We start from the raw sequence: 288,358 nt of genomic DNA on the forward strand, positions 1-288,358 counted from the left end.
TTTCCCCATGCACGCTCTCTCTCATTCCCACACACACTGTCTGACTCATACCCACACACATTCTCTCTCTCATTCTCCCCCCCCCACACATATGCCCTCTCTTATTCCCCCACACACACGCTCTCTCTCATTCCCACAGACATACACACTCTCTCATTCTCATACACACACGCTCTCATTCCCATACACACTCTCTCTTTCATTCACACACACACTCTCTCTCTCATTCCCACACACACACTCTCTCATTCCCCCACCCCCCCACACACATACACTCAGACTCTCTCATTCCCATACACACACACTCTCTCATTCCCACATTCACATACTCTCTCTCTCATTCCCACACACACACACACACACTCTCGTTCCCATGCACACACATACATTCTACCTCTCTCTTTCCCACACACACACGCTCTCTCTCATTCCCCCCCACACATTGTCTCTTTCGTTCCCCACACACGCTCTCTCTCATTCCCACATACACACACACTCTCTCATTCCCACACACACATACACACACACACTCTCATTCCAACACACACACTCTCTCTCATTCCCACACACACTCTCTCTCTCATTTCCACACACACTCCCTCTCATTCCCCCCCCACGCACACTCTCTTTCGTTCCCCCACACACGCTCTCTCTCATTCCCACATACACACACTCTCTCTCATTCTCACATACACACACACACTCTCTCATTCCCATACACACACACACACGCACACTCTCATTCCCATACACACACTCTCTCTATTCCCGCTCACACACACACACACACACACTCTCTCTCTCTCTCAATCCCACACACACTCTCCCTCATTCCCATACACACACGCTCTCTCAATCTACACACACACTCTCTCATTCCTATACACACTCTCTCTCTCATTCCCACACACACACACTCTCATTCCCCATACACGCTCTCTCTCATTCCCACACACACTGTCTGACTCATACCCACACACATTCTCTCTCTCATTCCCCCCCACCACACATACGCCCTCTCTCATTCCCCCACACACACGCTCTCCCTCATTCCCACAGACACACACTCTCTCATTCTCATACACACACGCTCTCATTCCCATACACACTCTCTCTTTCATTCCCACACACACACACACACACTCTCTCCCCTTCCCACACACACTCTCTCTCATTCCCCCACCGCCCCGCAACACACATAAACACAGACTCTCTCATTCCCATTCACACACACTCTCTCATTCCCACACACACACACACACTCTCTCTCGTTCCCATGCACACGCATACATTCTACCTCTCTCATTCCCACACACACACGCTCTCTCTCATTCCCTCCCACACATTGTCTCTTTAGTTCCCCCACACACACTCTCTCTCATTCCCACTGACACACAGTCTCTCTCTCATTCCCACAAACACACACACTCTCTCTCTCATTCCTATACACACACACTCTCATTCCCATACACACACATCCTCTCTCATTCCCACACACACACACACACTCTCTCCCCTTCCCACACACACTCTCTCTCATTCCCACATACACACACACACAGACACACACACACACTCTCTCTCCCATTCCCACACACACATACACACTCTCTCTCTCATTCCCACACACACACTCTCTCTCATTCCCACAGAAACTCTCCTATCATTCCCGCAGACACACATTCTCTCCCATTCTCACACACACATACTCACACACTCTCCTACACCCACATACACACACTCTCTCTCTCCTTCCCACAGACACATTCCCTCTCATTCCCACACACACACTCTCTCATTCCCACACACACTCTCTCATTCCCACACACACACTCTCTCATTCCCACACACATACACACACACACACACACACACACTCTCTCATTCCCACATACACACTCACACACACTCTCTCATTCCCACGCCCACTCTCTCTCTCATTCCCCCCCAACACACACACACTCTGTCTTATTGCTCCCCACACACATACTCTCATTCCTATACACACACTCTCTCTCATTCCCACACACACACACACACTCTCTCATTCGCATACACACACTCTCTCTTATTCCCGCTCACACACACACACACACTCTATCTCTCAATCCCACACACACTCTCTCTCATTCCCATACACACACGCTCTCTCAATCTACACACATTCTCTCTCATTTCTATACACACACTCTCTCTCATTCCCACACACACACACACAGACACACATTCTCTCTCTCTCATTCACACACACGCAGACTCTCTCATTCCCACATACACACACACTCTCTCTCATTCCCACACACACACACTCTCTCATTCCCCACACACACTCTCTCATTCCCCACACACACTCCCACTCATTCTCACTTACACACACACATACTCTCTCTCATTCCCACCCATAAACACACTCTCTCATTCCCATACACACTCTCTCTTTCATTCCCAAACGCACACTCTCTCTCATTCGCACACACACGCTCTCTCTCATTCCCACATACACACACTCTATCTCATTCTCACATACACACACAAACACACTCTCTCATTCCCATAAACACTCTCTCTTTCATTCCCACACACACCTTCTCTCTCATTCGTACTCACAGACACACACAAATACACTCTCATTCCCACACACACACCCTCTCTCATTCTCACACACACACTCTCTCTCATTCCCACAGACACTCTCCTTCTCATTCCCGCAGACACACACTCTCTCTCCTTCTCACACACACACACACTCTCATTCTCACATACACACACACACTCTCTCATACCCACACACCCACACTCTCTCATTCCCACACACACACATAAACACACACACTCTCATTCCAACACACACACTCTCTCTCATTCCCACACACACACTCCCTCTCATTCCCATACACACTCTCTCTCTCATTCCCACACACACACACACACACACACACACACACAGACCCATGTTCTCTCTCTCTCATTCCCACACACGTAGACGCTCTCAGTCCCACATACACACACACTCTCTCTCTCATTCCCACACACAAACACACACACACACACTCTCTCTCAATCCCATACACACACACACTCTCATTCCCATAGCCACACACTCTCTCTTAATCCCGCTCACACACACACACACACTCTCTCTCTCAATCCTACACACACTCTCCCTCATTCCCATACACACACTCTCTCTCAATCCCGCTCACACTCTCTCTCATTCCCATACACACACTCTCTCTCAATCCCACGCACACTCTCTCTCATTCCTACACACACTCTCTCTCTCATTCCCACACACACATACACCGACACACATTCTCTCTCTCTCATTCCCATACACGCAGACTCTCTCATTCCCACACACACTCTCTCATTCCCACACACACACACTCTCTCATTCCCACACACACCCACATTCTCTGTCATTCCCATACACACACTCTTCCTCATTCCCACACACACACTCTCTCATTCCCACATACACACAGTCTCTCTCACATTCGCACAAATTCACACAAACACACACACACACACACACTCTCTCTCTCTCATTCCCATACACACACACACTCTCATTCCTATACACACACACTCTCTCTTATTCCCGCACACACACACATATACACACTCTCTCTCAATGCCACACACACTCTCTCTCATTCCCATTTACACACTCTCTCTCAATCCCAGACACACTCTCTCATTCCCGTGCATACACACACACAGTCACACATTCTCTCTCTCTCATTCCCACACACGCAGACACTCTCATTCCCATACACACACACTCTTTCTCATTCCCACACTCTCCTTTTCATGCCCGCAGACACACACACTCTCTCATTCTCATATAGACACACACACACACACACTGTCTCATTCCCACCACACTCTCTCATTCCCACACACACACTCTCTCATTCCCACATACACACACACATATACACACTCTCTCTCATTCCCACACACACACACACACACTCTCATGCCCACACACACACACACACACACACACACACTCTCTTTCTCATTCACACACACACACTCTCTCTCATACTGCCCCCCTACACACACACACTCTCTCTTATTGCCCCCTCCACACACACACACTGTTTCAATCCCACACACACTCTCCCTCATTCCCAGACACACACACACTCTCATTCCTATACACACACACTCTCTCTTATTCCCGCATACACACACACATACACACTCTCTCTCAAACCCACACACACTCTCTCTCATTCCCATTTACACACCCTCTCTCAATCCCAGACACACTCTCTCATTCCCATACACACTCTCTCTCTCATTTCCATGCATATACACACAGTGACACATTCTCTCTCTCTCATTCCCACACATGCAGACACTCTCATTCCCATACACACACACTCTCTCTCATTCCCACACTCTCCTTCTCATGCCCGCAGACACACACACTCTCTCATTCTCATATAGACACACACACACACACACTGTCTCATTCCCACACACACTCTCTCATTCCCACACACACACTCTCTCATTCCCCCACACACACACACATACACACACACTCTCATTCCCACACACACACACACTCTCTCACGCCCACACACACACACACACACACACTCACACACACACACTCTCTTTCTCATTCCCACAAACACTCTCCCTCTCATACCGCCCCCCCCACACACACACACTCTCTCTTATTGCCCCCCCCAACACACACACACTGTCTCAATCCCACACACACTCTCCCTCATTCCCACACACACACACTCTCTCATTCCCACATGCACACACTCTCTCTCTCATTCCCACACATAAACACACACACACACACACTCTCTGTCTCATTCCCATACACACACATTCTCTCTTATTCTTGCACACACACACACACAAACTCTCTCTCAATCCCACACACACTCTCTCTCATTGCAATACAAACATTCTCTCTCATTCCCATACACACACTCTCTCTCATTCCCACATACACATTCTCTCTCATTCCCTCCCACACACACACACACACACTCTCTCATTCCCACACACACAATCTCTCTCTCATTCCCACATGCCCTCTCTCTCACTTCCCCCACACACGCTCTCTTTCGATCCCCCACCCACGCTCTCTCTCATTCCCACATACACACACAGTCTCTCATTCTCACATACACACACAGACACTCTCATTCCCACGCACACACACACTCTCATTCCCACACACACGCACATACACACACTCTCCCTCATCCCCACACTCACACACTATCATTCCAACACACACACTCTCTCTCGTTCCCACACACACACTCACACACACACACACACTCCCTCATTCCCATACACACACACTCTCTCTCATTCCCACACACACATACATAAACATTCTCTCTCTCTCATTCCCACACACACTGTCTGTCTCATTCCGACACACTCACTCTCTCTCTCATCCCCCCACCACACACATGCTCTCTCATTCCCCCATACTGACGCTTTCTCTCATTACCACATACACACACACTCTCTCATTCCCACACACACACACACACACACACACACACGCATTCTCTCATTCACATATACACACTTTCTCTCATTCCCACACACATACATACATACACATTCTCTCTCTCTCTCATTCCCACACACACTGTTTGTCTCATTCCCACACACACACTCTCTCTCTCATCCCCCCCGCCACACACACGATCCCTCTTATTGCCCCCCACACACACTCTCTCAATCCTAAACACAGTCTCCCTCATTCCCAGACACACACTCTCTCTCATTCTCACATACACACACACACACACTCTCTCATTCCCACATACACACAGTCTCTCTCTCATTCCCACAAACTCACACACACAGACACACATTCTGTCTCTCTCATTCACACACACGCAGACTCTCTCACTCCCACATTCACACACACTGTCTCTCATTCCCATGCACACACACTCTCTCATTCCCCACACACGCTCTCTCATTCCCACATACACACACTCTATCTCATTCTCACATACACACACAAACACACTCTCTCATTCCCATACACACTCTCTCTTTCATTCCCACACACACTCTCTCTCTCATTCATACACACACGCAGACACACATACACTCTCATTCCCACACACACACTCTCTCTCATTCCCACAGACACTCTCCTTCTCATTCCCGCAGACACACACTCTCTCTCCTTCTCACATACACACACACACTCTCTCCTTCCCACAGACACATTCCCTCTCCTTCTCACACACACATGCTCTCATTCCCACACACACTCTCTCATTCCCACACACACACTCACTCATTCCCACACACACACACTCTCCCTCATTCCCATACACACACTCTCTTTCATTCCCACAGACACACACTCTCTCCCTCATTCCCACACACACACACACTCTCATTCCCACATACACACAGTCTCTCTCTCATTCCCACATACACATACTCTCTCTCTCATTCCACACACACACACACTCTCATTCCCATGCATACACATACACACTCTCTCTCTCATTCCCACAACACACTCTCTCTCTCATTCCCACACACACTCTCTCTCCTTCCCCACCACACACGTTCTCTTTCGTTCCCCCACACACGCTCTCTCTCATTCCTACATACACACACTCTCTCTCATTCTCACATACACACACAGGCTCTTTCATACACACACACCCACACACCCACTCTCTCTTATTCCCACACACACACACATACACACACACACACTCATTCTAACACACACACTCTCTTATTCCCACGTACATACACTCTCTCATTCCACCACCCCCACACACATACACAAAGATTCTCTCATTCCCATACACACACACACTCTCACTCCAACACAGACACTCTCTCTCATTCCCACACACACACTCTCTCTCTCATTCCCACACACACTCCCTCTCAGTCCCCCCCAACACACACTCTCTTTCGTTCCCCCACACAGGCTCTCTCTCATTCCCACATTCACACACACTCTCTCATACCCACACACCTACACACACACACTCTCTCTCTCATTCCCATACACACACACACACACTCTCATTGGCATACACACACTCTCTCTTATTCCCGCTCACACACACACACACACACACACACAGTCTCTCTCTCAATCCCACACACACTCTCCCTCATTCCCATACACACACGCTTTCTCAATCTACACACACTCTCTCTCATTCCTATACACACTCCCTCTCTCATTCCCACACACACACACACAGACACACATTCTCTCTCTCTCATTCACACACACGCAGACTCTCTCATTCCCACACACACGCTCTCTCTCATTCCCACATACACACACTCTATCTCATTCTCACATACACACACAAACACACCCTCTCATTCCCACATACACACACTCTCTCTCATTCCCACACACACGCTCTCTCTCATTCCCATATACACACATTGTATCTCATTCTCACATACACACACAAACACACTCTCTCATTCCCATAAACACTCTCTCTTTCATTCCCACACACACCTTCTCTCTCATTCGTACACACAGACACACACACATACACTCTCATTCCCACACACACACCCTCTCTCATTCTCACACACACACTCTCTCTCATTCCCACACTCTCCTTCTCATTCCCTCAGACACACACTCTCTCTCCTTCTCACACACACACACACTCTCATTCCCTCATACACACACACTCTCTCTCCTTCCCACAGACACATTCCCTCTCCTTCTCACACACACAGGCTCTCATTCCCACACACACTCTCTCATTCCCACACACACACTCTCTCATTCCCACACACACACACTCTCCCTCATTCCCATACACACACTCTCTCTCATTCCCACAAACACACACAAACACACTCTCTCATTCCCATAAACACTCTCTCTTTCATTCCCACACACACCTTCTCTCTCATTCCTACTCACAGACACACACACATACACTCTCATTCCCACACACACACCCTCTCTCATTCTCACACACACACTCTCTCTCATTCCCACAGACACTCTCCTTCTCATTCCCTCAGACACACACTCTCTCTCCTTCTCACACACACACACACTCTCATTCCCACATACACACACTCTCTCTCTCCTTCCCACAGACACATTCCCTCTCCTTCTCACACACACACGCTCTCATTCCCACACACACTCTCTCATTCCCACACACACACTCTCTCATTCCCACACACACACTCTCCCTCATTCCCATACACACACACTCTCATTCCCATACACACACATTCTCTCTCATTCCCACACACACACTCTCTCTTTCCCCATGCACGCTCTCTCTCATTCCCACACACACTGTCTGACTCATACCCACACACATTCTCTCTCTCATTCTCCCCCCCCCACACATATGCCCTCTCTCATTCCCCCACACACACGCTCTCATTCCCACAGACATACACACTCTCTCATTCTCATACACACACGCTCTCATTCCCATACACACTCTCTCTTTCATTCACACACACACTCTCTCTCTCATTCCCACACACACACTCTCTCATTCCCCCACCCCCCCACACACATACACTCAGACTCTCTCATTCCCATACACACACACTCTCTCATTCCCACATTCACATACTCTCTCTCTCATTCCCACACACACACACACACACTCTCTCTCGTTCCCATGCACACACATACATTCTACCTCTCTCTTTCCCACACACACACGCTCTCTCTCATTCCCCCCCACACATTGTCTCTTTCGTTCCCCACACACGCTCTCTCTCATTCCCACATACACACACTCTCTCTCATTCCCACACACACTCTCTCTCTCATTTCCACACACACTCCCTCTCATTCCCCCCCCACGCACACTCTCTTTCGTTCCCCCACACACGCTCTCTCTCATTCCCACATACACACACTCTCTCTCATTCTCACATACACACACACACTCTCTCATTCCCATACACACACACACACGCACACTCTCATTCCCATACACACACACTCTCTCTCATTCCAACATACACACATTCTCATTCCAACATACACACTCTCTATCATTTCCCCCCCCACCCACACACACACACACACACTCTCTCATTCCCACACACACACATACACATTCTCTCTCCCTCTCATTCACATACACACACACTCGCTCTCATTTCCACACACACACTCTCTTGTTCCCGCACACTCACACACTCACACACACACACACCGACAAACATTCTCTCTCATTCCCACACACGCACACACTCTTATTCCCACACACACATACACACTCTCTCTCTCATTCCCACACACACTCTCTCTCATTCCCACACTCTCCTTCTCATTCCCTCAGACACACACTCTCTCTCCTTCTCACACACACACACACTCTCATTCCCACATACACACACACTCTCTCTCCTTCCCACAGACACATTCCCTCTCCTTCTCACACACACACGCTCTCATTCCCACACACACTCTCTCATTCCCACACACACACTCTCTCATTACCACACACACACACTCTCCCTCATTCCCATACACACACTCTCTCTCATTCCCACACACACACACTCTCATTCCCACATACACACAGTCTCTCTCTCATTCCCACAAACACACACAAACACACACACTCTCTCTCTCTCATTCCCATACACACACATTCTCTCTCATTCCCACACACACACTCTCTCATTCCCCATACACGCTCTCTCTCATTCCCACACACACTGTCTGACTCATACCCACACACATTCTCTCTCTCATTCCCCCCCACCACACATACGCCCTCTCTCATTCCCCCCCACACACGCTCTCCCTCATTCCCACAGACACACACACTCTCTCATTCTCATACACACACGCTCTCATTCCCATACACACACTCTCTCTCTCATTCCCATACACACACTCTCTCTCTCATTCCCATACACACACTCTCTCTCTCTCATTCCCATACACACACTCTCTCTCTCATTTCCATACACACGCTCTCTCTCTCATTCCCATACACAATCTTTTTCTCTCATTCCCATACACGCTCTTTCTCTCTCATTCCCATGCACATACTCACTCTCTCTCATTCCCATAGACACTCTCACTCTCTCTCATTCCCATACACACACTCACTCTCTCTCATTCCCATACACACTCTCTCTCTCATTCCCATACACACTCTCTCTCTCATTCCCATACACAATCTCTCTCTCTCATTCCCATACACACACTCACTCTCTCTCATTCCCATACACACTCTTTCTCTCTCATTCCCATACACACACTCACTCTCTCTCATTCCCATAGACACACTCACTCTCTCTCATTCCCATATACACAATCACTCTCTCTCATTCCCACATAGGAAGGGGAGGTGATGGTGTAGTGAGTGGTATTGTCGCTGAACTAGTAATTCAGAGACCCAGGGTAATGCTCTGAGGACCTGGGTTTGAATTCTGCCAAGGAAGGTGGCGGAATTTGAATTCAATAAAAATTTGGAATTAAAAGTCTAATGATGACCATGAACCATGATTGTTGTAAAAAAAAACATCCAGTGAAGGAAATCTGTAAACCTTATTTACAGAACAGAATGTGGTTGACTCTTGCATGCTTTCTGAATTGGCCTAGCAAGCCACTCAGTTATAACAAACTGCTACAAAGTCACCAGCAGGACAGACTCAGCAGAGGTGGTGGCGGCAATGTGGTATACAGTTGGGAGGGAGTTGCCCTGGGAGTCCTCAACATTGACTCCGGACCCCATGAAGTCTCATGGCATCAGGTCAGGGCAAAGAAACCTGCTGATTACCACGTATCGCCCTCCCACAGGTGATGAATCAGTGCTCCTCCATGAAGTACTGAGGGTGGCAAGGGCACAGAATGTGCTCAGTAGCTCCACTACTGACTGAGCTGGTCAAGTCCTAAAGGACATAGCTGCTCGACTGGGTCTGTGGCAGGTGGTGAGGGAACCAACAAGAGGAAAAAGACAGACTTGACCTCACCCTCACCAACCTGCCTGCCACAGATATGCATCCATGAGAGTATCGGTAGGAGTGACCACCGCACAGTCCTGCCTTCACATTGAGTATACCCCCTCATCGTGTTGTGTACCACCGTGCTAAATGGGATAGATTTCGAACAGATCTAGCAACTCAAGACTGGGCATCCATGAAGTGCTGTCGGCCATTAGCAGAGGCAGAATTGTACCCGAACACAATCTGTAACCTCATGGCCCGGCATATCCCCCACGCTACCGTTACCATCAAGCCAGGGGCTCAACACTGGTTCAATGAAGAGTGCAGGAGCAGTACCAGGCATACCTAAAAATGAGGTGTCAACCTGGTGAAGCTATAACACAGGACTACTTGTGTGCCAAACATCATAGGCAGCAAGTGATAGACAGAGCTAAGCGATTCCACAATCAACGGATCAGATCTAAGCTCTGCAGTCCTGCCACAATGAGTCGAGAATGGTGGTGGACAATTAACAACTCACTGGAGGAGGAGGCTCCACAAATATCCCCATCCTCAATGATGGAGGAGCCCAGCACCTCAGTGCAAAAGATAAGGATTTATTACAATCTTCAGCCTAAGTGCTGAGTGGGTGATCCATCTCGGCATTTTCTGGAGGCCCCCCGGCATCATGGATGTCAGTCTTCAGCCAATTCCATTCACTCCAGGTGATATCAAGAAACAGCAGAAGGCACTGGATACTACAAAGGCTATGGGCCCTGACAATATTCCGGCAATAGTACTGAAGACTTGTGCTCCAGAACTTGCCACACCCCTAGCCAAGCTGTTCCAGTACAGTTACAACACTGGCACCTACCCAGCTATATGGAAAATTGCCCATGTATGTCCTATGCATAAAAAATAGGACAAATCCAACCTAGCCAATTACAGCTCCATCAGTCTACTCTCCAAGTAATGGAAGTGGTCATCAACAGTGCAATCAACTAGCACTTACTTAGCAATAACCTGCTCATTGACGCCCAGTTTGGGTTCAGCCAGGGCCATTCAGCTCCTGACCTCGTTACAGCCTTGGTTCAAACATGGACAAAAGAGCTGAACTCCCGAGGTGAGGTGAGAGTGACTGCCCTTGACATCAAGGCAGCATTTGACTGAGTGTGGCATCAAGGAGCCCTAGCAAAACTGGTGTCAATGGGAGTCAGGGCGAAAACTCTCCACTGGTTGGAGTCATACCTAGCACAAAGGAAGATGGTTGTGGTTTTTGGAGGTCAGTCATCTCAGCTCCAGAACATCATTGCAGGAGTTCCTCAGGGTAGTGTCCTTGGCCCAATCATCTTCAGCTGCTTCATCAATGACCTTCCTTCCATCATAATGTAGAAGTGGTGATGTTCGCTGATGATTGCACAATATTCAGCACCATTCATGACTCTGCAGATACTGAAGCAGTCTATGTCCAAATGCAGCAAGACCTGGACAATATCCAGGCTTGGGCTGACAAGTGGCAAGTAACATTCATGCCACATGGTGTCAGGCAGTGACCATCTCTAAGAAGATGCAGTTCCCACAACACTCAAGAAACTTGACACCATCCAGGATAAAGCAGCCCATTTGATTGGCACCACATCCACAAACACTCACTCCCTCCACCACAGATGCACTGTAGCAGCAGTGTGTACCATCTACATGATGCACTGCAGGAATTCACCAAGGCTCCTTCGACAGCACCTTCCAGACCTAAGACCACTACTAAATAGGAGGACAAGAGCAGCAGATAGATGGGAACACCACCACCTGGAAGTTGCCCTCCAAATCACTCACCATCCTGGCTTGGAAATACATTGCCGTTCCTTCACTGTCGCTAGGTCAAAATCATGGAACTCCCTTCCTAACAGCACTGTGGGTGTACCTACAGCACATGGACTGCAGTGGCTCAAGAAGTCAGCTCACCACCATCTTCTCAAGGGCAGCTAGGGATGCACAAAAAATGCTGGCCCAGCCGGCAATGCCCGCAGCCCATGAATGAATAAAAAAAAACACATTTTCTCTCATTCCCACACACACACATAAACACACACACACACACACTCTGTCTTATTCCCACACACACACACACTCTCTCATTCCCATGCACACACTCTCTCTGCCATTCCCACACACACACACATACACATGCACACACACACACACTCTCTCATTCCCACACACACACTCTGTCTTATTCCCACACACACACACACTCTCTCATTCCCATTCACACACTCTCTCTGCCATTCCCACACACACTCTCTCTCTCATTCCCACACACACACACACACACACACACTCTCTCTTTCATTCCCACACACACACGCACACACACACTCTCTCTCATTCCCACACACACTCTCTCTCATTCCCACACACTCTCTCTCTCATTCCCACACACACTTTTTCTCATTCCCACACACACACACTCTCTCTTTCATTCCCACACACACACACCCACTCTCTCTTTCATTCCCACACACACACACACACACACTCTCTCTCATTCCCACACACACTCTCTCTCATTCCCACACACACACACTCTCTTTCATTCCCACACACACACACACACACACACACACTCTCTCTCATTCCCACACACACTCTCTCTCATTCCCACACACACTCTCTCTCATTCCCATGCACACACTCTCTCTGCCATTCACACACACACACACACACACACACACACACACACACACACACACACAAACTTTGGGCTGAATTTTTATCTTGTCGGGCGGCTATTTGCCCGACCTGACCAAGTGTAAAATGACATGTGATGACGTTGGGTGAGTGTCCTGACGTCAAATGTGCAGTATTTCGGTTGGGGTTGGGGGCGTGGGGGTGTGTGCCAGAGTTGGCAGCACACCCACCAACAATTAAAAGGCCAATAAGGCCATTAAAAAAGTAATTAATATAATTTTTTCACTGCACATCCAACCTTACATTGGCGGGCAGGCGAAAACGCCAAGCACCTTTTGCATTTTTTGGAAACCTCATCCAGGGCGGGAACAGCAAATAAAAATAAAATAAAAATTTTAAAATTTAATTAATAACAGGTTCCTGCTCATGTGACAGAGTCACATGAAGAGACTTTTTTTATTTGCTTATGGAAGGTGGACATCACTGACTAGCATTTATTGCCCATCTGTAATTTCCCTTGTTCAGAGGGCATTTTTAAGAGTCAACCACATTGCTGTGGGTCTGGAGTCACATGTAGGCCAGACCAGGTAAGGACAGCAAATTTCCTTCCCAAAAGGGCAGCCTGAAGGAGTGTTGGAATGTCCTAAAGGACATTAGTGAATTTAGATGGGTTTTTACAACAATCAACAATGGTTTCATGGTCATCATTAGACTTTTAATTCCAGATATTTATTGAATTCAAATTCCACCATCTGCCGTGGTGGGCTTCAAACCCAGGTCCTCAGAGCATTAACCTGTATCTCTGGATTACCGGCCCAGTAACAGTACCACTACGCCATCACCTCCCCTCCTTTTATAACATTTTTATCATCTTTATTTTTTATTCTGAGAACTATTCATCTTCCTGAGGCAGCTCTGTGCCACAGGGAGATATTCAAACACATACCCATGCGCATGTTCTGTGTGCGCTCGCTCTCCTCCCCCTCCCAAAACAGGCAGCGCTGAGTGCTGCCGCTCACATTTCACACTGACTTGGAAATATATTGCTACTCCTTCACTGCTACTGGATCAAAATCCTGGAACTCCCTCCCTAACAGCACTGTGGGTGTACTTACATGACTTGGACTGCATCGGTTCAAGAAGGCAGCTCACCACCACCTTCTGAAGGGCAATTAGGGATGGGCAATAAATGCTGGCCCAGCCAACAATGCCTACATCCTGTGAATGAATAAAAAAAACACACACACGCTCTCACATTCCCCAACATTCCTCCCCACCCCCCACACACAAACACACATTCTGTCTCCCTCTCTCTCTTTCCCACAGACACACAGATTCTCTCTCCCATTCCCACACATGCAGACACACACAATCTCCCACACGTGTAGTCAGCCTCCTCCCCTCCTCTGCGGTGTCTCTCTCCTGGACCATGCAGCTAGCCTCTCCTCCCCTGGGCCCTGGCTCTCTGCTCCCTGGCACCCTCCTCCCTGGGCCCTGGTTGGAGATGCTGGAGCAGTGGTCCAGTGTGCTCTGGTATCTCTTCACCCCTATGGTGAATATGGGAGCTCTTCAACTTAGCCTAATACTCACTTGATATGTAAAAATGTACAATTTCTACCAGGGCCACTGGGAAATGATCAGGAACAAGAACCATAGCTGCTTCCCCATCTCCGAACTCATCCTCTTTAAAATGTTGGAACCCTGAAGCCAGTAGTAAAGCCACAATTCCTACCTTAACAGATCACAGGCCATATTTTGCATCTGACATTCTCTTAAGAACATCTTAGTAACACGTTAGAAAATACACCCAAGAAGTTCAAATTTCAATATTTAAGAAATGTGTTTTTGGTCCATTTGTTCCTCTTTAGTACTAAAAAACAATTTTTTTTTTGAATTCCACAAAAGTTGAGCTCCTGGCTAAACATATCTGGATGGAGGGCATTTGGTGCCAGATCCTGTAACGGCCCAGCTGATGTTAGGAGAGCTAAAGAAGACTGGAGGACAGAGCTAGCTGTTGGACGGTATGTATGCCACTTCTAGATTTTAATATTTACAGCAGTATTGTCCCAGGGATTATTTTTAATTGAGCAACCTAGCTGAAAGGCTATGATGCCTGGTGAAGGATGCCTCAAACATTGAAAAAATAAAAGTAGTTGAATCAGGAAATATAGGGACTGTGATGCTAAATGTGTGCTTTAAAGGCTTACGGAATGTATGAGGAACAAAGTACAAAAGGAAATGAGGATTTCTACACTTTTAAGCTTCTGGGAAAGTGAGTTAGAGGAGCGGATAGCGAGATGAGTCATGATTGTGAAACTGTGATATTGCAAGGAGGAGAAAGAGGGAAAAGCTCAAAGAAAGAATGATCATAACAGAATTAGCTAATAGGAAACTAATACCAATTCAGTGGTATCAATCGCTGAGCATTCAGCAATAATTTGGGAATGGAATCTGACCTAGGCTGATATTTATTCCATGCTTCCTACTCTCTGGTAAACATTTGAGCCAGGGTCAAATCCAGGCTTCAAATCCTGACTTGATCTAAACATAACTGGAGTAATTTCTTCTGTCAGATTTTAATTGAGGCCACTACCTCTCCTAACTGGTTATTCTCTGTGTGAAGGCAGGTTTTTGACCATGGAGAGAGTCAAAGACAAGATTTGACCTTGTCCTCACCAAACATCTACATCTACAACTCCAGCAGCAATTGTTGGATTGCCACAGTTTGCCTGAAGAATAAGCTCTTTTTCTCATCCTGAGCTCAGGCGATGGTAGAGTGTTCCAGATTTCCACTACCCTTCATGTGGTAGTGCTTCTTGAAATTACTTCTGAACAGTTTAGCTCAAGATAAGGTTATTCACCCTTGTTCTGCACTGTCCCACTGGTTTACCCTATCAAGTCTTTCAAACATCTTAAACATCTCAATTTGAATACTTCTTAGTCTTCTATACTCAAGAGACACGAGTGTAGTTTATGGAACAGAGGACAGGCAATACGACATGGGAGGGAAGAGAAGTCAAGAAGGAGGAAATTTGAGCAGCGCTATGCAACCATGTCAATTGCACAGGGGCACCACGGGCCACTCCTTGCACAGCACAATTGTATCAATGGTGAATGCCATACAGGTTGCACAGGTGGCAGCGCTGTCTACCCCTGAGGAAACAGGCAGAGTCAGCATAGCAGTGCTTTGAAGTTCTCCCCAAAGTGTTTTATTAAACAGTTTTATTAAACAGAAAGTGTGTTCTTATACACCATGTAGAGTAAAGTGCAAATGGCCTTCAAATTCTCTTGGGCATGATAGACCCAAACAAGAGCAGGGAGAAAATAAACTGAAGAATTGAAAGATATTTAAATCACTTACCCTTGTGACTAGTTGGTAATGATTCATTTACGTCTATTTTAGCTTTGATATACTTTCCTTTATCACTTACAGAGTTCTGGGCATTCACATAGATGGTCAGGCTGAGGCTGTGCCAAGACAGCATTGATTGCAGCAGTGCTGCACACCATTTCCTGCCCATCATCTCCACGGTTTCCTTAGTGCTAATCTTTTGCCTATTTCACCATGTTACACCATTTGAATTCTTCTAGTATCTGTTGGATGAATTAGATCACCTGATCTTTGAAAATGGACTGCTGGGTATGAAATTGAGCTATAAAGACACAAAGAAGGTTTGATATTTGGTCCCAGTCTGGGTGGCAAGACAGATGCTGCAATTGGTCTTTGTGCTCCTGGGCTATGGAGGATGAAAAAGAAGTATATCAGCGAGTGGGTCCTGATGCAAAATGTTGTATGTGGACAAGAACAGGATAGGCTTCACTGTGATGCCCATCATTGCTAAATAGCCTGCTAACAAGCATGAGTTCCTAACAGGAGGCAAAGCAGTAGTGGCAAATTGCATTTAAATGTATCAAGCTATTTGCACATGACATCATTGTAATAAAATTGAAGCACAATTCTATAAGCTTTGCCCTTCCCTACACAAAGTTTTCAAATTACCTTTTTATTTTTTTATTCATTCATGAGATGCAGGCTTCGTTGGCTGGGCCAGCATTTATTGCTCATCCCTATTTGACCTTGAGAAGGTGGTGGTGAGCTGCCTTCTTGAAACGCTGCAGCCCATGTGGTGTAGGTACACCCACAGTGCTGTTAGGAAGGAAGTTTGACCCAGTGACAGTGAAGGAATGGCGATATAGTTCCAAGTCAGGATGGTGAGTGACTTGGAGGGGAACTACCAGATGATGGTGTTCCCACCTATAGGTATATTATAGTTGAGTATTGAATTTCAAAAAGTAGATGAGGTTTTATTCTGAAGTTTGGAGGAGTAGCTCCTCCTGCTGGTTTCACTGTCAAACTATAGGCTTCTAATATGATCCCTTTATTCTTCTGAGCTCAGGTTTTCCCCATACACTTCCCCAGGCCAAAGCACTTAACAACATATATGAGCTCGATCTTGTCTTTCATTTGAATGCCCCGTTTGAAACATTAAAGCAGAGACTCAGTTCACGATGGGTTCATCTGTTGAGTGGAAGACTGTACAACATGGGATTCAATTCCCCCCTAAGTGCATGTAAGTAATAGCCACACTTTTTGCTTGCAAACTCAAACCTGCTTTTATCAGCTAACATCTAATGGAAAAGGTATTGCATTCATTTGGACAATCGCACTTTAAAGATTCTCAAAATGAGGCTGCCCTGACCTTTTAACTAAGACCTGATCTTAATCCAAAATGATTAAGAGATCAACAAATATCAAAATACTAATCAGGCTCTCTAACATAAGGCTTGGATTGAATGATGCAGTTTGAGATAATGTCAGTGGTCCCCAAAATGCTGCATTTCTGATGTCTGCTGTGTCACTGTGGGTGAGCTACTCACCAAAGTCCTGGGAGATGAGAGAAAATCAGAAACAGAACATAGGAACAGGACAGGACTCGTGATCAGGACTCATGACTCATGCCATTTGACCCTTCGAGCCTCCTCCGCCTTTCAATAAGATCATGGCTGATCTGATTGTGGCTTCAAATCCACATTTCTGTCTGCCTCCCTTAACACTTGACTCCCTTGTCTATCAAAAATCTATCTAACTCAGCCTTGAATAAATTTAGTGGTCCAGCTTCCACTGTTTTCTGGGGAAGAGCATTCCATGACATTCAGAGAAAAGAATTCTTGTCATCTCCATCTTAAAAGGACAATTTCCTTTTTTAAACTGTGCCACCTACAGGAGGAAACATATTCCTGGTATCCACAGTACCAAATCCCCTTAGGATCTTATACATTTCAATAAGATAACCTCTCGTTCTTCTAAACTCCAATGGGTAAAAGCACAACCTGTTCAAACTTTCTTCATAAGATATGCCCTTCATCCAAGATTAAGTTGAGTGAACCTTCTCTGAACTACTTCAAACACAATTATATCCTTTTGCAAAGGAAGATACTAAAACTGGACACAGTAGTCCAGATATGGTCTCACCAAGCCCAGTACAGCTACAGTAAAACCTCCCTCCTTTTATATTCCATTCCCATTGCAATAAACACTAACATTCTATTTGTCTTCCTAATCACTTGCTGTGCCTGCATATTAACTTTTTGTGCTTCATGCACCAAGACACCTACATCCTGCTATACCACTGTGCTCTGCAATCTCTCTCGTTTAAATGTATAATGTTTTTCTATTCTTCCTGCCAAAGTGGACAAGCTCACATTTTCCCAAGTTATAGTCCATCTACCCACTCACTTAACCTAGTTCTATCCCTTTGTAGACTGTTATCTCCTCTTGACAACTCACTTTCCTACCTATTTCGGTGTCATCGGCAAAAATTAGCTAGCGTACATTTGGTCCCTTTGTCCACGTCATTGTAAATAGTTGAGGGCCCAGCACTGATCCCTGTGGCACCCCACTAGATACAAGCTTGCCAACCCAAAAAAGACCAATTTATTCAAACTCCCTGCTTCCTGTTAGCTAACCAGCCTTTATGAATGCTAATATGTTACCTCTACACCGTGAGCTGTTACTTTGTGTAGAACCTTTTATTTGGCACATTATCAGATGCCTTTTGAAAATCTAAGTACACCACATCTACAGGTCTTCCTTTATCCACATTGCTTGCTACTTCCTCAAAGAACTCTAATAAATTAGTTAAACACAATTTCCCTTTCACAAAACCATGTTGACTCTGCCTGATCCCATTATGATTTTCTATATATCATGCTATAGCCTCCTTATTAATGGATTCTAGCAGTTTCCACATGACAGGTGTTAGGCTAACTGGCTTATAGTTCCATGTTTTCTGTCTCCCTCCATTCTTGAATAAAGGAGTCACATTTGCTATTTTCCAAACTCCTGGGGCTCCTCCAGGAACTCAGGAATTTTTGAAGATTATAACTAATGCTTCTGCTACCTCTGCAGCCATTTCTTTTAAGACCTTAAGATGCAGGCCATCAGATCCTGGGGATGTGTCAGACTTTGGGTCTAATAGCTTTCCCATTATCTTTTTCCTGGTGATAGTGATTGTTTTAAGTTCATCCCTCCTTTTTTCTCTTGATTTCCAAGTATTTTTGGGAAGTTTTCTGTGTCTCGTACACTGAAGACAGACACAAAATACCTATTTAACACTTGTGCTTTTTCCATTCTTGATTCCCCAAACTCATACCCTAGAGGACCAACACTGAATTTTTTTTCACTCTTTTCCTTTTTAAATACTTGTAGAAACACCTGCTATCTGTTTTCAGGTTTCTAGCTGACTTTCTGTCATACTCAACCTTCTCCCTCTTTTTTTTAATTCATTCTTTGCTGGTTCTTAAAAATTGTCCAATCTTCTGACCTGCCACTAATGTATAGTGTTTCCTTCAAGTTGATACCATCCTTAACTTCATTAGTTAGCCATAAATGATGCATCCTTCTCAAATAATCTTTCTTTCTCATTGGGATAAATCTTTGCTGAGAACTATTAAACATCTCAAAAGTCTCCCACCACATTTATACTATCTCACCTTTTAATCTAGTTTCCTAGTTCACTTTAGCCAACTCTGCCTTCATACCTTTATTTAGGTTTAGAACACAAGTCTTAGGCCCATACTTCTGACCTTTAAACTGAGCATGAAATTCTATCATGTTATGATTGCTGTTGCCTAGAGGCTCTTTACTATGAGGTTATTGATTAATCTTATCTTTTTTTATTCTTTCACAGGATGTGAACTTCATTGGCTGGGCCAGCATTTATGCCATCCCTAGTTGCCCTTGAGAAGGTGGTGGTGAGCTGCTTCTTGAACCGCTGCAGTCCATGTGGTGTAGGTACACCCACAGTGTTGTTAGGAAGGGAGTTCCAGGATTTTGACCCAGTGACAGTGAAGGAACGGCGATATATTTCCAAGTCAGGATAGTGAATGACTTGGAAGGGAACTTCCAGCTGGTGGTGTTCCCATCTATCTGCTGCCCTTGTCCTTCTAGATGGTAGCGGTAGTGGGTTTGGAAGGTGCTGTCTAAGGAGCCTTGCAGTGCATCTGGTAGATGGTACACATTGTGCTATTGTGCGTCAGTGGTGGAGGGAGTGAATGTTTGTGGATGTGATGCCAATCAAGCGGACTGCTTTGACTGGATGGTGCCAAGTTTCTTGAGTACTGTGGGAGCTGCACTCATCCAAGCAAGTGGGGAGTATTCCATCACACTCCTGACCTGTGCCTTGTAGATGGTGGACAGGCTTTAGAGACTCAGGAGGTGAGTTATTCACCGCAGGATTCCTAGCCTCTGACCTTCTCTTGTAGCCACAGTATCTATATGGCTAGTCTAGTTCAGTTTCTGGTCAATAGTAACCTCCAGGATGTTGATAGTGGGGGATTCAGTGGTGGTAATGCTATTGAGCGTCAAGGGGTGATGGTTAGATTCTCTCTTGTTGGAGATGGTCATTGCCTGGCACCTGTGTGGCCTGAATGTTACATGCCACTTGTCAGCCCAAGCCTGGATATTGTCCAGGTCTTGCAGACCTCTAACAACCACAACCATTTTCCTCTGTGCTAGGTATGACTCCAACCAGTGGAAAGTTTTCCCCCTGATTCCCATCAACGGCAGTTTTGCTAGGGCTCCTTGATGCCACACCGTGTCAAGTGTGGTCTTGATGTCAAGGGCAGTCACTCTCACCTCACCTCAGCAGTTCAACTCTTTTGTCCATGTTTGAACCAAGGCTGTAATGAGGTCAGGAGCTGAGTGGCCCTGGCAGACCCAAATTGGGCATCAGTGAACAGATTATTGATAAGCAAGTGCCGCTTGATAGCACTGTTGATGACCCCTTCCATTACTTTACAGATGATCGAGATGGGGTGATAATTGGCCGAGTTGGATTTGTCCTGTTTTTTTGTGCACAGGACATACCTGGGCAATTTTCCACATAGCCAGGTAGATGCCAATGTTGTAGCTGTTCCGGAACAGCTTGGCTAGGGGCACAGCAAGTTGTGGAGCACAAGTCTTCAGTACTATTGCCAAATATTGTCAGACCCCCTAGCCTTCGCAGTATCCAGTACCTTCAGCTGTTTATTGGTATCACATGGAGTGAATCGAATTGGCTGAAGACTGGCACCTGTGATGCTGGGAACCTCTGGAGGAGGCCAAGATGGATCATCCACTCGGCACTTCTGGCTGAAGATTGTAGCAAATGCTTCAGCCTTATCTTTTGCGCTGGTGTGCTGGGATTCCCCATCATTCAGGATGGGGATATTTGTGGAGCCTCCTCCTCCAGTGAGTTGTTTAATTGTTCACCACCATTCACGACTGGCTGTGGCAGGACTGCAGAGCTTAGATCTGATCCGTTGGTTGTTGGATCACTTAGCCCTGTCTATCACTTGCTGCTTATGCTGCTTGGCACGCAAGTAGTCCTGTATTATAGCTTCACCAGAGTGACACCTCATTTTTAGGTATGCCTGGTGTTGCACTTGACATGCCCTCCTGCACTCTTCACTGAACCATAATTGATCCCCTGGCTTGGTGGTAGTGGCAGAGTGGGGGATATGCCAGCCATGAGGTTACAGATTGTGTTCGAGTACAATTCTGCTGCTGCTGATGACTCACAGCGCTTCATGGCTGCCCAGTCTTGAAATGCTAGATCTGTTCAAAATCTATCCCATTTAGCACAGTGGTAGTGCCACATAGCATGATGGAGCGTATCCTCAATGTGAAGGCAGGACTTCGTCTCCACAATGACTGTGCAGTTGTTACTCCTACCGATACGGTCATGGGCAGATGCATCTGAGGCAGGAAGGTTGGTGAGGATGCGATCAAGTCTGTTTTTTCTCTCTTGTTGGTCCCCTCACCACCTGCCGCAGGCCCAATCTAGCAAATATGTCCTTCAGGACTCAACCAGCTCACTAAATAGTGGTGCTACCAAGCCAGTCTTGATGATAGACATTGAAATCCCCCACCCAGGCACCCCTGCCATCCTCCAAGTGGTGCTTAACATGGAGGACCACTGATTCGTCAGCTGAGGGAGGGCGGTATGTGGTAATCAGCAGGCGGTTTCCTTGCCCATGTTTGACCTGATGCCATGAGACTTCATGGGGTCCGGAGTCGATGTTGAGGACTCCCAGGGCAACTCCCTCGCGACTGTATACCACTGTGCCCCCACCTCTGTTGGGTCTATCCTGCTGGTGGGACAAGACATACCCAGGGATGGTGATGGTGGTGTCTGGGACATTATCTGTAAGATATGATCCTGTGAGGATGACTATATCAATCTATTGCTTGACTGGTCTGTGAGACAGCTCTCCCAGTTTTGGCACTAGCCCCCAGATGTTAGTAAGGAGGACTTTGCAGGGTCAACAGGTCATTTCCTGTGCCTAGGTCGATGCGGGTGGTCTGTCTGGTTGCATTCCTTTTTTGAGGCTTCATAGTCTCAAAAAAGGATATAACTGAGTGGCTTGCTAGGTCATAATCAGAGGGCATTTAAGAGTCAACCATATTGCTGTGCATCTGGAGTCACATGTAGGCCAGACCAGGATGGACAGATGGACAGCAGATTTCGTTCCCTAAAAGGGCAGGTCATCATTAGACTTTTTAAATTCCAGATTTTTATTGAATTCAAATTCCACCATGGCAGGATTTAAACCTCTAGTTTCCCAGAGCATTACCCTGGGTCTCTGCATTACTAGGCCAGCGACAATACCACTATACCATTGCCTCCCTAGAATGGCCTGCTTCTTGATTGGCACTAGAATATACTGCTCTCAGAAATTGTCCTGAATACACTATGAACTCATTTTCTGGGTTACCTTTGCAAATCTGATTCTCTCAAACTACATGTAAATTAAAGTCACCCATGATTATTGCAGTATCTTTCTTGTACTCCCCATTTATTTCTTCCCATATGCTCTCTCCTACAGTGTAACTAATGATAAGGGTCCTATAAACTATTTCCGCAAGTGACCTCTTACCCTTCATATTTCTTACCTCTATTCAAACTGATTGTATACCTTGCTCTTTCAAGCTAAGGTCATTTCTCACTAAAGGTATCCTTAATTAACAGAGCTACCACCCCACCACTTTTTCCTAACTTCCTGAATGTTGAATACCTGCAATATTTAGGTCCCAGCCTTGGTCATTTTTCAACCATTTCTCCAAAATGGCAATCAGGTCATACATATTTATTTCTATCTGTGCTAACAATTCATCTATTTTGTTATGAATGCTGTATGCATTCAGATACAGAGACTTTACCTCTCTCTTTTTATCATTGTTGTAATCTCTAGCCTGATGTGCTGCTGCCCTCTTAAGTTTGTACTCTCTGTTCCTTCTTGCCACATTCTGGTTGCCATTACCCAAATTGTTACCCTGTTCTATTACCTTGTCGTTTTCCTGTAATTTACCACATCTCCCCTCACATGATCCCTTCTCCCGACTGTTCAGCTTAAAGCCCTCTCTACCTCCCTAGTTATATGACTCGCCAGAGCACTGGTCCAAGCACGGTTTTGATGAAGACCATCTCAGTGGTACAGCTCCCATTTTCCCCAATACTGGTGCTAGTACCCCATGAATTGAAACCCATTTCTCCTACACCAGTCTTTGAGCCAAGCATTCTTCTCTCTAATCTTATTTATCCCATACCAATTTACTCATGGCTCAGGTAATAATCCAGAGATTATTATCTTTGAGGTTCTGCTTTTTAATTTAGCCCCTATTTGCTCATACTTCCTAAACAGAACCCCTTTCCTAATCCTATTTATGTCATTGGTGCCAAGTGGACCACAAAGACTAGATCCTCACTCTCTCACTGCAAATTCCTTTCTAGCCCAAAGTAGATGTCCCAAACACTAGCACCGGGCAGGCAACACAGCTATTTAGACCCTCACTCTTGGCTATAAAGAACTGTCTCTATCCCCCTGACTATACTGTCCCGTCCTACCACTACATTCCTATTTACTCCTCCTGCTTGAATTGCTTCCTGTACATGGTGCCATGGTCAGTTCACTCATCCAACTTGAAGCCCTTGCTCTCATTCATAGAAGCTGCAAGAACCTTGAATCTGCTGGACAATTGCAAGAGCTGAGGCACCTTGACTTCTACCTTCTCGACTCACTTGCCTGCCTCACAGCGACACCCTCCTATCCCTGACCACTCACCAGGCAGATGACCCTATCCTAAGGGGTGTGACTGCTTTCTGGAACAAAGTGTCCAGGTAACTTTCCCCCTCCCTGATGCATCACAGTGTCTGTAGCTCAGTCTCCAGCTCACTGACTCTGAGCCAAAACTCCTCAAGCCGCAAACACTAACTGCCGATGTGGTTGCTATGGATCACACTGGCATCTATCAGCCTTCACATACTGCAGCCTCAACCTGTCACCTGACCTTCCATCTTTATTACGTGTTTAATTAATTTAATTTTCTTAATTAATAATCTCAATTATTGCTAATAAATGAATTCCTACTTGAACCAAATTCCCAACTACACACTTGGGGCAGAATTTTCCCATAATTGCACTAAGTGCAGTAATGGGCTGGTAAAATGGTGTCCTATCAGCCGATGAAAAAGGTGGGTTTTCAAGCTGTATCTTTCCGAGCCTGCCTCATTACTTATTCCGGGAAACATGCCATTTCCATGCAGATGGGTTCTTATTCACCCGCGTGCCATCACCCCGCTGTTGCATCATGCCAGCCGCCATCTTTAAAAGGCAGCCGCCAGCAAAGCGCTCATCACCACCAGCTTACCACCGCTGCCTGGGAGACATGGCCAGCAAAGGCAAAAAGCCCCCTGCTACAGCGATGGGTCCCTCGAGCGATTGCTGGATGCCATGATGGCCCATCGGGATGTGCTCTATCCCCGCTCTGCCCGCAGGATGGGCAGCAAGGTCACCAACCCGGTGACCCGGGAGGCGGTGGTCAGCGTGAACACCCTGCAAAGGAGGACAGCCACTCAGTGCCGCAAAAGGATGAATAATCTCATCCGTTCCACCAGGGTAAGTCACTCTTTGCATCACTCCCAACTCACACACTCACAAACCCATTACACATTCAAAGGGCCCTCACTCACTGCCAGTGCAAGGGACATCACCATTCACTCTTTCACTCATACCATCATTGTCCTCATCCCGTCCATGCGACCACTCACTACCCTCACAGGCCAGGCATGCTTATCATCTGGCCTGGCAGGTGTCCTGATACACTCTCCCTATCTCTATCCATGCAGGACAAACTGACTCACAACAGGAGGGAAAGGTCGCAGACAGGTGGAGGGATGCCAGAAATCAAGGTGCTGTGAGAATTCAGTAGAGCCATCCAGCTGGCCAGCGATGACCAGGACCGGTCCTGTGCTGATGGTGAGGCCGGTGCTGCTCTACCAAGTGAGGATCCAGCAATACAACATCCATCAGACAACCATGCTGTGGGTGATGTGTCCTCTTTCCCAGGCCACTGCCATGCACTAATTATCTCCCCTTGTTTTCACAGACACATCTGCCAAACATCCGACAGAGTCCACAACCCAAGGCCTCCAATCAAGCCCCAAACTAACCTCTGAAGAGGAATCTGAAGGCACCCTCACTGAAGTCCCATCACAGCGCTCACCCACACCCTCCACCAGCGTAGAGACACACACCTCGGTGGGACCTAGCTTTAGAGCAGCCTCAAGATCACAATCTGGTGAGCACATCATAATTTCTGATCCACAACAGGCAGAGGCAGGGACTTCACTGGAATCCAGCAGTCCTCTGACTGCTGGAGGCCAGAACATTGCTGAGTCCGAGTCAGATGATGAGCCTCTGGACTCGGTCATGTCACAGTTGCTAGAGCTGCAAATGCAAGCTAGGGAACAACAGGAAGGGATGTCCACTGCACTCCTCAGATTGCAAAGCACAATGGAGGAGTCCGTCCATCTTCAGACCAAGCGCCGGCATTGCAACGCACCGATGTCAACACTGGCAGGATGGCAGCCGCCATGGAGACCTTGATCCAGGACGTCACTCCTGCACTGCTGCGTGAGCTTAACTCCATCACTGATGCCACAGTTGGCCTCCAACAGTATGTACGTGAGAAGGGTGCTGAGCATCTTGATCTCATTGCAGCTACCCCTTCCACTCACAGAGTCAGCATGGGGGCCCTTGGGCACCCATAGGGAGGAGGATCAACAGGTGCACACTCCAGGGTCATCCGTCCAGGTGACTTTAGGAGTGACCAGCCCACCTGACTCCCTTCTTCCCGTGACCTCTGCAGATCCAGCTTCACAGGCCGAGGAAGGTGCCACTGCCACACAGCAGGACTCTAAAAGCAGACTGGAGCCCTCTAAGTCTCGGCCCTCCAGAAGACACCCGCCAAGATCATCACAGACAGGGCATAGCAGTCAGCAGGCTGCCTCCATCTCTGCTGTGGATGTCCGGGAAGCACCAAGATGTAGCGGCAGGGTTAGGGCAGTTAGATAAAAGTAGTTGCACAGCCTGGCCACAGGTGTTGATCACTTGTACATACTGTTCACTATTGTCAATAAACTCCTAAGAATGTCTCCCTGCCTGTGGCTTCTTGTTCTGATGAGCAGTGCTCATGTCACTCAGATGTGAACCTTTCTGCACAAGATAAAAGGCAGGTATCTCAGTCCAGGGCCTGTTGCCCATGCTCTGTGCAGCCTTCAGACCACAGTGATGGTCCAGCCTCACATTCCCTGGAAACATTACTGATGCCTGCACTTCGGCGGTGCTGATCATTGCTGCCAGGACATAGTGGGCAGGAGCCACAGAATTCTGTCATTCTCACTGTGTGCTCTCAGCACCTTTAAAGTGGGGCTGTCTCCAATCACACCAGCATCTGCGACCAGTGATGCTGTGCACCAGCTTCCAAAGGACTCAGGTGGTGAAGGCAGACACAGCATCAGATGTGTCTAAGATTTCATAGCTACGTCTCTGTGATAGTCCTGATCATGGAGCGCAAACAAGCTGCCCTCGGCCAGACAGGAGTCAAGCATTCATAGAGGCTATGTGAAGATCTATGGAATGTTCTCTCAGTGTGTTGTCATCATCCTCCTGCGATCGAGCGACTCTTAGGGCCTCCACTGCATCGCCATTACATGAGTGTTCTCACAGTCAAATGTTCACAACTGTGATGTGAGGATCTACAAGGACACCTCACTCCATGTTGTCATCATCCTCCACAAATCTGGCAGCTATGAGGGCCTCCCAAGTGTGCCTGCCTCATCTAACCAGTGTGAGAGCCTCATCCCTGTTATCGTCACCATTGAGGACCCCCTCACCCTCATTGCCATTAGTGTTCTCCTGATTAGAGGAGATGTGCAGTTCCTCCATCTCCTCCTCAGCCAGCTCCTCTTCCCATTGCACCGCCAGGTTGTAAAGTGTGCAGCAGACGATGATGATGTGTGACATCCACTGTGGACTGTATTGCAGGGTTCCGCCAGACCGGTCCAGCCACTGGAACCGCATCTTCAGCATCCCGATGGTCTGCTCCACCAAGTTGTGAGTTGCTGCATGAGCCATATTATAGCGTCGCTCTGCTGCAGGCTGAGGCTGCCGCATGGGTGTCATCAGCAACGGCCTCTGTGGGTAGCCCTTGTCCGCAAGGAGCCAAACCTGTAGCATCTATGGACCCTGGAAGACTGCAGGGGATCTGTGAATGATGTAGACGTTGTGCACACTCCCTGGAAACCGTGCATATACCTGCAGGATGGGTTTCTGGTGGTCGCACACCAGCTGCACATTCAGTGAGTGGAAACCCTTGCAGTTGATGTAGTCCACCGAGTGTAGCAACGGAGACCTGAGCGCCACATGAGTGCAGTCAACCACACTCTGCACCTGTAGGAATCCCGAGATCTGGGAGAATCCAATGACCCTCGCATCCTGGCTGTGCCAGTCCCAGGCGAAATGCACAAAGTTATGTGCCATGGAGAAGATGGCATCTGTGACCTCAAGGATGCATTTGTGGGTGGTGGATTGGGAAATCCCACAGACGTCGCCTGTGGAACCCTGAAAGGAGCCACTGGCATAGAAATTGAGCGCCACGGTCACTTTCACAGCCATTGGCAGTGGATGCCCTCCATGCACCCTTGGTGCCAAGTCTTGCAGTAGGTGGCAGATGTGAGCCACCAGGTCCCTAGGCATGCACCGTTGTCGGCGACACTGGTTCTCAGTCATCTGCGGGAATGGCAGGCGGTCTGTCAACCCTGGGTGTCGCTCGGCGCTGACCAGCCAGGGCTTGCTGTCACTCCAGAGCAGTGTGTGCGGGAGCCCCTGCTGCCCCTTAGAGTCATAGGAGTCTACAGCACAGAAAAAGACTCTTCAGCCCATCGAGTCTGCACTGGTCAAACAAGTACCAATCTACTCTAATCCTATTTTCCAGCACTGGGCCCATAGCTTTGTATGCTATGACATCACAAGTGCACATCCAAATACTTCTTAAATGCTAAGAGGGTTTCTGCCTCTATCACCCTTTCAGGCAGTGAGTTCCAGATTCCCACCACCCTCAGGGTGAAAAAATTCTTCCTCACATCCCCTCTAAACCTCCTGCCCCTTACCTTAAATCTATGCCTCCTGGCTATTGATCCCTCCACCAAGGGGAAAAGTTCCTTCCTGTCTACCCTATCTATGCCCCTCATAATTTTATACACCTCAATCATGTTCCCCCCCTCAATCTCCTCTGCTCCAAGGAAAATAATCCCAGTCTATCCAATCTCTCCTTGAAACTAAATCTCTCCAGCCCAGGCAACATCCTGGTAAATCTCCTTTGCACTCTCTCTAGGGCAATCACATCCTTCCTATAATGCGGATTCCAGAACTGGACGCAATACTCTAGCTGTGGCCTAACCAGCATTTTATACAGTTCCAGCATAACCTCCCTGTTCTTATATTCTATGCCTCGGCTAATAAAGGCAAGTATCCCATATGTCTTCTTAACCACCTTATCTACCTGTCCCGCTATCATAAGGTACCGGTGGACAGGCACACCAAGGTCCCTCTGATCCTCGGTACTTTCCAGGGTCCTACCATTCATCGTGTATTCCCGGGCCTTCCTCACGTGCCTTCCAAGTGCATCACCTCATGGATTAAATTCCATTTGCCACTGATCAGCCCATCTGATCAGCCCGTCTATATCCTTTTGTAATTCAAAGGCTATCCTCCTCACTACTTACCACACCACCAATTTTTGTGTCACCCGCTAACTTACTGATCAACCCTCCTACATTCAAGTCTAAATCATTAATATGTACTACAAACAGCAAGGGACCCAACACCGATTCTTGTGGAACCCACTGGACACAGGCATCCAGTCATAAAAACACCCCTTGACCATCACCCTCTGCTTCCTGCCACTCAGCCAATTCTGGATCCAATTTGCCAAATTGCCTTGGATCCCATGGGCTCTTACCTTCGTTATCAGTCTCCCATGCGGGACCTTATCAAAAGCCTTGCTGAAGTCCAAGTAGACTACGTCAAATGCATTGCCCTCATCTACACACCTGGTCACCTCTTCAAAAAATTCAGTCAAGTTGGTCAGACATGACCTCCCCTTAACAAAACCATGTTGACTGTCCTTGATTAATCCCTGCCTCTCCAAGTGTCGATTAATTCTGTCCCTCAGAATTCCTTCCAATAGTTTCCCCACCACTGAGGTTAGACTGACTGACCTGTAGTTTCCTGGTTTATCCCTTCTTCCCTTCTTGAATAACAGTGCCACACTGGCTGTCGTCCAGTCCTCTGGCATCTCTCCAGTGGCCAGAGAGGTATTGAAAATTATTGCCAGTGCCCCATCTCCTCCCTTGCCTCACTCAACAGCTTGAGATACATTTCATCCGGGCCTAGAGATTTATCTACTTTTAAGCCTGCCAGACCACTTAGAACCTCCTCCCTTTCTATGCTAATTTCTTTAATTATATCACAGTCCTTCTGCCTGATTTCTATACCCACATCGTCCCTCTCACTTGTGAACACCAACACAAAGTATTCATTTAGAACCTTACCTACATCCTTTGGCTCCACACGCAAGTTACCACAATGCTCCTTAATGGGCCCTACTCTTACCCTAGTTATCCTCTTACTCTTAATGTACTTGAAAAATAACTTTGGATTTTCCTTTATTTTACCCGCCAATGCTTTTTCATGCCCCTTTTTTGCTCTCTTAATTTCCTTTTCAAGCTCCCCCCTATACATTCTGTACTCCTCTAGGCCTTCCGCTGTTTTCCCAATGGGGAAGGCTGATTTTAATAAGATCAGCTATGATTTGGCCAGAGTGGACTGGGAGCAGCTACTTTTGGTAAATCTTTGTCAGACCAGTGGGACTCATTCAAGAAGGAAATAGGGAGGGTACAGGGCCAACATATCCCAATAAAGACAAAGGATGAGACCAACAAATCCAGGGAACCCTGGATATCGAGGGATGTATTTCTTCATGAGGTTGCTGCTCCTCCCTTTGCACAGCCAGGAACCTCAGTCGATCTCTCCTCCTGCTTCTACAGTCTCTTTGGCCAACAGGCATACAGCTAGGTCACCAGGATCCATGCTCCTGATGTGTTCCTCCTGCAGCATGAAAGAGAGAGAGACATGGTTATCATGGCTGTACTTAGCACCTTTCCTGGCCCTGTGTGACTGCCCCTTACTGCTTCCCAGAGAGTGCTCATTGCCCCTGGGATGGCCAGCGATGAGTGAGCTGCATGGTTGCCCTGTCAACCTGCAAATGGGGGACACTGGTCCAAACCAGGATGATGACATTGCAAGGGGCTGTGAGTGCCTCCAGTAGTGACTACTACATGGTCAGCATTGGCAAGGAGATTATACAATGTGTACAGTCCAACTGCTCCACGGTCCAATGAAGTGGTGGCGGACCCAAAGTCTGTGCCAGAGGGGTGGGGAGTTAGGGTATGGAGCGCTTGGTGACTCTTTGGTGCCTCTGCGATGCTTGCATGGTCGGGCAGGCCAGGAGCCTGACCTCAAACATATCACTGTGGCTGCGCCTGATCTGTCTTAGTTGCAGAAACATGGTCAGTTTATACAGGTGTCTCTAATGCATGGCCATTTCCCTCGCTTACCCTGCCCCCCACCTTGATTGCCTGTGCGTGGGTTGCAGCGCCAGGTTAGCACTTGACTGCCCCCCCCCCACCATTCAGCAGTCGCCTCTGAGGCTGGCCAGCATTTGCCCCTGGACACCCCCTCCTTGTACCCCCCCACCAACAGTTGCCTCCTATCAGTTTCCCCTAACCCCCAGTGCCCTGAGGCCTGCAAACAATGGGCGAGCTGTGGTGAACGCTGTTGCTCACTCACCTCAGTTCCCCCAAAGTGAAGGCTGCCAAATGCACGTTGCCTGTGTGCTGTTGTGAATGACGTCAATGGGAAAGCACACCGACATGGACAGACGACACAGTGGGGTTCCTAGAGCCTGGCAGGGTGGCCTTTTAAGTATATGCAGATGTATTACAATTAGCTCCCTGCCGACCAATGGTGGGAAATGCAGCCTGCCATCAGTGCGCTGAGCAGAAGATCGCAACCTGCCTTCATTCCATTGTGAAGTGGGTCCGGATATATTTTCCTCACACACCACTGATCACACTCATCACCAGTGGGCTTGGAAAATTTCACCCTTGGTCTAAGTCTCAGTCAGGTGTAGTTCCTTCCCGGGTCCCCTTACTCTGTGTCATTTGAAAAATCTGCCTGCTTCTATAGAGCCTCTGAAAAAGTCGCTGGCTAGCTTAGCTTCCTGCTACAGTAATTAATACCTATTCAACCAGCTATTTTCACCTGATTGACTGATAACTGCCACTGCCAGGTATCTCCTTCTCTAATTGGAGTGCTTGTATTTGGATTAAGGTTTCGAAGAGCTTGGGAAGTGGACTGGGAAGACAACATACTACCTGCCCTTTTACTTGTGAAGATTGCCAGGTGTGGGAAAGCTCAAGCAACAGATAAGAATTAAGTTTACAAAGATACAGCATAACCCTAACAATAAAGAAAATGCTTTCTTTATACTCTAAAGTCAAATCTAAGTTCTGTTGTATTGATTAATTAAATGGCACGAGGAAGTACTCTGTGTTATAATTGATCATTTTATAAAGAATTAATCTTTAACATCTTGATCCAAGCATAAACTTTTAAAGAGCTGGGTTAATTATATGTTTAACCAAACCACAATTAAGAAGGAAACATAAGTAATACTCAAGACTAATAGAAATTCAACTGATCTTATTTACTGCAACACCTGCGATGAGAGGTTCTGCTGTCCTTCCACGTTAAAGCTATAAATAAAGACTTGAAATAGGGGGTGATTTTTTTTGTTCTCCTTTCAACCATGATGTTACCTATTTCAAAGATAATGGAATTAACATTGTTATTGTGAAGGATTTTTCATGAAAAGCACTTTTTTATTATGATTTAACTTAATTTTTTCCCTGCAGGGAATTGACAACATTACTGTGAAGATTATAATCCAGCGTGACGATAACAAGCCAGAAGTGGTTACATCTAGACTGCTCCAGCACAAAGGCTTTATAAAGCCAGTTATAGATTTTTACAAGTTAGTAATACATTTCCATCTATATAAAGCCTTTGATGTAGCAAAGTGTCCTAAGGTGCTTCACAGCTCAAGGTAAGAACTGAGTAGGAAGTTGAGAGGAATTTAAGAACGGTGTCCGATGAGGGATGTTTAATGGAGGTTTTGGACAGGGTGAAGCAAGGCAAAGTGGTTTATGAGAATTGTATATTTATCGTGATTTGATTAGAGCAATTAAAGAGATGATTTAACAATTCTTACACTCTTATTTATACCTTAGGCTCACTCTCCTTTTTAAATGCAAGGCTATTTGTCAGTGTCAACCTGCGAAAGGACAACAATTGACTCTATCGATCATTGAAATGGCCCTCCCGTTTGTTTTCATTAAATGGTAAAGAGCTGCAATTCATCAATTTATGCAAACACAGTACTGAAGCTGTGTCCACTGGAGCAGAGAAGGTAGATTTAAGAAAGATAGCGATAAGAATGGAAAAGTTAAGATTATTTCCTCCAGTTGGAAAGTCTGTGACAAGGACCCATCGATATAAAATTATCCCTGAAAGTAAAAAAGAAAAAAGTTAAGAAAAATGTCTTTCTGTGGAGAATCATGGGAGTATGGAATTCTTTGCCAAAGGGGATAAGTGAGGTAGGAACAACTGCATGTTTTTAGATTTGTTTTCAGGACATGGGCAATGCTGACTAGACTGCATTTATTACCCAACCCTAATTACTCTGCAATGGTGAGGGTTCTAAGCCTTTTTCCAAAATCCACTACTGTCCTTGTGATAATGGTGTTCTCACAATGTTGTTGACCAAGCAACCATGAATGATTAGCAACTTATATCCAAGTCAATTCTCACAACATCACTGCTCTTGCCCTTCTAGGTGGTAGTAATCATAGGAAAGGGAGATACTGTCAAAGTAACCTTCGCTAAGTCATACATATTGCAGCCACAGTGGTGGTGACTTGGGTAGATATTGTGCCCATTGATTGATACATTGATCAAACAAGCTGCCTCCTGAGTTTCTGGAGTGTTGTGTGTTTGCACCCATCCCTGACTTGAACCTTATAGGTGCTGGAGAGGCTTTGAAGGGTCAGATGCTAAGCCATTCATCACAGCATACCCAGTCCCTGCCCTTCTTTTGAAACCATGGTGTTGCTTTACCTGGTTAAGTTTGGTTCTTTGTCAGTGATGATCCCCAACATGTTGGTGATGGGGGAAGTTAGCAATGGTAGTGCATTTGAAGGTCAAGCAGGAGGTTGCTGGATGTTCCCTTATTCAAGATGGCCATTACCTGGCACAAATAATTACCCATCACATTCCAAGCCTGGATGTTCTCCAGGTGCTACTATAGATTCCCATAATGAAGTAATTCATGCCAATATTTATGAATGCAGCTGAACACTGGAATTGCCAAAACAGTCTGACTCCTGACCTTGGCAGAGAGAAAGTCATCAATGAAGCTTGTTGGCTTGACAACACTTCCTTCAAGACCTCCTGCAGTGATGACTGTAATAACTGGCCTCTGACAAGCAGAACCATCCTCCTTTGTGTTAGATATGATTCCAGTCACTATAGAGTTTTCCCTTTAAGCCCATTTGATTTCAGTTTTATTAAGGCTCCTTGTCCTGAAGGCTATTAGTGAACCAATCTGGAACTTCCATGGGCTGTTTACCTGCCACTAGTCCACAAATTATTACAACTAATTTCAAAATGTTACCTCTGGGTTGCTAGTCCAGTATCATAATGAGTCAGCTAGGTTACATCTAAAAGCAAGGTAGATAATGTTTAAAACAAAGGAACATACAGGGATGGAGGGGGACAGTGTGAGGAGTTTTGGATTGCTCTTGTGTAAAGAGCTAGCACAAACACAATGGACAGACTGCCCTTTATTGATATAAACTTCCATGGTTCTTATAAAAATCAGAAGAATTTGTTATGACTGGTCTCCGGGTGAGGTTCCCTCAATTTGTTCTGATGCCGGACGAGGTTCCCCAAAGCAGTACCTCCTGGGTGAGGAGGGATGAACTTGCTCCCCTTCTTTATTCAACCTCCTCGGTTGGTCACAACAGGGTTAATTTAAAAGAGATCCCTTCCCTCATGGATACCTTTTCCCAGTCCAAATGTATTTATGTTTTAAAAGGAGCCAATTTAACCAGGCTTTCTTGAATCAAAGAAAAGAGTGAGTTTATTAGTTACTAAAATGCAAGGAAAAATAATAAAAATGCAACACACTTACACAGTTTAGAAATGAGAAGTGAGTCCAGAAATAAAGGTTAAAAAGGTATATGAATCAGTCTTTTGACATGTCCATGAGGGGTAGTTGGCAAAATGTCGCAGCCGTTAAGTTGGGCGATTCCGGTAGAGCTGACTTTGACAGTTGAGCAGTGGGTTTGGAGATTTTCGGTTCTGCAGGTTAGCTGAAAGGATTTGTTTCATTTCCTTTTTGACTGTTGCTTTGCTGACTTGTGACTTTCCTCCAGCAATCAGAGAGAACTGTTTTACCTGCAAGCGCAAGGATGTCTAGTTGATGTTCTTCAGCTGTGACCTTCACAGCACACTCTCGCACACCAGGCCTGGACACAAAAACTAAAACACACAGACCAGGGTTGCATTTGGCTTTTTAACTCCTTTTCTTATGTATTCCTGGAAGGGAAAAAACAAACATATCTTTTGCCCAGAAACTGCTTTCTTTCAACTTAGATCATGTCCACAGTCTGGGATATAACTCAATAGGAGGTGGCTTCTGCTAAGATGGTAATCAGCATTCATTATCTCCGCAACCACAGGAGATTACAGTTCAATTTTTGCATTGCATCTTTTCCTTTGAAGTGCCTCTGTCCGAAGTAGGCCTTAAAAAGGTGTGACATTTCATTTCCCTGGACTAGTTGGTCAAGTAATCCAGAAAGGAGTTTTCCAGCAAGTGGTTACTCTACATTCTCAGCCAGCTTTTGCTTGTATGTCCTTTTTAAAAAAAACACGTCTTACTAAAAAGTTCAATATGTCCATAAATAATTCAGGGCTATGATCCGTGGTCATGTCAATTTGTTTGAACATCGATTTAGAATTATTTCGGTAGGTGACATCTCTAATTTGGTTAAGGTGTAATATTGGCAAACATGATCCTTTATGTAAGTAGTCAATCCATAATCCTGCAGGTAGAAAAAAAAATAGGGATAACAAAATTAACATCTCTAGTTGGCACCTGCATGCATGTAATTACATGGTTATTGTTTACCTCCTGTTAGCTACTGGTAAATTTCTACTCAAATGTTTTTGTTTAGCCTTAAATGCTATTCCCTTGATACAGTCCGCAGGTACCAATTCCCTCTGCTTCACTGTCCAGTTGGCTGTTCTTTATTTGTGAACCCAGACTGTGTACCACCAATGTACCCAAGAGTGTCACAGCTGATTCAGGTCCTATCCGCATTTAAAATCCACATGAGCTCATTATTCAGCCAATGGTCAGAGTCAGGATCCTTAGCTTTCACTTTGTCTCCTGTGCTTAGGGACATTGAGGCCAATTGTAGCATTCCCCCACCGCTACTCTGATGAACATCAGCCAATTTAGCCCTAATTTGGGATTAAACCTGGTCTTTTCTAATCTGTATTGTGCAGAGCCACACTTTACATTAATTTACTGAGTTTTTAGGAAACCCAGGAGTGTAGCTTATTAAAATTCCCAATGGAGAACAGAAGGCCAAGAGTCATGATGGGCAACTGTGGAGTTTGTATACAGGCCACTTTTTGATTTGAACTGTTTCCTTACAGCGACACTTTCTATCATTTTAAATCAGTCAAAAACGTAACAAATGTTTTGTTGCAATTTGCATCACTGCACCACTGCATTTAGCTAACAAGTATAAAAGCTTTTCTGCTAAAACAATGAACCTTTTTTAGGAGAAACAAAGTATCTCTTTAAAAAAAAGAGATTATTTTGAGAAAGAATACATGAATAAAGTTTTAAACAAAGAAACAGCTTGGGCTGGACTCTGTCCAAAATGAGAAGTGTAGTGTCTTTGTGACTTCCAATATCAGCCTGCTGTTAGCACCGCTTCACTGACCTGAAGAATGGCCTTGATTCTTCAGTTGAAATCGCCAGCCAGATAGAGAAAACTTGCTGAATAAATGCAGGCCCATTGTAAAGTACTCCAGCTGCAGTGACATTCCACAAGAGATCTCTACGTTTTAGAATTAGTAACCAGGCACTTTCTTGGATGCAGTTTAAATTGTGAATCTAGAATTGCATAATATGGGAAAGAAATTGGTCCTTCTTGCATTCATTTTCAAGATGGAAAATTACAGAAGTGACTAATTTTACAGGACAGTATTCTGTGGCCTTAGGACACCTGATAAAATCAGACACTGTACTGGACTCAGATGATTTTCAGGTGGCCATGGCAGCTGTCTAAATCATACGAATAAGGAGCAGGAGTAGGCCATTAGGCCTCTTGAGCCTGCTACACCATTTAATAAGATCATGGCTGATCTGATAGTAACCTCAAATCTGCATCCTGCATACCCCCAATAACCTATCATCCCCTTGTTTACCAAGAATCTATCCACCCCTGCCTTAAAAATATTCAAAGACTCTCTTCCACCACCTTTTCAGAAAGAGAGTTCCAAAGACACACGACCCTCAGAAAAAATTTCATCTCATCACTGTTTTAAATGGGCGACCCCTTATTTTTAAACAGTGACCCCTAGTTCTAGCTTGTCCCACAAGAGGCAGCATCTTCTCCACATCCACCCTTTCAAGACCCTTCAGGAGCTTATATGTTTCAAAAATTCCTCTTACTCTCCTAAACCCAAGCGGATACAAACCTTTCCTCATAAGACAACCTGCCCATTCCAGGTATTAGTCTGGTAAACCTTCACTGAACTGCTTCCAAAGCATTTACATCCTTCCTCAAATAAGGTGGCCAATACTGTACACAGCACTCCAGATGTGGTGTCACTAGTTCTCTGTATAACTGAAGCATAACCTCCTTACTTTTGTATTCAATTTCCCTCACAATAAATGATAACATTCTATTAACTTTCCTAAATACTTGCTGTCCTGCATACTAGACTTTTGTGATTCATGCGCTAAGACACCCAGGGCTCTCTGCATCTCAGAGCTCTGCAATCTCTCACCATTTAGATTATATGCTTCTCTTTTATTCTTCCTACCAAAATGGACAATTTCACATTTGCCCACTTTATTCTCCATTTGCCAGGTCTTTGCCCACCCACTTAACCTATCTTTTGTAGCCTCATGATGTCCTCTTCACAACTTACTTTTCTACCTAGCTTTGTGTCATCAGAAAATTTGACAACCATCCCATCCATCCCTTCATCCAAGTCATTTATATAAATTGTAAACAGTTGAAGTCCCAGCACTGATCCCTGTGGCATATCACTCCTTACATCTTGCCAACCTGAAAAAGACCCATTTATCCCTAGTCTCTCCTTCCTGTTAGCCAGCCAATCTTCTATCCACACCAATATGTTACCCCCTATACCATGAGTTTTTATTTTCCACAATAACCTTTGATTTGGCACTTTATGAAATGCCTTCTAGAAACCTAAGTATAGTACATCTCCCAGTTCCCTTTTATCCACAACACATGTTACTTCCTCAAAGAACTCCAATAACTTCGTTAAACATGATTTCCCTTTCACAAAGCCGTGTTGACTCTGCCTGATTACCTTGAACGTATCCAAGTGCTCTCCTATAGCTTCTTTAATAATAGCTTCTAACATTTTCCCTATGACAGATGTTAAGCTAACTGGCCCGTTGTTTCCTGCTTTCTCTGTCTCCTTCCCTTTTTGAAAAGTGGAGTTACATTTTTTATCTTCCAATCTACATTAGGCCCCTTTCATATGCTGATGAGACTAACTTTCCTTTGATCCCTCTGAGAAATTAGGCTAGCACTGAGCAGAGCCAGTTCTAGCATGGATGTATCTTAGCATGTAGCTGCCATGCACCAGAAAGATATTTATAAAAAACATTGATCTGGAGCCAAGAGCAGGCGTGTTCCTCCCAGCTCCATACCACTCTAAGACCACAGCCTCAATCAGCCCGCTTAAGTGTTTTTTTCTGTTTTTCCCTCTGTACTAAGCTAAGGGCTACTGCTGGTGAGGCAAGAAACCCCAAATTGATTGTTGGATCAAAGTGAATTGTTTCCGGAAGTTCAAAAAATATTGGTAAATTTTTCAACTTATTGAAATAGGGTCTGAGGGCCTCGGGTCTTGTTGGGGCACTCACTGTCTGCACACCATTGGTTATGCACCCAAATATGGATCTAGACCAATTTCCACTGCTGTGGAGTATAAAACTGGCAGGTGCTGTCCTAACATGACACTCCATGTGAAAGAAAGCAACCAATTTTCATAAAAACAGCAATGAGATAAAGAAGAGATCATTTGTTTTATTGATGTATGTGGCCAGGATATTGAGTAGAATGCTCCCTCTTTGAAACAAGGCCCCACCTTGAGGACAATAGGCCTTCAGCACAATTCCTCATTTTAAGACCTTTCTGGCAATATTCCCTCAGATCTAAATTATATGCTCAAATCCCTAGAGTGAGCTTGAACCAACAATCTTCAGACTCAAAAGCAGGAGCAGAGAAACTCTTTCCCACCAGGTAGATATGTGATGTATATTGCCATCGAAAGGAGTTAAGATAATTAATTTCCTTTACAAAGAACTGCACACACATCTGGTTAAGAATGGAACTGGAGGCTCTTTTATGAAATTGTGAAATCCAAATCCAGGATATCACTAAGATTAAACAGAAGGGAAGAAGCATTGTCAAAATGGCATAATTAGTTGATTATCTTAGGTTTTAACAACCTGTAGATGGCAGGAGAGAAATAACACCAAGAAATGTTTTCATGTCCTGGGAAAAAATGAAAAAAGATTCTCACACAATGCGATGAGATTTAATTTAAACAAAGAGGGACACGGGGAGGAAGAAATGGATGCAATGACACCAATGATTAAATACTCAAGTGGAACATTGTTGCTGGGGCTAATCCCAAATTTACTTTGAAGGGGAAGAATTTTGGCAGGTGCTATGTACATTGACATTATTCATCCAAATTCAAAAATAAAAAGATATTACTCAAACAGGTTAGAGCAATTTTTCTAGAACTGTCACGGGATATTTGGTATGAAAAATGTAAAAATGCTCAATGCTACACTAGCATCAGGTGTCAGGGACGAGATGGATTGTTGGCTCAGAATAGAGGGAGCTTTATTCAGTGTCTAAACTAGGCTTTACCTCAGCTTAGAGTGGTTGATATTGTTACCGGCCCTTGGAGGCAGGTTTGGAGGAGAGGATTTTTTTAAAATAAATGTCGGACAGGAATACCAACATGTTCCCGCCTCCTCCTGCTTTTCCTGGAGGCAGCTTGTGTGCCGATGATAACCTCCATTGCTGCCACACAGGTTATGAATGAAGGAAGGGAGCAGGCATTCTTGGAGGGTAATGGAATTTTACTGGCGGCAGATGGAATCCCCGCAGTGTCTGCAGCTCATCCACCTCCGAGGAGGCGAGTGCGCAGTGGGAGGCCGGAAAGTCCTGAACACAAGGGCACAGGGCACACCGGCAAGGTGGAGATCATCAACAAACAGAGTTATTTTGGGAGGCTGATGTCACGGGTCGTGCTGGGGAAGAACAAGCGGCTGCCTTTTCCTCCACAACAAAGACAGAATTACCTGGAAAAACTCAGCAGGTCTGGCAACATTAAACTGCCTTTTCCTCCAGCTATTTCACGCCCCGGTTTCACCTGGTTCTCCCTCGCCCCATTGGCCTCAGTAATGTTCTCACTGCAGACACAGCGGAGCCTGCCAGCTGCCCTTGCAGCCGTGCGGCAGAACCACCCTCTCATTTTGTCGAAACAAAAACAGAATTACCTAGAAAAACTCAGCAGGTCTGGCAGCATCAGCAGAGAAGAAAAGAGTTGACGTTTCGAGTCCTCATGACCCTTCGACAGAACTAGGCGAATCCCAGGAAGGGGTGAAATATAAGCTGGTTTAAGGTGGTGGGGGGATGGGGTTGGGTGGGGGGAGAGAAGTGGAGGGGGTGGTGTGGTTGTAGGCAAAAGCAGTGATAGAAGCAGATCATCAAAAGATGTCACAGACGGCAGAACAAAAGAACACATAGGTGTCGAAGTTGGTGATATTATCTAAACGAATGTGCTAATTAAGAATGGATGGTAGGGCACTCAAGGTATAGCTCTAGTGGGTGTGGGGGGAGCATAAAAGATTTAAAAATATTTTAAAATAATGGAAATAGGTGGGAAGAAGAAAAATCTATATAATTTATTGGAAAAAAACAAAAGGAAGGGGGAAGAAACAGAAAGTGGGTGGGGATGGAGGAGGGAGGTCAAGACCTAAAGTTGTTGAACTCAATATTCAGTCCAGAAGGCTGTAAAGTGCCTAGTCGGAAGATGAGGTGTTGTTCCTCCAGTTTGCGTTGGGCTTCACTGGAACAATGCAACAAGCCAAGGACAGACATGTGGGCAAGAGAGCAGGGTGGAGTGTTGAAATGGGAAGCGACAGGGAGGTTTGGGTCATTCTTGCGGACAGACCGCAGGTGTTCTGCAAAGCGGTCGCCCAGTTTCCGTTTTGTCTCTCCAATGTAGAGGAGACCGCATTGGGAGCAACGAATGCAGTAGACTAAGTTGGGGGAAATGCAAGTGAAATGTTGCTTCACTTGAAAGGAGTGTTAGGGCCCTTGGACGGTGAGGAGAGTGGAAGTGAAGGGGCAGGTGTTACATCTTTTGCGTGGGCATGAGGTGGTGCCACAGGTGGGGGTTGGGGAGTAGGAGGTGATGGAGGAGTGGACCAGGGTGTCCCGGAGGTAACAATCCCTATGGAATGCTGACATTGGGGGTGAAGGGAAGATATGTTTGGTAGTGGCATCATGCTGGAGTTGGCGGAAATGGCGGAGGATGATCCTTTGAATGCAGAGGCTGGTGGGGTGATAAGTGAGGACAAGGGGGACTCTATCATGTTTCTGGGAGGGAGGAGAAGGCTTGAGGGCGGATGCGCGGGAGATGGGCCAGACACGGTTGAGGGCCCTGTCAACGACCGTGGGTGGAAAACCTCGGTTAAGGAAGAAGGAGGACATGTCAGAGGAACTGTTTTTGAAGGTAGCATCATCGGAACAGATGCGATGGAGGTGAAGGAACTGAGAGAATGGAAGCGGGGTGTGAGGAACTGTAGTCAAGGTAGCTGTGGGAGTCGGTAGGCTTGTAATGGATATTGGTGGACAGTCTATCACCAGAGATTGAGACAGCGAGGTCAAGGAAGGGAAGGGAAGTGTCAGAGATGGACCACGTGAAAATGATGGAGGGGTGGAAATTGGAAGCAAAATTAATACATTTTTCCAAGGCCTGACGAGAGCACGAAGCAGCACCGAAGTAATCATCGATGTACCGGAGAAAGAGTTGTGGAAGGGGGCCGGTGTAGGACTGGAACAAGGAATGTTCCACATACCCCATAAAGAGACAGGCATAGCTGGGGCCCATGCGGGTACCCATAGCCACACCTTTTATTTGGAGGAAGTGAGAGGAGTTGAAGGAGAAATTGTTCAGTGTGAGAACAAGTTCAGCCAGACGGAGGAGAGTAGTGGTGGATGGGAATTGTTCGGGCCTCTGTTCGAGGAAGAAGCTAAGGGCCCTCAGACCATCCTGTTGGGGGATGGAGGTGTAGAGGGATTGGACGTCCATGTTGAAGAAGAAGCGGTTGGGGCCAGGGAACTGGAAATTGTTGATGTGACGTAAGGTGTCAGAGGAATCACGGATGTAGGTGGGGAGGGGCTGGACAAGGGGAGAGAGAAGGAAATCAAGATAACGAGAAATGAGTTCTGTGGGGCAAGAGCAAGCTGACACAATCGGTCTACCGGGACAGTTCTGTTTGTGGATTTTGGATAGGAGGTAGAAGCGGGCCGTCCGAGGTTGGGCGACTATCAGGTTGGAAGCTGTGGGAGGAAGATCCCCAGAGGAGATGAGGTCAGTGACAGTCCTGGAAACAATGGCTTGATGTTCAGTGGTGGGGTCATGGTCCAGGGAGAGGTAGGAGGAAGTGGCTGTGAGTTGACGCTCAGCCTCCGTGAGGTAGAGGGCAGTGCGCCAGACAACAACAGCACCACCCTTGTCAGCGGGTTTGATGACAATGTCAGGGTTGGACCTGAGAGAATGGAGTGCAGTAAGTTCAGCGAGAGAGAGATTAGAATGGATGAGAGGAGCCTTCCGGACTGAATATTGAATTCAACATCTTTAGGTCTTGACCTCCCCCCTCCATCCCCACCCCCTTTCTGTTTCTTCCCCCTTCCTTTTGTTTTTTTCCAATAAATTATATAGATTTTTCTTCTTCCCACCTATTTCCATTATTTTAAAATATTTTTAAATCTTTTATGCTGCCCCCACCCCCACTAGAGCTATACCTTGAGTGCCCTACCATCCATTCTTAATTAGCACATTCGTTTAGATAATATCACCAACTTTGACACCTATGTGTTCTTTTGTTCTGCCGTCTGTGACAGCTTTTGATGATCTGCTTCTATCACTGCTTTTGCCTACAACCACACCACCCCCTCCACTTCTCTCCCCCCACCCAACCCCATCCCCCCACCATCTTAAACCAGCCTATATTTCACCCCTTCCTGGGATTCGCCTAGTTCTGTCGAAGGGTTATGAGGACTTGAAACATCAACTCTTTTCTTCTCCGCCTATGCTGCCAGACCTGCTGAGTTTTTGCAGGTAATTCTGTTTTTGTTTTGTATTTCCAGCATCCGCAGTTTTTTGTTTTTTGTTTTTTGTTTTTATCTCTCATTTTGTCGGTCTGCCTGCCGTCCTCCATTGGAGGTGCCTTCTCAATGGGACGCCTCCTGAGTAAAGCAGTGGCAACCCCGCTGCTCTGATCATCTGACTCGCAACCCCAAAATGGTTCCGCCACCCAGAAAAAAAAATCTAAGGTGGGAAAATTCAACTCTTAATGTTTTGAGATAAGATTATGCTCCAATCGTGGCATCCAACATTCTTCACTCACCTTGAGAAATGCAAAATTCACCAAAGGGAAAACTGTAAAAGTAACAATTATTTATGTTAATAGCGAACTAAAAAGAATATCGCATGTTTTGTAAACCGATGTGAGGGTTGCAAAATCCATTTTTGGGCTGATTCTGAGACCAGCATGTGGACAAGGTGTTGATTAATATAATTTTTTGGACCGGTGCCAGAAGGATTTTGGTGGTGCAATTCTAATACATTTCCACATAATAGGTATAGGTCTGAGATCAGTTATAACACTGGCACTCACAGGGATAGAGGATAATACATTCTGTTCCCATTCCCATGGAAACAGATTTTTAAAAAGATGAATTTCCCAAATGATCAACGGAAATAAACCGATGGACAATATTTCATTAAAAAAAGACTTTTACAGCAAAAAACAAACTAAAATCAACATAATTCAAATATTAACTAATAGGCATGAATTATAAACAAAGGTAACTCTCTTTAACTTCGCACCATGCCTTGGCTATACACATAGTATCAAAGGGCAGCCCAAAATCTTCTCCCAGGTCGCCAGCTGAGCTCCAAACACTGCTCACCATGCCAAGTCACCATGTCCAACAGCATCTGTGGAGAGAGAAAAACAAAGTTAATGTTTTGAATCCGTATGATCCTTCAAGTCATATGGACTCGAAACATTAACTTTGTTTTTCTCTCTCCACAGATGCTGTCAGACCTGCTGAGTTTTTCCAGCATTATGTTTCAGATTTCCAGAGTCTGCAGTATTTTGCTTTTATCATCCAGGTCACCAAACATCCCACTCCCACTGAGTTTGACAGATAGGATTATCAACAGCAAGGAAAATCTCAAACAATCTTCTTTCCCTCTGGACATGACAGTCTTGATAACCCAGGCTTCCAGAAATTCTTAAACCGTTTAGAAGAGTTTCACTTTGCTCCCCATTATTTCGTACAGAACAGAGAAGATCGGTTTCTGGGAGAGTTCCAATTCCCTTCTCCTTGCTTCTCAGCAGCAGCTTTTCCAGTGTTCTAAGAGCTTCTGTGCAAAGTGGTAGAAACTGCAACTCACACCTCAATGGGTTTCTATTTAACTTCCTCTCCCTTCTCAACTCTCATCCCATGGCAACCTGAAGTAACATGGGCACCTCTCCAACCTGAGATTTAACCAAAAGTTCACTATGCCCTTTTTAGAACTGTTTTAGTTGGAGTTAAAAAGACAATTTAAAACATAATCATCATGTAAAGTTGTGCTCATGCCAATACTTATCTACCATTCACGCATGAAGCTCTGCTCACGGGTATCCAAGTGCTAGTTAAATTTGTATATGTAAAAGTGAGTTTTGATCAACCAGTACAATTTTGTACAATTATTTTTACATTCAGCTTTACTCAAGATTGCAGTTAAACTTTAATCAATGCAAAACCCAGATGATGCAAGATAGTATTCTGACTGTAGTTTCACAGTTTTTGGCATAATATGCAGTCATGCCACCCTGATGTCCCAGTTGTATGTCCAGTTCTGTATCAACTAAAGGTAATAATGCGATTTTGTTCTGCATTTGAAAATGGAATGTTTTAATTTTCTTTATGGTTTCCTCGTTTGGTTCTTTGATTATGCCTAACTATTTTCAGTGGCATTCTGTGTGAAATCCCATGTTTTCTGTTGTAACAATCTTCCCTGCCATACAACAGAGGGCCAATGTTTATGAATGTATGCTAACTTGCCCATATCCTGTGCATGTTGAAAAATAGCAGGCCTGCTGCCCATGATTTTCTGTCCAATTCCTCTGAAATCTGACAAATCTCTACTTACCTCCCATCAGGTCAGTTCAAACTTCAGGTGTGACTTACCTATACCAGTTAGGCACCTGCTAACACCAAACAACAATAACTTGCATAAAGTTGGTGTCTTTTACATAGAAAAATGTCCCAGGGCACTTCAGAGATGTAAAGAAAACATGAATGTCAAACAACAAGGAATAAGATTTTGTCAGAGATGGTTTTAAAAAAAATCTTTGAAAACCCTTCTAAAATGAGAGTAAAATGTAGAAGTTTAGGAAGGGAATTCAGGAGTGTAGGACTTATCCTGCTGAGACTCTGCCACAAATGGTAGGATAAGAGCTGGGCTGATGCACAAGGGGCATAAGTCAGAGGCATGGAGTGTATGGGGAAGGGGCTGTGGAAATGGGGTACACCGACACCGAAGAGGGATGCAAATACAAAAGGAGTTAAAAAAATTAATATAGCACCAATCAACCACGGGATGTCACACAAAGGGCTTTACATGACATGGAAAAAGTCACTATTGTAATTTAGGAAACACAACACTCAATTTGCACATAGCATGCTCCTACAAACAGCAATGTGATAATGGCCGGTTAATCTGTGATGTTGATTGAGATATAAATATTGGCCTGGTCGTCAACATCCTTCCTTCTACGACAGGTTATGAACACAGCAAACAATCCATTTCACATGGGCTGTCTTCATGTGGCATATGTTTGCTGACGGCTGAAGAGACCAACCCTCGAGAGGCAGGTTCTGCCACAAATGCCACACATGAAGTTATCAAGTGTTCTCGGTTATGTTTTTGGCATAGGTACCTGTTGCTAAGTCACTGGTCATGATGGTGTGCACACCAGCCCACAGGAAGTGTTTTGCCGTTTTCCTCTGCTGTTAACTAGCAACTCCCAGGTGTGATAATAGATGTCTAGGACCTTCACGTCAGGCTTGCAAGCATCCTTGAAGTGGTGTGTTTTGGGTGCCCTACTGGTTGTCTGGTTGCAGCTACTTCACCAATAAAGTCCTCAGGTATGTGACTGTCTTCCATCCTGCTCATGTGTCCAAGTCAATAAAGCCACCTGTTTGATGAGCGCTTACAAATTTTGGAGATCTGCCTTTGGGAGAATTGCTGCATTTTTGATTTTATCCTGCCAGGATATACCCAGAATGTGCCACTGACAGTGAAGATGGAAATTGTTGAACTTCTTTTATTTGTAGTTGTAAGTCATCCATGTTTCACAGCCATACAGCAAGGTGCTGAGAACACAGATCTTATAACCCATCAGCTTGATCCTAAGGTCAGTTTGATGTTATTTCATGTACGTTTCGCGAGTCGGCCAAAGGTGACAGCTACTTTGCTATGTATGTTTGTGCATCAGGTTCTCCATCAAGAGACAGATTGTCTGTTGTCATCGTGGGCCCAAGATAGCAGGATTTGCTAACTACTTCCAGCAGGGTGTTATTTAATGTGATCAATTGCAGAGATGCAACACCTTGTCCCATGACCTTGGTTTTCTTGATGCTTATAGTCGGGAAGGACAAGTTATAGGTGTGAGAGAAACTGCCCTTGAGTCTTTGTAGCTGCGTTGCTGTGTGGGCAACTAGTGCAGCATCATCAGCTTAGTGGAGTTCTCTGATCAGGACTTTTGTCTTTGCTTTCAGTCTTGATAGATTGTAGAGTTTGCCGCCTGACTTAGTATGCAAGTAAACTCCTTCCATACCTGCAGGGAAGGCAAAGGTCAGGAACATGGAGGAGAGAGGCCAAAAAGAGTGGGGGCTAGGACACAGCCCTGTTGCACTGCACTCTGAAACTGTCAGAAGTAGGATCACCAAACTGTACAGCGCTTTGCATGTTGTCATGGAAGGAGGGGATGATATTGAGGAGCTTTATTGGACAGCAAATTTTCCCCAAAATCTTGCTGAGTCATGCTCTGACTCTGTTGAATGCCTTAGTATGATCTACAAAAATTAGGGAAAGAGGCATACTCTTGTAGCTGGCATGTGGAGAAGATCATGTCTACAGTCAATCTGCTGGCAGAGAAACCACACTATGCTGCCAGGTACACTTGGTCTCCAAGTAGATGAAGTTTTGAAATATAGCACTAGTAAAGGCCTTCCCCGTGGCACTAAGGAGTGAGATGTCCTTGTAGTTGTTGCTGCAGATGCCTCTGTCACCTTTGTTTTTGTATAATGTGATGATTTTTGCACCATGCATCTCCTATGGAATGGAGTCTACTTTCCAGCAGAGGTGGTGGTCATAAAAGATGTGGTAGTGGATGGGACTATCCATGCTTGAGCAGTATGGCTGGGATTCCATCCTTGCCAGGCACCTGTTTGCTAAGCAGCCTATGGCCTTCTCAAGCTCATGCAATGAGGATTCTGAATCTAACTCATCCATGACAGGAAGCTGCTGGAGAGCATCAAGCACAGGCTGGGAGATAGCTGTCTCGTAGGACTACAGCTCACGGTAATGTTCAGCCCAGCAGGACATCTATTTACTTCTGTTGGTGAGTACTTCACCAGCTGCCGACTTCAGGGAGAAGCTCTTGCAATGCTATTTCTAAGCGCTGTCTAGATCCCTTCATCCATAACTTGTAAATTTCCATTGTCATAAGTGGTTTGGATTTCTTGATGTTAGCTGACTGAGTGTTTATTTGCATAGTATCTCCCCACCTTTTGCATGGCTGTCTTAGCTTAATCATCAGAAAGTAGCTTAGTGACTTTCAAGCTTCACTGATACCAGTATTGGCATTTCCTGATAAATGTTTGGTGGGTAGCAATCATCCTAGTGACAGTGCAAAGTGCTGATATTTGGCATCATTACTTGTGCAAGGGCTGTTGATGTATGGTGGGTGGTCGGGGGTACCCTTCACTCTGCTGCTGACAAGAGTGTGGTTGGTATCACAATCTGCACTGTGCAAGGTGCAGAACACTGGGCAAATTACACCTTTCCATGATGACCAGGTCTGGGTGATGCCATGATACATTGTGACGATGTCTGCCCTGGTAGACGATGCATAGTTCATCAGGGCATAAAGTTCAAGAAGTGTTGGTCATTATTGTTGATATTGCCTACCCTATGATGACTGATGCACATTGGCCATGAACCACTGTCTGCCCCAACCTGCGCATTGAAGTCACCTAGGATGAATCACATCTCGGCATTTGGAATGGTCTTCAGAATGTTACCTAGAAAGTCATAGAAATGCTCTTCGTCCGAGATGACGGCATACAGAGTTGGTGCATAGGCGCATATGATATTGACTGCACTGGGAGATGAGGCACTCTGAGGTTGCTACTGGCAACTCCATTGACTGTGTCAGTTGGTTGCTCACTGTAAAGCCCACACTATGCTCATGGTGAATTCAGCACCCTTTTCATGCCAGAAGGTGGTGTAATTAGCCTCATGAATAATAAAGGCACTGGCAATACCAAGCTTGCGTAGTTTACAGTCTATCAGGGCCAGCTTGGGTGCACTTGTTGTGGAATGTGGGTCGTTGTTCATGCCAGGGCACACAGTCCTCAGTCCAGTTTCCAAGCCGAAAGGTTACCTTTCTTTGCTGCATAGCCTAGGCATGGTTTCAGGAGTGCAGGCTTGCCTGGCAGCTGTATCACCCTCTCAATCTCTTAGGCTGATATCCAGAGGAAAGACCAAAGCCTATATATCTTGGGCCTAGTAGGTTGCAGGAGTACCTGGCAGGCTCTAACTTGAGGGAAACTGCCTAATGGGACCCCTGTCCAGACTGTGCGTCGAGCTTACTCCCTTGGCCATTAACAACAGCATCAAGAATTAATGTTGAAAGGTACCGATCAGCATGCCTCAGATCGCCAGTCATAGATGTGATCTTATCCTCCAGCTGTGCGATTCGCTGGCCCCTCTCATGGCAGCCAGACCCCACCTCCAGTACCCATCAGGAAAACTCAACCTAGCCACTAATGCCTCTTGACAGAGCCCCTGCTTTAGCAAATTAAATTAAGTTAGATTAAACACCCCTCATTAACCCACCATCTCAGCAATTCAAACCCGTTAGTAAAACCTGCATCTCAATTCTAAACCACTTCAGTAAGCCTGTCACTGTACTAAAAACTCCCAAAAAGCTCCCACTACTGCACCAACTCTCTCCAACAGCCCCTCACCATAGCACTAAATCCACTAATAACCTACTCATCACAGTTCTAAATCCCCCAAAAAGACGTCCACCACACCACAGCAAAGAATCCTTCCAAATAAAGCCCAAGACATTAAAACCCACCAAATAATCCCTTCCCCATAGCAGTCATCCCCTCCCTCAAACAACCCTCACCACAACACTAAATCCCCCCCAAAAAATAACTCCATACCACAGGAAAATCCCTTCAAAGTAATAATCACTCACTATGACACTAGACACCCCCAGTTATACCCTCACTCAGTGCCAAAAACCAGGCCGGTAAACATGTAGCCTCTGGTTAATCAGTGGGGCCTTCCCCAGCCACACGAGGCCTCAGGGCAGCCCTAACTGGACCTGCGGCACAGGAAGAGCAGCTTTCTGAATTGCTGGAAGGAAGGTTCCCCCTCCCAACCCCAAAGAGCAGCTCCCAGGGCCAATCCAACCTTCCCGTCCCCCTGGCTTTCAGTCAGCCCGGCACCAGGGCCTCGCACCATGCCAGTCCCCAGCTCCCCTCCCCACCACCCCACCCCACTCTTTGAAAAAAACCCACTTAAAAACAACCACCGCCAAACAACCCAGCTGATTTGATGGCCTGGTGGTGTAGGGGACTGCAATTCCCTGAGCCACCATGAGTAATCATGGCCCATTAAAATCAAGCACAGAAGCACACTGTTGGGTTGTTGGAGCCATCCACCATCAGCCTGGACACTGGGGATAACTCAACTTTTCTTCAAAGTAGTGCCACGGGATCGTTTATGTCCACCTGAGAGGGTTTAACATCTCGTCTGAAAGGCGGCACCTCCAACAGTCAAGTACTAGCTTTGATTTTTATGCTCAAGTCTTGTAGTGAAACTTAAACCTACAACCTTCTGTTTCAGTGATGGGAGTGCTACCACCTAAACCATGGCTTAGGTGAGATTTTAAATCTCAAGTGTTGAAGAAGCCAGTGTAAGTCAGCAGGGAAAGGAACAATGGTTAGTGAGGTTTAGAGTGGAGTGGAAAAAGTTTAGTAAAGCTTCATAGAGTCTTTGTGGAAGGTGGAGAAAAGAAGGTTATCAAGGTGAGCTTCGGAGTTAGCAAGTATGTAGGTGACAAAAGTTTGTTTAAATCTCAAAATAACTGAAGTACATATGATAAATGGCATGGAAAGAGGCCATTCCACTGAACCAGACCATGCCAGTGGTTGTGCTCCATTTGAGCCTCTTCCCATCCAAATCTATCATCATAACCATCTATTCCCTTCTCTCTCATACAATGGTCTAACTTCCCCCCCCTCAAAAAAATATCTATACCATTCACCAACTGTCGTAGTGAGTTCCACATTCACAACACTCTTTCGGTAAAGAAGTTTATTCTAAATTCCCTGTTGGATTTCTTGGTGACTATCTTGTACTGATGGCCTCTAGTTTATGATGTACCCCACAATAGGAAACATTCTCTCTGTATCCTGAGGAGTCATGAATGGTGCTGAACATTGTGAAATCATCAGCGAACATCCCCACTTCTGACCTTATGATGGAAGGAAGGTCATTGATGAAGCAGCTGAAGATGGTTGGGCCTAGGACACTACTCTGAGGAACTTCTACAGGTGATGTCCTAGAACCAAGATGCTTGACCACCAAAAACCACAACCATCTTCCTCTGTGCTAGGCATGACCCCAACCAGCGCAGAGTTTCTCCCCCCAGATTCCCATTGACTCCAGTTTTGCTAGGGCTTCTTTATGCCAATCTCGGTCAAATGCTGTCTTGATGTCAAGGGCAGTCACTCTTACCTCACCTCTGGAGTTCAGCTCTTTTATCCATGTTTGGGCAAAGGCTGTAATGAGGTCAGGAGCTGAGTGGCCCTGGCAGAACCCAATCTTTTTGTCAGTGAGCAGCTTGTTCCTGAGTAAGTGCCGTTTGATAGCACTGTTGATGGCACCTTCCATCACTTGCTGATGATTGAGAGTAGACTGCTGGGGCAGTAATTGACCGGTTGGAATTGTCCTATTATTTGTGGACAGAACATATCTGGGCAGTTTTCCACATTGCTGGGCAGATGCCAGTGTTGTAGCTGTACTGGAACAGCTTGGTTAAGGGGATAGTTAGTTCTGGAGCACAAGTCCTCAGTACTATTTCCAGAATGTCCTCAGGGCCCATATCCAGTAACTTCATCCATTTCTTGATATCGTGTGGCATGAATTGAATTGGCTGAAGACTGGCATCTGTGATGCTGGGCACCTCCGGAAGAGGCCAAGACGCCCAGTTTTGAGTTGCTAGGTCTGTTCAAAACCTATCCCATTTAGCACAGTGGTAGTGCCACACAACACGATAGAGCGTTTCCTCAAATGTGAAGACAGGGCTTAGTCTCCACAAGGGCTGTGCAGTGGTCACTCCTACCAACATTGTCATGGATAGATGTATCTGTGACAGGTATATTGGTGAGGATGAGGTCAAGTAGCTTTTTCCCTCATGTCGGTTCCCTCACCACCTGCTGCAGACCCAGTCTTTTGGGATTCGGCCAGCTTGGTCAGTAATAGTGCTACCAAGCAACTCTTGGTGATGGACATTGAAGTCCGCCACCCAGAATATAATCTGTGCCCTTGCCACCCTCAGTGCTTCCTCGAAGTGATGTTCAACATGGAGGAGGACTGATTCATCAGCTGAGGTGGAGAGTGGGGGTGGGGGGGCGGGAAATGGTGGGGGCGCAGCAGGCTCATTTCTGGTCTCAGAAGTGGAGATTGATGTTTGCAATATTGCAAAAGTGCAAGGAAATGGTAATTATGACAGACAAGATATGGGATCTGAAGCTCAGTTTCGTGTTGAATGAGTGCCAAGATTTTGAATAGCCTGGTTCAGCCTGTGACAGCTACTGGGGAGAGAGATTTAATCAATGACAAGGAATCAGTTTGTGGTAGTTGGCCCAAAGTTGAACTATAGTTGAAGAAACAATAGTTATGACTCATCCAAGTGTTGATGCTGATCAAGCAGTCTGGCAGAACAGAAACTTTCTTAGCCACACGCAAAATAAAAACCTGCATCCGAATTTGTTCATCTGGTCCTGGAGAGAAGTGAGGATTTTTCAGGTAGTGGCTCACCAGCAGGATGAATGATGTATTGCTCAGCACTTGGTCTAAAAACAAGATTAGGAAAAGCATGGAGGCAAGTTAAACCTGGATAACAATGTTAAGAGAGAGAGGTGTTAAGTGAGAGATGTGGATTGTGATATAGATTTCGGGAATAGAAGCATAGTGCTTATGTGGTACTAGCAATCCAGAGCTCTGGACTCTTAACCTGGAGAGACAGGTTGAAATCCCACCATGACAGTTGGGAAATCTAAATTCAATTAATTGAATAAATCTGGAATGAAAAGTTAGCATCAGTAATAGTTACCTTGAAACTACTGAATTGTCTGAAAAACCCTTCTGGTCCACTAATGTCCTTTAGAGAAGGGAGCCTGCTGTCCTTTACCTGGTCTGGCCTACAATAGACTCCAGACCCACAGCATTGTGGTTGGATCTTAACTGTCCTCTGAAATGGCCTCACAAGCCACTCAGCTGTCAAGGTGGCTAAGCACCACCTTCTCAGGAGCAGTTAGAAACGGGGAATAAAATGCTGGCTTTGTCAGCAATGCCCATACAAATGGTGAATGAATAAAAAGACCATCTGATGAACTGTGTCATGCAAGTGTCCTAGTGCCGTTATGACATGATACAAATACAGTATGGATTTCTGAATTATTCTGAATTATTACGTTCAGCAGAGTACAAATGACATACCCTCAGACTCTAGAGGTTCTATGCTTAACTCATCCACCTGGCTAATGTAGCAGTATTTATTCCCTTTCCTTTATCAGGGCCATTTATTAACAGAATATTTTGCTTCTTCTAGCCCAGAAGTGGCACTGAAGTGAAACAGCCTTTAGAAAAAGACTGGAAGGTTCACTGGTGGAGTATACCTGAGACAAATACCCTGTAGGAGTGTGTATTCCTAACGTAGGTGTCCACAAACCCATTAATGTGTATGCTAATATATGCACCACACACTGAACATAGGGATAATTTTGATCTTATGCAATAATATAAAATGGGTGATAACAAATCCATTTTATATTTCCCTTTTTTATTAACTTTGGAGGCTTTCAGGTTGGCCACAAATACTCAAACAGTTAAGCACCTCCAATCCCTTGTATGTGGGGAGAATACACTAACAACATGTCAAGAAGTTCCTCAAACCTAACGCCAATTTCTCAGGAGTTGTTTGTAATTAGGATGCACAGGTTTGAGAAGGACCAACAAAGAGTACTACTGTATGGGCACATGCAATTATTTTATTAAAACACAACAACAATATGACATGGACACACAAACATGCACAATAAATTTTAAGCTATGCTCCCTACACCTGTTATGCAAAATACTAAAGGATACCAGCTGCCTATACATCTACTGACAGCCTTCAGCTGATGAATCAGTACTGCTCCATGTCAAAATCACTTGGAGGTGGTGAGAGAACAATCATGAAGGAGCAAGCTACTTGACCTTGTTCTCACCAGTGGCAGATTTGTCCAACTGTAATAACAGTGGTTAGAGTGACCACCACAGAGGAGCAGCTCAATCATCCTTATTGATGGTGAGTCCAATGCATTTGTGCAAAAGCGAAGGAAGGATGAAGAAGTATTTGCAACCTTCTTCAGCCAGAAGGACTGAGTGGATGATCATTTTGGCTTCCTCCCGAGGTGCCCACTATCACAGATGCCAGTCTTCAGGCAGTTTGATTCAATCCACCATGACACCATGAAATGGTTGAATGCACCAGCTACAAGAGAAGCTACAGGTGCTATCCGCATCCTTGATATGTGCTCCAGAACTAATAATGATGGCCCTAGCTAAGCACTTCCAGTACAGCTATAACATTGGCATTCACGTATCAATATGGAAAGTTACTCCCAAGTATGTTGTGTCCACAAGAAGCAGGACAAATCCAACCTGGCCAATTACAGTCCTATCAGTCTACCCTGAATCATTAGCAAAGTGATGGAAAGAATCATCCCCAAGCAGCACCTACTTACCAGTGCTCAGTGTGGGTTCTGCCAAAAGCACGATCCAGATCCCATTACAACCTTGAAACAAATGTTGGGTCAAATAGGCACAAAACCCGAATTCCATAGACACGGTGAAGCTGACTTAACATCAGGCACCGTTCAACTGGGTATGCAAGCTGGGAAAACAGATTCCTATGGCAACATGCAAGATAGATAAATGCCTGACAAATTGCTGTTAGAGATTTCCTCAGAAGCACATTACCACATTAGGTCTTGCTTTCAGTGACATCACATGAGATATGGCATGTTGGGATGATAAACAGCTAGTGTACCCTGACCACGTGTGGCCAATTCCATTCTGCAGCTCCCACAGCACTTAGCTGGCAATAACTGTCTACAGAGAATCTTGGTCAGTACAGAACTAGATGCAGAATGGGGGAGGATAGGTGCAGCTCAATGCAGCACGGGCCTCAAACATCCACAGATAGTAACGACCAGATATTCTCTGAAACTAGGTTCCACTTCTTTGCAGGTATGATACAATGCTGAACCATCAGGGTGATGCACGTGCAGTTTGAATTTCATTTCCATTAATTTTTGTCTCTTAGCCCCTGCTCCCTACAACCTGGGTAAATTGTACTAGTTGCCCGAGAGGGACCAGTTGTAAGACCAGTATCTATGGGTGATAACAGCACAATGCACACAGTGCTTAGTCAGGAGTTCCTGACACATCCTGTAAGTAACAAGATAAAATAACTGCCAGATATGGAAAAAAGTGGTGCACTTCAAAGAGAATCTATTCAATAATTAATGTGTAAATAAACACAGTTAGTATTTTTCTGGTTTAAAAATACATCCTGAGTTGTGTGTGTAAAAATATCACAAAGCTGATGTCTTTTGACCTTGGAGATATTTTAATCAACTTTTGTTTTGTTTCCTTTTATTCTCCTTTCAAGTTTTTTGGTGTTAAGATTAGAATAATGCATTTCAGGAGGCCATTCTGACCATCAAGTCTGTGCTGGCTCTTTCAAAGAGCAATCTAGTTAGACCCACTTCCTGGCTCTTATTCTGAATCCTTACAATTTTTTCTCCAAGTATTTATCCAATTCTCTTTTGAAGGCTACCATGGAATCAGTATCCACCATCCCAACAAGCAGTGCATAAAACATTGCCTTTGGACATTGCTGGTTTAAAATCCATTACAGCCTGTGCCATTGCCTACAATAATCTTTACTTTTTTGGGTGAATTTATCCTTTATTTAAAGGTGAAGAATGTTAGTTTTGAGAATAGGGTACATTCTGTGCTAGGCAAGCACAAGGTAAAGACTCTCTACTAATAAAGCTACTTCAATCCCAAACTTAGAACATCTCCCTATGCACTGGAGTGACAATTCCCATTTCCCACAACAACAATTCTGCAGCATCTTTAAATGATTTTGATGAGCAGTGTTTGGTCTGTTGACTCACATTTCCTAGGAAGTGAACTGGGATTGGCCACACTTATTTCATGTAGGACCTTTACAAATTGGCAGAGAGAAGACGGTCATTGTCAGCTTGGATTAATGGAGTCTAGGCCTCAGAATGGAGGAGCAGTGACTGAACCAGACAAGTTCAGCCATCAGTCTCTCTTTAATTCAGCATTTTAACCCATTAAATCTTGAAATAACACTTAAATCTATCGAAGTCCTACAGCAAGTGAAGAACAAGATCAAACAGTTAGAAGGTGGGATATAATTGGACCAAGGTGGACAGATGGCAATGTGGAAAATGAAGACGACTAGAGTGGAGGAGAAAAAAGAAGAAACCAGGAGGTAGTATGGATGAAGGGTTGGTGGGGTAATGGAACAAAGCCAGCAAAATAATCTCAATAGGGTAAGATTGTCATATTGTAGATCACTTTGTTGACATTGGCAAATAATAATGTTATGGGAAGTTACCAGAGATCATAGCAATGAATGGTTTAGCTGTGTTGAAAAAGAGTCCAAAGTGGGGTAATGTTGTAGAATACATCATTGCCTGGCAAAGGGAATTTCACAGAAGCCAGGCAAAAATTTCCAAAAACAAGTAGCTAGAGAACTACAATGCAAATTATACACTAAAGATACATTAAGATAATGGGTCACTAAGATAATGGGTCACAATATTCAAAGTACATTAAAAACTCCTAGGTCAGGCTTTAACAGTTAAATAATCTATTTTAATAGTCAACATTTTGATATAAGTGTAGATGATGCTATAATAGATCTTCACTGTGCTAAAAGATGATCAGGATAACTCGCTTTAGCTGCAACACCAGTGTCTTAGCACTGTGAGTAAGTATACACTCCTAGCTAAAGCAACTTTGTGCCTTCAACGCATTGCTTTTGCCCCCTCAGTAAAGTCACGCAAGTCGTAGAATGAAAGATGAGTATCATTTTCAGATGTATAAACGTTGAATATAGTTATTGTGAAAAGCGATTTCACCGATCCACTTTCAGAAGTGCCCCGACTGCTCTTTCTTGATACTTTGGAAAATATATAACCCGTCTATTTCCCAACAACCCATTCAATCCATTGCAGTCCTGTTTTGTGATCATTTAAATGTGAACTTACCTCATCTGAAACCATTCTCCTATCTTATAAGAAAAGGAAATGCTACTGATTGTCCTAAGCCAATACTGTAGCGCTGTGGACTGCAATTGCATGATTTTGTAGGTTTGTCCCAAACCATAGAATCACCCAAGCAACTCCCCCACCCCACTATTGAGAGAGAGAGAGAGAGAGAGAATTTCTCAGACTGAATCTCAGCCAAGCCTATCGATCAGTATCTTGCCTCCCTCTACATTTTGTTCCTATCATACTTCTTCCCAACCCATCCTCACCCATCCCCTTTTGACTGCCTTTCTCCCAACTCCCATTCTCCCTTCTCCCCAGATTGCAACCAAAACCAGTATGTTACAGGCTCGGATGCCTACTTTTCACACTGCCCAATTTTACGCTTCATTGAAGTCATGGAGCTGGCACATTAGGGCTAATGAAATTATTAGCACAGTTGTTTATATGGGCATGGTAGTATTGTAGGAAGGGTTATGCAGTTGTGCAGGAGCATTCAGATACTTTACTTTGTTTAAAAATACTGTGGATTGGACCTTCTTGAGATGCCTAGAGCAGATAGTGTTTCATTTTATTCTTCCCTTCTCGCACTGTACTTACTAGTTGTAGAGGAAGCTTGTACTAAAGGCCTAGAGGAGTGGTGGCAATGCTGCTCAGTATTTCTCTGGCAAGGCATAAGCTCCAACTGGCATGTACCAAAAAGGTACTTGATCCACAAAAATTGAGATTTTTAATTAACCCCCTGCTTTCCAGCATTTAGTGCCTCTGTGAGCAATGCAGATTAGGCGGTAGAAATTCCATTCGGGTATAATGATCACTTTTTTTGTCTGCCTTTTATTTTCATTTCAGGACCAAGGGAATCTTGCATACATTTTCCGGGACAGAGACAGACAAGATTTGGCCTTGCGTCTATTCACTGATGAGTGCCAGGATTTCACCCCTTAACATTGCAACACCATAAAAAGCTGAGCCACTCCAAACAGAACATTTCCAGGCTCTGTGGTATCCAAAGGAAATTACAGTGGACTTGCCTTGCAGCTTCTGCATTCAACTTGGTTCTAGATGTTATCTTCCAAGCATAGCCATGCTTGTTTTGATGATGGTATTTGCCTCAGAAAAAGAGAATTTGCATTCTTATATTATACAAACAAAGATATAGACCAAGTGCTTGCAAAACTCATTCCAGATTGGATTTTATAAATGTTTTTCCATGCGAGAGTTCTCTTGTCCTGTCTAACTGTACTCTGAACATTTCCACTACATGGAACATCCTACTATTTCCAAATTACTTTCTTTTCTGTTATTTGAATTATTTTAATTGGAAAATGTGCAAAGGAGGAAGACTGCTGTTTAGCATTGAATTCTTGTCTGAAAGTGCAGTACTCTAACAGTGACAGGCCCACCTAGGCTATTATGTGGTTTTGTTCCAGCGCTCTTATCAACAGGGATTCCCAATTAACTATCATCTGTGAAAAACTACTCCATGTTCAGGTTTACCTCCTGTGCAAGTTTATGGCACACTGATTTTATTTTTTGTTGTTAAAAAAAAACATATCTTTGTAATTAATGTTTAATTAAATAAAAAAATATGAAAGGAGAACTCTAGATTGAGTAATGTTAAAGTACTCTGCATCTACAAAAATGTACATTTAAATGCTTGTATTTAAAGTTTTCTGCTTCAGTGAAGAACTGCCATTTATGGGCATCCTTCACTCCAGAGCCACTCAGGCGACATCACTGACAGAAAGATTCTCCTGCTTTCCCCCTCGTGGTTCTATTCTTTGTATTGAGGAGAGCAACTTTGGACCAGATTGAGAATGACTCAGACATGCTCAACCTAAATAACACACATGAACGTACAAAACATGTTGCAAATATACTCAGATATTGATACTGGTCACATATTTCCTACCAATCCAAGCTGTTCTATGTTGATATTGAGCCTGGTCTGAAGTTCTCACTTCACTAAAATGAAGGAGCAACTCTGAGAAGCAAGTAAGTGGTTTTTCTCCATTAGCAATGGAACTGGGTTGCTGCTGGAGGAAGACAGAGATCTGAGATAGTGAGTCGATGGGCAGGAAATTTAATGTAGGACCACCAGCTCAGTGTACTAACAGCTAACAATTATTACAGCAATGCTGTTTATTTTTTTAAAGTTTCAATTTTAGACCACAAAAACCTGTAACTCTTTTTCAAATAAAAGATATTTGCAAAAATGAGCCATATACACTTTTGCTGTAATAATTCACCTGCATGTCAAGTTTTGTAAAAATTTTCCAACTGTAAAATCCTGTAAAAATAAAAACTTTTATCTTGAACTACTAATTTGATGGACATTAAGGTTGTATTTTAGTGGAGCAAACATTTGGAATGTGTTTTGAAAATGATATTTGTATTTTATTTCTTTTTAATGCAACTTAGAATGGGGAAGATTTGATTGCTTGTATTTTCTGTTACAAGTAGAGATATTTGTTTCATTATAAATAAAAAGTAGCTGCTCTGATAGCTTAGTAGATAAATATACTGCCCATGGGGTAATGAGCAATGTAGGAAGATTCCATATTCCGTCCTTGGTTTGTGTTCAACAAGCTGATCTCGACTGGAGCAATAATTGGAGCATTATATTAGGGACAAAGGATGGGAAAATTATTGAAGGTCCCTGTTCCTGACCTTCATACACTGCAAAGTGCTGCACATGAATATTGGTGTAACACACTGATTCTCTTTCTCCCCTACCCCACCATGATTAAATGATCATCTGGTGGACTCATGTGCATACCTTATTGGTCGAGTCTGTGAAAATTCAAAATTCCTTGATTCAATTAAACTAACCTTTATTTAATCTTAATTATTTAGATGTAATTGTGCTTCTCAATCAATTTGGGTAACTTTTATGGAAATGCTGCTAATGATTAACTTGCAAGTATTAATTACAACAGGGAATTCAAAACTGCACGTAGTCCTAAGCCTTGGCAAGCTTGTCCATGTTACTCAGTCCAGGTTACTCAGTCCTGTATGTACTTCTAACTCTCAATACTGGCCGAGATCTGTTCATATCCGCAACTTGCCGTATGCGCAGTTTAATGGCAACATAGATTTAAACTTTCTATGTCGCTCCCGAGACTCATTCACATCCAGAAGCTCTCAAAAACCAAAAGCTTGGACATTCTTGTAGTATGTTAAAAGGGGAGGGAGACACTGATTAGTGCATTGGTGTCACCTTCATATCATTCAGAATCATACTCACAAAGAAAAGCAATCTTCCCATAGTTTTCTCTACTCTTTTCATGAAGGTACTGCCTTGCATTGGAGTTTGGTTCGCTGGCCATCTGACGGTCTCCAAAACATCCCAGTTCAAGGAGGGTCGAATACTGTTTTCTTGTCTGAGAGGGTTTTCTAGTTTCCCCACACAGCTGGGCAGGACCTGAGTAAATGCTTGTTCTCAGATAGGTGAAGTTCTTTTCCCCTCACTTCTGACCCATAACCTCTCTCTTTGTTGCAACTTTATTTTATTGATATTGTTAATTAAATGCTGTCCTCTGTTCCTTCCAAGCTCTCAAATCACTATCTACACTACTAATCTTACACAACTATAAACATTGAATAGTGAAATCAAAATAATATTTCCTGGGTCTATTATAACATTGTATAGAAATCAGATTTACCTCAGTATGGTGAAAGACCTCATTCTGTCACCTAGAACAATTTACAAGTTTATACAACTCATTTGTGGTAATCTGATGTGTAATATACCTTTCAGAAGAATGTTATAAAGGAAGCTCACATGGCCTTACTACTCAATAGCAGAATAGTGTGGCCTACCTTAGTAGTCAGTAGTCTAAAATTAGAACAAAACAAAAATACCTGGAAAAACTCAGCAGGTCTGACAGCATCTATGGAGCGGGATACAATTAATATTTCGAGTCCGAATGACTCTTCATCAGAACTAAGGAAAAATAGAAAAGAGGTGAAATATAAACTGGTTTAAGGGAGGGGTGGGACAGGTAGAGCTGGATAGAGGGCCAGTGATAGATGGATATTGCTAAAAGATGTCATAGACAAAAGGACAAAGAGGTGTTGACAGTGGTGATATTAGCTAAGAAATGTGCTAATGGAGACATTAAGGGTAGAAAGCAGGATTAGCAAGGTACAGATAGCCCTAGTGGGGGTGGGGTGTGCGGGGGGGGAATCGGAATATGCTAAAAGGTAGAGATAAAACAATGGATGGAAATACATTTAAAAATAATGGAAATAGGTGGGAAAAGAAACATATATATAAATTATTGGGAAAAGGCGGATCAGAAAGGGGGTGGGGATGGAGGAAAGAGTTCATGATCTAAAATTGTTGAACTCAATATTCAGTCTGGAAGTCTGTAAAGTGCCTAGTAGGAAGATGAGGTGCTGTTCCTCCAGTTTGTGTTGAGCTTCACTGGAATGTGGGTATGAGAGCAGGGTGGAATGTTGAAATGGCAAGCGACAGGGAGGTCAGGGTCATACTTGCGGACAGACTGAAGGTGTTCCGCAAAGCAGCCACCCAGTCTGCGTTTGGTCTCTCCAATGTAGAGGGAACCGCATTGGGAGCGGCAAATGCAGTAGACTAAATTGAGGGAAGTGCAAGTGAAATGCTGCTTCACTTGAAAGGAGTGTTTGGGCCCTGAAGGAGAGGGGAAGTAAAGGGGCAGGTCCATTTCAACTCACCACCCTGCTCTCATGCCCACATGTCCATCCTTGGCCTGCTGCCTTGTTCCAGTGAAGCTCAATGCAAACTGGAGAAACAGCACCTCATCTTCCGACTAGGTACTTTACAGCCTTCCAGACTGATATTGAGTTCAACAACTTTAGATCATGAACTCTTTCCTCCATCCCCACCCCCTTTCCGATCACCCCCTTTTCCAATAATTTATATATATTTTTCTTTTCCCAACTATTTCCATTATTTTTAAATGTATTTCCATCCATTGTTTTATCTTTACCTTTTAGCCTATTTCGACCACTCCCCCACCCCACTAGGGCTATCTGTCTTGCTCGTCCTGCTTTCTACCCTTAAATGTCTCCATTAGCACATTTCCTAGTTAATATCACCACTGTTAACACCTCTTTGTCCTTTTGTCTATGACATCTCTTGGCAATCTCCACCTATCACTGGCCCTCTATCCAGCTCTACCTGTCCCACCACCCCCCCTTAAACCAGTTTATATTTCACCTCTTTTCTATTTTTCCTTAGTTCTGATGAAGAGTCATTCAGGCTCGAAACGTTAACTGTATCCCTCTCCGCAGATGCTGTCAGACCTGCTGAGTTTTTCCAGGTATTTTTGTTTTTTCTAGATTTCTGGCATCCACAGTATTTTGCTTTTATTTTAGTCTGGAATTAAAATCTGTAATGTAGAGACAGGGTTTGAGTTGTAAGCACACAAGTGTAGCTGCTGAGCTCCTTTGAAAATAAATAGAACGTGTTCTACATAAGAACTGTCTGCTGACCTACTCTGCCTATGGTACCAACTTGGCCATCCCGAAACAAGCGTGCAACACGGGTCCATTAGTCCAACTTAACTAGTGACCAGGATCCAACAAACTGGCAATGAGGAAAAAGCAAAGAAGGATGAAAAGAAAGCAAGAAAAAGTGAGGAATCAGATCAAGTGAAATCAAGCCATACCTCACACAGTAATCGTAAGTAGAATTTCTGTCCTAATCATCGAAGCAATACCCTCAAGGCATGCTGCAGTTTGGAAGAGTTGATCCTTTTGACCCAACCATGGACAATTGGTCTCATTATGTTGAGCACCTCATGTTCTTTTTCCAAGCTAACGACATTGCAGGGGAGAAAAGGTGAGTGACCCTCTTATCCACATGTGGAAGTAAGACCCATGGATTAATTCAAAGTTTGACGGCATCCAGTCCCCCAGATTGGAAAAGTTTTGATTACTTAGTGAACCTTGTGAAGAGTCATTACCAGCCCAAACCCTCAGTAATGATGCAATGGTTCAAATTTAACTCAAGAAAAAGAGCCCCAGAGAGACAGTTGCTTGTTATGTAGCAAGTCTGAAACAGTTACCAGCATATTGAGTTTGGTACATCTATAAATGATATGCTTAGAGATCGTTTGGTGTGCGGTATAAATGAAGATATGATTCAGAAAAGATTACTGCCTGAAACAAATTTGGATTTTCAGAAGGTGCTAGAAATAGCACTGGCCAGGGAAAGCATAGTCAGGGACCACAAAATGGCACCGTCCTCAACGTTGGGTGGGGAGCCCCAGCCAAAAAGGGTGCAAAAATGCACAACTCTGATGAGAAGCGGGAAACAGCCACCACTTGCAGGCAAATAAAAGAAATTACCTAACAGTGAAAACATGGAATAATGGTAACAGAGGTGGAAGCAGACAACCTTGTAATGAATGGAAGTTGAAAAAAATGAACATTTTTACTGCCATCGAATTGGACGCCTCGTGAGACATTGCAAGGATAGAATCAGGCAGACTTTCAATCAAAAGGAAAAAACCACGTGAGATCTATAACATAGAATAGCCTGAAGTAACAGATTCAGATATTTATTCGTTGTATAATTTAAAGGTAGGAAGAACAGAACCAATTTCTGCAACAGTGAGGGTGAATGATAAGCCTATCAGAATAGGGGTGGACAGAGGAGCTTCCATAAGTGTGTAAACCTTCAAATACCTGAACTTTGGAGAATATAAAATTAAATTAAATTTGGAAGAAACAGATGCCAAATTGAAAACTTACATGGAAGAAGATATCAAAATCAAAGGAATCAGGGTTACTGTACAGTATGGAAGTCAATCCAGGTATTTCCCAAATGAAGGCCATACCCATGCAACTACCTATTGTGGCCTGGAATGGATGCAGAAATAGAATTTAGTGAGAAGTTCTATGCAGTGCCAGCAAGTGCAAAAGTTACCTCCACCAGCTCCATTACACCCTTGAGTGTGACCAGCAAGGCCATGGGTGCGATTACATATTGACTATGTGGGACCTTTTATGGGAAAAATGTTTCTCCTTATTGTTAATCTTAATTCAAAATTCATGAACGTATATGAGGTGAAGTCATCAACATCTTCTGCTACGATTGACAAGCTATGTCATGACAAGCCACGTTAAAGTTTCACCATCGATGGAGCACTAGAAGTCGTCGTCTCAGATAGCGACACAGCATTTAGGACTGAGTTTCAATGGTTTATCAGACTCAGCGGCATCACTCATGTAAAAGCTTTACCATACCACCCTTCCTTGAATGGACTGGCCAAGAGAGCAGTTCAAACATTCAAAACTGGCATGAAGAAATTAATTGAAGACTAGCACCCAAACTAGCACATTTTCTTTTCCATCATAGAACCACCCCTCACACAACAACAAGTGTCACACCTGCAGAATTATTGAAGAAATGCTCTCTCAGAACAAGATTGAGCTTAATAACGCCAAATTTAGGTGGGGGGGCGGGGAGGAAGAAGGTGGAAAGAAGTCAGGGAAGTCAGAAAACTGGACAAGACTGGCACAGTTATGACAGAAAGTTTACTGTAGGAGAGATGGTATACATGAAAACCACTTGGGTCCTTCTCCAAAATTTATCAGGTGAAATATGTGCAGTGACTGGACCTCTTTTTTACCACGTGAAAGTGGAAAACCAAGTCATACAGAGATATATAGATCATATAAGGAGGAGAGAAAAAGTATAGGACATCACCAGTGACTGTATCAACATCTCCTGTTGAAAGAACCTAACTAAGTGCAGATGTGTCTGAAGGATCAGCTGTACCTGCAAGAGTTGCAGATGACAGCCGAAGAGCCTGGAGTTCGGACAACACAAGAAACAGAAGTTCCTGACGGAGCATCTAAAGCTGTAGAGCTGAGACGTCCAACACATAAGGAAATCCCCCAAAAGACTGAATTTGTAAATTACTTAACCATGTAAAAAACTTGATATTTTGAGAAAAATTGTAACTGTAACTGCAAAATGCATTTCTGCGTAAAGGGGTGGGATGTGGTAATCTGATGTGTGATATACCTTTAAGAAGAATGTTATAATTGAAGATCACATGATCTTAATATTCAATAACAGAGTAGTGTAGACTACCTTAGTAGTCAGTGGTTTAGAGTTAGAATTAGTAATGTAGAGACAGGGTTGGAGTTGTAAGCACACAAGTGTAGTTGCGGAGTTCCTTTGTAAATAAATTGAATGTGTTCTACTTAAGAACTGTATGCTGATCTACTCTGTCTGTGGTACCAACTCGGCCATCCCGAAACAAGCATACAACACGGGTCCATTAGTCCAACTAAACTAGTGACCAGGATCCAACATCATTGTATACAGAAAAACATTATCACATTTATTTACAAAGCTGCTGATGGTGAGAGGATGTTCAGTTCGGAACAATGTTCGTCTTGCTGGAGCCTCCATGTCAAAGGCCCTTATGTTTTACGAGAAAATATTAAATACTGCCTATTTAATATGCTGTTGAATTCACACTGGTATGACCTTAAAAACATTAAATCACAAAAGATTTTGTGAAAAGCATTCACAGGGCTTTTTGATTTTTAAGATCGCTGACTTTTTCAAAAATTGACCATAGAAGACAAACCCAGAAGCCTCTTTTACTCAGTTTGAAACCAGCCTTAAATTCCTTCACAGAAATCTGCACTGCCAGCACATCGGCACTTCCTTTTCCTCTCCATTATCACACAAATTTAATTCATTGCTATTCTGGTATCTAGCACCATCCCATTGTGCATGTCTACTGATGGTGGCCTTAATCAAGTGTTGAACATTTCATGAAAGGCGTCTGGTACTTGGGATTGTCTGGATGCAGCCAGTAGTAGTCTGTAGTCTATGACCTAAGACCTTTGACTAAGAGGTGAGAGTACTACCATTGTCAAGGCTGGCACAAAGATGCCCCAAGCATTTCCCACTCCCCCTCCACATTTACAAAATCAACTTCTTCACACCACAAAATCTTTAACTTTGGGCTCTCTCATGTCTCCTGTTTACAAGCAGCCGTATCCAACCTAATCTTTGCCACTTCTATGTAACCTGACTTCCATTTTTTTGGCTACTGTCCCAAACCTGAGACCATAATCTTCTATCCCTCAATTTATCCTGACCCCTCTTAGACATGTCTATGCTGCCTGCACCCTTTCACCCAGACATATCATTTTTCAATTCTCTCACCATCCTTACCCCTAACCTCCATATGCATCTCCCTACCTACCATCTTTCTACTATCCCTGTCTTGAATTCCCCTTGAATAAGTACATACCTCAGTTGACATTTGAAAACCCATGGAAGCACCAGTCACTGCTTCCTTACAAGCAGCAACCCCAATGGCAAGATTCTCTTATCTTGTTGACCTTCCTGCCCAGCATACCCTAATCTTGCCATTTCTAAACACTTCTTTTTATCCCACACCACTCACATCCCTTTTCACCTTCCAATCTCCCTTTGGTATCCATTCTGGAAAATAGATTCTCCAATGCACTCAAACTCCCAACTGCCTAGATTTTGGTCCTCCATTTGCCATAATATTTTTGCAACTACTCCCTCACCTCCAATTCTTATGCCCTTATTTATGGTGAAACTCTTACTCTTTCCTACATTGGTAATTCCCCAGTTATGACCCCACCATCTCCGCAGCTGCACTCCTGAAAACCCAAGGGGCATAGGTTGAATAATTTATATTTATATAGCACCTTTAACATTACAAAGTGTCCAAAGGAGCTTCACAGGAGCATTATAAAACTACCTATGACACTGTGCCACAATGTTATGATCTCAAGGAGAACTATTGATTTTTAAAAAGAAATTCAAACTCCCAGTTATTAATTGAATAATGCCACAAAATTTCACCTTTTAAACAAAATCTTTTACTGTACAAGAATTAAACAAAACAAGCGCTACTAACTGAACACTATATTTCATAAACCCTTATTTCTTAAGCCCGTAAATCTCAACAGGATACAAGCCGTTCTATTTTTATTTCCACACAAAAGTTGCCCTACACTTTCCAGTAACTTGAGGGCTCTTTCACTTATCCTAGGGTCAGACCAAGGGCTGCCACAGCTCTCAGGAATTCACCTTGATTCTCCTCAGTGTTCCAGCTATTCTGAGGTATGAGATTTCTTGGGGCCCTTCCATCAGCATCCAGCCAGGTGACCTTCCACCTTTCTTTAAGCACTTCAACTGTGGATACCCTAGCTCAAGCATGGGCTTCACTGCTTTCTTGCTCATTGAATCCAATTTCTGATAGTAGTTCTGGCCTAAAGCTGCTTTGAGCACTCACTCCCAGTAGCTCAGCCTCTTTGCCTGTTTGCAAGCTGTTCTAGCTCCATGCGCAAAACAGCCTGTGTCTGTGAAAAATCCCTGCAACCTATCCCCATAGTAACATGGCACCCCTGGGATGTCCGAGATAGAGATTTCAACTATTTACATTTCTTTTCAGAACATCCCTTTTGATTTAGGGACTGTCATGAATAACTTATACCCCTTATGAAGATAACTATAGATATCTTGTCCTCACTAAGACTCAGAACAGGGCCAGCCATTGTTTAGTGGTTTCCCACTTCCAACTCCAGCCTTATTATATAAGCACGTGCCACCATTTGAATAGCAATTACTTCAGGTCTGTTTACCAACCTCTCACCAGGTATTTTCATTCATACACTTAACAATTCAATCACCAAACTAAAATTTCTACTCCTAAAACATATGGATCATGAAAGAATCATGAAATTAGGCATTTTGGCTAATGAGATATTAGGTCAAATGACCAAAAGCTTGGTCAAAGAGGTGGGTTTTAATGAGTGTTGTACAGAAGGAAAGCAAGATAGATATTCAGAGAGCTATATGGAGGGTATTCCAGAGCTTGAGGCCTAGACAACTGAAGGTATGGCTACGAATAGCTGAGCAATTAGAATCAGGGCAACCATCCAGGTCAAAGCAGTCCACTTGATTGGCATCACATCCACAAACATTCACTCCCTCCACCACCAATGCACAGTAGCAGCAGTGTGTACCATCTACAAGATACACTGCACCTTCCAAACCCATAACCACTACCATCTAGAGGGGCAAGGTCAGCAGTTAGATGGGAACACCATGACCTGGAAGTTCCTCTTCAAGCTACTCACCATCCTGACTTGGGAATACGTCACCGTTCCTTCACTGTCACTGGGTCAAAATCTTGGAACTGCCTTCCTAACAACACTGTGGGTGTAATTACATTACATAGACTCCACCAGTTCAAGAAGGCAGCTCACCACCACCTTCTCAAGGGCAACTAGGCAATAAATGCTGGCCTAGCCAGTGAAGCCCACATCTTGCAAATGAAAAAAAAACTCAGGGATGTTCAAGAGGCCAGAATTAAGCAGATATCTCAGTGGGTTGTGGAGCTGAAGGAGATTACAGAAATAGGGAAAGTTGAGTGCATGGAGGGGTTTAAGAACAAGGATAAGGATTTTTAAATCAAGGAATTGCATGTCTCAGAGCCAATGTAGATCATCAAGCAGAACAGTGATAGGGTAACAGGACTTGCTGTGAGTTAAGACACAGGGAGAATTTTAGACAACCTCCAAGTTTACAGAATGTAGAAAGTGGAGAACCAGCCAGGAGTGAACACATCTGCTCCAACTAGGTTAGCCATCCAGTGACAAATTTGGCTGGACAATAACAAGCACCATCAGTTTTTACTCTCCCTCTTCAAACTGTTCACTATCCCCAGAACATCTTGAACACAAAAGGTAACTCCTGGCTTCTTTTCTCTACTTCCAACCATTTCCTCAAACACCTTATTCCTTCCCTTTCCACCCACATTTCTCCAATAATAAGCGTAAGCAGCTCATAGACTTCATTAATATTGGGACCATTCATTCAGTTGCTCTGCCATATTGTCTTCTTCCCCACCAAGCCAAACCATCATGGTATTCTCCTGCTCTAGCCTTTAACTGGCTCTACCTCCCTTCGTGCCCTCTACAAGCTCATCTAGTCCATAAGACCTATTTTGTCTCTCAATCAACTTCCCTTCCTGAACCCACACTAGTTAAGATTACAAATGGATCAGTTCACTCAGATACTGTCTCCCTCAATTTCCCATCATTCCCCTCACCTACTTTTAATAATAATTTAAAAAAAATCAACCTTCAGTCCCTCTGCTCTTACAAACTATTCCATCTCCAAATAACTTTTCCTCAAATCCTTGAATGTGAAGTCCTCCCAGATCAGTATGGGGTTTTCCCAGACCCCCTGATTGAATCTCTCTAAATCAGGTTTCTGCCCAGTCACAGCACTGGTCACAGATGACATCCTCCAATTCTGTTATTGCATTTAATCTTCAATAGCTCTGCAGCTTCTGACACAGTCAACAATACCTTTTTCCTTCAATTCCTCTCCTCCAATGTTTAACTAGGTGGACTGGCCTTGCTTTGTTCCACTCCTGCTTTTGCAATTGTAGCCTGAGTATCATTTTTCACCAGTTACGTCTAGATCACATGCACAGTCAACCTCCTCCCCTAGTTTATCCTGACTTAGCTGATCTCGGCTAATATCAGTCAAGGTGCCACAATTAGTTCCAGTATTCATGGACCGAGGAGGGAAAAATTCAGCCTAACTTTCTGCAGCTAATTACTGTGCAGTAACACAGTCTGGTATACAAACATCAGGTGAAGATGTGATTTGTTTTGGTTGCGATACTCCTCACCACAGTCAGATAATTGGCTGACCCTTGCAATGCCTGCTCATGTATGGTGGTGATACTGTACTTAACAGTCCAGAAGAGAAAGGAAACAAGTTGAAATTTTCAATTCATAGAATTAACTTGAAGAGTTTATTTTGTGACTTATAGTGCTATATTGTCATTGCCTAATCATTTGATGTTGTAATGAGCAATACTAACCTGAAAGAAAAACTCAGTCAATGTATTACGACATACTAGCATTCAACATGAACACCTGACCACAAGAGTTATGTACTTGTCTATTCACAAAGCACTGACATGTAGTTTTTTTTTTAGTAATATTCTATGCCTGAACATGTCTCATTTTATGCTTTATAGGATTTTTTTTTTAAAATCATACTTTATTATTTAATCAAAAAGAAATAGTGGTACAAGGCCCAGGTATATATTCAGTGATGGAACTAAAAAAAACTCCTGATGGTACTTAAAATTAAATGATCAATAATTGTGCTGATTTGATTTGGATTCCTTCCTCTGTTTCAATTTTCTAAATCAATTAACAATCTCAAAAAAATTACAGAAAGGAAATTCCAAGGAGACCTTTCTCTTCTCCCCAGAGAAAGAAAGAGATCCCATCCTCAAATTATCCTTGGTGTAAATTCCTGACATCCAGAATCATGAGTAACATAAACAATATGGGGAGAAAATAATTCTTTAGGATTTTCCCAAAAGCCATTAATGATTAGGATCATGAGATTCAAACATACTTTAGCAAAATTCCATGTTTGGCTAATTGCCAATTTACCATTAAATCCATACAACTAAAACATTCTTTGAAAAGTTCAGATAAGGCACAATAACCGACCTATTTCTGAAAATTTAATTTATATTCTAGCTACAAGATATCGCTCACCCACTGACTCAGTTATATCTCAAAGAATTCCATCAGATTTGTGAGATGTGATCTATTGCTTGTAAAGTGAGGTATACTTTTCCCCTTTTCTATCCTTTGTTCTCTAAAGTAAAAAAACAATGTTCTGTAAAATACCTTTGAGCATTTTTATCACTTTTTTTCAACTCTGCCAATTCCTCCCTTCTGTCCAAATGGAAAGCATCTGGATTCAATCAGATTCAAATCATCATGGTAGTATGCCTGAGTTTGGGTAATCAGCACTTGGTGCAGTGAGTTGATGCTTTAATGTACCACACTATGCCTGTAATGTATAACTCATTGATTCATGCACCATACCTTATTTTCTCTTTTACCATCAACATCTCTGATTCCCCATCTTTTTTTGTGGTACAGGTACCAGTCACCCTGTGGTGTCTGGCCTATGTGCCTTGACAGTGATTGTTATTAGGCAGTGCAATGGTAGTAATCACAACTGAAACTCATGCCCTCACCTTACATCTCTACATGGGTACTTCTAGCAAGGGTATTGATCAGGAGCAATTGATGGTGGCCAATTGATCCAATCTAGAAGAATTGAAGCTAATTGTTGGATTCTTACACAACCTCCCCATTTTTAGCTGAAATCAACTAATTCAGCAGTGACTGGCTTTCAAATCTTGGGGCCTTCCTGGCTAGTGTGACTTTAAGTAATCATTGGATAAGCTTGTTGAGTAAACAGCACAGCTGTCTTTTTCCTTCTGTTTTAGATGATGGAATTTCAAAGGTACATGATAATCCTCAGGTATAATATCTCTCTGTGAACATACTTTTAGAGAACTGTGTATTGCACCCTTTCCTATGTAGTCCAACCATCTTGCATGTATCAATTGTTTGTTATTTTGAAGCATATATGCAATTGATTTCCTTACATTTTATACATATGAAATTAATTTACTAGTTCTGAAACTGAAGCCTAGATTTTCTGATTGTAACACTAAAGGTGATAAAAGAATGGATTACATTTAGGTGTAATATATTAACTAAAAGAATTTTCTAATATTCTAATTTTCCTAATTTATCTTTTGAAGAGTCTCTCTGGACTTTAATATGTCACCTCCTTTGTATCTATAAGACCATAAGATGTAGGAGCAGGAGTAGGCCATTTGGCCCATTGAGTTTGCTCCACCAATCATTGAGATCATGGCTGATCTGATAATCCTCAATTCCACTTTCCTGCCCTTCCCCCATAATCCTTGATTCCCTTACTGATTAAAAATCTGTCTATAAGACCATAATAACCCACCTGGGTAAATAAAATGTTCTTTGATTTTTATGATATCAATTATCCATTTTTTTTTTGTTTCATTTTCTAATACTAGGCTAATAGAGAATTTACCTCCCAACACTGTGAAGTTTGCCAATAGTGTGGTAATCTACTGCTTTCTTCAGACTCACCAGGGGTAATTTTTGCTTTGGAAACAACGACACATTGACAATATAAATGTGTGCTCCAAACTTGCTGACCACTGGTAGATTCAAACATGCCTCTTTCTAATGACTGGTTGTAAAGTAGGATTAACAAGGGTGTACAATAAAACATTAACCCAGATCCATTCCAACTTCAGGACAAAGTATATTATTAGGGATGGCATTAGTTAAAGAGGAAATGTATCAAGGGGGAAAAATGGGGTGCAGATGTTCTTGAACAATTAAAAGCATAACTTCCACTTAGTTAGTAAATCAACATTTAGTATAGTACTGAATCATTCAGAACAGGAAGTGTTCCAGATTTGTTCATGGTTTGTGTTGAGGTAACAATAGAGTTTGTGCAATTGGCCTGAAAAAATTATGATGAAAAGAAGTAACTAAAACTCCTAAAATAAATGAATTTGAAAATGAGCTAATTGTTAATTTTGCATTCTGTCACTGGTAAAATTGGATAGTACAATCTACTAACCAAAATCAGTCTCCCCAATAGCTTAGTAGATAAATGCATCCCAAACATGGAACTAAGGAGGCTGCTGGCTTGATCCTTGATTTATTTTGATTTCAACTGGATTCTCAGTAAGAATCCTAACATGGTTTTTGCAGCTCTGAGCTAGGAAGCTGAATAATTCAGTCATAATTTCCATTACTGATTACCGCTAGAAAGTTCATTGACATTGGTCCAGGCAGTATTGTGTCCACTGGTGCTAGGCAGGGTTGGCAGGCAGCCTGCCAACAATCACTGATTTGGTCTCTCTCTCACAAAGAATGATCATTAGCCATTACCATACAACTGCACCCGGCATGAGTCAGTGCCTTCAGGAAAAGTGGGGGGAAAAAAGGACATGATTTTAAAAAAACTTAAATCAATAATATGGACACATTTCAAGAGCATAATGTACAATTACTGGACTACAAGTGCCATACATCCTCGTGATAAGTGATGCAAAATGACTTTCATTGAACCAGCACAGCATTGTTGTTTTGATGTAAAGCAACTGCAGTTCCAGCAATTTTTTCATACCATCTGTCTGGGTCATGCCTATAGCTGTTTGCTTCCTGTGTTGTTGTATAGTCCTGCCTGCTAGCACAGGATATAAACACATAACATTGCTGTGCATCAGCAGCCACGGATAATTGGATGCAATTTGAGTGACCTTTGACTGAGTGCGAATGACAAATCAAAGGTCAGCACTTTTAGTAATCTAGCTTGGCTTCCTGCACATTTCTACAGTTGATACTGGGCATGTAGGTAAAGAGATTTAGCAACGACAGCAACTGGAGGTAGGAAGAATGATTACTTTTTAATCCTTGGCACCAAAGATTTGATACCAAAAAAAATTAAGTTTTTAGAAGTATATCTAAACAAAATAAGCATTTAAATATTATGTTCTAAAGTACAAAAATGCCTGAAGCTTGCATTGTGTTATTGAGAAGAAGAGAATGCTATTTTTAAACTTCTGTATCAAATGATTAACCAAGCGAAAGCTTTTAAAATCAGTTGTATCAGCATAGCACAGCCATTGCTATGGGGTTCATTTTGCATGTTCATATTCGACATTTTTTAAAATTTGCTAATAAATTATAAGATGTAAGTTCTTTTCAAAGAATTGAATCATTTAAATTCAATTAAATTGTGGGTCATCTTTTGATGTGATTGATAATGTAAAGGTAATGTATGGAGAAAATTGTGTGCATTTCTTATTTAATAAGTTAATAAATCTTCACTTACTGCATTTTATTTGTAAAGGTTTTAGGATTCAGCGTCTTATTATACAGATTGCCTCTATACAGAGGGATAGTGGGGAATGATATCTGTTAAATAAGAATCATATTTTGCTGCTGAGCTGCATTATCTCTTGTGCTGATATCAGTCCTACTCAGCATTTTCCATGCTAATAATCAGAATTGCTTTCCACATGCTGTTTTTTTTTTCCTTCCGCATCTGACAGGCTGATGGAGGTTTAAATCTAGCAGCAGCAGTCAGCTGAAGGAGGCCCTAAACCACCAGAGACAAATGTGGAACCAGGAGAAGGCAAAATTAGAATGTAAGTACATTTCAGAATATATAATTGCAAAAACAAATGTCCATAATGTTCTAGACACATGCCAAACATTGCAGAATAGTATTATATGAAATATACAAACACCTTATCAACCATTATTCATTACTAAGAATCTAGATTATTGACAATCTTCCTTTAACTATTATAATATGAGGGAAACAATCTTTTTTGAGTAATTCTGAAACTACGAAAAATCAGGAAAAATATTCTGGAGCTGATATGACCTTGCTGCCCTCAATTTTCTTTCATTCATTGAAATTTATGCTTTGTCATTAAAATTGATGTAATGTCCTGATGTTTATTTCATGATATTCAAAAGATTATGATTTTATTTACTTCATTCTTTCATCAACGCAACTGTAGAAAATGTTCAGCTTCTGCTATGAAAGGATTTAAAATATGTGAAGATTGTAACTAGAAATTGTTTTCCAATATAATGCATAAATATACTGGGGTAAAGCTTCTAGTCATAACACTCAGATTGATTTTATTACTTTCTGAATCATCTTCAGTCTCTGTTTGAATGTTAGAGGTTATATATAGCTGTGCAGTGGAAAAATGCTAAGTATTTTTCTTGCATATGAAACTTGAATGGTTTCCTTAAGATATGGAATTTATATTTAAGACTGTTGATCTTGCCTTTTCTGTGGTAGCTAGAGTATGCAGTTGTTCTGAAGAATTGTTAGAATTATTTAATGTTTGACAATTGTGTTAGTGCCTTCTATCCACAGTAATCCCAAAGGTCATGAACATCTGAAGCTCTAATGTTTTAAAACTGTAAGTTAAACAGTCTAAAGGAAAGGTATGTGGCACCATGTCTCCAATACAAATGTACCATAAAAATAGCTGATTATCTTTTTTTAAAGGTGTAGAAATCCTGACTTATTGGAAATATGTGCACATAGTATTTCACCCCCTGAATAACATTGAACATGTGCCAAAAAGGAAATGTGGATGGTGCAGTGAGTTACCTTTTCACTTTTGGAATTTAGATTTAATTGTAGATGGATGGGATGAGAGTTAAAGGAGTTTAGGATGCCTTGAGCAAGATTCAAAATGGCGATAAGTCGACAGCACAAAGCACTTCAATTGAAAAATTTATTCAGAGATGCTTTGAGAATAGTCAGAATGGGAAATAGAAATGTCAGACTGGTGCATTAGAAGGCTCTTTTCTGATCTGCAACTATTCCTTGTTTACCTGACCTGAGAGAGCACCTAGGGAGATGTATCGGGTGCTGTACCATGAACCTATTTTATATGGTACCTAAGGAAGTAAAGTTTAGTAGGATGGAATAGAAGGGCCTTTTCCCTGCCTCCAACACGTACTAAACATAACCTGGGAATGTTTGATGCAGATACAGGATGAAATTATGGACAATTTTCTAATTCCCAGCACTGACATCCTTTCCCTTGACAAGCACATAGATGAGAAACATGCCTGTCTGGAAGTGTATTAATGGGAAAAGGAGCTGTAATCTCAAATATTAGGGGACACAATTCAGAATTGAGAAAATTCAGAGTAAATTGGGAGAATGGGAGAATGTTTTAAGCAAACTGTAATGGATTTGAGATTTAGAGTGTCAGCCGTGGTTCAGTTGGTAGCACTGCTGCCTCTGAATTGCAAGTCTCTGGGTTCAAATCCCACTCCAGGGCTTGAGCACAAAAACAGGGCAATAGTGAGGGAGTCTTTCAAGTGAGGCATTAAACTGAGGCCTGCTAGGGTGAATGTAAAATAGCCCATGGCACTGTTTTGACAAAGAGCAGGAAAATTATTCTTGGTATCCTAGCTGATGTAGATGCAAATTGTCTCCCTGCATTTTCTACATCGCAATAGTAAATACGCTTAAGTGCTTCATTGGCTGCAAAGTGCTTTGGAATGTTTGATGGTCATCAAAAAATATGTAGTCTTTCTCTTTTTTGTGTGTTATACATCATGATGAATACCATTAAAATGTTCAATAAACAGATACAAGAAGCAATTGGATATATTTCTGGCGAGAGAAGGGATTGATGGCTATGATGCGAAGGTGATTGCTCAGGTAGGTTTTCGTACAGTACTGGACTGATCTGTCAGGCCTAGACCTTTGCTAATTTCAATTCCAGTCAATTCTTATTTTTTACGTTAATGAAAGGTACAGATGGAGTTTATCTTTCCTAGCTCCATACATATGAACACAAAATACATAGCACAGATAGGTATTGCACAACTGAGAATTTTAGAAACATGTTCAACTTGATGGGACGTAAAATTTCAAGTGAGTACAGTTAATAATCAAAGTTCATTCTATTGAGAAGAAAAGCTTCTAACATTGAAAATTTTTTGTAAACTTTTGAATTTCAAAATTGTAATTATTTAATGGCTGAGTTACTAAATAAGCTACCTGTTGGAACAGTGCTGGGAAGATCCTTGTTTCTTGTGCATCCTGAGTTAGTTATTACCAATGAAAGCAGGAATAATTGATCTCAGTGCTTCTGGCAGAAAGGTAAAATCAGCCAGGTCCTCTGCTTTTGATCACTCTGCTAGGATATAGCTCCATGTTATGCAGTAGCTCTCCATGGGCCTATCTAGACTAGGCAATGAGTGTCAGTAGGCTGTTTGATATGGAGGGGTTGGGGGCCACCAAAGCCTTATCTGATCTCTGCATAATGCTCTTTCCAGCAGCTGGAAATGGATTTTGACTAATTGTGTCAACCCTGGCGAATTTTTCTTCTTAGTCCAAAAATGCTGTGACCAATGCTTGCACTGCTGCTGCCACTCTGGTTGAGATCACTTAACTCAGTGCAGTTGTCTAATCATAGTTGGGATCTTCTAAGTACATAATCAATCTGTTCCACATTAATTATTACATTTATCAACTGAGGATTAAGGATACAGGAATCATGGGGGTTGGGTCATTTATATCATACAATCATGTAATTTGCAAGTGATTATATGTTTACAAATAAGTGATTAAAATCATTTTTCATAATAAATGCAGGTTCCAAATTTTGGGTAGAAGTTTGATACCATATTTAATAAGATCATAAGAATTAGGAGCAGGAGTAGGCCATTGAACCCATCAAGCCTGCTCCACCATTCAATAAGATTATGGCTGATCTGATTGTGGCCTTAACTCCACTTTCCTGCCTGCCTCATAATCCTTGATTCCCTTGTAGATCAAAAATCTGTCCATCTCAGCCTTGGATATATTCAATCACCTAGCCCCCACTGCACCCAGGATAGGGAATTCCACAGAATAACCTCCCTTTGAGAGAAGAAATTCCTCCTCACTCCATCGTAAACAGGAGACACCTTATTTTGAAACTCTGCTCACTAGTTCAAGATGAGGGGAAGCATCCTCCCAGTACCTACCCTGTCAAGTCACCTCAGAATCCTATATGTTTCAATGAGATCAATGGTTCAGGATGAAGCATCACCAATCAGGGGGAGATCATGTCTAACAAACTTGATTGAATTTTTTGAGGAGATGATTAGGTGTGTAGATGAGGGTATTGCAGTTGATGTAGTCTACATGGACTTCAGTAAGGCTTTTGACAAGGTCTTGCATGGGAGACTGGTCAAGAAGATAAGAGCCCATGCGATCCAGGGCAATTTGGCAAATTCGATCCAAAATTGGCTTAGTGGCAGAAGGTAGAGGGTGATGGTCGAAAGTTGTTTTTGTGACTGGAAGCCTGTGTCCAGTGGCGTACCATAGGGTTCGGTGCTGGGTCCCTTGCTGTCTGTAGTGTACGTTAATGGTCTAGACATGAATGTAGAAGATATGATCAGTAAGTTCGCAGATGATACAAAAATTGGAGGTGTGGTAAATAGCAAGGAGGAAAGGACGATGTAAACGGGCTGAACTGTGGCAAATAGAATTTAATCCTGAAAAATGTGAGGTGATGCATTTTGGGAGGTCTAGCAAGGCAGGGGAATACACAATCATTGGTAGTACCCTACAAAGTACAGGGTATCAGAGGGACCTTGGTGCACTTGTCATAGATCCCTGAAGGCAGCAGGACAGGCAGATAAGGTGGTTAAGAAGGCATATGGGATACTTGCCTTTATTAGTCAAGACATTGAATACAAGAGCAGGGAGGTTATGATGGAGCTGTATAAAACATTAGTTACTCCACATCTGGAGTACTGTGTGCAGTTTTGGTCGCCATGCAATGAGGAGGATGTGGTTGCACTGGAGAAGGTGCAGAGGAGATTCACCAGGATGTTGCCTGGGTTGGAGAGTTTCAGCTATGAAGGGAGATTAGATAGGCTGGGGTTGTTTTCCTGAGAGCAGAGAAGGCTGAGGGGGACCTGATTGAGGTGTACAAAATTATGAGGTGCATGGGTAGGGTAGATGGGAAGAAACGTTTCCCCTTAGTAGAGGGGTCAATAACCAGGGGGCATAGCTTTAAGGTAAGGGGCAGGAGGTTTAGAGGGGATTTGAGGAAAAGATCTTTCACTCAGAGGGTGGGGCTTATCTGTAACTCACTGCCTGAAAGGTTGGTAGATTTGGAAACCCTCACAACATTTAAAAAGTATTTAGATGAACACTTCAAATGCCATAGTATAAAAGGCTAAGGGCCAAATGCTGGAAAATGGGATTAGAGTAGATAGGGGCTTGATGACCAGCGTGGACACGATGGTCTGAAGGGTCTCTTTCCGTGCTGTAAAACTCTATGACTCAGACAATGAGCCGAAGACCTGCCTTTGGGCAATGGACATGTGAATGAATGTATGAAATAATTGAGACCCCTGCACTGAATCCTGTGACACTCCATTAGTTACAGTTTGCCAATCTGAAATTACTCATTTAGCCAACTCTATTTTCTTACAGTTAGTCAATCCCCTATTCATGCTAATTTTTTACCCCCAACAATAGTAACCCTTGTAGATCCACCATAGTTCAGAATGTCTGCCACCTACACAATTTCTGCTTTATTTGGACTTGAGGGCCTGGAAAATCTTTTATCTCAGTAGAAGTCACCCTTACACTTTTGAAGGGAATTCTTGGTGCAAAGTTTTCTACTTGCTTTGGTGCTTCACTTATGTTTCAAGATAAGAAATGAGAGCAGCAATGGGTCAAACAGTCCCCTGAGCCTGCTGCAATTTTAAACATAAGAATTGGCATCACTAAGGAGCACACTGTGCAACAGAGTATGTTACTTTCAATGGGTTTGTGAGTCATATTAGGAAATTGTTATATAACAGGATCTGGTGTCAGGCCAATGCTTGTCAGACCAGTACTTGTATGGTGCAATGCACATTCTTTAGGCTCAAGATATACTCTATCTCTCTGCCCAATGAAAAGGGGACTCAATTTCAAAATTCAGCCAATACTGTAAGTGTGAGATTGGTGAAGAAATTGCAGGAAATACTGGGAAGATCGGTTAACATTATTAAATAGAAGGGACAGATTTGACATTTTGGGTGTGTACTCTTCATTAGAACAGCTTTGATGAAGGTTACACACATGAGCATTAGAAATAAAAACAAAAAATGCTGGAAATACTCCACACGACCAATAGTATCAGTGAAGAGAAGAACAGCCAATGTTTCAGGTTGCTGACCTTTCACCAGAGCTGGGAAAAGTTAGAAATGTAATAGGTTTCAAGCAGGTGAAAGGAGCTTGAGAGGGCAGTGGTTGTTGGGGGGGTGGGGTGGGGCGGCGGGGGTGGTGGCGGGCGGGTGGTGGTGTGGGGCGGGCTGGTGGGGTGTACAGGGCAGAGAGGCTGCAACTTTCTTTTCTCGTGCTAGTGAAGGAGTACTCTGACTCTTCCTGACTCTGCAAAGAAAAGCTCTTGGGCTATCTCTGTTGTCTGCCAACCTACTTCAGCCTGGCAGGAAGGTGATTGCAGCTTCCCAGTTCAGGCCCTGGTTAAAATGCAATCAAGTTTCCATTGATGTATAAGACCCCATTTGTATAAGTTCATGAGGACAACCCCTCTGCACCCCCTAACTTGCTTTAGGCAGTTGCCATATCTGCCTAAGGAACCCTGTAGGCTGGAATGCCTCAAAAATGTTGAGTACCAACATGTTCCCACCCTGTTTGCACTGAGCAACTGGGGTTCTAGAAGGGATACAGCAAAGGTTCGCCAGAATGATATTTCATGAACTTGGTTTATATTCCCTTGAGCTTAGAAAGTTAAGGTTTGATCTAATTGAGGTATTTACACTAATAGAATTCAGGGGGAGATACAGAGCAACCATTTCTGCTGATGGAAGAATCCAGACAAGGGGGAATAATCAGAAAATCAGAGCTGGGTCATTTAGGAATGAAACCTGGAAGGACATTTCACTCAAATGATTGTGGAAATTTGGAACCTCCCCCCAACAAAAGGTTATGGATGCGGGGTCAATTGAAATTTTTAAGACTGTGATTGCAAGATTTTTGCTGGATAAAAGTACCAAGGGATATGAATCAAATATTTAAATTGAATAGTGGAACATGCTTGAGGGGTTAAGTGGCTAACTCCTGTTCCTATTTTCCAGAGTATTACCAGCCTTTTGTGCTTTTCTTGTTTAATGTGTGAATCGAGGCAGTGAGTATTCGACAAACTAGGGATAAATATTGGTCATTATGCTAGGGAGAGCCCAGTGTCATGGGATTATTTTATGTTTATCTGATGAGAAACAGGACCTTGATTTAATGCCTCATTAATGATGTGATATTACAAAAATGCAGCTCCCACTCAGTACAACATTGAAGTGTCAGCCTAGATAATATGCTCAAGTCCAAGAGGCGGCCTTGAACTCAGAGACAAGATTGCCATTACTGATCCAAGTGTAACATTAAAGTAGGAATGAGCTTCTTTTGCCATCCTTGTCAATGTGCTCTTAAATTGTAATACTTTAATGGCCAGCCTAGGATTAGCATTCTAGTTCATTGCGAAACCACTTATCTTTCAAGATTTAAATTAAAATATTCACTTCTTAGGGTAGTGAAAAACAAATATAGTGCAAAAACTGATTGCTATCATTTGAAATATGTGCCATACATATTATGTTGGAGCAAAAGCTAGCTTGATTTTTAACCTGGTCTCGAAGACTATGTATTGCTTCAGGGAATTAATTTACTAGTAAAGCCATTGGTGGACCTGGGAAAAACTAATTTTTGAGTTTTTTTTTTCTTTCGATTTACAAATCACTGTTATGATTCTGATATATGTATTTTTAAAAATGTAATAAAGTACCTCTCTCTGTTTAAGAATAGCAGATTCTACACAATAGGTTGGATGCTAGGCTGCCTCTACATGGTGGTTTGAAGGCGTAAGACACAAAGAACAGAATAAAAGACAACAATAAGTGTATAGGCATCTTTCTTCACTAAAATCACCCACCCACACTGTCAGATGTCATTGAACAGAAGGTGTGAAAACAGGGGTGAAAAATATATTAAAAAATAAACATGTTTTTGCTGCAATATATTGCTATCATTTGAGAAATGTATGATATAAATCCACAGTTTTTGTGCTATGTCTTTTATTCAGTAAACAAAGAGATGTATGTATTATTTTAAATCTTGAATGATAAGTGGTTCTTCCAACTGTTGTGATCCCAGATAAATCCTCAATTTTGTTATGGTCTCATTTGAGACCACTCACATTTTTATTTAAACAAGAAGAAATCTGAAATCCCAGTTATTTACTGAGAGAATGGAGCCACAAGGTTCCACAATTCAAACCAAAAGAATTTTTTTACTATACAAGAGTCAAGCAAAGCAAACACTAAATAGGTAACCACCTATATTCTAAAACCCAGAATCAATATAAGTTAAACATGGATTAACAAGCAAATTGTTGTTGATCATAAATTACACATTAAATGGCAGATACAACTAAGACAGATCTTATGAATTGGCTCAGCATTCCACTCAGCAATCTCAGTCACAAGGTCCTTCAAAACTCTCAAATAATTTCAGCTCCTCCTTTCCCAGGAACTTAACCTGGTCTCCAGCTGACAGCAGTGTGCAACCAACTTGAATTTCATAGGCACAGTCTTCACCAAAAATGGCACACATCAGCAGAACCTTCTCAACTCTGCTTATGATGTTTTGGATGGCATAGATACACCAATGTTATCTTCAAGTAACAGAGCTGCAGAAACTGTAGACTTACTTATTCTTGATCTAGCCTCTGACTTCTTGCGCCTGCCTGTACTGCACCATTGGAATCATCATTTATTGAGCTCTGATGACTTTCAACCAGTTCCAAGCTCCCCAGAAATTTTGGTTTCCAATCTCGGTTTCAGTTTTAGATTTCACTGGAAACTGCAAGGCCTTCAGTTTCCGCTCTCGGGTTCTCTTTTCAATTTGGGCCTGTCTCAAAAAATAAAAGCTTTGTAATCATAGATTCCATCACACAATGAACTAGAAATTTTTATACTGCCTACAATTGACAAACAGTTAAGCTACAAATGCACACTATGCATTCCAGGATCACTTCTGTTTGAAGCTGATGCTACCAGTGCTGTGATATTCATCTCATTTACAATTTTCGGATGATTCCAGAGTGCAAGATTAAGTGCTTGTCTACTATCACCCAGAAGTCCCTGTCACTTTTGTCTTTAGCTATTTCTTTAAGATTTATAGTGGACATTAGGCAGGCTCAGGCTCTATATGCATTACAACTTTGACTTTCATTTTCTGGCTATTGACCTGCGCAACAAAAAAAGCAGAGACTTAAGTAAATACAACAAACGGATATGTGACTTCTGAATTCCAAGGCACTGCCAGCAGTTGTTGACAGGCTGTGGTTAGAAAAGGCCTCCAGCCTGCTGTAACCAATTTTTCCCCCAAAGTGTGATTTTTTTTTTCACATGAGAAAAGATCATTCTTTGTCTATGGGCAATCCTTGTTTATATTGAAAATTTATTTCAATTAGTTCCTGACTTCAGCCCAGACTCACACCCACACTGTATACTTCACCTACAAAGAAAACAACTTGTTGGGAGTCATGAAAGTTGGCCAGCTCAGCCTGCTTCTTAAAGGGAGTTTATTGTTTGAGTCACTGTTAAAATATATTGCATTTACAAATACATATTATTGCATTTTGCTCCATGTATTAATTGATTTTACTTTGTGATCTGTCACGTTTGCACTTTGTTTCTCCCTGTTGTTGGTTTATATTTCACTGTACAAAGTGAGAAAGACAGGATTTCCTTTGTGGCTTTCCATAATGTTCCATGATTATGATGAGGAAGGAGGAGGATGCAGGCTTAAGAAAAATTATGATAAAGGGCCAAAAATGCAGGTGCAATCATAGCAGAGGTGTTTTCCACATTCATCATTATCCTAGGATTTGTATTTATGGATTCCTCTAAATGTACTGGTCATGTAATAGGAGAAATGTCAGTGGCCTTTGATTTACAAGATGGGCTGTTGGCTAATTGTATGATCAACTGGATGATAACCTACAGTTAGGGATATACCTTCCTTTAGATATGAAAGTTGTCTAATATGAAGCTTTAGTGCTACTGGATTCTTCCAAGTTTCCATGGGGATCAGCAGCTCTATCAAGTAATCTTCAGTGGACACAAATTTGAAGCAAGCAGCAAATGGTGTGTTTGAAAGAGGCAACATCTTAATTTTCCCTGTATGAAGTTGGATAGGGTGTTGAGCTTTCAATGGGTGACAAGGTTCCTTCAAGTTCAAATCAGCAGATTTTTTTTTTCTTTTTTGTTTGTGATTTGGGTGCCGCTGGCAAGGCCAGAATTTATTGCCCATTACTAATTGTCCTTGAGAAGTTGGTGGTGAGTCACCTTCTTGAATCATGCTGTTTGTGTGGTGTAGGTACACCCATGGTGCTGTTAAGTAGGCAGTTCCTGCATTTTGACTCATTTTGTTGTATCTTCATTGCTATTTCCAAATCTGAATGGTGTGGAACGTGGGGGAGAACTTGCAGATGGTGATATTCCCATGAATCTGCTGCCTTTACCCTTTTACATACATATGAACATACAAATTAGAGCAGGAGTAGGCTGTGCAGCCCCTTGGGCCTACTCTGCCATTCAATAAGATCATGATCTAATTGTGGCCTCAACTCCACATTCCGCATACCCACTAGGTGGTAAATGTTACAATTGCTACAGTACATCTTGTAGGTAGTACACACTGCTCCCGCTGTGCACTCCTAGTGAAGAAAGTAAATGTTTTAAGATTGTGGATGGGATGTTGACCATGCTGGCTGCTTTAACTGTTGTTGGAGATGCATGCATCCAAGCAAATGGAGACTATTCCATCACATTCCTGATTTATGCTTGTGGATGGTGGAAAGGCTTTGGGGTGTTCGGAGGTGAGTTACTTGCTGCAGTATTCCTGCCTTTGACCTTCTCTTGTAGTTGCAGTATTTATATGACCGGTGAAGTTAAGTTTCTGGTGAGTGTTTGGATGTTGATGGTGGAGGAATTCAGTGATGGTAACCCCATTGATTGTCAAAGGGAGATGATTACACACTCTCTTTTGTTGGTGATAGTCATTACCTGGTTCTTGTGGCATTTACATTACTTGCCATTTAGCGGCCCAATCCTGAATGTTGTCCAGGCCTTGCTGCATGTGGGCATGGACTGCTTTAGTATTTGTGGACTTGAGAATGGACAGAGCACTATGCAGTCCTCAGCAAACATCCCCACTTCTAACCTTGTGATGGAGGACTGTTGATGAAGCAACTGAATATAGTAGAGCCTAGGACACTACGCTGACATCTCCTTCAGTGATGTCCTTGGGAGGTGAGATGATTGTCCTCCAACAACCACAACTGTTTTCCTTTGTGGTAGGTATGAATCCAGCCATTGGAGACTTTACAGTGACCTATTGCCCACATGAGCAGAAAGTGTTTGCATTCAAAATGTTCAGATGATCCAGGAGTCTCTTTCCAGTGTTGGAAACAGAATTTGGAGAGTGTAATCTTCGATATAACTGACTTTTTGTAGCTGTGATCTGCTGTTAGGAAAATTGCAACATGCAGAAACTGACTCCTTACTGAAGTAATGAGAACCAGACATCCATCAGCCTCTTCAGGAAAGGAGATTAAGGAGGCACAGTCTTTATCCAAATCTATTTGCAAACATTATCGTTCCCCTTTGGATGTTTAATTGTGTTGTCAAATCATGTTGTGCTGTAACAGAAAAGGCATGCAGACAATCTGGTTCTCTCTGAGCAGCACAAGTGCAGTGGGGAAAGTTTTCCTTATTCATGATGCCCTAATGAAATTTTACACATATGTATGAGAATGCATTTATGATTTTGCTGCAAATAACAAACAATAGAAATTCTCCTCTGTTGTACTAATGGATATTTTCTAGAGGGAGGCAGCTAATTTCTAAACAATAACAGGAAAAGCACAACAGGGGAATCAACACTTGAAAGTGAAAGAAATATTAACATTTTTGGTAAAACTTTCTCAGGTACTGGTCTTCTGGAGAGTACAGCTGAAATGTTAACAGACCTTTCTCATAGATATTACCTAATCTGCTGTGAATTTCAGTATATATTTTTATTTTAGGTTTCCGGCAGTTGTCATTTTTATATCCACTATGTTGCAAGCGTTTATTTTAACTGAGGATGGGGAGGTGATCCAATGAAATGGGCCACATTACAGTTTCTTCAGACGTCAGCTGTGTGTGAAACAGTTGTCATACATCCAGTTTAAACTGATGGGAGGAGAATGAAGTTTGTCTGTTTCTTGTAATTTCGCTTGATTTTTTTTTCCTTTCTAAGTAACCTGGCTAGCTAAATTATTTGCTGTAATGTCACGGTGAAACGATTGTCTTTTTGAGAAAGAAATGGCAAAATGCCTGAAATAAATAGAGCTACTCTTTCAAATTTACAAGGAAGCACGAAAATGGAAATTGCTTTGTTTTAACGAAATTGGCAGCTACTAAATGCTGCTGAGCAATATGATTGACTTCAGTGCATCCCAGATTATGAAGGGTAGGATATCACTACTATCCAGAAACTCCTGCAGCAAATGCATGTGCAGGGATATTGAGTGAAGACAAGATTATGTTCCAGTATCTTTTTGAATAGCCTCCTGTATCAAGAACGGTGACTCGCGTGAGACGCTAGAGGGCCGGGCGTTATTGGAATAATTCCCCAGGGACAACACTGGATTCAAAATTACGATCAATGAGAAGAAAATGAGGCTTGTCAAATTCGAGTTTTTAAAAATCTAATGCAACATTTCCTATTAAATTATTTTGAATGCTTGCAGCGCTACCATTTTCAAAGACAGTCAGGATTGCAGACAAGCTGCAGGCAGCTCCAGGCTGGAGGTGACCGCCTCCATGATCTCTCTGGCAAGGAACCAGGCGGAAGCTCGGCTGAAGACCCGCTAAAGCAGCAAGAGGAAGACAGCTGGGGAGATTTGCAAGTCGAGAATTGGGACCGGAAGGCTTTTGCCTTATTTATTTCCTCCCTTTTCTCTCCCGTTTACATGGAACAAAACCCTGTTCCCTATTTTTCCCGTTTATTTTTATTTTAGGAAGCCAGTTTATTGCACAAGGCCATGACTGGCTCTTCCCCCTTTGTCTATAAATGAGCTTTTTGGTGACCTCTTCTGGTGCCCCATGAGCCTTCTTGGAAACTATCGCAAGAAGACCAATTATGACGGTTACGAATCTTTGCATTTGGTGGACAGCAGTACAGGGGATTTGGACAGCAAGGTGCGAGCAGGTGATTCAGTCCAAGCGGTGAGCCCAGCTCCGGTTCTAGCGACAACCTCTACAGCAGCGAGCGGCCCAGTTCCGCAGCCAGCCCGCTGCAGCACCATGGACAGCTCAGGTAAACGATTGTCACTACTTGTGGCCATGTGCCCTTTTCTAACACATACATTCTTTAATATTGTCAATATAATTTAAAACCCTCGCACTTGCAAATATAAATATAAATAATCTATTTCTTGTTCATTTTCTTAAATGCAACCAGCCGTGTCTTTTTAGCTTTTTAGCTCCTTTACGGTTACAATGTCGTCATATGATGCTGTACATTCGTCGTTGTAATGCAAACGTTGCTTTGCATTTATTTATTTTTTGTGCTTGGAGTAGCATAGCAGTAATTGGAAAGCATTTTGTGTTTAATATTCCTTTCTATAGATTCTGCTATATTCGTGCATTACTTTAGTAGCAAAAGCAGAAGCTTAGCTAATAGTACGTGCTTTTTTCCAGAATTCATATTCCTGGTAGCGGTTTAATCAGCAAATTCTTACCGGAAACGTTTGGGGGAGGGGTAATGCATCGACAAATTCTGTACATTTCGCACCATGGCGTCCTCTATTACAAATTATAATCGCCTTTAGGTCCATACTTTCCTGTGTTCTGGCTCGTTTGTATTTGGAGTTAATTTTATTTTAAAAATGTCATATTCATTAATACGGGATTTCATTCGCCATCATTTATAAACTCATTGAGTTACAGTGTCATAGGTTTTGAGCAGCAGAATTTACCACAGGATTATTCCAAATTACCACCACCTTTTCCCAGTTGAAAGCATGATCTGTTCCAGTTTATGTGCAATATATGTATGCATAAAACTGCTGGGAATAGCATGTAGTGTTATTGTCAACTATTAGTGCCTGATATTTTTCTCCTTTCCCTAGTCCAGACACTGAAGCCAATGTCTTTACCATTGCTGTTCAAAAGGTCTGCTAACAGTGTGCAACAGTGATTGAGAGAATGCTATTTGTGCTTATTTGCATACTGAACAAGTTCAAATTGAATATTTAATTGATTTGGCATGTAGTATGTTTCATTTTGTCTGTATGCTTTATTGTTTCTGTTGTCTTAAATGTTTCAGTACGATTTTGTTTGAACCTAAAACTTCAATTGCTGATTGAATTCATTCTTATGCATCTGGAAAAACTCATTTTATATTCCATTTTGTTGTATCTTTTAATGTTTCCTCTTTCTTCTCTAATTCCTAAACTTCAACTATGCTCTGTTACATGTTGCATTCCCCCCAGATGGCCTTCCTAACACCCCCAACCTGTACAGAATTTTACAGGGGGGGCGGGTGAGGCCCAGGGCCTACCCTTGGCCCAATTGAGGCCTGTTACAATCTTAATATATATTAATGATTTAGATGAAGGAAATGAATGTACTATCGCCAAGTTTGCAGATGACACCAAATAGATGGGAAGGCAAGTGGTGAGAATGACACAAAGTCTACAGAGGGATATAGACAGATTAAGTGAGTGGGCAAAAACTCGGCAGATGGAATATAACGTGTGAAAATGTGAGGTTATGCACTGTGGCAGGAAGAATAGAGGAGCTGAATATTATTTAAATGGAGAAAGACTGCAGAAGGGAGAGGGATTTGGGAGTCCCAAAAAGCTAACATACAAGTTCAACAGGTAATAGGGAAGGCAAATGGAATGTTAACCTTTATTTCAAAGGGAATGGAGTATAAAAATAGGGAAGTCTTGCAGAAACTATACATGGCACTGTGAATACTGTGAATAGTTTTGGTCCCCTTATCTAAGGAAAGATATACTGGCATTGGAGGCAGTCCCGAGAAGGTTCACTAAGTTGATTTCAGGTGTGGATTGATATAGTCATCCTCATGGAATCATACCATATAGATAATGTTGCAGACAGCATCATCACCATCTCTGGGTATGTCCTGTCCCACCGGCAGGACAGGCTCAGCAGGGGTGGCATCGGTACAGTGGTATAGAGTCAGGACAGAGTTGACCTGGGAGTCTTCAAACAGTGACTCCAGACCCCATGAATTCTCATGGCATCAGGTCAAACATTGGCATGGAAACCTCCTGCTGATTACCACGTACTGCCCTCTCTCAGCTAATGAATCAGTGCTCCTCCATGTTGAACATCACTTGGAGGAAGCACTGAGGGTGGCAAGGGCGCAGAATGTGCTCTGGGTGGGTGTCTTCAAAGTCCATCACCAAGAGTGACTCAGTAGCACCACTACTGACCGAACTGGCTGAGTTCTAAATGACATAGCTGCTAGACAGGATCTGCAGTAGGTGGTGAGGGAACAAACAAGAGGGGAAAAAACAGACTTGACCTTGTCCTCACCAACCTGCCCCCCACAGATGCATCTATCCATGAGAGTATCAGTAGGAGTGACCTCCTCGCAGTCATTGTGAAGACGAAGTCCTGCCTTCACATTGAGGATACCCTCCATCATGTTTTGTGGCACTACCATGCTAAATGGGATAGATTTTGAACAGATCTAGCAACTCAAGACTGGGGATCCATGAGGTGCTGTGGGCCATCAGCAGCAGCAGCAGAATTGTATTCAAACACAATCTGTAGCCTCATGGCCCGGCATGTGTCCCACTCTACCGTTACCATGAAGTCGGGATCAACCCTAGTTCAGTGAAGTGTGCAGGAGGGCATGCCAGGAGCAACACCAGGAATACCTAAAAATGAAGCGTCAACCTGGTGAAGCTATAACACAGGACTACTTGCATGCCAAACAGCATAAGCAGCAAGTGATAGACAGGGCTAAACGATTCTACAACCAATGGATCAGATCTAAGCTCTGCAGTCCTGCCACATCCAGCTGTGAATGGTGGTGGACAATTAAACAACTCATTGGAGGAGGAGGCTCCACAAATATCCCCATTCTCAAAGATAGAGGAGCCCAGCACATCAGTGCAAAAGACAAGGCTGAAGCATTTGCTACAGTCTTCAGCCAGAAGTGCCAAGTGGATGACCATCTTGGCCTCCCTATGATAGGTGCCAGTCTTCAGCCAATTCGATTCACTCCGCGTGATATCACAAAATGGCTGAAGGCACCAGATACTGCAAAGGCTGTGGATCCTGACAATATTCCGGCAATGGTACTGAAGGCTTGTGCTCCTGAAATTAGCCAAGTTGTTCTAGTACAGCTACAACACTGGCATCTACGCGACTATGTGGAAAGTTGCCCAGGTATGTCCTGTACACAAAAAGCAGGACAAATCCAACCCGGCCAATTACCGCCCCATCAGTTTACTCCATCACCAGTGAAGTAATAGAAGGGGTCATCAACAGTGCTATCGAGCGGCACTTGCTTAGCAATAACTTGCTCACTGCCGTACAGTTTGGGTTCCGCCAGGGCCACTCAGCTCCTGACCTCGTTACAGCCTTGGTTCAAACATGGACAAAAGAGCTGAACTGCCGAGATGAGGTGAGAGTGATTGCCCTTGAAATCAAGGCCACATTTGACCGAGTGTGGCATCAAGAAGCCCTAGCAAAACTGGAGTCAATAGGAATCGGGGGGAAAACTCTCTGCTGGTTGGAGTCATACCTAGCACAAAGAAAGATGGTTGTGGTTGTTGGAGATCAGTCATCTCAGCTCCAGGATATCACTGCAGGAGTTCCTTGGGGTAGTGTCCTCAGCCTAACCATCTTCAGCTGCTTCATCGATGACCTTCCTTCCATCATAAGGTCAAGAGTGGGGATGTTCGCTGATGATTGCACAATGTTCAACACCATTTGTGACTCCTCAGATTCTGAAGCAGTCTATGTCCAAATGCAGCAAGATCTGGACAATATCCCGGCTTGGGCTGACAAGTGACGAGTAACATTGGCACCACACAAGTGTCAGGCAATGACCATCTCCAACAAGAGAGAATCTAACCACTGCTGTTTGATGTTCAATGGCAATTCCATCACTGAATTCCCCACTATCAATATCCTGGGGGTTACCAGTGACCATAAAATGAACTGGACTAGCCATATAAATACCATGGCTACAAGAGCAGATCAGTGGCTAGGAATTGTGCGACGAGTAACCTACTTCCTGACTTCCCAAAGCCTGTTCATCGTCTACAAGGCATAAGTCAGGAGTGTGATGGAATACTCCCCACTGGCCTGGATGAGTGCAGCTCCCACAACACTGGGGAAGCTTGACACCACCATCCAGGAGAAAGCAGCCCATTTGATTGGCACCACATTCACTCCCTCCACCAGCAATACACAGTAGCAGCAGTGTGTACCATCTACAAGATGCACTGCAGGAATTCACCAAGGCTCCTTAGACAGCACCTTCCAAACCCACTACCACTACCATCTAGAAAGATAAGGGCAGCAGGTAGATGGGAACACCACCACCTGGAAGTTCCCCTCCAAGCCACTCACCATCCCGACTTGGACATCTATCGCCGTTCCTTCACTGCCACTCGGTCAATATCCTGGAATTCCCTTCCTAACAGCACTGTGGGTGTACCTTCCCCACATGGACTGAAGCGGTTGAAGAAGGCAGCTCACCACCACCTTCTCACAGGCAACTAGGGATAGGCAATAAATGCTGGCCCAGCCAGTGAAGCCCACATCCCGTGAATTAATAAAAAAAAAGGGATTTTCTTATGAGGAGTAGTTGAATAAATTGGGTCCGTACTCAATTGGAGTTTAGAAGAATGAGAGGCGACCTTATTGAAACATCAAAGATTCTTAGGAGGCTTGTCAGGGTAGATGCTGAGAGGTTGTTTCCCCATTTGGGGGACTCTAGGACCAGAGAGCATAATCTCAGAGTAAGGGTCACCCATTTAAAACACAGATGAGGAGGAATTTCTTCTCAGAGGGTAATGAATCTGTGGAATTCTTTACCGCAGAGGGCTGTAGAGGCTGGGTCATTAAGTATATTCAAGTCTGAGGTAGACAGATTTTTAATCAATAAGGGGATCATGGGTTATGGGGAAAAGGCAGGAAAGTGGAGGTGAGGATTATCAGATCAGTCATGATCTGATTGAATGGTGGAGCAGAGTCGATGGGCTGAATGGCCTACTCCAGCTCCTACATCTTATGGTCTTATGGGAGAGGCCAGTAACTTTTAAAAAGAAGTTTGAACTCCAAGTTATTAACTAAAAGAGTTATGCCACAAGATTTCATGTCTTAAACAAAAACTTTTTACTGTCTAAGAGTTAAACAAAGCAGGTACTCGTAACTCTGTATTTTGTAAACACTTATACTTTAAACCTGAAAATCTCACTGGCAAACTCCTCCATTTTTATTTTATTTCCACCCAAGAGTTCTCCTATACTTTACAGGATCTTGACCATTCCTTCTCTTCTCTTCTCCTGGTACCAAACCAAGATATGCCGCTGCTCTCAAGAAATCACTTTGATTGCCCTCAGCGTTCCTGCTATTTTCTGAGGTATGAGATTTCTTGAGGTCCTTCCACTAGCATCTGGTTAGCCAATCCTCCAACTCTCCTTCAACACCTCCATGATTGTAGATACCCCAGTTCAAGCATGATTTTTGCTGCTCTTGCTTAGTGACTCCAAATCATAAAACATCTTTGGTTTCTAATAGCCCTCTGCTACTGGTCGACAGCTCCTGGCAGATCCTCTCTCTGCTCACCTCGAAACTGGTTTCAGGCTGATACTAACTCCAATTGCCTGTTTCTGTGAAAAATCCCACAGTTAAAACACAACCAAAATAACTTCCCTGCAATCTATCCACATGGCAACATGGCATACCTGGGATGTCTCTGATTAGAAATTTAAACTAGTTATCCCCAGCCCCCAAACTGTCACTTTGTTCTGGGAAACAAAAATTAATAATTTAAACCCCTTGTTGAGACAGCTGTAGGCATCCCATCTCCACTCTGAAACTCAAAGGGATCACCCATTGTTTTGTGTTTTCCCACTTTGACCTTATTAAATAAACCATAGGCCACCCGTTGAATTGTAATTACTTTAGGTCTGTTTACCAGCTTCTCAAACCAGGTGCTTTCATTTATCATGCATTCAAAAATTTCAATCCCCAACTTCAGTTATGTTCCTAAAACATATGAATCATGAAATCACGTATTCATAATAGGCCTCCTTAAGTGATCGATTAATGGCCACATTCAGGCTGCTTCCCATCCGGCCTTAATTTTGAGTCTGGCAAAAGGAGTTCATAGGAGGTGGAAAGCCTGACATGTCACCCTGCTTGGGCCTCGGACGGGGTTGAGGGGAGTACCTCCCTCAAGGGGCCCCCTTTCCATATTTGCACCCCCTCCCATTTTCTGTTCATTGTGGATGCTCCTTTCCCTCTCCACCGGCCTCTCCCCGAAGACCCTACTCCCCTCCGGACCTCAGCTTCCCTTCCTGCTGCAAGAAACCCCTCCCACACTTAGCTGGTCCTAGACTCTGGACCTAGGAACTGGGGACTGCTTGCAGCCCCAATCCTGACTATTGCCACTGGCATTACCGGGATCACTGTGCTACCAATTCAGGCAGGACTTCCCCCTGAGTGAGGGGTGAAATTCCGATCTCTAGCCAATTAACACTCCATGGCATGATAAATAGCTGTGCGGCTGCTGTGATCGGTGGGAACGCACCCTGCTGACTCTTCAAGTGGCAGGGTAGGAAGCCCTGCTGTCAGCAAATTCTTGCTCTCCATCTAGATAGCATCTAACCACTGCTTGTATTATCTAATTCCTTCATCTTTTTCACCCTTCTTTTGTTGGCCTTGGCCCTTCATCTATATTTCTGAATTTAAAAAATAATCAAGGCTCTGTGAAATACAGTGAATTACACCACCCTTATAAGGAAGGTTTTGTTAGTATAGTACAACATTCAATCATTTACAATGGGTTATCTAATTTTTTAAAAAAAGGTTTTGTCACTATACAAGTGGATATCATGCTACCCAAGGGTAAAGAAAGATCTTGCATTAATATAGCACTTTGCACAGCCTCAGGATGTCACAAAGCACTTTACAGCTAATGAAGTACTTTTGAAGTGCAGTCATTCTTGGAACATAGGGAAATGGACAAAGACATTACACCTGAAGGCCATGCCTACTTGATCTGGGATGTCTAATCGAGGTGTTTCCCTCTTGTCCATAGGAGGGAAAATCCTGACACACATTCTCCTGAATCCCCTACTTCTGTGGCTGAGAAAATCCTCTCAGTGACACAGTGTGACTGTAGACCTGCCAAAGGAAATTTTGACATTGTCTTTTGTTGCCAGACAAATCTGATCAAAATGTCAACATCAGAAACTCTTCATTGCGTTCATTTGACTTGACCAAAGCATTTGACTTGTTACTTGTGAAGTTTTGTGAATTTTTTGCCATGAAGGCAAGAGATGTTGAAATGTTGCTGCTAACTTGCAATATTGGCATTACACCTTCCAACTTCAGGTGTAGTGTCACGGTAAAAGGTTCCCCCCCCCCAACCTCTCTGCTGACAATTTCAGCTTTTTAAAAATTCTGTCACAGGATGTGGGTGTCACTGGCAAAGGCAGCATTTGTTGCCCATCCATAATTGCCCTTATCTGAGGGGCTTGCTAAGCCATTTCAGAGGGCAATTAAGAGTCATCCACATTGCTGTGGGTGTGGAGCCACATGTAGGCTAGACCAGGTAAAGATGGTGGATTTCCTTCCCTGCAGGACATTAGTGAACCAGATGGGTTTCTAATGACAGTTTCATGGTTACCAATATTGAGACTAGCTTTCAATTCAGATTTAGTAATTAACTGAAGTGAAGTTTCGCTAAATGCCATGGTGGAATTTGAACCCACGTCCCCAGAGTCCCCAGAGGAAGAGTCATACAGACTCCCAATGTTAACTCTGTTTCTCTCTCCACAGATGCTGTCAGACCTGCTGAGTTTTTCCAGCAGATTAGCCTGACATTACCATTATGCCACCATCTTCCTATAATTTTAGAGCAGAATATTTTACAGTACCTGTGTCTCACACCTGAGGCATGCTTTGCAAATCTCAAAATGAGATTGTCAAATTAGGGACTGTACAGTTTGTGCTGTGGTTCATGCCCTCTAGCTTGTAGATTGGCACTGCCCAACTTCCTTTCATGTAAGGCCCTTACATTTAGGAGGGTAACAAATGTTCAATTCATTAGCATAAAATGAAAACCAGTACTGAAAGGTCCTTGTTAATCCACATCACCCTTTACTGTGAAAATAACATTTAAATATGTTTAGTTGTGTGAGGAGGGAAAATTGGCTGTTTAGTTGATTGAAGGCATTAAAGGTTAATGAAGTGCTGCTCATGTCTAAGTATTTCACTGAAGAGTGTTGGCATGGTTAAGTTTTGTCCTTCAGTCAAAATGCTAGTGGGAAATTTAGGCCAAACGGTGAGTTAAAGGTAATGGCTTTTATTCAAGCATTTCACCATTCACTAACTATAACTCAATGTGATGAGGTAATTTGTATCAATTAGCACTGTGAAAATGACATGAGATTCCTCTGGCTTTTTTTCTTATCCTAACTGTTTCAGCGCGCTTCAAGTTTAGATGGCTGATTTTCGTAAAGGAGTTGGATTTCACTGTATTTAACAACTTTTTGAATCAGTGTTGACACTTACACAAAAACTAACTTTTAATCTTCTTGCTAAGTAATCTTTTAACTAGACTTGATTTTTTTTGCATGATTTTTGTACTGTTGGTAGAGTTTTTCTTTGGGCTGCTGAGGAGCTGTTAAAGTTCTAATGTAGATCAAGTATCTTGGTTTAGAATTTCAAGCAAGAATTTAAAGTATAAATATTTTTTAAGTATGGCGGAGTTTGCTGTATGTCAGTGGTATAAATAAATGATTAGTTGTGACTTCTTGTGAAACTACATATAAATAGCTCCCAGCTATGTAGTTTCTAACATCTTTAAGGCAATAATTTGAGTTCTTCATTTGCTTGTTGATTCAAGTTGCCTACTATTTTTACAAGTGGCGTCTTGTTTCTATGCTGTGTCTAATGGTGTGAGGGAAGTAGTTCTGTGTCTTGCCTGAAGGACAATGCTTTCAACAAAGCAGTGCCCCTAATGTAGTGCATGGGAATATGAACCTGGATTATAAATTGAAACTTTGGTATGAGATTGAAGCCCACAATCTCTTGACTAACAGTAAGTGTTGCCTATTAAGACAAGTGAATGGGTAATCTGATTTCAAACATTTCACAGTGATGCCACAGGTGGTGGCCATGTAGGTCATGTTAGTTTAAAGGGCTGTTGACTTTTCTTTGGAAAAGAAGGATGCAGGTCATCAATATCATGCAATCACCGTCATTTGCAAAAGATTATATGTTTTCAAATAAGTGATTAAAATTAGTGTTTCATAATGAATGTATATTCCAAATTCCATCCTTAAATTTGATGCAGTAATTAATAAGATCATACACAACAGTAGCAGGAATAGGCCATTCGGCCCATTAACCTGCTCCACCATTCAATAAGATCATGGCCGGTCTGACTGTGGCTTTAACTCTACTTTCTTGCCTGCCCACCATAACCCTTGACTCCCTGGTTGATCAGAAATCTGTCTACCACAGCCTTGAATATATTTAATAACCCAGCCTCCACTGCTCTCTGGGGTAGAGAATTCCACAGACTAATCCGTCTTAAGTGGAAGACCACTTATTTCGAAATCATGTCCCCCTAGTTCTGAATTACCCCATGAGGGGAAACATCCTCTTAGCATCTACCCTGTTGAACCCCCTCAGAATCTTATGTTTCAATAAAATCACCTCCCATTCATCTAAGCCCCAGTGAGTATAGGCCCACCCCACTCGACCTTTCCTCTATTCTGTAACAACTCAGGAAATAATTTTACTCTAGGTCTACAATCCCAAACCACTCTCAGACACACCTGGAAATTTGGCAATACATTAAATAAACTTTTTCGAGTGATGGAATTATGAATTATTGTTGTGACTTTTTCACAAGGTGAGTAATTTTATTCACATACCTTACAGGGAAGTGTGTGCGGTTGGGTGCAGAGGTGATGGTGGGGCTGTGGTTAAAGCTACATGATCAATACTTCCGCTAAAACACTGTGTACAAACTAACTTGACTTAGAATTTTCACTTCCTGATTAACATTAACTGATTAATACTTAATTAGGCAGCCACATTCAAGGCCAATGCTAATTGTACAGACCATTGTCAATGCAAAAGCAAAACACTGGTGCTGGAAATCAAATAAACAGAAAATGCTGGAATTGAGGCAGTACCTCAGAGAAAGAGAGTTAATGTTTGAGGTCAGCAATCTTCATCAGAACTGGAAAAAGTTAGACGTGTAACAGTTTTTAAGCAAGGATGCAGAGAAAGGGGGAGCAGGAAAAGAACACTGATAGGGTGGAAAACAGGTGAGATTAAATGACCAAAGGAATGATGGTACAAGACAAAAGGAAATGGTAATGGAACAAATAAGGAAACATAAGATGGGTCAATTGTCAAGGTGTAAAGGAGAATCATTACAAATAGCTTCTGAACAAATGGGAGAAGTCCTTATGGTTTTAAATGATTGAACTCTATGTCAAGTCCAGAAGGTTGTAAAGTGTCTAATCAAAAGATGAGGTGCTGTTCCTTGAACTTCTGAGTTTTATTGGTACAGTGTAGGAGGCTGAAGTCAGAGTGGGAATATGGTGGAGAATTAAAATGACAAACAACCAGAAACTTAGGATCACATTTATGTTTGAAAGATTGTATCATAACAGATGCGATAGAAACTGAGAAACTGGAAGGAAGGAATCCTTTTGGGAAGCAGGGTGGGAGGAAGTATAATCAAGGAAGCTGTGGGAATCAGTGGCCTTTTGTAGATATTGGTCAACAGCCTATCCCCAGTAATGGAAATAAAGAAGTTGAGGAAGGGGAGGACCAGGGATGGACCATGTGAAGGTAAAGGAAGGGTGGATATTGGAAGCAAAATTGATTTTTCCAGTTTGGGGCAAGAGCAGAAAGTGGCACCAATACAGTTATCAATTTATCTATGGGAGTTTTGGGAGGGTGCTGTAAAATGTGAGGGAGGGGACCTGAGCAAGACAGGAACAAAGAATGCTTCACATACCCCAGGAAAAGACAAGTATTGCTAGGCCCATACGGTATGTAGTTACACCTTCTTATTTGACTCCTCGATGACTTCTTCTAAAGGAGAAGTTGTTCAAAGTAAGAATAAGTTCAGCCAGGCAGAGGAGGGTGGTGGTGTGTATGGGGACTGGTTGGGCGTATGTTCAAGAAAGGAGCCTAGGGCCCTCTGGCTACTTTGTTGGGGGAATAGAGATGTTAGAGGGATTGGACATTATGGAGAAAAGGCTAATTATCGACATGCTTATACAAATGTATTTGGTAGTTCAATTCTGAGTTCATTTTGAATTTGTGTTTGCACATGTTTTGTTGTGTCAGTACAAACTGACATTGTTACTTGAATCTTGCCCATTATCATTGATTATTGCAGTGTGTTGAGGGAAGAGAGGAGTTGAGTCCTTTTCTAATGGTGACATTTTTCGCCATGCTGAGGAGGAGGATAATTGACCTTTGTGTGCAACTTTTAAATATGTTTTAATACTGTCAAGAAAATGATGAATTAGATGAGAAGAAAATAATTGAACATTTGAGTTAACTAATTCTCAGTGACTAATTTGAGTATTAAATATGCTCTGTTTTTATTAATTTGTTGTTTTCTAGTTCTGCACTGTAGCTTTGATCTTGGTGGACCATTAGTCGTCTTTAGCTGGAAGAAAAGGCAACAACATCTCTATCTCTACCAATGCTACTTTTGAACTTGGACACTTTTTTCCCCCTATTTTAACGGTGTTGCATAAATGCAAGTTGTTCGTCACTATATGATGAGTGAAAATGACCTTTGATTATTTCCCACCCTCTACTTGACCCCTTCTCACTGCCATAAAATGAGGACCTCGGCAGAGTGGGGGTCGGGGGGGGCTTGAATCTGCCTACCTTTATTGTCATTGTACAACATTGCTGATCTCTTAAAAGGGTAAAAAGCAGACAAATTATGATGACTGTAGAATGTGTATTCTCAAAATGAATATGGCTTTCTTAATTTTCCTGTTTAAAAAAAATAAAAGGCATTAGGATACTATATATGAAGACACAGTGAACTTGTCAAAGCTCAATTTCTATCCATTTAGCATATACAGATGTTTTGCAAGTACACTTTTCTCATTCTACTCTTAATGTTTCATAATTTTTCATTGTGCTTGGCAGACTTATCATAGAGCCCAAAATTTTCTTTAATTTGCTCATGAAATGTGAGATTTGCTAGCAAGGCCAGCATTTGTTGCCCATCTCTAATTACGCTCGAGTAGGTGTTGGTGAGCCATTGCCTTGAACTGCTGCAGTCCATGTGGTACACCCCCAGTGCTGTTAGGGAGGTAGGTCAAGGATTTTGACCCTTCGATAGTGAAGGAATGGCAATATAATTCCAAGTTAGGGTTATGTGTGACTTGGAAGGGAACTTGCAAGCGGTGGTGCTCCCGTGTATTTTCTGCTCCTGTCCTTCTAGGTTGTAGAGGTTGTGGGTTTGGATGGTGCTATGGTGCTTGGTGAGTTGCTGCAGTGTATCTTGTACATGGTGCATACTGTAGCCACTGTGCACTGTTGGTGGAGGGAGTGCATGATTCTACCTGGTGACCCAAATAGATTACCTCACTCACTTGGAACATTCATTTTTTAAATTTTTTTAGAAGCACTTCAGCTTGCAAGAAACATTTTAAGACTTCTAAGTTTGTCAAATGCTGTTTTTCAGTGAATCCTGTCACCAATACATCATCTAAATAGATTACAGCCTGGGGCAGTCCCTGCAGTAAGCTTTCCATTCTTCTGAAAGATGGCACAAGTGGAGGAGACACTGAAAGGCAATCGTGCATATTGGTATAACTCTTTGTGGGCATTAATTGTGACGAATTTCCGGGAGACATTATCCAATTCTAGCTGATGAGCTTGACTCGCTTTGTGTACATTGTCCCTTCTGCCAGCTTAGCACACAGGTCTTCGATTTTTGGAATGGGGTGCCTGTCTAGCTTAGCTACATTACTAACCGTCAGTTTGTAGCCTCCACAAATTCAGGCACTTGGTCGGCTTTAAGGACGGGGACTATGGGAGCTGTCCATTCTGAGAACTGAACAGGTTGTATAACACCCAGTTTCTCTAGTCTGTTCAGTTCAATGTCGACTTTTTCTCGCAGGGCATATGGCACCGGTGTCACCTTCATGAAGCGAGGGGTTGCTTCCGGATCCACGTGAATCTTGGCCTGCAGGTCCTGGATTTTCCCCAGTTCGTCCTTGAAGATGATGGCATACTTTCTAAGTACTTCTGGTAGCCCACTTGCTCTCAACTGGAAAATTTCAGCCCATTCTAACTTAACCTCCTTTAACTAATTTTACTCCTGGAGGCTTAACCCTTCACCTGCTACCACCATTAAGGGTACCTTTTCTGATTGGCTTCCATAATGGACAGTTACTTTGCTTATGCCTTTTTATTTGAACGTCTTCACCCATATATGTTTTTAGCTTGGCGGCTGTTTGTTTTAAACTTAATTGATGTTCAACCATTATTCAAATATCTGAAGGTATGTCCCCCGGTTACTGCAGTGGAAACTCTCATGTCCACTTCCATTCTAACAGGTTTGCCATTTACTTTCACTGTGACAAATATTGGCTCTGTCTTTCCAACTTTCAGGTTAAACAACAAGTAAATGTCTGAATTTGTTGTTTCAGCCTCTTCTAAATTGTAGATTTCATTGGGCTGCTTCTTTTGTTTACAAGCCTGCTTGAATCTTTCCCTGCATTGCCTCATCATATGTCCATTTCTGTAACAATAGTAGCCTTTGAGTTTTTTAGATTGCTAAAAGACTGCCTGTTTCCACCTCCAGTAAAATTATTCTTCAGTTTCGCTGCTAAGTTATTTTTCTTTATTCTTTGGCTAGACTGTTTCCTGCTTCTCAGCAGAGTCTCACTTTTTTGTGCCTCTTTTGGCTGAGGTTCCCCACCCATTGTGGAGATTGGCGCCATTTTGCGCATCCTGTATTGCTTTTGAATCTCTTACTGCGTTTTTCACGGCCGCACAATCAGTAGTGCCTTTTTGAAATCCAGATTCACCTTGGATAATAATCTGAATAGTGTCCTCTTTCACACAACACACTAAATGATCTGAGCATATCATTCAGAGTCATACTGAACTTGCAATGTTCTGTTAGCTGCTTCAAATTTGCCACGTAGCATGCAATTTCCTCACCCAAGGCTCTATTTCACAAATTAAACCTGAACCTCTGCATCATGACTGAGGGATTTGGTTGAAAATGACCCTTCACAAGATCCACCAATTCATGGAAATTTTTTGAATCTGGGGCACTGGGTGCCATCAAACTTCAAATTAAGCCATAGGTTTTTCTCCCACAAGTACTTAAGAGGATCGCTCATCTCTTCTCTTCCCCCATAAACTCATTCGCTTGAAAAAAAATGTGAGGCGTTCTATGTATTGAGACCAAACCTCTGTGGCTGGTTTAAAAGGATCAACTTACCAAATTGTGGCATTTTGAGAGAGGATAAATTCTTCAATTTTAAAGGAGTTTCCTGCTTACAATCATTGGGCAAAGTACAGTGCTGATTTCTTTCTTTCTAACTTGATTTCTCTAATTCAATCCTGTTTTATCCTCATCGCTAGTTTGTTGTAGGGTGGCCAAGTTGTGCTATTAGTGATAGAGTTGATCTGCAGACACTTCTTGAGTGAAAACATTAAGTTTATTTACAATATACTCAGCAGCAACTAAACGTGTGCTTTTAATTCCAACTCTACACTGTTGAGTAGCCCGCGCTACTCTCCTATTGGTTACTACAGATTATGTGGCTTCCCTAACAAGTATTATTCGTAAAGGCATATTGCACACTAAATAAAGCCATAATTCCTACACTGGGGCTTTGGCTTGAGGGGTGACCTGATTAGGGTTGTTAAGATTATTAAAGGGGCCGGTAGGGTAAACCTAGAGAAGATGCTTTTACTTGAGGCAGAGATTAAAATTAGGGGCATGAAAAGAAGACAGTCATGATATAATAGGGAATTCAGGAAAAACCCCTTTAGCAAGAGTGCTTAAAGTGCAGAACTCGTTACCAAAAGGAATAGCTGAAATAAATAGCATAGATGCATTTGAGGGGAAACTAGATAAACACACGAGAGAGAGAGAGAGAGAGAGAGAGAGAAAGGAAGGGATAGAAGTATATGTTAATAGAGTTCGGTTTAAAAAGGTGGGAGGAGGCTTGTGTTGAGCATAAACTGAAGCATTGACCAATTGGGCCAAATGAACTTTTCCTGTTGTAAATTCCTTGTAACACATTAGTTACCAGAACTTTTATGTGGCTCTGTGGTATCACTCTTGCTCAGAAGCAGAAGGCCGGGGGTTCAAGCCTCATTCCAGGGACTTAAGCACATAGTACTGCACTGGAATATAAACCTTGTTTAAGTGCTGTACTGTCAGGGGTTGTGTCTTTCAGCTGAGATTGCAAACCAGACTGCCCCCTCAGTTAGGTAAGAGATTCCATAACAATATTTCGAAGAGGAGCAGGGAGTTCTGCTTAGTGCTCGGGTCAATATTTATCTCCTATTTAATATAACAAAAAAAATAGCTTATGCAGTCTTTATCAAATCGCTGTTTGTGAGACCTGGTATGCAAATTGGCTCTCACATTTCCTACATTACAACAGTGATGACGCGTTTGAATGCATCACTGGCTGTAAGTGAGGTTGTGAAAGGTGCTATATAAATGCAAGTTTGTTTTTTTCTCTTTTAAATTGCAAATTCTGATTCTAGCAGCTGATTTCCATAGATATTTTCCACATTCCCAGCAATACAGACATAATAGTATGTGGATTATTTTCCTTCCTCTGTCCATATTTATCTGGAAAAAATATCTGATACCTTTCCTAATCTACACAGATTAATTAAAATTTCTGTTAGAATTTCTTTAACATTTTTCAAATGTTTTATAATTTTGAAAATTTTCATAATTGGATCCAGGTGTAGTACTGGGGAATGGAGGTTTCTAATGGCATATCACTATTCAAGGAATTGGAGAGCAATAGACCAGGAAACTAGAGGTCAGTCAGCCTTAGATCACTGGTGAAGAAGTTATTAGAAAACGGTATGAGGAATAAAATAAACTTCCACTTGGAAAGATGTGGGTTAATTAAGGAGAACTGGGTGAAATGGAAAGCACCAGAATAAGGAATAGCAAGTTAATAGGTGGGGTCAGAATAAGGGAGAATGCAATAAAGTCTAAATCAGGGTTACAGTGCATGTATGTGAATGCATGGAGTGTGGTAAATAAAATTGGTGAGTTACAGGCAAGATTGCCATGTGGAAATGCAATGCAATGTAATGGCTATAACAGAGATTGGTCTCAAAGAAGGGCAGGACTGGGTGTTTAAAATATTCCTGGATATAAGGTGTTCAGGAAAGATAGGAAAGGAAGAAAAGGGAGAGGTGTGACTGTACTGATTAAGGAGAGCATTACAATAGTGGATAAAGAAAATGCCTCAGAGGGGTCAAGTACAGAACCTACTTGGCTAGAGCTGAGGAACAAAAAAGGTGTAATTACATTGCTTGGTATTGTCTATAGGCTACCAACTAGTGAAAAAAGATGTAGAGGAACAAATTTGCAAGGAAATTATAGAAAGGTCCAAAAAAATAGAGTAGTTATAATGAGGAACTTTACTACTATCCCAGTCCATATTCAGGTAAGTAGTGTTAAAGAGCAGAGATGGGCAAGAGTTCCTAGTGGGAAAATTTTCTGCAGCAGTATGTTTCCTGTCCAACAAGAAAGGAGGTGCTGCTAGACCTGGTTCTTGGGAGTAAGGTTGGCCAAATAGATCAAGAGAACATTTAGGGAACAGTGATCATTGCAAAATTACAAAGAACAATCCAGAATAAGAGTAATTAACTTTACGAAAGCCAACTTCAATGGGGTAAGAACGGACCAGGGTAGAATAAACTAAAGTCAAAGGTTGGAAGCTGAACAATGGGCTACCTTCAAATAAGAGCTATTTTGGGCACAGTCGAGGTATATTCTTTTGAAAGGGAAAGGTAGGAAATAAAAAGCCATAGCTCCCTCAGATGACAAAGGAGATAGAAATTGAGATAAAGAAGAAAGAGTGTGCTTATGACGGATATTGGGTAGAAAATACAATTGAGAACCAGGCTGAATATAGAATTTTCAGAGGGGAGATGCAAAAGCAAATATGTTTAAGACGGAGCAAGAAAAGAGACTGGCAGCCATCATAAAAGGGAATTGCAAAGTCTTATATAAGCATATAAATAGTAAAAAGGAGGATTAGGGCCGATTAAGGACCAAATAGGAATTTATGTCTGGAGACTGAGGGCGTAGCTGAGGTATTAAATGAATACTTTGCATCAGCCTTTACCAAGGAAGAAGCTGCGACCCAGGTCATGGTGAAAGAGGAGGTAATTAATACACTAGAAGAGTTTAAAATTGATGAGGAGATATTAGTTAGGTTGTCTGTATTTAAAGTTGATAAGGCACCAGGACTGGAAGAGATGCATCCATGGATACTGAGGGAAGTGAGAATGGAAAGTATGAAAGCACTGGCTTTAATTTTCAGTCTTCTTAGACTCAGGGGTGGTGCCAGAGGACTGGAGAATTGCAAGGGTGTATCATCCCCATTCAAAAAAGGATGTAAAGATAAACCCAGCAGCTATAGGCCCTTCTGTTTAAATTCGGTGGTAGGGAAACTTCTAGAAACAGTAATCCACGACAAAATTAATAGTCACATGGACAAATGCAGGTTAATTAAAGAAATCTAACATGGATTTCTTAAGGTAAAATTGTGTTTAACTAACTTTTTTTTGAAGAGGTAGCAGGGTTGATGAGGGCAATGCAGTTGATGTATTGTAAATGGCCTTCCAAAAGCATTTGATAAAGTGCCGCAAACAAACTTATGGGTAAAGTTATAGCTCACAGAATAAAGGGACATTAGCAACATGGATATGAATTGGCTGAGTTATAGGAAACAGGGTGCAGTGGTTAATGAATGATTTTCAGGCAGGAGAAAGGTTTGTGGTGGAGTTCCCCAGAGGTCTTGGTGTATAGGGTACAATTTCAAAGTTTGTGGATGATGTGAAACATGGAAGCTTTTTGACCTAAGGATAGTGTAGAATTTCAAAAGGACATAGACAAGTTGGTGGAATGGGCGGACAGGTGGCAGATGAAATTCAATGTGGAAAAATGTGAAGTGATTCATTTTTGTGGGAAGAACATGGGAGAGACAATATAAAATAAAAGGCACAGTTGTAAAGGAGATGCAGGCACAGAAGGACCTGGGTGTGCATGCACATAATTCATTGGAGGTGGCAGGTCTGGCTATGAAAGAGGTTAATAAAGCATACAGTGTCTTAGGTTTTATTATTAGGGGCATAGAGTACAAGAGCAAGGGGGTTATGTTGAACTTGTATAAAACACTGGTCCTGTCTCAGCTGGAGTGTTGTGTCCAGTTCTGGGCACTGTATTTTAGGAATAATGCGAAAGTATTGGAGAGAGTGCAGAAAAGATTCATGTGAATGGTTCCGGGGATGAGGAACTTCAGATGTGAAGATAGATTGTAAAAGTTAGGACTGTGTTTTCTTTGGAAAAAAGAAGTCTGTGAGGAAATTTGATAGGCATATTCAAAATTATGAGGGTTCTGGACAGAGTAAACGGGGATAAACTTTTCCCACTCGTGAAAGGATTGAGAATGAGAGAGCACAGACTTAGCTTCTTAAAAGAAGCAAAAGCAACATGAGGAAAAACCTTTTCACATAGCAATTGGCTAAGGTCTGGAATGCACTGCCTGAGAGTGTGGTGGAGGCAGGTTCAATTGCAGCGTTCAATAGGGAGTTAGACAGTTATCTAAAAAGGAAGAATGTTCAGGGTTACGGGGAGAAGGTGGGAGAATGGCATGAGTGAATTGTTCATTCTGAGAGATGGTGAAGACACAATGGGCTGAATGGCCTCCTTCTGCACTGTAACATTTCTGTGATTCTGTGAACCGGCAAGGTTTAGTGAAAAGGCAAATCCTTTCTGATTAACTTGATTGAATTCTTTGAGGTAACCGGCATGGTTAAATAAGATAATGCAGTAGATGTTGTCTGTAGACTTTCAGAAGGCATTCAACAAAATGCCAGCAAGAGGTTTTTTTAAGAAGAGGGAGGCTCATGGAATTGATGAGAAATTGGTGGATTGGATACATGGTTAGCTCAGTTACAGGATGCTGTGTAGTATTGGTGAATATTTTTGAGACTGGGAGATGGTTTGCAGTGGCGTCCTGCAGTTAGTTTTGACATTATTACTGCTTTCAGTTTTTTTTAGATGACCTAGGCTCAGCTTTAGGAAGCAATGTTATAAAATTCGCAGATCCTGGACCAGACCCCAAAAGTCAGGTTGTTTTCCAGTTAGGGACCTGTACCTTTTCGTTTAATGCAGACAAAGATTGAGATTCGAGACATTTGCGAAGTAAATAAAGCCAGAAGTTTCCATTGAATTTTGAACTAAGATAAACTTTACTATATAAGGTCAGAAAGATAAAACAATTTACAATATCTATCTCATATTAACCCTGAATGTTAGAGTATGAGGTACATGTGAATTAACAGGCAAACTTGTGGTCAAACACACCACACTGTGCAATAAATGGCAGAAGCGACCAAAACAGATTCCCCCCGCCCTCTCCAAGTTACTCCAACTTGGACGGCCTCAATGATGGCTCATCTCACAGGGTTTCAATCTCCTCTCCCGAGACTCTGTTCCCCTGGATTCCCGAGTCTGCACTCCAGCATCGCACAACTTCAGCACTCGGTCCTGCCGAGCAGAACACTACTGCTCCAAAAGGGTATCTTTGCCCCAGCAGCACTGACTCACCTACCTCCTGGTGCTGCCTTATATCTTCAGGGCTTCTCCTGAGCCCCCATTACTTAAAGTCTGCCGATCGCAGTTATTTTTCTTGCTCAGAGCCACTTTCTCTGCTCCTCTCTTTTTCTTCTTAACTAGGAGCTCTTTGTTTCCTGCTTTGGAGCTTCTGTTGTTTTAAGTTGTTCCTCCCACCCCCTCACCCTCCCTCCCCAAGTCACATGATTGTGTGGAATCTATTTCCTTCCTTCACGCAGGTGTGCTGCTGTCAAGATGGCTGCTGGAAAGCAGTAACTGCTGGGATTGCGCATGCTGCACCCGATCCCAGTATGTGCAGGTGCAGAAACTACCAAGGCACATCAGGACTTGAAGTTTCCATCTCTCACTTGCAGCAAGTTGGATTTTGTAACAAGATGATAAACTTGACAATGTAGCTGGTAGTGATACAGATTGTAAACTTCAAGATGAGTGAGACATGATGATGAAATGACAGAAGCATGGGAGATGGAGTTCATTGTGGAAAAACATGAGGTGATGCACTTTGGGAGGACTAATATGGAAAGACAGAACACTTTTAAGTGGCATGATTTTGAAAATGTAGTTGAGCAGGCTGACTTTGGTGTGCTCATACACAAATTCCTAAAGGTGGCAGGGCAAGTTGATAAGGTGGTTGAAAAGCATATGGGTTACTAGGGTTTCTAAATAATGGTGTAGAATATGAAAGCAAAGAGATCACGCTAGAACTTGGTTTGTGGTCAGACCTTAGCTTTAGCGTTGTGGACTGAGCAATAAGAAAGATGTGATGTGATGGCCTTAGAAAGAGGTACAGAGTAGGTTTATCAGGGTACTACCAGGTATGAAGGGCTTTAGTTGTGAGGAGAGATGTAAAAGTTTGGACTATTCTCTTTGGAAAAGCAAAGGTTAAGAGGTGGCCTCATATACGGGTTTTCAAAATTGAGAGCTTTTGATAGAATAAACAAAGAAAAACTTCTCCCTCAGGCAAGTGGGTCAACAACCAGGAGCCATAGATTTAAAATAATGGCTTAAAATTCTCAACTCCACTTTAGATCTTTTCTCTCAGAGTTGGACTGAAATGCCATACCTGAGAAGGTGATATAAACTGATTCCATCAATAATTTTAAAAATGAGTTGGACAGCTACTTGAGGATGAAGAAATGCCAAAAAAGCAGGGTTGTAGGATTAAGCATGACTGCTTTTTCAAAGAGCCAGCACTGGCATGATAGGCTTAATGGCTTCCTTCCTTCTGTTCTGTAAGTTTCTCTGATTCTGTAAAGTGCTTGCATTTGAAATATGGCACCAGTAGCTAATTGCGCAGAAAGCTTAGTGCTATGTCATTTGAGTAAGTGTCTGTCATTTCCACCAAAGTTAAATGTATTGTATGGGCAGTAGGATCAGAACGCTTTCCATATTTTTAAGGTGCTGTGAACTTTCATTGGCTCAAGTCATGATTTTAATGACTATTATGTATCTCCGAACGATTGCATCGCCATGTCAACTAAAAATAGAATCTTTGATAACTTGTCAAGATAGCACTTGCATGGAAATGGAACATTGAATTTTTTGCTCAATGTTTCATTTCTTTTCATGAAATACGGCTAAACAGGGCCATTGATTTACATCAGCTGAATAATTCAAATTGATTATTAGGTTTGTAACTGTTAATCTTAGGAATCGGATTCCTTGTTTACCTTTATTTTTCTATTAGAATTAGTACCTTTGATTATAAGCAGTTGTGCACTAAAATTGATATCATGCCACACACCAGTTTCAGTTACCACAAACCTATTTCACATAGAACCCTTCCAACCTCCAGGGAGAATCTTCTATCCTGTTGGACTGGAATCCAGTTTGAATACTGGTTTGGAGAGGTGAAGGACATTTTTTAAAAATTCATTCACGGGATGTGAGCTTCACTGGCTAGGCCAGCATTTATTGCCCATACCTAATTTCCCTTGAGAAGGTGGTGGTGCCTTCTTGAACTGCTGCAGTCCATGTGATGTAGGTACACACCTGTAGTGCTGTTAGGAAGGGAGTTCCAGGATTTTGACCCAACGACAGTAAAGGAACGGTGATATATTTCCAAGTCTGGATGGTGAGTTACTTGGAGGGGAACCTCTAGATGTGGTGTTCCCATTTACCTGCTACCCTTGTCCTCTAGGTGGTAGTGTTGTGGGTTTGGAAGTTGCTGTCTAAGGAACCTTGGTGAATTCCTGCAGTGCATCTTGTAGATAGCACACACTGCTACTGCTACAGTGCGTTGGTGGTGGAGGGAGTGAACGTTTGTGGATGTGGTGCCAATCAAGCGGGCTGCTTTTTCCTGGATGATGTCAAGCTTCTTGAGTGTTGTGGGAGCTGCATTCATCCAGGCAAGTGGGGAATATTCTATCACATTCCTGATTTGTGCCTTGTAGATGGTGGACAGGCTCTGATAAGTCATGAGGTGAGTTACTCGTCGCATGATTCCTAGCCTCTGACCTGCTCTTGTAGCCACAGTATTTATATGGTTAGTCTAGTTCAGTTTCTGGTCAATGGTAACTCCCAGGAAGTTGATAGTGGGGGATTCAATGATGGTAATGCCATTGAACATCAAGGGGCGATGGTTGGATTCTCTCTTGTTGGAGATGGTCATTGCCTGATGCTTGTGTGGTGTCAATGTTACTTGCCACTTGTCAGCCCAAGCCTGGATATTGACCAGGTCTTGCTGCACTTGGAATGGACTGCTTCAATGCCTGAGGAGTGGTGAATGGTGCTGAACATTGTGCAATCATCAGTGAACATCCCCACTTCTGACCTTGTGATGGAAGTAATGTCATCGATGAAGCAGCTGAAGATAGTTGCACCTAGGACACTACCCTAAGGAACTCCTGCAGTGATATTCTGGAGCTGAGGTGATTGACCTCCAATAACCACAGCCATCTTCCTTTGTGTTATCATGGAGAGTTTTCCCCCTGATTCCTATTGACTCCAGTTTTGCTAGGGCTCCTTGATGCCACATTCGGTCAAACCCTGCCTTTGATGTCAAGGTCAGTCACTCTCACCTCACCTCTGGAGTTCAGCTCTTTTGTCCCTGTTTGAAACAAGGCTGTAATGAAGGCAGGAGCTGAGTGGCCCTGGCAGAACCCAAACTGAGTATCAGTGAGCAAGTTATTGCTAAGCAAGTGCCGGTTGATAGCACAGTTGATGATCCCTTCCGTTACTTTACTGATGATCGAGAGTAGACTGATGTGGCTCTGATTGGCCCATGCTGGGGACTTCTGGAGGAGACTGAGATGGATCATCCACTTGGCACTTCTGGCTGAAGATTATTGTGAATGTTTCAGCCATATCTTTTGTACTGCTGTTTTGGGCTCCGCCATCATTAAAGATGCGGATATTTGTGGCGCCTCCTCCTCCATTGAGTTGTTTAATTGTCCACCATCATTCACAATTGGATGTGGCAGGACTGCAGAGCTTAGATCTCATCCGTTGGTTGTGGGATCGCTTAGTTCTGTTTATCACTTGCTGCTTATTCTGTTTGGCACTCAAGTTGTCCTGTATTATAGCTTCACCAGGTTGACGCCTCATTTTTTGGTAAGCCTGATGCTGCTCCTGGCATGCCCTCCTGCACTCTTCTTTGAACCAGGGTTGATACCCTGGCTTGATGGTAATAGTAGAGTGGGGGATATGCTGGGTCATGAGGTTACAGATCCTGTTAGAGTACAGTTCTGCTGCTGCTGATGGCCCACAGCACCTCATGGATCATCAGTCTTGAGTTGTTAGATCTGTTCGAAATCTATCCCATTTAGCAGGGTGGTAGTGCCACACAACACAATGGAGGGTATTCTCAATGTGAAGGCAGGACTTCATTTCCACAATGACTGTGTGCGGTGGTCATTCCTACCTATACTGTCATGGGCAGATGCATCTGGGGCAGGCAGGTTGGTGAGGATGAGGTCAAGTATGTTTTCCCTCTTGTTGGTTCCCTCACCGCAGACCCAGCCTAGCAGTTATGTTCTTTAAGACTCGGCCAGCTGTAATCCACTGCACCATCCAGTACCCCCTCAGATTTTTATCAGCTTTAAATACATGCAGTTTTTAATGAACTATGTGAATGCACTGAAATTTGCAAAGGAAATTCATAGCTCACAACTTAGGTTAGATTGTTACATAACTAGAGTTAGGTTTTCTGCCTTTGGAAGTAAAGGCTCCAGCTGCAGATGAAGGGCATATACATCTTGAATTAAAATTATTCTCCATTTCATCACTTAAATATTCATCCCAGTTATTTTTAATTAAGAACCCTGCCATTATTGATGGTCTTCATATGCCTGATGTGTTTTAAAATGAAGCATAGAAACTGAATCATTGAAGGTGTTATCCCTGGTATTTGTGATTCCCTGAACATTTCAATTTTGAATAAAATTAATCTTTCTTTCAATTATTTTGTTCTTTCAATACCTTCACTTATTCTAGGGCATTTTCTTTTGATTTCTCTTACTTGTCATACATCAATAACATTACAACACACAAACAGGCAGGTGTTTTTCCACCATCGGGCACCAAGACTGATGCCATTCTCCTGCTTGTTCACTTTGTCAAACAACCGTTTAATTATCTTCTAAAGCAATTTTTGGATTATGTTTTGACACCAATTCCAAATTTTAACCGTCTTCTTTATAAAGAAACTCTTTTAACTTCCATGTAATAACTTGTACTTTACTGGTCTTTCTGGAACTGGACTTTTAACTTACAATACAACTATAATGATCCATTTGCTGCTTTACTAGGTACCTCCTCTCCAGATATGGAACCCACCTTTGGGGGAGGGCTGCTGGATATGGTAAAAGGTGGAGCTGGACGACTTTTCAGCAATTTAAAGGACAACCTTAAAGACACCTCCTCAAAGGTGATACAGTCTGTAGCCAGGTAAGCTGCTGGGAAATTAACTGCAGTGGAAATACAGGCAGTCTCTTATATTGTCCCCCACTCACTTTTATGTTTGTAGAAATTAAAATTATAATGCAGACCCAACTTAATTCTTATAGTTCTTAGGAGAAAATGTTCGAAAATTTATCCATCTTCTAATATTTGTATTATGTTTTGGATTTTTAATGTTCAATTTTTCTTTGGGTTCTCCTGTAAGTGAACCTCATGACCTCTACAATCCAGAGTGCATCCTTTTTCTGCTCAATATCCAGGTTAACAATAGTATGACCCAGGAATCATAACAAGCAATCCTAACTTGTACACCAGCTACTGGAGTGTGTCACATGCCATCACATGAACCTCTTCTCTTCAGAAACAGACTGAATTTACACTCTAAGCAAACTAATTCCTAAACTCTGAACAAACAAATCTGCATAAAGTAGATGGGTAAACAATGAATTGTTAAACAGCAAGCCATGCATTTCTCTATCTTCTGTATCAATGCTATGGATGTCAATAATTTTCTCTTGAATTATTGACTTTAAATTAGAAACTCACTCCTTTTGATGTGGAACAGACAACTGTTTGGAAACAAGTTTGACTTGTCTTGCATAAAACATTAAACATCAAGTTCTCTGGCTGCTGGCTGAAGAATTGACTTTTACTGTAGACTTCTTTCTCACACAAGCTTACCACAGACATAATACCAAATATCATTGAAGTTATGTAGAAAGATAAAATATCCGACTGCGTCTTTCATCATTATATTAGATCATGAATACACCCTTTGATACTCAATGGTTAATCAACTTTTGAGAATGATGAAGAATTTTGTGATTGACTGTAATGACTCTAATTAAACAGTTAACTCAAACAACCCACTGTTCTGGCTTTAAAAATATGAACAGGTGGCATTTCTGTTGAGAAATATTTTGTTCAGGGGTAAACACTGAAGGACAGAATGTGTTCCTAGAAATTCAAAAAATTAGTCAAAAGTGCAACTCAGAATGGAAGTGTTAATTACAATATGAAATAATCTTTCCTTGCTAACCATCCCATCTCTAGGACCTTGGACACTGTCTACTGCACCATTCAAGTAACTGTTTGGGCTGTGTTACTAATGCGAGGTTTTAAATGATTGTTACGTTCGGGGACTGTGTTTAAATTTAGGGTGAAATGGAGGAATGAAGGGGATCATGTGACCTGTTCTGAATTCTGCTGACAGCAAACCTGGGTGGTTTGATTGTTAAAGATTAAAGGGACCCCAGCTTGTTTCACTACAAAGAAGGTGCAAGGTGTTCACAACTTGTAGACAATGGCAGAAGCACCTGTGTTGACAAGGATCAACTGTTAGGAAGATGTTAAGAATGGTTATACTTTAATAGTTTATTTAATTTCAAGGTAGAATGAAGTTGGAGTCTAAATGATAGCTAATCAGCATGCTACCTAGATAAAAGGACCATGTGATTTAAGTCACCATGGATGGATGGGCATTGAGAGGGGAAGGATGCATAAAAAGCCATTTTAGGATTACATTGCAAGGTTCTCCTAAAAGATAGCCTTGAATTTAACAGATAGGCCAGTCTGCTAGGATCTGAGAGAGACAAGAGGTGGCAAGACACTATGGTTCACTGTGCAGAAACATGGGTGGGAGCTCGTGCTCGGATTGAAAAGACCCAATTCATGAAGATTTAAAATAAGGCTGTAAGGTTGCCTAGCTTGAGGTAAAGGGAGAATATCTAGGAAAAACCATCACCATGAAAGACAGTTCTGGGGCTAAAAGTTACCAGGCTGGGAAAGGAAAAGAATGGAAGTCAACCCTTTGGAGCCAAGAATCACTTAGGACTGGTTCTGGGAGAATTGAATGTCTACTTAAGGGACAATGTAAAGTATAACTGTAAAGTGGGATTTTTGGTTGTGGAGCAGATGCTTCCCCTTGTGGGCATTCTAGAACGAGAGGCCATAGTTTTAGGCTAAGGGGTGATAGATTTAAATCAGAGATGAGGAGGAATTACTTTTCTCAAAGGGTCGTGAATCTGTGGAATTGACTACCTCAGAGTGCAGTGGATGCTGGGACACTGAATAAATTTAAGGAGGAGATAGACAGATTTTTAATTAGTAATTGGTTGAAAGGTTATGGGGAGAGGGCGGGAAATTGGAGTTGAGTCTGAAATGAGATCAGCCATGATCGTATTGAATGGCGGGGCAGGCTCGAGGGGCTGAATTGCCTACTCCTGCTCCTAATTCGTTATGTCATCTTATGTTAGAAGTAAGAGGGGAAGTTCTGTGCTATGGTTTAAAGTATATGCTGCTCACAAAAATAGTGTGTAATTAAAGTTGCTTTTAGTTTTTGTTGCAGTAAAAGTTGTAAAATTTGAAATTTTGTTGTGTGGTCCTTTAAATTGGTCACTGGAAATTCAAATTGCTTTTTAAAAGTTGTTGGTCTCCAAGGGGATCATAATAGCTGTGCCTTATCCTGATGTGTCTCTTGTCCCTGCACAGCACAGTCAGAGAGGTTAGAGCCTTTGCTGCTCTTTTTTGCTTCTTGAAGACACATTTGTGTGTTGTCACAATGTTTTCTATCTTCTTCATGTGTGATTGCAGATTTCCCAGTTTTCTGTGCATGTAGACCTCCTAGCAATATAAGTACCATTGTTCCTTAATAAATGTTCATCAGATTAGTGAAAGCAAGGAGTTTCAAATGCACTGAATTCTAAACTTAAGCTGTGAAAGAACATCTGAGGATCAGAATATTGAATAGGACTATTTTCCTGCATAGAATTAACCATGTGACGAAAAAAATGGCAGCATAATTAATGCTTCATGAATATTTGAAATGCCAGTTGTATGGATAAATAGAGGTGTTATGAAGATGAGGGGCTGGTTGGGGAGTGATCTGCTGTGATACGATCAATCATTGTCTCATGTTTCTGATGGAGTACAGAACTGCAGTGCAGATTAATTTAAAAATTATGAAACAGTACACAAATCGCACTAATTTACATATATCAGTGGATGTTTCTTTAAACAAACTGCTGCTGCTCTTCTGCCTGTGCCTTAAGGTATCTGTAAGCAATGCCACAGGAGGTATAACTGGTGTATCTATAAAATTATTCTACTTTGTTTTGATAACTCAGTGGTGAAAACTGTTCCTTTTGTTGCATTCTTCACTTTATCTTGATTTATTTTCATTTCAGCGGCTCTTTTGTATCTGCTATTAATGTTGTCTGCTCTTCCTGATGGTAATGATTCTTCCTGAGAGACGGTTCTGCAGTTACCATCAATCCTCTGGTACATTGAGGAAGTGATTTTTCTTTGTGTCTGATACTGGACTGAGTTGGTATGTTGCACAATCATCTGGGCATACTGGAAAGAAAATCCTGGCTAGAGATTAGGGATGCCTTGTTTTAGGTAGCCCTTGTCTGGTGGGTTGTGGAAACCAACTTCAATTGCTGCCCTGGATCTCCAAGCTTCTTAAAGCAAAATAATGTAGATGCTGAAAACCTGAAAGAAAAACGGAAAATGCTGGAAGTACTCAGGTCTCGCAGCATCTGGAGAGAGAAACAGTTAACATTTCAGGTCATGACCCTTTCATCAGAGCTGTTCACATTTCAGAAATTTCCATTCATTTTTCTTCACAAAAAAGATTTTGGGAATTAATTACATTTGAGTGCTGAGCTAGTTCTAAACAATTAGAATTTTTTTAAAAATTGGCATGCTTCAGGATTAAAGATATGTATTAATGCTAGGCTAACCACTTTCTAAGGGTGCTCTTGTGCCGCAGTAGGTAGCATCCCTATCTCTGAGCTAGAAGCTTTGGGTTCGAGTCCCACCCCAGGACTTGATGGCCAAGGAAGGTGTGCTCATAATGCGGCCAAAGAGATTGATTCTCTGCAAATCCTTCCAACACTTGCCAGTGACAGGTGGTAAGAATGGGAGAGATTCCTGGTTAGCCATGTGATGGCAAGAAATTTGTAGCCCCTAGCATCACTATCCATATCTCCAGACTATAGCATGCAGTCTATTTTAAACAGAGGCAATGAGAATCCCAGATTCTTTAGGGAATGACAGTCATTATTTATATTGAGAATAGAAGGAGACGTCCATCTCTGGGAGGAGAGGTAACTTGTTTTATTAACTGGCCTACTGAAGTCAGAGGAACCAACATCCTGCTTGTAGGAAAAAGGGGACAAAGTCTAAGAGTGGTCAGTCAGTCAGTTAGGCAGCTGAAAGGAAGCCTGGCTCAAGCGGGCAAAACGTTGGTCTCTTCAAACCCAGAGCCAGGCAGGATCAAAAGATCGGCCAAGAAAGTTTAAGTGAGACTGAATAAGAGTGGGGTGGTATGCATCTATTATTTTATTATGTTGAGGAAGATTTGTTGTAACAAGGTGAGATTTGATTACAACTGTTCTGTATGTGCACTTGCTATCTACAAAATAAAGCAGTTTAACGATTTGAGTCTGCCTGTGCCTTATTGAAATGTTTCATAGCAAATCTTTGAAAATATTGGAGTAATATACATGAGGTTACATGTAAAAGACATGATATTTAATTCTGATCTCCAGGGTTTTGTTGCTACATCTCTGGATTATGCTATCATATAATCCAATGTTGGACAAAATAGGCACTCTGCTGAACAAAAGATGTGTGGATTGCTTATAGAAGTAACCAGCCCTGCTGTACCCACAAGAATATCTAAGGCAGATCCAAAAGATGTAGCATGCTGGTTTAGAGCACTTGCTGCTCACTCACTTGCTTAACATGGTTTGTCAGAGCTTGACTAATGGGAAAATATTTCTAAATGCCAAGAATTGTGCAGTCGTCTTTTCTAAGGATTTCCTTTTTATTATTGAAATAAGGATAATTGTGGATGGGAGTGATAAGAATGACGAACCAGAAAATGGAAGACAATATTGCATTTTAAAATGAGACAAGAAATCTCAGCTTTGGAAATTCTACTCTTCTGCCATTTGAAATAATTAATTCTCTTGTACCAAACGTAAATAGTGACTCAAACAGAATAAATCAACTGACATATGCAATACAATTAAATTAATTTTAAAGAGATCTCCAGCTGTAGTTGGGAAACAGAGGCATGGACTGCACTGGTATTAAAAGGTGGAGATTTGAAAGTTTTCAGCATTGATCTCTAGCTAGTGGTCAGCCAACCTGACAGTAAAGGTACTATAGGAAAAACCAAGCCAAGGTATCTCTTCCTAGTTGCTTCCCAGAGACTGCCAGGATGATTATCTTCCCCTAACCAGCTTAAGCATCCTGTTATTGTGTGCCTGAAAGAAAAATCAAAGTTAAATTATATAGTTTATTTCCCAATGTTCCCAGGAGGTTGATCTGATTGCTGATCTCCAATGAACAATTTGAAAAGGATTCTAGTCCTACCTCAGTGGGTGTCATTCCTAATCTAATCTAATTAATAATGCAAAAATAGCTGCTTCCGGTAAAGAGAAGTGGATTCCTTTGGGTAATGAAAAAGTTGATGTTTTCAATGTATATACACCAAACCTTGGTGTTATGAAATGGATTTGGACAGTCTCAACAGTTCTAGTGGGCAGGAACCCATTGAAAAGCTGTTTGAATTGTACCAATTGACATTAAATTGGTAATGTAATTCATGTAGACCATTAGAATAATTGCTGCAAGGGGTGGAAACATTATCTTTGCAGTCAGGGACACTCTTCTGAGGTTAAACTGGAAATGGATTATTATGACAATCGTGTGATGATTTTGGCTTTTAGCTTGGGAGTGCTTGATGTTTACATTGGATGCTTGAAATGGGTTGTCTTTCCTTTCCCATTGCTTGCTTCCCTTATTGTTACATATATTTTTATATTTTTGGTGAATTTTATAACTCTTTTTCTTTTAGGTGTTCATATGTTATTATAGAATTTTCAGAACTATTGTTAAACAATGTCTTGTTCAATTTAATCTCTGCTTTGTTTTAGTTACGCCAAGGGAGAACTTAATATTTCTTACATTACATCACGGATAATAGGTACAAATGCATGCTTTCATTTTTGCAATTAAAGTGTTTAAGCTTATTATAGTTATTAGCTTATAGAAGGGATAGCAGATGCATTACTAGTAATAGTTAATTTGTTAGAAAAATGTATAGTAGATTGCTAATGTAATTCCTGTATTTAAGAAGGGGGACAGAATATGACCAGGGAACTATGGACCAGTCAGCTTAACATCAGTGGTAGAAAAAAAAAATAGAATCCTTACTAGGGGGAGATGGTGGCGTAGTGGTAATGTCACTGGACTAGTAATCCAGAGGCCCAGGCTAATGCTCGGGGAACAGAGGTGTAAATCCCACCACAGCAGCTGGTGGAATTTAAATCCAATTGATAAAATTTGGAATGTTAAAAAAAAACTAGTCTGTGATAGTGACCATGAAACTATCATTGATTTGTCGTAAAAACTCATCTGGTTCACTAATGTCCTTTAGGGAAGGAAATCTGCCATCCTTGCTTGGTTTGGTCTATGTGTGACTCCAGACTCTTATCTGGTTAACTCTTAACTGCCCTCTGAAATGGCTTAGTGAAACACTCAGTTCAAGGACAGTTAGTGATGGGCAACAAAGACTGGCCTTGCTAGCCACATCCCTTGAAAGAATAAAGAAAAAAAAACGAAAGGAGATAATAGGAAAACATCTGGAAATGTGAAATATAATAATGAATAGTAAGCGCGGTTTTCCAAAGGGAAAATCTTGCTTGACTAACCTTAATGAATTTTTGGAAGAGGTAACAGAGAGTGGACAATGGTAATGCAGTGGATATAACAACTAATTTTCAAAAGGCTTTTGCTAAGATGCCCCATAATAAACTATGAATATGGTTTGAAATTGTGGAGCCAGTGGACAAATGGCAGAATGGATTGCTAGCTAGCTTCAGGACAGAAAGCAGAAAGTGGAAAGAGCTGGGATATGGTGTTTCACAAGGATCAATGCTGGACCACTAATGTTCACAGTTTATATTAATGATTTTGACTTTGCAATCAAAAGCACAATTTCCAAATTTGCAGATGACACCAAATTGTGGTGGTCGTGGGGGAATAGTCAGTACTAAGGAGGACTACAACAAATTATGGGAGGGCATTAGTAAACATTTGGAATAGGCAAATAATTGGGAAATGAAATTCAACATCGATAAATGTGAAGTAGTACATTTTGGTAGCAAGAATAGGGAGGTTACTTATTACTTGGAAGGTGCAAGTTTAGATGGGGTAGAGGAGCAAAGGAATCTCTGAATACAAAAATACTGATCACAAAGATTAGCACCACAAGTTAGCAAGGCCATAAAAAAAGCAAACCGAATACTAGGCTTTATTTCACGAGGGATAGAATTGAACAGTAAGCAAAAAATGCTAAATCTGTAAAGAACCTTGGTAGACCCTACTTAAGAGTTGTTGTGGTTGCCATAATATAAAAAGGCTATTGAGGCCCTGGAGAGTGTGCAGAGATTTACAAGGATGATACCTGCAATGCATGGGCTTGTATATCAGGAAAGGATTGACAGGCTATGTCTCTTTTCTGTTGGGGGAAAAAGAAGGCTGAGGGGTGACCAGATAGAGGTCTTTTATATTATGAAAAGTTTTGATAGAGAATATTCTCACTTGTGGGGAAGTGCATGTCTAGAGGCCATCAGTATAAGATAGTCACCAAGAAATCCAATAAGGAAGTTAGAAGAAACTTCTTTACCCAGAGTAGTGAGAATGTGAAACTTGCTACCACAGAGAGTAATTGATGTGAAAAGCATAGATGCACTTAAGGGGAAACTAGGCAAGCAAATGAAAGAAAAGGGGACAGGTGGTTGCGATAGAAAATTTAGTTGAGGAAAGATGTGGGGAGGCTTGAGTGGAGCATAAACCCGGCATGGACTTTTTGGGCTGAATGGCTTGTTTCTGTGCCATATATCCATTGTAATCCTATGTAAATATTTTGTTTTGCCTTTTAGTCATTACAAATTCTTCCCAATTCATTAATTTCTATTCAACTCTATATCCCAAGAGAATGGTTTAGGCAGTTTGTAACCTGCATCGAGCCATCTTTCAAAGGCTACTAGGACACCCTCAGGTGGTTGGGTGAAATTTTCCCACTTGTTTTTGGCACTATGCACTTTGTTTTTTAAAATTCTAAGTACATTGTACCTCTTGGTTAAACCCTAAGTTCTTAAATATTTATGATTTGTGCTTGGAATGAGTTGGGATGTTTTGCTTCCAGACCCTGGAAGTACTTGGTTGTGTGTAGGAGGATTGTAAAGACAGTTGTCTCGCCTGGGCATGTTTTTGGGTGAGTGGTATGCTTGTATTATAATTGATGGCTGCAGAATCCAGAGTTGCATATTTGAGAGATTCCCAGAGCGCCTAGCCTAAACAGTGATGAGTCTCCGCTGGCCCAGTTAGTATCTGGAATACTCAACAGTTGAATGGTGCAATACCACAGAGAAGACTTGCCTACAATATGACAAAAAGTGCATTTTCACAGCCAGTCACAGAGCTGTAATGATGTGTTCGTGAAGTATGCATCTTGGTTTCGCAGCTCTTTTACAGAGTGGATGGAGAGTGAAGAAATAGAAGAGAACGAGGAGAGAAATGCTAATAAAGTAACAATGCCTTTTGGAAATGTGCTCTACAGCTGTCTGTGTGTGTCTCTCTCTCTCTCTCTCTCTCGATAAATTAACTAAATTGGGTAGGGTCTTTCTCAGTAGATACACTAAGTTAGGTTGAGTCTATGAAGGGACAAAATATGTCAGATTTTTGGAAGGGGTAGAATAGTTGGAGCTGAAGAACTTTGCTAACTTTAGATTTTCTATTGCAAATATGTGCATTCAACAATGGTTCAGTAATTTGAAATAAATCAATTTAATTAAGTGTGTTTGAGATCAATATATCTGTCTGATGCTAGTTTCCACTGTCTTGTCAGTGATATCCTATCCTGCTGAAGGAGTGGAGTTGAGTTTCAAGAATCAAATTGATGATGTCCGATCATTTTTGGATTCACGGCACTTGGATCATTATACAATCTTCAACTTATCTCAGAAATCCTACAGAAGTGTCAAGTTTCACAATAGAGTAAGTATGTATTGGTGCCAGCTTGATAGGTATTTGCTGGTTAAAAGAGCACATTTTATGAATTTTGTTTTAGTATGAGATTATTAGTGTTTTGTTTGGTTGTGGTAAAATTTTTAAGTGTTAGGCAGACTCTTCTGTGTTTGTGGTCACATGATCTGATCTGAAAAAGAATGATGTCAGTCAACAGCCTGCATTTATGTAGCTCCTTTTAGAATAAAATTTTCCATAGCCTTTCACAGAGGTGTAAACAGGAAAAAAATAGAGGTGTCATTTTAGCATTATTGTATTCTGCTGCATGCTCCTGGTGACCCTGATTTGGCCACTATTCATATTTTGCCTTGCAAGAACAGCAGTTGGTCTTCATAATTGATCCTTTATAACAGGCATGTCTTATCTGCCCGTTCTAATGAACTAGGAGGACCCTAAAGGTCCCAAAGCACTATTCAAGAGAGCAGGGAATTTTCTGAGTGTGGTGGCCAATAATTTGTCCTCAACCAATATCAGCAAAAATAAAACACGTTCTTCTCATTTCCTAATTGTGGGACTTGCTGTATATAAATTTGTAATTCATTTGGAGGTGAGATGTCTATAGCGATGTGCTGATGGGACTATGTAAATGAAAATTGTTTTATTTTCAGAGATCCAGACTAGATTTACCATACGATTGATATTATTGTAATATAAATAATTGTTTACATTTCATATCTTCATTTTGTTTTCTACCCATTACTCTTGAAACAGCTGTTTCACATTTGAGGTTCAGTTGCATGAGTGGGACCTCTCCCAAATAGTCATGTTTTGTGTGAGTCTAGATGGTGATTGTTAACCGTAGGATAGACAACTACCAAGTTTTATTCTAATATTCACACGTACAACTCACTGGAAATGTCACTGGATTAGACCCGAAACATTGATTAATTTTCCGCTCTGCAACCCTCCATAGTCCAGACACTCAATGGCACTCCATTGCACAGTGATGAGAGAAGCTTAGGAATGTTTTCCTTTAAGGTCATTGTCTAGTAAATTTGGCTGTTAAACTCTCAAATTTGACGTCATTGTTGTCATAATTAAAAACCTAGTTACAGGTTCTAATTTTTTTTCATACTTTGAAACTTTTGGCTTTTATTGAGTACTTTCAGCTAATGAAAGCTTGGAATTTGTCTTTCTTTTTTATCAGAAGATAACAATGCCATGTAATAACTTAAAAGAGAGAATGCTTTCATGCCCTCAGGGCATTCCAAAGTGCTTTACAACCAGTGAAGTACTTTTGAAGTCTCAGAATCACAGAATTGTTATGTTGTAGAAGGAGGCCAATCAGCCCATCATGTCTGCTCCGGCTCTCTGAGCATTTTAAACTTAGTGCCAATCTCTTGCTTTTTCCCAGTAATTATTATTTATTTAAATAGAAATAATGCACTCTTGATTTCCTCAATTGAACCTGCCTCCACCACACTTCCAGGCAGTGCATTCCAAACCCTAACTACTCGCTGTATGAAAAAGTTTTTCCTCACCTTGCATTTGCTTCTTTTGCAAAACACTTAAAAATGTGCCCTTTGGTTCTTGATCTGTTTGAGCGGGAACAGTTTCTCCCTATCTACTCTGTCCAAACCCCTCATGATTTTGAAAACTTCTGTCAAGTCTCCTCTTACCCTTCTCTCCAAGGAAAACAGTCCCAACTTCTCCAATCTTTCCTCATAACTGAAGTGTTTCATCCCTGGAACAATTCTTGTAAACCTCCTCTGCACTCTCTCCAATGCATTCACATCCTTCCTATAGTGTGGCGCCCAGAACTGTACACAATACTCTCTAGCTGAGGTCTAACCAGTGTCATATATAAGTTCATCATAACCTCCCTATTCTTGTACTCTATGCCCCTATTAATGAAGCCTAGAATACTGTTTGCTTTAGTAACAGCTCTCTCTACCTGTCCTGTCATCTTTATGACTTATGTACTTATACACCCAATTCTCTTTGCTCCTGCACATCCTTTAGAATAGTATGCTTCATTTTATACTGTCTCTCCATGTTCCTTGTATCAAAGTGCATCACCTCACACTTGGTTGAATTTCATCTGCCACCTATCTGCCCACTCCACCAATGTGTCAATGTCCATTTGAAGTTCTACACTGTCCTCCTCACAGTTTACAATTCTCCCAAGTTTTGTGTCATCCGCAAACTGTGAAATTGTCCCCTGCATACCAAGATCATTTATATATATCAGGAAAAACAAGGGTCCCAATATCGACTCCTGGGGAACTCCACTACAAACCTCCCAGTCCAAAAAATACCCATTAACCATTACTCTCGGTTTCCTATCCATCAGCCAATTTTGTATCCACGTTGCTACTGTCCCTTTTATTCCATGACCTATAACTTTCCTCAAGTCTGTTGTGTGGCACTCTATCGAATGCCTTTTGGAAGTCCTTATCAATGGGTAACATACTGGCATGGAAAGATGATTGGCTGGCTAACAGGAAGCAGAGACTAGGCATAAATGGGCCTTTAACAAATCCATGCTGACTCTTCCGAACTAATCCACATTTTTCCATGTGACTATTAATTCTATCTCGAATAATTGTTTCTAGAAGTTTCCCCACCACCAAAGTTAAACTGATTGGCCTATAATTGCAGGGCAGATCTTTACAACCTTTTATAAACAAGGACGCAATGTTTGCAATTCTCCTGTCCTCCAGCACCTCCCCGGTGCAGTTGCTGCTGTGATGTTGGAAAAACAGCACCCAATTTATGCACAGCAGGGTCCCACAAACAGCAATGTGGTAACAACCAGACAATCAGTTTATTAGTGATGCTACTGAGGCATAATATTGGCTAGGAAAGCAGGTATAACTCCCCTGCTGCTCTTCAAATTGTGCCATAAGATTTAATTTACGCTCCCCTGAGAGAGCAGATGAAGCCTTGGTTCAAGTCCTAATTAAAAGACACTTCTCGGCAGCGCAATACTCCTTCACTGAAGTGTTAGCCTAGATTTTCATATTAAAGTACCTGGAGTGAGTTGAGCTCACAACCTTCAGAGCTTGAGTGCTATCCACTGAATCACAGCTGATATCTTTTTTGCAATCACATAATTTTCATTGCCGTGTCATAGTGTTGCTTGTATTTGAACATGATGCACACCTGCAATGGTGCCATGCACACAATGTTTGTTTTTTTTTGCGTTGCTGAAAAGAGACACGTCTAAGCTTTTCGTCTTGCACTCATCAGGACACTTGCAAGAATACCAAGATAAGGGGAAGACATCACTTTATACTCTGTGAAAAGAGTGCTGATTGGTTGGCAAGTGGCATTGCCATGGTGAATGCACCAGTGATGGTTGCTGTCAGTTAAATGCCAAGGGTTGTTGAAATTTAAACCAGTTAGCTTGATCCTGATTGGTCAAGGCATTGCCCTGAGGAATGAGTCGTTGAATGCCAGTTACTTTTTTTTTAGCTGAAACATGTATGTACATGTTCTTGTTTGCAAAGAACAAGGCCCTGTGTATTAATATATGTAGTTTCCAGTACACACACGTGTGCCATACTATGAGCCAGACTGATGATGATAAATTGATTGTCAATGTAATTCCAAGCACATTGAGTATTTTTTTTTGATTCTGTTTAGCCTCTTGTCACAATCTTTCCTTCTTTTAAATAGATATCTGAATGCAGCTGGCCAGCTCGACAGGCTCCCAGTTTACATAATTTGTATGCAGTGTGTAAGAACATGCATCACTGGCTGCAGCAAAACCCTAAGAATGTCTGTGCTATACATTGTGTGGTAAGATTCAGCAAAACTGCAAAATTAAAAAGATTGTTGGGTAAATTCACTACATGGTATGAGAACATATAATTTCAGATTCAATCCCTAGTTTGAGGTAAATTAGCTGATTTAACTAGGGAAGCATTTGAGGTACGAGAGTTTGGCATTTCTGGACTGGAGTGGGGAGGGGGAGAGTATTATCCAGGTTGTTCACGATCAATTACAATACACTGTCTATTGCTGGAAAATACATGTATCAGCTGAATTATGCGATCATGTCCTTTTGGAATGGCTGGTTGGTTTGTCACCAGTTGACATCTGTGATTTGGCTTACACATGTAAAGTAAGTACTTCAAGGCATGAGCTGCAGCTGTCCGTGGAATTTGTACACAGTTTAGAGCTGTAGAGTGGAGAAAAGGGTTTGGGGGGGGGGTGCAGTGATATGGGGAGAGGAGTACAAATTTATGGTCAAGAACTCGAATACCAGTAATATTTGCTATTAATTAACATGTGAAAATTGAGAAGTAAATTCAATAGCAAGATTGTTTTTCTATTTATGGTAGGTACACTAGTTTCAGTTGAATATTCCCTGTCTACCTGTTGCTTATTGGGTAACTATGGAATATTATAGAACATTGTGGAAAGATTATGTAATGTGCTGGAGTTCCAATGCTGAGCATCCCCATGCATTCATGATTAGTTGAGCCTTTTCTGATAGTTGGGGATGATTCATTATGGGCCAGATGTGTAACAGTCTGAATAGGGTGGCTGAATATTCAGACTGTCAACACCAACAAAAAAAGCTGGGATGTTAGCCATTTCCATTTGCCACAAGTGTACTGTTCTTGTGTTAACACTTGAGGTAGTTCTCTGCACATCTGTCCCCAGCTGTATAAGTATTCTACAGCACCGCTGCCATTAAAGCATTCTTACAAAGTTGACATTATCAGATTTATGTTGTCCACATGAGTTGGAATAAGTATCATAAAGTAACATGAAATACCTGTTGGGCATAGGAAGACCCTCTTGCTGTGAATGCATTGAGGGGAGGTGTGGGTGGAAGTGGGGCAGGAATTTTCATTCTCTAGTTTGTCAAGTTCATGAAATGTATTTTGTAACTTGCTGATGAATTTGAAATGTTTATTTTTGCTATTCTAGGAAGGCTGTCCTGCCTCTGCTATTTTAGTCTGTGGAATGTTCTGCTTCTGCCATCTTTTCTCTTGCCCAGTTCCAGCAATCCAGTTGTTTAATACAAAAAAGCCAGGGCCTGCACTTTGGCCTTCACACAGGAGGTAAGTAATTTCAGAGATTAACTATTGGAAGTAACCTTTCATTGAGCGTCTTATATCACTAAACCTTTTGCGATTGTTTTGGTTCCGTCAGATGCTCTTTGCAATGCAATGATAACTGTTGAGACCAGAAGGAACAGGAGCAGGAGTAGGCCATTAGGCCACTCAAACCTGCTCCGCCATTTAATAAGATCATGGCTGATCTGATAATAACCTGAAATCTGTATCCCACCTACCCCCAATAACCTATCACCCCCTTGCTTACCAAGAATCTATCCACCTTTGCCTTAAAAATATTCAGACTCTGCTTCCACCGCCTTTTACAGGAAGAGAGTTCCAAAGACACATGGCCCTCTGAGAGAAAACATTTCACCTCCTCTTTGTTTTAAATGGGCAACCCCTTATTTTTAATTAATGACCCCTAGTTCTAGATTCTCCCACAAGAGAAAACACCTCTCCACATCCACCTGTCAAGACCCTTCAGGATCTTATTTGTTTTAATCAAGCTACCTCTTACTCTTCTAACTTTCAGCAGTGGATACAAGTCTAGCCTGTCTATCCTTTCCCCTTTCCTCATAAGACAACCTGCCCATTACAGGTGTTAGTCTGGTAAACCTTTCCTGAACTACTTCCAACACATTTATATCCTTCTTCAAATAAGGACCAATACTGTACACAGTGCTCCAGATGTGGTCTCACTAGTGCTCTCTATAACTGAAGCATAACCCCCCCTACTTTTATATTCAATTCCCATTGCAATAAATGATAACATTCTATTAGCTTTCCTAATTACTTGCTGTACCTGTATACTAGTCTTTTGCGATTCATGCACTAAGACATTCAGATCCCTCTGCATCTCAGCTTTGCAATCTCTCATCATGAAGATAATATGCTTCTCTTTTATTCCTCCTGTCAAAATGGACAATTTCACACTTTCCCACATAATACTCCATTTGCCATGTCTTTGTCCACTCACGTAACCAATCTATATTTTTCTGTAGCCTCCTTATGTCCTCTTCACAATTTACTTTCCTACCTATCTTTATGACATCTGCAAATTTGGCAACCATTCCATCCATCCCTTCGTCCAAGTCATTTATACAAATTGTAAACAGGTGAGGTCCCAGCAATGATCCCTGTCGCACACCACTCCTTACACCTTGCCAACCTGAAAAGACCCACTTATGCCTAGCCTCTGCTTCCTGTTAGCCAGCCAATCGTCTTTCCATGCCAATATGTTACCCCCTATACCATGAGCTTTAATTTCCCGCAATAACCTTTGATTTAACACTTTATCAAATGCCATCTGGAAATCTAAGTACAGTACATCCGGCGGTTCTCCTTTATCCACAGCACATGTTACTTCCTCAAAGAACTCCAATAACTTGATTAAACATGATTTCCCTTTCACAAAACCATGTTGACTCTTCGTGATGACCTTGAACCTATCCAAGTGCCCTGCTATAGCTTCTTTAATAATAGCTTCTAACATTTTCCCTCTGACAGATGTTAAGCTAACTGGCCTGTAGTTTCCTGCTTTTCGTCTCCCTCCCTTTTTGAATAAAGGAGTTACATTTGCTATCTTCCAATCTAATGGGACTTTCCCTGAATCTAGGGAGTTTTGGAAAATTAAAAACAATACATTAACTATCTCACTAGCCACTTCTTTCAAGACGCTAGGAGGAAGTCCATCAGGACCCGGGCGCTTGTCAGCCCACAGCTCCAACAAGTTACTCAATACCACTTCTCTGGTGATTGTAATTTTCTGAGTTTCTCCCTCCCTTCCATTTCCTGATTTATAGCTGCTTCAGGGATGTTATTTGTATCCTCTATAGTGAAAACTGATGCAAAATACCTGTTCAATTCATCTGCCATCTCCTTTCCATTATCAATTCTCTAGGACTAATGCTCACTTTGTTAACTCATTTCTTTTTAAAATATTTATAGAAACTCGTACTATCTGTTTTTATATTTTTGGCTAGCTTTCTCTTGTACTCTAATTTTTCCCTCCGTATTAATCATTTAGTCGTCTTTTGCTGTTCCTTATTCTGTCCAATCTTCTGACCTTGCACCTATCTTTACACAGCTATATGCTTTTTCTTTAAGTTTGACACCCACTACCGTTAAAGGTTAATTTCTAGTTAACCATGGATGATGTGTCCGTTCCTTGGACTTTTTCCCTCTTGTTGGAATTTACCTATTCTGTGTATTCTGAAATATCCCATTAAATGTTTACCACTGCATCTCTGTTGACCTATCCCTTAACCTAATTTTCCAATTCTCTTTAACCAGCTCTGCTTTCATGTCCTCAGTTGCCCTTATTTAATTTTTAAAAACATAATCTTGGACCCATTCCTCCCTCACACAAACTGAACCATATTATGGTTGCTGCTACCTAGCGGTACCTTCAGTATGAGATCGTAGATTAATCCCATCTTTTTGTATTATACCAGGTCTGGTATAGCCTGCTCTGGTTGGTTCAAGAACATGCTGTTCTAAGAAACAATCCCAGAAATATTCTATGATCTCCTTATCTAGGCTACCTTTGCCCATCTGACTTTTCCAATCTATGTAAATTAAAATCTCCCATCATTATTGCTGTGCCTTTCTGACACGCTCCTATTATTTCTTCCTTTATGCTCCACCCTACCATGTGGTTACTATTGAGGGCTTGTACACGACTCCCACAAGTGACTGTTATGTGACATCCAGCTGGGGTTAAATAATACAACAGTGGATAGCAGCTTGCTTGATTATTGTGAAATTTCACAGAACTTTATCATCCTGGAAGTGCTCCATCCTTCAGGAAATCAAATTGGCAAGAGATTGAGGCAAGTTCTGCCAGGTCTTTGGAAAGAATGTACCCATTGAGACAAAGGATTCTTTCCAAGTCATTTTTTCTAATAATTCTCTTTATGATGTGATCCTTGGAATCAAACAATTGGAATGAGGCGTAGACAGTAGTGACTGAGAGTAGAGTCAAGCCTGTTCATGGTTTTGAAAAAATGTCCACTTTATCCATATGTTATGACCATAGGCATGCTCATTAATTCACATGGCCTTGAGCAGCTCTATCCCTGATTTTTCTCCTGAATCTGCTCACCAGCCATACAAAGCACTAGTGCCTTCATCCCTAACTACCTGACAACAAGCCAGCCCATCACTGCCTCCTAGCCTTGTGCTACTTTTTCCCACAGCATGTCCCACCACTCCTTGCTCCCATCAGTTTCTATCCCCTCTACCATATCCTAGCAGTGTGTTCTCACCAGGTTCTGATACTCATCTTTGGCTTAGTAGACATTGCTGAAAACCTTTGGCTTAAATGTAAGAAATGGAACATGGGAGTACCAACCATAGAGTTTGGGAAGCATGCAGGAGGAAGAGAAGACCCACAGCCTCAATTTTAACCTAACCTGCCTGGTAGCAATGAGCTTTGGCCAGATGCCCATTTTACAACCTGCCAATTTTCCACTTGGAATGTAAAATCAGACTAACTGGCATCTGACCTGAGCTTGCCCCATTATTACCAGATAGGGTTGCTTAAAATTGTGCCTTTACTCTTTTAGCTCTGTGAAGAAGGTGGATATGGAGAATCGGACATATTTATATATTTTTATATATGTGGTGGGGAGAGAGCACAAGAACAATATCACAGTAGAACTTTTGTCTTCAGTTCAGCTTCATAATAGCCACAAAGCATAACTAGCAGTGCTTCAAACACTAAAGTTAGGTTTTTTTAATCCACTCAATTATAACAGGCTGGAGAGCGACTGTGATCAGCAGATGTGAGGCCATAGGCTTCGTTGCTCCTTATGCAAAGCATTCCTCCTTTCCCTGACCCACAGGCTGTTGTAAAAGGCACTTAACTTGTGGATCTGACAGCTCCTGCCTCTTCATTGCTGAGAAAGCAAGCTTCCAAGGGGAGGACCCACTGGTTAACTGAAAAGGTCAAACTTAAAGAAAAAGCAATTAATTGAACAAAGATGGGTGGGAGGTCAGAAGATTGGGCAGAATATAAAAAACACCAAAGGATGACAAATGATTAACAAGGAGGGAAAACTCATAGTACGAGAGAAAGCTAGCTAGAAATATAAGGATGTATAGTAAGAATTTCTATAGATATTTAAATACGAGAAGAGTTAACAAAGTGAGTGTTGGTCCTATAGAAAGTGAGCCTGTGGAATTAATAATGGAAAATAAGGAGATGGCAGATGAATTGAACAGTTATTTTGCATCAGTCTTCATTATAGAGGATACAATTAACAACTCAGAAGCACCTTTAAATTAGGAAATGGAGGGGATGGAGAAAATCAGGAAAATTACAATCACCAGAGAAATGATATTGAATTGATTGTTGGAGCTGCTGGCTGACAAATCCCCAGGTTGAGATGGACTTCATCCTAGGGTCTTGATACATTGATTTTAATTTTCCAATATTCCTTAGATTCGTGGAAGGTCCCATTAGATTGGAAAATAGCAAATGTAACTCCTTTATTCAAAAAAGCAGGGAGACAGCAGGAAACTACAGGCCAGTTAGCTTCTTACCTGTCACTGGTGAGACCATATCTGGAGTATTGGGTAAATTTTAAGGAAAGATGTAAATGCGTGAGAAGCAGTTCAGAGAAGGTTTACTAGACTAGACAAATACCAGGAATGGGCGGGTTGTCTTGTGAGGAAAGATTGAATAGGTTAGGCTTTTATCTGCTGGGGTTTAGAAGAGTAAGACTTGATTGAAACCTTTAAGATCCTAAGGGGGTCTTGACAGAGTCGATGTGGAGAGGATGTTTCCTCTTGTGGAAAGGTCACAGTTTGAAAATAAGGGGTTGCTCATTTTGAAATGAAGAGAAATTCTTTCTCTGAGGGTTGAGAGTCTTTGGAACTCTCTTCCTAAAAAGCCAGTGGAACTAGGGCCTTTGAATATTTTTAAGGCAGAGCTAGATAGATTCTTGATTAACAAGGGGGTGAAAGGTCATTGGGAGTAGGCAGGAGATTACGGTCAGATCAGCCATTATTGATAGGTGGAGCAGGCTTGAGGGACTGAGCAGCCTACTTGTGCTCCTAGTTTGTATGGGTTTCTCAAGCCCTGAGAAATCTGCATGACAATGAGAAATGATGATACAGGCATCAGTGGTGTAGTGTTCAATTTTGAGTGAGGGAGCTCTAAGGAAATCTGTTAGCCATCTGTTGCTAAATCTACTATCACATTGTTTTTCTATGTCTTAATCATATGAGTCCACAAACATCAATAAAACTATGCTTTTAAAGTGAAATATATTATGGCTAGCAGGCGTTTTATTTCGAAGCATGTGGTATTTTGAATCATCAGTCTTTAGCATAGCTAGAATTTCATTATGCAACAGTTTAATTATTTAATCCAAGTCTATTAAAACATGAATTACAGAAAACCTTACTTACAGGATAAGAACAAAACTGAGTAAATAGAATTAAGATACAGATCAGCCATAATTTAACTGAATGTCAGAACAAGCTCAAGGGGCTGAATGGCCTACTCTAATTCCTATGTTCTTATCTAGATGTCAATGAATGGGGCTTGGCACATGTGTACAAGCATTCATGTGTCAAGTCCTTTCTCCAGTCAATTTGAACTAGTCCAGATCTCAAAGAACAATTAGCTGAATTAATGGCTTGCATAGTACCTCTCCAATTTTCTACAGCAAACAAGGTTAAATGTCAAGAAATGCCTACCTCCTTGAAGAAGTTCTGTTCGTCTATGCGACAAGATTTCCGTATCTCTCTTTTGTCTTGTTCACCTTCATTGCTTTCCATTTCTCTCCTGGTGCTTGACAAGGTGTTTACTAAAACCCGCTTTCACAGCCATATCTCCTTTCTCAGTGACTGTCTCCGTCTCCGAATTACCCCCATGTGGATTTCAACTGAAATTCCACCCCTCGTGTTTCGAACCCACCCAGAATTACAGGTATTTCCAGCACATAAAACATTTCTCGGACTGCTGTTCCCGTCGCATCCTGAGATCCACACTCAGTGCCATGCGCCGCCATATGAACACACTCGACCTCTCCCTCCAGCAGCACCGCCGTACCCTTTTACAAAGCTGCACGTGCCCCCAGTTTCATTTTATTCTTCGTCTCATCCAACGCCTCAACAAGAAACTTTTTCTCTTTCTCTCAAGTGCTAAGGAACGCAAGCTCCAACAACTCATCGACACCAACACCCATCTAGGACCCTCCACCTCTGCCTGTCCCTCCGTCCCCACCCCATCTTCCAATCCCAGCCCCAGCTGTGTATTCACTATACCCCCTGACCTTCTCCTCTCCGATGCTGAACGTTCAGTGCTCAGCAAGGGACTTAGTTTCATACCCCTACGCCCTCACCTTAATGAATTTCGGGCTCGGCATGATGCTGAACTCTTCTTCCGCCGTCTTCTTCTCCGGGCTCACTTCTTTGGGCAGGAGTCCTCTCCCCGTTCAACAGATCCTTTCACCCACCTCCAATATTCTCCCTCCACCTGGACCCCTCCCTCTGGATTCTTACCTTCTCTTGATCTTTTCATTGAGAACTGTCGGTGCGACATTAGTCGTCTCAATTTCTCTGCTCCTCTCACCCATTCTAATCTCTCTCTCTGAACTTACTGCGCTCCATTCTCTCAGGTCCAACCCTGACATCGTCATCAAACCCGCTGACAAGGGTGGTGCTGTTGTTGTCTGGCGCACTGACCTCTATCTCACGGAGGCTGAGCGTCAACTCGCAGACACTTCCTCCTACCTCTCCCTGGACCATGACCCCACCACTGAACATCAAGCCATTGTTTCCAGGACTGTCACTGACCTCAGCTCCTCTGGGGATCTTCCTCCCACAGCTTCCAACCTGATAGTCGCCCAACCTCGGATGGCCCGCTTCTACCTCCTACCCAAAATCCACAAACAGAACTGTCCCGGTAAACCGATCATCTCAGCTTGCTCTTGCCCCACAGAACTCATTTCTTGTTATCTTGACTCCCTTCTCTCTCCCCTTGTCCAGTTCCTTCCCACCTACATCCGTGATTCCTCTGACACCTTACGTCACATTAACAATTTCCAGTTCCCTGGCCCCAATCGCTTCCTCTTCACCATGGACGTCCAATCCCTCTACACCTCCATCCCCCACCAGGATGGTCTGAGGGCCCTTAGCTTCTTCCTCGAACAGAGGCCCGAACAATCCCCATCCACCACTACTCTCCTCCGTCTGGCTGAACTTGTTCTCACACTGAACAATTTCACCTTCAACTCCTCTCACTTCCTCCAAATAAAAGGTGTGGCTATGGGTACCCGCATGGGCCCCAGCTATGCCTATCTCTTTATGGGGTATGTGGAACATTCCTTGTTCCAGTCCTACTCCGGCCCCCTTCCACAACTCTTTCTCCAGTACATCAATGGTTACTTCGGTGCTGCTTCGTGCTCTCGTCAGGACTTGGAAAAATTTATTAATCTCCACCCCTCCATCATTTTCACGTGGTCCATCTCTGACAATTCCCCTTCCCTTCCTTGACCTCGCTGTCTCAATCTCTGGTGATAGACTGTCCACCAATATCCATTACAAGCCTACCAACTCCCACAGCTACCTTGACTACAGTTCCTCACACCCCGCTTCCTGTAAGGACTCCATCCCATTCTCACAGTTCCTTTGCCTCCGTCGCATCTGTTCCGATGATGCTACCTTCAAAAACAGTTCCTCTGACATGTCCTCCTTCTTCCTTAACCGAGGTTTTCCACCCACGGTCGTTGACAGGGCCCTCAACCGTGTCCGGCCCATCTCCCGCGCATCCGCCCTCACGCCTTCTCCTCCCTCCCAGAAACATGATAGGGTCCCCCTTGTCCTCACTTATCACCCCACCAGCCTCCACATTCAAAGGATCATCCTCCGCCATTTCCACCAACTCCAGCATGATGCCACTACCAAACACATCTTCCCTTCACCCCCACTGCTGGCATTCCGTAGGGATCATTCCCTCCGGGACACCCTGGTCCACTCCTCCATCACCTCCTACTCCCCAACCCCCACCTATGGCACCACCCCATGCCCACGCAAAAGATGTAACACCTGCCCCTTCACTTCCTCTCTCCTCACTGTCCAAGGGCCCAAACACTCCTTTCAAGTGAAGCAACATTTCACTTGCATTTCCCGCAACTTAGTCTACTGCATTTGTTGCTCCCAATGCGGTCTCCTCTACATTGGAGAGACAAAACGGAAACTGGGCGACCGCTTTGCAGAACACCTGCGGTCTGTCCGCAAGAATGACCCAAACCTCCCTGTCGCGTGCAATTTCAACACTCCACCCTGCTCTCTTGCCCACATGTCTGTCCTTGGCTTGCTGCATTGTTCCAGTGAAGCCCAACGCAAACTGGAGGAACAGCACCTCATCTTCCAACTAGGCACTTTACAGCCTTCCGGACTGAATATTGAATTCAACAACTTTAGGTCTTGACCTCCCTCCTCCATCCCCACCCCCTTTCTGTTTCTTCCCCCTTCCTTTTGTTTTTTTCCAATAAATTATATAGATTTTTCTTTTTCCCACCTATTTCCATTATTTTAAAATATTTTTAAATCTTTTATGCTCCCCCCACCCCCACTAGAGCTATACCTTGAGTGCCCTACCATCCATTCTTAATTAGCACATTCGTTTAGATAATATCACTAACTTTGACACCTATGTGTTCTTTTGTTCCGTTGTCTGTGACATCTTTTGATGATCTGCTTCTATCACTGCTTTTGCCTACAACCACACCACCCCCCTCCACTTCTCTCCCCCCACCTTAAACCAGCTTATATTTCACCCCTTCCTGGGATTCACCTAGTTCTGTCGAAGGGTCATGAGGACTTGAAACGTCAACTCTTTTCTTCTCCGCCGATGCTGCCAGACCTGCTGAGTTTTTCCAGGTAATTCTGTTTTTGTTAAGGTTAAATGTCATCGGGTCCAGCAACCTGTTTAACCTTCAGTGCCTCGAACCAAGCTAAGGCCATTTATGTATTTATGTTTAAGGTATCAATATCTAAAGCATTTGTACCTACCACTGTATCATCTTCAATAGTGAAAATGAGTACAAAATATATATTTAGCGTTTCAGCCATATTCTGCTCTCCAATCCTAACCACCGTGCCAAATCTTTCAAAGGACCTATGTGGCTTTTCCAGCCTCTAACCAGAACTTGTAAAGCTTTCTCAAGGGAATTCCACCTGATCAGTTGTTTTTTTCCCAATGCATTTTTGGCATTCACTTGTGGCTCTGGTTAACTTCAGCTGTATCTGATACACATACATGCAATCTTGCCATTGTTTTATACTTTGTGAAATATTTATATTTGAAGCTACTTTCCCTATGTACCTTCATTAAGGCTTTTAGATTTCAGCTTGGCATATACTCTCCTGTTTATGAAATGGACATAACAAGATTTTCTGACTATATATTTAAATAACTCTATTTTTCTTCCCTATTACTCGTTTCCACCAGCCAGCACATCCTAATCTCCATTTCTGAAACCTTTTCCTTATACCTGAAAATGCAGCCCATTCTTACAGCAGGTACAAAGTTGTCAGCAGCAGTAATTTTTGCAACCAAATGAGTTTGATGATACGATGACTATTGATTTGAATTGAGGGGTTGTTAGGACATGGAATGTTCCCACCAGAAACAGCAGCAGGAATAGAATCTATTATACGTTTCAAATCTGAAATTTAAAAAAAAGAGGAGAATGGGGAATAGGGCGACGTGGATAGTTCTTGCTGAGGACGGTGCAGTTACAATGATGGGCCGAGTGGCTTCCTTCTGTGCTGTGAAATTTCACGGTTGCCACATGGAAATTAGATACCAATTCGGGAATACTGCTACTGATTAAATCCATTACTTCCCAACAGATTGAGTAAGGGTGAAATCCTTGCCTGCACCCATAACTATCTTTCCCTGCCACCCTACCTATTGAATAAGGTAACACCACCCTGCTTTCTGACCAATTATCATTGTTTTGAGACACACATCGCCTTTTCATTTTACGTATTGTGGTTGTGCTTCAAATAGGATAAGTGAAGTGATTGACAACATTTCTGGGATGTAAAGAAATCTCTATATTCCTAGAGAATTTGGTTTACATGATCCAAGTCTTGATCCTTATAAAATATTTATCAGGCTGGGAAGCCTAATGAGTTCACAGCCCTGGTGTTGAGATTCTATACTAAGAGGACATTGCCTGATTTGCTCCTGCTTACGATAGCACAAAGGAAGAAAGGGCATTAATCGAAAAGCAGAATACATTTTGTTCTGAGGGAATGCAGGCTTGAACCTTACTGACTTGGCCTCGCCTCAATGCTAGGGTGAGGGATTTACCTGCAGAAGGTGCCTCTCCTTCCCAGTGAGCTGGTGGTGCATTCCTGTATGCCACATCCTACTGCAATAGCGGCTGCCCTTTAAACACTTCTAGTAGCCAACTGCATTGCAATGCCAGGACGTGTCTCCTCATGTGAAGGTTGCTGACAGGATTGGCTCACTCCTGAAGGAGCAGGCCTGTTTCCTGGATACAAAAGGGTCACTTGCTTTCTCTCTTTCCCTCTCTCTCCCTTCTTCCCCCTCACCCCAACACGCACACACTCTCACTCACACCCACACACACACTCACGCACGGTCACATGCGCGAGCACATACTCACTCACTGTCACTCACTCACTCACTCTCATTTCCACACATGCGCACACTCACTCATTCCCCTGCCACACACACACACCCATTCACTCGTTCTTTTGCCTACACCCACTTCTGCCCCACATCGTATCGCTTACTCCCTCGTGACTCCCTCACTCCGGCTCCCACCCGCGCCCCCTCGCACACACACAGGCATGCACGTGCACACACATCAGTCAGCCTCTTCCTCCCATGCCCCCACCCTGGCCTGACCTGGGGTTCTGCTCTGCAGCAACTCATCCCTGGGCCTTGCAGGCAGCCTCCCCTCCCTGGTCCTCCGCTCCCCGCATTCTGCTCCTCAGGCCCTGGTTCACTCTGGTAGCACTACACCACTATCAGGCATCCAGTTACACAGTGGAGCCTGATTTAAATATGTTGCTGAAGTGTTCCATTTCCAAGATTGGGGACATTACATCTTGTCACCTGCTGTCATGAAAATAACATTAGGTGCATTTGCATCTGGATGGGGACTTTTTTTTTTGCATTTTTTAGGATTTACGCCTCCACCTGACTTTCTCCTGCCTGTCAGAGGGGAGTTGGGTAGTGGTGGCAGTGCCAGTACCAGTTAATATTGAACCTATCTTGCTTGTGCCAAATCTTTGAGAGAAACAGCCCAAAACTAATCCCGCTGCCTTGCTGTTTCATCATTTGATCCTGTCAAATATTTATTATGTGTGCTATATTGGTCACCTTATTTAAGGAAAGATGTAAGTGCTTTGGAAGCAGTTCAGAGAAGGTTTACCAGACTAATACCTGGAATGGGTGGGTTGTCTTATGAGGAAAATTGGACAGGCGAGGCTTGTATTCACTGGCGAATAGAAGAGTAGGAGGTGACTTGTTTGAAACATATAAGATCCTGAAGGGTCTTGACAGGGTGGATGTGGAGAGGATGTTTCCACATGAGAGAATCAAGAATTAGGGGTCACTGTTTAAAAATAAGGGGTTGCTCATTTAAAACAGAGATGAGACTAAATTTTTTTTCTGAGGGTTGTAAGTCTTTGGAACTCTTCCTGAAAAGGCATTGGAAGCAGAGACTTTGAATATTTTTAAGGCAGAGGTGGATAGATTCTTGGTAAACAAGGGGGTGATAGGTTATTGGGGGTAGGCAGGTTTCAGGTTATTATCAGATCAGCCATGACCTTATTAAATAGCAGAGCAGGCATGAGTGGCCGAATGGCCTACTCCTGCTTCTTGTTCGTATCTCCAATCTCTCCTCATAACTAATTATCCATTCTTTACCATCGCGCTGCTAGATCTGTGCTGAGTGCCCTGTATGGTATTTGTGCCTTTCAGTAATGGGGCACTGAAAATTGTACACGTTGCTCTAGTTATGGCCTAGTCAATGATATATATACATTTGTCAATACTTCTTATTCTTGTATTCTTCATTCTGTTTATAAAGCACAAAATGCTGTTTGTTTGTTTTTTGATGGCTTTTTGTACTGACTCAGACTTATAGGGAATTATGTATTTGAAATCCTTGGTTGCTCTGTTCAACTGCAGTGTCTTTCCATTAAGTGAATATTCCAATTCCTTGTTTCTTCCAAAAACACATTACCTCACATTGTCTACAGTTGCATTTGTAACCTGTCCATTCTTTTAATCTCTGTCTCCCTGACTATATGACTGGTGTTGTGAATATAAATTGTAAAGATGCCAGGGTTAATCCTTTGCTCTGATTTAGTCTATCCCTACTTCAATGAAAGTAGAAACATAATATTTGGCTCAGTGTAACATGAGAGGAGAAAATCAGCTCGAGTTCCCAATCTTTATCACTATCAATGCTGTAAAGTGCAGGGTGGAAACTTCAGGTAGAGATAGGAATGGGTTTAGCTCTGATGCCCCTTATAGTCCAATAGCTAGCAGATATTTGTTATCCAGGCTGTCAAAAGAATTGCTACCTAGGTTTTTTAAAATTAATTCACTGGATGTGGGGTCACTGGAAAAGCCAGCATTAATTCCCCTAGTTGTCCTCGAGAAGGTGATGGTGGTGAGCTGCCTTCTTGACGACTGACTGACTGACTTGCTAGCCATTTCGGAGAACATTTAAAAGTCAGCCATACTGCAGCGAGCCTGCAATTACATGTAGGTCAGACAGGGTAAGGATGGCAGACTTCCCTCCCAGAGGATATTATTGAACCAGATGGAGTTTATAACCACAATCCAGTGGTTAGATGGTCACCACTGCCAGTAATAATACATATAACAAATAATAGTATTATTCCAGATTGATTTAGTTAACTGAATTTCAATTCCCCAGATACTGTGGTGGAATTTGAACTCGTCCTCAGAAAATTGCCCGGGCCTTGTAAAATAACTAGTCTGGTTGCATCTCCACTATACAGCCATTTCTGCTAGGTGCTGGAGACTAACTAGCTTGTGTGGAATTCCATCCCAACATAAATCCGTGATCTTGTGGGAAAAAGTGTGAAGAAACGCAGTCCATGTGATGTGTTGGCTTTGAAACTATAATTGTACCATAGTATATTTCAGAGGGGAAGTTGGCAAGCCCAGAAACATTTCTTTGATCAGTGCCATAAATCTATTGGGAATGATCTGACAAATTATTGGGGTCCATCTTATTATTGCTCTATAGTAAGGATTATACTATAACTGGTCCAAGTTAAGTTTCCTAATTTCAACACACTAGTTAATGTGAAACAGTCGACTTTGTCCAGCTTCTTCTGAGTCCTCCTCCGTTCTTTTTTGAGACATAGCCTTTGTTTGAAAACAAAGCTCCTTCCTGAAGATCTAAATGCATTTTGAGCTGATAGATATGACCAAAATGTCTTAACATGGGAATTTCCCCCTTTTACTCTCTCCATCTTTAAGCTTGAAAGGGCCAGTTATGGCTCATTTTGAAGATAATAAATGTTCATCTTAACAAAGACAGTGTGCAAAAAGTTGTTTTTTATATGTGATTTTCATTTCAGATATATAGGATATATCTGTGAAATGGTTTCTGAAAAACCCACACTCCCACATTGCAAACCCCTCATCATTAAAACTGTCACTGTGAGCCCAGTCCCATGCTTCAATAAACAGAGGAATGGCTGCCGACCTTTCTTTGAGGTTTTTATTGGTGAAACAAAGATTTTTACAACTGCACAAGATTATGATAAAATGAGGTAGGTAACATTTAACCTTCGGGAGATATTATTGGATAGTTTTCTGTGCAGACTTCGTGAATATTTTGTGCATTTGATCAGTAAGTGATGTGAGTCCTACCAAAACAGTTATCACTACTGTTCAAAATATCAGAGCTTGGAAATGACAATGTTGATGTACACTCGTTATTTTAACACAATCATTGATCCATCTAAAACTGCATAATAACATTGTCAAAATAGTAGACAGAGGAGTGTTGCATGAATGTTTTCAAATGTTTATTAATATTGTGAACAATGATTTCTAGCTTTGGAGCTGGGGTGGCTGTGTAGAGGACCCCCATGGCTACTACACACAATACAGCTCTCTTCTCTTAGGCAGCCCCTTGGAATTAATGATGACTTGTTTCCTCTCTGGTCTGATGATTTCTGAGGTGGCTGATAAGTCCAATGCTGATCTACAGACTCTACCACATGAGGTACTTGAAGCGTTGGGTAAGTGGGCTGTTTGGAGATTTGTGCGCTCTCTCTGATGCCTCGACTCTGCCTCTATATTCCTGACAATGTCTCTCTGTTGTATACCTTCCCAGATGAGCCTTCTCTATTTTGGTCGGTTACAATCTAGGGACCCCCATGTGTTGGCAGAGATGTTTGACAATACAGCAATGAAACAACAAATGGTAGTACTTCCAATGGCTTAGTGACCAATGCATTGGCCAGTGGAAATGTGTGCCATACAGATAATAAAAGCCTAAACTTTGTTCCCAGTTGTGAGCTGAATTAGTTGATCTCAGCAGGACATCGCTGTTGAACCACTCTATTGTAGGCTTTAGATGAGGGCAGAATCAAGCTTGCCTGTATTATGCTCTCCATGGCTAATAGCATGCTGACGCATTCATTTTAGGCAATGAATTGGACAAGCTATCAGAGAGTTGGTAGTTTTATGAATATATGAAAATGAAAGACAGGTAAAGATTTAGTACCATCCAGCCCACACACTTGTGATTCTTTATTTATCACAAAAGATATGTACCCCATCCCACCTGGAGCTGTGCATTCCCCTGGGAGGATTAAAAACAAGCTAACTAGGTGAAAAAATTGAAAATTCTTGCCAAAGTCTTAGATGATTGAAACTAGCCCAGGAGATCTAATTAGCTCTGATTTATGTAACAAGATACCTACTTCCTATGTGGGGTGATTTCCAACCCAGTCAGAAGCAGATTCATTGCTTGGAGCAAGACAGCAAATTAACGTTCACCTCATGAACTGACAACCTATTCCACTCATCCACTGTTCTCTGGGAGACACAAAAAGAACTGCCCAACATCTGAGCTGGTTCTGCCCTTGGGTAATTTATGGCTGTAGCCCCTGGTCCTCAACCAATTCAGTTTAAATAATTGGTCGGCATAAAAACAATCCATTCTCTTCAATATTTCATATCATCCTATAATCTCTGCTTTTCTAAAATATACAGATTCAGCTCATTGAGCCTAAATGGATTACTAAGGTGTTTTAAACTGAGGATTAATCCTGTGGCATTCCTTTTCTATATGCTTTCAAAACCCTCTATTTGCTTTCAAAATCCTTAATATAAATAAGACCACAATTGGATACAGTATACTAACAGAGGCTTATATACAATACTAACAGGCCTAGCCAAGACATACAAAAATGAAAAGTATGCTTTCTTAAAATAATTGAATTGTTCTGTGGATACACCCAAGAATCATTTTACTTTGACTATAGCTTCAAAGGACTGGGCATTAGCCTTTAGAGACTGATGTGCTAATACACTCATCTTCCTTGTTCCAAGTGTGAGGCTTAGATGATTATATTTTAGGTCTATATTTTTTGGTTTATAAGATCTTCATGCTTTGGGATTGTATCTTTAAAATGTAGGTTAAATGAAAGGAGTCATGTGACCTATGCTGATATCTGTCTGACAGTAAGCATAGATGTTTAATTCTTAGGCTAAAAGGAGAGCCACATTGTGTTATTGAAAGTGAAGTGGAAAATGTTACCTGGGGACAATGACAGCTGTTTCTAAGTCTACTTTGAGAAGACCTTAAGTTTCCTAAAATTCAAAGATGTTATTGGTGTCAAGTTGTAAACAGTTGTGATGGAACCTTTCCCTTTGTTTCTAAGGTGGAAAGCAGTGGTAATTACAGATAGCTGATTGCCATTTCTACTTGGCTACAGGGCATGTATGTTTCCCATTGCCTTATGGAGAGGAGGGTAGAGAAAGCCATTTTGAGATCAAGATTCTGGCTTCTCTATAAACCCAGAGATATCATAAACAGAAGGGCAGTTGTAGTTTTTGTTCTTGAGTGATCTGGAGCTGACTGGGAGGGGGGAGAGCAAGAAGACAGATGTTGGCGTGAATAGATCTGCACCTTATGTAGAGAAAATGCTGAGTCCATCATTCACCATGCAGAATGCTGGTGGGAACTTGCACACTGTTTGAAAACCTACTTTGTGTGGTGTTAAAACACAGCTGGAAGGTTCACCTAACTGAAGCTTCAGTTAGCATACTCGGGGAAAACTCTCTCAGTAGAAGATAGGATTAGGAAAGGAAAAGAACTGAAGTAAAACCCTTGAGTTGTGAAACACTGGATTGGTTACAGAAGTGAATGTCTGCCTAAGAAACCAATTAATGTAATAAAATTGGGGTTTTCAATTAACAGTAAACATAGAAAGGGGTAACTTTGGTTGTTTAATGTATGTGTTGCCTATGAAAAGTTGTTCATGTTTAATTCATAGTGTCTTGGCTTTAGTCATTGGTACAATAAAAGTTTGTTTAAAACATGAAATCTTTACATGTCAAAGGAAGTTCAAATTTCTCTCTGAACCATTATCAATCTCGATGAAGATCAGCACGCACTTCCTTTCACCACTGGTTTTTAATTTTTTTCCTTCTAGGATGTATGTATATTTAGCATTTGATATGCCTGTGCACACCCTTCTAAGTTAAGTATAATTTCCCAAACACAGGCTCAATCCCCCATCCCCTCATTCAGACCAGTTTGTAATAATCAAACAACTGTTAGCCTTCTAACTCTCATGTTTTTGGGCATAGTCCACAAACTAGCAGATCATTCCCTGAACATTTACATGAAGTTCATTGATTAAAATCGTAAACATCAAAAGTCCTAACAATAATCGGTCTGCAAACAGATTTGAACCGATTTACAACTATTTTCTGCTGACTGGCACCCAGCCAAATCGCAATCCATTGCAGCAGGTTGCCACTAATTCCACAGATTCGTCTTGTAGAGAAGTCTACACTTAAGCAATACAAGATCAAGAACTGGTGGACAATGTCGACTGAATTATCCTCCTCTGTTAAACTTATTCTCCAAAAATGTCTTAGATTGGCAAGTCACAACCTTCTTTTCTGGAGTCTTTGTTGGTTGTCCCCAGCATTTGCTGTGCACGTGGACACCTGCTCCATCCCTAATGATTCCTTGAGTATCTTCCCTATCTCCTGATGTCAAACTAATGGGACTAGAGTTACCTGTTTCTGCCTTAACCTCCTCTTTAAAAATAGGCTATATTAACCACCTTCCGCTCTGAGAGCAGTTCCTAACTCTGATGGCCTCTGGCACTGTACTGATGAGGAGGGAATTAGATGGTAAAAGATGCAATTTATGGACCCAACCACAACATGTGTCGAAGTTCTAATTGTGGCTCATTGTAGCACATCAGTATCCAAGTGCTGGTTTGTTGTACAATAAGCAAATAGTTGTATTTTGAGTAAAGAAATAAAATGAAGTAAGAATAAAGCAGCAGCGAACCTGTCGGCATACTGATTTGCTTCACTGTACAAAGGCACAACATTTATTCCTGGACTTGACAGCTATGTTGATGGGAAATGTTTTAAAGTAGAATGGAGATGAAACCTTAGGTTTGATTCTTACGCATTTTCACACATTTAACTTTAGTAGTATATTATACCCTATATTTTGTGATATAACTGGTGTTAAATACAACTGAAGTATTTGACTAATTTTTTGAGCTATGTTCAGAGACAGTGAAATGAATATGAATTAACTTTTGTTCAAGTTTTGAAGGGGCCAAACACTTGCAAAATTACAGTTATTGTGATTTTTTTTTTGTTTTGAGTGACCTACAGCATTGACATAATGGGCATGCTCTAATTGATAATTATGTATAGATGATTTTGGGATTTTTATTAGGAGATTGAATAAATGCCTGGTCATGTATTATACCCCCCAATATTTAAAATCTTTTGAAAATTACTATCCAACTCTTTCTGATACTGCCACTCATATTAGTGATACCTTAAATGTATAAATCACATATTGTTCTCTAGAAGTCTGTTTTCCTCCATCCAATTAAGTCTTATTATTTTTCTTAAACTCTATTTAATAGAAGGCTTTTATCATATTTTTAAATTTCTTAAATCCCAAAGAGAACACCGAATCCAGGAGGGAAAAGTATTTTCTTCTTTGGGTGTTAGTGCCCATGGTGATGTCATTGTTGCTGCCTTTCATATGCGATCGACAATTGGTGGAAGACTTCAAGCAAAGGTTGGTCCATATCGCATCAAATACTAACTCAATCCCATCCAATGAATAGTATTATATGAATTATATAAACTCCACACCAAAACATAGGAAAGCACAAAATTATGCGTATTTTCCAGCTTCTGAAGTTGAAGCCTCTCAAGTTAAATAGAGTTGCTCTGACATGCACAAGAGACTTTGCCATCACTGGAATGATGGAGAAGCTCATGCTTTCTTCATCCCCAAGTTTCGAAGCATTGAAAATCATTTGGACTTCCCCATTGGTATTCCACAACCTCTATTAGTATGGGACAGTGCCTAAGTAAAAAGAATAATTTGAATTATCAGCTAACATGCAGATCAAAAGAGAAGCTGGGTTGTTAGCAATTTGGTGGTAATGGGGTCAAAGAAACAGGACATAGATCTTCTGGGCAAGATGTATTTGCAAGGGGCAGGGGAATAGATGGGTGAAAAACTAGAAAGGTGTGGGCTCAGGAGTAGGTAGATCAAACAGGAGGTTGTTGGAGGGGATAGGAGGAGGTTTGGCTTGGGCCATGGGTAGAGGGTTAAGAAGTAGTAGCTGAACAATGAAGGAAGGAAGAAAATCCTGCATTTATAAAGCACTTTTCACAATGACCAGATGTCTCTAAAGCACTTTACAGCCAATAAAGAGCTTTCAAAGTGTAGTCTTTGTTGTAATGTCGGAAACATGGCAGCCAATTTGTGCACAGGAAAGCTCTCAAACAGCAAGCTGATAATTTGTTTTTTTTGATTGAGGGATAAATATTGGTCAGGACATCAGGGATAACTCCCCTGTTTTTCTTCAAAATACTGCCACTGGATGTTTTGCATGTTTTAGATGGGGCCTTGATTTGAAGTCTCATACAAAGGACAGCACCTCCTTCAGTGCAGCACTCCCTTAGTACTGCATTTAAGTTTTGGCCTTGATTTCTGTGCCCATGACCTGGAGTGAAACCTGAATCCGGAACATTGATTCAGAGTCAAGAGCGCTAGCAACTGTGTCATAGCTGACACTGAACAAATAGTCTCCATCTAAATGATCACAAAATCCATGAGATCCTCACACTTGTTGGAGGGGAGGTTGGAAGACAATAGATAGCGGTGAAGAGAAGCTGAGAGTTATCTTCATTCTCCAGGATCATTCCAGAGTAGGTGATTTTGGCAGAGGAAGGTGAGGCCCAATTGGGCTTGATGTAGTCTGACCAGATTTGGTCATGGATGGCTAAACCAGTAAAGCACAGATGCACTCAAAAAAGTGTCCCTTAGTCACAAGTGAATGAAGATTAGATTAACAACAGGGGAAATGAACAGGAAGGTAGCAGTGAAAGGTTACTGGGGACAAAGATAGAAAAAAATAAAAAACAAACAAGATGATGAGGCAAAACAAGCTCTCCTATTTATCTGGTAGCTCATTCTATGTCTCAATCTCTTCTCCAGCAAATCCTTCTGGTAACCATTTGAACCGATTTATACTCTGTTTCAACAGCCTTCTCTAGAAATGTATTCTGTAACTGTGGGCGAAGGTGTTCTCCACGTTCCTTGTTTTTAAAAATTAATGGTCCTTTTGTTATTTGAACTCTTCACCCCAGTGAATAATCCATTTGGATCCACTTTGTTCAGTCCTTAGGAAAGTTAGTCACCTCAATGCAATGTCTCTTCCAAATATAGTGTACTTATGCTATGTTTTGGTTTCCAGTCACCCTCCCTATCCCTGGATCTTTTTGCTGACAGCTTATTTGTCCATGAAGGCCTTTTGCACTCTTTCTTTTATTTACTTATTAAAACTGTTCGCACAACCTGTTGTTTAAGCCTCATAAACTTGCAAGTTACTGACCGTAGACAGAAGGAAATCATTTTAGTAAAATCCTGCGGCTTCAAGATCTCCAATCTGACAGAGCAACCTACATAGTATCAAAACGTAGCCAGTCTGTGAAAATGGCAACTTGGTTGAAAATGATTGGCACTCATCATATTCAGTGCAATAAACTGTATTCATTGTAATTTTGCGAAATGGAATTCTTGTTCTGTACATACTTTAGCATGAGCTTTGCCTCCTTCTTATTAGAATTTGAGATTTTTTTTTCTCTATCCACTTTAGTTAACAAACACACAAATATTCCAGATCCAAGTCCATACTGGATTCATTGCTCCTGGAACTTCTGTATTAAAGTTTACAAAGTGAGTAATAACTTGCTTAATGTGATTTTATTCAATGAAAATACACTTATAGACCTTTTGTTTCCACAGAAACAATTTTGTGTCCCAAAGGCAATATTTATTGACTTTCATGAAATTTTAATACTTTTAATACTTCTGCAATCTGTGTATTTTGGAATTTGTGTTTGAAATTCTTGTTTTGCAGAATTAAATTAGTCAATTTCTCTCTTATAGAGTTGGTCAGTTCAGAATTGCAGATAATTTTTCATCATTTACAATAGATAAATGTGATTAAAGTGTTACAGTTAAAGGTCAAGCAAAACCTCAATGTGAATTGGAAAATATGGAAATATGCAGCAGCTCAATTAACATCTGAAAAGAGAAAGTTAAGTATCTCTTTGGGAAGAAACCCTTCAATAATGCAATATTGCAATATAGAGAATAGTTCCAACAAAATTTCTGAAATTTATTCTTTTAAAATGCTTGCTGACGTTCCTTTCCAATATTTTCCATTTTGAGTAGAAATGTTATTGGTTACATTACTGTCTGTAACTTTCCAGTAATTAATATTCCCTTCCTCTCATGAAAGAATTGTAAAATTTCTGTGCTATTTCATAAGTAACTTCTTGCCAAATATTGGGTAATACGTGTAAATATTGCAGATGGAGATGCGGATAACTTGGCCAGAGTGTTATACTTCTGTGCTCGCCAACTTCTAATTTTCCATTTATGGAAGAAACTGTCTGTCTGGAATATTGTGAGCATAGATACCAATTTTTATTTTTGTAACAAATACCCATTCCTATCCCTATTTTCTAGATATCTTGTGATGCAAAGCAGAAGTAATAGAGTTGCCCCAGACAATTAATTTTTATATAAATATTTGATACTGTTATAATCTCAAAGGAGACCATTTGAATTTAAAAAACACATTTGAATTCCGAGTTACTAACTGAAAGAACTGTGCCAAAAGATTCCACCCAAGATTCTCCTCAGTGTTCCAGCTATTTTCCAAGGTATGAGACTTGTTGGGGTCCTTCACTGATGTTTGGTCAGATGACCCACCAACTGTCTTGCCCAGAATTAACTCTGCTTCCACTTTCTACCCTTCTCTCACCTGTGCCCAGTCCATCTCCGACCATTCCCTTCCCCTCCTTGACTTCTGTTTCAATATCTGGCGACAGATTATCAACTAATATTCATTATGAGCTCACTGACTCTCTCAGCTACTTTTCTTCACAACCTATAACTTGTAAGGACTCCATTCTATCCTCCAAGTTCCTCCATCTCTGTTGCATTTGTTCTGATGGTGCAACATTCCACATCAGTAATTCTGAGATGCCGTCTTTTTCCTCAACCCATCGTGATTGACAAGACCCTCAACCACATTTGCTACATTTCTGCTCTCGCCCATTCCACGTCCAGGACCACAGTGGAGTTCCCCTTGTCCTCCCCTTCCATCCCAGCAGCCTCCATATATAGTGAATCATTTTCAGTCATTTCCGCTACCTCAAGTGTGATGGCACCACCAAACACAGCTTTGGTGCAAACATGGAAAACTGTGCATGTATGACCCTTTCTCGGCTGACACATGCGCTGACACCTTGAGGCCCACTGGGAACTATAGTTCCAGAAACTCCCAATTAAGGTAAGTTTGTTTTTTTTCTCTTGATTTTTATCACATTTGCCCTTTAATTGACGCTGATGGACTACCTGTCACTGCCGCTTACAAGCCCGCCTTTGGTGAGAGCACATGGAGGTAGAAGCATGTTGGAGAGCCAACCATGTAAAGTTCTTATACTTAGCAAGTGAAGGAGGAGACCAGAAGTCGGTCTTAGCTTTAGATTTATTCATAAAGGGTGGCATAGCAAGTGCATAGTGCATAACTGTACACTCCACCAGCATTGTCAATAAGTGTCTATTTATATGTGCAAAAGTCATCAAGGGTTGGGGGCACTCATAGGATAGACATATTAACACACATGACCTGCAACTTTCCAAATTTGTTCCTGGCCCCACCTCAAGCTCCTTCTGTGGGGGAACTGGGAAGATTCGGCTGTTGTGTACCTAAAGATGTGCTGACCTATAATTATACTGCATTTTCACATATGATTCCTATATTTCAATCTACAAATAAAGAAAAAAAAAGCATTGGTAATTGAGGTGGTGAGCTGTAAAATGAGAAGAAGAGTGTCAACGTTTTGGTAAAAGAACGCTGAAATCTGTGACAAAATATCTCTTAGAAATTATACCATAAATGAATGTATGCAATAAGAACATGAGTATCCAAGGTCATATTTGTTACAAACCGCATGCTGCTAATGCAGAATTATTGGAACATGGAAGCAAGTGAGGAATGAGGAGTGTCCATTAAAGAGGCAGCAACCAGAGTACCTGATCAAATTTTCCCATCATTACTACCTGACAACTTGGAGATCAACAGAGAAAGGGAAGCAAGACAAACCATCACTAAGTGAAAGTACCTGCGTAAGAAGATCTAATTGTCAATTTTGGCTGTAGATGCACATGGGGGAGCAATAATAGAGCTATAATAGATTTAAGCTTCAGAGATATAAGGTAGTAAAAAATCTTTTTCATAATTTATTTTCAACCCATTTGTCAGGGATGGGTGGTAAAAGCATGCTCACTAAAGTAATTTAATCTTGGAGCAAAGTAAGTGCTTGTGTTTCACAGCACAAAGCCAGGTTTCTATGCCAATAGACAGATTATACAGTTAATTGGTTGAACTTTGACTCTATTTCCATGTTTATTTATTCAGTACAATGATCTTCGATTATTTATACAAGATTTGAATCTTACATTGTATAAACTTCTGAGGTGGAACCTAAGTATAAACCAATTCGCAAAATTCTTTGACCAGGTGACAAACTCTGAGTGACCCAAGGGTTAGTTTACTTAACAATTTAATATTGTGACTTTGAAGGAACAGCATAATATGTTGTGCATTGCATGGTATAACACTCCTGTCCTTATGAAAGAGTAACATCCAACCCATTGTGAGCAGTACTAAAGGAGATGAATTTTTGAAGAACCAAGGGAGATCTTGTGTTCCTGGACTAAGTACAGTTTGAAGAATGTGCAAATAGACCCAACAAGGGTCTACACTATGGATGAGTCAACCTTCCAAATGTCTGAGAGATGGCAAACCTCCATGTGGACCATCACTGCATTATAAGTTACTTAAGTTAATACCTTGTTTATCTAGAGCAGCTACAGTTCAGCATTCTGTATCAATCCAAAATACCACTGTGAAATATTAGGTGATGTGTCTTGCACCATTACTCAAATAAGCACCACTAAGATTTTTTGTATGTAAAAGGATACAAATACAAGTACTTCTGCTTGTTAACAAGTTGTTCAAAGGGGCCTAATTAAACAGCTGAAATGGCTGTTGGAGAAATAATGATCTTAACCTTCCAAATCCATGACCTCTACCACCAAGAAAGACGAGGGCGGCAGGTGCATGGGAAAACCACCATCTGCAAATTCCCCTGCAAACCACTCACCATCCTGACTTGGAAATATATTGCATTGTTGCTGGGTCAAAATCCTGGAATTCCCTTCCTAACAGCACTGTGGGTGTATATACACCACGTGGACTGCAGCGGTTCAAGAAGATGGCTCACCACTACTTTCTCAAGGGAAATTAGGCATTGGCAATAAATGCTGGCCATGCCAGCAATGTCTACGCCCCTGGAAAGAATAAATAATTTAAAAAAGGACTTTTGAATTTGTGAATACTTGTCCATCTTGGAAGAAATGCCAGATTTGAGAAAAATTAAAATAATTTAAGAAAAAGTTGGTAAGAAACATCTAAGTCACTTAACACCACCATGTTTCTCACCCTTAGACCTGAATTGGATGCCTGTGATTCTCCAGAGAAATATCCTCCATTGTTTCACGTGATACTGGAAGTAGAAGTTGAATCGTCTGATAAACGATTTGACCTGACTCCTCCCTGGGAACATTTGAACACCAAAGATCTTACTCCCAACACCCTCTTCTCAAGCCACCGAGAACATCAAGAAACATTAGCAGCAGGTATTGGTATTTTTGTTATTGTGAATTAGCATTAGCTATAGCATTTAACATGTGGATCAGCTTTTACTCATTCCCCTGGAGTTAATGCAGGCAATTGCTTTTAGAATGATAACTTTTAAAAATCTTGGACCTAATGTTGATCTTGTGCAGCTGGAATGTAACTGAGACGTGGACAGTTCTTTCCAGCTGCCTGCAGTGTTTAGCAGCATGTAATGGTGGGAAGTGTGTTTGCACCTGCAATCTACTACACCACTGTTACCATCCAGCCTCACTGCTGTTTGGTGATCCTCAGTGGTATAGGCGAAGGCTGTTTGACTGTCCATTCAATTATGCTGGGTGCTTATTCGTGGAGATTTGAAAGAGAAAGGAATTATATGGAAAAAAGGAAGGGCATGTTTCTTCCTCCAGCCCAAAAATATTAAGTCTGATAACCACATTTTTAACTGCATTTTTTTAGGTTGGAATTTCAAAACTGGTGAGTAAACATCATTGGTTTGAAATGATAGGTGACTTTTTATGATGAAAAGTTTCAGTTTTATTTTTAAAGCTTTGTAGAAACTGAATTCATAATCAGTGGGTAAATTATCTGAAGGCTAAGATCTGGTCTTAGTGGAATATCCAATACCCAGCAGTCACCTGTTGTACAATTCTCTTATTTTTTTAATATTCGACGTGTATTGAAGCAAGGGGAGATCCATTTTTTGGATTTGCCCAACAAATAGTCAAAACACTTCACTGGGGAATAACTGACTTTAAAAAAAAAATTGTGACACCTACATGAAAGAACAAGCTTCAAAAAAAACCCCAACATTTCTCCCTTTTGTAGGTGGTGTAAATTTTATGATTTAGCACTCTCCATGCAGAGCTTTGCATGTTGAAGTGCATATTGAGAATTCAGATGCATTGTCACCTCTACACCCAAATTCTTGATGTACACACCTGTCCTTGGGCTAATGTTTTCAAGAAAGTAGAAGTGCAGTAAGAAATATCAGCAATCTATTAAATTTTGGTGTCATGAAAAATAAATTGCCTGTAGATACTTAAATGGAGCTGCAGTTTTTTCAGATCTAGTCCAGATCATGGAAATCATATGTTAAATCACCTGTGGGTAGGGTGCTCCTTTGTTACTTGGGTAAGGCTAGAAAGTTCCTCTTTGCTGAGAATTGGAGTGAAAAGTGTAGTATTGAAACATTGATTCTCCAGTAACGTGACTTTTCTTGCTGCAGGTAAAGCTGCTATAGACACTGTGGCCGAAGTGGAAACCTCATCAGATAACTTAAAGAGCACAGGACAAAGTACGTTTTTTCCATCCCTGGCCTGGCAAGGTATCTAAACACTGCTGCATAGTTATATGACACTTTGGGTTACCTTTCATCATGTATCCTAAAAACAAATTTCTGTGTTCTAAAAGTGTGAATTAACTTTGGAAGAGGACTACAAATAGTTTTAGGAATTAATGAACCAGTTGCATTAGGGATTATCTTAATTTTTCTTGTTGTAATGGTGTAAAATGGACAATAGCAGATTTCACCCCTCCCTGGTTTACACTTCCATTGACTTCAGTGGGGGGAAAAATCGAGCAGAGTGTGTTACATCATTAAAAGTTAAAGTTATCCCCATTTTTGTATGTCTTCAAAGCAGCTTTGTATGATGTAAAATAAATATAATGTGGGCTTTGAGTCAAAGACCTGACTGCGGATCATTTTAAAATAAAGGGGTGTGAGACCACTTCTAGGCAGTAATCTCATACCATTTGGTTTTCACACCAGCTTCAGTATTATGACAATTTGATGCAAAAGTAAGTTTAAAAAGATCACAGACCTGACTGGTAGCTACAAAGTATCATCATTTTGCCTGTTGCTTTTTAACTCATGCAAAATTTTATCCACCTTTTATTGGGGAAGAGTTTTATTTCTTTCCCCACTTCATTTTTTGTTAATTCAAATGCCAATTCCTTTTTAGCAAGTTGAGGTCTTTATTTAAAATGTAACCATTTCTCAAAATATTTTTCTAGAAACAAAAGGTGATAAGAATGGTGCTAATCCATCATCGGAAGATCGAACAGCTCTTGTGAATGAGGATAGTGAGCCGTCAGATGATGAACTTCTGTCCTTGTCAAGCCAGCACAGTACTGCTAGCATGGATAAACAGCATGGGACACCAAAAAGTGGCAATAAGCAGGTGCTTTCTCGATCCTCAGCACCTGAAAGTGTGGATCTTCTTGACTTCAATGGAGGTGCCACAAGCCAGACCTTTCCTAGTACTGCTCCAGCCAAACCTCTGCCAACTAACTCTGACTTACTCAATGACTTGTTTGGTAGCACCTCTTCCATCCCATCAACACATGGGAGTAGTGGTGCTCCAGGTTCAGCACATTCCACCCCTCGCAAGTCTGCAGGCTCTCCTTCTCTATCATCATCACCAAAGATGAGTGAAGGTATTGTAGCTATACAGTTGAGCATTGCGAATTTTGAAAATGAGCCTTGTGTTAACTGAGCAATTTTAGTCTTGAGTTAATTTCAGACAGATTAGAAAGAAGTTCATTTTTATAACTTGGCAAAATGCTATACTGGTTTAAAATGAATTATTTAGTTACCTAGGTAAACATTCATTGCAAGACCCACAAACAGCAAAGAGATGAATGTCAAGTTAATCTATTTTAGACTTTGTTGGTGAGAGAATAATGTTAGCCCAGGCATCATGAGAATCTTTGAGTAGCACAGTGAGATACAACATTTGGCCAGGTAGTTGATGGTGAGGAAGACTGCTGTAGACTACAGAAAAATATCAATGGACTGGTCAGGTGGGTAGAAAAATGTGCAAACAGAATTCAATCTGGGGAAGTGTGAGGCCATGTAAGGAAATGCACAATTAATGGCAGGATATAAGCGTGGCGGAAAACAGGGATCTTTAGAGTGTATGTCCACAGATCCTTGAAGGTAGCAGGACAGGTGGATAAGACATGTAATGAGGCATACAGGATACTTTCTTTTATTACCTGAGGCATAGAATATAAGAACAGGGAGGTTATGCTAAAATTGTATGAAAGACTACTTAGACCTTAGCTAGAGTACTGCATGCAGTTTTGGTCATTGCTTTACAGGAAGGATATGGTCGCATAAGAGGGGTACATAGGAAGTTTGTGTGGATTTTGCCAGGAATGGAGAATTTTAGCTATGGGAAAAGATTAGATAGACTGGGATTGATTTCTTTGGAACAGAGGAGACTGAGGAGAGATTTAATTGAGGTGTATAAAATTATGAGGGGGCTGGATAAAATGGTTAGGAGGGACCCACTAAAAAGGTAAGAGACAATATAAAACTGAAACAAAAATCTAGCTTTGTATTGTCAGAAAACTTAGATACTTTACTTTCAGTCTCTTTGTCGAAGTTGTTAATAGAAATTGTTAACAGCTGAGGCCCCAGCATTATTCCTTGCAGCACTCCACTAGTGACAACCTACCAACTTGAAAATGCATGTTTATCCTTACTCTCTGCTCCCTGTCTTTTAAGCAGTGCTCCATACATGCTAATATATTTTCCCCAACTCCATTGCATATCTTGCCTCTTTACCTTTTGTGTGGCACCTTACTGAGTGCCTTTTGGAAATCCAAGAACACCACATTCACTGGTACCCTCCTAGTTACATCTCAAAAAAACTACAATTGTTAAACACAATTTCCCTTTCATAAAGCTATGCTGACTTTGTCTGATCATATTATGTTTTTTTACGTGCATTGTTAAGATTTCCTTAATAATAGATTGCAACATTTTCCCAATGACTTTCTGGCTAACTTGCTCTGTTCTGTTTTCTCTCTTACTGCTTTCTTGAATGGTGCCATTACCTTTGCTAACTGCCAATCTGCTGGGGCCATTCTATAATCTAGGAAGTGTTTAGAAAGTCATAACCGGTGCATCCACTGTCTCTGCATCTAGCTCTTTTAGAACCCTGGGATGTAGGCCATAAGGTGCTGAGGATTTGATGGTTTTTTTGTCCCTTAAGTTTCTTTAATCCTTTTTCTCTGCTGATATTAATTACTTTAAGTTTGTCAGCCCATTATTAAACCCTTGGTTTCCCTTTTTCTGGTATGTAACTTGTGTCTTCTATGAACATTATTGTGAAAAAATGTTTAAAGTTCTGGTCAGGGATTAGATCCTTCTTGTATGATAGAATCACCTATAAGGAGCTTGTTCTGGTAGCCATCTGTGTAATGGTTTCAAAGACTCTTTTAATTGAATCTGTAAGTCATTCCTACATTTGTAACTCGATACTTTAATAAGCTAATACTAAAATATTCAGTTGAACCTTATCAAAATGGATCCTGATAAAATAATTTTTATATTAGACATTGTCTGTACTTTGTGTAGAATATTGTGTTTTTCTAGGATGTGCAAAATTCTGTTTAGTTTAGCAAATGAAAACTTGTTCCACTCCAGTGTACTTAGGTACACAGTGTTATGTTACTTGATAGCTTTTATTTTATTCTTTCATGGGTTTAATGTCACTGGCAAGGCTAGCATTTATTGCCCATCCCTAATTGCCCTTGAGAAGGTGGTGGTGAACTGTCTTCTTGAATTGCTGGATTTCATGTGGTGCAGGTACACCCACTGTGCTGTTAGGAAAGCATTCCAGGATTTTGATCCCAGGGCAGCGAAGGAACAGCGTTCCAAGGCAGGATGATATGTGGTTTGGAGGGGAACTTGCAGGTAGTGGTGTTCCCATGCATCTGCTGCCCTTTACCTTCTAAGTGGAAGAGGTCATGGGTTCAGAAGGTGCTGTTGAAGGAGCCTTGGTGAATTGCTACAATGCATCTTGTATATGTGGAAAACTGCCGCACTGTGTGCTGGTGGTGGAGGGAGTAAATGTTTAAATTGGTGAATGGGGTGCCAATCAAGTAGGCTGCTTTGTCCTGGATGGTGATGAGCTTCCCGAGTGTTGTTGGAGCCACACTCATCCAGGCAAGTGGAGAATATTCCATCACATTTCTGACTTCTGCTTCTTAGATGGTGGACCTATCTTTGGAGTTGGGAGGTTTGTTACTCACCACTGAGTTCCCAGTCTCTGACCTGATCTTGCAGCCACAGTATATGGCTAGTCTTGTTAAGTTTCTGGTCAATGGTAATCCCAGGGATGTAGATAGTGGGGGATTCAGTGATGATAATGCCTTGAATGGTTAGATTCTGTCTTGTTGGAGATGGTTATTGCCTGGCACTTGTGTGACATGGACTACTTCAGTATCTGAGGACTTGCGAATGATATTGAACGTTGTGCAATTATCAGCGAATATTTCCACATTTAAGCTTGTGATGGAGGGAAGGTCATGATGAAGTAGCTGAAGATGGTTGGTTCTAGGACACTACTCTGAGGAACTCCTGCAGGGATGTCCTGGAGCTGAGATGACCACCTTCCTGTGTGCTGGGTATGACTCTAACCCCAGTGGAGAGCTTATCCCGTTTCCCATAAACTTTAATTTTGCTAGGACTCCTTGATGCCGCACTCGGTTGATGTTAAGGGCAGTCACTCTCATCCTCATTCCTGAAGTCCCGCTCTTCTGTCCATATTTGGACCAAGGCTGTAAGGAGGTCAGGAGCTGAGTGGCTCTAGTGGAACCCAAAGTGGGCATCAGTGAGCAGGCTATTACTGAATAGGTGCCATTTAGTAGCACTGTCGACAACCTAATCATCACTTGCTGATGGTCGAGAGTAGGCTGATGGTATGGTAATTGGCTGGATTGGACTTGTCAGTTTTTTTTCTGTGGACAGGACATACCTGGGCAATTTTCTACCTTGTTGGGTTGATGCCAATGCTGCAGTTTACCTCATTTCATTGTGCTACTAGCTTGCTTGACAACTTTTTTCTTTCACATTTCTTCACTTTATGAAGAAGAAACTTGTTAGTTTATTTCACCTGATTAGTGATATCTATCCTTATTTCATCCTCGTGCTCAGGAGGCAATAAAGTAGACAGCACATTATACCTTCAGAGACATGAGGACCCACCTCATGAGATTATTTCTTGCACTCCTAAAGGTGTAGCAGCATCAGTGGAAGACTTACATACCAGCCTGGTGGCACTGGATGCAGCAGGCAGGATTCTTTTCCCTGGTTGTGGATGGCCTGTTGCACATGAGCAGATCATTGGTGCACATTTTGGATTTTGGACCCTACCACACACATTTAGGGAAGTTTGTGGCCAGAAAATTTATCAAGCCTGTGATTTTTTTTTTCCACATTTGGGAATGAATAACTCTTCCAGTATTGGACAGTTCAAAAAGGATAAAGGAAACTGTTATTCATTCAAACTAAACAGATCTTGAATTGGTGAGTAATGCCACCTGTTTACATTAGTACAATCAGTCTGCCTACAGTTTCAATACATTGTTCATTTTTATCAAAAGTTACACTATTATCCAGCAGTTAAATTCCTGAATAAATTAACCAGTTTACGAAACTGGCTGTTGAAAATTTCAGAAGTGCATTAGACTTACCTTCACCCATAATATGGTTGGAGTTAATGTTATCAGAAGCTCATAGACCTGCAACTCATACTTTTAAGGTGCATGTAAAGGATGCAAGCTTACAAACTTGGCTTGGTGCAGATGGACCCTGCTATTTGATGATCTTTTGGAAGCTACTGTGAGCAGATTCATTGGTCAGTAGATCCTTCCTGTTAGCACATGATAAAGATATCGGTTTCATCTAGTTGATCTCACAGCCATGTTAATCTTCAAACCTTTGCCATATGATTGGTTGGGAAAGTGGCATTTAGAATCAATTTTTAATGGCAGTCTTTTGAAAGTTACTTCTACCACAAATTAGATAATGGAACAAGAATAGAAGATGTCAGTGAGTTCCAACATTAAATTAGGCAGAATATAAGAATTTAATAATAATTTAAGAAAGGTAAAATTAAAGAAAAGAAAGTAAGAACAATAAAGGGACAGAGCAAACAGCATTAAAATTATTTAAATGATTTGTATAAAGCTTTGGTTTCATGCAACCATAACAAAGCAATTCTTGACAATTGAGTAACTTTCTTACAGCAAGTCTGATTTTTCAACATTGCCGTTTGAACTGAAAGCTTACAAAATTGATTAGCTCTGGGAACAAGGAATATCCTAGCAGTCAAAGGATAAGAATTTGTTTATGCTCAATGCAATTAATGATTGTACTATTGAAGAGTTTGCAGTTTTTATTTTTTTATTTGGAGTTAGAACCTAGTGAATTGATACTGAAAGTGGATTCAGAAATTATTGCCATGTGAATGCCTGGGGCTTAAATGTTAAATAATGCAATGTAATGTTTTTTAAAAATTAATTAGGTTCCGGAAAAGTTATGTTCTTTTGTTAACCATTTGATATCTTTTTAATCTTAGGAACAGCTTTTGATCCATTTGATTCGCAGGCCAAGCAACACAATCAGGATTTACTTGGTGTTTTCCTCAACCGGAGTGGTGCAAGTTCCCCAGTTGGACAAGCTGACCCCTTCCTGCAAACCGCCAGGACACCATCTCCTACTCCACAAAGCACTGCTGGTGATCCTTTCAACATGGGTAAGAATTTGGTGTATAGCTTTTTCATAAACCCTCCCTGTACTTTGAAGTAATTGTGACTATTTCTGCTTCAGTAATGTTTAGGTGTTTGTAGCTTGATAGTTATTGATAGCAATTATCTGGGTGTTGCTTGTGCCTTGTATGTGGTATGATGCAACCAGTCTACCTACAATATGTAATGTAACTTTTGATAAAATTAATAGTGTTATAAAATTGAATCAAGATATCGATCTTATAAAAGGTTATCTTTCTTTTTGCAAGTAGATTCTATGATTCATGAAAAAATATTATCCTCCCTCCAGCTACCCAACTGACTCTCTTCCGCAGGTATTTGTTGCCCTCTAGTACTGTACACCAATGTGAGCACTGATAGTAAATGGTGGCAGGCTCCTCAGCTGAGCAGCTGAAACCAATTCCATCTTTGTCTAGGAGCCTCCATCCAGGAGGAATTACTGGATAGCAATCAAAACCAGGAACCCTGGCATATTTTTCTCTCTCTTCCAAGCTTGGGGATGCCAAGGAAAATTATGGTGCCCTATCATTGCCACAGCTAAGCAAGCAGAGACTACACTTTGAATCTGGGATTCATTCTGCACTGATGGACACATTTACTAAGCTGAGCCTTGTGGAACCTTTGGGCTCCAATACACATGGAAGGATGGGATAGCAGAAGTGAAAATGTTTCTGGTTTTGTCTAGATTCAGTGTCTGTCTATAACTTTATCCATCTGACCAGAGTTCAGAAACCATAAATAACTAATTTGAAGTTTTATTTTTGTAACAGAATATTATTGGTGCAGTTACCTGGATAATCCTTTTGGGCAGGCATTGAGAATGATCTTGTGTAATATTTTGGTCTAATTTGCTTTCCCACTAGGCATCAATTGTTGTGCAGACATATATAGGGCAGGACCTTGTTGAGGCATTGGGGATCTTGCCTGCCGACTGGAGAGCCAGTGAGAGACCATCGCTGCCTCTTTTCAGGAAGACCTGCTAAACCACATGCCAATCAGGCAGTAGCGGGGCCAGTGGTGGGCCATCCCCTGAAATCAGTCTTGCATACCTCTTGTGCTCAGCAGCACCACTGGGGAGGCCATGGCTGCTGCCGGATGTACAGGCACTGGAGTCATATGAAAAAGGAGCAGAAGTAGGTCATTCGGCCCCTCATGCCTGCTCCGCTATTCAATAAGACCATGGTTGATCTGTTGTGTTTCGAATTCCACGTTACTATCTACCACAGATAACCTTAGTTTCTCGTTAGGCAAAGGAATCAGTCTACCTCCGCCTTAAAAATATTCAATGACCCCGCTTCCACTGTCTTCTAAGGCAGAGAGTTCCAAAGTCACACAATCCTCTGAGAGAAAGAAAATTTCTCCTCATCTTCGTCCTAAATGCGACCCCTAATTTTAAAACAGTGCCCTCCTAGTTCTGGACTCGCCCACTAGAAGAAACATCCTTTCCGTGCCCACTTTGTCAATACCATGCAGGATCATATATACTTCAATCAAATCACCCTTAACTCTTCTAAACTCCAGTGGAAATTAGCCCAGCCTGTCCAATCTTTCCTCATAAGACAATCCACTCATTCCAGGTATCAATCCAGTAAACCTCCTCTCAGCTGCCTCCAACACACTTACTTGGGTAAATAAGGAGACCAAAACTGCACATAGTATTCGAGATGTGGCCTCACCAATGTCCTGTATAACTGAAGCATAACACCCTTATTTTTATATTCAATCCCTCTCTTAATAAAGGATAGCATTCCATTAGCCACCTTAATTATTTTCTTTGCCTGCATACTAACTTTTCGTGATTCATGCACTAGGACACCTAGGTCCCTCTGTACTTCAGAATCCTGTAGCTGTTTTCCATTTAAATAATACTCTGCTTTTTTATTCCCCCTGCCAAAGTGAACAGCTTCACATTTTCCCAGATTATACTCCATCTGCCATATTTTTGCCCATTCGTTCAACCTATTTATCTATCTACAACCTCCTTATGTCCTCTTCACAACATACTTTCCTACCTGTCTTTGTGTCATCTGCAAATTTAGCTACCATGTCTTCACTCCCCTCATCTAAGTCATTGATGTAAAGTGTCAAAAGTTGAACCACAGCACAGACCCATGCAGGACTTCACTTGTCACATCCTGATAATCAGGCAAAGACTCATTTATGCCTACTCTCCTTTCTGCCTGCCAGCCAATCTTCTATCTATGCTAATATGTTACCCCCTACACCATGGGCTCTTCTTTTCCGCAATAACCTTTTGATGTGTCACCTTATCAAATGCCTTCTGGAAATCCAAGTACAGCACATCTAAAGGCTCCCCTTTATCAGCAGCACATGTTACTTCTTCAAAGATCTCCAATAATTTTGTTAAATGTGATTTCCCTTTCACACAACCATGCTGTCTCTTCCTGATTACCATGAGTTCTCTAAGTGCCCAGTTTTAACGTACTTAATGATCGAGTCCATTCACCTTCTCCATGACAGATGGCAAGCTAACTGGCCTATAGTTTCCTGTTTTCTGCCTCCCTGCCTTCTTGAATAGAGAGGTTATATTTGCTACTTTACAGTCTGATGGAACCTTTCCAGAATCTAGTGAATCTTGGAAAGTTAACACCAATGTGCCTATTACCTCATTAGCCACCTCTTTTAAGACCCTAAGATGAAGTCCATTAGGACCCGGAGACTTGTCAGCCCGCAGTTAGGTCAGCTTTCTCAGTACCGCTTCCCTAGTGATTGTAATTTCACCAAGTCCCCTTCTCCCTTCCACCTCCTGATTTACAGGTGTTACTGAAATATTTTTTGTATCCCCTATAGTGAAGACAGAAGCAAAATACTTGTTTCAATCACCATTTCCTTGTTATCTACTACTAACTCCCCGCTGTCACTCTCTAAAGGACCAACACTCACTTTATTTTACTCATTTCCTTTTTAAATACCTTTAGAAACTCTTGCTATCTGTTTTTATATTTCTAGCTAGCCTCCTCTCATACTCTAATTTATTTCTCCTGATGAACTTTTTAGTCATTCTCTGCCACTCTTTATATTCTGACCAATTATCTAACCTGCCACTCATCTTTGTGCTTTTTCCTTAAATTTGATGCTTTCCCTAACTTCTTTAGTTAACCACAGTGGACCCTCCCCTTAGAATTTTTCTTTATCATAAAAATACTTATTCTGAGTATTCTGAAATATCCTCTTAAATGCCTGCTGCTGCTTCTCTGTTGATATATCTTCTGATCTATTATTCCTGTTCACTTTAGCTAGCTCAGCTTTCATGCCCAAATAGCTGCCCTTATTTAAGTTTAAAATACTAATCTTAGATCCACTCCTCCCTTTCAAACTAGATATAAAATTCAATCATATTGTGGTCGCTGCTACCAAGGGGTGTCTTTACTTTGAAGTCATTAATTAATCTTGTCATGTTACACAATACCAAGTCTGATATAACCTGCTGTCTGGTTGATTCCAGAACATGCTGCTCTAAGAAACTATCTTGAAAGCATTCTATGAGCTCCTCATTCAGGCTACTACTGCCAATCTGATTTTTTTCAGTTTGTATATAGATTAAAATCACCCATGATTATTACCATCCCTTTATCTCAATATTTCTTCTTGTATACTTAGTCCTTCATTGTGGTTACTGTTAGGGGGCACTGTAGACTACTCCCACCAATGACAATATTCCTCATCTCAACCTAAACCGATTCTACATCCTAATCTCCTGAACCAAGGTCATCTCTAACTATTGCACCAATATCATCCTTGATTAACATGCTACCCCTCCACCTTTACCTAGCTTCCTATTATTCTTGAATGTCATATACCCCTCAATATTCAGGACCTAATTCTTGTCATCCTGCAGCCACGCCTCCCCAAAGGCTATCAGATCATATTTATTTACTTCAATGTGTGCTATCAATTAAGTTACTTTGTTATGAAAGCTATGTGCATTCAGATATAGAGCCTTTAGTTTTGTCTTTTTGTTATCTTCATAACATCTAGTCTTCAATACTGGTGTATTCTTAGGTTTTATCTCTCCTCTCCTGCTATTCTATGACCTTCATTTCCCATATTACTATTATACTGTCCTGCCTTGAATCTACCCCTTGATTTGCTACTGCTACCCAAGCTTGATCTCTCACTTACCTTGTCCCAGGCCACAGGTAAGTAATTTGGGGAGTTTCGCAGGGCGGGGGTTGCAGGGAGAGGGGTGCAGAGGGATGGCTCTCAGTGCCCCCTCTGCCCTCTTCCTGATGTCCACTCCCTTGATCAGGCTCTGGAGGTGGCTGGCTGCACAGTTAGGGTTAGGGTTAGGGTTAGGGTTAGGGTTAGGGTTATGCAATCCTGCCTGCTGTTGGATTAATACCAGTGTTGGAGGGATGGGGCCCTTAAGTGGTCATTAATTGGCCACTAAAGGACCTCAATTGGTGGGCTGGAAAGGTCGACCATGGGCCATCCCGCCCAGAACTTAATTCTGGTGGAAGCGGGAGGGCAGCATGGTTCCAGTACATCACCATTCCACCTACTAAGTAAACACCCTTCCTGCCTCCAAGCTCACATCAGAGCACAAGACTCTGGCCATAGACAGTGCAGCACTGTAGCTTTACATATGATTTGTGCTGTACCTAGATTTTGAAGAGGAGAAGTGTTGAATTTGGCAACAGTAATATTAAGAGCACAAAAACTAACAAGTTGAGACTTGGTATGGGAAGCATTAATCCTATTCAGACATAGGCCTCACTTGAACTGTTAATTTGCTTTTCTCTTTCGTACAGTGACCAACATGCTGTGCATTTTCCAACAATTGCTGTTTTATTTCACATTTCCTACATGTGTATTTTGCTTTTTAATGGCTCAGCTGAGTTTTTAGGTTTACCCTTCTCTATAATAGATACCCAGTATTACTTCTAACAACACCCAAACACATTTGGGAGCATAATTTCCTTGGTTTGCAATCTTCAGTGGAAAAAAATAAAGTGTGAACATGAGGCAAGAAGACATGTTTTACACGTGCCCTGACCTTTTCAGTAATGTTAGTAAATGGATGACAAAATAACTTGTGCTCTTTCATGCCTGATCCCAGTAGTTCATACATTTGTAACACTTTTTACAGAGTTTTAAGTGACCCCTATAGAAGTATTTTGCATTAGTACTTCAGAATTCTTTTCAACCTTCTGTGAAAACATTGTGATGCACTGTAAAATGTTAACTTTATTTTACTTAGGTAGAGTTTCCCCTGCTCCACCATGTACTCCAACTGTGTCAGTTCAACCAGATCTAATGGCAGGATGGGGCTTGGGATCCTCAAACCTACCTGGAGGTTCAGCAGCCTGGGCTCCCTCAGGTAAAAAAAATATGTTCACAAGTATATTTGACTGATTTGTTCTCAGCAGTCAGCTTACATTATAACACACAGGTAAAGTTTGGAAAACTTGAGAACAAATTGGACTCACCTGACATTATTTTCAATTCTTTTTTCTGTGGAGTTCCATTACTTTTGCTCTGTTTCAAATTGTTGGTGTGAGATTAAAGATTTAGTGTGACCGTGAGGGATTTGAATGGAAGTGTTTTCTTTTTCCATTTCCTCTCCTATCTATCCCCTCGCCCCATTCCCTGAGGCATCAAAGATGATGTTAACTGGTTTGCTTTTTTTCTTTAACTCTGTCATTGCAGTTTGAACTTGGGAGGTATTTAAAAAAAACACTGAAAAAGCAGTGAGGGAACCACAGAGCAGGATACCACTAAGGTTGAAAAGAGCAGGAGAAGGGGTGGTGTTTTAAAAATTAATCATCTGGATTTGGGCAGCACTGACCAGGGTGGCATTTATGGTGGTGGTGGGCTGATGGCTTGAACCACTATAGTTTGTGATCCAGGTGCTCAGCAGTTTAATGCAATTGAGTGACATCAAGCGGCAGTCATGGGCAGTTATGAGTTAACTATTCTGGTGTGGGATTGGAATCTCACAGGCTAATCTAAGAAAGGATAGCAGGTTTCTCTCTATAAAAGCAATTGGTATACCAGTTTGGTTTTTACAATAATCCAATAGCTTTTACGGTTATTTATTAATACCAGATTCCAAAATGCATTTATGTTTGGTGGGGTGGGGATGGGAGAATGTGGAGAAATTGATAACGTTTCCACTGGCTTCTTTTCAGTTTGAAGATGTACCTGCATAATAACCTGAAAGTCTCTACACTCTGCAGGAATTTAAGGTCAAATGACTTTGGGTGTCGGAACGGGGCTCCCTTTTAGGCAGCTGCCTATAGCACAACAATGACCATAATTCAAAACATGATACATCGACAATCGCACTCAATAATTGGTTGATCTGAGAAATGGAAACATGCATCAAAGTGCTTTTTCACAAGGTGGAGTTTAAGTCAGATTCTGCAGAGTAGGGAGAGCTTTAATCTCCACCTAACCCACATTGTACCTATCCAAGGAGAACTTCATGTTAATATCGGGTGCTTAAAAAGTAGAAATGTTCCAGTCCATTCATTTGAGCACAAGGAATCACCCAAAATTTTCAATTAAATTGCTACTTTGCAGTAAGATTGCATGTTGGAGGATAAGTGTGTGGTGAAGGTGTTCTTAATTCCCCATGTAGGGAGATTCTGAACGTTGGGGGGCTAGGGCCTTTATCCTCAAGGAAAGAGGCTTAAATGATACAAGTTTGCATTCTGTTTTCTCTCGTGACTTTGACATAAACCTGGGGACAGATTGTCTTCTTGCTGTCTATGACAGAAATTGATGTATTGCATTGGTTGGGCCAGTATGGGTTGGAGGGGTGGTATGTCACTGATTTACAAGATCTACAAGTGACTTCACTTTCCTGTTTCGTTTTCCTAACAGGTGGGGTCAGGGGTGTCAGCAGATCAGCAAATACCAGTCCTACCAGCTCATTACATGGCACTCCTACTCATCAGCGCAAGCCACAGACATTGGATCCATTTGCGGACTTGGGTTCTCTTGGTGCCAATTTAACTGGTTAGTTCTGTTAAATATACTAACTTAATTTCCTTGTGAGAATGATGAAGAAGGCGGCATTGTAATAGCAGCAAAAGCAACAACAACTTAGACATATATAATGCCCTTAATATAGAAAAATGTTCCTTGATCCTCTACAGAAGCATCAGGGGAAAAAAACCATTGAGCCAAAGAAGAAATTTTAAGCAGGATTAGAAAGGAGGAGAGGGAGGTGGAGGAACTTGAGGAGAGAATTTCTGATTGTGGAGCCTAGACATTTGAAGTCACAGCCAAAAATAGAGGGGCAAAGGGAGGTATAGTGCACCTTTTAATGTAGTCTGTAAGCTTTATGTTTGTAAATAAGGGACAAACAAATATTATAAACCTTAGATTCCCCTGGTTGAAGGTTCCAAGTATACCAAGAAGTTGAAGGGGTAATAAATGAGATAGAAATGGGGTGCAGGTTGTGATGCCAATCATTGATGAGGATCTATTTGTAATGGTTGTTGGAGCATGCTCAGTTCACTGTCTATCCAGAGATAGGTAGATATTTCTCAGCATGATGCTGAATACTGAAGGACCCTTAGATGGCAGGTATGGCATTTGATGGCATAGCAAAATGATATTCTGACTTTTCATTGAGGACTGGAATGCATCTCCCCTTGAGCTTTGAAGGTCATATGGATCTCTTCAGGAACAGTCTAGAGGTTCATTTGCTATTGGTGTGTGGGTAAGCCCAACACAGCAATTATTATGTCGAATAACTGTGAATAACTATGTCCTTTGTTTTCCAATAGCGGTTAATGCCAGTGTGGAAATTTGAGGTCACTGTCTGTTTGAGGTCAGTCCTTATCTATTTTAGGTTAGATGCTGGCCCTGTAACAGCCAGATTTGAGGGCTTGACAGGCTCTGCATTGTGATCGTGCCAAGGGAATATCCATCAGAATAGTATTGCTCATCTGAAACCCGGGTGTATGATTACTGATAGACTGGACTCCAAAGCAGATGATGTAGCCTTTTGAAATTGGTTTTGTTTCTGCAGCCAAAGCCAAATTTGAACTGAAACAATACAGCAGTATTCACTCATCCACTAAGAACTGCTGGAAGAAAGTGAAGTGCTCTTTAAGATGCCTTTGAAAGACTCTTTGGAATAATCGGGAATTGCTATAAAGATTAAATTATGATGCTGTGTATTGTGAGGCTAGGAAAATCATTAGAGAGATGAATGGAGATCAGTGGGTTGCAGCCATCTGCAATAACAGATAATAACACAAAACCTGTTGAGTGAAGTCTCATGAGCCATAGTTCTAATAAGAAAACGAAGGCAAAATTCATGACTTCAATACAAATGAGATGGGAACCATAGACATATTGAAAGGGTTGAAAACAGATAAATATCCAGAGTTAGATGGTATTTATCCTTTCCTTCCTTCTGATTTATTGATCCTTTAGCTCCCTAGTTAGGATTTGTTGCTATTTTAAAAATGCAAAACTTTGAACTAATGACCTAATTGGTTAAAAGAATTTTGCATATATACAGGCATGATACCAAAGATGAAAGATGATGAGACAAAATGCATACTAAAAGCAAGATTTTTTTTTATATATACATTAGCCAATTTTCCTTCGTATTCTTTATGTTCAGCCAGGGGTTATACTGTTGAATTTGGAAAGACATTTGTTAAAGGTGTTCCTAGAAACAGTAAAGGTAACTTTTTTGGATTCCTTAGAAATGGAGAATCAATATTGTTATCCCTGCCCACTGCAAGTTGATGATAAATAGGTTTGTTTTCCTCACTTAACCAAATTGATGTAAACAAATATCTCTATGAAGAATGGAGGAGCCACTTTTTACTATCTCTCCATTTACAGAATGGGTTTTATAGCAAAGGACAAAACCTATTTAGGATTAAAAGATTAAACTAATTTGCAGATTACATTGACAATCAATATGTGGCATTTTCAAAATAAATTTTAAATATTTAAATCCAAGATATTTATTTATACCTTTCCTCAACTTGAATAATGGCACAATTCTTCATGCTTCATCTTGTTTTAATGCTTATGCAAAAAAATCAGGTTACTCAAAGATCCATTGTGCAATCTTGTTGATCAACATATTTGTAGAATTTGTTGGTGCTGTATAACAGGAGCTGTGGCCAGCTAGCTTGAATCCTCATGTAATTGTGATGGTTCTGGAACCTAAGTAAATTCAAGATTGGGGGTTCTCATATAGGCATAGGCCTCTGGTGAAAAATATTGTTAAGCGTATTACCAGAACAAAGATACTGCTTTTTAGATGAGTTGAATCATTTTTTGGTCAGTGTTTTTAATGTTTTGTCTTTATTTCACAAACTTTTATTTTCAATACTAAGTTAAATAACTGACAGAATTGTCCAGTGGTCAAAAAATGGTTTGATAGATAAACAGCATCCGATGGAATTTCCCATGTATTTGTACTTGGAGATGCATGTAATTGTGGCTGAAGCAACCACTCAGTGTAAAAGATCAAGGAAACTAGGGCAGAAGTGTTTTGCACATGTACTTGCCCCTTACCCAAATTTCCTCACTCCTCTTTATGCTGTACCCATGTGCCCAAATACATCTTACATCATTATTATGGCTCCGCTCCCAGACTATAGAGCAGCACATGGGAATTTTTTGCAATTATGCTGGTGTAAATGAGTGTAAATTTAAGCACTGAATACCAAGTGCAGCTGCATGCACGCGAAAGAGTGCAGAAATCTCCCTCAGGCACGGAGCTGCCTCAGGAAGATTAACTTCAGATTTAAAGTTTAAAATAAAGTAAGTTGAAAAACATTTATACATGTCCCCTCGTGTGACAGTGCCACATGAGCAGGGACTTGTTTATGAAATGTTTTAAAAATTTTCATTAATGTAATAAACCCTTCATGAAACCTCATCCCACCCGTGGATGTGGCTCATGAAAAATGCGAAGGCCATCTGGGCTCTTCGCCTGCCCACTAACCTTAAGGTTGGACAGGCAGCCCTGTCAGGTTGGTTAATTACTTTATTAATGGCCTTAACAGGCCTTTGACAGTTCGGCAGGCACGCAGCCAGCTCCAGTGTGCGCCTGCCGAACGAAAGATCAGAATGACACGAGGTGACGTTGGCACGCATGCCCGACGGTCGCTGCATGTCATTTGATGTGTCGGCATGTGGGGCCCCCAGAAGATTCTGCCCAGTGAAGCAAAGCTTCAAACTGCTACAGTCATCGGATATGCCAGCCCTATGGTGTATGGAAGGTGCAAATGTCTTGCACTAGCTGGTACAACTCTGCAACTTGTTCTCTTGATGAATTGAACCATGTACAGCCCCATTGTGGTTACATTATTTAAACTCATTTGGCAAAGGATATGGCCTGCATGCAATTTCCCAGTGACCCAGCATTTAGTGGATATGTGAACTGGGACATCGTGAAGTGAAGCTCTTTTCTTAAGCATAATGTGCATGCATTGGGATGCTTCCAAACCAGTGCCATTTTGGGTTACTCAGGCATTCACATATCTCCATGGAAAGAAAGAATAAGCACATGCCATTGTTTCTCCTAGAATTTTGTGGTGAATAGTAAAAAAGGAGTTATTTATGTTGGGAACTATTTGCATTAGTTTAAACATTGTATGTACTCCATTATTAGGTGGTTCAGCATTTTCAAGCAAACCCACTACACCCACTGGAACACCAGGAGGGTCTTTTCAACCAATGGGCTCTCCACAGAAACAATCTCCTCAACCGGTGGGAGGAGGTTCTTGGCAGCAGAATACAGGATTTGCTTGGCAACAAGGTTCATCTGCCTGGCAACAGCCACAAACTAAGCCACAACAGACAAAGCCCCAACAACCAATACCCCAATCATCTCCACAGAATAGACCCAACTATAACGTGAGCTTTACTGGCATGATAGGTACTCGAGAGGAACGCGGGCCACGAGGACCTGCATATGGTAAGTACGAATGTTTTTTTTTAACTCACTTTTCATTTATGTCTGCCTAGCCAATGGCATGAACTGGCAGGTGCCTTCAAGCATACCTTAGATTGGCCATTTTTTCACCCTTCACTTTGGGAATTGTCTGCTTTTTATCATGCCTGGCTGAAATTCAAAGCTTTGTGGATAACAGAATCATAAAATTGTTTTGAATTTGTGCAACTTATTACTACAGCAACATGTTGCGCTATTGTGCTGGTGTTCAAGAGTTCACTTGCTGATTTTCATTGATTAAAGCATGTTCTATCTGTTTCATTATTTTTCTTCAGTGTACTGGTTTTGTACAGTTTTTTTTTTTGCTCCATCAACTGATTTCAGTTGCATCAACCCAAGGCTTAAAATGCCTTCATTGGGGCAAAACAATGAAAAGCGAGACAAAAACAGAAACAGAAATACCTGGAAAAACTCAGCAGGTCTGGCAGCATCGGTGGAGGAGAGCACAGTTGACGTTTCGAGTCCTCATGACCCTTCAACAGCTTAGTTCTGTTGAAGGGTCATGAGGACTCGAAATGTCAACTGTGCTCTCCTCCGCCAATGCTGCCAGACCTGCTGAGTTTTTCCAGGTATTTCTGTTTCTGTTTTTGTTTTGGATTTCCAGCATCCGCAGTTTTTTGCTTTTATCTCAATGAAAAGCGAGAGTTACCTTGAATTGCTCTTGTGCACTTTCCTGTGCATGTTCTGAGAAACATCGGCAGAGTACAACAGGTCGCTTAAATAATTCCAAGAAGTGTGATCCAGAAAGACAGGAAAAGGCAAAAATGTTTGGGAAGGAATTTAGAATAACATAGTGTCCAAGTTCACTGATTTCAGTGGGTTTGGTGGTAAGACTGCTGTAATTGGAGTCGATGCTCACAGGGTGAAAAGGGGATCAATCAACCACAATTTCTACTTCTGGTTGCTGTCCCTACCTCGGGGGAAAATAGTCACTGGACCAGTCAGCAACTGTGCTTTGGGACAGTTGAAGCCCAGTTGATCCCCATTAGCGCACGCAGCAGCCCTGGCAGCTGGGAGGCCAGTTGATCACTGGTTAGTGGGCAGTTGATCACAGCTGGTCGAAAACTGGCTGATCCCAACTAGCAGGCGCTCACCCTCCATCCAGTTGAAAAGCTGTCGGCGCTGATTGCTGGCTCATCAGCTGCTATTGTTTGAAGGCAGTGATTCCAGGTTGGCCGCTGGGTTGAGCCCTGTGAGCTGTGATATTATTGTTAGTGATTCCACTCCATGATGAAGTTGTGTGCTTCACCATGTAATTTCTGTGTGTGAATGTGAAAATCCAGTGATGACACTGGCTGAGCTCGGTTTCAAGCTTACTAGGGGGAAATTGAATTAAGTCAGTACAGCTGCTGTATAAGTGTATGAATTCCTAATCTCCCAGGAGACCCATCCCAAATGATCAAATATGCCTTAAGTGCACAGGAATGATGTGCAGAATTGTAACTAAACTGTTGATCAAGAAACTGAAAGAGACAGTAGCTGACTTCAAACTTTTATTATAAAAATAGAAATTAAACAATGCAAAACTCAGCTGAAAGATTATTTACAAGATCAAGACAACTAAAATAAACACTTTACATAATACCCATGCAATGCAGCTTCATGTTCAGATCCTGATTTTTTTTCTGAAATGCGTTCATTCATCTTCCTCCTTTCGCTAAATCCTTCACACTTGGGCCTTGGCTATGAAAATCAGGTATGAAACACACTGGTGGACAGAGAGATAAGGATTATAACTGAGGCCTTTATCAGAGCAGAAGGGTCATTTAGGCAACTGAAAGCAACAGTAGATCAAAGACACGGAACAAAGATTATGACGCTTAACAGTCAGGCATACATTTGAGTGGTTACCTGTACTGCATTCAGCTTTATCGAGGAAAGTGCCAGCTTTGCGTTACCCCCACTGCTCACAAACCACAGGCACACTCTGCTGCAGATTACCCTCTCCCAGAGCATCTCTCTGCCCCATGTGCTAACAGCCAGGCACTTGATAATTTTGTCTGCTGGCCATGGACTCATTCCCACAGCTGCTGTCAGATCTCAACCTGACCCAGCAGTTAAGCCTGTAAATGAAATAAAGGCAGAGCTCTTATAAAAAAATAGAAAAATCACATATTCCCTTAAGGTTCATGTTGCTGTCAGTGCTCTCATATTATGCATGCATTAAGCCCCAGTTGATGAAAATTATTTAAGATTAATTACCTTGCCAGCTCTGCCACTTCTCGGGCCACCGCTTCTCACCTCCCTCCTGGAAAGTACACGCACATGTGGTTGCAGCCTTTACCACCTAGGCTTGCATGTGAAGAATAGGGTGGGTGGGTGGCAACAAGTTTGTCGGAATGGTGGGAGACTAATGTAGTGGAGGGCAACCAATATTTTGGAACTATATTCCTGCTAGAGTCAGTGTTTTCAGTAGAAAATGCAAGATAATGGGGAGAAAGACATTAAATTTCACGCAAAGATTTATTGCATATCAGGGAATCCAATAAACACAGCTTGTGCTGCAGAACAAATAAGCTACCCTGTTGCTGTCTTCATACACTGGGGTAATGTTTGCTGTCCGACTTTTGCCTCTGACTAAAGCCTACTTGGCTGCAGGATGTTAACTTAGCTGGGATTCAGTGTTTGCCCATCAAAGAAAAAAGAATGCAAAGGAATGAATTTTGCTGAAACACTTATTCCAGCTTCCAATCGGACAGTGAAACAGACAATTTCAACAGATTAATTGAAGAAAAATATTTTTATTCTTTCCCTGTCCACAGATGCACGGTTGACATAGAGTCCAATGTATCCCACCAGCATTTTGCCTTGATCTGAAGAGTGAACCTTAAGGAAGATGTTTGGTGGGATTGTGGTCCTCTAGAAATTAGTTACCTAAAAGTGACATTTATGGCGAATTAAAAGGTATTGGCTATTTAGGTTAATCAAGTATTGGCAGTTTCTGTGAACTGCAGGCAAGCCTTCCTGCCAAATGCTCTCCATCAAGTGACCGTTTTACCTCAGTATTCTTATTAAGCTAACCCAGCACCTTGTATTTATTAGTATTGATTTTGCATTTATTTTAGGAACTCGACCAAAGGTTGCGGATAGTAACTTTGAGGACTTGCTGTCAAGCCAAGGGTTTGCTTCCCAGAAGGAGAAGAAAGGTCCTAAGACTATATCTGAAATGAGAAAGGAAGAGATGGCTAGAGACATGGATCCAGAGAAACTGAAGGTGACATGCATTTTTAAATATGCAGACTATGTTTTCAGTTGTTTGTTTGCCTTGTGGATAAAACTACTTTACAAAGAGATCTTTTGTGCTGTCATCCTTGTGTCTTCTGGAACTCTGCATCTTCCCCGGGTGAACAGTCAGGCTGCTCCCAAGCCTCAGTCAATACAGTTCTGAAATTGGCCACAGGGAGCTGAATCACAGCCTGCCGAGTTACTGGCACAGTTGATGGGATACATACCAACAAAAACTTCGACACCGAGTTGCTAATCTTAACTGTATCACAGTGCAGAATGACGAGATTTGTTAACTTGAGGTTTGGACTAGTGTACTGGCAAATTGAATAACTAGCACTGTGGAAAACTTTAAACTATATAGTGGGAGGGGGAGGGCCCATCCAAGGGGAGATTAGAAAGTTAATGGAAAGATCAAGATAATAGTGCAGAATAGCATTATGGTTAATGATGATGAGAGTGTGACAGGAAGGCACAGAGAGTACAAACTTAACAGTGCACCAGTAAATAGGGTGATAGCAGGGAAAAATGGCAAAAAGACAGAATTTAAAGGTTCATTATCAGAATGCATAGAGCATTGGTAACGAGATGGATAATTTGATAGCAGAAATACAAATGAATGGCTATGATATGATGGCCATTACAGATAAGCGGTTGCAAAATGACCAAGGCTGGGAACTGAGTATTCAGGGGTACTTAACACTAGGGAAGAGTGGAAGAAAAGAAAAGGAGGTGGAGTAGCTCTATTAATAGAGGATGAGATCAGTACATTAGTGAGAAATGATCTTACTTTGGAAGATCAAGATGTAGAATCATTTGGGGTGAAGATGAGGAATAGCAAGAGAAAGAATGCACTGGTGGGAGTAGTTTGTAAGCCTCCTAACAGTAGCTACACTGTAGGGTAGAGTATAAGTCAAGAAATAATGGGGCCTTGTCAAAAGAAACTACTATAATTGTGGGCAATTTTAATCATCATCATAAATTAGACAAAGCAAATTGGCAAAGGAACCTTGAGGATGAGTTTATGGACTGTATTGGGGACAGATTCTTAGAACAATATATCTGGAACCAAATGGGGAAAAGGCTAGTTTAGAACTGGTAATGTGTGACAAGACATAATTAATTAATTATTCATAGTAAAGGATCCTCTTGACGAGAGTGATCCTGACATGACAGAATTTCACATTCAATTTGAGGATGAGAAACTGGGGCCTGAAACTAGTGCATTAAACTTTAAAGGTATGAAGACAGTTGACTAAAGTAGACTGGGAAAATAAGGTAAAAGGTAAGATAGTGGATTAGCACTTGCAGACATTTAATGAGATATTTTAGAACTCTCAACAAAGCTGTATTCCATTGAAAAAGAAAAATTCTGTGAGGGACGAACTATCCGTGGCTACTTAAGGGTGGTATCATGTTGAAAGAAAAAGTGTACAATGTTGAAGATTAGTGGTAGGCCAGAAGATTGGAAAAGTTTTAGAACCCTGCAAGGGATGGCTTAAAAAAAAACAAAAAGGAGGAAATTAGAATCTGAGAGTAGATGGGCAAGAAATATACAAATAGGCAGTAAGAACTTCTACAAGTTAATAAAGAGGAGAGAGTAGCAAAAGCAAACAGAGGATGAGACTGGGGAATTAATAATGGGAGCAAGGATATGGCAGAGACTTTGCACATTTTGTGTCTCCATGGTAGAAGACACAAAATACAGCTCAAGAATAGTAGAAAATCATGGGGCAAAAGGGAGGGAGGAACTTAAAACAATTAGTATCACTAGGAAAAAAGTACTAGGAAAACTAATGGAACTAAAGGCCGACAAGTCCCTTGGACATGATGGCCTGCATCCTAGGGTCTTAAAACAAGTGTCTCCAGAGATTGCAGATACATTGGTTCTAATCTTCCAAAATTCTGTAGGTTCTGCAAAGGCCCCAGAAGATTGGAAAACAGTAAATGTAAAGCTCCGATTCAAGAATGGAAGGGGACAGAAAGCAGGAAATTATTGCTGAGTTAGCTTATCTGCCAATGGAATAATGATGGAATCCATTGTTAAGGAAGCACTAGCAGGACATTTAGAAAATCATGATACAGGCAAGCAGAGTTGACATGACAGGAAAATCCTGTTAGAAAATTTACTGGAATTCTTTGGGCATGTAACAAGCAGGATGGACAAAGGGGAACCAGTAGATGTAGTGTTTTTAGATTTCTGGTTATTTGATAAGGTGCCATACAAAAGGGTACTAGACAAAATAATAGCTCATAGTGTTGAGAATTATTATTATGGAATGAGGATTGGCTAACAAGAAACGAGAGTGGAATGAATGGGTAATTTTCAGTTTGGCAAACTGTAACTAGTGGGGTGCCACAGGGATCAATGCTGGGGCCTCAACTATTTGCAATCTATATTAATGTGTTGGACGAAGGACAGAGTATATTGAAGCTAAGTTTGCTGACGATACAAAGATAAGTGGGAAAGCGAGTGTTGAGGAGGTCACTGAGCTGGCAAAGGGATATAGACAGGTTAAGTGAGTAGAAAAAAATTTGGCAGATGAAGTATAATGTGGGAAAATGTGACATGGTTCACTTTGGTAGGAAGAATAGAAAAAGAAGAATATTACTTGAATAAAGAGACACTATAGAATGCAATGGTTGAGAGGAATTTAAGTGTTCTCATACATGAAACACAAAAAGTTAGCATGCAAGAACAGCAAATAATTAGGAAGACAACTGGAATGTTGGCCATCATTTCAAGGGGATGGAGTATAAAAGTAGGGAAGTCTTGCTACAACTGTACAGGGCATTGGTGAGTCCAAAGAGTTTTGGTATCTTTATTTAAGGAGGGATATACTTGCATTACAGGCAGTTCTAAAAAGGTTCACAATGTTGACTTCTGGGATGAAGGGATTGTCTTATGAGGAAAGGTTAATAGTTATGTTAATACTCATCGGAGTTTAGAAGAACAGGAGCTGATCTTATTGAAACAAATAAGACTATGAGGAGGCTTGACAGGGTAGATGCTGAGAGAATGTTTCCCATATGTGGGAGTCTAGAACTAGGGATCACAGTTTAAAAATAACTGGCCTCCCATTTAAGACTGAGATGAAGAGGATTTTTTGCTGAGAGTCGTTAATCTTTGGAGATCTCTTCCCTGGAGAGCAGTGAAGGTTAGGACATTGAATATATTCAAGGCTCAGTTAGATTCTTACAAGGCAGTTGAGAGTTATGGGGGGGCAGGCAGGAAAATGGAGTTGAGGCCATGATCAGACCGGCCATGAACTTATCGATTGGTGGAGCAGGCTTGAAAGGCTAAAGGGCCGACACCTCATATTTCTTATGTTCTTTATAACTGAGTAGAACAAAGTTGAGTGCTTTTGAAGGAGCTTAAATCAGAGGCTGAGTCAATGGTGAATCCTGTCATTTACACTTGTGAAATGGCCACTCTACGCATACTGATATTCCAACAGGTCTTCAAATTCAAAATGAAGAAAAAGATATCAAAATGAATTGTCCCCTTTTTAAAAAAAAAAATGAATTGGGCATGGGAATGTAAGATTTATTTTTAGGAATAGAAAAAGGACTTGAGGGAAATTAGCCCATCCTTTTTAAGTGATCAATTTCACTCTGTCAGTTTTGGATGAGCAAGTTTCATAATGCAACTTCAGGATGGTAAATTTTAATTAAATCAACTGAAGCGTTTTCCAAAGAGAAAAACCAATTTCCTTAATCTTTCCTAATTATGTGGATGGTACCTTAACTAAAATGGCATCTACCAGAACACTGAGTGGATTGTGATATTTCTAATTTGCTTCTGAGTTTGGCTGTCTGCATTATGATGGGAAAATGTTAGAATATACCAACACAAAAAAAACTATAATCGGAGCTATGCAACCAGATTTTGCATACTTTCATTACTCTTTATTCCAATCTAAGACTAAACAAAGAAATATCCTATATCAGAAATACATCAAGATGATGACCCAGTTAAGAGGCCAGCTGATTTACAGCATTTTTTTTTTGAAAATGGAAGTGATACATAATCAGTTGGAATGTTGCCCTTGCACTAATGGGGAAGTACCTTAATATGTCCAGGACTGATGAGTTAAAAGTCTTCTGTCTTGACTGGCTGGAAGGGTGTTGTGTTACAATCCCCATGGGGGAACCGTAAACCAAAATAATCATGTTTACCAACAAACCCTAAATGAAGAAATTACCAACAAGATTTCACTTTTTGTAATTATTACTTTAACATGAATCTTAACCAACACAAATTAACCATGAATTAACAGGTAAATGATACTTCACGTAAAAAGGTAAATTTCACTTTAAATTGTTGTTACAACAAAGATACATCTTACATAACCACAAGTATTCCTCCTGCAGCATGTATGGCATTAAATAGCTACACCATTCCACAGTATACTGTTTTTCTTCATTCACGATCTGACAACAGTTTCCCCCGAGTTTCACAGATACAATTGTTATCTGCTATGTGCCCCTTGGTTCACGACAATCCTAATGGTATAGCTTTCCAGAGTTCCTTTTAAACGACCAACCAATAACACCCTTATTCATGGTTTGGCCACTTCTTGTAAAATACGCAGCTCTTTAATGTCTCTGAGCTATTCACAACATTTTTCAGGTTTTAGACCTTCTTAGCCAACATGCACATTACCTACAAGAGCTTCTGTCTCTTTTACTGCCAAACAGAAAAAAACTGACGCCTTCCTGAGAGAGATTTGTTTTTTTTCCTCAAAAATTCAATATGCTCCTCTTTCTGTCTCTGTCTCCATCTGAATCCTGATCATCTTCTGCCTCCAGCTCTCCTTTGTATCTGGCACATGGCTTCCATATCTTAACTTCCTTCCTGTTCGTAACTGCTTCCAGGTAAAGTGTTGCTAGGTCACATTGACTAATATTTCTTATGAATCAAGACAAGTACAATTGATTCCTTTACAATTGATACAGATTCTCAAGTCCTTTTCAAACTTTCTTAAATACAATTACAGATTCCTCAGGCATTTTAAAGAAATTACAGCTTTTCCTTATGGTACTACTTCCAGGTCAAAGGTATCACACTTCTGTGAAATGAGTTTGTAGAATCCTAAACCATTTCCCAGCAAGACCACAGCAGAAAATTTTAGTAATTGGCAGTTCATTCAAAGAAGTTGAAAAGATTTCTGGTTTGGAAGTGGAAAATATACCAGCTAATACATGCTTATCTGAAACTGAGCTCTGTTGGGGTAAAGTAAAATCCACATTCTTCCTTACTTAACTCATGCCCTAAATAAGGCATATGTGATGCTATGCAATAAGAGTGTTAATTATTATAATCCCAGTATCAATATGCCTTGTGTGTGTAAAAAAAAAAAACACTTTTGTGGCTTACTTGAAGTTAAAGCTGCATTGGATGCATGTTATGAAAAGTTCAGTACAGAAAGGACATTTCAGTGAAAACCTATATCCAGAATTAAAATTCATCATCCATCCTAATATGTCAGGCAGCATCTGTGGAGAGAAAAACACTACTGAAGGGTTTGTGCTGTAACATCTTATGTTCAGAATTATAATTCTTCATCTATCCTAATATGTCAGGCAGCATCTGTGGAGAGAAAAACAGAGTTAATGTGTAAAACTTATTGGCCTAAAATGTTAACTCTGTTTCTCTCTCCGCAGAGGTCACCTGACCACCTGAGTATTTTCAGCACTTTCTGTATTTATTTCAAATTTCCAATATCTATAGTTTGCATTGTCACCATCTATTATTCTCTTGGTTATATGTTATTATGCTATTCATAGAGCTACAATTAATTCTTCTAATCATTTCAGTTATTGGATTGGATTGAAGGAAAAGAAAGAAATATACGTGCATTGCTGTCAACTATGCATACTGTTCTGTGGGAAGGAGAGACCAAATGGAAGCCTGTTGGCATGGCAGATCTGGTAACTCCTGAACAGGTGAAAAAAGTCTATCGGAAGGCAGTACTTGTTGTTCATCCTGATAAAGTAAGTTTCCTTTTCAATTTAAGTATATTTGTTCTAGCACTTGTATCTCTTCCCAATATATTTGAATCATTATTGTTTGGGGTACTGGGGAGACTGGATTAGACACTCGTCTTTTACCCTAAAATGAATAGATCATGATTATTGAAATGCAACATCTTTTTGGACAATCTGTCCTCACCCAATTAATGTTCCCTCTGACGTAACTATGACATATTTCACAGAGATACAAACATTACCAATTTAATATGGAAGAGTAATCTCAGGTCACAATTTGATTGGTGCAAGCAATAGAAATGTCATTGTGATGCAATTAAGCAGGGATTTTCTTTATTATATTTCAAGGCAGCACTAACAAGACCATATTTATTGTCATCCTCAGTTACCATGAGAATGGGAGTGGTGGAGGTGGTGGGCGGGGCAGGGCAAAGGGCAACCTTATTGAACCATTATGGTCCCTGTGATAGTACTCCTATTGTGATAAATAACAAATTCCAGGACGCTGGCCCAGCAACTTTGAAGGAATACAATATCCACTGAGGTCAGGATCATAATTTATAAAACTATAAGACATAGGAGCAGAAATTAGGCCATTCAGCCCATCGAGTCTGCTCCGCTATTCAATCATGGCTGCTAAGTTTTTCAACCCCATTCTCGCGCCTTCTCCCCGTAACCTTTGATCCCCTTACCAATCAAGAACCTATCTATCTCGGTCTTAAACACACTCAATGACCTGGCCTCCACAGCCTTCTGTGGCAATGAATTCCATAGATTCACCGCTCTCTGGCTAAAGAAGTTTCTCCTCATCTCTGTTCTAAAAGGTCTTCCCTTTACTCTGAGGCTGTGCCCTCAGGTCCTAGTCTCTCCTACTAATGGAAAAATCTTCCCCACGTCCACTCTATCCAGGCCTTTCAGTATTCTGTAAGTTTCAATCAGATCCCCCCTCATCCTTCTAAACTCCATCGAGTATAGACCCAGAGTCCTCAAACGTTCCTCATATGTTAAGCCTTTCATTTCCTGGGATCATTCTCGTGAACCTCCTCTGGACCCTCTCCAGGGCCAGAACATCCTTCCTGAGATACGGGGCCCAAAATTGCTCACATATTCTAAATGTGGTCTGACCAGAGCCTTAGAAAACCTCAGCAGTATATCCCTGCTTTTATATTTTAGTCCTCTCAAAATAAATGCCAACATTGCATTTGCCTTCCCAACTACCGACTCAACCTGCAAGTTAACCTTAAGAGAATCCTAGACTAGGACTCCCAAGTCCCTTTGCACTCCAGATTTCTGAATTCTCTCCCCATTTAGAAAATAGTCTCTGCCTCTGTTCTTCCTACCAAAGTGCATGATCTCACACTTCCCCACGTTGTATTCCATCTGCCACCTCTTTGCCCATTCTCAATTTGGAGGGATACCTGTATGTGATAATGTTCCCACAGCATTGTTGCTCTTTAGTGGTCGCACCTCATGCAGATAACACACATTTAAACCACAATGCACCCGAAAAAGACTGTGATTCCAGTGTCAGGGCAATGGCTAAGTGAGCTGCTGTATTCTAGATAGTGCTGAACACCTTGTTTGTTATAGCTGCACTCATCCAAGTAAGTGGTTCATATTTACTAATTCCCTGATTTTAGCCTTGTAAAGAGTGGTTAGGTGAGGAGGGGAGCTGAAATGACAGTTCCAATTAAACTTCTGGTTAGTGGTGATCCTCAGGATGTTAAGGGTGTTAAGATTCTGTAATTATGCTGCCAATGAAGGTTAGAAGGAGGTGGTTGGGCTTTTTCATGTTACAGATGCTCATTGTCAGTTAATATGGTGTAAAATGCTTTCATTAGTCCAAGCCTGGAGGTTGTGCAAATTGTCCTGAAGTATTGCCTTAGGTCTTCAAATTCCCCCCTCCGCCCCCCACCCCCCCACAAAACATTGCTATTATGAGATTCAACTTATCTTCTCAGTTAATGGGGGCCAGGAACTCCATGTCCTGTTAGGCATCTTTCGTTTCTGTGCATGCACAGATGGAGCAGGCATTGGTGTTTTGTAATTTTTCGTGCTGAGGACGGGCCCAGTGCACCTGTGTAAAAATAGAATAGCATGAAAATGCCAATCATGTGACTTGACAGCAGAGCACCATATCAGAGAAGAGTCCCAGGCAGGAGGCAAGGGCTAGGGAGAGGTCCCAGTTAAGAAGAAAAAGGGAGGAACAGAGAGAGAGAGGCTCTGAGAAGAAAAAGGACTGCAGATTGTGGACTTTAAGTAATGGGGGCTCAGGGGAAGCCCTGAAGATCTAAAAGTAGCAGAAGGTTAGTGGCTCTGTGTTGGGGTGAAAGTAACTCTTTGGAGCAGTAATGTTCTGCGCAGTGCAGCTGAAGAGCTGAAGTTGTGCTCGAGTTGGTGCTGGAGTGCAGACTTGGGAATCCAGGGAGCAGAGCTTCCAGAGACCAGATTGAAACCCTGCGAGGTGTGCCATCGTTGAGGCCGTTCAGGTTGGAGCAACTTTTGGAGAGAATTTCAAGGCTAGATCTTCAAATGTGAAGACTGGAATTCCTCGTTTGAGAAACAGAGTTTCAGTGGGATAGGTAGACTCATAGTTTTTACTAATGCCTGGATAGGTTGAGAAATCCATGGAATCTTGTACTCATTGCACAGTGTGGTGTGTTCAACCACAGTTTGCCTGTTACTTTACATGTACCTCATATTAACCCTGAATGTTAGCGTATAAGATAGATATTGTAAATTGTTTTATCTTTCTGACCCTGTATAGTGAAATTTAAGTTCGCTTGTTCAAAATCTGTGGAATCTTGTGGCTTTGTTCTCAAAGATAAAAGGATGCTGGAAATCTGAAACTAAAACAGAAGATGCTGGAAAAATTCAGCAGATCTGGCAGCATCTGTAGAGAGAGAAACAGAGTTAATGTTTCAAGTCTGTATGACTCTTCTTAAGCTTTTGTTTATATGTTCGTGACTGCTTGGGCAAGTTTTTACTGTAGCAGATGCAGTGTCTGCAACAATATAAACTAATGTTTTTATCTTTAAGTATGTAATTTTCTGAGAACATTAATAAAACGTGCCAGCTCCCCCACCCCAAGCCCTGATATATGCTGCTGTTGCTCACTGGCAAACACCTAAATGATAATTTTGTGCAGCTCCTTACAGAGCAGCATTGCTGGAAGAGGAGGAGCAGGCTTTCAAACTTTGCTTCAGCTACTTTTCGGGCTTATTTTGTCTCTTGGGGCAAATGATGCTCAGAGGGTTTTCATTATCGTATGTTTGAAGCAAAATGGTTCTTTATTCGCAGCTGAAGTCTTCTAGGTTAATTATCTTCTGGCCAAAGTGATAACTGGCTGCTGTGCCTTACAAAGCTGGGTTAGGGAAGAAGCTGCTGATGTGCCATTCACAGAAACTGGCAGCCCCACTTTCCAATCATGCAAATAGCCTTGTTCTTGTGATTTGGGATAGGGCTAGAGTCCAAGCTTGTTTGTGAAAAAAGGTTCTACTGCACCAATCTTCCACCAGTGGACTGGTTCCCTCCCTGCAGAATTTCAGGACCTCTGTCTTTAAAAAGCATTGGAGAGGCTCAGCGAATAACCAGGATGATGTATGGACTTGGGCACTAATCTAATGAGAAGAGATCTATAGAAGCTCGAGGTAGACTTTATCTAGGCCTTGAATGTTCTGAGAACAATAGATGTAGATATAAGTGCATTATTGTCATCAAACCAGTACTTGTTTCAGTTTCCTGTTATATTACTGTTTCTCATGCTTGCTTTTCTACATTACAATTGGATCCAAATCAAAAAACAGTTGTTTAAATCCATAAATAGATTTCTTCTTTCACAAACAGATGACAAAAAAAAATCTATCATATTGTGTCTCTATGCTATACCACATTTGGATTGCAGTTTGCATGTTGGAAAATGACTGGAATTTCTAGGTTTGTCAAGTGTTGAGCTTAAAAGTTTAAAAAGAAAAATAGAGAGTATGGGTTTCACTAGCAAGGCTAGAATTTTTCGATCCCTAGTTGTCCTTAAGGTGATGATGAATCACCTTGAATCGCTGTGGTCCATGTGGTGAAGGTACATCCACAGTTAGATAGGGAGTTCCAGCACTTTGTCCCAGTGACCATAAATATATGGTACAAATTTTGGATTAACAAGTTCCAATAAATTGTCATAATGATTTAGCAATGTTGGATACCTGTGTGAGCTTTTAAATTTTTACTTTTAAAAATGTTTGCTTGTACAAAGAGTAACTCTTTTACCATTCATGACCTGTGTAGTGAAGAGTTACCATCATTTAGTTTTACGGCCAGTTTCTCTTTTTGTGATACTGTAATTCCTTAAAAGCTTATGGTTTTGAGAAAGAACCGGATAAATACCTGTCAGTGGGACTGAAGGATGTTAGAGGGGGCAGTGGCTTGCCATGTGCCAGGCTGAAGGTTCACCTAGGGTGGCAAATACCTTTCCACTGGTCCTGCGTACTCTGTGTTAATAAAGCATACCGTATCCTAGGCTTTATTAATCGGGACATTTAAAAGCAAGGAAGTTATTTTAAAATCATATAAAATACTGGTTCAGCCTCAACTGAAGTATTGTCTCCAGTTCTGGGCCCTACACTTAGGAAATATATGAAGCTATTAGAGAGAGTGTAGAAAAGATTCATGAGAATGGTCCCAGGCATGAGGAACTTCAGTTATGTAGATTGGAGAAGTTGGGACTGATTTCCTTGGAGAAGAAAAGGTTGAGAGGAGATTTGATAGAGGTATTCAAATCATGAGGGGTCTGGGCAGAGTAGATAGGGAAAAACATTCCCTTTGGTGGAAGGATCAAGAACGAGAGGACACAGATTTAAAGTAATTGGCAAAAGGAGCAATGGCGTCATAAGGAAAGATTTCAGCAGCAAATGCTTAGGATCTGGAATACACTGCCTATGAGTGTGATGGAGGCAGGTTCAATTGAGCAATTCCAGAGGGAATTGGATCATTATCTAAAAGGGAAGAATGTGCAGGGCTATGGGGAGAAGGCGGGGTATGGCACTAGGTAAATTGCTCCTACGGAGTGCTGGTGCCGACATGATGGGCCGCATTACCACCACCTATGCCATAACACTTCTGTGAATCTATGAAGTGTAGGCAAACAGATTAAATACCTTATGGAGCACAATACTTCATCCGCCACTGTGGCCATGGAAGTGTCATCTGTAGGGAAAATAACTGGTTTTGCTTGAGAGAAAGGTTTATGTTTATTGTAGAACCTCTTCACTTCTCTCAAATTTCCCCAAATATGTCATAAACAATTATAATGCATCCACTGTTGTCACAATAAAGGCAGTGCAAGAGTAATTTAATATTATAAGGTTTAATTACCCTGTGAGGTGAGGCTGGAGCTAAATATATGTTGAAATACTGTCTCTCAGGAAATTAAAGACTCTATTTGAATAGATGCCATAGTAAGAAAGATTGCGATGGAAGGTGGCATTGTAAATAGAAGGACTTGCCTTGATTGGGCTCTAATGTCCTTTTCTCATTCTATCTTATTTTCTTGTGAATAATGTATGAAATCATTGTTTACACCTTTGCCTAATTTTAGTTTATTATGTAGCTGCATGTACTAATCACCTTGCTCTTGTTTAAATTAGAATGGAAAAAAATCAGATAGAATAACTCTGTAGTGTTTAGCTAGTTATAGTTTGTTCCTCAAATAATTTTCTACACTAATTGACAGATTCACTTTCACTTTAACCTTACAGGCCACTGGTGAGCCATATGAACAATATGCCAAGATGATATTCATGGAACTGAATGATGCCTGGTCAGAATTTGAAAGTCAAGGTCAAAAACCTCTGTACTAATTTAATGCAAACTACTTGCCTGTGTTTCCAGTTGACACTCTGTACCTGTGCTGAATGTATTTTCTTTTGCTTTAAAGTTGATGTACATTGCTTTCTTTTGGTAAATCTGTATACAGGCATTTATTGCATTCATTGTTTAGATGTCAATCTCATGTGATGAGCTATTGTTTCAATGACCTGTTTATTCTTTCACACAAGGTTTTGTTGAGAATATATTGAAAACAGAAATGCAAACTGAAATATCTTTTGAGATAAAGGTGACATTTGACTCTTTTTCCTTGCAATTTCTATTTTTGTTTGCAATGCAATATGTAGCATACGGCCTAAATCTGATCTCTATGCACACCTTTTCACTCTGCTTTGAAATATGTTGCATGTGGTCTCAAATTCATCACGTCACAGCTGTGTTTTTCTTTTTCTTTTGAAATCAGCATAATAGTGTAGAGACTGTTACTAATTGCTGGACAATGTAACATTGCTCGGTCCATAATAAAAGAACACACATTTCTGATGAGCTTTACAAAATCATATCTAGAATCATCTCCTGGATAATATTGATCAATATTACTCACTCGCAACCTCAGTCAGCATTTGGCTTGAGGTCCACTCGGGATTGTTGCAATAAGCTTCATTGTGAATTAAGATGGTGTGGCTCTCTTTCCCACAAATTGAGCTCTGGCTATCAATAATGCCATTATGAACAGTTGCCAAGCGGAGGATGTTTGCAGCCTCACAGGAACAAAGGGGAAAAAAATACAGGACCAATAATTCTACTTAATGTATATTTCAATGAAATCTTTTCACCTGCTGTACAGAAGCTGAGTAACCAATAACATTCCATTGGCTTCTTTTGCTGAAGTGAAGAAAAGGAAAGAATTTTCACATTGATCCTCTGGAAGATCAACATCTCTCAAACTGGCAGGCTGTGAATGAAGGCCAAGAGACACACAACAGAAAAAATCTTTGGAATAGTGTCTGCAAATGGCCCCTGGGCTGTGTTGTGAGCACTATTTGTACAGATGAAAAACCATTTTTCAGACAGCTTCCTGTATTTACATTAATGGAAAATTCAGATCTTAACTCGAAACCATTATTCCAAATGTTTTATTTAAAAACATCTACCATTTTGTTCATATGTACTATATATGATTTGTTGGAATATTCCATTTTTAAGATGCTTATCATTCTATAGTTTGCAATATTGCAGGACAGTTAAATGATTTATTGTCCATTGACATCAGACTGTGAGAATCATGTAGATCATTAATATTACAAAGTACAAGAGCTTTCCAGTGTAATCTTTATGCCTGCCATATACAGTATGGGAAATGTCATGTTAACCTTGATCTATTACTTGTGTGTTCTTGTGGGGTAGGGTGGGGAGGCAAGGGAGGGGTAGATTGAGAGAATATTGAGTTTATGATGCGGTCTGTGTTTGCTATATCTGATGTCAAGTTATTTGAAATATGGCTATTAAGAAAATGTCTAATTTGTAGATTGTCTTCATTCCAACTTGTACATAACACTGGCTGTAATTGACATGAAATAAATATAAATGTGTATTGCTGAAAGTTGACTTTTGTAGTTGTAGTGCAGATTGAACTGTAATTGAATTCTGATTTTCCTCAATTATTGTTGAGTAAATGTCTATTTACGAAAGAATATTTTTGAAAAAAATCCTTTAATTTAGACAATGGATGGTATGTGTAGGGATACAGATATTCCAGTGATTCATAGACCTACAAAATAGCCAACCAAAGAAAATCACACTAATCGGTATCTTAATCAAAATTACCTTTACATTACACACAGCATTCAACCACAAGCATAAAGACAGCATCAAGCAATACTTCAACCTTTAAACTGAGGAATCCACATTGAAGTAGCAGAGTGATAAGCTCTAGCGTAGCATCTGAGACATCCTTCTCCTGGTGGAGGGTTGTTGGGCTCCAGCTAACTGCAGTGCCAGACCTGTATTCTATAATGCCCCATTTTAAATCGCCCTTGCTAGTTGGGGCATGTGTAGAAGTTAGAACTTAACAGCTGTTGGTGCTAGGCATCAATGATGGATATTTGCCTGTTTGTTGTGTTATTCAACTATCCTAGATGGGAAACCTAGATGGCATCTCATTGTTTTCCTAGATGATTGGAAAGTTTAGGCCTCCCTTATCTTTGTGCAGATTCTACCCAGGTGTTGTGTGCTTTAATTATTCTAAATGTCTCAGCAGTCATTGACTACTTTGTACAATTCAGACCTGTACAATTTATCTCCTTTCCTCCTTTATCTGCTTCTGGAAACAGGAGACTTGCTAGAAATTTAACAATGGTTCTTCAGTGATTTTGTATATTGCTGTCTTTGCTGCGTAAACTCTCAGGTCACAAATTTCGAATGGATGCCATCTGTCTCTTTGGCGTTGCAGGTGCACACTTCTGGTGTAGGCTGGGTGGATGCTGGAAATATGCAGAATAGGCAGACCTAATGCCAGTCAGCATGTAATGCTGATTTAATGCTCCAGCTAATGTTGCCTGTTACACACACAGCTGAACACACATTCAAGAAGGACCCTTTGCCAAACTGATTTAAAGCGATCGTCAACCACATCAAGGCTAGTTTCTAGTTAATTGCCATATCTGGGGGGGAGGGGGGTTCCAGAATTGTGTAAAGTTGCTGGTGTCTATAGGGAGTGGTGTGGCATACTTGATTGACTTTGTCCTGACTTTGCGGAATCTGCACAGACTACTTGCTCCCAGACATGGATGCTGTGGCTTGCGTCCCTGTTGGAATACGGCACGATGGGGAGGATGAGTAGAGGTGACACAGAGGAAGAAAAGTTGCTGGAAGAGGGTGACGTGGGGAGAAGGAATCCCAGTGGGAGATCATATCAGTAAGAGTGTTCAGGGAGATCTCCTACTGGAATATTTGTGAGGAACGGGTTGTCAGAAAACTTTACTTCACTAAGGACGTTTTTGCTGAAATCTGCCACCCACTGCTGCAGCTACAGCTCCAGCCTTAGAACACGATGACATAGCCATCTTTGCGGCCACTGGCCGTCGTCATGAATTTTTATGGATTATGGTGTCACTGTGATCGTAATAGGAGCGCATCATAAATAGAGTGCAAAAGTTGGAAACTTGGTAAAAGTAGTGGGAATTCCCTGGTAAGTATTGGTGAGTATATCTCAACCTGAAATTTTGTTGAATGTTTTAAATTTAACTTGAGCTTTAAAAACTGTAATAAACTGCAAGCTAGTTAACAGAAACTGTCTACCTTTTATGTCTTGAGTCTGAGTTCACTAGTTGAGTAAACTCGAATTGCACGCCTTCATGTACACTTGTTAGTTGATGCTCGCTATCCATAATGGAGAGACTGACCATGAGAACAAATTGTGATTGATTGTTTATTGCAACAGAGGGCAGAGCATAAAATCCTTGCATGCTCCCACAATCATCTCCAGTTCTAAACTACCAGTTAACCAGTAGCCAGCACAGTAGAGTGATTGGTCAGTACTGTCACATGGTTAGTCCACTAGCATTCCCTTAAAGGTACATGGTACTCCACTTTACCACATCCCTCTCCCTTTACTTAAAAATACAGTTGACAAACTTAATATCTGAACTGTATACACTAATAACTATTACAATTCAAGTCTCTCAGGAGGCTATCTTGGACATGTTGAGCGTCACAGTTCAACAACCTCGCCTGGTTTTTCCGAGACCTTTTCAGGGGACAGTTGTCCATTAGGTTCCTCTGGAAGTTGGCAGTTTTGCCTCCCCAACCCCTCGGGTCCCACAGGTCCTACTGGTACTTCCAAATTGTGTGACCTGTCCTCTACATTCAGCACAGACACGAGCGTAGATGAAGACTGCATTTCTTCTTGTGGGACTGACATTCTTTTGTGGAGGTGATCCACGTGTCATCTAATTATTTGGCCATTTACTGATACATTATAGGAGAGGGGTCCAATTATGGCACTAGCCTTGCTTAACAGCCAATTGGGCACATCTCCAAAGTTCTTTGTGAGGACCACATCTCACACCATGAAAATTCTTTCGTAACCATGGCCATCGTGCCTGGTCTTTTGCACTTTTTGGCTTTTGTCCACCCTCCCTCTAAATTCGACCAGATAAGGGTCAGGTGGGTTTGGAGACGTCTCTTCATTAGTAATTCTGCAGGGGCAATGCCGGTCGTTGTGTGTGGTGTGGTCTGGTATGCGAACAAGAACCAGGACACTCTTGTGCCAATGGATCCCTTCCATCATTTTCAAGCCTGTTTTAAAGGTTTGGACTGCCAGCTCAGCCATGCTGCTAGATGCTGGGTGGTAGGGTGAGGTTTTGATATGGGTATTGTCGTTAAGGGTCATGAACCTGTGGAATATACCACTGGTAAAAGCAGTCCCATTGTTGGACACGAGGATCTCTGGCAACCCATGCACTGCAAAACTCTGCCGCAAACGGTCTATGGTGTCAGCTGATGTGGGCGACTAGACTTCCATCCATAGACATCCATCCGTTTGGAGTGGGAGTCAATCGGTAAAAGGAACATTGTGCCCAAGAAGGGTCCCACGTAATCGACACGGAGGCGCACCCATGGTCGCCCGACCATTCCCATGGGTGCAATGGAGCTAAGGTGGGGTGGGGGGGGGGTGGGGGGTGGGGGGTGGAAGCTTTTGTACCTGCTGGCATTGAGGACAGCTTTTGACCAGGGTTTTGATATCCAAATCCATGTCTGGCCACCACAAATAGCTGCATGCGAGCATCTTCATTCTGCTAATGCCCAGGTGAGCGCTATGTAGCTCGACTAATAATGGCCTTCGCCCCCTCGGGGGCATGAGAACTCTTGCTTCCCAGAGTAATATGCCGACCTAGCAGGAGAATTCATACTTGCGATCAGAATAGGGCTTCATCTCCTCAGATTTAGAGCCACCTGATCAACCATTCAAGACCTGCACCAGGACATTAGACGATAGTGAGTCCCAGCTTGTCCACTCACAGATTTAGCTGGTCTGAAGAGGGGAGGAATCTAGAAAATTTAGCACTCAGCCAGTTCCGGGGTAATCAGAGCCTCCCCGTTATTAGTTGGCAGGGAAAGGTGGTTTGGTGCATCGACATGTGTGATTTGACTACCCGAATGGTGAACAAAAGTGTTTTCGTGGGCAGCTAATATTAGTGCCCATCTCTGGATGTGAGCCGATGCGATAGGGTGTACTGCTTTATCTTTTCCAAATAACTGCAGTAGGGGCTTGTAGTCAGTTCTAACATGGAAATGGCGACCCTGGAGATATTGATGAAACTTCCGGACACCGAACCAATAGATAAGCCCTCCTTTTCAATCTGGGAATATTGTTGCTCTGCGCCACAGTGCGAGATGTATAACCAATCAGCCATTCGGAGCCATCCACCATCCAATGTGAAAGGACAGCCCCTATTCCATAAGGGGACGTGTCACATGTTAAAATGAAATCTTTTTGGGGTCAAAGTGGACCAACAAGGCCAACGATCTTATCAATCGCTTCACTTTCAGGAAGGCAGCCTGGTGTGGGGCTTGCCAACTCCAATTCTGGTTCTACTTAAGCACACCGTACAATGGGGCCAGCACAGTTGAGAGGTTTGGGAGGAATCAGCCATAGTAGTTTAACATGCCTAAGAAGACCTTGAGCTCTGTGGTATTTCTTGGGGCAGCTGCCTTGCAAATGGCCTGGACTTTTTCTTTCTCTTTCACCAGACAAGTGTGATTTGACTACTTGAACCTGCTTAGCTTGGAACAGATACTTCTCTCGTTTTAAATGTACCCGAAGCATTTGGGCACCTCTTCTAGATTTGCTAAGTGCTCATCATCGGTCAGTCCCGTGACCAATACATCATCCAAATAAACGATTAACATGGAGCAATCCTGGGAGCAAATTATCCATCATTCTTTGGAAAATAGCACAGGCTGACGAGACCCTTTAGGGTAGATGTACAGATTGATGCAATCCTCTGTGTGTGTTAATGGTGACAATTTCCCTAGAGTCCTTTTCCAACTCTGCCTGCTGGTAGGCATGGCTCATGTCTAATTTTGGATATATGGTGCCCCCTGCCTACTTCGAATACAATTCCTCAATCTTGGGTATCAGGTGTCTATCAAGTTTGGCCGCCTTGACAGCTTATGGTCACCGCATAAATGCAGGCTTTGGTCCAGCTTCAGTACAGATACAATGGGTGCCGCCCACTTAGAAAATTGCACTGGTTGTAGGATGCTCAATTTTTCCAATCTGTCCAGTTTGGTTTCAACTTTGTCCCGTAGAGCATAAGGGACTAGTCTGCTTCTTATAAATCTGGGGATTGTGTTCGAGTCTACTCGGATTCTGGTCTATAACCCTTGAATCCTTCCTAACTCGTCTTTGAAAGTGGAAGCATACTTTTGCAACAATTCCTGTAAGCCTTTCGTTGTAATTTGAAAAATTTTGACCCGTTTCAATTTAATCTTTTCGAGCCAGTTGCAGCCTATTAAGCTGGGGCCCTTTCCAGCTACCACTAACAAGGGCAACCTTTCAAATTGCTCTCCATATGTCACCAGGACTTGACCTAATCCTTTCAGTCTTATTTCTTCACCCATGTATGTTCTCAGTTTAGTGTCCAAAACTTCCAATCTTAAAGGAAGGGTTCCTTTATTGAAGTGTCTGAATGTATGTTCTCCAATGAAGGACATCAACGCTCCAGTATCAACTACCATCTTAATGGGTTGTCTATTGGCTATGATGACTACTTGGATTGGCTCAGTTCTATCCACTTTCAGGTTATATAATGAATGGCTGTCTGATTCTATTTTTTCTGGTTCTTCCATGAGACGTATTTCACGATTTCTCCCTTTATCTTTAAAATGCTGTCTCAGCCTTTCTCTACAGTGCCATCTTTGTGACCACAGTGGTGGCAGAGAATGCATTCAACTCATTTGAATTGTCCATCGGCCACTGGATATCTCGATGCATTTCTCTCATTTTATGGGTTTTCACTGTGGTACTGCTGTTTTTTTACTAATTTGTACATAGGGGGCATTTTCCGCCTTTGTGGGGTCCGATGTTTTTGCACCTTTTGTAGCTGGTCTGTCCCACCCTACCAGATGGACGGCACCATTTTGTGCATCTCTTATAGCTTCTGAATTTCTAACACTGCTCCCCATCACAGTAGTTAATTCTAATGCCTTATTGAAGTCTAGATTAACTTCGACTCGCAAACACCTTTGAATAGTATCACTTCCAATCCCGCATATCAATTGGCCTCTCAACATATTGCTAATAGACATTCTGAATTCGCAATGATCAGTTAATGCCTTTAAAATGGCAACATAGTTAGCTATTGTCTCCCCGGAAGCCTATTCCATGAATTGAACTTGAAGCACTGCATAGTGACTGAGGACTTTGGTCCCAGGTGATTTTGTACAATTTTTATTAACTCGTCGAACGTCTTCACATCAGGGGTGTTATGTGATGTGAGGCTGTGGATCAGCCCATATGTTTTGCTCCTGCAAGTGGACAAAAGAATCACCCTCTTCTCCTCCCTGGTGATGTTGTTAGCGGTAAAAAAGAATGCTAGGCATTCGACATACTGAGACCAGTCATCTGAAATGGGGTTGAATGGATCGACACACCTGAACTGCAGCATTGTGAACGACTGCAAGGGGACTGCGCTTCTGATGACTTCCCAGTTAAGGACGAATTCAGGTGTTTGGCTTGCTGCAGCTTTCCTGGCTGCTGTCAATCGATTCATGTTTTGCCTTCCGCAGCGCTGCCTTCTGTCTGGGGTCTCTTATAATTTTCTGTCCATAGCCAGTTTTCTTGCATGTGCACCTTTAAATGTATTGCCGCTTTAAGAGCAGTCACGGTTTTTTTTAACTCTTTACCTGCAGCTGTTGGCTTTTCTGTGCTGGGCTTCACGCTCTTTTCGGGTTTTGGTGGGATCCCTGCGATTGCAATTCCGCTGGGGTTTTTTTTCCCAAATTTAAAACTGCAGCACTGCTTTCAGCTCTGATTGCTATCTATAAGTACAGATTCTCTTTCTAATGTTTTGCTCACCTGTCTTGTAGATTCTCACTCGGGGGTCTTAGAATTTTGCTATGTTCACCCTTGTCGTTAGTTTTATGTCCTGAATCTGAGTTCACTAGTCGAGTAAACTCAAATTGCACGCCTTCGTATACACCTGTTAGTTGATGCTCGCTATCAATAATAGAGACTGACATAAGAACAAACTGTGATTGTTTATTGAGACAGACGGCAGAGCACCAAATACTTGTGTGCTCCCACAACCAGCTCCAGTTCTACACTACCAATTAACTAGTAGCCCGTGCTGCACAGTGATTAGTACTATCACATGGTTAGTCCACTTGCATTCTCTTACAGGTACATGGTACCCTACTTTATGATTCTACCAGTGGCATTTAACCATCAATCAGTTGTAAATACCTGAATAGATGTTAACCACCTGTGCAGGAATCTGGATGAGCTCTTGTGATTTGGGTGTGGCTCAAAAATATGTATAAACAATATTTTTCCCGACACTCATGGTGATTGTTAAAGGAGTGCATTGCAAAAATAGGGAATCCTGTATTATACGTCACCTAGAGTTTAAGATATGACAAAGCAGGCTGTGTGTCTGTATTGCAGGGTGAACACGTCTGCAGTCGATGTATCCGCCTCAAATCCATCCCACTCAGATTTGCAGAAACTGATCTGATCCAACAATTAGTGTACTTACTACTTGTGAGGAGAAGGGTAAGGACTGTTGGAAGGAGAGCAGGAAGATGGACCAGAGCACCTCGGAGGGGGAGGATAGGTTCCAGTTCATGGTTATACTGGCATCAGAGCTGTGGCAGGAAGGAACAAGCCCACCAACAAGTTGTCCCAGCAAAAAGGATAAATAGAACGTTCACAATTACTTTAAACTGGTAAGCAGGTGGGGGAGGGATTGGATGGAAAGGTAATATAAATAATAAGCTGAAAAGAAAGAGAAGAGAGGAGAGCAGAGCTGGAAATTGTCTTTAGGCAATAGAGATAAAGGGAAAACTAAATGATGTGAAGTGATTAAACTAGGAGATAAAATGACAATAGATCAGTAACAAGTGTTCAAAAAGAATTTTTTGTTATGTGGACCAATTTATAGACCTGAGGAGCAAGAGCTTTGCATGCCAGAAGAAAACAGCCATAGATGATTAAGGAGGTAAGAGACAACATAAAACTAAAAAAAAAAGCATTCAACATGTGGAAAAATAGCATAGATCCTGGTGAACGGGAAAGATACAAAGAAGAGCAAATGGTAACAAAGTCAACAGTAAAAGCTATAAAGAGAGAGTATGAGAAACTTGCAAGGGATGTCAAAATCAACACATTTCTTACCATTATATTAGGAAAAGGTGATGGACAGGCAGTGGTGGATTTACAGTTTGTGAGGCCCTGTGCTCAACTTTATTTTTGCACCCCTCCGCCACCCCCCCCCACCCCCCCCAACCCCCCACCACCCAACCCACTGGGACCCGAAGGACAAAGCCAAGAAAATACACAAATTGATCAGTGCCGCTTCACATAAAAATATGCCTGTGTACAGTAATGGTGAAATAGCCCTACCAACACAGAACACCCTTGGTGTGTCTGTGCTGAAATCCTGTTCCAGCACTGTGGCTCAGATCCCCAACTCACCTTCTGCCTGTTTTGTATCAACTTGGGTGATTAATATTGCATTAACCGTCTTGAACATTTTCAAAACAAGCAATATAATGTGCATTATGAGCCTATTGCCATCAAAAACTGACCATCTGCTTGGAATCACTGAGATTCACTCCCTAACAACATCTTCCAAAGCTCTGCAGACACAGGATGCCCAGTGGAAAAAGAGGGCTGGTGGCACCGCAGAATACTGCTTTGGAAAATATTGTCCATCGATCCAGCATTGAGATAACACTTGCAGAAATGCGCAAGAGCACTTTATAGGATTAGATATTGATTGACGGAACAACACTTTTTATTCCTGTGCATATTTGTGTCTCTTTCACTTAATCCTCTTTCATTCTGCACAGACATTAATAAATCAATCTGAATGTATATTTAAAGGTGTTATAGGTAAAATAAATCTTTAAAAATTGGATATCATCCATGTTAAGGACAATTAATTAGATTTAGTTTGGACCTGTCTTTTTGCTTCTCTCATACTTTGTTTTGCAAAACAGAACATCAAATAAAACGAGTACAATTACTGAAACATTACTAAGTATAATTGAAAAGAAATTTGTTGGAATATTTGTTAATAGATCTCACTCTGGAACGTGATTAAACTTTTCATTTATAATGACAGCTGTATACAAATCCATACAGGTCCTTCTCATCTATGCCTTGATTCTTATTATCAGCTCCCCAACGTGCTTTGTAAGTGTTATTTTTAGCTTTAATTCAACCACCAAGTGAGACTACCACATAGCAACAACAAGTGTCAAAAGCAATGAATTAAGGAATTTGACAGTAAATAAGTCTGATGGGGAATGTGCAGGGTACGAAAATTTTAAAGCAAAATTTGTTTTTAAGAAACAATTGCTGCCTTCGCACTGGGGCAAACTGAGGGCAAGTGACAGCTAATTCCGAGGAACTTACAGGGCTCAATCAGAGCTGACCAAAGGGTTTGCAGAGGGTAGGGATTTCAATAGAGTTTCACCTGAACTGTCCTTGTAAATCCAGTTTCAATCTGTTGAAACAGACATTGGAATAGACATTTAGAATGCAGAAGAGTTCCAAACATTGAATACATGAAATTACTTGTAGTTTGTGGAAAGGTTGATGTGGGAGCTGATATAAACTATGTCGTTACTAATAACACATCAAGTATTAAATTCACCATACTTAGCACATAGTCCTTTACTCAATCTAAAAAGAATTGCAATCTAAATATTATGTGCGATATTCCCAAAGCTGCAGCCACCAGTTTAAAAATAGAAACTGCTGCTTTATAGATTACAGCATTTAAAGCACATTTACATTTACATACATATATATATTCCTACAGACGCAAGGAACTTTAGTTGGAGAAATGTTTTAAAAATTGTATAACTTAATATCCCACATAATATCTTGCACATTTAAGGAAATTCTGCCCATGCACAATTAAAATAATTAACGGAGCCGCCCGTCCAACCTTAAGGTTGGACGGGCAGCTCCGTTAATTAATTTAATTGACAGTTAAATGGCCTTAATAGGCCTTTGACAATTCAGTGGGTGCGCAGCCGACTTGGGGTGTGCACCCACCAAACTGAAAATCTGAATGACGGGCCGTGATGTCGGGCGTTCGGCCTACGTCACCATGTGTCATTTAATGCCTCGGCGAGCGGGCCCCACCCCCCGCTCGCCGAGCCAAAGGTACAGCCCCAAGTGTAACACACTCCCAGTCCATGCAAGTTTGCTTTTGTAACGTTGGACAATGCAGTAATTATTTAATTGTGCATGGGCAGAATTTCCTTAAATGTGCAAGATATTATGTGGGATATTAAGTTATACAATTTTTAAAACATTTCTCCAACTAAAGTTCCTTACGTCTGTAGGAATATATATATGTATGTAAATGTAAATGTGCTTTAAATGCTGTAATCTATAAAGCAGCAGTTTCTATTTTTAAACTGGTGGCTGCAGCTTTGGGAATATCGCACATAATGTATCCAGTTTTCCTGCTAAACCAGCCTCCCTTCTTTGTCCCTTCTACTCTGACCTTATTAAATAACATAGGTCATCCTTTGAATTGCCATTACTTGAGGTGTTCTGGCAATTTCTAAAGTCCAGAATGTTAATTACTATACCCTTACAAATTTAATCTCCTCAAACCTAAAAGTTATTTCTAAAATATTAAGATAAACCATGAAACTAGATGATTATAATAAGACAGAGATTTGAGACAATGGGCAGACATTCTAATTGGCACTGGTGTCCCGCAAGGATCAGTGTTGGGGTATCAAATACTCACTGTATTAATTAACAACTTAGATGATGGGACAGAAAGCTGCTTTTGCAACTTTGGTGCTGGCACCAATACTTGCAGCTACTTTTCCACTTTCAAACATCTCCTGCTCTCTCCCTTTCCTTGACCTGCCCTTCATTTACTACTTCCAGGGTGTAGGTTGACTTCTCTCTAAATACTTTCTTCTGTAGACTCACTGTCTTTAGTAATTTCATCTCATCTTCAGTAATTTCACTCTCCACTTTAACTCACCCAAGCTGACCACAGCTGTTCTCCTCACTTCCCTCAACCGCACTTGATTGATTATCCCACCTACATGCGACCTTGACCTCATCAAATGTGACCTTGAAACTTCTGATGTCTTTATCACTGATGGGACTTTCTGATCACACCTCAGCAGCTCTCTCCTGCATTTATGCCTGCTTGTACAAGACCCTTCTGCCTTTATATTCTATTTCTGTAACAAAATACTCTCACTCGCCAGCCTTTTCATGCATCAACGTCTTGCAACTCTGGTGCTCCACCTCGGGTGACCTGAGCATCTCTGTTCATCTCCTCAACAACTTTGTTGTTTCTTGTTCCACCTGACCTTCTTTCCACCAGCTCTGAGATAGTTTTCTATCGCCACACCTCCCACAGTTACAACTCCACCTTCACGTCACAATATCTATTGGCTGTAAGCTGGAACAACCAGCCTAGTTATCCAAACAACATTGTCTCCATCATTTCAAGATCTATGGTTGCTTCCTTTTCCTCGCTTACTGTCCTAAGATCATCCTTAATTCGTCTCCCCAAAACACACACTACACTTTCTAACTTGACCTCAGGCACCAAACATAAGTTAAGTAAAAACTCAAACAAATTCTGGAAATGTTCAGCAGTTTTGGCAGCATCTGTGAAGTGAGAAACAGAGTTAATGTTTCAGGTTGATTAACTTTTGACAGAACTATTCCGACATCAGTGTGACACTGAGCCACAGGAGATGTTAGGACAGATGATCAAAGGCTTGGTCAAACAGGTAGGTTTTAAAAAGTGTTCTAAAGGAGGACATGACATGGAGAAATTTAGAGATGGAATTCCAGAGCATAATGCCTTAGCAGCTGAAGGCACAGTCCCCAGTGGTGTAGTGATTAAAATTGGGAATGTGCAAAAGACAAGAGTGCACAGATCCTGAAGACTTATAATGTTGAAGAGATAGAGGGGGGCAAGGCCACAGAAAGAATTGATAACAAGAATGAGAATTTTAAAATTAAGGTGTTGTTGAACCGAGAGCCAATAAAGGTTTATGAGCACATGGGTAGCTCACTCGCTTTTTGCGAGTTAGCATATGGGCAGCAGAGTTTTTGACGAACTGAAGTTTATGTGGGATGGAAAATGGGTGGTCAGCCAGGAAGCATCAGAATAGTCTAGAGGTAATAAAGGCATATGAGTTTCAGAAGCAGTTTAGCTGAGACATGGGTGGAGTCAATGTTATGGAGGAGGAAGTAGATTGTCTTAGTGATAGAGTGGGTATATGGTTGGAAGCTCAAAGTCAAATATGATACCAAAGTTGCGAATGGTCTGATTCAGCCTTGGACAGTTGCCTCCTGAGAGGGATGGAGTTGATGGAGATGGAATGTGGCAGGGGCAAAGAAGACCATGACTTCAGTCTTCCCAATGCTTATCTGGGGAAAGTTCTGCTCACCCAGTATTGGATGTCAGAGAAGCAGTGTGATGTATTAGAGAGAAGGTTGGGAGAAGTGATCTGAGGTAGAGCTGGATGTTGTCAGTGTACATGTGGAATCTGACATCTTCATGGTTTACTGAGGGAAGTATATGATGAATCGAGGAAGAGGGTTGATGAGAGTACTGTGTTTGCTATTGTGCGTATGGACTTTCAAAAGGCATTTGATAAAAGTACGACATAATTGACTTGCTTACTAAGTTCAAGACCATGTAAAAATTGGCTGTGGCAGAATGCAGAGAGCAGTGGTGAACAGTTTCTTTTCATACTGGAAGAGTCGATATGAGCTGATTTTGCTAAAAATTAATGACCTGGACTTGGGTCATTGGCATAATTTCAAATTTTGTAGATAGTATATAGCTCAGAAATTTAGCAAACAATGAAGAGGATTGGAACAGATTGCATAAATTGGTCAAATGAACACACACACATGGTAGATGAAATTTAAAGCAGAATAATGGAGTGAATTTTAAGAGGAAGATTGAGGAGAGTTAAAATGGATTAAATGGTATAATTTTAAAGGGAGTGTGTAACAGAAATCCAAGGATATATATACAAAAATCTTTGAAGATGGCAGGACAAATTGAAAAGGCAGTTAATAAAGCATATGGGATCCTTAACTTTATTAACACAGCAATAGAGTACAAAAGCAAATGTTACATCTTTATAAAACACTGGATAGGCCTCAGCTATAGCATTGCGGCCAATTCTGGGTACCATGTTTTGGGAAGGATGCCAAAGGCTGTTAAGGGAACAGAATAGATGGTAGCAGGGATGAGTTATGTGGGGAGGCTGGAATAATTGGGGCTGTTCTCTTGAGAGCAGAGAAGATCTGATAGACCTTATTGACTTGCTTAGTCTTACAAAGCTTCTCCCACACAACCCAGTGTCCCTGCTATCCTCTATTTATAGACTCTTTTGAGGTAAGCTAAACTCAAAAAATTAAACAAAAAAACTCAAAAAATGAGAGGGGTAAACAGCCCCTGATGGGGCACTGTAACTAAAACAAAACATCAAAGGAAACTTACAAAATCAAATTAAAATGTCATTTCCGGGGGTGATGATGCACTCCAGCCCCTGCAGTGCCCAGTGATCACGGAAGGCCTTGAGCATACTAGTGGACACCACATTCTCCCACTCCAGGGTCATCTGGCCACGAACATACAGCCGCGACAGAGGGGCAGAGAGTTGGGCCGGATGACCCCCATCGACCGCCCATTGCCTGGACCTGTTGATGGCCACCTTGGCCAGGACCAGGAGCAGGCTTATGATGAGGTCCTCCTCCCTCCACACCACATGACCAAAGATCAGGAGTATGGGGCTGAACCAAAAATTGAGGAGCAACCCCCTCAAATAATGAAAAAGGGGCTGCAATCTCTGGCAATCTACGTACATGTGGAACACAGATATCCTTGGCTGCAGAAAATACATGCAGCCTGGGAGTCCAGAAACCACCTTAACCTACAATTGTCTTGCACTGCTGCATGCAACGCCCTCCAGGTCAGGTCCCCAATGAAGAAAGGGAGGACTCCCAATGTAGGGAGCCCTCCACTGGGGAAAAGATTTGATAGATGTGTTCAAAATCATTCATGGTTTTGAAAGAATAAATAAAGGGGAAATTTCCAAGTGGCAGAATTATTTTTGTCTCTCTTAACTCTTTCCCCTCTTTTATTTAATTAGGGAAACTGGTTGCTCATTATTTATGTATGGAAAATATATTTAAAAATAAATTTGCTTACAAATTATTTGCTTTGACCAAACATAAATTTGCATATAGTTTCTTTATTTTGGGAATAAAGGGCGGTGAATGGGAATCTTATTTGGATAAATCCATCCTCAATCGGTCACAACAATGCCGCCAATTGGTCAGATAATCAAGAGGTTCTACCGTCCCGATGATTGGAGTAACTGGCAGGTTCAACTTGCAAATGATTGGTTTCCTATCCGGAACTATTGACTGAATGGTGAGTCGTTTGTTAAGGCAGTGATGATTGGCTGTTTTTCCAGCAGGATGTCTATGCCTATTGGTTGAAAGACTCACAGTATGTTTGCACTGATTGGTTGCAAGCGAGGACGGGAGCTGTGCGCTGGATGGCGGAGCCGCTGATTGGCTGACTTTCGGTCGGTGCCGGAAGGGTGAGAGTGGAGTCGCAGCAACAAGAAGATGGCGGGGATTAAAGGTAGTATTGTGTTCTATAGTTTGACGGTAGCTCACGGTACTGTCAGCCGTAGTATTATCGCGGCTTCGAGGACTGTATGGCGAGGCCTCGGTTTGGAAGAGGGCGATGATCCCCCTGTGTGAGGTTGTGGGAGTGGATCGGAGTAACCCGGGGTGGGTGTGGAGGGAGAGAGGAGGAGGAAACTAGGGTGTGGGGCGGGAGGTTAATGGGTGAAGGCGGTGCCGACGATTGGGGATTGTGGGGGCAACTGGGGCGGGGGTTAACGAATGAGGGGTGTAATGGGGTGCGCGGTGGTGGGGGTGGGGGGGTAACCGGTGGGGGAGTAATGGGGGCGGGGTAATGGGGGGGGTGGTGGGGGTGTAATGTGGATAGGAGGAAACTGATGGGAAGCAGAGGGGGGTAACGGGTGGGGATGCACTGGGATAACTGGTATGGGCAGAGGGGGTCGTAACTGGGATGGAGGGTAACTGGATAACTGGGTGCTAACAGTCAGGGTAGTAACTGGGATGGTGGGTGGGGGGAAACAGGGACAGAGGATAATTGAATAATTGGGGCAGGGGAGTTGGGGGGGGGGTAATTGAGGCAGGGGAGTCGGGGGTGTAATTGGGGCAGGGGAGTCGGGGGTGTAATTGGGGCAGGGGAGTCGGGGGTGTAATTGGGGCAGGGGAGTCGGGGGTGTAATTGGGGCAGGGGTGTCGGGGGTGTAATTGGGGCAGGGGAGTCGGGGGTGTAATTGGGGCAGGGGAGTCGGGGGTGTAATTGGGGCAGGGGAGTCGGGGGTGTAATTGGGGCAGGGGAGTCGGGGGTGTAATTGGGGCAGGGGAGTCGGGGGTGTAATTGGGGCAGGGGAGTCGGGGGTGTAATTGGGGCAGGGGAGTCGGGGGTGTAATTGGGGCAGGGGAGTCGGGGGTGTAATTGGGGCAGGGGAGTCGGGGGTGTAATTGGGGCAGGGGAGTCGGGGGTGTAATTGGGGCAGGGGAGTCGGGGGTGTAATTGGGGCAGGGGAGTCGGGGGTGTAATTGGGGCAGGGGAGTCGGGGGTGTAATTGGGGCAGGGGAGTCGGGGGTGTAATTGGGGCAGGGGAGTCGGGGGTGTAATTGGGGCAGGGGAGTCGGGGGTGTAATTGGGGCAGGGGAGTCGGGGGTGTAATTGGGGCAGGGGAGTCGGGGGTGTAATTGGGGCAGGGGAGTCGGGGGGGTAATTGGGGCAGGGGAGTCGGGGGGGTAATTGGGGCAGGGGAGTCGGGGGGGTAATTGGGGCAGGGGAGTCGGGGGGGTAATTGGGGCAGGGGAGTCGGGGGGGTAATTGGGGCAGGGGAGTCGGGGGGGTAATTGGGGCAGGGGAGTCGGGGGGTAATTGGGGCAGGGGAGTCGGGGGGGTAATTGGGGCAGGGGAGTCGGGGGGGTAATTGGGGCAGGGGAGTCGGGGGGGTAATTGGGGCAGGGGAGTCGGGGGGGTAATTGGGGCAGGGGAGTCGGGGGGGTAATTGGGGCAGGGGAGTCGGGGGGGTAATTGGGGCAGGGGAGTCGGGGGGGTAATTGGGGCAGGGGAGTCGGGGGGGTAATTGGGGCAGGGGAGTCGGGGGGGTAATTGGGGCAGGGGAGTCGGGGGTGTAATTGGGGCAGGGGAGTCGGGGGTGTAATTGGGGCAGGGGAGTCGGGGGTGTAATTGGGGCAGGGGAGTCGGGGGGGTAATTGGGGCAGGGGAGTCGGGGGGGGTAATTGGGGCAGGGGAGTCGGGGGGGGTAATTGGGGCAGGGGAGTCGGGGGGGTAATTGGGGCAGGGGAGTCGGGGGGGTAATTGGGGCAGGGGAGTCGGGGGGGTAATTGGGGCAGGGGAGTCGGGGGGGTAATTGGGGCAGGGGAGTCGGGGGGGTAATTGGGGCAGGGGAGTCGGGGGGTAATTGGGGCAGGGGAGTCGGGGGGTAATTGGGGCAGGGGAGTCGGGGGGGTAATTGGGGCAGGGGAGTCGGGGGGGGGTAATTGGGGCAGGGGAGTCGGGGGGGGGGTAATTGGGGCAGGGGAGTCGGGGGGGGGTAATTGGGGCAGGGGAGTCGGGGGGGGGTAATTGGGGCAGGGGAGTCGGGGGGGGTAATTGGGGCAGGGGAGTCGGGGGGGTAATTGGGGCAGGGGAGTCGGGGGGGTAATTGGGGCAGGGGAGTCGGGGGGGGTAATTGGGGCAGGGGAGTCGGGGGGGGTAATTGGGGCAGGGGAGTCGGGGGGGTAATTGGGGCAGGGGAGTCGGGGGGGGTAATTGGGGCAGGGGAGTCGGGGGGGTAATTGGGGCAGGGGAGTCGGGGGGGTAATTGGGGCAGGGGAGTCGGGGGGGTAATTGGGGCAGGGGAGTCGGGGGGGTAATTGGGGCAGGGGAGTCGGGGGGTAATTGGGGCAGGGGAGTCGGGGGGTAATTGGGGCAGGGGAGTCGGGGGTAATTGGGGCAGGGGAGTCGGGGGGTAATTGGGGCAGGGGAGTCGGGGGGGTAATTGGGGCAGGGGAGTCGGGGGGGTAATTGGGGCAGGGGAGTCGGGGGGGTAATTGGGGCAGGGGAGTCGGGGGGGTAATTGGGGCAGGGGAGTCGGGGGGGTAATTGGGGCAGGGGAGTCGGGGGGGTAATTGGGGCAGGGGAGTCGGGGGGGTAATTGGGGCAGGGGAGTCGGGGGGGTAATTGGGGCAGGGGAGTCGGGGGGGTAATTGGGGCAGGGGAGTCGGGGGGGTAATTGGGGCAGGGGAGTGGGGGGGGTAATTGGGGCAGGGGAGTGGGGGGGGTAATTGGGGCAGGGGAGTGGGGGGGGTAATTGGGGCAGGGGAGTGGGGGGGGTAATTGGGGCAGGGGAGTGGGGGGGGTAATTGGGGCAGGGGAGTGGGGGGGGTAATTGGGGCAGGGGAGTGGGGGGGGTAATTGGGGCAGGGGAGTGGGGGGGTAATTGGGATGGTGATGGCGAAATTGGTGCATAACTGGCATTGTGGTGGGTACCTGGGATGGTGGGAGGGGGTAACTGGGACTGAGGGAGCATGGTGGGGGGGGGCAACTGGGAGCAGGGGGGCAACTGGGGCTGGGGGTAATGGATGGGGGGGCAGTGGGGTTTGGTGGCAGGGCAACTCTGGAGGTAACAGGAGCGGGGACAACTGGGGCGGGGGACTATGGGGGTGCAACTGGGGTGGGGGTAATTGGGTCAGGGGGCAGTGGGGTAACTGGGGTGGCGGGGGTCTCTGCTGGTTACTGGGGCAAGAGTTCTGGGGGCAACTGTGGCAAGGGTGTGTCTGGGGGTAACGGATGGGGCAGAGGGAGGCATCTGGAGCGGGGGGTGGGGTGTAACTGGGATGGGGGGTGGGGTTAACTGGCACAGAGGATAACCCAACTGGGGTGGTGAGGTGGGGCGTAACTGGCAGGAGGTAATTGGGGCGGGGTGGATTGTGGGGCTGTAACTGGGGTGGCGTAACTGGGGCAGAGATGTGGCGGGAATAACTGGGGCGGGGTTAATTGGGGCAGGGGCAGAGGGGATAATTGGGGTGGGGCAGGGACAAGGGTGTTGCAATTGATGTGGGGGGGATAATTGGGGCAGGGGTAGGAGGTTAACTGCAGCTGTAGGGGTGTTTGGTGGGGGGGGATCTGACTAGGAGGGGGGGGCTCTCGGGGTAACGGTGAGGGTTTGGGGGGCCAACTGGTGCGGTGGTGTGGGGGCATAGCTGGGGCTTGGGGGTTAAATGGGATAATTGGGATGGGGTTGTCTGGGGGTAACTGGGGTGAGGGGGGGTAACCTGGCTGAGGTGGGGTGGGGTGGCTGAGGTGGGGGGTAACCCAGCTAGGGTTGGTGTGTAACCTGGGGTGGGGGGAGGGTAATCTGGGATGTGGTCGGGGGGTGGCAGGGTGATGGTGGGAGTGGCTGAAAGGCTATGATTGGTCGGGGGTTTGGGAGGGTTAGGAGTTTGTGAGGAAGGCTTCTGAGAGGAAAACCAAAACCAAAACAAAAATACCTGGAAAAACTCAGCAGGTCTGGCAGCATCTGCGGAGAGGAACACGGTTAACGTTTCGAGTCCGAATGACCCTTCAACAGAACTAAGTAAAAATAGAAGAGAGGTGAAATATAAGCTGGTTTAAGGGTGGGTGGGACAGGTAGAGCTTGATAGAGGGCCAGTGATAGGTGGAGAGAACCAAAAGATGTCACAGACAAAAGGACAAAGAGATGTTGAAGGTGGTGATATTATCTAAGGAATGTGATAATTAAGGGTGGAAAGCAGGACAAGCAAAGTACCGATAGCTCTAGTGGGGGTGGGGTGAAGGAATCAAAAAAGGCTAAAAGGTAGAGATAAAACAATGAAAAGGAAATACATTTAAAAATAATGGAAATAGGTGGGAAAAGAAAAATCTATATAAATTATTGGAAAAAAAAGAGGGGGATCGGAAAGGGGGTGGGGGATGGAGGAGAGAGTTCATGATCTAAAATTGTTGAAGTCAATATTCAGTCCGGAAGGCTGTAAAGTGCCTGGTCGGAAGATGAGGTGCTGTTCCTCCATTTTGCATTGAGCTTCACTGAGAGGGCTTGGGGTTGTCTTGGGTGAGGGTTCTGGTGGGCAAGGGAGGTTTCAGTAGGCTGGGGTGGGAGATGTGAAGGAGGGGAGAGAAGATATACTAGAGGGTGGTGGTGTGGAAAGGCAGGAGAAAAGCTGGGCTGGGGCTGAGTGGGAGGGTGGAAGGGAGAAGAGAGAATCTGGGAGGGGAGGGATAAGAGAGGAGAGAAATGTTTTATAACTATGAATTTTTAAAGGAAGTGGAGATTGGAGAGGGAATTCCAGACTTTAGGGCCTAGGCAGCTGAAGGCCTGACTATCAGTGGTGGATCAATTAAAATTGGAGGTGTGCAAGAGGCTAGAATTTGAGGTGTGCAGGGAAGGAGTTGGGGATTGGCAGTATAGGGCTGACGAATGTCATGGGGAAGGGAAGGACCCAGGTATAGAGAGATTTGAAAACAAGGATGAGAATTTTTGAATAGAGTCATTGTGGGACTCGGAGTCAATGCGCAGGGATGATCGATGAATGGGACTTGGTGTGAAAGGGGATATGGGCTGTAAGGGTTTGGATTAGCACAAGTTTCTGGAAGATGGGAGGCTGGCCAGGAAAGCAATAGAATTGTCGAGTATTGAATTAACAAAGGCATGGATGAGGTATTCAGCTGCAGGTAGGCTGAGGCACAAGCAGTGACGGGTGATGTTACAAAACTGGAAATAGGCAGTTGTGGTGATGGATATGGGATGGAAGCTCATCACTAGTAGGGAGCTAAGGTTGTGAACTCTCTGATTCAACCTCATTGTGATGAGAGAGGGTCAGAATCGGTGGCTAGGGAACAGAATTTGTGGTGGGGAATGATGGCAATGGCTTTGGTCATCTAGTTATTTCGTTTGAGCAAATTGCTGAGCAGCTCATACTGAATGTTGGACAAAGCCGATAAATTAATCAGTCGGGTGGTTGAGAGAGGCTGTGGGGTGGTTGAGAGAGGCGGTGGGGTGGTTGAGCTGGATATCATCATACATGTGGAATCTCCTGTGTTTACAGATGATTTCACCTTGGGGACAGCATCATAGTTGCAACGTTAGGGAGCAAAGATAGATCCTTGGGAGACTTCAAAGGTGACAGTGTGGGAGCAAGAAGAGAAACCATTGCAGATAATATGCTATTAATGACTGGAAAGATAGGAATTTAACAGGTTGGGGCAGTGTCTTCCAGCGAGACAGTAGATTTTAGAATCTTACAGCACAAAAGGAGGCCATTAATCCCATCATAGCTGTACCGGCTCCTTTAGTGAGATATCAAATTAGTTCCTTTCCTCTTTCCCCATAGCCTTAGGAATGTCTTGTTTCAAGTATATATCCAATTCCCTTTTGAAAATCATTGAATCTGCTTCCACCACCCTGTCAGGTAATACTTTCAATATCATGACATCTCACAGTCAATAAGGAGATATTAGGTCAGATGACCAAAATTTGGTCAAAGAGGTAGATTTTGAACAGTTTTAAAGGAGGAAGGTGAGGTAGAGAGGTGTGAGGAGGATATTTTAGAGGCCCAGACAACTGATGGCATAGCCACCAATGGTGGAGCAATTAAAATTGGTGATGCAGAAGAAGCCAGAATAAGGGGGTCCAGGATATTGCAAGGATTGTAAGGCTGGAGGAGTTTAGAGAGATATGGAGGGGTTTGAAAACAGGTGGGAGAATTTTAAGCTCAAGACATTGCTTAGTCAGGAGCCAATGTAGGTTAGCAATTAGGTGTGTGATAGGGGAACAGGACCTGCTAGGAATTAAGGTGGCAGAGTTTTTGATGACCTCAAATTTTACAGAGGGTAGAACGTGGGAAACCAGACAGGGGTGCATTGGAATAGGTAAGTTTAGAGGTAATGAAGACATGGGTGAGGGTTGCAGCAGATAAGCTGGGACAGGGACAAAGTCAGATGAAGCTAAGGAGGTGGAAATGGGCAGGCTTAGTGATGGCACGAATGAGGCCAGAAGCTCATCTCCGGATCAACTGTGACACCAAGATTGTGAACAGACTGACTTAATCCCAGACTGTTGCTAGGGAGAGACATAGAGTCAGTAGTTAGGGAATGGAGTTTGGAATGGGAACCAAAGACGATGTCTTCAATCTTCCCAATATTTAATTGGAAGAAATTTCTGCTAATCCAGTACTGATAATTTAGCAACAGTGGAAGAGTCGGGAGTGGTTTGATGAGGTAGAACTGGGTGTCATCAGTGTACATGTGAAAATTAATGCTGTGTTTTCAGATGATGCCACCAAAGGGCAGCATATAGATGAGGAATAGGAAGGGGTCAAGAATAGATCCTTAGGGTCAGCAGAGGCAGTGGGAGCAGGAAGTTAAGCCATTACATGTGATTCTCTGACTATGATTAGCAGGGCAGGTTGATAAGGTGGCTAAAAAAGAGTTACTTGAGTTTATAAATGGAGGACTAGAATATAAAAGCGAAGAGATCGTACTAGAACTTAGCACTGGTTAGACCTTAGCTGAAGTATTGTGCACATTTATGGACACACTTCAGGAATGATGTAAAGGTGTAACAAAGGATACGAAGGAGGCTTGCCAGGATTCTACACATATTTATGTATAATCTGTTTACAGCTCAGAAACAGCCCATTTGGTTCAACAGGTCCATGTAGTATTTATGCTCCACACAAGCTTACTTCCACTCTCCTTTATCTAACCACATTAATTTGTCTTTCCTTTTCTTTCTGTCTCATGGGCTTATCTAGGTTCCACTTAAATGCATCCATACCTTTAGCCTCAGCTACTCCTTGTGATAACAGGGATGAAGGACTTCAGTTATTGAAGGGAGGTTGGAAAAGTTAGGACAGTTTTTTTTTTCCAAATAGGGTAAGTTAGGAGGTGAATGATTACAGGTTTTCAAGATAAGAGGCTTGGATGAAGCAAAATTATTCTTCTAGTTGAGTGGGCCAATAGAGTACACACAAGAACACAAAAGAGAGAGGAACAGGAGTAGCCTATATGGCCCATCAAGCCTGCTCAGTCATTCAATACAATCATGGCTGATCTTGGGCTTCAACCCACCTCCCATATCACTTGATTCCCTCTAAGACCAAAAATCTGTCTATCTCAGCCTGAAATATAGTCAGTGATAGAACATCCACAACCCGCTGGAATAGAGTATTATGAAAATTCACAATTCTTTGTGAAAAAAATCTCTGCTCATCTCAGTCCTAAATGAGCCACCCCTTATGCTGGGACTGTCCCATGCTCTAGATTCTCCAGCCAGCAGAAACAGCTTTGCAGTGTCTCCCACACAATAATTATTTGTCAAATAGGATTTCCCTGTCATAAAACCATGTTGACTTTGCCTGATCATACCTTGACTTTCTAAGTGCATTGTTAAGACTTAATAGATTCCAGCACTTTCCCGATGACTGATGTCAGGCTAACTGGCCTGTAGTTCCTTGTTTTCTCTCTCCTCCTTTCTTGAATGGCGGACCTATATTTGCTAACTTCCAATCCACTGGGCTGTTCTAGAATCTAGGCGTTTTTGGAAAAACTTAACCAGAGCATCCATTATCTCTGTAGCTATCTTGTTTAGAACTCTAGGATGTAGGCCATCAGGTCCTAGGAATTTATCGGATTTTAGTTCCTTAAGTTTCTACAGTCCTTTTTATTTGCTGATATTACTTTCCTTAATTTCCTCACTTTTTAACACTTAGGTTACCTCTATTTCTTGTATACAACTTGTCTGCCACTTTGAAGATAGTTGCAATGCATTTGTTCAGTGTCTCTGCCATTTTCTTATTCCCCATAATTTACTGCTTTTGTTTTTAAGGACCAATATTTACAATCTCTATATTCCTGGCTAGTTTGCTCTTGCATTCTATTTTTTCCCTTTTTATGACATTTTGGCCCTTTGCTGGTTATAAAACACTTCCAGTCCTCACACTTACAATCTTAGAAGCTTCTTCTTTTAATCTAATACAACCCTTAACTTCCTGAGTATTATCCACGGATAGATCTTAATATATTGAAAATCATTGTCAAAGGCTAAATGGGAGATGACAAATGTTTACACAATTGTCAGGATCAATGCTGTATGGAAGCTAATTCCATAAATAATTTTAAAACCAGGTTGCACAAGTTCTTGAGGATGAGTAATTTAAAGGGTTATGGACAAAAAGAGGGGGTGTGGGTCTAAGAGTACTCTTTCAATGAGCATAAGTCAAAAGGGCACCTCCTGTGCTCGAGGTTTCTGTGATTTTTTTATATTCCCACCCCCCTCTCCAAACCTGGCTCTTTTGTTAATTACCTTAAATCTGTGTCACCTGGTCACTCACTCTCCTGAGAATGGAAACAGCTTTTTATTTACTCTGTTAAGATCCTTCATAATTTTGAATGCATCTTTTAAATCCCTCTTTAACCTTCTCTGTCCTAAAGAGAATAATAGTCCCATCTTCTATATATGTAGTTTCCCCATTTTTAGTTCTTATTTAAAGATTTCTAGTATTTGCAGATTTTCCTTTTGTCCCCCCATTTTGAGTTAAATTTCTGCAGTTTGGACATGTATGCCTTTTAGTTTGAAGAAAAAAGCCTGATGGCTTTAATGTAGGATTCAAAAACTCATTTTATCTTTGGATGGGTGCATTGACCAACTTGTACCATTTACTTTTTGAGTTAATGCCATAGGAAGAGCTCTGGCTGTAACATACCTAGCTGAAAATGAAAAACTGTTGTACCAGCAAGAGGCTTACTGTAACGTCAAAAATAATTGATTTGAATATTCACAGCATTTTTCAATGCATGATGCCTATCTAATATTGTTACCAATTAATATCGACTTGCATCCTTTCAGTATCAGCACTTTTTTTAATGGAAAGATATACTGTGCTAAATAGGATAGACTAAGAACAAAACTAGCATTTCAAAAATGGGCAAATATGAGGCACTGTGGGCCACCAGCAGCCGAGCTGTATTCGGCCACAATCTAAACTTTGTGGCCCGGTATATCCCTCATTCTACCTTTACCATCAAGCCAGGGGATAGACTCTGGTTCAGTGAGGAGTGTGGGAGGGCATGTTAGGAGCAGCGTCTAGCATACCTAAAAAGATGGTGTCAACCTGGTGAAGCTACAGCACAGGATTACATTTATGCTAGACAGTAGAAGCAGCATGTGATCTTGCAACCAGCAGACCAGATCTAAGCTCTGCAGTCCTGATACATCCAGTTGTGAATGATGGTGTACAATTGGACAACTAACCAGTAGAGCCCAGCAAGTCAGCACAAAAGACAAGACTGAAGAATTTTCAATCATGTTCAGCCAGAAGTGCTGAGTGGATGATCCATCTCAGCCTCCTCTTGAGGACCCCAGTATAAAGGTGCTGGTTTTTGGCCAATTCAGTTCACCTCATGTGATAGCAACAAACAACTGAACGCACTGGATACGGCAAAGGCTATGGTCCCTGATAACATACTAGCTGTAGCACTGAAGATTTGTGCTCCAGCTCTAGCCAAGACCCTAGCCAAGCTGTTCCAGTGCAGCTATGACACTGGTATCTACCTGACTGTGGAAAATTGCCTAGAATGTCCAGTCCACAAAAAGCAGGACCAAATCCAATCCAGCCAATTGCTGTCCAATCAGTCTATTCTTGATCATCAGTGAAGTGATGGAAGGTGTCATTGGCAGTGCACCTACTCCACAATAACTTGCTCACTAACACTCAGTTTTGGTTCTGCCAGGGCAATGACCCCTGACCTCATTACAACCTTGGTCCAAACATGGACAAAAGAGCTGAATCCCAACGGTGGGATAGGAGTGACTGCCCTTGACATCAGGGCAGAATTTGACCGGGTGTATCATCAAGGAGCAGTAAGCTGGTGGGAAGCAGGGGGAAAACTCTCCCCTGGATGGAGTCATACCTAGCAGAAAGGAAGATAGTTGTGGTTGTTGAAGGCTAATAATCTCAGCCCCAGGACATTGTTGCAGGATTGTGACCTTGGGTCAACCAGCTTCAACTGCAGGAGTGGGCGCGCCTCCGATTGGGGGCATGCTGCCATTTTACATGGGTGGGCCAATTAAGGCCCATCCAGCGTGATGTCTGCGAGGAAGTGCTTCCTGTGCCCGGGGGAGGGGGAGATTCCCTCAGCCTTGAATGCGCTCTTTCACGCATGCACGCGAAAGAGAGCACTCATCTCCCTGAGGCAGCATTTTGCCTCAGGGAGATCAGCACCAAATTTAAAAATGGGGAAGGGGCATAAATAAAATTTCCCTGACATGTCCCCTCATGACACTGTCACATGAGTTGGAACATGTCCATCACTTTAAAGCATCCATTCATTAAAATTTTAAAAGCCCTCATGAAACCTCATCCCACCTGTGGATGAGGTTTCATGCTTTTTCTGAAACCTGCCAGGGCTCCCAGCCTGCCCGCCAACCTTAAGGTTGGACGGGCAGGTCCGTTAAGTATCTCAATTACTTTTTAAATGGCCTCAATAGGCTGTTGACAGGTTGGTGGGTGCACAGCTGATTCAGCTGCACCCCCACCGACCTGAAAATTGACATGATGCGGGGTGACATTGCCCAACTTCTTCCCGTGTCATTTTATGTGTCGGCGAACAGGCCCCATCCACCTGCTCACTAACCTAAAGATCCTGGCCTATATCATCACTTGTTCCTGTTGCTGGGTCAAAGTTCTGGAACTCAGTCCCTAATGCACTGTGGGTATACTTACACCACATGGACTGCAGCGATTCAAGAAGGTGACTCACCACTACCTTCAAAGGCAGTGAGAAATGGATCAGAAGTACTGCCCTCCCTCCAATGACACTCACATCCTGTGAATGTATTCTGTAAAAAAAAAGTACAATGCAGAGACAGTACTTTGCCATTCCTGTGGCTTCAATCACTGACGAGGCTATCTTCAACCATTTCCTGTGTCCATCACCACCCATGTTCTTGTGTTCTTCTGTGCCCACCCTGGAAACAAATTCTGACAGTCAGCTAAAACTGTATTTCCTGGCAGTTGAACTCTTGGCCTTCTATTCTCCATACCTCCACAGGTGCTGATTTGCTCGATGAATCCTTGACCTCCATCCTTGACACTGATCATCAGTGAAACTTTTTTAAGTTGTTCCCCTGGTACAACCATTATCAAAGTGCCTACTACTGCTTGATCATCCTTGGGAGTAAAGAAATTGACTTCCCCTACCAGATTCTTTTCTGCACTATCTGTTACTTTGAACTGTGTTTCCTACCAGCTGTGCTACAGCAGGTGGGAGGGGAATATGGATTACTTAATCCCTAAGAAAGAGATCATCCATTTAGCTGCATCTTCAGCCTTCCCTCAGTCATCTTCCTTTGTTCAGCAATATGAATCTTCCCCCAGATTCCCATCTCACACAGAATCCCTGCCTGGCTCTAATTTTTCTCCCATTCACCATACTCTCTCTGAAATTATCTTGCCTATAACATTCACTTTCTGCTCCTTGAACCCTATCCCCACTCAACTTTACTTTCTAACCCACATACTAGCTGACATTCTATTACTATGGTGCATTATCTCCCCTTCCTCTCAGTACATACTCACATGGTGGAGTACGCCATCCTTCCCCAATGTCTCTCCATTGTGCAGTGTGCAGCTCAGATGATCTGACCTTGTCTGATTTCCCCCTTACCTGTCCAATTGTAGCCAGAGCATCTCTAATAATGGCTTCTCTTCCCATCTTGCAGTGTCGCCTCAAGAATCCCTAAGAATTCATCCTTGCTCCCCTCCTCTTCCACCTTTTTACATGCTGTTGCCAACGTTTTCTGCAGATGGACAGTGATGACAGTCGACTTTGCCACTTTCCTTGACTGCTCCACTATGTTGTCAGGCTGACAGTCTAACTTCCAGTCTTGGATAGGCCATAGTTTCACTCAGCTAAACATTGGGCTATTTTGGATTTTGTGGCAAATTCTGTACACTCACCATTAACTCCATCCCCACGCACTCTGCCTGAATCTCTCTGTTCCAAGGTTTTAATCGGGTTGTGTTGTTCAGCAGTCTCCTGTTAATTGAAATAGTCCTAGCTGACCCTCTACATTCTGAAGCCTTTTTAGTTTGGAAACTCCAGTATTTTCTACAATATGAAGAGTTCTAGTTCTTTGAGCCTTTATTTTCTAGCCTTTTTTTTTAAAAGCTCTTCTCAATCTGTTCCAGATCCATCCTTTTTCTCTCATGTGGATTCCAGAACTGCACACAATATTCTAGGTGAGGTCTGACCAGTACACGGAAATGGCAAGGTTATTGTGTTTGATCGACACTCCATAAATCTTTATGCACCTGAGCATCCCATTAGCTTTTTGTCTTAACCTGTTTTTTCCCCTTTACTTTTTGACTATTCTATATTATTAAATGCATGACTTTACACCTGTGTTCACATGAGGTTGCATTTGCCAATTGTCCACTCACTCCCATACTTGTAAGTTCTCATGTGGCTTGGTGCCATCCTCCACCATATTAAACACTCCTATTGTGATATAATGTGTAAAATATAAAATGAGGTTACAGTTACCCTTTTCCAGTTCATTGATCACCAAATCACAGAATTGTTACAGCATAGAAGGAAGCCGTTCAGCCCATCATGTTTGCACTAGCTCTGCGAATAAACAATTCACCTAATGCTATTTCCCTGCCTTCTCTCTGTAACCTTGCTGTTATCCTTTTTGGATAACTATCTAATTCCTCTGCGTCCATGATGCATTCTAGATCCTAACCACTCGTGTGAAAAAGTTTTACCTCATGTTGCCAGTGCTTCTTTGCCAATTACCTTAAATCTGTGCCCTCTTGATCTTGATCCTTTCATGAGTAGGAAAGGTTTCTCCCTATCTGCTCTGTCCAGACCCCCCCCATGATTTTGAATACCTCTATCAAATCTTCTCTCAGCCTTCACCTCCAAGGAAAACAGTCCCAACCCTCCGACCTATCGTCAAAACAGAATTTCATCATCCCTGGAATCATTCTCATGAATCTTTCCGCGAACACCTCCACATCTTTTGTATAGTGCCCAGAACTGGGCGTAGTACTCCAGTTGAGGCTGAACCATTGTTTTATATAAGTTTTTAACGTAACCACCTTGCTCTTATACTCTGTCCCCCTATTAATAAAGCCTAGGATACTGTATGCTTTAACTGCTCCTTCAATCCGTCCTACCACCTTCAATGACTTTTGCACTTGTCACCACCCCTGAGTCTAAGAAAACTTGCAAATTATGGCCAGTGCTACTGCAATTTCCACTCTCACTTTCCTCAGTATCCTTTGATGCATCTTATCCAGTGCTGGTGTTTTATCAACTTTGAGTACAGAAAGCCTATCCAATGCCACCACCTTATCAATTTTAAATCCTTGTAGTGTATCAATTGCCTACTCTTTCACTGTGACCTGAGCAACATCTTCCTTGGTAAAGACAGATGCAAAGCGTTAATTTAATACCTCCGCTAAGCCCCACGCCTCCGTACATAAATCCCCCTTTTGATCTCTAATTGGCCCCACTCCTCGTTTTACCACCATTTTACTATTAAATGCCTATAGAAGACTTTGGGATTCCCTTTTATGTCAGCTTCTGGTCTCTTTTCATACTCTTTTGCTTGTTTTTCCAGTTGCCCTCTGAACCTATATTTAGTTTGGCTCTCTATTGTATTATCCACCTGACATCTGTTGTTAGTTCACTCTCTCTTCTTCATGTTAATCACTATCTCTTTCATCACCCCAGGGAGCCCTGGATTTGTTTGTCCTCCCTTTCTCTTTCCTGGGAATGTATCTTGACATCGATGATTACTTCGGTGCTGCTTCATGCTCTCGTTGGGACTTGGAAAAATTTATTAATTTTGCTTCCAATCTCCACCCCTCCATCATTTTCACATGGTCCATCTCTGACACTTCCCTTCCCTTCCTTGACCTCTCTGTCTCAATTTCTGGTGATAGCCTGTCCACCAGTATCCATTACAAGCCTACCGACTCCCACAGTTACCTCGACTACAGCTCCTCACACCCCGCTTCCTGTAAGGACTCCATCCCATTCTCTCAGTTCCTTCACCTCCGTCGCATCTGTTCTAATGATGCTACCTTCAAAAACAGTTCCTCTGACATGTCCTCCTCCTTCCTTAACCGAGGTTTTCCACCCACGGTCGTTGACAGGGCCCTCAACCGTGTCCGGCCCATCTCCCAGGCATCCGCCCTCACGCCTTCTCCTCCCTCCCAGAAACATGATAGGGCCCCCCTTGTCCTCACATATCACCCCACCAGCCTCCACATTCAAAGGATCATCCTCCACCATTTCCGCCAACTCCAGCATGATGCCACCGCCAAACACATCTTCCCTTCACCCCCCCCGGTGGCATTCCATAGGGATTGTTCCCTCCGCGACACCCTGGTCCACTCCTCCATCACCCCCTACTCCTCAACCCCTACCTATGGCACCTCCCCATGCCCACGCAAAATATGCAACACCTGCCCCTTCACTTCCTCTCTCCTCACCGTCCAAGGGCCCAAACACTCCTTTCAAGTGAAGCAGCATTTCACTTGCATTTCCCCCAACTTAGTCTACTGCATTCGTTGCTCCCAATGCGGTCTCTTCTACATTGGAGAAACCAAACGTAAACTGGACCACCATTTTGCAGAACACCTGCGGTCTGTCCGCAAGAAAGACCCAAATCTCCCTGTCGCTTGCCATTTTAACACTCCACCTTGCTCTCTTGCCCACATGTCTGTCCTTGGCTTGCTGCATTGTTCCAGTGAAGCCCAACGCAAACTGGAGGAACAGCACCTCATCTTCCGACTAGGTACTTTACAGCCTTCCGGACTGAATATTGAGTTCAACAACTTTAAATCTTGAACTCCCTCCTCCATCCCCACCCCCTTTCCGTTTCTTCTCCCTTCCTTTTGCTTTTTCCAATAATTTATATAGATTTTTCTTTTCCCACCTATTTCCATTATTTTTAAATCTTGTATGCCCTGCTAGTCTTTCCACCCACCCCTCACTAGAGCTGTACCTTGAGTGCCCTGCCATCCATTCTTAATTAGCACATTCATTTAGATAATATCACCACCTTCAACACTTCTTTGTTCCTTTGTCTGTGACATTTTTGATTATCTGCTCCTATCACTGCTTGCTTGTCCCTACAACCACACCCCCCCACCCACTTCTCTCTCTCTCTCTTCCCCCTCCCCCCCAGCTTAAACCAGCTTATATTTCACCCCTCTTCTAATATTCACTCAGTTCTGTTGAAGGGTCATGAGGACTTGAAACGTCAACTCTTTTCTTCTCTGCCGATACTGCCAGACCTGCTGAGTTTTTGCAGGTAATTCTGTTTTTGTTTTGGATTTCCAGCATCCGCAGTTTTTTGTTTTTATCAATGTAACTTGACTGCCTGAACTATCTCCCCTTTGAAGGCATCCCATTGTTCAGGTACCGTTTTTCCTGCCAACCTTTGATTCCAATTTATCTGGCCCAGATCCATTTTTACCTCCTTAAAGCCCGCTTTCCCCCAGTTAATTTTTTTTGATGAAAAGGTTGCTGTACTGATCTGAACACCAAGACGTGCAGCACTCGCCATACCTTTCATCCAGAATGCTTCAGATACACATGCTTCCTGTCTCCTACCGATCAGCTCCAATTCATCCATCTCATTACCCTGCTGTTAGTAACATGACTGCCAATTTTTAGAATTAATTTTGTGAAACATTGTAGTAAAATCTTTACTCAAATCCAAAAATATCTTCCTTATTTATATATTTTACTCCACTAAAACATTCTGTTGTTATTCTCACATGACTTCCCTTCTGTACATCCATGTCCATCTTGTCAATTGCTTTAGATCTTTTAGAAGCTTCTAAAGGTTTCCCTAGCCCTGATGCCAGACTGACTGACTTATTGTTAGCTGAATCTCACTTTCCTCTGCTATCTTCTCCCCCACCCGCATCACAGAATCTCTCAGTGCAGAAGAGGCCCTTCAGCCCATCGAGTCTGCACCGATACGTGAGAAACACCTGACCTACCTACCTAATTCCATTTACCAACACTTGGCCCATAGCCATGACGTGCCAAGTGCAGATCTAGGTACTTTTTAAAGGATGTGAGGGAACCCACCTCCACCACCCTCCCAGGCAGCGCATTCCAGACCGTCACCATCCTCTGGGTAAAAAAGTTTTTCCTCACATCCCCCCTAAACCTCCTGCCCCTCACCTTGAACTTGTCCCCTTGTGACTGACTCTTCAAGTAAGGGGAACAGCTGCTCCCTATCCACCCTGTCCATGCCCCTCAAAATCTTTAACACCTTGATCAGGTCGCTCCTCAGTCTTCTCTGCTCCAACGAAAACAACCCAAGTCTATCCAACCTCTCTTCATAACTTAAATGTTTCATCCCAGGCAACATCCTGGTGAATCTCCTCTGCACACCCTCCAGTGCAATCACATCCTTCCTATAATGTGGTGACCAGAACTGCACACACTACTCCAGCTGCAGCCTCACCAAGGTTCTATACAACTCCAACATGACCTCCTTACTTTTGTAATCTATGCCTCGATTGATAAAGGCAAGTGTCCCAAATGCCTTTTTCACCACCCCACTAATATGCCCCTCCACCTTCAGAGATCTATGCACATACACGCCAAGGTCCCTTTGTTCCTCAAAACTTCCTAGTGTCGTGCGATTCATTGAATACTTCCTTGTCAAATTACTCCTGCCAAAGTGTATCACCTCTCACTTTTCAGGGTTACATTCCATCTGCCACTTATAGACGGGATGGTCAAATGGGCAGTTATCTTCTTGTAGCCCTAGACACTCAACACTCACTGTCAACCACCTGAATAATCTTTGTGTCATCCGTAAACTTACTAATCCTGCCCCCCACATAGTCATCTGTGTCATTTTTATAAATGACAAATAATAGGGGACCCAGCACAGATCCCTGTGATACGCCACTGGACACTGGCTTCCAGTCACTAAAGCATCCTTCTGTTATCACCCTCTGTCTCCTACAACTAAGCCAATTTTGAATCTACCTTATCAAATTACCCTGTATCCCATGAACATTTGCCTTCTTTATAAGTCTCCCATGTGGGACCTTGTCAAAGGCTTTGCTGAAATCCACATGAACTACATCAACTGCACTACTCTCATCTACACCTGGTCACTTCCTCAAAAAATTCAATCAAATTTGTTAGGCATGACCTCCCTCTGACAAAGCCATGCTCACTATCCCTGATCAAACCTTGCCTCTCCAATCCCTGAACATCTTTTTAAATAAAGACTCTACACTTTTTTTTTGCCAGTGTATCTGCTTATTTTAATTAACCCTCAATTCTGAATTTACACACCTAACTCCAGTTGAGAGCTAGCACTAACTCAAACCAGATGGGCCTAATTGTTCCCCATTGCTTTAATATCTATGATTCTCTGTTTTGGTCTACGTTTGGTAAGTAATGGTAACAACATTCAAAACCATGTCTCCTATCAATGCTGTCACCAGAAATTAAGCGTAATGGTAGACCTGTAAAATTTTCAGATGCATATTCAATTGAACCACAAAAAAAAACTTAAAAGGTGCAGTTGCAGATTTTAACCTTCCAAAATTTGGCTACATCATATGCCATTGTACTTTAATGTTTATAAGGCTCTTAATTCAGCAAATCAGGTTGTTTCCACCATTTTCTACAATAGGCCTGTAAAGATAGCATCTTAGTATTGTATCACATGTGTTAAAGTAAAGTTTCGAAGGACAAAATTTACAATTGTACTTTAGGTCTTTAAGCTGCAAAAAGTTGAAAGGTTTGTATGCACTTCCCTTCTACAAAACTTTCCTTCCTGTTTCACACTTTGGGTCATGCATTCATCAATGTTTTCCATTATAAATTTCTGTCTGTATATGACCTTCAAACAACACCTAAAAATAGATGATCTGGCCAATTATTTAATTACTGTTTGCGGAATCTTGCTGTATACAAATTAGCTGCTACATTTTCTACATTAGAACAAGAGAACACTTCAAAAAAAAAAATTACCGGCTGCAATCACTTTGGGTTTCCAGGAGTTGTGAAAGGCACTATATAAATGCAAATTCTTACTTTTCTTTGCTATTTCTTTCTTTAACTGAAGTTCTAAAATGAAAAATAAGGCTATAAGCCAAAAAAAAACAAGTACATATGACTAAATTCACTAAATTCTCGTGTCTTTTAGTGTGTGGGGGAAAAAAAGCACTACTGATTTAAAAACTTGTAGGTTTTACTATTTTCAGAAAGTGTTTTCATATGAAAATGCACTAAAAAAAATTGAATTTTGAAAGCAGTTAGTCTCTATCACCTGTGTTTTGTTGACTGAAATGAAAATGTTAACAAGCTAGTTAATACAGAGTGGGAAGCTGCAAAAATGAAGTAGTATCCGGAACGTTAAATAAAATGCATGTGGACATATTAGATTGGTTGTTTCAGCGCTGTTTATTTCTGTCAGACCATAAAAATGTGTTTGGCAGTTAGTTTGTTTGAGGCCACCAGCTCTTCAGTGGTTCTGAGGTTTAGGCACAAATATGACATTCCATTGCCAAGACTGGGCTCAATCCTTTCTTCTCTCTTCACCACAGTGCCATACGTTACCATGTTCCAATATTTATTTCATTAAAAGAAATTGCTAATAAGGTGTGGTTTTCAAACAGTTCAAGGCATCTTTCCCCAGTATTCCTTTAAACTCAATTTGCAAGCCTTTTTAAAAAATAAATGGAATAAGTAGAATAATATAAAATGCTTAAGCATTAAAGATGCTTGGAAAGGCATGGGCTTTCCTTTGCGAATGGCTGGGCTGCACTGCACTTTCCCATTGAGATCAATGCTTGCCAGACTCTTCATTATGTTATAAAAACACAAAATGCCAGAAATACTCCACATCTGGCAGCATCTGTAGAGAGATAAACAGAATTAACATTTCTTAATAACTTGGAAAGTTAGAGATAGGTTTTAAACAAGTAAAAGGGGTGGGAGGGGCAGGTGGGAATAGGTGATGGGAATAAGAGCATAAAAGCTGATAGGGTGGAGGGCAGGTGAAATTAAAAGACAAAAGGTTTCATGGTGCAAGGGCAAAGGGAGTGACAATGGGACAATTAAGAAACAAATGATTTAACTAGAGAAGGTGTGAATGGTAGGGATCGTGAATAGTTGCTGAATATCTTGATTATGTTGGTTGAGCACTAGATGGTACTGCAGCGCAATTTTTTTTACATTTTCTTTTGTGTGCAGTTCTTCAAAAGCCAAATTTCTTCCTGCTTAGCTCTGTGCATATTCCTTCTTTCAAAGAAGCACTGCAGGAAAGCTGAGAATAAGTTCTCTTTGACGCTAAGCGCAATTACTTTTCTGTTCGTCTAGCTTGTACTTAATTCCAATCACTGTTTGATTTTCCAACCACCCCAGTGGTTATTCAGTTTGAGAGAGCTGCTGGCATGGTAACATCTGTACTTGTATATTTTTTTAAAGAGTTCTATAATTCTTGAAGGGAAATGTTGAACAGGTGCAGGCTGCGAAAGTGCTTTTTTTTTTAACTTTGCTATTTCTCCCCTCCTTGCACTTTTCTCTCTCACCTAATGACACATCCTGAGATATGATCCCACTATAACTAGAGAGGCCCTCCTGTATTTCACCCAGGTGACGATGCTTTATTTGTTTAATTGGCCCAAAATTGATAAAATCCAAAACGTTGGATGTAATTTGTGTTTAAAATTCCTTAGTAGAAATCAAATTTCTGCAATCTTATGCGCTGGTTTAAAAAAAATTGACCTAGAAGCGGGCCCTAGCCATAAAACTGACCGCAACCCCAGATAATGTATCATATATGCCATTGCCAAGGCTGCCTATTTCTACCTATGTTAACATTACCTGACTCTACCTCTGCCTATGTTGCTTTGATCCTTATCCATGCCTTTGTTACCTCTAGATTTGACTTCCAACACACACCTCGCTGAGCTCCCTTCTTACACCCTCTATAAACTCCACACCATTCAAAACTTGACTGCTTGTATCCTAAATTGCACTAAGTCCTGTTTACCTATCATCCCTGTGCTCACTGGTCTGTATTGGCCCCCAATCAAGCAATGCCTCGATTTTAAAACTCTCATTTTTGTTTTCATATCCCTCCATCTCATCCCTCCCTGTCTCTAATCTTTGCCAGTCCTGTTACCCTCCAATTCTAGGCTCTTTTGCATCTCTGATTTTAATCACTCTTTCATTGGTGGCTGTGTCTTCAAATGTTGAGGCCCTAACCTCTAGAATTCCTTTCAGAAACCTCTTTTTCCTCAAGAAGCTTCTTACACCTAACTCTTTGACTAAGCTTTTGATCATCTTTGATCCTTTGTCCTAATTTCCCTTATGTAACTCAGTATCAATTTAAAAAAAAATCCATCCCACAATGGGACATCTTGCTATGTTAAGGCTGCTGTTGTAATCATCTTTGGGAGTTTCCAGTAATCATGCCCATTTTAGGGCCTTTGAGGAGACTTCAAAAATTAAGCTGGATCTTTTGAGGTGCAAGGACACTAATAAGCACATGTAATAGCATTTGATTTTTTAAAAATTTACCATCATATAATAAGCAAATAGTTATTTTAGATATTTAAAATCAGGTTCCTCAGAGGTGGTGGAGTAGACAATGATTAATATGCTTATTTTTTGAATCAAACATTTTCAGTTTTATTAATCAAACTAACAAGTTATCACTATTAGTATATCAAGGATTGGAATTAAAAAACTTCCTAAACCATGGCCCATTGTTCTGGGCTCAGGGTTTCATTTTACAATTGGTGATATGCAAATAAGTGAGCAGAAATTTGAGATGGAAGGAAACACTTCTCAAAACTAGTGCCATTTGTGCCCAGATTGCAATTGCGCTTTAAGTGAATATTCTACCCCCAGCAGATTGTTCACTTGTGATGCGACGGTGCATTTGTCCCATCCTCACTTAATGTCTATATTGTACTTTTCAGCAAAGGCATTGGGCAACAATACAATTTGTGGATATGCTTTCCTGCATTGTTTCAATTGTTTAGTCAGAAGCGCACAGCCCAGGACAGTACAAAGTCATGTAGATCAACGAGTACATACATACTGGTATCTAAGGTTTTTTTTAAAAAAAAAAACTGATTTTCAGTAGTTCCTTGTCCTCAGACTCTCATTAAAGTGCTGAATGAATGATTGTTGAAGTATTGTTGTTGTTTTGTAGTAAATATTGCGTGATGAACATTGAATCTGTTTTTTGGCATTGTTAGTTGAGGAAGGAATATTTAAGATCTTGGGAAAACTCCCTGTCTTCAAATAGTATCATCCTCTCTAACTACCTGACCAGGCAGATAGAGCCTCAGTTTAATGTTTTATCTGAAAGTTGATCAGATACAACTGTGGCAAATTAAGTTCAATGTGTCGTAGTATGAGGTAATCAACTTTGGATCCAGGAAAGAAAATCGGAATATTTTCCTGATGGCAAGCGACTAGAAACTGTGGAGGAGTAAAGGGATTTGGGTAAAAGCAAAATGCTGCGGATGCTGGAAATCTGAAATAAAAGCAGAAAATGCTGGAAAGTCTCAGCCGGCCTGGCACATCTGTGGAGTGAGAAAGAGTTAAAGTTTTGGGTCTAATATGACTCTTCATTTGAGTCATATTAGACTTGAAACATTAATTCTGTTTCTCTCTCTCTCTCTCCACAGATGCTGCCAGACCTGCCGAATTTTTCCAGCATTTTCTATAACTACTTTCTGTATCCTGTCAGGTACATGGAATAAAAGAGCCAGGTATTCCCATTATTATGTAAATAATTTCTAATGAAAATACTATATGTGTACATCACTATTCTAATTTGCTCTCTTCTCACTTTTGTTGCAGCTCTGGTTGGCTTATCTTTCAGTGGTGCCATAGGCCTGACCTTCCTCATGTTAGGTTGTGCACTTGAACAATATGGGTAAGATTCTGACTTCCACTTTTTTTGATGATTGAAAACCATAGTTTTTAAAGAAAATATCTCTCTTTAACATATTGATTGGGCATATTTTTGAGTAGTTCTTTGCTTCTTTTATTGGACTATCTCTAACCAATCATACTGCTTGATCAATTATCACTACCACTGTTGGTCTTCTGCCCTCCTTTTTCCCAAATCTGCTTAGGGAAAACCAAACCATAAGTCTAATGTTTATTTTCTAAACATTAAAAGCACTGAAATAATAAGTATAGTTTCCCAATTAGATCAATATGATGTTGAAGGATCATGGTGCATTTCCCTGACTTTAGCACCCAGAAGTTAGGGAAGAGAAAAAAACAGCCAGAGGTACTGATTACTATTCACAAGTGATGTTATGTGGTAGTTTTAGGGAGACTGATTTTTTTTCCTTATTGGTGGGGGCATGCAGTCCTAGGATATAGAAACATTGGAAATGGGGCCTGGATTCTGCTAGTAATGAGAGAGCCTTTTGGGACCTAGCAATACCTTGAGAGAAGATCCAAGGCCTGAGAGCCTGGGCAAGGGGAATTCTGGGAACAGGCCAGTAGCTGGCATTACACCTGTAGACATTGGGAAGGGTGATCCAAGGGTCTCGCAGCATTGGGATTGGAAAACACTGTGAATGCACGGGCACCTTGGAGTTTCGGGAGGCAATTCTAGGCTCCAAAAGAACTGAGGGGAGAAGGTTGGGAGCATTATAGGGGATGGAGTATGGCAGTATTAATGGGCTACAGGGAGTTGGCATTATTTGGGGAGTGGTGGAAATAGGTGGGTTGAGTCAAGATCTAGCAGTGTTGTAAAGGACAGGGTTCCAGGAAAATGGAACCCAAACTACCAGTGCTTCACTATCTTCCTAACTATCAAATTCTTCCATGACCAGTTTGTAGATCCTATTACATACCTCACTGCTTTCCCCATTCTTTGTCAGTTCCTGTTGTTCTATCTCTCGTTCCTTTTGGTTTGTACTCTCTTCCGTTCTCTCAATCTTGCTCCTTTCCATTGCCCTTACATATGAATCCCACCCCCTTCCATTTTCTGGGTTTATAATTTCATGACATTCCTTTTAAATCTAAACAAAAATAATTCGTGGGCTCTCTGCACATTAGAAGCTACATTACACAAGAGACTTCTGTCATAGAATTAGAATTCCAAAGGGTTGTATAGGAGATTATTCTTAAATAAATGGGTTCTAGGAAATCACCAATTGGGAAGTGAAACATTATCATTTCCATTTCTTGTTAACATATTTTTTGCATCCTCACAAAATGAAAATTTATTTCCGTATTCCACCTTCCTGACTGTAACCTTTCCCCTATTGTCTACAAGTTGTAAATCTCAAGCTTCTTCCCTAAATTCCTTATCAATTTCACTATTTTTCAACTTTATTTACATAATGGCTTTTAACTTGGGTTCCTCTGTTAAAAGGCTTTGAAGTTTGTTATGCTAACAGTTTTATGAAATGGCAGTTTGGCAACATCAAATCATGCTTTCATCAGAGATGCACATGTTTGTTTCAGTAGAGTTTTTATTATAGGCTTTTAACAATCATCTTACCATTTTAATTAATTTCCCCTTTCATTTTTAATCCCTCCACAGTGTTTACTGGCCCCTGTTTGTGCTGATATTTTACTTTCTGTCACCTATTCCGAGCTTTATTGCACGAAGATTGGGGGATGACACTGATGCAGCGAGCAGCGCCTGTCGTGAGCTTGCATATTTCTTCACCACAGGGATTGTTGTTTCTGCCTTTGGGCTCCCAATAATTCTTGCTCGAGTTTCCGTGGTAAGTTTTACTTCAAACACCTGCCAACAAATGCTGCCTTATTCTGTTTTATCAACTACTGGTGATTTTCTGGATGTCAGAAGTGGAGTACTTGGGGTGTTAAATATTTTTTTAAAATGTGGAATTAGAAGAGAGTCTGTAAAGGCTTGAATTTCTACCAGGAATATCAGAAGGAAAAAAACATTCGATGTAACATAGAGCTGAAGGATGCTCTAATAACTAGTGACCAAAATCATACCTATTACATTCTCTTATCCAAAATGAACTATTTCCTCAGGCAAGAAAGGGAATACAAATTAATTATTCATAGGCCTTTACTAATTCATGAGCAACCAGGTGTGCTGCAGATGCAAATAGTCACAGGGGAATTTGGTGTTGCGGTGAAGAAGATCTGAGTCAAACAAGGGTAGGATTATTTACTAAATATTCCTGTTCAGGATAGATTGGGAAGGAAAGAAAAGAAGAGGGGTGACTGTAATGATTAAGAAGAATAATACTGTGCTACAGAGAGAAGATATCCTGGAGTGTCAAGAAATTAATCTATTTAGTATTAGGTTAGCATTAAGAAGCAATAGAGGTACCATGACTCGGTGCATTCTATATGTCATTGACTGGTTTGAAAGACATAGAGGAACAGATTTGCAGAGAAATTACAGAGAGGTGAAGAATTCTAGTGTAGTTATTATCCTCATAGAGACTTGGACAGTAATAATGTGAATGACTAGCAGGGGGAAGTGTTTCTGATGTTTGTTCAAGAAAATTTTCTTGATATGTATGTTTCCAACCCAAAGACGAAGGAAGAGGCATTGCTGGATCTGATTCTGGGAATGAGATAGATTGAGTTGATCAAGTATCAGTTTGGAACTTTCGGGGAACACTGACAATAGCGGCATAAAGTTTAGGTTAGTTATGGAAAAGGACCAGGAGCAATCTAAACTAAAAATAGCTCAGTGAGAACAGGTAAATTTGAAGCAAAGATTGGCAGGTAAAATTGTAACAGAACAATGGGCTACCTTTGAAGAGATGATAATGGTTTGGATACATTTGTGGAACATTCCTGTGAGGGGGAAGAATAGGGAAACCAAAGCCAGATTTCCCTGGATGGCAAAAGAGATAGAAATTATGATAAAGCAGAAAAAATGTTCCAATGACAGTAACCAGGCTGATAACATAAGTAGGTGTATATAGAAAGTTCAGAGGAGAAGGAAAGAGGAGGTAAACTCAGAGTATGAGAAAAGACTGACAGCTAACATATTAGGGAATCCAGAAACCTTCTATAGGCATTAAAAATAGAAAAAGGAAGGGTAGGATTGATTAGGGATGAAAAAGGAGATTTGCACATCAAGGCAGAGGGCATGGCTGAGGTAGTAAATAAGTGGTCTGCATCTGTCTTTACCAAGGAAGAACATGCTACCAAATTAGTGAAAGAGGAGGCAACTGAAATACTGAATAGGCTATAAATGATAAGCAGGTACTGGAAAGGCTGGCTGCCCTTTAAAAGTTGATAAGTCACCAGGACCTAATGGGATGCATCATCTGAGTTTAAATTGTTCTGATTGTTTGAAGTTTGTCATTCTTGCATTTGCCCAGATGAGCGCAAGATGAAAAGTTTCGATGAAGTGTCTCTCTCCTCAGCAATACTGAGGAAAGTAGGTTGAAATTGCAGAGCTACTGGCCATAAATCTTCCAATCCTCCTTAGAAGTGGGTGGTGTGGGCCGTAGTACCTGAGGACTTTGTTCAAAAAAGGATAAACCCCATCAACTTTAGGCCTGTCAGTTTAATCTCGCTGGTGGGAAAACATTTAGAAATGATAATCTGGGACAAAGTTAACACTCACTTGGATAAGCGTGGATTAATTAAAGAAATCCAGCACGGATTAGTTAAAGGCAAACCTTTAACTAACTAGACTTGAGTTTCTTGATGAAGTAACAGAAAATTTATGAAAGTGAATGCAGTTGATATAGTGTACATAGACTTCCAAAAGGTGTTTGATCAAGTGCCGCACAACAATCTTTAAGCCCGTGGAGTAAAAGGGACAGTAGCAGCATAAGTATGAGGTTGGCTAAGTGATAGGGAATAGAGCATAATGATGAATGGTTGTTTTTCAGACTGGAGGGAGGTACACTGTGGTGTTCCTCAGGGATTGGTATTAGGAGAACTGTTTTTTCTTGATATGCTAATGACTTAGATTTGGGTGTGCAGGGCACAATTTTAAAATTTGCACAGGATACAAGACAAAGTATTGTGAGCAATGAGGATAGTGATAAACTTCAAGAGGACATGCACAGGCTGATGGAATGGATGGACACATGGCAGATGAAATTTAATGCAGAGAAGTGGTACGTTTTGGTTGGAATAAAGGAGAGGCAATATTAAATAAAGACCTCATTCTATAGGGAGTTCAGGAACAGAGGCACTTAGGGGCATATGTGCACAAATCATATAGGTGGCAAGGGAGGTTCAGAAAGTGGTTACAGAGGTATACGAGATCCTGAACTTTATAAGTAAAGACATAGAAGATAAATGCTGCGTGATGAACCTTTACAAAGTACCGGTTCAGCCTCAGTTTTTTTTGGGAGTATTGTGTCCAATCCTGGACACCACCCTTTCTGGAGGATCTGAAGGCCATAGGGAGGGTACAACAAATATTTACAAGAATGATTCCTTGGATAAAGGACTTCAGTTACATGAATAGATTGGAGAAGCTGGGCTTATTCTCCTTAGAGAAGAGAAGGTTGAGAGCGGATTTGATAGAGGGTTTCAAAGTCAAAACACGCCTAAACAAATTAGATAGAAAGAAACTGTTCTCATCAGTGGAAGTCTTGAGAGCCAGTCAAGACCAATTTAAGGTGATTGGCAAATGAACCTGAGGGGACTTGAGAAAAAATGTCTTTTCCTCAGCAAATGGATGTCGTTGCACTGCCTGACATGTAGTGGAAGTAGATACAACTTGGGCTATGAAAAGGGAATTAAATAAACATCTAAAGAGAAATCATTTGCAGGGCGAAGGGGATAGGGCAGGGATGTTGGACTAAATAAGCTGCTCTTGCAGAGAGTTGGCATGGCCTTCTCCTGTGGTGTAATCTTTCTATAATTCAATGGTTTAACTTTCATGCCACCATAGTGGGTTGTAGTGATTTTATTTTTTGTTTTACTTCCCTATGGCATGGATTCTGATTTTCATTTGAGGCTGGCAAATTGGCACATGAGCTGATATGGTCACAGACCCACACTTGCTGTCTTACGCTTGAAGAATGACCAAGTAGTCAAGATAATGAAGGGTGTCAGATGTACCTGGAATTGTATGGCAAGGACTGTTTGTCCAGCTTTTTTTGGTTTTAATTAATTTGTGTAAAGCTTTAATATTTTTAATTTTTGGCTTTGACTAATTCCATTACATCATTCATTTCCTTGCCTGTGGAACTTTACAGCGTATGATCCTTGAAGTTACATACAAACACATGAATTAGGAGCAGGAGTAGGCCATTCTGCCCCTGAAGCCTGCTCTGTCACTCAATAAGATCATGGCTGGTCTGATTGTGGCTTCAACTCCACTTTCCATCTACCCCAGATAACCTTAGATTCTTGACTAACAAAGGAGTCAGTCTAACCCTACCTTAAAACTATTGATTGACCCGTCTTCACCGCTCCCTGTGGAAGAGTTCCAAAGACTCACGCCCCTTGGCGATGAGAAGAAATTTTGTTCTCTGTCTTAAATGGGAAACCTCTTATTTTTATATGGTGTCCCCTAGTTCTAGTCTCTCCCACAAGGGGGCACATCCTTTCAGCATCCGCCCTGTCAAGTCCCCTCAGGATCTTGCATGTTTCAATAAGATCACCTCTCATTCTTCTAAACTCCAAAGGATACAAGCCCTGCCTGTCCAACCTTTTCTCATTACCCACGCAGCCCCCCCATCCTAAGTATCAGTTGAGTAAACTTTCTCTGAACTGCTAACGTATTTATATCCTTTCTTAAACATGTTGACCAAAACTGTACACAATTCCACAGATGTGGTCACACCAACACCCTGTGCAACTGTAGCAAAACATTCCTACTTTTATGTCCCATTCCCCTTGCAATAAACAACATTCCATTTGCCTTCCTAATCGCTTGCAGTAGACTACAAGATGTAGGAGCAGAAGTAGGCCATTTGGCCCATTGTGTCTGCTCTGCCATTCAATGAGTTCATGGCTGATCCAATAATCCTAAACTCCATTTTCTTACCTTTTCCCCATAATCCTTGATTCTTTACTGATTAAAAATCTGTCTATCTCAGGCTTGAATATACTTAACGACCCAACTTTTACAGCCCTCTGCGGTAAAGAATTCCACAAATTAACTACCCTCTGAGAGAAGAAATTCCTCCTCATCTCTGTTTTAAATGGGTGACCCCTTACTCTGAGACTACACCCTCTGGTTTTAGACTCCCCCACAAAGTGAAGCCATCTCTCAGCATCCACCCTCTCAAGCCCCCTAAGAATCTTATATGTTTCAATAAGGTCGCCTCTCATTCTTCTAAATGCCAATGAGTACAGGCCCAACCTACTAAACCTCTCCTCATAAGAAAATCCCTCCATAACCGGAATCAACCTAGTGAACCTTCTCTGGACTGCCTCCAGTGCCAGTATATCTTTCCTTAGATAAGGGGACTAAAACTGTTCACAGTATTCTAGGTGTGGTCTAACTAATGCCTTGTATAGTTGCAGCAAGACTTCCCTATTTTTATACTCCATTCCCTTTGAAATAAAGGCCAACATTCCATTTGCCTTCTCTATTACCTGTTGAACTTGAATATTTCCCTTTGCTCATATTTTATACACCTCTGTTCTGCCAACTGCCAATAGAAAATTTGGCTAAAGTCTCACATGCAAAAGACAAAAGGATAAAAATGGAAGGGTTGAAAACCTCACCACCTGGATTAAGGAGAAAAATCAAATGTGCATAACCAGTTGTTTGGACTACTATATACTGTAATTCATATGTTGATACAAATTGTCATTATCCAACAATGTTCTTCCTTTCTTTCAATCCATAGATTATCATCTGGGTAATATGTTTCATCTGGGCAACCCTTTTTGATTGGCTTAAAAATTATAGTTTTATATATTTATTTAGTTGTTTCAATGTTGATGCTTCATTGGAATTGTTCCATTCATTGTGGAGAGTGACACAGGGGGTATAAAAGTACAGACCCCAGCCAGAATATAATGATAGCCTTGTGAGCAGCATATAAAATACTTCAGTTTAATTGAATGTGCACATTGTACAAGGGGGCAATGTTCTAATTTTTCTAAGACTACTATATTGAGACTTCTATCCTATGTTTCATGTTTCAGATCCAGTGGGGAGCCTGTGGACTCGTGCTTGCAGGCAATGCAGTAATCTTCCTCACCATTTTGGGCTTTTTCTTAGTATTTGGTAGAGGCGATGACTTTAGCTGGGAACAGTGGTAGTATTGTGATGGAACATGGATATGACAACCCTTTGATTAGCATTGAAACTGAATTGTATTACTAAACTCCAAGCTTAAAGTGCAGTATACAACACAATATTTTTCAATGCTGCATTTGCAGTTAACCCTAAACATTAAGAACCAAGGATCATTTTTGTATTTTAGTGCTTTCTTTACCTGGGTCTTTACTAAGCTGTCACATCTCCAAAATGGCAATTTTATTTGAACTGAAAATGGGAATATGCAAATAGTTGAAAGTATAGACCAGTGAACAAAATTACTTACATGTAACATGATTCCATCAGCTCCACAGAATTTTATTTTTTTGTATGTTGTGGCAATAATGTTACTTTGGCAGAAGAAAATAGTCCCAAGAGCCACTTCTAAATCTTTACCCCACATCAAATCTCTTTTTAAAATTAAAATTTATTTAATGCATTATATAAATAAAAAACTTGATGGAGTCCTGACAGGTGATCTCTATAGCACTCATGCTATTGTAACTGATTTGTGATTTATAAGACTGGCCCACTCTGGAAGTACAGGAATGTATAACTCCTATGAAACAGTTATTTGTGCTGCCTCTGTTTAAGAAAAGAAACGTATAGTGAATGGCATTGACATGGTAACGCACTTTGCACAGATACCATTTCTAACCTTAACATGTATCCTGGTGCCAAAACCTTTTCAGTGCATTTTATGTGAACATATACATCATTTCCGATTAATAGAATGTTAGTGTTCACTCCTTTGGAAACTTCAGTCTTTACTGTTATGACATGCTTCTGTAAAGATTCGTAATGCTTTAAGAACCAGATTGTATTCATCTTAGATCCCCAGATCTTTTTCTTTAGCTGTTACACACTGGTCAAAGGGTTTGAAATATTATGAAATGGAAGCACTATTCTTTTTACAAAAAACTTCTGGACGTTTTTGGTATTGTATTAAAAACAGAATGTTCTACCTGTTCTGAAACTGACTCATATTTTGAAGAGGGGATTATTTGACCAAGTGCAGACTTTTATCTTTGCATCTGTGTATTTACATTAAGTTTTGAGAGTGGAATTTCAGCATGAGAAATGTGCTGTGTTCAGCTCATGCAGATGTGCATAATTAAAGCATCTGAAATTTATGTGCAGGAATTATGAAAAATGGAAACAATTCATTTGTACTGCTTGCAAACAGTGATAATTTGGCAATAAATTATGGGGAGTAATTGCCCCAGCATTTGGTTAATGTGTCCCCTTGACAAATGGTTTAATTTCAGCATTAAGCTCAGCCCAAAGAGCTACATATAAATGTGACTTTGCCATGCTTGTACTATTGCATGTTTGCTCAAAGCATTGCTACCATGCTTTGCCATTTGATGGAAATGGAATAACATTTACTATGCTTTTTTTCAGCTTTACCTTTTAAAATGGAACAAAAAAAAAATTAAAATTAAATCATGTGGGCACCTCGACAATTACTGCATTTATTTTCGCAATTTCCAGAGTGACCTGGTAACTTGTAGCCAAGGCCACGTAATGCCCTTTTTAAGAGGAAGCTTTGATTGCACAGTTGCACAATACAGTATAACATCTAAGTACAGCATAGCATCTAATTAAATTAAAGGCTAGAGTTTGGTAAAATTAGATGAATGCCTAAAACTGTATGTTTGCGTTATATTTCTCTTATTTAATGGAGGCATTGAATTAATGCCACCATTAAAAAAAAACAGAATTGTGATCAAAGTATACACTTTGTTCATGCATTAATATTATCAACAGTAATTTCAGGCCTTGCCATTTAAAATACAACCAAAATCTAATTGGGATAAAATACTCTGATGTCAGTTATATTTTCTATTATGCCTTTTACTTTGCTTATTTAATGTCTTAAATCAGCCCTTTTTTCTGAGAGAGTTGAATTATAAGCCAAACTTTATCAGCTATTAATGTCAATTGCACAGTAACATTTGGAAATGAAATGATACATATCTTAAATAATGTCGGTCTTCAGTAATTGCTTATATAAAAAGTAAAACCCAGAATGTAATCTCACTTATTTTGTATGCTGACAACAGAATTCTACATAGTTCCTTGCCTTCAGATTGTTTTAACTAAATATTGCACTAAGTTGGAAACAAACCTGTTTAATTGTGCAGTTGATATAAATAAAGCATTCTAGAAGGCATATTGATTATTGATCGTGTCAAAATTATTTGACAAATTAAGTTTTTTTTTAAAGTTGAAAACTATTTTTTGGGATGAGGATTTTTTTTAAATAGTGTCCCTTAGGTTGAAGTTTATTATAACTGTGGGAACATTATAACCTTCAAACATCACAAACTACTTTTAAACTTTTGTATGTGAACTGTTTACTGAATGTTATTGTCAATAAGTTTTCAATACTTTTTCACTGTATACAATGTAAATTAACAAACTATGTAAAACAATGAAATAGGTTGATGTCTGTAGTTTATTTCTAAATAGTTTTGAGTTTAAACTTAAATGTATGTGAATAAAATGTAAACATGGACTCTCTTTTGTTATTTGTTGAATTGTTTGTATATATAAGTAAAGGATGTTAATGATGGGAAATGAAACGTCTTCCCATTTCAACATTTGAGATATCAGGCACTCCAGAGTCAGATATGTGGTTGGATGCAGATTAAATATCTATTTATTTTGTTCTAACAACATACCTTAACCTCACCTGCCCCATCAACAGTGTCACATTTCTGATTACCACATCATTTGCTCTTTTATCAATTTTATTACCAGTTCCATGCTGTGGATTCTTGCTCACTAGGAATCAGATTGACACTGATGCAAGCTCATTTTAGACTTGGGCCTTTTGTAACAGAGATGAGGTTTGCATTACATCAGCCTGGATTATATTTAAACCCAGATTCACGTGGAACGCTAGCCCAGTGTAAACTTCCCTGATCCATCAGGCCAAAAGAATATTGGGAGGACTGTGTGTCTGAGCAAGGGAAACATTAGTGCAATATTTGGAAAAGTAATGACCAAAATACTATCAATAGCAAAAGATAGGAAAATGCTCTGGAGAGGTTTTTGAGGGTGAAAAAGATCACTTGTATTGTCACTTTTACTTATCAAATTGAGTCTTTCTATTGCTGGCAATCTTCAACAACATAAAATAGTTTCACTGTCCTGGCATATTATTGTTTGTTAATCATAACAGAAGTTGCATAAAAGAAAAGGCTTTTCTAACCATTCATTGCACTCCACAACTTATTTCAGCATTTGGCATGACATCCTGATTCTTAATCTGCATTCCTTTTCTTGTTACCAAATCGAAAACCTGTCCATTTTTTCCAACAACAACTATTTCCATGTATACCACCTTTAATGTAGAAAGGCTTCCAATTGAGTCAGAGGTCTACAGCACAGAAAAAGGCCCTTTGGCCCATTGAGTCTGCACCCGTCAAACAAGTACCTAACTATTCTAATCCCATTTTCCAGCACTAGGCCCATAGCCTTGTATGCCATGGCATCGCAAGTGCACATCCAAATACTTCTTAAATGTTATGAAGGTTTCTGCCTCTACCAGCCTTTCAGGCTGTGCGCTCCAGATTCCCACCACCCTCTGGGTGAAAAAATTCTTCCTCATATCCCCTCTAAAGCTCCTGCCCCTTACCTTAAATCTGTGGCCCCTGGTTATTGATTCCTCTACCAAGGGGAAATGTTCCTTCCTGTCCTATCTATGCCCCTCAATTTTATACACCTCAATCATGACCCTCCTCAATCTCCTCTGCTCAAGGAGAAATAACCCCAGTCTATCCAATCTCCTCATAACTAAAACTCCAGCCCAGGCAACATCCTGGTAAATTTCCTGTAATCTAAGGCTATCCTCCTCACTATTTACCATCCCACCAATTTTTGTGTCACCTGTGCATCCCAAGGCACTTTCAAATACTTCAGCCAGCATCTACAGCATTAGGAGACAATTAATACCACAAGTTAACTACTCCACAGTGAAAAAAAACCCTGATAATTTGCTAGTTGCAGGTATTAACTGCTTAGGCAATTGTTCTTATACCTCTAAACACATAATTGACTGAGTGAACAAACTCTCAAAGTGCCTCATTTTTCTTTTTAAAATGTAAATAGCAGAAGGATATATGAAAATGTATTAGAGAAGGAATCATAAAGACTAACTAACGCGTTGTTTGTTAAATCTATCAGTGCTGTCTGGTATGAAACGTGGAGAGAGAAAATCTGCACAAGAATCAAGTCCTATGAGTAAGGCTTGCATCACTCTTAACATTTCATAGATTTCATGGTTTGTTCTGAAATTACCATTCTAAATTTTCTTGGAATGTTAGGATGAGGTGATTGAGTGAATTGGGGAGTTGGGGAAAACGATAAACGTTGAGCTGTCTGGTTGATTCACTTGCTAAGTGCATCACCCAATGTAGATGAACCATATGTGCTAGAAAGATAAAAATCGAAGTGTTGGAAATACTAAGTTCACAGAGATCATGTTTATGTCAATCTTTTATCAGACTGAAACATTAGCTTGGTTTCTCTCTTCACAGATCTAACATGCCTGAGTATTTTCAATATTCTGCTTTTTATTCCAGAATTCCAGCATCTGCAGTATTTAGCTTTTGTGTCAGGCTAGAAAGATCCCAGGTTTGGCACCTTGGGCAGGATTTACCCCGGGGCATAATTTTGCCCTCTGGGCGGGAGGGGTCGGACCTTGATTTCATGCTGGCGGGCCAATTAAGGCCTGTGTTTGCGGATGGAGGAGGGCAAGTGCGCAAGTTCACACACGCGCGCAAGAAAAGCTCCCTGAGATACAGAGCTGCCTCAGGGAGATGAAGATTTAAAAAGAAAGCATTTTAAGATGTTAAAATACATGTTCCCTGTCACATGAGCAGAGACATGTTAGAAATTAATATGAAAACTTTTTTTTAAATGTCAGATTGAAACCTCATCCTGCCCGTGGATGAGGCTTTGCAAAGGCTGCTTGGCTGCCTTGCCTGCCTGCCAACCGTAAGGTTGGGTGGACAGCGAAAAACTTAATTCAATTAGATTATTAATGGCCTTAATAGGCCTTTTAATTGCCGGCGGGTTCGCTGCCAACTCGGGCGCATACCTCCTGTCCTAAATATCACTAGAGTGCGCGATGATGTCAGGACCTCGCCCAACGTCGTGTCATTTTACACTTGTTCGGGTCAGGTGCTCACCTGCCCAACCAGCAAAAAAATTCTGCCCATGAGCTTTGGGACCAAATGGAGGTCCCGAGCCTGCAGTTGCCAGAAGTGAGATTGTGGGGGCTCTTTTCCGAGAGGTAGCCTCCTAAGTGGCCACTTCTCAGTTTGCTGTCCAATTAAGGATTGTAGGCGGGCTCTCAATGCTGCGGCTGGCAGCTTTGAAGCTTTGGCAGCTCCACTGGGAGAGGTGGGCGCTGCTGAGACAGATCAGGGATCAAGAGGACACTCTAATATGGAGGTGCCCTTGAAGGAGTGTGTTTAAAATAAAATTTCAGAGGTGCCAAGTAGGCAAGTCCCACGGAATAGAGAGGAAATCCTATTGAATACCTTGGGCTATTTCCTGCCTGGGTCACCCTCCTTGGAGGGTGAAGTCTCTGGTTCTGATGACTCCCCCCACTCCCCACCCCTGGACTGCTGCAGGGATGTACGGGAGAGGGGACGCTGCCAGCAAGTGCCGTTGAGCTGTAGTTTCCCCAGCTGGCGCCTTAAGCATGCAAATAGGCTGCCCGACTTCATTCAGTGGGCAGCTTAGACGTCTTCCTTCCTACCATTGTGAATTCCTCCAGTGGTGGCAATGAATCGGAGAGCTGTGTGATGTGGTTCCAAGTCCACTTTCCTCTAAACCCACTGTTCCAGCTCCAGGAAAATTCTGCAATTAGTCTTTGTTGAGGCAGCATGCCTCAGCTGGGATGACGGTAATGGGGCTAAAATTGGTCTCTGTATACCTGAATGATGAAAAAGGATTCAGCCAGAATTTCTGAAATAAAGACAGAAAAGGCTGGAAAAATTCAGCAGGTCCGGCAGTATCTGTGGAAAGCAACACAGTTTGAGTCCAATATGTCTCTCCTTTGGAACTGGTCAAAATTTCTGCTCTTGATCACTTCAATGGATTCTACTGACTAGTTGCACATTTTGATTAGTTGAATACTGAATTCAAGTTAGTTGTGATGCTTCGGGACAGCGTCTAAGAAGAATAGTCACTGGCATACCTACACCTGTGAAAATTTACCTTGGCATGAGTCAGCGTTATTAGGAGATACTGGTAAGTGGAATGAATATAGAGGAACACAGCTTAACGTGTCACTTTGCTTGTGCTGTGAATGCTGTGAATAACATCCCTAAATGATGTGTCCTTGATTGTGCTTTAACTCAGCAGGCAGACCAGTTGTTAACTCTTTTAAGAGGATGAGACCTGCTATTTTATGATACAGCGATCGGCATCTCAGCCTGGAAGAAATTCTGAGTACAATGTTGGCCCCTCAAACTATGGCTTTTAAAAACTGAAATTTAAGCTTTTAAGGTTATTGATAAGCTTGTCACACTGAGACCTGTGGAATACTCTCTCCACTGTTACTACCTCTCTCAGAAACCTGTAAGATATATGAAGGACATTCTACACTTATTTTGAGCATCCCTGCATTGTCTCCCAGCATTAATTTATGTGTCGGTGTTCATCGAACAAAACTGTTCATAATTAACATTGATGACTCTGTTTAGCATATTTTTGCTGGCAGACAAAGCCTCAATTCCACCAAGAGTCAACTCTGTTCTCTTCAACCTACAGTATTAGCCAGTCTTCAGTGAGGTGCGGAGGATGCTGAATAAAGAGTTGCCAACCTTCAAAGAACACAATTGCACGCACTATGTTCTACAAGAACAATTTCTATTTGTATGGTGGCTTTAACTTAATAAACTATCCCAAGGCTTTTCACAGAAGCATTATAAGGCAAAAAGTGGAATTGTCAGTGCCTGCTGGTGCGGGCGTATTAGGTGGCATGAGCAGACAATATGGCGAGGAAGCCAGAAATCAGTTTTATGACATCGTGAAACCAGTTTGCGATCGCCCACTCTGCCTGCCGATGGCGGGCTGTGTTTCCTGCCCCCGGATATCAGGAACTTCATTGTAATACATCTGCATGTTACTATGAGCCCAGCCTGCTGGAATTGTTTCTCCCCACCCCTGCTGGATCATCCGCCCACATTGGCATGATTGCACGCCGATATCTTTCACAACACCATATAAAAGGCGTGTAATTGGCAGGCTGCACTTTGAAGGGAACTCGGACGTGAATACACTCTAACGTTGTGGAACGCTTGCCTGGGTTGCCTGTTAGACTTCAAAGTTGTGGCGCGTTGTGATAGGGGGTCAAGAGCTGCCCTGCGATTGAAGGTAGCGGACAAGCACTTGGGGCCAAGGTCTACCCGCAGAGGGCATGGCTGATGACACCCATGCAGTGGTCTCAGACTGCAGCAGAACGAAGGTATAACGAGGCTCATGCTGCAACTCGCTACTTGGTGGACCAGGCCATCGGGATACTGAAGATGAGGTTCTGGTGCCTGGACTGGTCTGGTGGAACCCTGCAATACAGTCCACAGAGGGTGTCACACATCGACGTCATCTGCTGCGCCCTTTACCACCTGGCACTGCAATGGGGAGAGGAACTGGCTGAGGAGGAGCTGGAGGTCTCTTCCGATGAGGCAAACGGCAACCGGCATGAGTGTGAGGAGGTCCTCAAAGGCAACGATGACGGAGATGAGGCCCTTGCGCTGATCAAACGAGCAGGCATGCTCGGGAGACCCCCATAGCTGCTAGATTTGTGGAGGAGGATGACGACATGTAGTGAGGAGACACCATAAATCCTTACATTGCATCTATGAACGTTTGCGTCCAGCCTGGCTTATGGCAACACACATAACCTCTGTGAGAATGCTCCTGTCATGGAGATGCAGTGGAGGCACTATTGTCGCTCGATTGCAGGATGATGATGAGGACGTTCCATTGATCTTCACATAGCCTCTGAGAATGTCTGACTCCTGTCTGGCCAAGGGAAGCTCGCTTCCGCTCTGTGATCAAGGTCATATCATTGAGACACAGCCATGAAACTTTAGAAATTCTGATCCTTTGTCCGCCTTCAGCACCTGAGCCCTTCAGGAGCACAGCGCCACTGGTCACAGATGCTGAAGAGATGGGGGCCAGCCCCACCTTAAAGGTACTGAGAGCACACAGAGAGAATTAAGTTACTCTGTGACGCATGCCCACTACACTCTGGCAGTAATGAGAAGCACTGTTGAGGTGCAGGCATCAATAATGTTTTCAGTGAGTGTGAGGCAGGACCATCACTTTGGTCTGAAGGCTACACAAAGCACAGGGAAGAGGCCCTGGACTGAGACACCTGCCTTTATCTTGTGCAGAAAGGTTTCACATCTGAGTGACACGAACACTGCTCATCAGAACAAGGAGCCATAGGCAGGGAGACATTCTTGGGAGTTTATTGACAATAGTGAACAGTAAGTACAAGTGATTAACACCCTGGCCAGGCTGTGCGACTATAACTTCTTAACTTTCCTAACCGTGTGACTACGTCTTGGTGCTCCTTGGACATCCACAGTGGAGGTGGAGGCACCCTGCTGACTGCTACACCCTGTCTGTGATGACCTTGGTCGGCATCCTCTGGAAGGCCAAGACCTGGAGGGCCCTGTCCTGCTTTCAGGGTCCTGTTGTGTGGCAGTGGCACCCTCGTCGGCCTGTGGGGCTGGAGCTGCTGAGGTCACAGGAAGAGGGGATTTGATGGGCTGGACACTCCCGGAGTCACTTGGATGGATAACCCCAGGGGGTACACTTGCTGAATCTCCTCCCTATGGGTGCCCAAGGCCCCTAACTGGCTCCTTATGAGAAGGGATAGCTGCAGCGAGATCAAGCTGCTGGCACCGCTCTCACGTATACATTGTTGGAGGCCAACTATGGCTTCATCAATGGAGTTGAGCCTGCGCAGCAGTGCAGGAGCGATGTCCTAGACCAAGGTCTCCATGGTGGTTGCCGTCCTAACAGTGTTGACCTTGGTGTGTTGGCACGCCGGCACTATCACCTCAGGCTGAAGGCAGATGGACTCCTCTATCATGCTTTGCAATCTGAGGAGTGCAGTGGACATCCCATCCTGATGTTCCTGAGCTTGTCTTTGCATCTCCAGCAACTGTGACCTGACTGAGTCCAGAGGCTCGTCATCTGATGCGGACTCAGCAAGGTTCTGGCCTCCAGTAGTCCTCCGAGTGCCGGACACCTGGAAAGCAGCAGGCAGATCAGACAGTGTGATGTGCTCACCAGATTGTGATCTCGAGGCTACTGTAAAGCTAGGTCCCATCAAGATGTATGTCTCTGCGCTGGTGGAGGGTGTGGGTGAGCGCTGTGAAGGAACTTCAAGGAAGATGTCTCCAGATTCATCTCCAGGGGTTTCTTCGGGGCTTGCTTGGAGGCCCTGGGTCGTCAACTCCGTCGGCTGTTTCCCAGATGTGCCTGTAAAAGCAAGGCGAGATAATTAGTGCATGGCAGTGCCTGTGAAACAGGACACAACACTCACAGCATGGTTGTTGGATGGATGCTGCACTGCTGGATCATTACTTGTTGGAGCACCGCCGACCTCACTGTCAACACAGGAGCTGTCAAGATCCTTGCCAGTGAGCTGGACATTTCTGTTTTCAAAGTCTGTGAGGATCTTGATTTCACGCATTCCTCCACCGGTCTGCAACTTCTCCCTCTTGTTGTGTGCCAGCTTGTCCTGTATGACTAGAGATAGTGAGAGTGCAAGCAGGATGCCTGCCAGTCCAGTTGATAAGTATGCCTGGCATGTGTAGGTGGTGAGAGGACCCATGGATGGGATGAGGACAATAAAGGTGTGTGTGAGAGAGTGCATGGTGATGTCCCTTGAACCTGCAGTGAGTGAGGGTCCTGTCAATGTGTGATGGGTTTCTGTGTGCATGAGTTGACAATGATGAGAAGAGTGACTTACTCTGGTGGTACAGAGGAGATCCTTCATCCTCTTCTGGCACTGGGTGGCTGTCTTTTTTTGAAGGGCGTTAGCACTCACCACTGCCTTCCAAGCTGGATTAGTGAGGTTGCTGCCCATCTTGCGGCCTGAGCAGTGGTAGAGGACATCATGGCAAGCCTCCAGTGCATCCAGAAGGTGCTCAAGGGACACATCATTAAACCTGGGGTCTGCAGTCTTTTTGCCTTTCAGGGCCCTGTCTTCTTTGCTGCAGTCTTGGGCTCGAAGCACTGAGAGATTTGCGCAAGGCTGCACGTTAAATATGGCGCTAGTGTGCTGAAATGGTAAGGTGATGGCATGGCGGACGAATGAGAGCCTGCCCGTCACGGAAACAGTGTGTTTCCTGGGAATGCATAGTTAATAAGGTTTGGGACAATACTGTGTGAAAAGCTGCCTTTGCAGCCAGCGGTACACACCCTTTACTGCACTTAGTCCAAATCTTGGACGATTCTGCCCTAAGTATGACACTGAGCCACATAAGTTGATATGAAGGTGGATGACCAAAAGGTTGGTCAAAGAGATTAAGAGCCCATGGTATCTGAGGCAAAGAGGCACGTTGGATCCGAAATTGGCTGAGAGGCAGGAAGTAGAGAGCGATGATAGAGGGATGTTTCTATGAGTGGAAGTCTGTTTCCAGTGGGGTTCCGCAGGACTCAGTGCTGGGGCCTTTGTTGTTTGTGGTGAACATAAATGATTTGACTTAAATGTAGGAGGTATGATCAAAAAGGTCGCAGATGACACGACAATTAGTTGGCTGGTAAATAGTGAGGGGGATAGCCGTAAACTGCAGTTGGATATCAATGGAATGATCCGGTGGGCAGAGCAGTGGCAAATGGAATTCAAGCTGGAAAAGTGTAAAGTAATGCACTTGGGGAGGGCTAACAAGGCCAGGGATTACACTATTAATGGTAGGACCCTGGAAAGTACTGAAGATCAGCGGGACCTTGGTGTGCATATCCACAGTTCCATGAAGATAGCAGAGAAGGTTAAAAAGGCATATGGGATACTTGCTTTTATTAGCTGAGGCATATAATACAAAAGCAGGGAGGTTATGTTGGAACTGTATAAAATGCTGGTTAGCCCATAACTGAAGTACTATGCGCAGCTCTGGTCACCATATTATAGGACGGATGTGATTGCATTGGAGAGGGTGCAGAAGAGATTTACCAGGATGCTGCCTGGGCTGGAGGGTTTGAGCTATGAGGAAAGATTAGATAGACTGGGATTGTTTTCCTTGGAGCAGCAAAGGTTGAGAGGGGACCTGATAGAGGTGTATAAGATTATGAGGGGCACAGATAGGGTAGATAGGAAGGCACTTTTTCCATTAGTAGAGGGGGCATAGATTTAAGGTAAGAGGTAGAAGGCTCAGAGGGGAGTTGAAGAGAAATTTTTTCCCCCCGAGGGTGGTTGGAGTCTGGAACTCACTGCCTGAAAGGGTGGTTGAGTCAGAAACTCTTGTAACATTTAAGAAGTATTTAGATATTCACCTGCATTGCCATAGCCTCCAGGGCTATGGGCCAAGTGCTGGAAAATGGGATTAGTCAGATCTTTGTTGACTGGTGCGGACATGATGGGTCGGATGGCCTCCTTGTGTGCTGTAGACACCTATGAGTCTATGGGTCTATAAGTTTTAAGGTGCATCTTAAAGGAGGAAAGTGATGTAGAGAGGCTTGGGTGGGAGGGAGGTGGTGGCAGTGGTGTAGGATCCCAGCTTCAGGCCTAGGCAGCTGAAGACATGGCCACCAATGGTAGAGCCTTAAAATGGAGAATGCTTAAGAGGCCAGAATTATAGGAGTGTAGGTATCATGAAGGGTTGTGGGGCTGGAGGAGATTACAGAAATCGGGAGGGATGAGACTATGGAGGGATTAAAAAATGATAAAAATTTAAAATGGGGTGTTATTGACCAGGAACCAGTTTAGGTCAGTGAACACGGGTGATGACACGGAATTTCTCAATGTTTGCTCAATTTTTCTTTTTCCAATTTTTCTGTTCAGGGTGATGAGAATTATTTTTGTGCTCAGGGATGTTAGACATGGTGAAAGGAACACTTTCCATTTCAGACACTCAGTCATAGCATCAAGCATTTTTAGGTCTGGGACCTAAAATGCTACCTGCATTCTGCCCAACAATTAGCCTCAGCCCCAACTTTGGAAGAGAAACCCCTCAACATGAATATCACATTTCATTCATTTTCTCTGCAAGTCAACCTGTGATCTCTGAGCAAGATTTCTAATTAGTCCTGAATTGAGACATCTTGTGCTGCCAGGCCTATACCCACTTGCCGAAACTCTTTCTGTGTCAGAACTTTACAATTAACAGATTTAATAAAGTTTTATCTGAGAATGATAAACATCTATTGAAGTATCAATACAATTATAGGCTTAAAGCCTATAAATAGGCCATTATGTTAAACATAGGAATTTACTCAGATATTGACAGGAGAAACAACAGAGGAAGACTGTAAAAGAGCATTTCATTAGTTTGGAAGTGACACGGTTTGCTTTTTCACTCATCTTGTGTTGCAACCAATATGGCCACATTCTGGTCTAAACTTTAGTAAAAATCCTACCTTTTTACGATACACGGAGGTAAAGGGGCATTTAGATCTCAGTTACCTTAATATCATTAAGGATAATCAGGACATGTGAAAAGGACAGTCAAACAAAAATATTAGAATTCACAATGGCAAACTTCAAGGGACTGTTATATAAGACATTTTTAAAAAAAGTTCAACATAAACAGTATTGTTACTAGAAAAGTATTTAGGAAATTATTGTTGAAGCTGTAATTGAAACTCGCACTGGCCAAAACAGAACAGATTGAAGTAAAGCAGAGGACTCTTTGGGTATGTAGGTAAAGAGTAGTACAAGGATAAGCTACATGCTTTCAGGATGTAAAAAGACTCTGGTAGATTGGGATATTGGATAAATTATGAAGACAAGCAAAAGCAAATGAACATTAAACATTGAACATTAAAACCAAAATTGCTGAGAGCACTTCAAGTGCTAATAAGAGGCTTTCAAATATACATGCAATGGGTAATTGCTGAAAGAAAGTACTGGCCAGCTTAAAAGTTCTGGGGGATACTAGAATCCAGAGACATAGAAATAATTAAATAGTTAATTCACATCCTGGAAAAAAAAGGAATAGTTGCTAAAGTCAGATGTAAGTTTCTAGGAATGGTAGTGGTGGAACTAACAGCATGCAAATAATGGTAGATATTTAAAGTTATTTTAAAAAGTTGAATGTTAAAATAGACAAAATACTTGGCCCAGACAACTTAAATCAAAGTTTTGTAGGAGAAAAATACTGAAATCAACAAAGATTTACCCAATAGTTCAGTGAACGTATAAAATTTGGGAGGGATTCCTGAGATTGGGAATTTTCTAAAAAAAAGTCCTTTGTATAAAAAGGATTAAAAGCCATACTTAGAAACCATGAAGTTTAAGATGAAAATAAAAAAAATGCCATAAATTTGAAATAAAAATAAATGCTGGTCCAACAGCATTTGAAAAATGAAAATTTATGTTTCGAATACAGACTCTTCTGTTAATTTTGAGTACAGGCTTTTATGTGCCTGAAACCCATTTTTCTGTGGTCAGGCACTGTGAACCTGCTGTTTATTTCCATCATTTTCTGTCCTGTATGTTTAACATGTATTGTATGGAAAGTCTTTGAATTTTTGGAAGATCTGGTGGGAAAATGCTCCTTATCAATTTATTCCTTTCTAAACAATCAGCACAGAATATAGGAAATGGAAATAATGTTTAACTAAAATAAAACAGAAAATGCTGGAAAAACTCCACAGGCCTGGCAGCATCTGTGGAGAGACAAACAGAGTTAACATTTCGAGTCCATATGACTCTTCTTCAGAGTTAAATGTTTAACTAAACTTGAAGTTTTCCAAAGAACCAAACATAACAGAAGCAGTGGATGTTGAAATATATTTGATGTAGTTTGACTTTCTGAAAGCTTTTGAGACACATTCATAGTGGTGATTAAAGGTTAAAGAGTCATGAAGTAGGAGGTAAGGTATGGAACTGCATTAAAGTTGGCTTCAAAGCAGAGTAACTGTGAATGGAAAATTTCAGAGCGTTGTTCTAAACTATTTTTAATGTTCACTAACTATTTGGATAGTATATCATATGTAAAGTCACTAGGTTTGCAGATAATGCAAAATTGGTGTCTTGACAAATGATGGATGACCACACTACTCAGATTCGGAAGAATTTGGAATATTTAAATAACTGGTCACTTGGTATTACAGAACTTGAATATTGCTGAAAACAGAGATATGCTGTTGAAGCTTTCATCTTGTACTTACCAGGACAGATGCATGAATACCAAATCTCAAAGGGAATAACAGCTTATACTTCATGAGAAAAGGGGTGCTGATTGACTGGCAAGTTGGTTGGGTTGAGACATTGCCATGGTGAATGTACCAGGGAGCTATTATCACCCATGATTCTGTTTATTCAAAAATGATGCATTGTCTCAACATATTCCTTTTCCCTGCAGAGAACAGGTCCTTGCGTATGAATATATGTAGCTTCCAGCAGGTGTAAGTGAGCTACATTGCGAGCGCAACTGATAATATTAAATTGGTTGTTGGTGTAATTCTTAGCATACTCAGGATTGTTCGGCAAGTGCTGTCCAATCACAGAATCACATCTAACAATAGACATTATATTTTGAGTTTTGCAAGCACGGGTTTGTTGAGTACAGTCAGTACTTTGCCTGTTTTGAACAGCTGAAGGGACATGTTGTTTGATACGATCTGACAGCCATTAGCATGGACGGCCAACGTACCTGGCATCGCACAGGAACTGAAATTCATATACCACATCACTCATTTGAGTGGTAGGCAGAATGTCTTTTTGGCTTGATGGCAGCATCCTGTTTGTTGAAGACACTATTCATGTTGCCACTGCATGATAGCAGTGTGAAATGGCTAGCTTCAACTGTTACTCAAATCTTTGAGATATTTTACCCTTGCAGGATAATTTGAGGTAGACTGGGCACTTTTCAGGTCCCAAACCTTAGACCCATTTGCACATATGAATATAAAAGTTAGGAGCATGAGTAGGCCACTCAGCCACTTGAGCCTGCTTCACATTTAATAAGATCATGGCGAACCTGATTTCTCCACATGCCTGCCTACCCCTTATAACCTTGCAACCCCTTAATAATCAAGAATCTATCTATCTCTGCCTTAAAAATATTCAAAGACTCTGCTTCCACCGCCTTTTGAGGAAGGGAATTCCAAAGATTCATGACCCTTGGTGAGAAAAAAATTCTCCTCATTTCTGTCTTAAGTGGGCGACCCCTTATTTTAAACAGTGACACCTGGTTCTAGATTCTCCCACAACATCCTTCCCACACCCACTCTGTCAAGACCCCTCAGGATCATATATGTTTCAATCAAATCGCCTCTTACTCTTCCCAGTGACTGATTTCCCCTCGGCACCATTCAACCTTTTCATGGGGCTCAGCTAATTCTCTGGTATGGCCAAGAGTGATTCATCACTGTGATCCTGCCTCTATTCATTTGATCTGCTCTAGATAGTGCAGTCCATATGCTCCAGTGAAATTCACAACACCCCCCATTAACTAGCTCTTAATGAATTCCTTAACCATTTTAATTGGCCTTCTCATTGATCAGGCGGGATCATGGGGCCACCCTCCCTCTGCCCTAGTGTAGATGACCAGTACCAGGAATGGTGTTAGGAAATTAACATGTCAGCTGGCACAAGAAATTTAAACGACTGCCCCCACTCCATTCCCAACATGGGATAGCATTCCTCTGGGCATCGAATAGTGCCAAAAGTTGAGCCTAAAAGTGGGTAATTTGAGTTGATTTCTTTTATGAGAAGGTCTTGCTCTGGCAAAGCTGCTCATTGGCCGCAATATGCAAGCAAAGCTTTGGCACTAAAGATGACTGCCTGATGGTGAAAACAGACTCATGCATTTTAATGTAGGCCAGATGGCCTAATCCTAATTTGTAATCTTAACAATGAGCATTGTCCAATCCTTTAAAAATGCACCATATACATGTCTGGTGAGCAGTACCTCTTGTATACTTTAGAATATGCATGACCAGAGCTCTGAACTCTTCAGGTTCAGGATCTGGATGGGCAGTAAAGGCAAAGTGAAAATCAAAAGAGTATGACATCCATTTAAAGTAGCATAATTGGCATAATTTGTGGCAGGTAAATTGAACATTTCTATCCCTTCGGAACAATTATTACATTAATGCCTGGAGATGTTAAAATTGATGTGGTTAGTGATTTTATGCTTTTTTTGTCAATTATATTCACTTTCATTAAACTGGATAGGATAATTACTGTTCAGGATAATGACAGTTAAGTATAGCTTTTAGTTACATCACTCCATATGGATAATATGTCCCTTCCTCATCAATTGCTTATGGAGGACAGGGAAACTACTGTGATGATTATAGACACAATGTACCTAGACAGAATGTTCTCACTGGGGGAAAGAAGATAGCAACGGGAAAAAAAATCATCAAATAATCTGAACTTGTCTTTAGAAATTTCATGGAATGTACAATGTTATCTCCAGGACTAGTCTAGAATTGTCTTCATGATTCTTTATATTAAATTTTGCAAAGATACAAGGGAATCTTTTAATCCAAAGAAAGAGTGAGAATGATGATGGTTTTGAAGGAAAAGGAAACAGTTCCTGAGGAAAGGGATCAACTGACCATGTCAGCTAACATGGGGAATAGACAAGGATGTTGGGTAGTTCAGCAGTTTACTGAGTTGGGTCTAAGGGAGCTGGAATTGTGCTTCATAGATAAGAGAAACATGGAAGGGTCCTGAAGAGAGATAGTAGAGATATCTGTTTGAGGACTAGGGCAAGACAGAGCCTATGGAGGAAAGCACCAAAACATGGCCTCAAGTCTTAGTGACAAAGAAGTCCATCATTCTTTGTCAGTGGCAAGTTGGGGAGTGGGTGGTATGGGCTTTAGGACACAATTGGTAATAAAGAAAGGAAACTGAGGTGAACGACAGTTTTCTCTGCAGGGAGATTTATGTACTTCTTATCCACTTAGTACTTGACAGATTGACTAGGATTTTGAAAACCAGGCATTAAATGGCGTCCTACCGCTGTGGAGTAGTGCATGCAATGGAAAGAATAATTTGAAACATGTGTTGCTGGAAGATTTTGAAAAGGTAAAGAATCACACTCTGTTTCCAATCTGGGTGTAGCTATAACGTTAATAGGAATTTGTACAATTTAAACAGGAAATAGTGTGATGCTATTCTTTCTTTAACTCAATATTTTTAAAGCATAATTTAGAACTTACTCAGATATCAAACAATATGGCTCCAAATAAATAGAAATAAAAAGAAAACAAGTATTTCAAGCATGTTATGCAATGTGCTTAGGGTTATTTTTAACTATGAAAGTTACATGGAATGAAGTTTTGCAGGTTTTAAATAAATGGAGACAAGGAAGTGAGCAGGAGCAATAGTTTGTTGATGACGGCAGTGTTCCAGGGTGGAAACAGCTAGTGCTTATTTGATTCTTAACTGTCTGAAAAGGACTTGATCAACACCAAAATGTTTCAACTAATTTGAACCATAAGCAGTTTAAATGTGTCCTTTGCATGTAGCAGCCTTAAGCTGTGTTTCTGAATCATAGCACAGAGGCATCTTTGGTATTGCCTAATGTAGCAGAACCCCTGCGGTGGCCAAAACATTAGTGCCAGTAAAATGGCCAGATTGTTTTGATTGGTATATACCCGTGGCTCCATCATGCTAAAGCACCAGATTTATTGAATATTGCTGACTTATTTCTTCAGTCTCTTAAAGGTGTAAATTAGAATAAAAAAGAAAGACACAACAATGTTGGTTTGTTTACAAGGAATTTAAGAAAGGTATACTGAAAACGAAAAGAGCAAACATTAGTTTATGTTTGCTCTTCGGTTGTTGCATATTTTATAAAGCATGGAAGAGTTTAACTGCTTTCTCAAACTAAAGGAAAAAAATCAATTTTCTCCAAAAGGATTTACGTTTGCCTCTTCTCTACCATTATTGATTTCTATTTCCCCTCTTGTTCTTTGACCAGGTATCTATGAAAACTTGCTTTCACATCTACATGCCCTTACTCAGCAATTGTCTCTAGTTCTGACTTATTCCACATGGATTCCAACTGAAATTCCACCCTTCATTTTTCAGATGCTTTTACAATTATAGTTATCTCCTAGATATTCAGCATACTTGAATAATTTTCTCATCGCATCTTGAGATCCACACTCAATGCCAAGCACTACTGCATGCACACTATTGACCTCTCTCTTCAGCAACATAGATTTGCTCTTATCTCCAAGTGGTCCTGCTCAGCAATTTCGTTTCGTCTTTTGTCTCATCTAACACTTTAACAAAAGCTCTTTTCTTCTTTTTAGGTGTGAAGGATCCGACGCTTCAACAACACCCCTCCAGATTCTTCTTCCCCTTTACTTCCCTCTGACCACAGCCCTTCTTCCAATCTTACCCTTTGTTATGTATTCATGATGCCCTCTGACATTCCACTCTCTAACTCTGAATGATCTGGCCTCAGCAAAGGCCTCATCTTATGGCTCCTCATCAATAAACTTTAAGCTTGGCACAATGCTGAGTTCTTCTGTCACCTTTGCCTCCACACGTGCTTCTTTGATCAGGAGTCTTTCCCACCCACAGCAGGTCCTTTTACCCATCTTTTTTCCTTCAACGGTTTCTTACCCTCTATTGATCTATTGATTGCGAACTGCCAGCACGACATCCATTGCCTCAATTTTGCTTCACCTCTCGCTCACTCTAACCTATCTCCCTCTGAAATTGCAACATTCTGATCTCAGGTCCAATCCTTACATTGCCATTGATCCTGCTGGCAATTGTGATGCTGTCTTCTTTGGTGTACTGGCTTCTACCTTGAAGAGACTGAGTGCCAACCTTCTGACACAGCCTCCTACCTCCCCTTCAACCATGACCCCATCACTGAATATCAAGCCATCTCCTCTGAAGATCTTCTCTCCAAAGCTTCCACCTTCATAGACCCTAACCCCGCTTGCATCTACTTCCTTCTCAAGATCCACAAACAGGACTGCCCTAATAGACCTATTGTTTCAGCCTGTTCCTACCTCATTGAACAGATTTCGTCCTATTTTGACTATTTTTTCTCTCATTGTCTACCTACATCCATGACTTTCCCAACACCCTCCATCACTTTAACAGTTACCTGTTTCCTGACCCTAAACAACTCCTCTTCACCATAGATGTCCAATCTCTCTACACTGCGTCTCCTCCAGCACAGTCTGAAGGCTCAGTCTGATCTGCTTCTTCCTCGGTTGGAGGCGCAAACAGTCTCTTCTCCACCTGGTTGAACTCGTTCACACACTGAGCAGCTTCTCCTTCAACTCCACTCTCATCATCCAAATTAAAAGATGTTGCCACAGGTCCTAGCTACGTTTGCCTTTTTGTAGAATACATGAATATTCCTCGTTCCAGAACTACTCAGGATCACGTTCCTCACCTCTTTTTCTGGTACATTGATGGCTGCATTGGAGCCATTTCCTGCTGCAGCCCTCAACTGGAAAATTTAATCAACTTTGCTTCCAACTTGCAACCTTCTCTCACCTTCACATGGCCTGTCTCCACCTCTTCCCTTCCTCATTTCTGGGGATAGGCCATCAATCAATTTGCACCAAAAGCCCACTGATTCCCACAGCTACTTCAACCATACTTCCCATACACAGCTTCCTCCAGGATTCCATTTCATTCTCCAGGTTTCTGTCTTTGTTGCATCTGTTATGATGATGCAATCTTCCATACCAGTGCTTCTGACATGTCTTCATTTTTTCCTTTTTGCCCTCACCTTCTACCCATCAGCCTTGGTATTTAATATTTAATCCTTTGCCATTTCCACCACCATCAGCATGATACTGCCACCAAAAATATCTACCCCTCCCCTTCCAGCATTCCAAAGGAACCGTTACCTCCATGACACTCTGGCCCACTCTTTCCTGACTCTTAGCTTCTCCTCATCCTAGATACAATGGGCCGAATGGCTCCCTTCTGTGTAGTAGATTTCTATAATTCTATAAATTCTTATATCCGGAATTTATAATGTAGACTGCATATGTACACTTTACTCACTGCAGCTGTGACCTCCTGGCACTGGATGGTGTTGTAGTTTCTCCGTTGGGGAAGGGTGTAATTAAGCATGACAAATTTCATGGAGGCTTTAAATGTGAACATAGGAATTTATAATTAAAAAGTTAACAAGATGTGCAGACCTAACATTCTTATCATATTGTTAGTGGGACTCCATATCATTGTTGTATATAACATTAGTGACCTTTATGCAATGTAGAAATAACAATAGGGCCACTGAACTTAGTGTGACTGAATAAATTCAGTACTATTTAAAATAATTAGGATTTTCCCATGTAATTTGATAATTGAATGTGTCCACAATATCCATTATTTTGTAAAAACTAAATGAGTGGCCTTTATACTTTATAGACATATTCCTTCACTTATGTACTTAATTTCTAACTCCTACAATATTTAAGTGGTGAAAACAAAGTAAGGTGGGAATTTACATCAATTGGAGATATTTCACAGTATGGGTGAAGGAGAAATTAGTTTATCTACATTTTGGGACAATCTTTGGTCGCACTCGGGGTTCGTTCTGGATTTTGGCAGAACTGGGGTGCGGTTCTTAGACTTCAGTACTATTGTAGTAACAGTGTTGTGATTTGTAGCTGGGTGGGGGGCAGGGGAGGGATTGAGGAGGGGAGTGGGAGGGTGGGTTGGAGGAGAGGGGATCCCTTAATCTGGCATCTGGAGGAACCTGGAGTTTGACAGAACTGTGGAAGGTTTGGCATAATTGGGGGTTGGATATGAGGGCTTGGATCACTGGTGGGTTCCTGTCAGCAGGTGGTGGAGTGAAGGCTGGTAGGGATGGAATTTTTGAATTTGTGACCTTTGAAGTGAACTGTGTGAACATTGGATTTGCTGCCTGGATTTCTGAATGTGTACTTTCTTCCCCTTTCTCTGTCTTAGTGTCTCTCCCTCTCTTTCTCAACCACAAGAAAAAGTAAATGTTGTTACGACCGGGTCAGGAGGGACAAACTAGCTCCCCTTTAGTCAGACTGCTCGTTTGGTAGTAATCTGATGTGTAATATCAGCATGAAACAAGCATGCAACCCAGATCCTTAAGTTCCAACAAACCAGGGTACAGGATCCAACAACACTTTTTAAAATTTATTTTCCCTGTAGATGCCTTTTCCAATCCAAATATAATTACTTTTTAATAAGGAGCCAATCAAACCAGATTTTCTTGAGTCAAAGAAGGAGCAAGTTTATTAGCTACTAAACCGGAGGAAAAATAATAAGACACGGTGACACACACACGCGTACACACACATATCAGAAGTAAGAAAAGTTAGAGTTCAAATAAAAGTTAAAAGAATATACGATTAAACCCTTTGCTTGTCCTTGAGGTGTAGATTGTTGAACGTTGTAGCCATTTGAAGTTAGTTGGTTCCCTTTAAAATCCTGTAGTTGAATTGAAGTCCAGGTAACTGCACCTTGCTTGGACACAATTTCCTTCCTTTTAATTCCATGATCCGTCTCCCAGAAATTGATGAGTTTCTCCTGAGGTTCTTTCCGATGGACAGTCACTATCTCTTGGGTTGGATTTTTATACTGTAGAGATAGGGCTTTTCTTAACTTAAGAGAGAGAGAGGAAAGAGAGAAATTCCTTACTGCTCTCTTCAGCAGTTTTTTTCAGATGAGTTTAATTACTTTCTCACTATTGTTTAGCAAAACCCTGTTCTTAAAACAAAAATAAAAATACCTGGAAAAACTCAGCAGGTCTGGCAGCATCTGCGGAGAGGAACACAGTTAATGTTTCAAATTCGTATGACTCTTCACTCTCATTTCATTGCAAGATATATTTAAAAAAATATAAAACAACAAAAACAAATACACTCCCATTCACTTTCTTAGCCTTGGTTTGGATTATCCCCTTAGTTCTAACTGGGTTTCTTTAAGTTCTGGAAGGGCTTCCGCAATCACATTCAAATTCCCTGCAATGTGGATGATTTTTAGGTGACATGGTTGGAGAAACAAACTCCAATGGCATAACCTGGCATTCTGAGTTTTGAATTTTTCCACAAAGGTTAAGGGTTGTGGTCGGTATAGATTGGTCTCTCTGTATCCATTTTGGACTTATATTTCAAAGTGTTTGAGAGCCAGTAATTAACCTAAAGTATCCTTTTCTACCATGGACTATCATTTCTGATGTTTGTTCACTTTTTGGAAGAAGTACCAGATTGGTCTTTGTATTCCTGATTTGTACTACTGGGGAAGAATTTTCCCCCCATTATGGGGGAAGTGCAGGAGCGGGCACGCCTCTGATCAGGGCACCATTTTATGTGGGGGGGCCATTTGAGGCCCACCCAGCATGACATCCTCCAGGAAGTGCTATGCGCTCCCTGTGCGGCAGGGGGAGGAGGAATTCCCTCAGCTGAGAGTGTGCGTGAAAGAGCACACTGATCTCCCTGAGCCCTAAGTGCTGCCTCAGGGAGATCGGCACCAAATTTTAAAATGCTCAAGGAGCAGAAAAAACTTTCCCTGACATGTCCCCTCAAGTGACATTGTCACATGAATTGGGACATATTCATCACTTTAACTCTAACCTTTATTAAATTCTTAAAATCCCTCATGAAAGCCTCATCCCGCCTGTGGATAATTTCTGTTAAACACTGTTAAACACTCTGGTTGGCCCTGAAAAGCCATATATTTGTGGAAAGTCAAATGTTTCCATCATGATAAAAAAAATCCACGTTTTAAAAATTTTAAGCTTGTTTGATGGTTTAGCTTCTATTTTAATCCAATCATCATAATTTAGTTCACTATATGAAAATTTAAATTAAAAGTGAAGGATAATAAATGCTTTTAACTCTCTAGTTTGCCTTCTGTAAGAAGATTTCAATCTGCTGCTGCCATCATTGCTGTTGAATGCTTAGAGATCCCATTGACTTGCCACCAGGTTTAAACTGCTGTTGGGAAAGGGGAAATCCACGCTATAGAGAATGCCAGATCTTTCTGCGCAGCTTTGTTCAAGATCAGCAGTGGTTGTTGTTGTTTTGCCACTGACCGGAAAATCTAGCCCCTGGTTTTATGTAAAAGCCAATTCGTATAGGGATAATTAGCTTCAAAGTGTTTCAAAGAATGACCATATGGCGCCAAGGCTTGTTATTTTACTGCCTTGAGGAACAGGGTGGAATAAATGTTTTTCATTAAAGGACTAAATTCTGCAGATTGATACGTTTAATTTAATTGGTTCACAATTGGCCTCATCTCATTAACCTCTTCAGTCCAGCTCCTGTGAAGGTAGAAGAAAGCACATGGTGGAAGGTGCAAGATCATGGACACCAGTATCCACAATAAAGGAATTTTACTGTTACCACCCCCATAACCCGCAAACCCCCCCCACCAACCCCCCACCAACACAGGTTGTTTAATTAGATTTTGGGGATTAAACATTTATAGGGGTTTTGGCAATGACTGGTCACATTGAAACTGTGAAACCATTTATGCAGAACTGAAATTTGTAATGAAGTTCATCTTTTCACAGGCTATATTTGAGTCATAGACTGTACTCGATCAATTGAACCTGTGAGGAAAGAAATTGTAATTTCACTCCAAAAGTAAATCGACCAACAATATCATCTTTTGACAGATAGTTGCTCTCCATGGTATGACATTTCTATGATCCTAAAAAATACATTTTGACTCATCCTTTTTACTTAGTCTTAAAATCTTCATTCCTGCTGCCGAATAAATACTCATCCAGCTCTTCTTTGAAAGAGTTAGCCAACACGTCAACAATAGCTTTTGTTTAGGTTTTGCTCCAAGTACAGTAATGTCTACATAATCACAATATTCTTCACTCATTAAGGTAGCAATAAATAATTAAGATATTGAACTTTGAGAATGAAATGTGCACAGTTTTCAGCAAATCACTTATTGAACTATTAAGAGAATAACTGTGACCTTTATTACGATGGTAATGTAAGAGACTCTGACTTGGAAAAATGAACAGACCACTTACTGTTCTATAAATGTGCTATATAGCCAAGGAAAACACTATACTAGACTACGGACACTAAACTATTCAGTTAGCTCAAGGGCAGCTTTAGTGAGTTGAAGTTTTATTGTACAACAATTCTCAGCTGAGGTTAGATTTTTAAATAGTGAAATTTTATAATTAAAATATAACCTATTATAAACTAGAACCCAAGTGTAGAGTCCTTGTCTTCAGAACAGTGAGTAGATTCATACATCAAAACCAAGGATTAGGTAGCATTTGATTCCATCGCTTCTGAATTGAACAATCATGATTAAACCTACATTCCTTGGAGTCCTTGAAATCATGCAATTTCCACCTTCTACTGTTTCCTTCAATTTTCTCTCTCTAACCCTCTCCCCTTGACCTTCCAATTTTCTTCCTCATTCTGTCCTTTTTCATTTGTATCTTTTTCTTCCGTTTCTCACTTTCAGTTCTTGTTCACTTCTGTTCCTCTCTCATTTTCACACTTGCCTGACCCTCTCCCTCTACTTTACCTATCTTTGAGTAACCATTTGAATAATATGCTGGATGGTGAAAGGTGTCTATGGAATTCTACCCCACTATGGGTCAGTGCTTTCAGAAGAAAGCAGAAATAATTATTTTATCATTAAGGGGCTTTGTTGTTTTGCAAAGTTTTAGGCATGGTTTTAAAAAACTGTTTAAAATGTAACACAAATGTTGAAATTACAATTTGAACATTCTACAGTGTGTCTATTGACAACATTATATCGGACAGTGAGTTGGAAACAGAGCGAGAATAATGACAGGATTTACAGCAGTCTATTTTACAGCAAAATAAGTATTCACCAAGTATTCACTCAGCAAACAGTAAATAGTTTATTTACAGAGTCTATTTAAAAAGGATCTCTGTAAACTGTAGCAATCAGCACACAAGACTACAACGACAGCAACATCTTCTGCAAAAGCTGGATGATTTCTCTTGCAAAGTGTGGCGAGTGGATGATAGTTGAGTAATACAAACTATGTGCATAAAATCAATTCCAATCACACGTAACAGTATGTGATTGATGGGTGAATTACTCAATCATCTCCATTCTGACCTAGAATTGTGCTATCACTATATGCTGCTTACATTCTATTGTGCACTTGTACACAATGTCATCTTGATATATGATGGAAATGCACTTTACTCTCCAAAACCAAGTGATTTAATTTTGCTTTAAGATTATTAATTTCCCTTTAGGTTCTAGTATACAGCTAACGTTTGAGGATAAAATTTTCAAGGCTCTGAGCCTCTAATACATGTAAAAGATTTCTGTGAAATGAAAATTCAGAAACTCAAAGAAGGTGAACAGTCAGATTTAAATCAAAGTGGAAACCTCAGGTAACTTGAGTTGGGTAACTTTTATGTTTTGAATTATGCCTTTTACCCTAACCATTGGAGCTTGGAACTTTCTAGACACTAATTTTTACACGTGATTAGTCAGTGACATTATGATGTTCCAGTTTGGTTCATTGGTGAATGGGGATCAGTGGGGAATGGCAATAGTTTTCACTCATGATTGGAGGAAGAACGCTACACAAATTGACTGCTGCTAGGGTGATATTGCAACAGTTCTAAAGCATAAGATACTGCAACAGAGATGACAGAGAAACATCAACAGCTGCACAAATATTTACTTTTATAATATTTATGATATGATAATTAAGATGTTATCTCCAATTGGACCAATAATACGAGCAGAAAATGAGTAAGCACTCATGTTTCCCCTGTAGCATAATATATTGCAACATGTTGTAGAAACATTATAAAGTGGTTGAATAATTTCTTATGATGGAATACACTTTACGCTACAATATAAAGAAATTAGTAGTCCTACTAATCATAAACATGAAGTACATTCCTCTTGAAGTGCTTTTGATGATGTTTTTATTGCAGTTTTTATTTTCTATTAAATTAGCATTTACATCTGTAGATCCCAGAGGATATCAATTTAATGTCAGCCAAAATGAACCAGAAAAAGAAGTTTGTCAAGAGCTTAGTGTAAAGGAAGAAGTCAGTTCATGACCAAGATTATAATGCCTTTAATGTAGTAAAATATCCCAATGTGCTTCACAAGAGTGTTACAAAAAAAAAACTTGACACCGAGTCATGTAAAGACCAGTCTGGAAACAAGATTGCTAATATTGTTATCAATGCAAGTCTCAAAGGGGGAATTAGGCATTTTCTTTGCCTAAAATTCACCAAGTATTAGCTTCTTAAATAACAATAGCTATATAGCATGTTGGTATGTAATACCATTCACCTTTTCATTGGCCCTCTCCACACATTAGCCAGGATTTTCTGCTCTGGTTCTAGGTTCCATGGTGGGGTGGAAAGTTGGAATGACTTCCGCTGTAGAGCAGGGCAGGAAAGCACATCAAATCTTTTTTTTTAATTCATTCATGGGATAGAGTATCACAGGTGAGGCCAGTATTTATTCCCCATCCCTAATTGCCCTTGGGAACGTGGTGGTGAGCTGCCTTCTTGAACCACTGCAGTCCATGTGGTGTAGGTACACCCACAGTGCTGTTGGGAAGGGAGCTCCAGGATTTTGATCCAGTGACAGTGAAGGAACAGTGATATATTTCCAGGTCAAAATGGTGAGTGACATGGAGGGGAGCTTCCAGGTGGTGGTGTTCCCATGTATCTGCTGCCCTAGGCCTTCTAGATGTTAATGTATTGGTAGTCATCTTCCAAAATTCTATAGATTCTGGAGCAGTTCCTACAGATTGGAGGGTGGCAAATGTAACCCCACTACTTAAGGAAAGAGGGAGAGAAAAACAGAATTACAGACCAGTTAGCCTAACATCAATAGTGGGGAAAATGCTCGTCTATTATAAAAGACGTGGTAACAGTAACAGAACACTTAGAAAGCATTACTGGGATTAGACAAAGTCAACATAGCTTTATGAAAGAGAAATCATGCTCAACTAATCTACTGGAGTTTTCTGAAGATGTAACCAGTAGAATAGATAAGGGAGAACCAGTGGATATGGTGTATTTGGATTTCAAGAAATCATTTGATATGCTCCCACATAAGAGGCTGTTGGGCAAAATTAAAGCACATGGGATTGGGGGTAATATACTGGCATAGATTGAGAATTGGTTGACAGACCAGAAACAGAGAGTGGGAATAAATGAGTCTTTTTCCGGATTGCAGGTGCTGACTAGTGGTGTACCACACCTTGGGCCCCAACTATTCACGATATACATAAATGACTTGGATGAGGAAATCAAATGCAATATTTCCAAGTTTGTTGATGACACAAAGCTGGGTGGAGTTGTGAGTTGTGAGGAGGATGCAAGGAAGCTTCAGGGCAATTTAGACAAGTTGAGTGTGTGGGCAAACACATGGCAGATGCAGTATAACGTGGACAAATGTGAAGTCATACGCTTTGGTGTGGAAAACAGAAAGGCAGAGTGTTATTTAAATGGTGATATATTGGGAAATGTGGATGTACAAAGGGATCTGGGTGGCCTTGTACACCAGTCAATGAACGTAAACAGGCAGGTGCAGCAAGCAATTAGGAAGGCAAATGGAATGTTGGCTTTCATTGCAAGAGGATTTGAGTTCAGAAGTAGGGATGTCTTATTGCAGTTATACAAGATAAAAGCAAAATACTGCGGATGCTGGAAATCTGAAACAAAAACAAAAATTGCTGGAAAAACTCAACAGGTCTGACAGCATGTGTGGAGAGAAAGACAGAGTTAATGTTTCGAGTCCATATGACTCTTCTTCAGAACTAAAGAGAAATAGAAATGTGGTGAAATATAAGCTGTTTAAGAGGGGTGGGACAGGATAAGCTGGATAGAAGGCCAGTGATAGGTATAGGCAAAGGAGAGATTGCAAAAGATGTCATAAACAAAAGGTCGAAGGGGTGTTGATGGTGTTGATACTGGCTAAAGGAGGTGCTAATGGTGACATTAAGAGTAGAAAGCAGGATGAGCAAGTGACATCTGTCCCTAGTGGGGTTGGGACTGTGTGGGAGAAAAGATCGAAATATGCTAAAAGTTGGGGATAAAACAATGAATGGAAATAAATTTGAAAAATAATAATAGAAAGAGGTGAGGAAAAAAATATATAAAAATTTAAAAATAAATATTTGAAAAAAGGGGATCAAAAAGGGGTGAAGATGGAGGAGAGATTTCATGATCTGAAGTTGTTGAACTGAATGTTAAGTCCGGAAGGCTGTAAAGTGCCTAATCGGAAGATGAGGTGCTGTTCCTCTAGTTTGCATTGAGCTTCACTGGAACATTACAGCAGGCCAAGGTCTGGATCATGCTTGGGGACAGACCAAAGGTGTTCCGCAAAGCGGTCACCCAGTCTGCGTTTGGTCTCTACAATGTAGAGGAAACCACACTGGGAGCAGCAAATGCAGTAGACCTAATTGAGGGAAGTACAAGTGAAGCGCTGCTTCACTTGAAAGGAGTGTTTGGGCCCTTGGATGGTGAGGAGGGGGGAAGTGGGAAGTAAAGGGGCTGGTGTTTCACCTCCTGCAATTGCATGGGAAGGTGCCATGGGAGGAGGTTGAGGTGTTGGGGGTGATGGAGGAGTGGACCAAGGTGTCCCAGAGGGAATGGTCCCTATGGAATGCCGCCAGGGGGTGGGGGGGGGGAGGGGTGGGGTGGGGAGCGGGGAGGGGTGGGGTGGGGGGGGGTGGGGGGGTGAAGAGAAGATGTGTTTGGTGGTGGCATCATGCTGAAGTTGGTGGAAATGATGGAGGATGATCCTTTGAATGTGGAGGCTGGTGGGGTGAAAAGTTAGGACAAGGGGGACCCTATCATGTTTCAGGGAAGGAGAGGAAGGTGTGAGGGCAGAGGCACGGGAGATGGGTTGGAAACGGTTGAGGGCTCAGTCAACCACCATGGGAGGGAAACCTCAGTTAAGGAAGAAGGAGGACATGTCAGAGGAACTGTTTTGGAAAGCAGCATCATCGGAACAGATGCGACGGAGGCGAAGAAACTGAGAGAATGGGATGGATTCCTACAGGAAGCAGGGTGTGAGGAGTTGTAGTCGAAGTAGCTGTGGGAGTCGCTGGGCTTGTAATGAATATTGGTGAACAGTTTATCATCAGAAAATGAGACAGAGAGGTCAAGGATGGTGAGGGAAGTGTCAGAGATGGACCATGTGAAAATGATGGAGCGGTGGAAATTGGAAGCAAAATTAATAAATTTTTCTAGGTCCATATGAGAGCATGAATCGGCACCGAAGCAGTCATCGATGTACCGGCGAAAGAGTTGTGGGAGGGGGCCGGAGTAGGACAGGAACAAGGAATGTGCCACATACCCAATAAAGAGACAGGCATAACTGGGGCCCATGCAGGTACCCATAGCCACACCTTTTATTTGATGGAAGTGAGACGAGTTTAAGGAGAAATTGTTCAGTGAGAGAGTGGTGGTGGATGGGGATTGTTCAGGCCTCTGCTCAAGGCAGAAGTGGAGAGTCACCAGACCATTCTGGTGGGGGATGGAGGTGTAGAGGTATTGGACGTCCATGGTGAAGAGGAGGTGTTTGGGGCCAGGGAGCTGAAAATTGTTGATACGATGTAGGGCATCAGAGGAATCATGGATGTAGGTGGGAAGAGACTGGACAAGGGGAGAGAGAACGGAGTCAAGATAGGAAAAAATGAGTTCCGTGGGGCAGGAACAGGCTGACACGATCAGTCAACTGGGACAGTCCTGTTTGTGGATTTTGGGGAGGAGGTAGAAGCGGGCTGCCTGAGATTGGGACACTATGAGGTTGGAAGCTGTGGAGGGAAGATCTCCAGAGGAGACGAGGTCAGTGACAGTCCTGGAAACAATGGCTTGATGTTCAGTGGTGGGGTCATGGTCCAGGGGAAGGTAGGAGGAAGTGTCTGCGAGTTGGCGCTCAGCATCTGTGAGGTAGAGGTCAGTGCGCCAGACAACAACAGCACCACCCTTTTGGCAGTCAAGGTTTGACTGGAGAGAACGGAGTGCGACAAGTTCAGAAGGAGGCAGGTTAGAGTAGGTGAGAGGAGCAGAGAAATTGAGATGGCCAATGTCATGCCATCAACTCTCAATGAAAAGATCAAGAGCAGGTAAGAGGCCAGAGGGAGGGGTCCAGGTGGAGGGAGAATACTGGAGGTGGGTGAAAGGATCCATCCATTGAATAGGGAGAGGACTCCTGCCCAAAGAAGTGAGCATGGAGACGAAGGAGGCGGAAGAAGAGTTCAGCATCGTGCCAAGCCTGGAATTCATTAAGGTTAGGGTGTAAGGGTATGAAACGGACTCGAAACGTTAACTCTGTCTTTCTTTCCACAGATGCTGTCAGACCTGCTGAGTTTTTCCAGCAATTTTGTTTTTGTTACAGTTATACAAAGCTTTGGTGAGATCACACCTGGAGTATTGCGTGCAGTGTTGGTCTCCCTACCTAAGAAAGGACATACTTGCCATAGAGGGAGTGCAGCGAAGGTTCACTAGGCTGATACCGGGGATGGCAGGAATATCATATGAGGAGAGATTGGTTCGACACAACCTGTATTCACTAGAATACACTAGAGTATAGAAGAATGAGAGGGGATCTGATTGAAACTTATAAAATTCTAACAGGGCTAGACAGACTAGATGCAAGGAAGATGTTTCCCCTGGTTGGGGAGTCTAGAACCAGGGGTTCTGAGGATGCGGGGCAGGCCATTTAGGACTGAGATGAGGAAACATTTCTTCACTCTGAGGGTGATCAACCTGTGGAATTCTCTATCACAGAAGGCTGTGGAGGCTGGGTCACTGAGTATATTCAAGAGAGAAAATGATAATTGTTTGGATATTAAGGGCATCAAGGGGTATGGAGAGAAAGCGGGAATATGGCGTTGAGATAGAGGATCAGCCATGATCATATTGAATAGCAGAGCAGGCTTGAAGGGCCAAATGGCCTACTCCTGCTCCTAGTTTCTATATTAGCAGTCGTGGCTTTGAAAGGTGCTGTCTAAGGAGGATTGGTGAGTTCCTGCAGTGCATCTTGTAGGTGGTACACACTGCTGCCACTGTGCGTCGGTGTTGGAGGGAGTGAATGTTTGCGGATGGGGTGTCAATCAAGTGGGCTGCTTTGTCCTTGATGGTGTCGAGCTTCCTGACTGTTGTTGGAGCTGCACTCATCCAGAGAAGTGGAGAGTATTCCATCACACTCCTGACTTGTGCCTTGTAGATGGTGGAAAGGCTTTGGGGTCAGGAGGTGAGTTACTCGTCACAGGATTCCTAGCCTCTGACCTGGTCTTGTAGCCACAGTACTTATATGGCTAGTCCAGTTCAGTTTCTGGTCAATGGTAACCCCCAGGATGTTGATAGTGGCGTATTCAGTGATGGTAATGCCATTGAATGTCAAGGGGCGATGATTAGATTCTCTCTTGTTGGAGATGGTCATTGCCTGGCACTTGTGTGGCGTGAATGTTATTTGCCACTTGTCAGTTCCAGGTCTTGCTGCATTTGGACATGGACTGTTTCAGTATCTGAGAAGTTGCAAATGCTGCTGAACATTATGCAATCATCAGCGAACATCTCCACTTCTGACCTTATGATGGAATAAAGGTCATTGATGAAGCAGCTAAAGATGGTTGGGCCTAGGACACTACCCTGAGGAACTCCTGCACTGCTCTCCTCATTAATTATGCAACACAAGGTTCGCACCGAGTTTTATGATGGGGTGCACAGGAAGTTGTGTGCCCAGCTATCATGTCTGGGCACAATATTTCAAAGGCACCTGGACACCATTCATTCATCGTGCCAGGGCTTTAGGAGACTTTAGAAAATGTCTATGAAAAGGCAGCAAGCTCCAGCCCCACACTTCAGCGATGCCTCCCTGGAGAATCTCCTCCAGGCCATCGAGGAAAGCTGGGATGCTTTCTTTCCAAAGGACAGCAGAAGGAGGCCCTCTCGTCTGACCACAGCAGCCTGGAAGGAGGTTGGCAGGGTGGTCAGCACCCATTTGGTCCAAAAATGCACAGACTTGCAGGAAGCCATCTGAAAGACTGAATTGTAATTTCATGACCTGTGTAAATATTGTAATGTCATGAGATAAATATCCTTGGAAATACAAAATATACAGAAAAGTTAAAGGGGGAGGAATGTAGCAATTATAGGTTGGATAAACGTGGGACTGTAACTTTAAGAATAATTCTGTGTTGTAAGATGACATGATCAGTGTAAACCAATGGGTTAGCAGCACGGGGAACCTCTAGGAGAGAGATCTTCTTTAGTTATAGAGTTTGATGCCCGCATGTAGTTGCTGCTGCTGTCTTCTAAATGTGTCCACCAAGAAAAGTTTCCTGGAAAATCAACTCTATAACAATTATTATTCAATATGATAGTCCTAAAGGTTTCCTTTTGTGATGCAGCATTCTATTCTATAATTCTAACACATGCAATATTCTTTCACAGAGCATGTAAAGTCTTCCTTAATGATGGGTAGACTCTGGACTAAATCTAGTGACTCATCATTTTAAATATCTCAGTCAAATCAACTTGGATTTTATGCTTTTCCAAAGCAAAAATACCCAGCTCCCTGAGTCTATCACAATAACTGATGATTTTAAACTTCTTGCCCTCCTTTAAACCTTTTCCAAGATATCTTGTGAAGAGACCTGAACTGGGCACAGTATTCTAGTTGAAGCCTAATCTGAGGAGAGTATAACGCCTTTGAACTTATTCAAACTCCATCAATATTGCATGATGTTATCAACTAAAACTCTAGAACTTTCAACAAACCTCACTTTGTTCTGATAAAACCATCACCCCGGTAACCCTACTACCACCAAACAACATTTGAGCAACAGTGATAAAAACAAAAAAACTGCGGATGCTGGAAATCCAAAACAAAAACAGAATTACCTGGAAAAACAACAGTGCAGGGTGGTACTAGATTGAGCCTTTCCTGCAATAAAAGTATCAGAAGCTGCACTGTTATGTTGATCTGCAATCCAATCTGCAACTTGTTTGGTATAAACAAATTCCTTGGCTCAGAAATGTACTTGCTAATAGCCTCATCTACGCATCAGTTATGGGGTTTGGAACAAAGCACGCTATCTGAGTTATACGAAGTGCAGAAAAAAAATGCATAATTGGCCTACATTCCTCCAGATGTTTGTTAAATTCTGCATGCTGGTTTTTAATTAAAAAAACCCATCAGATTAGAGTGTTGAGTTATGGAAATCCTATATGTTGTTGCTGCTCATTGACAAGTATGTAGATAAAATATGGAGTATTTCAAAATCAAATAAATTAGGCAATGTTTTCTAAATTGTGATATATAGGTCTTTGCCTAATGACACTGATATTTTCTTAATTGTAGAAAATATCGTGATTTCAAAAAGTGATTATTCAATATAAAAACAGAAAATACTGGAAAAACTCAACAGGTTTGGCAGCATATGTGAAGAGAGACAGTAAATGTTTTGACTCCATATGACTCTTTTTCAGACCTCAATTGTGCACATGTGCATAAGAATTGGTTTTCATGCGATTGTCCTGATGAGTGCAAGATGAAAAGCTTCGACAAAATTCCTTTCTTCAGCAATTCACAAGAATTCTCAGGAGCAGGAAAAGAAATCTATCTTCTTTTGTTCAACTTTCACTATAAGCCTCAGTTGCTTCTTTCTCAAGAAATACATCTAATTGCCTCTTGTACCCATCTATATTGCTGCTTCAGTGACTGTCCATGGGAAGTTGTTGCACACCTTATGCTTTATTACCATTTCAGATCCACCTTCTTGCTCCTAATCTCTAAACAAACTGCTTGGAATAGCTATGTTCATCCCTTTCATAATCTTGAATTTCAATTAGGACACCTTGAAGTCTTTTTTTCAAAGAAGAAAAATCTGGCTTCTGTAATCTTACTATAATATATTGTCATCCCATTATACTACCACAAAGATTTATGTCAGAACTCTTGAAGAAAAATTATTACAATCTGATCTAGATGCGATCGGGTAATAGCCCCACATCCGGCAGATGACATTTAATGTGGATTAATGTATATGCGGGTAGAGCGGATGCCAAGCATATGTATGCCATGCTGGATTCTAAATTAAAGACAGCTGAATATGAAAAAGACCTCAGTGTTATCATGCATGAGTCTCAAAAGGTTCACAACCAGTTACAAGGGGCTGTAGCCAAAGCAAATAAGAGTATTGGGATGCATGTCTGGAACAATCGGTTGGCAAAGAAAAAGTATTATAGTCTCCTTATGTAATATTTAGGTTAAGCCTCGATCAGAATACTGTGTTCTGTTCCAGTGTCCTCACAACAGGTCTTGGAAAAGATTCAAAGAAACGCCACTAGATTCAAACATTTAATTAGCATGATAGGCAGCTGGGTCTTTTTACTCCTGAAAAGCATAGATGGCTTGATTGAAACATTTAAAGTGATGAGTTAGATTAGCTGAACAGGTTATTTCAATAAGTTAGGGGGAACGAGTAGACATGCATATACATTTTATAAGCATAGACCTAAGATGTCAACAGTTTTTTTTCAGAGGGTCACAGACATTTGGAACAAGTTACTGACTTGCGCAGTGAGTGCAGATTTGTTGCAAACATTCAAAAGGTTGCTGGATGTGTTCCTGGAAGAGGCTGATATCGCTAGGGACAAAAGCTAGGTGGAATACTGGGTGATCTAATATGTGGTCACTGTTATATACTGCAATTAGCTTTTGATCACCTTTGGAGGTCAGTCAATTTCCTAGGATAGTTTTTTTTTCCTTGAATTGGCCTAGGTCTTTTATCTTTTTTTCCTCTCCCATAGCTGTCAGTGGGTTGGGAGCAGTAAGGGTCATCTGGCCTAGCTGCAACATAACTAACTGGAAGAGGCTCAATGAATCAACTTCCTCTCTGTCTTTTCCCTTTGTACATATGTTGATGCAAAATAACAATATAAAAACAACAGGCAAACTTTATGATTGCACAGCACCCAAAACACCAGAGACTGGTGCTGTGGAATGTTTAAGGTGGATTTGCATCCATGATATCACCAAGCTGCTGAGCTGAAAGTCTCAGCTACATTGTTGTGGGTAAGCTAAACTAACTAACTAACCAAAGATTAAATTAATCTTCCCTAAATGAGATGGGACAACAAGAGATAGTTACTCTAGACCATTCTCCTCCACCTCTCTGTAACAAGTGCCAAAGAGACATTACAGGAGAGACTCACTTCTAAAGCCAGAGAGGATGATTTTGGGAGAAGGGTGAAAACAGCTCCTGAGCTAATAACACAAACCTGTTTGAAAGTTCACTTTTAGCTTACAATTTTGTTCCAAATTGCTGATTCCCATGATCTGAACTTTGCTGGAGATGCTAAAATAGACAGCAACAGATTTAGCACTCAAACACTAATTGGGCACAATTTTCATTAAGCAGTATATGCTTCCCACTTCCAATGGAGATTTGGAGTGTGCTGGCTAACAGACAATGGCCCATTTCAGAAGGGCTTGGGGACTGCGTAGGGTTGCCAACACTCCAGGGTTTCCCTGGAGTCTCCAGTAATTGAAGATCAATCTTCAGGGTGGGTGCAACCCTGGAGAAAAATCATAAGGACATTAAAACTTTTCTTTAGTCATTCTTTTTACCAGATATAAAAATATTGAAAATGGGAAGAAAGAGGCAGATTGGCTGACAGTCAAGCATCATCCAATTGGGTAATGAGTCTTTTTGCTTTCCAATTGGTGTAGGAAGGCAGTGTGTCACAACGATGGACGTAGCATTGATTGTCCTGGTGGAGGAGAATCCAGAGGAGAAGGGATGTCCCATTCCTACAGTGGTGAAGGAGTCCACCTCACCTGTCTGAATCTGCCTCCTGCCACAGCTAGTGCTGCTCTGCCTGGCCTCATTCTCCTCCCATTCCTCCTGCAGACCAAGGGGGACTCCCTAGTAAGGTGCCCATGACAAAGCAACCCCTTCCTCCTGGTGACTACTGTTAGGTGTTCAATAAGGTAGGGTAACACAGCACTTATTTTTTTAGGTGAATTTCTCACAGAATTTCTGGAATAGTTGTTGATAAAGTGTCAGTGAAGTCTTGGCAAAGTGTCCCAGAAGGTTTCATCAATGTGTTTCCAAAGTCTTCTTCAAACCTTTAGCAGCAAGTGAGTTTTAAAGCTGATTCACCTTTAAGTGGTGTTTGAGACCCTCAGCAACTTTGCCAAGGATCTCAATTTCCTCACTCCAAATCAGTTGGCTGCTGTTAGAAGGTGTTAAGTCAAGCCGTTGTGAAACCAGTTTATGATTTTCCTCTCCGCACTTCAATGGCGGCTGCCTTTCCCTCTGACTGACATTGGGAACTTAATTTCAATGCATTTGCACCTTATCATCCTGCTTGCTCACCGAAATCATCCCCCACGTCAAATGTACTACATCAGCGGGAAATCACACTGGCCCAGAACACATCTGGACACGTGTGAGGTGCAGAAGTTGGGACGTACCATTACGGCCTTGCTCAGATGGCGGACATTCGAACAGCAGAAGATGCTGGAGCCCTACAGCTACCAGACCCTGGAGGAACACGTGCATCGCATGCTGGGTGGATTCTCATGGACATGGCTTCACTGTGAAACAGCTCATGGAGGTCTCCATTGGTGTCTGGGGTCTGCTTCAGGACATCAGAGTCTTGGCCAAGGGCTGCCACGGATTATCATCGAGGTGGGGGAGGTTGGGAGGGGGGGAAATGAAGGTGTACTGGGTGTGGGGGTGGGGATAATGTGGCAACTGGGGAGGAAGGTGTAAGGAAAAGAGTCTGAAGGGGGTGGGGAAAGGACTCAGGAGGTGAGGGGGGGGAAGGATCCTGGGGAGGGGAGGAAAGGACTCTGGGGCAGGGGGGAAGAACTCCAGGGGCGGTGGGGTGGAGGGGAATGACTCTGGAAGGGGGGGGAAGGAGTCTAGGGAGGAAAGGGAATAAGGATGGAGGAGGGAGTAAGGGTGGAGGAGGGAGTAAGGGCGGGGGGGATGTCCAGGTGAATGTACAAGAGAGTGGTCTGTGAAGTCAATCACTGCCTCCTGGGGACTGAACTGAAGATAGGCATGATAAGAGGGAATGATGAGTATGAGAGGGGGCAGAGTGAACTGGAAGGATGGGTGGGTGAGGTTGCAACGGTATCGGTAGAAGGGATGGTGACGGTGGTTGGTAGGGACTTGGAGGATACGGATTCTGAGGTGGGAAGGAGGAGGTCAGGGAGGTCACTGTGGTTGGGGTGGGATTCTCAAGGAGGTAGGTAACGTGCACGTTCACCTCGACACCCTGGAAAGAAAAGGGTTCTGGCTGGAAGGTGACCTCGGGGAGGTGGAAGGTAATGCCAGGGGGGTTGACAGTGATGGGGGAGAGGACATGGCTGACTGGGGGAGGGGAAAGGATGGGAGAACTGAGAAGAAGCCTTACTACAGCCATGTTTTTGAAATCGGAAGTGAAAGGAGCCTTGTGTTGGGTGGATACAGGTGCTGCATGGGAGTGTGATCAGTGGGTGGGTGGAGATGCAGGTCAGCTCAGTTGGACAAATGAAAGAGAACCCCAGCAGGTAGCATTGAAAATTCTCAGGACATTGAGATGAGTGTGATGGGGGAAAGATCCATGTGCATTGGACAGTGCTTGCACAAAGCTTAGAAATGCTCAGCCACACACACAGACACACGCACATCTCCCTTCAGAATCACTCGTGGTCCGACTGTGTGCAGCTGGATCCTACTAGTGAGGGGGATGCAGGAGGAGGACTCATGAAGCCTTTCGATGAAGCTGAAAGACACCATTACACATGATTCAGTGAAAGTGAATATATTTTCAGATTATAAAATGACAAAGTGTGTTCACCCGTGCAACCACTTGTGATTAGAAATTCTTAACTTTTCTAGGCCTACCACTTTTTCTAGGTGCTGCCCTGACAACCACAGCAGGAGTGGAGATAGCCTGTGAAATGGTTGGCCCTGTTGTCTCTGATGACTTCAGCATGGGTCCTCTGTAGTGCCGAGGCCCTGAGGGCCCCAGCTTGCTTTGGCTGCCCTCCTGTGGGCCAGCTGCTCCCTCTGGTGACAGAGGACAAGGTTGAGGGGGTCACAGGCAAGGGGGATTCAGAGGGAGAGAGCAGCCTCTGAGTATCCTGAGTGGATGATTCAGAGGTGTCCAGCTGCTGCTCCTCCTCCCTCCGGGTGCCCAAGGGCCCCGGCCTGACTCTTTGAGGGGAAGGAGGGATGTCGAGGAGCCCCATTTCCCTCTCGTGTTGCCATTGCAGGAACCCACCCTTGGCTACCATGATGGAGTGCAGATCTGCACTTGTCTCCATATTCTGCTGGACCAGGGTCTCCATTGTGTCCACCATCCTCCTCGTGGAGACCACAATGCATGCACATGTGGACACCACTTCATCAGACAGCAGGCAGACCCACTCATCCGATTCACATGCCGCTCTGTTGAGGGCTTCCAACAGCACTATGTGATTTTCCCCCGCCTTCTGCTGACTCTCCATTATAAGTTGGAAAGCTCAATCCAAAGGCTGGTCATCTGACTCGGACCTCACAGATACCTCTTCCCCAATGGTCCTCCAAGTCTTTTATCTTTCTGACCTTGTATAGTAAAGTTTGTTTTTGTTTGTTCAAAACCCATGAAATCTTGTGGCTTTATTCTCTGAGCAAGTGTCTTGGATCTCAAATATTATGTACCTTAAACAAAAGGTTATGGTCCCTAGCCGAATTGTACCAAAAGCTTGGGGTTCTGGTCCAGGATCATAGCATCTTCCTTAAATAAGGAGCCCAAAACTGCACACAATATTTCATGTGTGGCCTAACCAAAACCCTGTATAATTGTAGCAAAATTTCCTAATTCTTGTACTCCAATTCCTTTATAACAAAGGCCAACATGCCATTTTCTTTCCTGATTGTTTGCTGTAACTGCATACTAATTTCCTATGTTCCTTGTACGAGCACACCCAAGACTGTGGGGGGAGGCAGTGGCATCATGGTATTGTCACTAGACTAGTATTCCAGAGACAAAAACAGAAATGCTGGAAAAGCTCAGCTGCTCTGGGAGCATCTGTGGAGAGAGAAACAGAGTTAATATGTCAAGTCCATATGACTCTTTTTCAGAGCTCTGAAGAAGGGTCATACAGACTCGAAATGTTAATTCTGTTTCTCTTTCCACAGATGCTGCCAGACCTGCTGAGTTTTCCAGCATTTTCTCTTTTTGTTTCAGATTTCCAGCATCCACAGTACTTTGCTTTTATTTTAGTATTCCAGAGACCCAGGGTATTACTCTGGGGAGCCAGGTTCGAATCCCACCACAGATGGTGAAATTTGAATTCAATAAAAAGTCTGATAATGACCATGAAACAATTGCTGATTGTTGTAATGCCCTTTAGGGAAGGAAATCATGTGACTCCAGGACCACAGCAATGTGGTTGAACAAGGGCAATTAAGGACGGGCAATAAATGCTAGCCTAGACAGCAATGCCCACATACAATGAATAAAATAAAGCTCTCTGAACATCAGCATTTACAAGTTTCATGCTTTAAAAATATTCTGCTTTTCTGTTCTTACTATCAACGTAAATAATTTCGCACTTCCCCACATTAAACTCACTAAGCCCATCTGTATCTCTTTGCAGCTTCTTTGTGGCCATCTTGCAGCTTACATTCCCACCTGTAACCATACAAAAGCAGCAAACGTAGATATGTTACTCTAGTTCTCTTCATCCAAGGCATTAATATAGACCATAAATAGCTGAGGCCCCAGCACTGATCCTTATGGCACTCCACTAGTCACAGCAGGAGATATTGAGATATTAGGACAGGTGACCAAAAGCTTGGACAAAGAGGTAGGTTTTAAGGAGCATCTTAAAAGAGAAAAGAGAAGGTAGAGAAGCGGAAAGTTTTGGGTGGGAATTACAGAGTTTAGGACCTTGATGGCTGACGGTATGGCCACCATTTGTGGAGCGATAAAAATTTGGGATGCATAAGAGACCAAAATTGGGGTAACACTGGGATCCAAAAGGGGCGTAAGGAAGGAGGAGGGTGAGTCCTGATCTGCGGGGCTTAGCTAATCATTGGGAAAACTCTCAACCAATGGAAGAACCAGAGCTTAGATACATTCATCTACTGCTACTTTTTGAATCAGGAATCTCAAATTTGCCAAAACAAAACCTGCAAGTGCCACATCTATCAGGTAGAGGAGAGGGTAGCAAGCCTGAGTTTAGGAAATAATAAAGACAAGTATTGAGAAAAAAGATTCGCCTTCATAAAATAAAGAGCAGACGGAATGAGTTACTAAAGCGACAAAAAAAATTCACGTCCAGCATACTGCACTTGGAATCAAATTAAAAGGATTCGCCTCTTTTTATAAAAAGGTGAAACAGTTTTTTTGGGAACTGGTGCCCCATTTAGCCTTTAAGGCCAAGGATGCTTTTTCAACACATTCCCTTACTTTTCAGAGCCTGTACAAGGCGCTGCTTTTTAGCAATTTATTTTTTCCCTCCTCCTTGTCCTTGTTTAATTTTAATTTTTAATATTGTCCTGATTAAAGTGCAACAATATGAGGGGGGAACAGGAGAAGAATAAACTAATTTACATCAGTATACTGACAGAGGAAGATTTTTTTAAACAGCCAGTAATTCCTTTGAACAATATTTTTATATGAACAGAAAACTCTTAAGTAAAAGGTCCAGGAAGTATGAGGTATTTGAGATCTGATTACATTGCATAGCCATGTTTTTTTTCCAAACTTCATAACTTGCAGGTACTCCCTCCAGTTAGGTACAGTCACGTAAAGTCACGAGCTAAGGTTCTTTCTTTGTCTCTCTTTTTCTCTTTTCTCATTTAAAATTGTGTCCTGCTCTTAGGTTTTCCTGCAGCACCCCAGTGGTGACTTTACAGCGCAGGGTCTGATGTTAACATGCCGCAGCTCCAGGCAAGGCACAAGGGAATAAAAAGAGGGGGTAGTTTAAAGAGAGAGATTTAAAGGACACTCAACCCGGGGGTCCCAGGCTGCTGCCCAACCTCAAATCTCTAAGCCACTGCTGTCATCACTTTCACCAAGCCTCAGAAACCTATCAAGAGGGAGGAGACAGTGTCACTCCAGGTTGCACACCCACCTTGACAGAGCCACTGTGCATACAATCGACCACTCGCAGACTTCAGGCACTGGCCTCTTCCCTAACAGAGGGCATTTTCAAATTGCCGTTCTAGGTCACCACAAATATCTGGAGATTTCAGAGCCCCTCGCAAGATTGAGACAGAGGCTCAATTTTGCTCTGAATTTGTGTCTCTTGTGATAAATTTGAGAGATTGGCATGTCTAGCTGATAAACCTGACAGGAAAACCACAGTGCGGCTTTGCTCAAATGGCAGTTGGATCCTGATGACATCATTGGAGCATATCTGCATATTTAAAAAGGACCCTGCTGATTGCCTGTGAGTGTTTTGCTCATTTGCTCATGAGGTGGGATTTTGATGGGTGAATTCCACAAACAAATTTAACAAATTGCCTTTAGTTAACTGTCTCCCAGCCTGGTTTCTGGCAGGTTTAGAATCACCCATATTATAATGTTTATACCAAGTATAGAAAACAGTGTACAATTGGCACAGATTTCTTGCAAATGTTTTCCAGATGTGCTGTGCCTTTTCTTAATTTTAAGTGAGGGAGAGAGAAACAAAACACATACTTTGATAATTGTTTGGTAGTACAGAACTTGAGTATTGCTGCAAAAAGAGACATATTGAAGTTTTTTGTCTTGCACTCATCAGGACACTTTTCAAGAATATCAGTATAAGGGGAAAACAACAATTTATACTGTATGTTAAGACAGTGCTGATTGGTTGGCAAGTGAACTCTGATTGGTAGAGGCATTGCCATGGAGAATGCACAAGTGATGGTGATTGACAGTTAATTGCCAAGCATCGTTTAAAGTTTAAATCAGGCAGCTTGACCCTGATTGGCCAAGGCATTGCCCTGAGGAATGAGTCAGTGAATGGCTGTCTCTTATTTTATGTAGCTGAAACAAGTGTAATGTATGTACATGTTCTTTCTGTCTGCAAAGAACAGGGTCCAGTGTATTAATATGTGTAGCTTCCAGAACATGCAAATGTGCCACACCACAAGCCTGACTGACAATCTTAAATTGGTTGTCAGTGTAATTCTTAGCACACTGAGGATTATTTAGCAAATGTTGTTGAGTAATGTAGTACATCAATTTCAGTGCTAGTGCACTTCCGAAGCCATATGTCCCAAAGACTGGCGGATCGTATCAAACAATATATCCTAGCTGTTGTTCTCAATGGGCCAGGTACAGACAGTACCCAACCAGCTCGTGCTTGCAAGATTCAAAACACAGTGTCCAATATTAAATGTGATTTTGCGATTGGATAACATTTGCTAAATAATCATTAGTGTGCCAAGAATTACGCTATAACCAATTTAAGATTGTCAGTCGGGCCTGCAGTGTGGCACATTTGCATGTACTGGAAGGTATATATATTAATGCACAGGGCCCTGTTCTTTGCAGTTAGAAAGAACATGTATACATATTGTGCCTGTTTCAGCTAAACAAAATAAGTGACAGCCATTTGCTGACTCATTCCTCAGGGCAATGCCTTGACCAATTAGGGTCAAGCTGCCTGGTTTAACTTTCAAACAATGCTTGGCTGTTAACTATCAATCACATCACTGGTGCATTCTCCATGGCAACACTTCTAACAATCAGAGTCCACTTGCCAACCAATCAGCATTCTCTTCAATTACAGTATAAATTGACCTTTTCCCCTTATATTGGTATTTTTGCGAAATGTCATGAAGAGTGCAAAACGAAAAGCTTCAACATGTCTCTTTTGTCAGCTATGCAACTTTGTTATTATAAGACTTTTCAGGCAGTGGACATAGGTCAGAAAATTGCATGCCTGTCTTTATGTGTCCTATTTATTTTGTGTTCAATTTTCTGATAGGTGATTTAGGCACAAATAATAAGGGTACACTTCTAGAATTAATGGTCTCATTTTAATATGTTTATCTTAGAGTCAGAGCTATACACTTTACTCACATTTTGTGCCTCACCTAGAAACAACAGGCATGAATCTCAGGACCAGACCTCCTCAAGTGAACCTCTTAAAGACATGTAAAACTTTCAGATTAATTTATTTTCTTTTGCATTTTCATTTGCCTCTTTCATTTTGCTGTGTACATTTGTTGCTTGGTAGTCCTTTTTTCAATTTCATATTTCTTGCCAATATTTTCCTTATACTTTCCTACATTACAAAAGTTGCTACACTTCGGAAGCGGTCCTTTGGCTGTAAAGCACTTTGTACCATCCTGTGGTCATGAAAGACATTATATAGATGCAAGTCTTTTCCAGAGTCACGAGTAGTACAGCACAAAAGCAGGCCATTCAGTCTATTGAGGCTGCACCAGTTTGTTCAAAGAACAATTCAGTTCGTCCTACTCTTGTGCTCTTTCCTCATGTATTTCACCAATTCCCTTTTGAAAGCTATTATTGAATCTATTTCTCACATCCATCAGGCAATGCATTCCAAATTCTAACAAATTATTGCATATAAAAAGTTTTTCCTCATGTTGTCTCTGGTTCTTTTGCCAATCACCTTAAATCTGTGCTCCCTAGTTATCGATCCTTCAGGCACTGGAAACAGTTTCTCCATGTTTCCTACAATTTCTGGATTATTACCTGAGTCATGAGAAAATTAGCATAGAGTAAATAAGATTAGATTTAAATGCGTGGCTCAAAGATTGATGGAAGAGAAATGGATTTTGATTCATGGGACACTGGCACCAGTAGTGGGAAATGTGGGAGCTGTACACCTTCACCTGAACTGTGCTGGGACCAGTGTTCTGGTGAGTTGTATAACTAAGGCAGTAGAGAGGGTTTTAAACTAAATAATGGGGAGTGACAGATCAAGTGAGGGAAGATGTGATAAATTAAAGAGAGAGAATAAGGCAAGACAGGAAGGTAGCAATAAGGGAATTGATAATCTGTGTGTGACAGGAAGGGACAGAGCATACAAACTTCAGAGTGCATAAGCGGATAAGGATAGAGGTTGTGAAAATAATAAAAAGACAAAATTAAAGGCATTCTATCTAGATACTATCAAAGTATTTGCAATAAGGTGGATGAATTGATGACACAATGGGAGTAAACAGGTATGATCTAATTACCATTATGGAAACATGGCTGCAAGGCTACCAAGGCTGAGAACTGAATGATCAAGGCTATTTGACATTTAGGAAAGATAGGCAAAAAGGAAGAGAGAGTGTGGTAGCGCTGCTAATAAAGGATGAGATCAGTGCATTAGTGAAAGGATCTTAGATTGAAGATCAAGATCTAGAATCAATTTGGTTGGAGTTAGGAAACAGCAAGGGACAGCCAACATTGGTAGGAGTTGTGTATAGGCCACCAAACTGTAGTGGTAATTTAGGGCACAATATAAATCAGGAAATTAGAGGTGCATGTAACAAGGGTAATATGGTAATCAGGGGGGACTTAATCTACATTTGACTAGCTAAACTTAATTAGAACCAATGCTGTGGAGGACAAATTCCTGGAATGTGTATGAGATGGTTTTCTAGAACAGCATGTTGAGGAACCAACAAGAGAATGGGCTATTTTAGAGCTAGTATTGTGCAATGAAAAGGGCTAATTAATCTTGTTGTAAATGAGCATCAAAGGAAGAGTGAGCATAATATGATGGGATTTTACATCAAGATTGAAACTGATGCGGTTCTATCTGAAACTAGGGTCCAAAATCTAAACAAAGGAAACTACAAGGGCATGAGGGGAAAATTAGCTGTGGTAGATTGAAAAACTACTTTAAAACATATAACTGTGGACAGGCAATGGCTGGCATTTATAGAACTAATACATGGTTTACAACAAACTTACATTCCTTTGAGACACAAAAAACAAGCAGGAAAGTTGATCCAACAGTGGTTAACAAGAGAAGTTAAAGGTTGTATCAGAAAGTTGCCAAAAAAAGTAGTAAGCCTGAAGTTTGGAAGCCTTTTAAAATTTTCAGTGAAGGAGGACCTAGAAACTGATAAAGGAAGAGAAAATAGAATATGAAAGGTTTTTTTCACTCATTCATGGGATGTGGGCTTTGCTGGCTGGCTGGGCCAGCATTTATTGCCCATCTCTAATTGCCCTTGAGAAGGTGGTGGTGAGCTGCCTTCTTGAACCGCTGCAGTCCATGTGGTATAGGTACATCCTCCAATGCTGTTAGGAAGGGAGTTCCAGGATTTTGACACAGCAACAGTAAAGGAATGGCGAAATATTTCCAATTCAGGATGGTGAGTGACTTGGAGGGGAACTTCCAGTTGGTGATGTTCCCATGTATCCGCTGCCCGTGTCCTTCTACACTGTAGTAGTCGTGGGTTTGGGTAAACAAGCAAAAAATATAAAAATGAACTACAAAGGTTTCTATGGCTGTGTTAAATGCCAAATATTAACAAAGACAAATGTGAGCGCACTACAAGTAGAGACAGTAGAATTTATAATGGGGAGTAAGAAAATAGCAGAGAAACTAAACTAATGCACTATCTATCTTCACGGCAGAAGATAAAAAAAACCTTCCAGGAATACTAGAGAGCCAACGAACTAGCACGAATGAGGAACTGAAAAAGATCAGAAGAGGGCAGCCACCCAGATCCGTAAGAGGATAAATGATCTCCTCCATTCCAGCAAGGTAAGTCACTCTTCTCATCACTCTCAACTCACACTCACAAACCCATCACACATCCACAGAGCCCTCACTCACTGCCAGTTCAAGGGGCATCACCATTCACTCTCTCTCACTCACCATTGTTGTCATCCCATCCATGCGACCACTGACCACCTACACATGCCAGGCACACTTATCATCTGGCCTGGCAGGCATCTTGCTTATTCATTCTCTGTCTCTATCCATGCAGAACAAGCTAGCACACAGCAAGAGAGAGAGGTCACAGACTGGTGGCAGAATGCCCGGAATCAAGGTCCTCACGAAAGTTGCAAACAGAATCATCCAGCCAGCCAGCCATGAGCTGGGCTGGTCCTGTGCTGACAGTGAAGTCGGCGCTACTCTGCTAAGTGAGGATCCAGCAGTGCAACGCCCATCAGACAACCATGCTGTGAGTGATGTGCACTGATTCACAGGCTACGGCCATGCACTAATTATCTCCCCTTGCTTTCACAGACACATTTGCCAAACAGCCGACAGAGTCCATGACCCAGGGCCTCCAATCAAGCCCCAAAGAAACCTCTGAAGAGGAATCTGGAGGCACCCTCCTTGATGCACCAACACAGCGCTCACCCACACCCTCCACCAGCACAGGGACACACACCTCGGTGGGACCGGGCTTTACAGTAGATCCAGGATCACTATCTGATGAGCACATCGCACTGTCTGATTCGCAGCAGGCAGAGGCAGGGGCTCCCCAGGTATCCGGCATTCAGAGGATTGCTGGAGACTGGAACATTGCTATGTCTGAGCCAGGTGACAAGCCTCTGGACTCGGTCATGTCACAGTTGCTGGAGCTGCAAAGGCAAGCTCGGGAACATCAGGAAGGGATGTCTGCTGCACTCCTCAGATTGCAAGGCATGATGGAGGGGTTCGTCCCACCTTCAGGCTGAGGTGATAGTGCCAGCATGCCAATGCACTGAGGTCAACACTGGTAGGGTGGCAGCTGCCATGGAGACCTTGGTCCAGGACATCACTCCTGCACTGCTGCACGGACTCAACTCCATCACTGATGCCATAGTTGGCCTCTAACAATGTGTACGCGAGAGGGGTGCAGGGCAGCACACCTTGATCTCACTCCAGCTACTCCTGCTTTTCAAGGAGTCAGCCTGGGGACCCATAGGGAGGAGGGTCAACAGGTGCACACTCTGGGCCCTTCCACCTAGGTGACTCCAGGAGTGTCCGGCCAATCTGACTCCCCTCTTCTTGTGACGTCAGCAGCACGAGCTCTAAAGGCCGAGGAGGGTGTCACTGCCACACAGCAGGATCCTAAAAGAAGGCTGGGGCCTTCAAAGTCTCGGCCCTCCAGAGGATGCTTGCCAAAGTCATCATATTTAGGGCATAGCAGTCAGCAGGCTGCCTCCACCTCCACTATGGATGTCTGGAAAGCACCAAGACATAATGGCAGGGTCGGGAAAGCTAAGGAGAATTAATTGCACAGATTGGGTAGGGGTGTTAATCACTTGTACATACTGTTCACTATTGTCAATAAACTGCCAAGAATGTCTCCCTGCCTATGGCTCCTTGTTCTGATGAGCAACGTTTGTGTCACTCAGATGTGAAACCTTTCTGCACAAGATAAAGGCAGGTGTCTCAGTCCAGGGCCTCTTCCCTGTGCTTTGTGCAGCCATCACACCAAAGTGATGGGTCAGTCTCACACTCCCTGGACACATTACCGATGCCTGCACCTTGGCCGTGCTTGTCATTGCTGCCAGAATGTTGTGGGCAGGTGCCACAGAGTTCTCTCATTCTCTCTGTGTGCTCTCAGCACCTTGAATGAGGGTATGTCCCCCATTTCTTCAGCATCTGTGACCACTGACGTTGTGCTCTAGCTCCTGAAAGGGTCAAGTGCTGAAGGTGGATAAAGCATCAGAACTTCTAAAGTTTCATGGCTGCGTCTCTATTATATGACTCTGATCACAAGGGCAAGCGAGCTGCCTTCGGTCAGACAGGAGTCAGACATTCTCAGAGGCAATGTGAAGATTTATGGAGTGTCCTCATGGCATGTTGTCTTCATCCTTTTTCAACCGAGTGACCATGAGGGCCTCTACTGCATCTCCATCACAGTAGCATTCTCTCAGATGGTATGCGTGCTGCCTTAAGCCAGGCTGGAGTCAAACATTCACAGATGCGATGTGAAGATCTATGGAGTCACTTCACTGCATTTCATCATCATCCTCCTCAAATCTGGCAGCTACGACAGCCTCCAGAGCACGCCTGCCTCATCTAATCAGTGCGAGGGCCGCATCCCCGTCATAGTTGCCTCCGAGGACCCCCTGACCCTCAACCCCCTCAGTGTCCTCCTCATTAGAGGAGATGTGCAGCTCCTCCACCTCCCCCTCAGCCAGCTCATCTCCCCATTGCAGTGCCAGTTTGTAAAGGGCGCAGCAGATAACGACGATGCATGACACCCTCTGTGGACTATATTGCAGGGCTCCACCATTCCGCCCCAGGCACCAGAACCTCATCTCCAGCATCCCAATGGTCTGCTCCACCAAGTTGCGAGCTGCACCATGAGCCTCATTATACCATCGCTTTGCTGCAGTCTGAGGCCACCACACGGATGTTATCAGCCACGGCCTCTGCAGGGAGCCCTTGTCACTGAGGAGCCATCCCTGCAGATTCTGTGGACCCTGGAAGACTCCAGGGATCTGTGACCGACTGAAAATGTAGGCATCATGCACACGCTCCCTGGAAACCTTGCGCACACCTGCAGGATGCATTTCTGGTGGTCGCATTTCAGCTGCACGTTCAGTGAGCGGAATCCCTTGCAGTTGATGTAGTCCATCGAGTGTAGCAACGGAGACCTGAACACGATATAGGTGCAGTCAATTGCACGCTGCACTTGTGGGAATCCCGAGACCTGGGAGAATCCAATGGCCTTCGCATCCTGGCTGTGATGGTCCTGGGCAAAATGCACAAAGTTGTGTGCCATGGAGAAGATGGCATCTGTGACCTAATGGATGCATTTATGGGTGGTGGCTTGTGATATCCCACAGAGGTCACTGTAGAGCCCTGAAAGGAGCCACCAGCATAGAAATCGAGCATTGTGGTCACTTTCACTGCCAGTGGCAGTGGATGCCCTCCATGTCGTCTTGGCGCTAAGTCCTGCAATAAGTGGTAGATGTGAGTAACCAGATCCCTAGACATATGCAGTTGTCAGGAACACTAGGTCTCGGTCATCTGCAGGAACGACAGGGGGTATCTATAGACCCTGGGTGTTACTAGGCGCCTACCAGCCATGACTCGCTGTTGCTCTTGGGCAGCATGTGCGGGAGCCCCAGCAGCCCCTTCTTCCTTAGGTTGCTGCTCCTGCCTTTGCACAGCCGGGAGCCTCAGTCACTCCCTCCTCCGTCTTCTCAGCTCTCTGTAGGCCATCAGCTAGGTCACCAGACTCCATGCTCCTGATGTGGTCCTCCTGGGGTATGAAAGAAAGAGAGAGATGTGGTTATCATGGCTGCATCTTTCCTGACCCTGTGTGATGGCCCCTTAACACTTCCCGGAGAGTGCTGGCCACCCCTCAGATGGCCACAGATGAGTGAGATGCATGGCTGCCCTGTCAACCTGTGACATGGGGGACAATGCTCCTAACCGGGATGCTGAGATTGCAAAGGGCTGTGAGCACCTCCAGCAGTGACTGCTACATGGCCAGTGTTGGCGAGGAGATTTTACAATTTGTGCAGTCCCACTGCTCTGCGGTCCAGTAAAGTGGTCGCGGACTAGCAATCTGTGCCAGGGTGGTGGGGGTGGGGTTGGGTAAGGCCTGCAGTGTTTGGTGGCCCTTTGGTGCCTCTGCGTTGCTTGCGTGGGTGAGCAGTCTAGGAACCCGCCCCAATCATATCACTGTGGCTGCACCTGAACTGTCTCAGTTGCAGAGGGTTGGTCAGTTTATACCGGTGTCCATACTGCATGGCCACTTCCCTCGCCAACCCTGCCCTTTGCCTTGATTTCTTGTGTGTGGGGTCCAACGCCAGGGCAGCAGTTGCTCCCCACCCCTAACAACAGTTGTCTCTGGGCAGCAATTGCCCCCGGACATCCCCCCCACCCCCCCTGACAACCGTCACCTCCGAGGCTGGACAGTAGTTGCCCCTGGACACTCCCCCCACAACAGTCGCCTCTGAGGATGGACAGCAGTTGCCCTGGACACCTGCCACCAACAATGGTTGCCTCTGAGGCAAGGCAGCACTTCACCCAGGCCCCCCGGTGCCCCTGAAGCCTGTAAAGCAACAGGCAACCCTGGCAAGCTCTGGGAAACGATGCTGTTCACTCACCTCAGTTCCCCCAAAGTGAAGGCCGCCAAGTGCACGTTGCCTGTGTGCTGTTGTGAAACGTGTCGGCCATGTGGACAGGCGATCCGGCAGGGGTCCAGGAGCCTGGTGGGATGACCTTTTAATGACATTCTGATGTATTACAATGAGCTCCCAACAACGGTTGGCAGGAAATGTGACCTGCTGTCGGTGAGCTGAGTGGACAATTGCGATCTGCCTTCTGCCATCGTGAAACCGATCACGTCATATTGTCTGCGCATGCCACATATCATGCCAGCTGCCAGTGGGCACAGAAAATTCCACCCTTAGAGTTTGTAGGATCCACAAGTAATGTATACAAAGGTAAGAGCACCTTGTTCCTTGCAAACCTCTTTACAGTGAGCTGCAAGAGACATAGACAACTGCACTGACTTAATTGCTGACCTCTTTTCATGGCCTGTGCTTGTACTGGAGTGTATGGTTACTCTCTTTACTGCAGTTCTGTCCAATTAGATATTTGTTACAAGGATGCCACATGCATGAATCCTGTCACTGACCTAGTGTATTAATGTTTGGAGTTAGTGTGTAAAGCAGATCAGATGTAATGAAAGTCAATATTGAAACAAAATAATGAGAAAATGCATTGCTGCATTTCAAAATGAATTGTATGGTCACATTGTGTGCTTGGCAAACAAAAGTATTTTTTCCAAACACAGATAAGTCACAAATATACAATTAATATATACCTACTTCTCCTAAATAACTAACAGTTTGTTGTCTTTTCAAATATGTTTGTTACAATGGGTATACAGTTAGCCATTCCACACTGTATGTGCATAGGAGTCAACTTTAAACAACAGGTGGTAAACATACGGTATCCTATCAAGAGAGTGACCTGTTTACATTTATCCACTTGTGAAAGTGTAGACTCCAAAGCAGAACAGGGTAAAGTACAGGGGGTTCTGATGATATGTTGGGCAGACAGGTAGAATGCAAAGTGCATTAAGGACTATTACTTAAATAGAAAGAAAATAATGTGCATGGAAAATGAAAAAGCTCTGGGGGGTCCTGACTGACATAAATTGAAGCTATCATAACAATGCTTGGCCTTATTGAGTAATGGAAATCATAAGTATTAATAGCCAATATTGAGATGAAATACCAAAGTAATTGTGTAAATTTAGATCATTGATGCAACCACACTTGAAATACATGTACATTTCTGGTTGCCACAGTACAAGAAGCACATTGCAGCAATTGAAAGAATAGGAAAGTGAGCTACCAGAACGATTGAAAGAATGGAAGGATTGGATTATGAGGAGCAATTATGTGAAATGGACATGTTCTCACTGGGAGGGGATGTGATTGCAGTTTTTAGAGATCTAAAGGGACTAAGATAATGTAGACCATAAAATCTATTGCATTTTGTCCAAATCAGTAGAAACAGAGAACACTGCCTATGCTTAAAACGGGATAAAATTCAAAACTAATCTTGGGCCAGATTTTGCTTTCAGCAGAAAACAAAAGGCACCAGAAGTTTGTCAGACATCTGCTTGTCTGTGGACTTTATGGGTTTTTGAGTTGCAAGTTGAAGTCAGAAAAAGTGTGCTGCACTTAGCAGTTCCCAAACTGTGGGTCATGACCCCAATTTGCAGAAACAGCGAATGGGGTCACAAGCTCCCCCTCCCCCCCTCCAAGACTGCGCCCTGCACTGAGGCTCAGGTAGCGTTCAGCCCTGCCCTTGCCTGCTCATCTCTTGATCTCTCTCTATCTCTCCATGCAATGGACCCCTGCCCAGGGCTGCTTCACTGACTCTCAAAGATAGCCCCAACCTTCAACCCGGCTGCAATGCTTCTGGTACTGAGCTGTGGCCTGCTAAGCCCAGCCCCGCCACCTGCACTGCAGAATGACCTGAGCCCCAATATCAGCCACTTCAAGACACTGAACCTGCACTTCTGTTGCTTCCTGGTTAAAGTCTGTGAGCTAGAGCGGCTTGGGTGAAGTAATGAACTGGTGAGCATATAAAATAATAACATTTTTACCAAGTACTTTAAAAACAGATTTTCATATCTTTTAATTTATATTATATATTGATCTATAGTGTGTGAACTTTAATAAGTATAGAATGGATATTACTTGCTGCTTTATTGCTATTTTGTTTTTATTGGTGTCAGAGTTGTGTTAATTTTCAAGCGTTAGAATGGGTCGTATTGGAAAATTGTTTGGGAAGTACTGTCCTATAGACTATCTGGGACCTGTGTGAACAGGGCAGGCAACAATGTATCTCAATAACCAATCAGACTGGAGAATTGTTATTGAACAACATGGAGCCTAAAAGAGGATGTGTACATTGGAATATTGAATTCAATCTTAAATCGTATACAGAAACCAAAGCAAATAGAGGGAAAGAAATAGGGAATTAAAAGAGAGAGATAAAAGATGCAGAAAGAAAAAGTACCAGAGAGATTGTTTGGCAGTAATTAACCATTAAAATGCTGGCCTAGCCAGCAATGCCTACACCCCATGAAGAAATATTTTTAAAATGGCACTTATAATCCCTTTTTTCTCTGGGAAGTTAGATCTATATTTATGAGATAGGAAGGACAGCAAAATTAGAGTAGTTCAGGAGAAACTATTAGTTTTCCTTCACATTTTGAAAACTTGAATCAACTTCATGCCATTCATTGTATTTGAACAGTGAGTCCGACAGCAAGATACCATTTTCAGGAAGACTTCGGAAAAACTGATGGGTTTCTGTTTTTGGCTGTCCATGTATGATCACTGGAATTTTCATGTTAATACTGATGAGTGCTGTTAGCCCAATATTCCAGAGAGTGAGTGGTCAATCTGTTGAACTGATTCCCTACAGAAACAGTGGAAGCAATTATTATAGATTCATTTAAGTTTAAATTAATTGAATGCTTCAGAAAATAACATTTTCAAAATGTAGCATATGAGACATTGCATGTAATGAGTGCTGCATGCTTGGGAGATAATGGTGATCTTGGTGATCTTTGGTTCCCAAAGCTCCAGCCCACCACTGGGATTTTTCTTATCACCAACTTTAACACCTATGTGTTCTTTTGTTCTGTTGTCTGTGACATCTTTTGATGATCTGCTTCTATCACTGCTTGTTTGTCCCTACAACCACACCCCCCCTCCACTTCTCTCCCCCCACCCAAACCACCACCCCCCCCCCACCCCCCACCCCCCACACACACCTTAAACCAGCTTATGTTTCACCCCTTCCTTGGATTCACCTAGTTCTGTTGAAGGGTCATGAGGACTCGAAACGTCAACTCTTTTCTTCTCCGCCGATGCTGCCAGACCTGCTGAGTTTTTCCAGGTAATTCTGTTTTTGTTTTTGTTTTGGATTTCCAGCATCCGCAGTTTTTTTGTTTTTATCACTGGGATTTTTCTTGTCATTTCTGGGTCTGTTGTAGACTAGTTAATATGCTATGATTAGTCAACAACTCCAATATCATTGCATTAAGAGGACAGAAGTTGGGCCTCGTTCTTTTTTTTGTCCAGCAATTCCTATGTTTCTTATGCAAATTAGTACACTTAACTTTTGTTAAGGCCATAAATGTGATTTTAACAATTGTGTTAAGGGTAGTAGACAGATGTTAAGAAGATAGTTCAATGCATCACCTCAAATCTAAAAGAATAATGGAACTTGAAGTATACATGTATAACTTCCTGTGTTGTTTTGTAGATTTGTCCAAATTCTTAGAATCTTTTCCAGCTTTCCAACCACTTTAATCACAAAGAATTTCCTTTAGACCAATATGCCAATTACAAATGCCAACATAAACACTAAGTCCAAAAATAGGCTTTATATAGCAGGCTGTTACATTGAGTATATACAATCAAATTTGGAATTTAAAAAAATTACATTTTATCATTAATGGTAGAGTACATTGTGTTTTAAGGAAAATAGGCTCTGTATCCTTTAGATTTCTGAACCTGAGTTTGAATCCAGATCAGAGTGAAAAGCTTCCTTTCTATTTTGAGTAGAAATATTCTAAGTGAAATTATCCTTGAGATAGCCTTCACCCCTTTTGTGGTACAATAAGGTGCAATACACCTTTAGGAGAATGTGAGCAGGTTGACCACGTGACTCTACGACCCAATAGCTGTGTAGCGCAGACTATGATGTTAATGTTAGTCTAGAGTAGGGTCTGCTGGAGAAGCACACATCATGTTATCTGTTGTCTGTGTAAATAAATAGCCTGTGCTTCACCTCATATTGGCTTCTGCGTCTGCAGTATACTGTTGTCAACTCACCCATTGACAGATAAGTGTGCAACTGGTTCACAAGCAAAGCAACCCCATGATAGAACATAACAACTGGCGACGAGGGAAAACAAGACCAGTCGATGACATCAAGGAAAGCTGCAAAAATTCAACTGAAGCGAATCGGCCATGCCTTGCAGGCTGATTTTAAGTACAGCCCTTACCATAGTCATTGAAGTTATCTCCCTCCAGAATGCCACAATTTGGCTGCATGGAACCACCTGATCAGGCCACCGATGATTGGTCACATTATATTGAACGGTTTTTCTTTTTGGCCAACGACATTATCGGGGGAGGAGAAGAGGCAAGCGATCCTTTTATCGACATGCGGCTGTAAAACATACGGCCTAATTTGTAGTATTATGGCACCCAATGCCCCAGATTCAAAGGACTTTGATGAGTCGGTGAACTTTGTGAAAAGCCACTTTCAGCCGAAACCCCCAGTAACAACACAGCATTTTAAATTCAGTTCAAGGTGTTGCACCCCTGGAGAGATAGTCACTTGCTATGTAGCAGCCTTGAAACAACTGACAGAGCACTGTGAGTTTGGGATGCCGATTAATAACAAGTTAAGAGACTGATTAGTGTGTGGGATTAATAGAGATGCCATTCGAAAAAGGTTGCCGTTAGAAACAAATTTAGACTTTAGCAAGGCGCAGGAGTTGGCGCTCTCAGTGGAAAACACAGTCAGGGATTCAGGAGCAATCAAAGAGCACAAAATAGTGCCATCCTTTGGGTTGGGAGGGAGGCACCGGTTAGAAATGGCGCGGAAGTGCAGGGCTCCACAGAAAGGCTGGAAACAGCCACCATTAACAGACCAGCAAAAAGCAATGGTTTAACAGAGAAAACCCACATTAATAAAGACAGAAATGGAACCTAACAGCCTGCAAACAAACTACAATTTAAAGAACCGAGTGTGATTATGTGACATTGCAAAGACAGATTGAGACAAAATTTCAAATAAAAAGGCAGAAATCATGAAATTCATATAATGGAGGATCCAGAAGAAACAGATTCAGATGTTTACTCGCTACACAACTTAACAATGGGTAAAACAGAGCCAATCTACGTGACAGTAGAAGTCAATAGAAAACCCATCTGAATAGAGGTGGATACAGGGGCATTCATGACAATTGTAGGGGAGCACATTTAAGTTTCTGAATGGAGGAGGGAACCCCCTAGAGCTGGAAAATTCAGATACTAGATTAAAGACATATACTGGCAAAGGCATACGAGAAAGAGGTAAATGCAAGGTTCCAGTACAATATAGAAACCAGTCTGCTAATCCACCCCTAATGGTGATTGCAGGCAGAGGACCGAGTCTCCTTGGAAGAAACTGGTTAAGAGAGGTCATTCTGAGAGATTACTGAGATCACAATCAGAATCAGAAAATGTTGCTGTTTGGAAAAGGGAGCATGTAAAGGCTTAACAAAAGGAACTTGTAGGGCTGATGCTTCAGGACAGAGTTTGAGTTGAAGTCGGTAACCTCCAAGAAGAAAAAGAAAACCTGCTGAAGGACTTTCGCATATTGCAAGATTCCCTCAGATCCCAATTTACACCACTAAAAAAGTATGAGGAAGAACAGGAAGAATTCAGCACAACTAATTGAGATGAAGAATCAATTAGCCGAGAGAGCACAACAATACTTAATTCTCCAGGAAACAACTAGCAAATATAGTAAAGAGCTGGAAGAATTGAAGAATCAGCTAAGTAGAAGCCGGGAAGTTTTAAAAATCGAGACCCCTGAGTTTTCAAAGGAGTTGACAGACGAGGAAATGCTGGGAGACTCAACCATTGAGTTCACTCAAGTTGAGCTCATACCTGAGCCTAGTTTGGCCAATAGGGAAATTGAAAAGAAAGCCGAGATTAAAGTCAGTGCTGCCAAGAGGAAAACCCATCAAAAGAAAACATGTAGAAAGAAAAAGCGGAATTACTAACAAGGCCCCGAAATATTTTTTATACAGCAGGCAACTGATCATTTCTTGTTGAATTTATCCTTGCCCAACATCTAATTCTCAGAATCTGCCTGACAGGTGCCCTTCACATTGTTGAACTGGGGGGGAGGGGCAGCAGGAGTGCTTGCGATGGGGACTGAAAGAATGTGAAAACATTCTCATTGGAGCCTACACCACAGTTAGAAGGAACTCCCCTTGCTTTGGAAGTACCTGTAGAATCCATTGACTTGAGAGGGTTGAAGAGGCAAACTTACACGTTCCTACTGGGGAGTCTAATGGGCAGATAACCCCTGAGAGGGAGGCCTCAGAAAAACCAGCCGTAGTTGTAGAACCACAATGGTCAACACATTTGAAAAAGCCTCCTGAGAGACTGAATTTGTAAATAGTTAATATATTGTAAATTGTACTTTCAAATAAAGGGGGAGGGATTTGGCAATCTGAGGTGCAATACACCTTTAAGAGAATGTGAGCAGATTGACTACGTGACTCAACGACCCAATTGCTGTGTAGCGCGGGCTCCAAAGTTAATATTAGTCTAGAGTAGGGTCTGGTTGGTGAAGCACACGTCATGTTAGTGCTCTGTTATCTATGTAAATAAATAGCATGTGCTTCATTTCATATTGGTCTCTGCATCTGCAGTATACTGTCGTCAACGCACCCGCTGACAGATAAGCGTTCGCAAGCAAAGCAGTAGAACATAACAGTTTTCCTCATAGATAGGACTTCCAAGAATAAAGTCCTTTTTGAAAAGAGGGAACTTAAAGTTGAAATAATAGAAATTTTCAAGATTCTGGAGGGAATTAACAAAACTGGTGCAAGTATAAGATTCATTCTGGCAAAAGCAATAGCAATTTTTTGTAGGATGGGGAGTAAGAAGAAGTATTTTCATTCAGAGATGAGGAAGCTCATTGGGAGTGATTTCCATCATTTGTGTATCTTTAAATAATGTCGTCTATGTTTCCTTCATCCTTTTGACTTTTCCACGATTTGCTTGCTCATTCTCTCTGAACGAATACCTATCACCAATTTTCTAATTTTAAAGATAGGCAGCATTGTAAGCAGCGCTGATGGAATCGTAAAATCGTAAACAGGGAATATAAGTACTGCAAATGGATTTCAATGTGGGAAAGTGTGAGGTCACCCACTTTGGACCTAAAATGGAAGGATTAGAATAATTTCTAAATAGTGAAAGCTGGAAATATGGCAGTCCAAAGAGACTTGGGATCCATACACACTGATCATTACTATGTTGTGGTACAAAAAGGTAATCAAAAAGTCAAATGGGATGCAAGGCTTTATACTGAGTGCTCAGGACTACAGCG

At 42.2% G+C, this 288,358-nt stretch overlaps 3 protein-coding genes across 5 annotated transcripts; all 3 read left to right on the plus strand.

Moving 5' to 3' along the window:
• Positions 1-15,556: 15,556 nt before the first annotated feature.
• Positions 15,557-59,127, plus strand: ak4 (adenylate kinase 4; the record flags this gene model as incomplete). Its single annotated transcript, XM_041207811.1, is given in 5 exon segments — positions 15,557-15,653; positions 18,030-18,197; positions 20,913-20,917; positions 33,492-33,610; positions 59,016-59,127. Coding segments are annotated over 5 exon segments (501 nt in total), but the record flags the coding sequence as incomplete, so codon positions are not given.
• A 15,298-nt stretch (positions 59,128-74,425) lies between these two features.
• dnajc6 (DnaJ (Hsp40) homolog, subfamily C, member 6) lies at positions 74,426-186,588 on the plus strand. Of its 2 annotated transcripts, XM_041208383.1 has the most exons (20): positions 74,426-74,504; positions 75,173-75,268; positions 112,623-112,761; positions 118,722-118,771; positions 121,700-121,848; positions 125,500-125,622; positions 126,763-126,896; positions 140,514-140,708; positions 145,120-145,237; positions 147,333-147,412; positions 151,263-151,453; positions 152,680-152,778; positions 153,468-153,890; positions 158,828-159,004; positions 164,239-164,358; positions 165,867-166,001; positions 169,639-169,944; positions 173,046-173,194; positions 179,026-179,202; positions 184,947-186,588. In XM_041208383.1, the coding sequence occupies exons 2-20, from the start codon at positions 75,238-75,240 to the stop codon at positions 185,046-185,048; spliced, it is 2,898 nt and encodes a 965-aa protein (XP_041064317.1). In that variant the 5' UTR covers positions 74,426-74,504; positions 75,173-75,237; the 3' UTR covers positions 185,049-186,588. The 2 variants fall into 2 exon arrangements, with proteins under 2 accessions (XP_041064317.1, XP_041064316.1); XM_041208382.1 differs by lacking the exons at positions 74,426-74,504; positions 75,173-75,268; positions 112,623-112,761; positions 118,722-118,771; positions 121,700-121,848 and having other exon boundaries at positions 125,530-125,622; positions 152,680-152,748.
• Positions 186,589-200,788: 14,200 nt separating this feature from the next.
• Positions 200,789-233,170, plus strand: LOC121289195 (leptin receptor gene-related protein). Of its 2 annotated transcripts, XM_041208389.1 has the most exons (5): positions 200,885-200,915; positions 213,608-213,658; positions 223,302-223,377; positions 225,010-225,196; positions 230,535-233,170. In XM_041208389.1, the coding sequence occupies exons 1-5, from the start codon at positions 200,900-200,902 to the stop codon at positions 230,649-230,651; spliced, it is 447 nt and encodes a 148-aa protein (XP_041064323.1). In that variant the 5' UTR covers positions 200,885-200,899; the 3' UTR covers positions 230,652-233,170. The 2 variants fall into 2 exon arrangements, with proteins under 2 accessions (XP_041064324.1, XP_041064323.1); XM_041208390.1 differs by lacking the exon at positions 213,608-213,658 and having other exon boundaries at positions 200,789-200,915.
• The last annotated feature ends 55,188 nt before the right edge of the window (positions 233,171-288,358 follow it).

The sequence above is a fragment of the Carcharodon carcharias genome, chromosome 16 (genome assembly GCF_017639515.1).
Source record: "Carcharodon carcharias isolate sCarCar2 chromosome 16, sCarCar2.pri, whole genome shotgun sequence".
NCBI lineage: Eukaryota > Metazoa > Chordata > Chondrichthyes > Lamniformes > Lamnidae > Carcharodon > Carcharodon carcharias.

Excerpts from the sequence above, each read along its gene's own strand:
- LOC121289195 (XM_041208389.1), top strand. Across the intron at positions 213,659-223,301 it reads AACTGCACACAATATTCTAG|CTCTGGTTGGCTTATCTTTC; the intron begins GTGAGGTCTGAC and ends CTTTTGTTGCAG. Across the intron at positions 225,197-230,534 it reads TTCTTGCTCGAGTTTCCGTG|ATCCAGTGGGGAGCCTGTGG; the intron begins GTAAGTTTTACT and ends TTCATGTTTCAG.
- dnajc6 (XM_041208383.1), top strand. The coding sequence starts at position 75,238 with ATGTGGAACCAGGAGAAGGCAAAATTAGAAT. Across the intron at positions 152,779-153,467 it reads TCCATCCCTGGCCTGGCAAG|AAACAAAAGGTGATAAGAAT; the intron begins GTATCTAAACAC and ends ATATTTTTCTAG. Across the intron at positions 173,195-179,025 it reads TGGATCCAGAGAAACTGAAG|TTATTGGATTGGATTGAAGG; the intron begins GTGACATGCATT and ends TAATCATTTCAG.